The sequence below is a fragment of the Eleutherodactylus coqui genome, chromosome 5 (assembly GCF_035609145.1).
Source record: "Eleutherodactylus coqui strain aEleCoq1 chromosome 5, aEleCoq1.hap1, whole genome shotgun sequence".
Classification (NCBI taxonomy): domain Eukaryota; kingdom Metazoa; phylum Chordata; class Amphibia; order Anura; family Eleutherodactylidae; genus Eleutherodactylus; species Eleutherodactylus coqui.
In genome coordinates, this window is record NC_089841.1 from 38,346,426 (window position 1) to 38,583,190 (window position 236,765).

The 236,765-nt window shown below is 45.6% G+C and overlaps 3 protein-coding genes across 3 annotated transcripts; all 3 read left to right on the top strand.

The window, feature by feature from the left end:
• The first annotated feature begins 15,134 nt into the window (after positions 1-15,134).
• LOC136629163 (oocyte zinc finger protein XlCOF6-like) lies at positions 15,135-27,817 on the top strand. Its single transcript, XM_066605320.1, has 4 exons — positions 15,135-15,254; positions 15,335-15,399; positions 15,920-16,022; positions 25,471-27,817. Exons 1-4 carry the CDS (start codon positions 15,170-15,172, stop codon positions 26,919-26,921), a joined length of 1,704 nt encoding a protein of 567 aa, XP_066461417.1. The 5' UTR covers positions 15,135-15,169; the 3' UTR covers positions 26,922-27,817.
• Positions 27,818-73,725: 45,908 nt separating this feature from the next.
• LOC136629119 (zinc finger protein 182-like) lies at positions 73,726-172,554 on the top strand. The gene is made up of 12 exons (XM_066605255.1): positions 73,726-73,779; positions 77,305-77,383; positions 77,511-77,690; positions 77,773-77,896; positions 77,979-78,043; positions 78,566-78,668; positions 89,642-89,754; positions 90,381-90,560; positions 90,643-90,766; positions 90,849-90,913; positions 158,693-158,795; positions 168,196-172,554. Exons 2-12 carry the CDS (start codon positions 77,306-77,308, stop codon positions 169,689-169,691), a joined length of 2,631 nt encoding a protein of 876 aa, XP_066461352.1. The 5' UTR covers positions 73,726-73,779; position 77,305; the 3' UTR covers positions 169,692-172,554.
• Positions 172,555-195,841: 23,287 nt separating this feature from the next.
• LOC136629174 (oocyte zinc finger protein XlCOF22-like) lies at positions 195,842-219,323 on the top strand. The gene is made up of 7 exons (XM_066605336.1): positions 195,842-195,956; positions 205,104-205,204; positions 205,403-205,582; positions 205,665-205,788; positions 205,871-205,935; positions 206,455-206,557; positions 217,893-219,323. The coding sequence occupies exons 2-7, from the start codon at positions 205,127-205,129 to the stop codon at positions 218,891-218,893; spliced, it is 1,551 nt and encodes a 516-aa protein (XP_066461433.1). The 5' UTR covers positions 195,842-195,956; positions 205,104-205,126; the 3' UTR covers positions 218,894-219,323.
• Positions 219,324-236,765: the final 17,442 nt, after the last annotated feature.

A 236,765-nucleotide genomic window follows, 5' to 3' on the forward strand; every position in this document is an offset into this window, starting at 1 on the left:
CCTTCAATGCGCAAGCCCGACTGTTCGTGCGACCAGAGAAGAGGCTTCATCGTCGCCATGGAGACGGGGACGCCAGCACCGGAGGGGGTAAGTGTATAACTTCTGTATGGCCAATATTTAATGCACGATGTATATTACAAAGTGCATTAATATGGCCATACAGTAGTGTATACCCCCACTTGCTGTCGCGGGGCAACCCCTTTAAGACTTAGCAGTTACCAATGGGTCATATTAGTGACCCAAACAGCAGACATAAAAGAACTAATCAACAACAGTAGATGTAGCAGAGTTGGGGTCACTAGCTCCGCACAGAGAACCTGAAAGTGAATGGAAAGTAAAGGATCTGTTGCTCTTCTATAGTTACATGCAGCACCAAATATATATATATGGTACTGATAACTATTATTTATAAGGTCCCAGCTAGTATGAAGCAGATCTCTTGCCTGCAGCAGAATATCTGTCCACCCGCCAGGGGCCGCTCTCAGTTATATTTCAATGTGCTGCAGACTCCTGTGCTGGAGACCAACACTCCCTTTTATATCAACCTCTCAGCTCAATCTCTGGGGTTTTCTTACCAACTGTGGTATAAAAATACTACTGAAGTGTCCCCCAACTCTTCATATCAACTTGCCGTTCAGGGCTACAGGAGAGTTGGGTGGAACGACTCGTAATTGCTAATTCACCCTTCCATCTGCCAGACCTCTGAAGTACATGTGGCCATAGGAAGTTCTTTGTTCTGATGGCAATAAAGTTAATTAGTGACACATGGATGCTAAATACCCCCTGCAGGTGTAGGATTGACACCATAGATATTTCTCAAAGACATCCAGGCTGCAAGACTCATATCAGTAAGAAAAACCCTAATAAGGATTATTGATTGTGCAAAGGTCCTAGCCCAATATGAATTATATTTTCGGAATCGGGCGGATCACCTGATTAAAACGCATCTAGACACAATGAGGTGTGGGCCTCAGAACACTCCCAAATGACGTATCCGCATACCTGGGTATACTTTTCGGGTCATGTTTGGTATTGCTGTGTAGATAAAATCATAACCGGAATTATGGCAGGCATATATTGACCTGACCGGAGGATCTCCGGCAGAGATATGGCCAAAATGGGAAAATATGGTTTATGCATAAGTGCAACACATACACCCTTCACTTCTCTGAACGACATCAGAGAGGGCGGCGGGAGGAGGTTCAGAAAGACATTCTCAGATTTCGGAGATACACTAAGGTGTAAGGCTTTCCCTTCTGCTTCAGTGACTGCGCATGAAAAGAACATTCTGGCCAATATCCCAAATCTGGCACCTTTCGCTATTTTCTCCATGTTTTATTTTACAATACTACATGTTGTGTATGCCGGTAAACCTTATCTCCATTGTAACATCTTTTCTGGATATTCTTGTACATAGAGATATTTAGCATTGCTAGTTTTTTTTAGAATAAATCTGCAATTTGTTTCGTTTTGCATGCGTGCAGCAGCCTGGGAAAGCTGGGTACAAATCAGCCTGCTCTCTAATCCCGGTATAGTGATCGATTGAGCCTCTGCAGTGACAAATTGGTAGCTGCCGGTGTGCTTGGATCAGTCCATCCGTGACACTAATATCCAGGGGCTCAGGACTGAAACAAATCATGCACACCAGGGGTGGTATTGGGCAGGTACATTATAACTAGAGATGAGCGAGCATGCTTGTATACAGCAGTTACTCGAGCGAGCATCGCTCTTCTCGAGTAACTGCTTACTAGTCCAAGCAGGCTCAGGGGGACAGCGGGTGTTAGCGCGCGGGGTGGGGATAGAGAGAGATATATCTCTCACTCTCCCCTCTCCCTCTATCCCCTGCCGCCCCCAGCTCACTCCCGTCGCACCCCTGAGCCTGCTCGGACAAGTAGGCAGTTACTCAAGAAGAGCGATGCTCACTCGAGTAACTGCTTTATCCAGGCATGCTCGCTTCTCTCTAATTATAATACATTTCTAAACTTGAAAAACAACAGTTGCCCTAGACCATGTAGCAGAGCTGTGTATATAATGTGTACGGTGTAGCAGAGCTGTGTATATAATGTGTATGATGTAGTAGAGCTGTGTATATAATGTGTACGGTGTAGCAGAGCTGTGTATATAATGTGTACGGTGTAGCAGAGCTGTGAATAAAAAAAGTACGGTGTAGTAGAGCTGTGTATATAATGTGTACGGTGTAGCAGAGCTGTGTATATAATGTGTACGGTGTAGCAGAGCTGTGTATATAATGTGTACGGTGTAGCAGAGCTGTGTATATAATGTGTACGGTGTAGCAGAGCTGTGTATATAATGTGTACGGTGTAGTAGAGCTGTGTATATAATGTATACGGTGTAGCAGAACTGTGTATATAATGTGTACGGTGTAGTAGAGCTGTGTATATAATGTGTACGGTGTAGCAGAACTGTGTATATAATGTGTACGGTGTAGCAGAGCTGTGTATATAATGTGTATGGTGTAGTAGAGCTGTGTATATAATGTGTACGGTGTAGCGGAGCTGTGTATATAATGTATACGGTGTAGTAGGGCTGTGAATATAATGTGTACGGTGTAGCAGAGCAGTGTATATAATGTGTACGGTGTAGCAGAGCTGTGTATATAATGTGTACGGTGTAGCAGAGCTGTGTATATAATGTGTACGGTGTAGCAGAGCTGTGTATATAATGTGTACGGTGTAGTAGAGCTGTGTATATAATGTGTACGGTGTAGTAGAGCTGTGTATATAATGTGTACGATGTAGTAGAGCTGTGTATATAATGTGTACGATGTAGTAGAGCTGTGCATATAATGTGTACGGTGTAGCAGAGCTGTGTATATAATGTGTGCGGTGTAGAGAGCTGTGTATATAATGTGTACGGTGTAGCAGGGCTGTGTATATAATGTGTACGGTGTAGCAGGGCTGTGTATATAATGTGTACGGTGTAGTAGAGCTGTGTATATAATGTGTACGGTGTAGCAGGGCTGTGTATATAATGTGTACGGTGTAGTAGAGCTGTGTATATAATGTGTACGGTGTAGTATAGCTGTGTATATAATGTGTACGGTGTAGTATAGCTGTGTATATACTGTGTACGGTGTAGTAGAGCTGTGTATATACTGTGTACGGTGTAGCAGGGCTGTGTATATAATGTGTACAGTGTAGTAGAGCTGTGTATATAATGTGTACGGTGTAGCAGGGCTGTGTATATAATGTGTACGGTGTAGCAGTGCTGTGTATATAATGTGTACGGTGTAGCAGGGCAGTGTATATAATGTGTACGGTGTAGCAGGGCTGTGTATATAATGTGTACGGTGTAGCAGGGCGGTGTATATAATGTGTACGGTGTAGCAGGGCTGTGTATATAATGTGTACGGTGTAGCAGGGCTGTGTATATAATGTGTACGGTGTAGCAGAGCTGTGTATATAATGTGTACGGTGTAGTAGAGCTGTGTATATAATGTGTACGGTGTAGTAGAGCTGTGTATATAATGTGTACGATGTAGTAGAGCTGTGTATATAATGTGTACGATGTAGTAGAGCTGTGCATATAATGTGTACGGTGTAGCAGAGCTGTGTATATAATGTGTGCGGTGTAGAGAGCTGTGTATATAATGTGTACGGTGTAGCAGACCTGTGTATATAATGTGTACGGTGTAGTAGAGCTGTGTATATAATGTGTACGATGTAGTAGAGCTGTGTATATAATGTGTACGGTGTAGTAGAGCTGTGTATATAATGTGTACGGTGTAGGAGAGCTGTGTATATAACGTGTACGGTGTAGTAGAGCTGTGTATATAATGTGTACGGTGTAGCAGAGCTGTGTATATAATGTGTATGGTGTAGTAGAGCTGTGTATATAATGTGTACGGTGTAGTAGGGCTGTGAATATAATGTGTACGGTGTAGCAGAGCAGTGTATATAATGTATACGGTGTAGCAGAGCCGTGTATATAATGTGTACGGTGTAGCAGAGCCGTGTATATAATGTGTACGGTGTAGTACAGCTGTGTATATAATGTGTACGGTGTAGCAGAGCTGTGTATATAATGTGTACGGTGTAGCGGAGCTGTGTATATAATGTGTACAGTGTAGTAGAGCTATGTATATAATGTGTACGGTGTAGTAGAGCTGTGTATATAATGTGTACGATGTAGTAGAGCTGTGTATATAATGTGTACGGTGTAGCAGAGCTGTGTATATAATGTGTGCGGTGTAGAGAGCTGTGTATATAATGTGTACGGTGTAGCAGGGCTGTGTATATAATGTGTACGGTGTAGCAGGGCTGTGTATATAATGTGTACGGTGTAGTAGAGCTGTGTATATAATGTGTACGGTGTAGCAGGGCTGTGTATATAATGTGTACGGTGTAGTAGAGCTGTGTATATAATGTGTACGGTGTAGCAGGGCTGTGTATATAATGTGTACGGTGTAGTAGAGCTGTGTATATAATGTGTACGGTGTAGCAGGGCTGTGTATATAATGTGTACGGTGTAGTAGAGCTGTGTATATAATGTGTACGGTGTAGCAGTGCTGTGTATATAATGTGTACGGTGTAGCAGGGCTGTGTATATAATGTGTACGGTGTAGCAGGGCTGTGTATATAATGTGTACGGTGTAGCAGGGCTGTGTATATAATGTGTACGGTGTAGCAGGGCTGTGTATATAATGTGTACGGTGTAGTAGAGCTGTGTATATAACGTATACGGTGTAGTAGAGCTGTGTATATAATGTGTACGGTGTAGTAGAGCTGTGTATATAATGTGTACGATGTAGTAGAGCTGTGTATATAATGTGTACGGTGTAGCAGGGCTGTGTATATAATGTGTACGGTGTAGTAGAGCTGTGTATATAATGTGTACGGTGTAGCAGGGCTGTGTATATAATGTGTACGGTGTAGTAGAGCTGTGTATATAATGTGTACGGTGTAGCAGGGCTGTGTATATAATGTGTACGGTGTAGCAGAGCTGTGTATATAATGTGTACGGTGTAGTAGAGCTGTGTATATAATGTGTACGATGTAGTAGAGCTGTGTATATAATGTGTACGGTGTAGCAGAGCTGTGTATATAATGTGTGCGGTGTAGAGAGCTGTGAATATAATGTGTACGGTGTAGCAGGGCTGTGTATATAATGTGTACGGTGTAGCAGGGCTGTGTATATAATGTGTACGGTGTAGTAGAGCTGTGTATATAATGTGTACGGTGTAGCAGGGCTGTGTATATAATGTGTACGGTGTAGTAGAGCTGTGTATATAATGTGTACGGTGTAGCAGTGCTGTGTATATAATGTGTACGGTGTAGCAGGGCTGTGTATATAATGTGTACGGTGTAGCAGAGCTGTGTATATAATGTGTACGGTGTAGCAGGGCTGTGTATATAATGTGTACGGTGTAGCAGGGCTGTGTATATAATGTGTACGGTGTAGCAGGGCTGTGTATATAATGTGTACGGTGTAGCAGAGCTGTGTATATAATGTGTACGGTGTAGTAGAGCTGTGTATATAATGTGTACGATGTAGTAGAGCTGTGTATATAATGTGTACGATGTAGTAGAGCTGTGTATATAATGTGTACGATGTAGTAGAGCTGTGTATATAATGTGTACGGTGTAGTAGGGCTGTGTATATAATGTGTACGATGTAGTAGAGCTGTGTATATAATGTGTACGATGTAGTAGAGCTGTGTGTATAATGTGTACGGTGTAGCAGGGCTGTGTATATAATGTGTACGGTGTAGCAGGGCTGTGTATATAATGTGTACGGTGTAGCAGGGCTGTGTATATAATGTGTACGGTGTAGCAGGGCTGTGTATATAATGTGTACGGTGTAGCAGAGCTGTGTATATAATGTGTACGGTGTAGTAGAGCTGTGTATATAATGTGTACGGTGTAGCAGAGCTGTGTATATAATGTGTACGGTGTAGCAGAGCTGTGTATATAATGTGTACGGTGTAGCAGAGCTGTGTATATAATGTGTACGGTGTAGCAGAGCTGTGTATATAATGTGTACGGTGTAGTAGAGCTGTGTATATAATGTGTACGGTGTAGCAGAGCTGTGTATATAATGTGTACGGTGTAGCAGAGCTGTGTATATAATGTGTACGGTGTAGTAGAGCTGTGTATATAATGTGTACGGTGTAGCAGAGCTGTGTATATAATGTGTACGGTGTAGCAGAGCTGTGTATATAATGTGTACGGTGTAGCAGAGCTGTGTATATAATGTGTACGGTGTAGTAGAGCTGTGTATATAATGTGTACGGTGTAGTAGAGCTGTGTATATAATGTGTACGATGTAGTAGAGCTGTGTATATAATGTGTACGATGTAGTAGAGCTGTGTATATAATGTGTACGATGTAGTAGAGCTGTGTATATAATGTGTACGGTGTAGCAGAGCTGTGTGTGTAATGTGTAGTCCGGTAAGTTGTATACAGCAGGCAGCAGAGGGTTTTCCTCTCATGAAGGGTCACATCTCTATTAGCGGCTCAGCAGAGTCCTGTGTACACTGATCACCCTTAGGTCATGTGATCTCTGACTCCTCCCACACAAGTGACTGATCACATGACCGTGACATCATCACAGGTCCTGGAAGCTGCTGTGGGCTCTGCAGGTGGAGGTCTGCGTTTCTCATGGTAGGTTATTATTAACCCTTTACTCCCATAAGCTCCTATAGGCACCACATGATTGCAGGCCAGCCAATGGGGTGACAGATGGAGCCTCCCCCTCTTTTATCTGCCACGGTCCATATAGCGCAGCATCCAAAGTGTTAAATGACTGGGATCTGAGTTCTTGCCGATCTCGGCCATTAGTATGGGGGGTCATCTGTACAATACAGCTTCCAGCCAGAAGGGACGGTGCGGGAATAGATCCTGGGAGCGACCATTACTATTTTGGGGCTGGGTGGAGCCGTACATACTATTATGGGGCAGGGTGGAGCCGTACATACTATTATGGGGCAGGGGGGAGCGGTACATACTATTGTGGGGCAGGGTGGAGCGGTGCACACTATTGTGGGGCAGGGTGGAACGGTACATACTATTATGGGGCAGGGTGGAGCCGTACATACTATTATGGGGCAGGGGGGAGCGGTGCACACTATTATGGGGGAGGGTGGAGGGGTACATACTATTATGGTGCAGGGTGGAGGGGTACATACTATTATGGTGCAGGGTGGAGCGGTACATACTATTATGGGGCAGGGTGGAGCGATACATACTATTATGGGGCAGGGTGGAGCGGTACATACTATAATGGGGCAGAGTAGAGCGGTACATACTATTATGGGGCAGGGTGGAGCGGTACATACTATTATGGGGCAGGGTGGAGCGGTACATACTATTATGGCGCAGGGTGGAGGGGTACATACTATTATGGGGCAGGGTGGAGCGGTACATACTATTATGGGGTAGGGTGGAGCGGTACATACTATTATGGGGTAGGGTGGAGCGGTACATACTATTATGGAGCAGGGTGGAGCGGTACATACTGTTATGGTGCAGGGTGGAGCGGTACATACTATTATGGTGCAGGGTGGAGTAGTACATACTATTATGGGGCTGGGTGGAGGGGTACATACTATTATGGGGCAGAGAGGAGCGGTACATACTATTATGGGGCAGGGTGGAGGGGTACATACTATTATGGTGCAGGGTGGAGCGGTACATACTATTATTGTGCAGGGTGGAGGGGTACATACTATTATGGTGCAGGGTGGAGCGGTACATACTATTATGGCGCAGGGTGGAGCGTTCCATACTATTATGGCGCAGGGGGGAGTGGTACATACTATTATGGGGCAGGGTGGAGTGGTACATACTATTATGGGGCAGGGTGGAGCAGTACATACTATTATGGGGCAGGGTGGAGGGGTACATACTATTATGGGGCAGGGTGGAGGGGTACATACTATTATGGGGCAGGGTGGAGGGGTACATACTATTATGGGGCAGGGTGGAGGGGTACATACTATTATGGTGCAGGGTGGAGCGGTACATACTATTATTGTGCAGGGTGGAGGGGTACATACTATTATGGTGCAGGGTGGAGCGGTACATACTATTATGGCGCAGGGTGGAGCGTTCCATACTATTATGGCGCAGGGGGGAGTGGTACATACTATTATGGGGCAGGGTGGAGTGGTACATACTATTATGGGGCAGGGTGGAGCGGTACATACTATTATGGCGCAGAGGGGAGCGGTACATACTATTATGGCACAGAGGGGAGCGGTACATACTATTACGGGGCAGGGTGGAGGGGTACATATTATTATGGGGCAGGGTGGAGGGGTACATACTATTATAGGGCAGGGTGGAGCGGTACATATTATTATGGCGCAGAGGGGAGCGGTACATACTATTATGGGGCAGGGTGGAGCGGTACATACTATTATGGGGCAGGGTGGAGCGGTACATACTATTATGGGGCAGGGTGGAGCGGTACATACTATTATGGGGCAGGGTGGAGCGGTACATACTATTATGGGGCAGGGTGGAGCGGTACATACTATTATGGGGCAGGGTGGAGCGGTACATACTATTATGGGGCAGGGTGGAGCGGTACATACTATTATGGGGCAGGGTGGAGCGGTACATACTATTATGGGGCAGGGTGGAGCGGTACATACTATTATGGGGCAGGGTGGAGCGGTACATACTATTATGGGGCAGGGTGGAGCGGTACATACTATTATGGGGCAGGGTGGAGTGGTACATAGTATTATGGGGCAGGGTGGAGTGGTACATACTATTATGGGGCAGGGTGGAGCGGTACATACTATTATGGAGCAGGGTGTAGTGTTACATACTATTATGGGGAAGGGTGGAGCTGTACATACTATTATGGGGCAGGGTGGAGCTGTACATACTATTATGGGGCAGGGTGGAGCGGTACATACTATTATGGTGCAGGGTGGAGGGGTACATACTATTATGGGGCAGGATGGAGCCGTACATACTATTATGGGGCAGGGTGGAGCGGTACATACTATTATGGGGCAGGGTGGGGCGGTACATACTATTATGGGGCAGGGTGGGGCGGTACATACTATTATGGGGCAGGGTGGGGCGGTACATACTATTATGGGGCAGGGTGGAGCGGTACATACTATTATGGGGCAGGGTGGAGGGGTACATACTATTATGGGGCAGGGTGGAGCGGTACATACTATTATGGGGCAGGGTGGAGGGGTACATGCTATTATGGGGCAGGGTTGAGCGGTACATGCTATTATGGTGCAGGGTGGAGCGGTACATACTATTATGGGGCAGGGTGGAGGGGTACATACTATTATGGGGCAGGGTGGGGCGGTACATACTATTATGGGGCAGGGTGGAGTGGTACATACTATTATGAGGCAGGGTGGAGTGGTACATACTATTATGGCGCAGGATGGATCGGTACATAATATTATGGTGCAGGGTGGAGCGGTACATACTATTATGGGGCGGGGTGCAGGGGTACATACTATTACGGTGCAGGGTGGAGTGGTACATACTATTACGGTGCAGGGTGGAGTGGTACATACTATTACGGTGCAGGGTGGAGGGGTACATACTATTATGGGGCAGGGTGGAGCGGTACATACTATTATGGGGCAGGGTGGAGCGGTACATACTATTATGGGGCAGGGTGGAGCGGTACATACTATTATGGGGCAGGGTGGAGCGGTACATACTATTATGGGGCAGGGTGGAGCGGTACATACTATTATGGTGCAGGGTGGAGGGGTACATACTATTATGAGGCAGGGTGGAGGGCTACATACTATTATGGGGCAGGGTGGGGCGCTACATACTATTATGGGGCAGGGTGGAGTGGTACATACTATTATGGGGCAGGGTGGAGCGGTACATACTATTATGGGGCAGGGTGGGGCGGTACATACTATTATGGGGCAGGGTGGAGTGGTACATACTATTATGGTGCAGGGTGGAGGGGGAAAAATACTATTATGGGGCAGGGTGGAGCGGTACATACTATTATGGTGCAGGGTGGAGGGGTACATACTATTATGGGGCAGGGTGGAGGGCTACATACTATTATGGGGCAGGGTGGAGCGGTACATACTATTATGGGGCAGGGTGAAGCGGTACATACTATTATGGGGCAGGGTGGAGTGGTACATACTATTATGGGGCAGGGTGGGGCGGTACATACTATTATGGAGCAGGGTGGAGTGGTACATACTATTATGGGGCGGGGTGGAGGGGTACATATTATTATGGGGCAGGGTGGAGCGGTACATACTATTATGGGGCAGGGTGGAGGGGTACATACTATTATGGGGCAGGGTGGAGGGGTACATACTATTATGGCGCAGGGTGGAGAGGTATATAATATTATGGCGCAGGGTGGAGCGGTACATACTATTATGGCGCAGGGTGTAGCGGTACATACTATTATGGTGCAGGGTGGAGTGGTACATACTATTATGGTGCAGGGTGGAGGGGGAAAAATACTATTATGGGGCAGGGTGGAGCGGTACATATTATGGGGCAGGGTGGAGGGGTACATACTATTATGGGGCAGGGTGAAGCGGTACATACTATTATGGCGCAGGGTGTAGCGGTACATACTATTATGGGGCAGGGTGGAGCGGTACATACTATTATGGGGCAGGGTGAAGCGGTACATACTATTATGGCGCAGGGTGTAGCGGTACATACTATTATGGGGCAGGGTGGAGCGGTACATACTATTATGGGGCAGGGTGGAGCGGTACATACTATTATGGTGCAGGGTGGAGCGGTACATACTATTATGGGGCAAGGTGGAGCGGTACATACTGTTATGGGGCAGGGTGGAGCGCTACATACTATTATGGGGCAGGGTGGAGCGCTACATACTATTATGGGGCAGGGTGGAGCGCTACATACTATTATGGGGCAGGGTGGAGCGCTACATACTATTATGGGGCAGGGTGGAGGGGTACATACTATTATAGGGCAGGGTGGAGCGGGACATACTATTATGGGGCAGGGTGGAGTGGTACATAGTATTATGGGGCAGGATGGAGTGGTACATAGTATTATGGGGAAGGATGGAGTGGTACATACTATTATGGTACAGGGTGGAGTGGTACATACTATTATGGTGCAGGGTGGAGGGGTACATACTATTATGGTGCAGGGTGGAGGGGTACATACTATTATGGGGCAGGGTGGAGCGATACATAGTATTATGGGGCAGGGTGGAGCGGTACATACTATTATGGTGCAGGGTGGAGTGGTACATACTATTATGGGACAGGGTGGAGCGGTACATACTATTATGGGGCAGGATGGAGCGGTACATACTATTATGGGGCAGGGTGGAGGGGTAAATACTATTATGGGGCAGGGTGGAGCCGGACATACTATTATGGGGCAGGGTGGAGTGGTACATAGTATTATGGGGCAGGGTGGAGTGGTACATAGTATTATGGGGCAGGGTGGAGTGGTACATACTATTATGGTGCAGGGTGGAGTGGTACATACTATTATGGTGCAGGGTGGAGTGGTACATACTATTATGGGGCAGGGTGGAGCGGTACATACTATTATGGGGCAGGGTGGAGGGGTACATACTATTATGGCGCAGGGTGGAGCGTTCCATACTATTATGGCGCAGGGGGGAGTGGTACATACTATTATGGGGCAGGGTGGAGTGGTACATACTATTATGGGGCAGGGTGGAGGGGTACATACTATTATGGCGCAGAGGGGAGCGTTACATACTATTATGGGGCAGGGTGGAGCGGTACATATTATTATGGGGCAGGGTGGAGGGGTACATACTATTATGGGGCAGGGTGGAGCGGTACATATTATTATGGGGCAGGGTGGAGGGGTACATACTATTATGGGTGAGGGTGGAGCGGTACATACTATTATGGGGCAGGGTGGAGAGGTACATACTATTATGGGGCAGGGTGGAGCGGTACATACTATTATGGGGCAGGGTGGAGCGGTACATACTATTATGGTGCAGGGTGGAGCGGTACATAGTATTATGGGGCAGGGTGGAGTGGTACATACTATTATGGGGCAGGGTTGAGCGGTAGATACTATCATGGGGCAGGGTGGAGCGGCACATTCTATTATGGTGCAGGGTGGAGGGGTACATACTATTATGGGGCAGGGTGGAGCGGTACATAGTATTATGGGGCAGGGTGGAGCGGTACATACTATTATGGGGCAGGGTGGAGGGGTACATACTATTATGGTGCAGGGTGGAGCGGTACATACTATTATGGTGCAGGGTGGAGGGGTACATACTATTATGGCGCAGGGTGGAGCGTTCCATACTATTATGGCGCAGGGGGGAGTGGTACATACTATTATGGGGCAGGGTGGAGTGGTACATACTATTATGGGGCAGGGTGGAGGGGTACATACTATTATGGGGCAGGGTGGAGCGGTACATATTATTATGGGGCAGGGTGGAGGGGTACATACTATTATGGGGCAGGATGGATCGGTACATACTATTATGGGGCAGGGTGGAGCTGTACATACTATTATGGGGCAGGGTGGAGAGGTACATACTATTATGGGGCATGGTGGAGCGGTACATACTATTATGGGGCTGGGTGGAGTGGTACATACTATTATGGGGCACGGTGTAGCGGTAGATACTATTATGGGGCAGGGTGGAGCGGTACATACTATTATGGTGCAGGGGGTAGCGGTGCATACTATTATGGGGAAAGGTGGGGCGGTACATACTATTATGGGGCAGGGTGGAGCTGTACATACTATTATGGTGCAGGGTGGAGCTGTACATACTATTATGGGGCAGGGTGGAGTGGTACATACTATTACGGTGCAGGGTGGAGGGGTACATACTATTATGGGGCAGGGTGGAGCGGTACATACTATTATGGTGCAGGGTGGAGGGGTACATACTATTATGGGGCAGGGTGGAGGGCTACATACTATTATGGGGCAGGGTGGGGCGGTACATACTATTATGGGGCAGGGTGGAGGGGTACACACTATTATGGTGCAGGGTGGAGCGATACATACTATTATGGCGCAGGATGGAGCCGTACATACTATTATGGGGCAGGGTGGGGCGGTACATACTATTATGGAGCAGGGTGGAGTGGTACATACTATTATGGGGCGGGGTGGAGCGGTACATACTATTATGGGGCAGGGTGGAGCTGTACATACTATTATGGCGCAGGGTGGAGCGGTACATACTATTATGGGGCAGGGTGGAGGGGTACATACTATTATGGCGCAGGGTGGAGAGGTATATAATATTATGGCGCAGGGTGGAGCGGTACATACTATTATGGCGCAGGGTGGAGCGGTACATACTATTATGGTGCAGGGTGGAGCGGTACATACTATTATGGGGCAGGGTGGAGCGATACTTACTATTATGGCGCAGGGTGGAGCGGTACATACTATTATGGGGCAGGGTGGAGGGGTACATACTATTATGGGGCAGGGTGAAGCGGTACATACTATTATGGCGCAGGGTGTAGCGGTACATACTATTATGGGGCAGGGTGGAGCGGTACATACTATTATGGGGCAGGGTGTAGCGGTACATACTATTATGGGGCAGGGTGGAGCGGTACATACTGTTATGGTGCAGGGTGGAGCGGTACATACTGTTATGGGGCAGGGTGGAGCGGTACATACTATTATGGGGCAGGGTGGAGCGCTACATACTATTATGGGGCAGGGTGGAGCGCTACATACTATTATGGGGCAGGGTGGAGCGCTACATACTATTATGGGGCAGGGTGGAGCGCTACATACTATTATGGGGCAGGGTGGAGCGCTATATACTATTATGGGGCAGGGTGGAGCGCTACATACTATTATGGGGCAGGGTGGAGCGGTACATACTATTATGGGGCAGGGTGGAGCGGGACATACTATTATGGTGCAGGGTGGAGGGGTACATACTATTGTGGTGCAGGGTGGAGTGGTAAATACTATTATGGTGCAGGGTGGAGTGGTACATACTATTATGGGGCAGGGTGGAGCGGTACATATTATGGGGCAGGGTGGAGGGGTACATACTATTATGGGGCAGGGTGGAGGGGTACATACTATTATGGGGCAGGGTGGAGGGGTACATACTATTATGGGGCAGGGTGGAGGGGTACATACTAATATGGGGCAGGATGGAGCCGTACATACTATTATGGGGCAGGGTGGAGGGGTACATACTATTATGGGTCAGGGTGGAGCGGGACATACTATTATGGGGCAGGGTGGAGTGGTACATACTATTATGGGGCAGGGTGGTGTGGTACATAGTATTATGGGGCAGGATGGAGTGGTACATAGTATTATGGGGCAGGATGGAGTGGTACATACTATTATGGTGCAGGGTGGAGTGGTACATACTATTATGGGGCGGGGTGGAGGCGTACCTACTACTATGGGGCGGGGTGGAGCGGTACATACTATTATGGGGCGGGGTGCAGGGGTACATACTATTATGGGGCGGGGTGGAGGGGTACATACTATTATGGGGCGGGGTGGAGGGGTACATACTATTATGGGGCGGGGTGGAAGGGTACATACTATTATGGGGCGGGGTGGAGGCGTACCTACTATTATGGGGCAGGGCAGAGCGACACATACTGTTATGGGGCAGGGTGGGTAACAAAGTTTTTTTCTTATCTTGTGTACAACAGACTTTTCCTGATTGACCTATTCAGCATGAAGGAAGACGCTAACCAGAGGGCAGAGAGTGTAATAAATCTCTCACTAGAGATAATCTTCCAGCTTACTGGAGAGGTGAGAGATTCTGATGATGTCACATTACATCATTCTTATCTATGGTAATAACAGATGATGTCACTGGAGAGGTGATGGACTCTGGAAATGTCTGCAGTGATATTTATTAATGTCTCCCCATATACAGGATTACACAGTAGTGAAGAAGACCTCTAGTGATGACTGTCGGGCCCCTGTGTGTGATGGATGGGGAAGACCCCTGAGCCCAATCATGGGGCCCCCACCACACCCCCTGATATATGAGGGCATCAATGTAGAGAAGATTCTAGAACTCACCAACAAGATGATTGAGCTGCTGACTGGAGAGGTGACGCTGCAGGGAATGCTGGGACATTATACAGTAACAGCACTGGAGGCTTCTGGGTAATGACTGTATATTGTGTTGTCAGGTTCCTATAAGGTGTCAGGATGTCGCTGTCTATTTCTCCATGAAGGAGTGGGAGTATTTAGAAAGACACAAGGATCTGTACAAGGAGGCCATGATGGAGACCCCCCAGCCGCTCCCATCACCAGGTAATAGACAGGACTAAATACACGGGGACTTTATTATCTGTATGTAAAGAATGACTTCAGTGTTTGTCTGTTTCCTCCAGTTCCATCCAGTAAGAGAAGCCCACCAGAGAGATGTCCCCGTCCTCTTCTTCCACAGGACCATCAGGTAGATGGAGATGTCCCTCTGATCTGTAGAAGGCTGTGAAGCTCTTATCTTCAGTCTTATTAGATGTCTTCTCCTTGTGTGGTGAGGCCGGTGGAGATGGCAGGATTACCGCTGACCAGAGACATTACATGTTGTTGGGATCTTCTCCCAGTTTTCTGGCGGTGGAGACAGCTGGTGGGAATAAGGAGCCAACAGGTTGGATTTATATCTATCTGCTCCTTTATTTTCCCCCAAGACAAACAGCGGATGTGTCTGGTAGACGCTGATCTCCTCCACTGAGACAACGTGCAGCGTGTCTAGCCATGCCGGATATACATGTGTATGAGGATCCTGAGGGGTCATTGAGCCGCCATCTAATATATATATCTAGCTTCTAGACCTGCAGCTATGTGGCTCAGATAACTACTCCTGTCAGGCCTTTTTTGGTCATCATGATGATTAATGATCTTTTCTGGTCATGTAAAACCTTCCACATGACTTCTCCAACCGTCTGCTGACTTTTACAATGTTTGTCTCACAGCTTTTGTATCCGGATGAAGATCTGACCGATATTGATGATGCAGTAAGAATTGTTACCGTCAAACAGGAGTTTGAAGAGGAGATTCCTACAGGTAACCGCCCAGGTGAGTAGTAACCACGAAATACAGCAGAGAGGAGTCACAGATTCTCCTCAGTCAGCGGCTGCAGATATGTTATTCTGTGGTCTGTGGGATTATTGGGGATGTAATTCATCTGGACCTTGAGACTTGAATTTATTTAAGTTAGCCATGTGTTCCCTCACCATCTCTCTGCTTATAGATAGCCTGCATTCTTTTATTCCCCCAATAGCACAGGGAAGATCAGTTGATGTTACATCCACTTTCTGAGAGAAAACAGATACATAATGGGAATTTAAAAGTTCAGCCTTCTCAACATCATTCTTAACCAATTCACCATTTTCATCTTGCAAGCATTCAATAGCATCTTTGACTTTTCCTTTGCTTTTGACCTACCCCCAAAATCCTTTTTTGTATTGCTTTTGGCCTCTGTTGTAAACCTCAATTCATTATTAGTTTTAGGCCCCTTTCACACAGGCAACATGGCATCGCCGCGAGAAAAATCGCAGTAATATTGCATTGCTGGTCCGTGCGATACCGTGATTTTGTAGCGCTTCAAAGTAGCATGTCGTGCTACAAAGTCACGTGACTTTGTAGTGCAACATGGAAGGATGACATATAAGCCCTACCCCAAAAATATGCCCCAGCTGCAGAAAAAAAAGTATACATCCCCTTAGAAATGCTCTCCGGGGTTCCACTGCAGCTTCTTCTTGGTCTCTGGGACTCTTTTTCATCTCTTCTGGATGGGGATTGAAAAATCCCAACGTCCTGGAAGCACTGGCTGTGATTGGCTGATGTTTAGCCAGTCACATCCAGCGCTTGATGAATGGCTGTGATTGGTTCATCGAGCACTAACTATGATTGGCTAAGCATCAGCCAATCTCAGCCAGCGCTTCAAGGAGCCAGGGATTTTTCAAATCCCATCAAGAAGAGATGAAGAGAAACAGTGCTGGGGTCAGGCCTTTTAAGGTGATGTGCACTGTTTTTTTTTATTTTTTCCTGCAGCTAGGGCTTAGTTTAGGCTTTGACAGTAGGATTTCCTACTGTCAAAGTCGCATCACAACGCACAAAAACTGTGTTTTCATGCGATGCAAAAGAGAGGAAGGCTCCATATAGAAACATGGGCTACAAAACCTCACGAGTCACGGGCATATCGCCGGACCCGTGAGAATTTATTGTCAGGTTGTTGCATGCTACAAAACATTGCATGTGTGAATTAATCCATAGGAATCCATGGGCTTCTCATACATGTGATTTGTAGCATTGTCGCAATCACAACTTTGTTGCCTGTGTGATGGCAGCCTTAGCTTTTCTGACACTTGCCCTACAGTTTCTGCAGACCGCATTATATTCTTCTTTAGATATTCTCCCCTCTTTCCATTTGATAAACATATTTTCCAGGTCGTCATCCCGACGGCCCCATTTACATATGGAGGTTGCCCTCTGACCCAGGTAGGGACAGGAAGAGTTTAAAAGCACCTCCCCTTCCACCCATGCTTCAGTGTCTTCGTGTCCCTACGGTGGGACAGAGGAGCAGCTCCAGAGCTGCAGGAGAAGGAAGAAAACTTACCAGAAGAAACTTCCCGCACGCTGTGCGATCCCCCTGGAGGGGTAGAGGTCGGGGCCGCACACTCACGAGTCCCTGCATCCCCGACCTGCGGCGCCGACTGAGCCGTAAGTCGCCTCAGCAGCGCAGGTCTCCCTCGCGCGGTCCGCATGTTCCGGCCTCCCGGAGCTCCTGAAACCTCGGCTCGCATAGCGGTGACGTCATCCGGCGTGGTGACGTCACGCGCTCGACGTAGGGGGCGTGGCTACCGGTGAAAACCCGGAAATGGCGCCAAATTCAAAGTTTCTCCCATCTAAAGCAGGCTCTACTCCATGGAGGTATCCTGCTGACTGACTAGAAGTGCCAAACAGCATGTCTACCCGCGACAGCTCAGCACGAGAGGGAGAAACAGATACCCTACAAGCCGTGAGTAGGCTATATGCCAAAAAACGGAATGCAAATTAACGCTGTACTGGATTGGATGCATATATGTTCCCCTTTTTCTCTCCCCTCTCCCTCATTGTGGTATGGGTTAGAGTCCAAAGAGTAAGGACTTACCGCACGCTGTGCGATCCCCCTAGAGGGGTAGAGGTCGGGGCCGCACACACTCACAAGTCCCTGCATCCCCGACCTGCGGCGCCGACTGAGCCGTAAGTCGCCTCAGCAGCGCAGGTCTCCCTCGCACGGTCCACATGTTCCGGCCGCCGCTGCTGCGATAGCGGACCCCCCCCCAAAAAAAAAAAACCCTATGCGACGAATGCACAGGGAAGATACTAGCAGAGGCATCCGCTGTAGGATCAGGGCAGGCCTCTATGGCATCCCTTCCCCAGGCTCAGCCAGGTCCGTCACGGGTCCCTAAAAGGCCAAGACAAACCGAATTGGCGAGCCCAATTTCCGGGAATCCCTGCAGCTCCCGTCTGAAGGAGAGCTAGAGGACCCGCCAGTACTTTTAGAGGATGAGGAAAAGTATTATTTCTCCTCAAATGACATTGCGCACCTCATCAAGGCAGTGAGGGAGACAATGCAGATAGAAGAGGATCACCCGCCGAGGACAGTGCTTGCTTCGGCAGCACATATACTAAAATTGGAACGATAGACGCACACGCAAATTCGTGAAGCGTTCCATAAAACAAAGATAAAACGCTCGGCGGCCTCCGGTCAAGGGAAAATACCATGTTCCCGGTCAACTAGACCCTACAACAGGTAATTGCCGATGAATGGCAGGAGCCTGAGAAAAGAATAGCAGTATCAAGGTGGCCAAAAAAAACCCTTTTGGCCCCTGAAGATACCTCACAACTGTCTTATCCAATGGATAAGAACATAGCCTCGACTTCTGTGGCCAGATCGATGGTCCTATGCATAAATAGGCTGGAAGCCTCCATCATAGATCGGGCCCCTAGAGAGGAGTCAGCCGGTTGTCTTTCCCTCCTAAAAATGGCTACCGCCTTTCTGACCGATGCATCAGCGGGGATAGTAAGATATGATGCACATTATGGCTGAAGACATGGGCCGCAGATGTCACATCAAAAAACAAGCCCTGCACCATCCCCCTCTAAGGGGAATACATTTTGGGCCCGTCCTGGACAAGATCCTGGAGAAAATCAGCGACAGAGGCGACAGATAGCCTTACAGGAAACCATCCTTTCCGAGGCGCCAGCCACCTCCCGAAATTAAAGGGAAAACTGGAAGATGGCGTACCCCAAGGGAGGTCGGGTTAAGGAAGCTCAACCCTCTCCTCAACAAACGGGGTAGATTAGCACGCTATCTAAGTCAGTGGCAGGGGATAACATCTAACCCCTGGGTACTCCGAATAATTGAAGCAGGGTACCGAATTGAGTTCCACTCTCTACCCTCTAGGAGATTCCTCATAACCTCCCCTGGGTCCCTACAAGATCAAGGGAACCTCATAAAAGGTGTACAGGAACTCAAGGACTTAGGAGGCATTGCACAAGTCCCTGATTATGAAAGGGGTGAGGGATTCTATTCTCCCTTATTTCTAATCAAAACCAAATGGTTCCATTAGGACTATCCTTAACCTTAAGGCCCTAAATAAATTTATTTCATATAAAAGAAATTTTTTTTTTAAGATGGAAACAGTGAGGTCTATCGTCTCACTAATAGACCGGGATACTGTAAAGTGCACTATGCATCCCAAAGATGCATACTGTCACGTCCCAATAGCTGCAGTCCATCACAAATACTTGAGATCCGCTCGGCGGGAGGGGACAGAATCCAACATTATCAGTTTATGGCCCTTCCATTCGGAATCTCCACTGCTACTCGGGTGTTCACAAAGATAATAATAGAGATGGTAGCCTATTTCAGACGGAACCAAATCCGTATATTCCCATATCTGGATGACTTCTTGTCAGTGTCAAGGACAGAAGGACTATACGTATAGACCTATCTATGGTCCTGTATACCCTAAACAGTTTAGGGTGGATAGTCAATAAACAGAAGTCCGACCTGAACCCTGGTACACAGAAGTTATACCCGGGGGTATTATTAGACTCCCACATCCAGGAATCTCGGCTTCCATCATCTAGGAGGAAGACCTCCTCCAAAGAGTAACCTCCCTCTGTCAGGCTACGACGGTTTCTATCAGAGATACAATGAAGGTGCTGGGCATTCTAACAGCCTGCATACAGATAGTACCATGGGCACAAGCCCATACTCGACAACTACAAAGGTTCATTCTTGCCAGGTGGGACAGACGGCAGACCTCCCTGGATAATAAGGTTAGCCTGTCCGTCCGAGTCAGATTCCCTACGCTGGTGGACCTCATAGAGGAACCTAAGCAAAGGTACCTCCTGGTCGCAAGAACCTAGTATACCCATCACAACAAATGCCAGCAAAACAGGATGGGGAGCGCAGGTAGCCGACCTAAATCTACAGGCCAAAGTAGCTAAGCGCTCATCAAGCTACAGAGAATTAAGGGCAATCTGGGAGGCCCTTAAGGCAGCAGAACCCCCTGTAAGAGGAAGGCATATCAAAATTTTGACTGATAATAGTACAGCTCTGTCGTTTGTTCGCCACCAAGGGGGAACGCGACACCCACACCTGCAACAACTGGCGATAAAAATACTCCGCTAGGTGGAGTCCAACGTGCTGTCTTTTTCTCTCAGCAATCCATCTAAAAGGGTCCACAAGCGTTGTTGCCAACTTCCTGACCAGACAAGAGCATCCTTCCAGGAGAATGGGGGCTGAACCAGCGAGTCTTCGACCAACTAAGTTGCCGGTGGGGAGAACCGCAGATAGACCTGTTCGCCCCGAGGGAAAATTCAAAATGCCGTGACTTTTACTCTCTGAATCCAAGAGCCAACCCGTGCGGGATAGATGCCCTGTCCCAAAGCTGGGATATGGACCTAGCATACGCCTTTCCCTCCTTTCCCACTGATCCCTCACATCCCCAGGAAAATCCAGATCAGCCGGGTGTCAGTCATACTAGTTGCCCCTATGTGGGACAAAAGGCCCTGGTATCCCCTACTAAAAGCCTTGACTATTCGGGGTCCACCTCTACTACCAGTAGTGGATGATCTCCTACTCCAGGGCCCGCTAACATATCCGGGGGTCGGAAAATTGAATCTAGCAGCATAGATGCTGAAAGCATGATATTGCGTGGGAAGGGACTCTCCCATAATACCCCGACAAAAAGCCGTAAACCTATCACGACAGCCATCTATGATAGGATACGGAGGAAGGTCACAGACTTCTGCAAAATAGATCCAGGGGAAATCCCAGGGATTGACATACCCGCAATCCGGGAATTTCACAGGCAGGCCTAGAGGAAGGCCTTAGCCCGAGAACCCTTAAGGCTCATACAGCAGCACTAGGATCTTACCTAGACCTCCCCCTAGCAGAACACCGCGGGGTGTGTAGGTTTCTCAAAGGGGCAGAAAGACTTCGACCCTTTATTAAAGAAACCTTCCCTATCTAAGACCTAAACTTAGTCCTAAATAGTCTTGCCAACCCCCCTTTGAACCCCTCTCCCAACTCTCCCTGAGACTGCTTACGCTAAAAGTTACCCTTTTAGTCGCTATAACTTCGGCTCGGAGAACAGGGGAAATACAAGCGTTATACTGTATTGAACCATACATGATAATACAAGATGACCGGATTACCTTTAAACGGGACCCAGCCTTCCCACCGAAGGTAGTGTCAAAAATTCATAGGGAGCAGACAATCACTCTGCCCTCCTTCTGTCAAAATCCCCGCAATGGAAAAGAACGAGATTTTCATAGCCTAGATGTTAGGAGAGCCGTCCTAGTGTATTTAGAGGCTACCTGCTCCTTTTGCAAAAATAACCTCTTTTTCCAATTTCAGGGGCCGGAAAAAGGAAAGACGGCATCTAAGGGCACCATTGCGAGGTGGATCAAGACTGCCATCCAAGAGGCATATAAAGCCAGGGGCTTCGATCCCCCGGGGAAAAAAATTAGAGCCCACTCCACACGCTCTCTCTCCTCCTCTTGGGCAGAAAAAGGCCAGGCGTCTGCCGAGCAAATTGCAAAGCAGCCACCTGGTCTAGCAACATACGTTTATCAGACATTTTAGGGTTAACGTCCAGTCGGACAAAGACCTGAGCTACGGACGAAAAGTCCCTCAGGCAGTAGTCCCGCCCTAAAACCACGTATAATTTGGTATACTCCATATGTAAATGGGGCCGTCGGGATGACGACCTGGAAAGATACGGATTACTTACCGGTAGTCCCATTTCCAGGAGTCATCACGACGGCCCATAGTTCCCTCCCTTATAGAATAATTAATGTTCTTTCAATGTAAATATGACCGAATGAAGGTAAAATTTGGTTTAGTAAACATTGTCCACCGTGATAATTTGTAAGTCACTAAAGCATGGGTGGAAGGGGAGGTGCTTTTAAACTCTTCCTGTCCCTACCTAGGTCAGAGGGCAACCTCCATATGTAAATGGGGCCGTCGTGATGACTCCTGGAAATGGGACTACCGGTAAGTAATCCGTATCTTTTCTTTACTCTTTGCATGTGTGCAAGTTCTGTGTTCACCCATTCTGGTCTCTTTAAATGCTTCCCATTCTTCCTTCTTTTAGGGATTTCTCTCCTTCTGATCTTGTCCTTTCTCCAGTCTTGTCTGGATGTGGAATTAGCCCTCATTTCTCTGAAATAAGTTTTCTAACTTATCCATTTTTTTCCAATGGCCTTTAGCCTCTAAGTCCTATGTCCAAAACGTTTCTCCAAGACGATGCACATACGGTTCATGTGTACACACTTCCTATGTTCCTTTGGGAGCTCAATTTGTTATTTGATGCTCTCGAGTCTTCCGCCTTCAAGCCTCTGAGGAATATCACAGCGCAGCTCATTTCTTGGAGGGTGGCCTTCTAGGTTAGGATAACCTCAATGAAGGAGGTCTCTAAGTTGGCAGCTCCCTCTTGCTATTCTGCTTTCCTGATTCTTCATCAGGGCTTGGTGCACCCATGCCCAATGCCTTCATATCTTACTATAGTTGTTTCCAGCTTCCACTTTAACTAAGGACTTCTATTGCCATACTTTAGTCCCTCTCCGTCCCATCCCATGGAGGTGTCACTACCTATACTGTACGTTGTGCAGACTATTTGTCTGCATTTGGCAGCCATATCTTTCTTAAGGCGCTTGGACTCTCTCCTTGTCATTCTGGACGGTTGATGTAGAGGGTTTCCAGATTAAAATGTGACCATATGCAGGAGAGCTTACTGACTGAAGTGTCAAGATTTCCCCTTCATGATTTCAACACCCTTTACCTGTTCATGGACAGTGCAGCACCAGGCCTCTGCCACTCAGATTTACAGAGCTGCCACCTGTTCCTCTGTCCACACCTTTGCATTGGCAGATGTGGGTCTTGGTCTTAAGGTTTTGCAGGCAGCTGTGTCTCAGCATTCCACCTGAAAATTCTCATTGTGTTTCCTACCCCAGGGACTGCTTTAGGACATTCCATAATAATCTTTATTTGTATAGCGCCAACATATTCCGCAGCGCTTACAAAGACAGGGGGAATACAGAAAGACAAATGTACAAAAATTACTGAACAACGGTTACATAGTAATCTTGGGAACAATAGGGGTGAGGGTCCTGCTCTAACGAGCTTACATACTACAAGTAATGGGGTGATACAGAAGGTAAAGTGGCTGGAGATGTGCACGGTATGGCGAGGTGGAGAGTGAGGGATGCTATACACATAAACAATGGTCAGACGTTCAGCCGTGTGACGACAGGATCGGCATGACTGCAGGGGCAGTTGATGGTGGCTAGCAGGGATTGCAGTCAGTAGGTTAGGGAGCATGTTGTCAGGCGGCGTACAGAGGGGTTTGGTTTAGGGGATGTGGTATGCCTCCCTGAAGAGGTGCGTTTTTAAAGCACGCCTGAAGTTTTCTGAGTCCTGGATTGCCTGGATAGCCTTTGGTAGTGCATTCCAGAGGACTGGTGCTGCTCTGGAGAGGTCTTGGAGGCAGGAAGGAGAGGTTCGAATTAAAGGGGCACTTAGTCTAGTTTCTTTAGCAGAGCGAATTCGCCCGGGCTGGGTGATGGATTGAGATGAGGGAGGCAATGTAGGGGGGGCGCTGCGCTGTGGAGGGCTTTATGGATGAAGGTAGTGAGTTTAAATTGAATTCTGTATTTAACGGGCAGGCAGTGCGGTGACTGGCACAAGGCAGAGGCGTCCGAGTAGCGGCCGGACAGGAAGATGAGACTGGCTGCCGCATTCAGGATGGATTGGAGAGGGTAGAGTCTGACATAATCTTGTGTCCCCCATGAAACAACTGAGAAAAGAGCTTGCCGGCGCTGATTGGCTGAGACAGTCAATGAAGGGCTGTGATTGGGCATCGAGCAAGCACCGACAACCAATCACAGCACTCTATTGCCGGAGCCGGGTTCTCAAACTTGGCCTCCGGCAATAGACTTGGGAGTGCCGAGGAAGCCCGGATCAGCGGCAGAGAGCAGCGGCCGCGACCCGGACTGCAGCGGCTGGGTGAGTATTACTTTCTTTTTTTTGTCTAACTGGGACTGATTTTCAGGGTAGGGCTTTTTATTGCAAGCCCTCACCCCAAAAATCGACGAGCGGTTAACGCTGCCAAAAACGCGGCACCAAGTGTTGCCGCGTTTTCAGCAGTGCTAAAACCGCTGCCCATTCATTTCAATGGGCGACGCAGGGCTGAAAACGCCCCAAAATAGAACATGCATCGCTGTCAAAGCGCAGCGTTGGGTGACGCTGCATTTTCAGCCCTGTGTGAGCAGCCCCCATGAAATGAATGGGAGTGTTGTACAGCGTTTAGCGCTGGGCTGAAAAGGCAGCGCTAAACGCTGTATAAAACGCCCTGTGTGAGGGAGGCCTTAGTGTCATGCTTACACCCATGGTCCTGTGTTCCCAGTGTATGCTACGAGAAAGGAATTTTACTGCAAGGCAAAAATCTTCCTTTTAGGTACCTTGAGCTTGGTGATCTTCCATGGACAGGAACCCGAGGCTTGTGGAGGGCGGTGCTGTAAAAGGCCCCGCACCATATGATTGATGACAGACACAATTAGTTACTTATAAGGCCAGATTAACACATTAGGTTCTTAGAGCTGCTGTTTATGCAGATTTTTTTTGACCAACACCAGAAACACAGATAATAATGTTATTCTAAGTTTTTCCTTTTATCACCCTATTTTGTATTAGCTTCAAATGAATACAATTACTTCTCACTTCTATCCTGAATGATAAAGGGCATGTAGGTTCAGGGAGTGTGTGAGATGGACACCACCTAATAGCACTGACTCACAGGAATCTTTATAGATCTCCACTGAGCATTTACTAGAATAGTGGTGACAGATTCACTGATATATGAATTTGCAATGAAATGTTTATATAGAAATGTTAAAAATATTTATATCAATTTTAAGGCTATTTTAATAATAAAAAAGTAAAATCCGCTTTTATTCTTGCCAGATGACGGTATCGGGAGCTTGGAGGGGTATCTGATATCTGCAGATTGTAAACCAGAGGATTGTGGCATCACACAAGATATGTATGAAGAATCTGCCAATATCCTAGATATACTCTCAGCCCTTCACAGCAAAGATCCATCATCTGATCCTCTTGGGCAGTTCCCATCTTCTGATTCATTTCAGACTGATAAGCAGAAGAAAAGTCACAAAAGGGGAAAACATCAAAAAGCTCACACAGAGAGGAAGACATTTCCATGTTCAGAATGTGGGAAATGTTTTAGAAACAAAAGAGAACTTATCAGACATTGGAGAACTCACACAGGGGAGAAGCCATTTTCATGTTTAGAATGTGGGAAATGTTTTAGACAGAATTCACAACTCGTCATACATCAGAGAAGTCACACAGGAGAGAAGCCATTTCCATGTACAACATGTGGGAAATGTTTTAAAGGTAATTTACATCTTGTCCTACATCAGAGAAGTCACACAGGGGAGAAGCCATTTTCATGTTCAGAATGTGGGAAATGTTTTAGAGAGAAAAGAAAACTTGTCCAACATCAGAGGATTCACACAGGAGAAAAGCCATTTTCATGTTCAGAATGTGGGAAATGTTTTAGACTGAAATTGCAACTTGTCCAACATCAGAGAATTCACACAGGAGTGCAGCCATTTTCATGTTTAGAATGTGGGAAATGTTATAGAGACAAAGCAGAACTTGTCAAACATAGGAAAACTCACACAGGAGAGAAGCCATTTTCATGTTCAGAATGTGGGAAATGTTATAGAGAGAAACCACAACTTATTAGACATTGGAGAACTCACACTGGAGAGAAGCCATTTGCGTGTTCAGAATGTGGGAAATCCTTTAGAGACCAACCAGAACTTGTCATACATTGGAGAACTCACACAGGAGATAATCCATTTTCATGTTCAGAATGTGGAAAATGCTTTTCTTATAAATCACACCTTGTTGCACATCAGAGAACTCACACAGGGGAGAAGCCATTTTCATGTTCAGTTTGTGAGAAATGTTTTAAAGAGAAATCAAAACTTGTCAGACATCAGACAATTCATGCAAAGAAAAAGCCAATTATATGTTCAGAATGTGAGAAATCTTTCACCCACAAATCAGATTTTCTTAAACATCAAAGAACTCACACGGCGACGTACCCATTTTCATGTTCAGACTGTAAGAAAGGTTTTAAAAAGAAATCAAACCTTGTCGTACATCAGAGAACTCACACAGGAGAGAAGCCGTTTTCATGTTCAGAATGTAAGAAATCTTTTACCCACAAATCCGATTTTCTTAAACATCAAAGAACTCACACGGCGATGTACCCATTTTCATGTTCAGATTGTGAGAAATGTTTTAAAAAGAAATCAAACCTTGTTGTACATCAGAGAACTCACACAGGGGAGAAGCCGTTTTCAGAATGTGATAAATCTTTTTAGCCGGAAATCAGATTTTCTTAAACATCAAAGAACTCACATAAGGGAGGGGCGTGGTTTGGATGGTGGCGGGAGCAGACACGGAAAACGGAGCATCGCTGCCAGTGACCTCGCAAAGCTACAAAACAGGAGCAAAGAAGGACTTTGAACTCACCGGCAGGCAGGAAAAAAGAAGAGACCGATGTAGGAAGTACCACAGAGATGAACGAAGTTCTTCCCGGAACGAGACACTGGAGTAGAGCCGGCAGTGCAAGCCACAGTTGCAGACCAGCTGAAGATCATGGAGGCAGCAGTCTCTGGGGATTTCCTGCAATGAGAACAGGGTAAGCTGGCTTCCCCCGATCCCCCTCCCCTCCCACACAGAGAGAGAACTGGGGAAGCAGAGCAGAAAAAGGGAGCTTCAGAGAAGCTGTAAAGCCTCTGAGCCCCATACGCAAGATGACGCCCACAGCGCTGCAGGGTGAAAGGAGGAAGATGGTAGTGAGAACAGAGGAGTAGCAGGAAAGAGACTTACTCCCAAAACCAACCAGTGAAATGTTGCCAGCCGCACCACAAAGAGGAGAGAAAGCGGGAGGGTGTTGGCAACAAAGAAGAAAGGATAGAAGAGGAGCTGATGATGCACAATCCCTGAACCCCATTAAAGAAAGGGCACCCACACCACCAGAGGGAGGAGGGGAAGAAGCTTCCCATGGAGATACACAGAGAAGTGAGACACATACAACTCATGCAGAATGTGAGGAGAGAGCAACAAGCTAAAGAGTTCAAGATAGAGACCCAATACTTAACATTAACTGCACAAACAAAGCAGCATCACAATGTTTTATAAGGGAGATGACCCTAGCATTGAAGAGGTCTCTGCAGAGAGAGCTGAAAGCTATGCATACATCCATTAACTCCTCATGGAATCATAGAATGGTAGAGTTGTATGATTCTATGAGGAGTTAATGGATGTATGCACAGCTTTCAGCTCTCTCTGCAGAGACCCCTTCAATGCTAGGGTGATCTCCCCTATAAAACATTGTGATGCTGCTTTGGAAGAAATGGGTGATAGAATTAATCATCTGGTATACAAAATGGGTGAAGTGACCCGTTCGCACAACAACCTGATAGATGATCACTACAGGCTAGCGAAGGAGCTTGAGGCAGTAAAAAGCAAAATGGCCGATTTGGAAGACTGGAATTTCCACAATATTAAAAGAAGAGGAATAGCAGAGACTGGTTCAGCCAGTAGCACACAAAGAATATACGCAAGACTTAATCAAGGCTTTTCTCCCTGAAATCTCACAAGAAGGACACATTGTAGACAAGATACATAGGCTGCCACAGCCAAAGGCCATCAGGGCAGATCTCCCTAGGGACCTGATGGTGCGTATTCACTATTACTACACAATGGATATGCTGATGTATGATGCAAGGAAGCTAAAAACCCTCCCTTATGAAAATGTCAGGCTCTTCACAGACCTGTCCCAAGCAACCAGGACAATGAAAAGAAAATTTTCACAAATCACCAATGTACTTCGTGAAAACAAAATAATGTATAAGCGTTGATTTCCCATCAAACTAATACTGTCCAGAGATGAAAGAAGCATCGTTATTTTTTTTTGCTCGTTTTATTGAACAATAAATATACCATACAGTATATGAACTTTGCAAACATCGTACGTTTTTCAGATTAAGGGAGAACTACACAGGTACATTGTTACAACCGACATATAAATACAGTGCATTAGGTTACAGTCACAGTAGAGTTTGACAGTTGGCACCCACATTACTGACCAGCCCTAGATACAGTTCTGTTCAATATACCTTGGAGCAAATCTTGTGTGAAAGACATGTCTGTTGAGCCACACCATCTCCCTCATACCTTGTGAAATTTCTCCGGGCATTTTCTATTTTTATGGACTATTTTCTCATACGATAAGGTGGAATTAACAATATTCTGCCACATCGAGAGTGTTGGGAAACTTCTATCCATCCAGCGTAAAGCTATCGTTTTGCGGGCCAGGAACAACCCCTTATTAAGAAATATCCGATCATGAAATTCCCAGTGCTCCTCATCCAAAACACCCAACAAGTATATGGTCAAGTCAAGAGGAATTGGCATCCCCATTAGCTGGCTTAGAAATCGTGTAACCTCCTCCCAATATGCATGGATATCTGGGCAGCTCCATATTAAATGATTAAAATTTGCCCCTCCTGCTCGGCATCAATGACATTGATTGGTAGACACCCTGTTCATTTTATAAAGCCTAGTCAGTGTTAGATAGCACTGGTGAAGTATATATAATTGAGTTAATTTATTGTTTGCGGTTGGTGATACCATGGTGTATGATGCCTTCGCGGCATCCCATTGCTCGCCAGTAAGAAAGGGGATAAGTCGCTTCCATCTATCCATCGCCGACATTGCTAATATCAGACCCCTGGGGCTTTGGTACAGCTGCTGGTGCTGTTCAAAGGAGGCTAGTACCCCGTCAATATACAGCTGTTCCAATGTGGTAATTCCCAGGTTCACCCAGAACTGCTTATCTGGTAGATTCACAAGATGTGGTAATGTTCTATTATCCCACAGAGGGGTTTCTAAAGGGGTACCTACATATTTAGTCAGTGATTTACATGTCTGCCATACTCTAATCACCAGTTTATGAATAGGTAGCATCTGCTTGGCCAACAGGTCTTGTTTCTCCAGAACAATCCAGAAGGAGATTTCGGACAGAAAAACCATTAGGTGGTGTTCAGATTTTGGGAGGGGAGCGTTTGACAACAAGTGCCAAATATACCTAAGTTGTTCGGCTAAATAATACAGCTTAAAATCTGGAAGCGCCATTCCTGCCATGTCTTTAGGGCGCTGTAGGGTCTCCATATGAAGCTTAGCTATAGATTTCCCCAAATGAAGGATACTACTGATGAGTTGGTTTTATTAAAAAAATTCTGGGGTATGATTGTGTCTACGTGTTTTAGGCAGCGTGTTCTTGGGGAGAACAATCATTTTAATAAGATTTATTCTACCGGCCACAGATAATGGTAGGGTGCTCCATGTTTTGAGTTTATGTTGCAGAGACGTTAATAGAGGGGCAATATTCAAGGCAAGGCTCAGAGTGTGATCTCTAGAGATATAAATCCCGAGATATTTAAATTGAGAAGTGATCTGTAGGTTTTAGAATACCTCTCCTATCTGCCAACCCTTGATTCTCAGGAGCATAAAAGCAGACTTTTGCCAATTAATGCGTAGGCCTGAAAATCTCCCAAACCCATCTATTAGAGAAATAGCCAGTGGCAAAGTGCACCTAGGTTCAGACATATATAATATTAAATCATCAGTGTACAAACCTATCCTATCCTCTCTAGCTCCGATCTCAACACCCTTGTATGACCCAAATTGCCGAATTATTAGAGCCAATGGCTCTATTGCAATTTCAAACAGGAGGGAGGAAAGTGGGCAGCCCTGTCAGGTACACCTGTGTAGTGCAAAGGAGGTGCAGGTCAGGCCATTCACCATGACCATGGTTACCGGAGATCTATACAGAATAGAGATCCACTTAATAAATGACTCTCCAAATCTGAATCTCCAAAGTACCTCTATCAGATATGGCCACTTAATAGAATCGAAGCCTTAGCAGCATCTAATGAAGCCAAGGCCTAGTCTGACCCCCACCTCCAGCCCACATGCGTAACTACCTGTGTCCTTCTAATATTGTCTGAGGTTGATCTTCCCGGGATAAAACCTCCTTGGTCAGAATGCATGATTTCTTTTATTACTTGATTCAGGCAAGAGGCTAATATCTTAGTGAGGATCTTATAATCTGTATTTAATAGTGAAATCGGCCTGTATGAACCACAGTCCTCCGGGTCTTTTTGGGGCTTTAAAATGAGCACTATACTAGCTTCTGACATGGACTCTGGAAGACGGCCCTTCTCAAATATATATTTGTATAAAGAAAGCAAGTGTGGCACAATTCCTTCATTGTATTGTAAATAGACCTCCAGTGGTAGACCATCCGGTCCCAGGGTCTTGCCTTTAGTCATGACTTTCATTGCCTCCTCAATTTCTTCTATCGTAATAGGGGAGTCTAGTAGGGTTTTGTGAGTAGCTTGTAATGTAGGAAATACTATGTCTGCCAAGTAGGTATTTAGTTCTGTAGGGCAGAGGTCCCCAACTCCAGTCCTCAGGGACCACCAACAGGTCATGTTTTCAGGATATCCTATAGTAAGAACACCTGTAGTATTTTCAGAGGCACCGACAATAATTACATCACCTGTGCAATACTGAGGAAACCCAGAAAACATGACCTGTTGGCGGTCCCTGAGGACTGGAGTTGGGGAACACTGCTGTAGGGGAATAATCAGCCTGTGATTGATACAGGGCACTATAGAATTGTTAAAATCTATTCAGGATATCCCTTGGATCCGAGAGTGTGACACCCTCAGCAGACTTAATCCTAAGTATCGCGAGGGGCGCAGTCTCCTGATGGGCCAGGAAGGCCAAGGACTTGCTTGACTGATTGCCCAATTCAAAGAAATATTGACGACTAAAGAAGAGATTCATCTGGGCTTTTCCCCTTAAATACAGCAAATAGTCCCTTCTGTGGGAGAATGACTATGAGAGGGTCGTCATTTTATGTATTTTCTGTTGTAAGCTGTGAAGATATTAAGATGGGGGAAGGAAACATCCCCCACAAGAATTGAAAGAGCAGTGTATTGGGTCCAAAAACAGGTCTAAACCAGTTTTGACCAGCAGTGGAAAACTTATACAAGGCTCAAGTTACAGCCTCATGGCAAAAAGGAATGTCTTTGTGTTAAAGGACAGGAAATAGTTGGAGAGAAAGAGGAAGTATCTCCTTTGGACAACAAGTCAAGATTGAATAGAGCATGCTCAAGGGAAGCTCCTCCAGGGTGAATGATCTCACAGCTACCTCACAAATACCTCCCTATGAGAGTGACCTATCAGCACGCAAAATAATGTAATACCTAACTTCTTGTGTTTTGAAACCTTATATAAACTTTTACCTGCCTAAATAAAGGTAGAACATTTTTGGTGCACATGATGTAAACGTGTGGTTCTTTAAAGGATCTCCGGGCCTGTTCATTATTCCTATCTAATATGGCACCCACAGTATATCGAATAGCGAAAAATGCGCTAACAAATTTGGAGGCACCACTGGGATGAAGATAGAGAGATATTTCATCATTATCCGGACACAAGGGGACTTCAAAGCAGAGATGGACAGATAATGAGCTCAAACAAGGTAATTAAGTTTTGTTCTTATACCTATATCATCTCTCCCTCTCTGCTATGATCCGCCCCAGTCCTGGTGAGTTGAAATATAATAAGTCTGTATCAAAAGAACAATGAAGTAGTGAGTTTTTTTATGGGTTTTTTTTAATGTCTGTAAAGTAATGCCCTTAGTGTAAAAAAACGTGTGAGTTATGGGGGGTTTATATTGTCTCTGTAGTAGTGAATGGCGTTTGGACTGTGCAAGTTAGGTTTTAGGAATAAGAAAAGTTGATGTAAGCAAGGAAGATTTGATGAAGGTTATAGTAGCAATTGTTAAGATATAAAAGTTGAAAGGTTAAAAGCAGAGTGATGTGTCCATGCGGTGAGAGAGTTTTCATTGTTCAACATGTGGCTGATGAGGTATCCCCTTTGTTAGGTAGGGGAGGGATTCACATGGAATGCTTGCATTTGCCATGAATGCAAACAGCTCGGAGCATTTGGCTTGAAGTAATGGATTCCGGATAGTGGAGGCTGTCTGATGTGTGCGCGCATAGAGTATTTCCTCTGATCATGGTGGCCCAAACAGACTGTTGAGGTCTACAAGGTGGTGCCAAAAGTACAGATCTGTGCCATGAGTTGCGGGAGGAGAGAATCTCAATGAAAGTTTTTCCAATTACGACATAAAAAGCAGGGGTGAAACTGTAAGTGCTTATTAGTGAGATAAGCCAAACCTGCGTCGTGAGGTGTGGGAAAAATTTAATGAGTTATGGGTAACTCACAAGGAAATGCAATAAGTGATGTTTGTAAAACAGCTAGACACACAAAGCTAGTCAATGAGTTAAGGAAAGATAGAAGGTTTAACAATGAACAGTGAAAATAGTTGCTAACTTAAGTGCTGAATATATGTATGTGGGTGGAAATTGGGCATAAGTTGTATTGTGTTTGTCATTGGATAACCTATAATGGACAAAGCATGTAAAAACCGCGGTACATAAGAGATATTCTTATATATGTGTTTTGTCCGCTGTTGGCAGTCCTATGTACAGTAAATACAATCCCAGTTTCCACTTCACATGATAAACTTATCAGTTTGTATATGAATGAATGAAAAGCCTTAGTGTGTGTGAATTGTGTGTGTATAAATGAAGAGGGCCCGTATGAGAGTTATCTTGTGTTATATGGTATGTATACTGTTAGGTGGCTAGAAACAAAATGAGAAAGAATGAGCAAACACTGAGCCAGACCACAGGGGGTGGAGCTAGGTGATGTAAGGAGATGGGAGGGAAGAACAATAGGAAGTGGTTTTTCCTCCTCGCTCCACACAGACCAGCCTAGGACAGAAGTGTGTCTCCATTTAAGTGGAAGTTGGGGTATATATACACATTACTATATATATATATATATATATATATATATATATATATATATAGTAATGTATAGAGGGAACGTCACTCTTAGACTCCATGTTAAGTTTCTCACTTGAACAAATGTATGTTACCAAAAGGAGGGGCATCTAATGAAATTTCTAAAACTGGTTGTGTGAGATAATAGTCCAGGATTGCCACAGTGTGTATGTATGTATGTATACAATGTATGTGTTCTTTAAGCATACACTAGAGGAGTATGTAGAGTATTTAAAATATTGAGTTGTATTTATTTTGAATATTATTGAATTAAGATACTATAATGAGATAATTGTGTACTTGACACGCCTGATAAGTACTTTAGTCAAATTAAAGGGGTTGTCCCGCGAAACAAAGTTGGGGTATACACTTCTGTATGGCCATATTAATGCACTTTGTAATGTACATTGTGCATTAATTATGAGCCATACAGAAGTTATTCACTTACCTGTTCCGTTGCTAGCGTCCCCGTCTCCATGGTGCCGTCTAATTTTCAGCGTCTAATCGCCCGATTAGACGCGCTTGCGCAGTCCGGTCTTCTTTCTTCTGAATGGGGCCGCTCGTGCCGGAGAGCGGCTCCTCGTAGCTCCGCCCCGTCACGTGTGCCGATTCCAGCTAATCAGGAGGCTGGAATCGGCAATGGACCGCACAGAAGACCTTCGGTCCACCGAGGGTGAAGATCCCGGCGGCCATCTTCGCAAGGTAAGTAGGAAGTCACTGGAGCGCGGGGATTCGGGTAAGTACTATCCGGTTTTTTTTTTCAACACATGCATCGGGTTTGTCTCGCGCCGAACGGGGGGGGGGCTATTGAAAAAAAAAAAACACGTTTCAGCGCGGGACAACCCCTTTAATAACAAATGTTCTATTTAGAGTGTATCTCATTTTCAATTAACAACAGCATTTTACGTGGAGATTGTTACATATGAAAAATAAGTAAATTTTTGATGCCAGAAACTGAGTATATCCCAAAGGGTATTTGGGTCACCAGTCCCTTAGTAAACCAGTAGTTAACCATCATTGGTGCAGTTGTTATGGTTGCAGATTGTAATAACAATGTTTCCTCTCCTGTTTGGAGTACGTTTTCTGCAGGTACCAGAGATGGTGTGGGGCCCCTTAACGTCATGCTTCCTCAAGGGGTCATAAAATACTGTATAGAGCACAAACTAAACATCTTTCAGCTTCCAGACTAGCTATGTATGAGACTGCCCTGCTAGCAGCCTCACATATCGCAATTAAGAGGGGTATAGTTCCAAATGCCGTTTCACATCTTTTACTGAATTCGGAAAGTCTAGAGGAAGGGGCGGCAGGGGCAGACCATGACATTAAATAGCAAGCACATGGTTGTATGATTGTCGGAAGATTAATGAAAAGAGAAACTAGGGGTCCTAACAATAATGTTGAAACTGCCATGGTTAATGTAGATTTTCAGTTTTTTTCATAGATGGTTCCAAATATCGTGGAAATTGACAAAAAGTGGTCACCAACAGAAAGAGGTAATTGTACAAAAAACACTCATTTAGCGCTGCCTTTTCAGCGCAGTGCTACACGCTGTACAGCGCTCCCATTCATTTCAATGTGGTTGTTCACAGCTTTGACAGCGATGCATGTCCTATCTTTGGCTGTTTTCAGCCCTGCGTCATTCATTGAAGTGAATGGGCAGCGTTAGCAGCGCTGCTGAAAATGCTGCACAACTTGATGCCGCGTTTTGGGCAGCGCTAAATGCAGCACTAGCTGCACTACCCAAAAAAAAAGAGTTATACTCGCCTATCTGCCGTCGTTAAGGTGCCTACTGCTGCTCTCCAGGCACTTGTCAGAGAATCTTTTGCTAGTTTGAAGCCCCCGCCTCCAGCAAGAAGTTGCTCTGATTGGCTAATTCAGTGCCAGCACTGGATGCACCAATCACAGCCATTCAATCTCTTGCTGGAGGTGTGGTTTTGAAACTCCGCTACCTGCAAGATATGCTCTGCAGGGACGGCCGACGGCACCTACTAGGTATTTGATTTTTTTTCAGCTTCCTTGGCTGCGTTATTAGCTGTGCTGAAAATGCAGCCAAAACGCTGGCATAACGCATGACAGCGCTGCTAAAACTGCAGTAAATGCAGTGTTCTAAAAACACTGCCGTTACTGCAAATGCCTGCGTGAGGGTGGCCTCAATGTGCAGCATCATGTGCAAATGGGATTTTCCTTGTACACGGACTGCTAAAAGATGTGCCTATTTTTAATTTTATTTCTTTTTTGAGATTTAAAAAAAAACAAACCTTTTTTCTTCTCGCTCTTTTCATCATTCTGCTCCAAGAGCCGTAATGTGTTTTATGCTTTCGTTGCCATGTTTACAGACGGGCTTGTCAGGTGTAGATGTAATTATAATGGCACCACTTTAGGTTAAACATAATGATAACATAATGTGAAAGTAACAGAAGTTGCAGATTTTTTTTCCTTTCTGACATTCACTGCAGAGTATAGCTGACATGTCACATTTATTCTATGGATCAATGCGATTATAATGATACAAATGTATAATAAGTTTATATGTCTTTTTGTGTGTTGCCACCTTTGCACAACACTTTAAGAAAAGAAAAGAAAATTGTATTTGCATCAACTTATTGCACAATCTGCAAGATCTCTAATTATCATGGCATGACAAGATTGTGGCATAACAGCTGTGATGGTGGCACAATGGCAGTCCGAGCTGCCTTATGACACTGATATGTCCGTTATCCATTAGGGTTCTCCTGCAGTTATAAAAGGTTCATTGGAGATCCCCTTAGGTGTTGGCTGGCCAATTTACTATAGTGGGATTTATATATTGCAGCCCCGGCTCCTACAGGATGCTGAATATTTATCTGAAGTTGGTCTGGCCCATATCCTTCAGGTTGCTGTCATCATGCTCGAAATGAGTAGTTGGTGTATTTGTATGTATGTGTATGTATATGTGTGTATGTGTATATATCTATATATATATATATATATATATATATATATATCTATATATATATATATATCGTTTTGTGAGATACTGAAGAGGTTAACTCTGGACGATCGCTATATGTCACCCCAGTTCAGATGTTCTGCCCAGTGGGTATAAAAGGAGTCCGTGTCTAACTGCGTGGGAAATGGGGAAAACCTGGGGATGTGATCTCCAGCATATAATTGCTGGAGATGCTTTTCATAAAATGTGTTGGACCTGTTTTTTTCTTTTTTTTTAATGGATGGCAGGCTCGTTAGTGGGGCTGTCCATTCCACCCCCTCCACTCTGGTCTTATTAGGGGGAGGCAAGCTCCCCAGGTGTAGAGGCTGGGTAGTTAACCCAGCTCATAAAGTCTGCAAAGAGGCAGGCAGACAGAGGAGAGGCCGGGTGCAGCTAGATGCTGGAAGCTGCTGGTCTCATGGGACGCTCTATCCCTGACCCAGGAAATAAACTGGACTATGTGTTTTTTTGTGCGGCTGCAGCAAGCTGTATGTATAGACAGGGAAGAACTCTGTATAGTAAGCCTGGGTTCACACAGGGCGGATTTGCTGCGGTTTTGCCGCGGATTGCCGTTGCATATCCACACTGCAGCAAAACCGCTGCGTTTGCAGTGCAATGCAGCACTAATGAGTTTTGCAAAAAAGCTGTTCTCACAGGACGGATTTTTTCCGCACAGCCGCAGTGCGAAAATGCAACTGCGGCGCGTTTTTCAAAGACGCAGCATGTCCATTCTTCTGTCTTTTCCGCAGCGCTTTTTTGTCCATAGACCTCTATGGACGCAGCAAAATGCACACCAAAATACGTGGCAAAAAGTAAAAAACGCTGCGGAAAAAAACGCTTGCAGATTTTTCCGCAAAACAAACCGCAGGAAAATCCGCAAGCCAAAATTAACCTTTGAAGCGGTTTTGCCGCAGAAGCATTTCTTCTGCGGCAAAACCGCAACGGAAAAACAGCGGCAAAACCGCGGCAAGTCCGCCCTGTGTGAACCCAGCCTAAGGGTTGGATACGCAGGATTTTTGTTTAGGCCTGAAGTTAAGGCTGTATTTTGTTTATTTCATGCTTTCTAATAAACACAGTCCAAGCCTGTATGGACTTTATCTGCCGTTGTATTCTCTGACTGTTTCTCACACTGCAACCTCGCTCTCTACCTGGGCTAACTCTCCCACTATATATATATATATATATATATATATATATATATATATATATATATATATATATATATATATATATAGCTTTTGCCATTGTCCCTTCTGTGTCTGTTATTTCTGCCTAGTGACAACTTAGTGGCCCAATGCGTTATCGCTCTGCACGGACGTAATATTATTATTCTAGCGAAGCCCTAGAAGGTATTTTTTGCATGACAAGTTGCAGATTCTACTGGTATCATTGTTGGTTACATGAGTTTTTTTTATTGCTTTATATTGTGTGTTGTTTTTTTTTTTTTTTTTGGTAGGCAGATTTACGAAAAACAACAATTCTAACACTGGCTCTGTTTTACAAAATCTGCGTCATTTACCATGAAAGATAAATGAATGCAATATTGTTGCAGCTTGGGTGCTTATAAACATGATGATTTCCATTTATGTGTTTTTTTTCCTTTTCTATAAAAAAAATGTTTGTTTCTTTTTCAGGGTAAACTAGCTTTCTTTGCTCCTCTTGGCACAGAATGCTGGTGATGCATTTGTTTGCTGCTGTGCTCAGTTGTTAGGGTATTTTTCCCATGGAGCTTCTGAGTGTTTCTTTAGTGCCTTCCATTTATGGACCTCAGACTGTTGCTGTCTGTTGTCGCTCACATACTCCTGACCTTGTCTTGTTTGTGTTTTTTGTCCTGCTCTGTCTCCATCTATTCCCTTTCTTCATTTTATACATATGGACATATGCAAACCATCCGCAAATTCGGCCTCCAATACCACCTGTATGCTGATGACACCCAACTATACACCTCCTCCCGTGACATCTCTGAACCCTTCCTCCAAAACATCAGACTATCTGTCCGCTGTCTCCAATATTATGTCCTCACTTTTTCTCTAACTTAACCTCTCTAAAACTGACCTTTTCTTTCCGCCTTCCAACCGACCTCCTCTCAATATCTCCATTCCAGTGTCTGGCACCATCATACCCCCAGACAGAATGCCCTCTGCCTTGGGGTCATACTGGACTCTGACCTCTCCTTTACCCCCCATATCCAATCTCTGTCCCGAACGTGCCACCTGCACCTCAGAAATATTGCTAAAATCCGTCCGTTCCTCACGACAGACACGCTAAAGACACTTGTTGTCACCATCATCCACTCCAGACTTCACTACCTCAACTTGCTCTTCATTGGCCTTCCCCGCACCAAACTCTCTCCTCTCCAATCCATACTAAACGTGGCAGGTAGTCTTATTTTTCTATCCAGCTGTTTCTCGGATGCCTCCACATTATGCCAGTCACTGCATTGGCTGCCCATCCACTGCAGAACTACATTTAAACTCACACTCACCCACAAAGCTTTCCATGGCGCTGCGCCACCTTTCATCACTTCCTTCCTGTCCGTACACTACCCAGCCCGCACACTCCGATCCGCTAACGCACTCAGACTACTTTGCTGACCGTCCGAGCGTGAGCCGCCGTTTCTGGTTGGCGCACACCACAGGAACTTCCAAGCTGCACGCTCCTGGAGATGGGGAGGTCCTCCTGTCTTCCCAGTCCCTCTGCTCCTGCCGCGTGATGCGGTGGTATACCGCAGTGTACTTTGCAAGTGTATATCTGTGTCTCTAACTGCGCAGCCAGCGGCTTGCATGTATAACCCCAGCTGACCTCTCTGCCTCTTCTTCAGCTGGCCATAGAGAGCTACTCCTGTTTTCCTCCAGAAACACCATCTCATGTAGCGAAACTTCTGGTTGCTGTAGATCTGGATCTAGAGACATTGCTGGGACCTGTTTGACTACTCTGCGGTCTGGTGAGGCCAACCTACACTTTTTCTTTAATATCTCTGAAATACATGTGTGTGTGACCCAATAGCTTATGTTAACCACTTTATGCTGGGACCATACTTACTCGACATCCAATATTACCAGTGCAGCATCTCATAAGAAGACCGGGGACACGTGACAGACGTGGGGAGCTGGGAGGGTAAAATGATGATTTGTCACAGCGACACTTACTAAACTCTTTCCCGGAGGGAACACATGCAGCCAAGGCCAGAGTATTACTGCCTCCTCTCCAGCCCCATTGAAAACAATGTGAGAACATCGCGATCTCCTGCTGCAGCTGTGACAACCCTAGCAGTGATGAGAAGCTCTTACCTTGTGAAAACACCTCACATCCAGGGGTTTTCAGAAGGACTGCGAGGGCGATATCATCTTCGCCAGTGTGCAGGAGCACTGACACTCTTCGACCAATATCTAACTGTTTAATGGACTTCGCACGTGAGCCACCCACTAGTGGTGCTTGTGAATCCCCTGGACCCACCAGACAGTCATCCCAACATCTGGACCTCCCTCCCATCCCCGATGGAACCTGCGTCATGTCACAGTTCAGTTGGTGGAAGCTACACAATCTTGTACAACATCCTTGACTGTCAAAAATTGAGGGCACTAATATTGATGTGGGTCTTATACAGCAAGATATGCAGAACCTTAGGGGCCACATCAGTGAGTCTGAAGGATGTATCTCCCAGCTAGAGGACAATATGGATGAATAAACACAAGTCCCATGTATAACACAAACAGCAACCCCAAACACAACTAAGAGAGAAAACAGGGACATTTATCGCTATCAGCCAGCAAAGGAAAAGCTCTGCCTAAAGTGGGTGATCGCCACGATAAGAGCTTCCCGTACATGGGCTACCTAGTTGTCCCTAGGTGGAAATAACAATAGACATGGCAGGGACAATGGCAAAAGCGATATATACATACAAAAACACCAACTACTTATCTCAGGCACAATGACTGCAACCTGAAGGATATAGACCAGACCAACTTCAGATAAATAATCATCCCCCTGTAGGAGCCGGGGCTGAAATATGTAAACCCCATTATAGTAGATTGTCCAACCAGGGAGAACTCAAACACCTAAGGGAATCCCCGCATATGACTCATAATGAACCATTTGTAACTGCGGGAGAACCCTAATGGATAACAGAGATATGACCCGAACTGTCATAATGCTTCTTGGGCTGACGTGCCACCAGTCCGTCTCTGCATACCGGCCGTTATACCACGACCCTGTCGTGCTGTGAAAAGTATACATCTCGTAGATTGTGGCATATGTTGGTGCAAATACAATTTTTGTAAAGTGTTTTTATTGCAAAAACAAAATAAAATATTAATTTGCTACTGCTGTCATCTTATTGACCCAAACAACAAAACAAACCTGTTACTGATACCACACGGGGAACGCCATGAGAATAAAAACAGGATTGCTGTTTCTCGGTCATCTTCCCCTGAAAAAACATAATAAAAAGTGATTAAAAAGTCAAATCTACCACATGGCACCAATGGAAACAACTCGTCGCACAGGAAACCAAGACCTCAAACAGCTGTTGGTGGGAAAATAACATTTTTTTTTTTTATTGGTCTCGGATGCAGCAATGCAAATATAATTTTATTTTTAATTATTTTAAGTGTTGTACAAAATGTAGCAGCACATAAAAAGGTCTGTAAATCTGGTATAATTATAATAATATTGATCCATAGAACTAGTGAGGTGTGCTCACTGATCCCCGCTGTTGTAGCAGAAGGCCAGCTGTCAGTAGCAGCCGACTCTCCCTGCGGATGGTGTGGGCTCAGGTTCGGACACCGCGCCTTCCATACAACAAATGTGTACACCTGTTCACGGTAACATTTATGTCCTGGGCCAGGAAGAGGTTAAGTATCAGACTAGGCTGCGACCCTGAAGGCTTAAAGTACAGATTTTGTAGGCACTTTTTTTGGAAGGCCTGAACATGAGTGTAGTGTGTAGTAGTAGCTGCCGTGTTGCATAGTAGGTCGTACATATCTGTAGTGTGCGCTGTCCTCCACTAGATGGTGCCTGTCTACTGAGGAACGCAGAGCAGCTACGGAACTAGGACAGAAGAGGAGGAAAGCTGCCGCTATCAGTCACTTCACAGGCGGAATGTCTTATCTCACACAGGGAGTGAAGGGTTAATAATAACCTGCCATGAGGGACACACAGACCTCCACCTGCAGAACCCACAGCAGCTTCCAAGACCTGTGATGATGTCACCGTCATGTGATCAGTCACATGTGTGGGAGGAGTCAGACCCCAGGCTGGGAGGAGTTTCTACATATACTCCAAACCATTGGCCTACTTCTGCTACATTGATGACATCATAATCATCTGGACCAACACCAAACAAGAACTAATAAATTTCCATGAGAGATTCAATACATTCCATCCCACCATAAACCTGACATTAAGCTACTCGTTTACAGAAATCAACTTTTTGGACACCACCATAAAAATTTCAAACAACTTAATACAGATATTCCTATACCGAAAACCGATTGATCGTCCCACATACCTCAGATGGGACAGTTACCGTCCTAAACACATCAAAAAGTTGATATTTTATAGCCAGGCCATCAGATACAACCGGATCCGCTCCAACCCAACAGACAGAGAGGAACATCTATACCATCTTAAGAGGACATTTATAAATCAGGGCTACCATCCCACCTCAATTGATGACCAAATCACCAGAGCCACCAGGATACCCAGGAATCAACTACCCCAATACAAGGAGAAGGAAGAAAACAATTGTACTTAAAGGGGTTCTGACACAAATAATGTTTTTATGCTTTAGCAGCCATTGTTCCCTGGTCTGCCTAATGGACCCAGGGAACCCATGGTTTAATGGCTGCTAAAGCATAAAAAGATAATACTTACCTGTTCTTCTGTTGTTGTTGACATCGGGGGGGTCATCTCCCGGCAGGCGCTGTTCCTCCTCTTCTGTCTGCACGAGCCGCGCCGCTCCGGGATCGCGCGCATGCGCAGTGGAGAGGTGCCCTCTGACAGGAGTCAGGACGGGCTGCGTCTCCACTGCGCATGCGCAGCACTCCGGAGTTCAGCAGGACGGACGGGCCGCCCACAGCAAGCACTGTGCGGTCCGTCCGTTCACCTTGGAAGTGCCTGACGGACGGACCAGAGCAGGAAGTGGTCTTTTTGACCGCTCCTGCTCTGCTTTAAAGGGACAGAAGAAGATGCCGGCTGCAGGGGACATGCCTGGCGATCGGGCCAGGCCAGGCAAGGTGAGTACAAATTTTTTTTTTTGATGTCAGAACCCCTTTAAGGGTTCTTGAAACGTAGTGGGTTTAAAGGGGTTGTCCCGCGGCAGCAAGTGGGTCTATACACTTCTGTATGGCCATATTAATGCACTTTGTAATGTACATTGTGCATTAATTATGAGCCATACAGAAGTTATAAAAAGTTTTTTACTTACCTGCTCCGTTGCTAGCGTCCTCGTTCCCATGGAGCCGACTAATTTTCGCCCTCCGATGGCCAAATTAGCCGCGCTTGCGCAGTCCGGGTCTTCTGCTCTCTTCAATGGAGCCGCTCGTGCAGAATGCCGGCTCCGTGTAGCTCCGCCCCGTCACGTGCCGATTCCAGCCAATCAGGAGGCTGGAATCGGCAATGGACCGCACAGAGGAGCTGCGGTCCACGGAGGAAGAGGATCCCGGCGGCCATCTTCACCGGTAAGTATAGAAGTCACCGGAGCGCGGGGATTCAGGTAAGCGCTCCGGTAAGCTTTCTTTAGGTCCCTGCATCGGGGTTGTCTCGCGCCGACCGGGGGGGGGGGGGTTGAAAAAAAAAAAAACCCGTTTCGGCGCGGGACAACCCCTTTAAGCATTTTGTTGTTTCATAACAAAGAAGTGACAGGACTAAAAATCACCCCATTAGAGAGCATGAAGCAGGGAAACTAGGCAAAACTAAAACAGAAGGAAATGTACTGGATCTGTAGGTTGAATTATATGGAACCCGGTGGACTGAATGAGGGTTTAGAAAAATGTAATATCATGGTTTCTCTTTAACCCCTTAGTGACAGCCCCATCGGGATTCTACGTCCTCACTAAGTGGGCTTTAATCCTAGAGGGCCTAGAAACATGCGTCCTCTTAGGATTAATGCCCACTTGGCTGAGGACGTGACAGCTCCATGCTGTCGGTGCCCACAGGTAGCCGACAGCATGGATCTGTCATCCTGGGCTGCGGGCAGTCCCCCCCGGCATTGCGATCGGCGCTATCCAATGGATACTTACCCGGCTTGTCCGAGATGTCCCGCAGTGAAAGGGTCCTCCGGGACCCGGCGCCGCTCTTCTGCGTATGCATGCCAGACGTATGATGTCGCGCACATGCGCAGAAGGCCGGGAGTCCCTGCAAATTCAAAATCTCCTGGCTCCCGGCTCCTGAAGGTTGCGAAAAAGTTCAAAAAAAGTACAAGTTTCACCTCCCCTCATGGATCCGATCCGCCGATGTCCCCGGTGTTCCGGGACCCAAAGTCTCCGTCTGCGTATGCGCGCCCGAGGGGCTCGAGCCCCGGGAAATTTAAAATCCCTCTGCTCCTGGCGGCTATGTGTAGCCAGGAGCAGAGAGATTTCAACGGGGACGTGATCACTGTTATCCTATGGATAACAGTGATCATTTCAAGTTTAAAAAAAGTGTAAAAAGTAAAAAAAAGAAGTTTTAAAAAGTGAAAAAAGCTTACGTTTCATCTCCCCCCACGGATCATATCCGTGAGGGAGGATGAAATGACGTACCTAAGGCCCACGGATTTATCCGTGGACCTTACCCCAGCCTCTGCGCACGCGCCCGTCGCCACTATGGCAGGCGCATGCTCAAAAGCCGTGGATTGTCAGGGTAATTTAAAATCTCCCTGCTCCTGGCTATAAAACTTAGTCGAGAGCCTGGAGATTTCACGGGGACCGCGATGAGCGGTTCCTGATCACGTGTTCACCATTATCCAATGGATAATGGCGATCATGTAAAAGTAAAAAAAAGGTGAAGCTTCATCTCCCCTCACCGATGAGATGAAACATTTTACCGGAAGCTCCGTATTTGCACCCCGACGCGATCTTCCTCTGTGAACTTTCCCGCCGGCAAAACACCGGACACATGCGCAGGAGGCAGGGAGCCCAGGAAATTTAAAATCTTCTTGCTCCCGGCGACCAATGGTCGCCGAGAGCCTAGAGCAGTGACGGGTAGCCTCGTTGAGTGGTCCCCGGTCACGTGATAAAAAGGTAGCGATCTACCTTTGGCCGGTCTCGCATGACCGGATAGGAATTACGGATTCCGCATGCGTCTGATCCACGGTAATACGCAGATCAATCACATTGGATTACACAATTCCACTCACATTAGCGGGTCGGAATTGTGTAATCCACTCGCAGAAAAGAGAACGCAGCAGGTTCTATTTTACTGCGGATATCAGCAACATTGTGCTCCATGGTCGTGGATATACCCGCTGCCCATACGCAACTACCTTGTATACGGGCTGCGGGTACCCGTGTCATCGCTAAGCAACGGTGCGGGAAATACAAACAAAAAAAAGTACTGTGCATGACCGCCTGTGTGAGTAGGTAGTTATGCGCAGTACATTACATGGCCGTACGTAGGGTCACAGCCGGGCTCACAGATGAGATCCGCTGCGGGCCTGCACAAGCGGATTCCACCTATGGCTGCGTGAGCCCGGCGTTATTCAGACCGCTACCTGTAATACGTAATTTACAAGAAGCCCCGGGAACGCTCGCCTTCCTGCAGTTCCAGGAGCACCTTGTTGAGCTTCTTCTTTGTGAGACCGCCGCACCTTATCAAGCTTACTGAGACTCACAGTGCGCCACTTTTTACACCTCAAACCCACCACTGAGGTCACAAAATCCCCCCAAAAAGCATGAGAGGAGGGGGGATACCTGGTTTTATTGCCCCATGTACCCATCCCAACCAGCCTCCGTAATTACCCCTGTCTTCGGAAATACTACACAGTTCACATTATTGCTTTTATCTAAGATTTGGGGAACGCCGAAAAGGGTGCGAAGGGTGCGGGGGGGGGGGGGGGATTTTTTTAAGGTGTCAATTTTTATTCTGTACAAGTGGGCAATAGGGCCTGGAATGTATTCAGTTGTGCCCTGCAATCCAACAGGGGCTCCTTCCATTATAGGCCTAGCCATGTGTCCTTTAAGTAGATTAGGGCCACAAGGGGTATGGTTCTGAACACGGGACAAACGGGGGTATTCATTTTGGGGTGAATGTCTTCATTCCTATGTATGCTGTACAAAAAAGCCTGTTTTTAAATTGACAAAATTGCCAAAAAAATGAAAATCGTAATTTTTTCCTTCTGCTTTGCTTAGATTCATTCAAATACTGTGGGGTCAAAATACGCAGTACACCCCTAGATGAATTCGTTAAGGGATCTTGTTTTTAAAATGGGGTCATTTGTGGGGGTTCTTTTTGGTTTTGGACGCTCAATGGCTCTACAAGTGGGCAATGGGGCCTGGAATTTATTCCGTTGTACCCTGAAATCCAAAGGTGGGTTCTTTCATTCTAGGCCTAGCCATGTGTCCTTTAAGTAGAATAGGGCCACAATGGGTATGGTTCTGAACGCTGGACAAACAGGGGGAAGCATTTTGGGGTGAAAGTCTTCATTCATTTGTGTGCTGCACAAAAAAACCTGTTTTTAAATTGATACAACTGCCAAAGAAATGAAAATTGTAATTATTTCCTACTGCTTTGCTTAGATTTATTCAAAAATTGTAGTGTAAAAATACACAGTACACCCCTAGATGAATTCGTTAGGGGGTCTAGTTTTCAAAATGGGGTCATTTGTTGGGGTTCTCTGTCGTTTTGTCCGCTCAACGGCTCTACAAGTGGGCAATGGGGCCTAAATCACCTTCATGCTAAATTTCTGTTCTGAAAGCCACCGACTACTCCTTTCATTTTGGGCCCCGTTGTGCATCCAGACAAAACATTAGGGCCACAATGGGTACGTCTTGAACACGAAACAAACAGGGGGATCCGTTTTGGGGTGCAAGTATTCATTTATGTGTGTGCTGTACAAAAAAAGCTGTTTTTAAAATGACAGAATTGCCAAAAAAATGAAAATCACATTTTTTTCCTTTTGCTTTGCTTGAATTCATTCAAAAACTGTGGGGTCAAAATGGGCAGTACACCCCTAGATAAATTCGTTAAGGGGTCTAGTTTTCAAAATGGGGTCATTTGTGGGGGTTCTTTTTGGTTTTGGCCGCTCAAGAGCTCTACAAGAGTGCTATGGGGCCTAAAAGGCCTTCAAGCAAAATTTGTGTTCTGAAGACCACCGACTACTCCTTTCATTTTGGGCCCTGCTGTGCATCCAGACATAAGATTAGGGCCACAATGGGTATGTCTCTGAATACGGGAGAAACAGGGGTATGCATTTCAGGGTGCAAGTCTTCATTCATGTGTGTGCTGTACAAAAAAAGCTGTTTTTAAAATGACAGAATTGACAAAAAAACAAAAATCACAATTTTTTCCTTTTGCTTTGCTTGAATTCATTCAAAAACTGTGGGGTCAAAATGGGCAGTACACCCCTAGATAAATTCGTTAAGGGGTCTAGTTTTCAAAATGGGGTCATTTGTGGAGGTTCTCTTTGGTTTTGGCCGCTCAATGGCTCTACAAAAGTGCTATGGGGCCTAAAACGCCTTCAAGCTAAATTTGTGTTCTGAAAGACACTGACTACTCTTTTCATTTTGGACCCCGTTGTGCATCCAGACATAAGATGAGGGCCACAATGGGTATGTCTCTGAACACGGGATAAACAGGGGTATCCATTTTGGGGTGTCAATCCTCATAAGCACTATAGGAAAAAAATATGTCTTTAAAATGACATATTTGCAAAAATATGAAATTTTATTTTTTCTCCTCTAAATTGAATTAATTCCTGAAAAAAAACAATGGGGTCAAAATACTCATGACACCCCTCAGTGAATACATTAAGGGGTGTAGTTTTTAAAATGGGGTCATTTGGGGGGGTATCTATTATTCTGACACTCATGAGCCTTTGCAAACTTGGCTTGGTGCAGGAAAACAAAGTTCCTCAAAATGCTGAAAAGTAATGTAAAGGGGTTGTCCCGCGGCGAAAGTGCAATTTTTTTTTTTCACTTACCCCCGCATTCTGCCCTGTTAAAAAGAAAGCATGGGTTAGTTTTTAAAAAGCACATTGCGCTTACCTGCATCAGCGTTCTGCAGCTTCTTCTTTTCTTCTTGTGAAGATGGCGCCGCTGGTCTTCTCCCACGGTGGACCGCAGGTCTTCTCCCATGGTGCACCATGGATTTTCTTCTCCTTCCTTGCGTTCCATTGCCGATTCCAGCCTCCTGATTGGCTGGAACCGGCACACGTGACGGGGCGGAGCTACGATAACGACGCGGTGACCAGCTCTCCGGCACGAGCGGCCCCATTCACCAGCCAGAAGACCGGACTGCGCAAGCGCGTCTAATCGGGCGATTAGACGCTGAAATTAGACGGCACCATGGCGACGGGGACGCTAGCAACGGAGCAGGTAAGTGAATAACTTCTGTATGGCTCATAATTAATGCACAATGTACATTACAAAGTGCATTAATATGGCCATACAGAAGTGTATAACCCCACTTGCTTTCGCGGGACAACCCCTTTAAATATGTACGTCCTCTAAATGGTTAAAAAAAAAAAAAACACAAGTTTTTCAAATGTGCATTCAGAATAAAGTAAACAGATGGAAATATATATCCTATCAAAAATTCGTACAGTACGTTTGGACATATTTGATATATTACAGTTGAAAATGTGAAAAAAAAATGACAATTTTTTTCAACATTTTTCCAATATTGGTACTTTTAATAAATATACACAAATTCTATCGGTCTCTTCTTACAACCAAAATGAAGTACAACATGTGGCGAAAAAACAATGTCAGAATCACTTGGATATGTAAAGCCTTTACGGAGTTATGCTATGTTGAACGATGCATGTCAGATTTTCAAAATTTGGCTCCATCACTAAGGCGCAAACAGGCTTTGTCACTAAGCGGTTAATTATGGTTTTAAAAAAATGTTTTCTATAAAAGGTTTTTTAGTAAAATAAAAACATTTTTATGCATTTATTTTAATTAGCGGTTTTGTATATATTTTATGACTTTTTCAGGGGTTGCCACCCTGGAAGGCATCCTGCAGCTCACCAGTTTTTGGTTAAAAGGAGCGAACTGACTGAAATCTGGAGGGACGCTTCATAGGTTGCAGAGGTCGACTCCCATAAATTTGGGTTAGACCGCGGGAACCAGGCGAGTTCCCTCCTTCCTATTTTAGAAAAGATAATTATAGAAAATAACCTGAGCACTCTTCCTAATATGTCATTATCTAGTCTTCTGTTACAGGCAACCTCCAAATTTTAGCAACTTTATAATCAGGAGTGCATTGCCCTTTGACACACAAAAAGGACCTTATCCCTGTAATGTAAGGATCTGCAAGACCTGCTGACATGTACGGACCGCAGACCGGATACAAATCCCCAACACACAGCAGGACTATAAGATCCCGGGACATTCACATGTTCTACGTCTGATGTTGGGTACCTGATCATGTGCAGTAAATGTCTGTTGTAGGCCTTTATGTCTGAGAAACAGGGCAAAAACTGAAACGAGAATGAGGTCTCATTAGCACACAATTAAAGAAAGACAGAAAGACAGATTTACCTGCGGCCGAGCACTTTTTTTTGCTATGGACACAACATGGAACAAATGAAAGTCACCATAGTAAAGGGCAATTACAAATCACAAAGCCATAGAAGAATTTGGGAGTACACATTTATAACAACTTTTGACACTTTCAACAGAGGCCTAAATTATTTATGAGGATTTACACATGACTGGGAAGTATGAGAAATCTATGGCACAGATAACACTCTGGCCTGGTGACCCCCTAACACTAATTCACAAACTGTAAAACTTTCACATCTTTATCAATGGACTATTTTTTAAAATCGTTTTATTCAACAAGACATCTACCATACAGTATATACTTAAGTAACTTTGCATACAGCATGAATTCTTCACATTAAAGGAGCATTACACAGATACAATCTCCGCATCAAATATATAAATACAGCACACCGGTACATTAGGTTTCCATAACATTGGAATTTTAACAGTTGATACCCCGTTTTACAGGCCAGACCCAGGTAAAGTCCTACTCAACATGCCTTGAAGCAGATCCTGTGTGATGTTTGCGTCTGATGAGCCACACCATCTCCAGTCTATGAAATTTCTCTGTGCATTTTCTATTTTATTTGCATATGGAATTACCAATGTTCTGCCACCTTGAGAACGTTGGGGGCCGCCTATCCATCCATCTCAAAGCTATTGCCTAGCGAGCCATAAACACTTTAATGAGGAATATCCAGTCATGAAATTGCCAGTGCTCGTCCAGGAGTCTCAATAAGCATATGCTCGGGTCAAGTGGGAGTGGCACTTCCATCAGCTGGCCTTAGATATTCTGTCACCTCCAGTACGCATACATCTCTGGGCAGCTCCATATTAGATGATTAAAATTTGCGCCCGGTGTCTGGCACCGATGACAAGTCTAGTCAGTGTTAGATAGCACTGATACAGTATATACAATTGCTTAAACTGGTTATTTGCAGCTGGTGATACCATGGTATATGCGGACATTGCCACATCCCACACCTCCTCGGTGAGGGAGGGGATGAGTTCATTCCATCTATCTATTACAGCCATTGGCATAAATTTTAGGAAATTTTAGAATGCAGTAGATTGGCATATAACACCGATATCAGACCCTTGGGGCCCGGAGTGCACAATATGCCTATCAAGGGATACTGAGAAAAGTGTTGCCTGGGCTCTGTAAATTGTGCCGTAAGGGCATGCCAGAGCTGTAGGCATCTATAGAAACCAGTCCTTGGGACCTGCTAGAGTTGCTGTAACTGTTCAAAGGAGGCTAGTACCCCATCAATATATAGATGTTCCAGTGTGACGATTCCCAGGTTTACCCAGTACTGCTTGTTTGGTAAATTCACAAGGTGTTGGAGCGCTCTGTTATCCCAGAGAGGGGTTTCCAAAGGTGTCCCTACATACTTGGTGAGTGATTTACAAGTCTGCCACACTAACCGCTAGTTTGTGAACAGGCAGTACTTGTTTGGCAAGTAGCTCTGGCTTTTCCAGAAAGACCCTGAGGGACATTGTAGGCAGGAAACCCATAAGGTGATGCTCCGAATTTGGGAGAGGAGAATCCGACAACCAGTGGCGAATATATCTAACTTGCCCGGCCAAGTAGTACAGCTTAAAGTCTGCTAACACCATTCATGCCGTCCTTTGGCCGCTGTAGTGTTTCCATGCGAAGCTTGGCTCCAGCTTTACCCCAGACAAAAGACACTACTGCTGAATTGGTCTTATTGAAAATCTCTGTGGTATGATTGTGTCTGCGTGCTCTAAGCAGTAGAAGTACTTGGGGAGTACAATCATTTTCATAAGGTTTATTCTACCGACCACAGATAATGGCAAGGCACTGCAGGTTTTGAGCTTATGTCGTAGTGATGTCAATAGAGGAGCAATATTCGGATTAAAGCTCACAGCATGATCTCAAGTTATATCAATTCTGAGGTATTTACATTGGGAAGTAATCTGTAAATTGTGGAATACCTCCCCCATCTGCCAACCCTCCAGCCTCAGAGGCATAAAGGCTGACGTCGGCCAATTAATGTGCAAGCCTGAAAAGCTTCCAAACCCATCGAGTAGGAAAATGGCCAATGGCAAGGTGTTCCGAGGTTCTGACATGTATTGTATTAAGTCATCTGCATACAAGCCTACTCTATCCTCTCTAGATCCGATCTTTACACCCTTGTATGATACATGTTGTCGAATCATTAGAGCCAGAGGCCATCAGTGGACTATTGAAGTATTCATTTCTCTACTCATTCTGTTGTAGCATTCTCTTAAGTGCAAATTAATCACATCCATGTCTGTGCCTTGTCATTTTATATATATATATGTATATATATATATATATATATATATATACACACACATATATGTGTGTGTATAGATATAAATATAAAAAAATATATATATATATTATATAATATATGCATGCCTCTTCGGTTCTATTTCATTATGCCTGAAGAAGAACCGTGAGAGGTTTGAGAGCTTGCAATATCATGTATTTTTGTTAGGCATTAAAAGGTGTCATATCTTCAAGATTACTTGGATTCTCCTCCTGGGAACAATCACATTTTGCTCTACTGGCTAACACACTACCAAACTTTTTTTATTATACATTACATACACGGCTCTACTACCCCATATACATTACACACCTGGCTCTACTCCCCCGTATACATTACACACACAGCTCTACTCCCCCGTATACATTAAACACTCGGCTCTACTACCCCGTATACATTAAACACTCGGCTCTACTACCCCGTATACATTACACACACAGCTCTACTACCCCGTATACATTACACACACAGCTCTACTACCCTGTATACATTACACACACAGCTCTACTACTCTGTATACGTTACACACTCGGCTCTACTACCCTGTATACGTTACACATTCGGCTCTACTACCCCGTATACGTTACACACTCGGCTCTACTACCCCGTATACATTACACACTCAGCTCTACTACCCCATATATGTTACAAACTTAGCTCTATTCCCCATATACTTTACACACTCGGCTTTACGCCGTTTAGATTACCAATAGTTAAGCAGCAGAGGTTTCATCTTTAGGATTGCCATCAATGAGCTATTTTCATAAGAAGAAGGGACTGGTGATCAGCATTCTCACCCAGATGATGGGATCATAGCATCAACCCGTTGCCTATCTTTCCAAGCAACTTGACAATCTGGCCAAGGGATAGCCTCCCAGCCTGAGAAGACTGGCAGCAACAGTGGCCTTGGTTACGGAGGCTGACAAGCTTACCCTGGGTTAAGATCTTACAGTATGGGTGCCACATTCTGTCCTAACTGTGATGGATGCCAAAGGTCACCACTGGCTGACAAATGCCCGCATGATAAAGTACCAAGGCCTCCTATGTGCAAACCCAAGACTGAAGTTGGAAGTGTGCAGCAATCTAAATCCAGCAACCCTGTTGCCCGCTAGAGCGGACCCCCTGACCATAACTGCTGTGAGGTGATGGATGAAGTCTTTAGTAGCTATCCTGATCCACGGGACACACCTCTTAAAGCGCCTGATGTCGAATATTATACTGATGGTAGCAGCTTCATGGATACAGGCAGACACTATGCTGGAAATGCAGCGGTCACCTTACAGACTACTATAGAAGCAGAACCGCTGCCCAAAGGAACCTCAGCTCAAAAGGCAGAACTTATTGCACTTATCAGAGCCCCACAGCTGGGGTGAAAGTCAATATCTTCACTGACTCCAGGTATGCCTTCCTCACACTCCATGTTCATGGGGCCCTGTACAAAGAAAGTGGTCTGATCACTCCTGGTACCCTGTAGAACAACAAACTTCAACAGTACAAACTAAGATTGGAGCAGTGTATAGAAAGTATAGTGTGTAGCAGAGCTGTGTATATAATGTGTATGGTGTAGCAAAGCTGTGTATATAATGTGTACGGTGTAGTAGAGCTGTGTATATAATGTGTACGGTGTAGCAGAGCTGTGTATATAATGTGTACAGGGTAGTAGAGGTGTGTATATAATGTGTACGGTGTAGCAGAGCTGTGTATATAATGTGTACGGTGTAGCAGAGCTGTGTATATAATGTGTACGGTGTAGTAGAGCTGTGTATATAATGTGTACGGTGTAGTAGAGCTGTGTATATAATGTGTACGGTGTAGTAGAGCTCTGTATATAATGTGTACGGTGTAGTAGAGCTGTGTATATAATGTGTACGGTATAGCAGAGCTGTGTATATAATGTGTGCGGTGTAGTAGAGCTGTGTATAATGTGTACGGTGTAGCAGGGCTGTGTATATAATGTGTACGGTGTAGTAGAGCTGTGTATATAATGTGTACGGTGTAGTAGAGCTATGTATTTAATGTGTACGGTGTAGTGGAGCTGTGTATATAATGTGTACGGTGTAGTAGAGCTATGTATATAATGTGTACGGTGTAGCAGAGCTGGGTACATAACATGTACGGTGTAGTAGAGCTGTGTATATAAAGTGTACAGTATAGCAGAGCTGTGTATATAATGTGTATAGCAGAGCTGTGTATATAATGTATACGGTGTAGCAGAGCTGTGTATATAATGAGTACGGTGTAGCAGAGCTGTGTATATAATGTGTATGGTGTAGCAGAGCTGTGTATATAATGTGTACGGTGTAGCAGAGCTGTGTATATATTGTGTACGGTGTAGCAGAGCTGTGTATATAATGTGTACGGTGTAGCAGAGCTGTGTATATAATGTGTACGGTGTAGTAGAGCTGTGTGTATATAATGTGTACGGTGTAGCAGAGCTGTGTATATGTGTACGGTGTAGCAGAGCTATGTATATGTGTATGGTGTAGTAGAGCTGTGTATATAATGTGTACGGTGTAGCAGAGCTGTGTATATATTGTGTACAGTATAGCAGAGCTGTGTATATAATGTGTACAGTATAGCAGAGCTGTGTATATAATGTGTACAGGGTAGTAGAGCTGTGTATATAATGTGTACGGTGTAGCGGAGCTGTGTATATAATGTGTACGGTATAGTAGAGCTGTGAATATAATGTGTACGGTGTAGTAGAGCTGTGAATATAATGTGTACGGTGTAGTAGAGCTGTGTATATAATGTGTACGGTGTAGTAGAGCTGTGTATATAATGTGTACGGTGTAGTAGAGCTGTGTATATAATGTGTACGGTGTAGTAGAGCTGTGTATATAATGTGTACGGTGTAGCAGAGCTGTGTATATAATGTGTACGGTGTAGCAGAGCTGTGTATAAAATGTGTACGGTGTAGCAGAGCTGTGTGTTTAATGTATACGGTGTAGCAGAGCTGTGTATGTAATGTGTACGGTGTAGCAGAGCTGTGTATGTAATGTGTACGGTGTAGCAGAGCTGTGTATGTAATGTGTACGTTGTAGCAGAGCTGTGTATGTAATGTGTACGTTGTAGCAGAGCTGTGTGTATAATGTGTACGGTGTAGTAGAGCTGTGTGTATAATGTGTACGGTGTAGTAGACCTGTGTATATAATGTATACGGTGTAGCAAAGCTGTGTATTGTTAAGGGTTAATCTTGCTTCTAAGTAACATAACATAAGAAAAATAAGGATAAATAGAACAATGAAGACGTTAACTTAGATGTTGCTTTCTAGTCTGGACCTTGCACCAAGGACATTGTGATAAGATACAAGGCGCCAGATAAGGAACTAAGTAAATAAGTTGTTTTTGCAAGAATGGAATGTGCTGATATCCTGTTTTTCAAACTAACCACATGATTAAGTAATTCTTAGTAGTCCACCCTGCGCGGGCGACGACCTATATAAGCTGTGTGTTTCTTCTAATAAAGCAGGATTCATTTGATTCACTATGCTGTGTGTGTAGAGGGTTCTTATGGTTCTCCGAGTACTCGGTATAACTTTCCTTTGAATTTGGACCCCCTACAGTTTACTTGGCGCCCAACGTGGGGCGGGGGACTCTTTTTCACCTGCAGCCGATACCCGACGACACCAACTGCCAACAACCCAGGACCAGGATCACGGGACCCCAGATCTACAAAACACCGGTGTAAGGTAAGCCCTTGACTTGCCATTATCTGCTCTGGGCTCCCCTGACTTGTGCCTACTGTTGACAGAACGTTAGTCGCTGCATGTGTTATTCCCCGCATCTTTATGTAGTTTGTTCATGAAACTATAATAGACGGAAGAACTCACTACTGGGATATTTTCATGCCATGTTGCCTGTAGTAATTGCTGAAATCTGTATGTTGATAGTCTGTGTCATTTTAGCCATAATTTGCTTTTACTGGATCTGCTATAATATCACCAAAAGTTCCCTGAAAGGAGAGGTCTGGTCTCCCCTGAACCCCCCTACGTAGTCTGAGTGACTGCTGTAGTGATTCCGTAAAACTATTCCAGGACCGGAGACTGAGTGTCCCTAGTGTAACTGTGTGAAATAAAGTCCTGTATACTTAGTGAAGAATAGTGGGAATAAATTACCTTCGTGGTTGAAAATGGGGTCTGAACAGTCTAAAACTTATCTGACTCCCATAGAGATAATTAAGGAGAGGGAAGGGGGAGACGTATGCAGACAAGCGTATAAAATATACAAACAGATTAGCCTTAAAAAGGCGGGAACATTTAATTTTGAATTTTGGTCTCAGTATCATGATAAAAATTGGAAAGAGATACGAGACGCAGGTCTAGAGAAAGGCATGACAGCCATATTAGATTATAGCAAAAAGGCTAATGAGGAGCACTGGGATTCTGAGCCCAGACCGGAAGGCATACTATTCTATTGCCCCTTAGCACGCCCTCCGGCAGGACCACTGGCTACGCCAATCAATCCGTGCCCTGCTTTGCCACCAGTAGTAGAAGCGCCGCCGACCTATACCGCGGCAACAGCTCCGACTACGGTAGATAGAGAGACCTTATGGGCAAAGGGGAAGGCGGACCTGGGGCATCTTCGTGTACCCCCAGTTTTGGTTTATCTCAAGGATGGGGAAAAAGCCCCCATGATCCGCCAGTATCCCCTTGCCATGGCACAAGAAGACGCAGTAGCTTCCACTATCACGGAACTATGTGCCCTAAATGCTCTAAAACCTTGTGTCTCCCCCGCTAACACTCCACTCTTCCCCGTAAAGAAGAAAGGGAAGAAAGGAGAACCAGACACTTACCGCATGGTTCACGATTTAAGAGAAATCAATAAAGTGACTATTTTAGAAACACCGTTGGTCCCCAACCCACATACTTTACTGTCAACTATACCTTCAGGAACTTGCTGGTATACCGTGGTGGACCTTGCTAATGCCTTCTTTTCAGTCCCGCTCCACCCTGACTGCCAGTATTTGTTTGCATTTACTTTCTGAGGGAAACAGTATTGTTGGACCGTCCTACCTCAAGGGGCGCAAAATAGCCCCAACCAGTTCACCAGATGCATGATGTTAGTACTTAATGCTTGGGCCGCCCCACCCGGAGTGGTCCTCCTACAGTACGTTGATGACCTTCTGCTCTGTGCACCGGACAGATCTATCTGCATAGAGGCTTCCCTGAGCCTCCTTTGTTATCTTGCAGACAGCGGGTGTAAAGCCAGTAAAGATAAACTACAATTCTGCAAATCTCATGTTGTGTTTCTTGGTCACTGCCTAGGTCCTGGTACAAAACACCTCACGCCAGAACGTACCAAGGTCGTGGAGGACATGCCACTCCCTACCTCACATGCTCAGTTGCGGACATTTCTGGGGTTGATTTCATATTGTCGGCCATGGATTCGTTCTACCTCCATGACCATGCAGCCTCTGTAAACTGCCTGGGTTCTAAGCCATTTGCTTTGACCCCGGAAGCCGAGTCAGCCTTCCACCAGCTGAAAATACAGATTACCAGTTCTCCGGCATTGGGCCTGCCAGACTATGATAAACCCTTTCAAATGTTCGTGACTGAGATGGCGGGACATGCTACTGCCGTCCTCACATGGTGACAAAAAGCCCACTGTAGCATACTACAGTGCACATCTTGACGCAGTAGCCAGGGGTTCACCCTCCTGTGTAAGAGCAGTTCTGGCAGTACAAGCACTACTTGAGAAAGCCTCTGAGGTGGTCTTAGACTACCCCCTCGTGGTCCTCACCCCTCATGACGTACATGGAATCCTGATACAAGTAAGCCGTAGACATCTGTCCCTTGCCAGACAGATCAAAATGGAACTTGCAGTACACTCTTCATCCAATGTCTCATTTCAACGTTGCACCACTTTGAATCCGGCCACCTTATTACCATTAGGTGACTCTGATTCAAATGGGGGAGTAAGTACAGAGGACCAGCTTTTTGCAAATTCCCTGACTGATGAAGAGGAGGCCTTTGACGCAGAACACCAGCATGATTGTGCAGCGCTCATGGAGCAGGAGACAGCTGGGTTCGCACATGTCACTGACAAACCCCTCCTAAACCCCCACCTTGAAATGTTTGTGGATGGAGCAAGATACCTTACTGAGAAGGGCAGTTTTGTCACCGGTTATGCTGTGGTCACTCTGCATGAGGTACTGATAAGTAAACCACTGCCTCCACATATGTCAGCACAGGAGGCCGAACTGTGTGCTTTGACTGAGGCCTGCAAACTAGCCGAAGGTGTAACTGCCAACATCTACACAGATTCCAGGTATGCGTTTGGTGTGGCACACGACTATGGGCCTATCTGGCGCGCGCGGAGTTTTCTCACAGCGCAAGGCAAGCCGATAAAGAATGGGGAAGCTGTAAGTGCATTGATGAAGGCTATCATGTTGCCAGAACAGGTGGCCATAGTGAAGGTTAAGGCACACACCCATGGTCAGTCCATGGAAAGTAAGGGCAACGAGAAGGCCGATGGAACAGCTAAAGCTGCAGCCCTACTGGACAGAAAGGACCATGTGTGCAACAAGGTAAAGACTCGGTCGGCCCCTCATCTGGATACAGAGGTGGGAACCTCTGAGAAGGATGAGGACACCCCGACAGGGTTCACACTCCCTGTTGAGGTGATACTTAAGCCCACTAAAACAGAGGAGGAACATTGGGCCCTAGGTGGAGGAAAGCAAGTAGGGGGTGGGATGCTAACAACCCATTTGTTTGTTTGTAGGAATAACCTTGGTCATTCATTGACATGTGATATCGCCTTACAATAGATAGTGCTAATTTTTGCTTTTGTAAAAAACAACAAAAAAAGGCCTAAATTCAGAGAAGGTTATTTGTTTATTTTTGTGAGCTCCGGTGCATATTGAGTTCAGAAGAACTCGTGTATTGAAAAAAAGCGGACAATGTTTTTATTCTGCATATTAGATGCAGGAAGACCCTTGTTCAATGTCTAATGTTCGTCGATGTACATGTTGTTTGTATATGTTCAATGTTTGTGGATCCTGGTAACAGGTTTCTGAGAAAATACAGAGTGTAATACAAAGGTAGGCAAATGTATGGTTCTTTGTATGTAGGTAGGAGACTTCTCTGCATATTGAATGAATGGATTGAAGGCAGGGAACGTGTGAGTGTGAGATACACATAATTGATGACTGTGTGCTGGGATATTACTATGTACACATTCATTTACATGAGATGGACTAATACAATATCTGTTTGGGTTTTGTTTTGTGGAAAAATTATGTGAATGTATATTGCATGACAATCTTAATTGCGGAAATGTGTTATTACTAAGGATGAGCGAGTATACTCGCTAAGGCACTACTCGTCCGAGTAATGTGCCTTAGCCGAGTATCTCCCCGCTCGTCCATAAAGATTCGGGTGCCGCCGCGGAGCGGGGAGCTGCAGGGGAGAGCGTGGAGGAACGGAGGTAAGATCTCTCTCTCCCTCTCTCCCGCCTGCTCTGCCCCGCTCCCCGCCGCGACTCACCTGTCAGCCGCAGCGGTCCCCGAATCTTTAAGGATGAGCAGGGAGATACTCGACTAAGGCACATTACTCGGACGAGTAGTGCCTTAGCGAGTATACTCGCTCATCCTTAGTTATTACAAATCTAATAATGGCATATGGTAAATATGCAACTACAAACAAAGATGATCTTGACAAATCTAGGATTATTGTGTTAAAAAATTAGATTAAAGGGGTTGTCCCGCGGCCAAAACGAAAACATTTTCACACCCCAGTCCCCCATGTTCAGCAAACATCACAAACTACCCATGTACATTGTTTTTTTAGAGCGTTTCTACTCACCATGAAGCTGTTCATGAAGTTATAAAAATCTTCTTCCCAGATGGCCGCCGTGATTTCCCAAAGTGCATCGCTGGTCTTCTCCCATGGTGCACCGTGGATGTTCTTCTCCAGTCTGAGCTCCACTGCCGATTACAGCCACCTCATTGGCTGATCGGCACCATGTGACGGGGGCGGAGCTACGTGATGACGCTGAGAAGGGGGAGGAGCCAGGACGCAGCTTGTGAGCTCGGACCTTGCAGAAGAGGATTCCTCTCTGCGCAAGCGCGACTGTTCCTGCGACCAGAGGATAAGTTTGATCGTCGCCATGGAGATGGGGACGCCAGCACCGGAGGGGGTAAGTGTATAACTTCTGTATGGCTCATAATTAATGCACGATATATATATTACAAAGTGCATTAATATGGCCATACAGAAGTGTATACCCCACTTGCTGTCGCGGGACAACCCCTTTAACTTGGTTCGCAGTATTTGATAACATATGGGATAAATAAGTAACTGTACTGATGATGATGATGATATTGATGTTGGTAAATCTAAGATTACTGTATTGTAAACTTGATTGACTTGCAATATTTGATATTATGGCATTTGTTTGAATGACTAAGAATTCTTGAGTTATATGTCTACTGTATATAGAAGGTATTTGTGCTGAAATGTAGAAAGATTAGGAATATCTGAAATATTCATTTGTTACAACAGAACATTACTGCGGTCACTCTGGGCAGAGATTGCTTTATTGATAATTTTGACCTACAGATTTCTGTTTCATCTATTTTTATGAAGGGGTGAAGAAAAGCACACAAAGCCCCAGATTGTGATTTTGTTTTTGTTTGACTTGCCATGGACTGTGTTATTCTGGATCAAGTTTATTTGGGACTGAGAAAATTTATGAACTGAGTCATTTCCACCAGGACATTGGGACTTTTTCAATTGTGGTTTGAAATGTCATCTTCTCCAAGTACCTGCCGCACCTGTCCACACGCTGAGACTATCCAACTGAGCCTGAAGAACTGACAAGTGTGCCTGACTGCTGCTACACTGTCATCGGAGTGAACCTCAGATGTTCTGCAGAATGCTGACCGCCAGCTGATGACGTCAAAGGAGGGCTAAGCATTAGAGATGAGCGAACCTACTCGGCCACGCCCCTTTTTCGCCCGAGCACCGCGATTTTCGAGTACTTCCGTACTCGGGTGAAAAGATTCGGGGGCGCCGTGGGTGAGTGGGGGGTTGCAGCGGGGAGTGGGGGGGGGAGAGGGAGAGAGAGAGGGTTCCCCCCTGTTCCCCACTGCTACCCCCAGCTCCGCCACGCCTCCCCCAGCCCCCCGGCGCTCCCCGAATCTTTTCACCTGAGTACGGAAGTACTCAAAAATCGCGGTGCTCGATCGAGTAATTACTCGAAACGAGTAGGTTCGCTCATCTCTACTAAGCATAACAGCTCCTCCCTGAAAACCTTGGGCAACAAAGTGGTGTAGAGAGGGCATCTGCAACATTGGAATAAAGGGGCTCTATAGTCAGCTGTGGATACTTCTGGATATGGAGAATGGAGAAGATTGTTTGACACCAATGTAATGGGCAGGACAGATTCCTACTTAGGGTCTGTTATTTGGCTAACCAGGGAAAGCAGCGAGGGCATAATAATCCTTCCCTGCATCGGAGATCCTATAGGTTTAGGGTCCAAAGAAGATCAAGAGAAGAAGAAACAATTTTACAGGAAGAGACATTTGTATTCAATATCTGACGGTTTTTGAAATTTTTGTTTTTCGTTATTTTCTCGAGCCCAGATTTGACAATATTGGTTTTATGTTGATGGCAAATGAAAATATAGGGAACAGTGTAATAAATGTGACATTAGATTATCTGGTTGTTTATGTAAGCGGAAGTTGATTAATAGAACTTGAAGATCAAACCATGATGTGTCAAAGTACATATTCCAGCCCTAAATTGTATGCTAATTTTATGTATCTTGATCATATTATGAAATAGTTGTATGATGGCTACAAATCGCCAAAGGGTGGATTGTGGTGCAAATATAATTGGATATTTGTAGTCCTCCATTTTGTCCTTCATCCTCCATTTTGTATTTTCCTTTTTTCTCCATTTTGTATCTTACATACGAATAGCTATGAACATTCATGTGGACTTCAAACCTGATTGGTGTAGAAAGATATTGGTCTTACTTATACAGAACAATGCTGATTGCATGAACTACAGTTCCATTTGTATCGGTTTGTTTGAGCTCTGTCCATATACATTGTATGGCCACGAGTCAGTTGAGTCTTGTTAATCCTGTGATACCATCAGCATTGTCTAGGGAATGGAGTTGTTGATTCTGAACCTTTGATCAATGAAGCTGGCTCCTTCAGATGGTGGGGGGTCTCAGACTGATAACAACTTGGTTTGCAAAGCTTGGAGATATGGCCTATGACTCAGCAAGTTATACCAGTATAAAGGACAGGAGAGAGTTAGAAGAAGTAGTAGCTTTTGGAGTCTAGGAGGAGAAGCTCTTGGAATCTCTGATGGAAGGATGAGAAGCTCTGGGTAGTACTGAATCTTCAGAGACCAGATGAGGAGGTCATCTGTTGAACCCCTAGAAGTGAGGGAACCTTTGGTGATGGTAATATGTGATCTGTAATCGTTTAGGTAATAATGTAACTTGCTATCTTTATACTTTGTGATGTGACATCTGCAACCTTTATGTTTTGTATATAGCTATTATCACTTGTATATAGATATTATCTAGAGATGAGCGAACGTACTCGTTCGAGTATTAGCGTGTTCAAGATGCTCGTTACTAGAGGCGAGCACCACGTGATGTTCGAGTTACTTTCACTTTCGTCTCTGAGATGTTAGCGCGCTTTTCTGGCCAATTGAAAGACAGGGAAGGCATTACAACTTCCCCCTGCGACGTTCAAGCCCTATACCACCCCCCTGCAGTGAGTGGCTGGCGAGATCAGGTGTCACCCGAGTATAAAAATCGGCCCCTCCTGCGGCTCGCCTCAGATGCGTTGTGAGATAGCTGAGGGACAGTGCTGTTGGTGCCGGAGCTGCTATAGGGAGAGTGTTAGGAGTTAGTGTAGGCTTCAAGAACCCCAATGGTCCTTCTTAGGGCCACATCTAACAGTGTGCAGTAGTGTGGAGGCTGCTTTTAGCAGTGTTGCACTTTTTTTTTTTTTTGGTATATCGGCCGTGCAGAGCATTGCGCCCTGCAGTAATACTACAGGGACAGAATTGTGTAGGCAGGGCCAGAAGACATATATAGATTGAATATACGCAGTGGTCCTTTTGAAAAAAATATTTGAAAAAAAACTATTTGGCCTGCCTGTCACTCTGCTCAGTGTTCTGGGTCTGTGTCTGCTGGGGGTAGTAGTTCTCCAAATAAATACGCAGCCAGCTAAGTGTTACAGCAGGCTTGCGCAAAATTATTTCCTGGCGTTCCGTAAGCGAACTCAGCCTACAACCACAGGCCAATAAGCGGCACATTAAATTACAGTGTTGTGTTTCTGCATTCCTGGTAATACAGCATGCTGAGGGGTAGGGGTAGGCCTAGAGGACGTGGGCGCGGCCGAGGACGCGGAGGCCCTAGTCCGGGTGTGGGCACAGGCCGAGCTCCTGATCCAGGTGTATCGCAGCCGACTGCTGCGGGATTAGGAGAGAGGCACGTTTCTGGCGTCCCCACATTCATAGCACATTTAATGGGTCCACGCGGTAGACCCTTATTAGAAAATGAGCAGTGTGAGCAGGTCCTGTCGTGGATGGCAGAAAGTGCTTCCAGCAACCTGCCGTCCACTGCTGCAACTCAGAATCCTCTGGCTGCTGCTCCTCCTTCCTCCCAGCCTCCTCACTCCATGAAAATGAGACATTCTGAGGAGCGGGCAGACTCCCAGGAACTGTTCTTGGGCCCCTGCTCAGATTGGGCAGCAGTGGTTCCTCTCCCACCAGAGGAGTTTATCGTGACTGATGCCCAACCATTGCAAAGTTCCCGGGGTCCGGAGGATGAGGCTCGGGACTTCCGGCAACTGTCTCAAGACCTTTCAGTGGGTGAGGAGGCCGATGACGATGAGACACAGTTGTCTATCAGTGAGGTAGTAGTAAGGGCATTAAGTCCGAGGGAGGAGCGCACCGAGGATTCTGAGGAAGAGCAGCAGGACAATGAGGTGACTGACCCCACCTGGTTTGCTACGCCTACTGAGGACAGGTCTTCAGAGGGGGAGGCAAGGGCAGCAGCAGGGCAGGTTGCAAGAGGCAGTGCGGTGGCCAGGGGTAGAGGCAGGGCCAGACCGAATAATCCACCAACTGTTTCCCAAAGCGCCCCCTCGCGCCATGCCACCCTGCAGAGGCCAAGGTGCTCAAAGGTCTGGCAGTTTTTCACTGAGAGTGCAGACGACCGACGAACAGTGGTGTGCAACCTTTGTCGCGCCAAGATCAGCCGGGGAGCCACCACCACCAGCCTCACCACCACCAGCATGCGCAGACATATGATGGCCAAGCACCCCACAAGGTGGGACGAAGGCCGTTCACCGCCTCCGGTTTGCACCGCTGCCTCTCCCCCTGTGCCCCAACCTGCCACTGAGATCCAACCCCGCTCTGAGGACACAGGCACTACCGTCTCCTGGCCTGCACCCACACCCTCACCTCCGCTGTCCTCGGCCCCATCCACCAATGTCTTTCAGCGCACCGTCCAGCCGTCACTAGCGCAAGTGTTTGAGCGCAAGCGCAAGTACGCCGCCACGCACCCGCACGCTCAAGCGTTAAACGTGCACATAGCAAAATTTATCAGCCTGGAGATGCTGCCGTATAGGATTGTGGAAACGGAGTCCTTCAAAAGTATGATGGCGGCGGCGGCCCCGCGCTACTCCGTTCCCAGTCGCCACTACTTTTCCCGATGTGCCGTCCCAGCCCTGCACGACCACGTCTCCCGCAACATTGTACGCGCCCTCACCAATGCGGTTACTGCCAAGGTCCACTTAACAACGGACACGTGGACAAGCACAGGCGGGCAGGGCCACTATATCTCCCTGACGGCACATTGGGTGAATTTAGTGGAGGCTGGGACAGAGTCAGAGCCTGGGATCACTCACGTCCTACCCACCCCCAAAATTGCGGGCCACAGCTCGGTGGTGGTATCTGCGGCGGTGTATGCTTCCTCCACTAAACCACCCTCCTCCTCCTCCGCAACCTCTGTCTCGCAATCAAGATGTGTCAGCAGCAGCACTTCGCCAGCAGTCGGTGTCGCGCGTCGTGGCAGCACAGCGGTGGGCAAGCGTCAGCAGGCCATGCTGAAACTACTCAGCTTAGGAGATAAGAGGCACACGGCCCATGAACTGCTGCAGGGTCTGACAGATCAGACCGACCGCTGGCTTGCGCCGCTGAGCCTTCAACCGGGCATGGTCGTGTGTGACAACGGCCGTAAGCTGGTGGCGGCTCTGCAGCTCGGCAGCCTCACGCACGTGCCATGCCTGGCCCACGTCTTTAATTTGGTGGTTCAGCGCTTTCTGAAAAGCTACCCTCGCTTGTCAGACCTGCTCGGAAAGGTGCGCCGGCTCTGCGCACATTTCCGCAAGTCCCACACGGACGCTGCCACCCTGCGGACCCTGCCACATCGGTTTAATCTGCCAGTGCACCGACTGCTGTGCGACGTGCCCACACGGTGGAACTCTACGCTCCACATGTTGGCCAGGCTCTATGAGCAGCGTAGAGCTATAGTGGAATACCAACTCCAACATGGGCGGCGCAGTGGGAGTCAGCCTCCTCAATTGTTTTCAGAAGAGTGGGCCTGGTTGGCAGACATCTGCCAGGTCCTTGGAAACTTTGAGGAGTCTACCCAGGTGGTGAGTGGCGATGCTGCAATCATTAGCGTCACCATTCCTCTGCTATGCCTCTTGAGAAGTTCCCTGCAAAGCATAAAGGCAGACGCTTTGCACTCGGAAACAGAGCCGGGGGAAGACAGTATGTCGCTGGATAGTCAGAGCACCCTCCTGTCTATATCTCAGCGCGGTGAGGAGGAGGAGGAGGAGGAAGATGAGGAGGAGGGGGAAGATACAGCTTGGCCCACTGGTGAGGGTAGACATGCTGCTGGCCTGTCATCCTTTCAGCGTGTATGGCCTGAGGAGGAGGAGGATCCTGAAAGTGATCTTCCTAGTGAGGACAGCCATGTGTTGCGTACAGGTACCCTGGCACACATGGCTGACTTCATGCTAGGATGCCTTTCTCGTGACCCTCGCGTTACACGCATTCTGGCCACGACGGATTACTGGGTGTACACACTGCTCAACCCACGGTATAAGGAGAACCTTTCCATTCTCCTACCCGAAGAGGAAAGGGGTTCGAGAGTGTTGCTATACCACAGGACCCTGGTGGACAAACTGATGGTAAAATTCCCATACGACAGCGCTAGTGGCCGAAGGCACAGTTCCGAGGGCCAGGTAGCAGGCGAGGCGCGGAGATCAGGCAGGATGTACAGCACAGGCAGGCCAACACTCTTTAAGGCCCTTGACAGCTTTATGGCTCCCCAGCAAGACTGTGTCACCGCTCCCCAGTCACGGCTGAGTCGGCGGGAGCACTGTAAAAGGATGGTGAGGGAGTACGTAGCCGATCGCACGACCGTCCTCCGTGACGCCTCTGCCACCTACAACTACTGGGTGTCGAAGCTGGACACGTAGCCTGAACTTGCGCTGTATGCCCTGGAGGTGCTTGCTTGCCCTGCGGCTAGCGTCTTGTCAGAGAGGGTGTTTAGTGCGGCTGGGGGAATCATCACAGATAAGCGTACCCGCCTGTCAACCGACAGTGCCGACAGGCTAACACTCATCAAGATGAACAAAGCCTGGATTTCCCCAGACTTCTCTTCTCCACCAGCGGACAGCAGCGATACCTAAGCAATACGTAGGCTGCACCCGCGGATGGAAGCATCGTTCTGTATCCCCATCAAAAACGGGGACCTTTTCGCTTCATCAATCTGTGTATAATATTCCTCCTCCTCCTCCTGAAACCTCACATAATCACGCCGAACGGGCAATTTTTCTTAGGCCCACAAGGCTCAGTCATATAATTTTTCCAAACAATTTTTATACGTTTCAATGCTCATTAAAGCGTTGAAACTTTCACCTCCAACAATTTTTAGTTTAACTGGGCTGCCTCCAGGCCTAGTTACCAATTAAGCCACATTAACCAAAGCGATTAATGGGTTTCACCTGCCCTCTTGGTTGGCCATGGCCAATTTTTCTGATGTACATTAGTACTGTTGATACAGCAATTTTTGTGGGCCCTAGCCTACAGTGTAATCAAATGAATTTTTTGCCCACCTGCATTACAGCTGACGTTACATCAGCTGTGTTGGGCAATGCAATGGGATATATTTATGTACCGCCGGTGGGTTCCAGGGAGCCACCCATGCTGTGGGTCCACAGGGAGTTGTAACTGCATCTGTTTCCACTTCTAAAGAACCCCAGTCTGACTGGGGCATGCAGTGTGGGCCGAAGCCCACCTGCATTTAATCGGACGTTACCTCAGCTGTGATGGGCAATGCAATGGGATATATTTATGTACAGCAGGTGGGTTCCAGGGAGCCACCCATGCTGTGGGTGCACACGGAATTCCCATTGCGGAGTTGTACCTGCCTGTGACTATTTATAAAAAAGCCCGGTCTGACTGGGGCGTGCAGACACCTTGACAGAATGAATAGTGTGTGGCACATAGGTTCCCCATTGCTATGCCCACGTGTGCAGCTCCAGATGGAGGTGGCACAGGATTGGATTTCTCATTGCTTCTGTACAGCATTGTGGGCTATTGTCCCGCCCCTTTTAAAGAGGGTCGCTGCCTAGCCGTGCCAACCCTCTGCAGTGTGTGCCTGCTTTTTCTGTGGCAGACGCACTTATAAATAGACATGAAGGTGGCGTGGCATGAGGGCAGCTGAAGGCTGGGCAGAAACACTTTGGTGTGCGCTGTGGACACTGGGTCGTGGGGGGGGGGGGGGGGAATTGGCACCATGTAACCCAGGAGAAGTGGCAGCGGAGTGTCATGCAGGCAGTGATTGTGCTTTGTTGGAGGTAGTGTGGTGCTTAGCTAAGGTATGCCATGCTAATGAGGGCTTTTCAGAAGTAAAAGTTTTTGGGAGGGGGGGGGGCACTCTTGTCGCTATTGTGGCTTAATAGTGGGACCTGGGAACTTGAGATGCAGCCCAACATGTAGCCCCTCGCCTGCCCTATCCGTTGCTGTGTCGTTCCCATCACTTTCTTGAATTGCCGCGATTTTCACAAATGAAAACCTTAGCGAGCATCGGCGAAATACAAAAATGCTCGAGTCGCCCATTGACTTCAATGGGGTTCGTTACTCGAAACGAACCCTCGAACATCGAGAAAAATTTGTCTCGAGTAACGAGCACCCGAGCATTTTGGTGCTCGCTCATCTCTAATATTATCCTTTGTATATAAATCCGATAGTTTATAAACGTAGGACAATTAGTCACCACTAGGCTCAATTATCAATTTATTTTAATAAATTCTTATTATTAAACCTTTTATAGTGTCGTACTCTCTTTAAAGCGTAATCTGAACTAAGTCTTGCTCCTTGCAGCAATACAGTATATAATGTGTACGGTGTAGTAGAGCTGTGTGTGTAATGTGTACAGTGTAGTAAAGCTGTGTGTGTAATGTGTACGGTGTAGTAGAGCTGTGTGTGTAATGTGTACGGTGTAGTAGAGCTGTGTATATAATGTATACAGTGTAGTAGAGCTGTGTATATAATGTGTACGGTGTAGCAGAGCTGTATATATAATGTATACAGTGTAGTAGAGCTGTGTATATAATGTGTACGGTGTAGTAAAGCTCTCTGTGTAATGTGTACGGTGTAGTAGAGCTGTGTGTGTAATGTGTACGGTGTAGTAGAGCTGTGTGTGTAATGTGTACGGTGTAGTAGAGCTGTATGTGTAACGTGTACGGTGTAGTAGAGCTGTGTGTGTAATGTGTACGGTGTAGTAGAGCTGTGTGTGTAATGTGTACGGTGTAGTAGAGCTGTGTGTGTAATGTGTACGGTGTATTAGAGCTGTGTGTGTAATGTGTACGGTGTAGTAGAGCTGTGTATATAATGTGTACGGTGTAGTAGAGCTGTGTGTGTAATGTGTACGGTGTAGTAGAGCTGTGTGTGTAATGTGTACGGTGTAGTAGAGCTGTGTGTGTAATGTGTACGGTGTATTAGAGCTGTGTGTGTAATGTGTACGGTGTAGTAGAGCTGTGTATATAATGTGTACGGTGTAGTAGAGCTGTGTGTGTAATGTGTACGGTGTAGTAGAGCTGTGTGTGTAATGTGTACGGTGTAGTAGAGCTGTGTGTGTAATGTGTACGGTGTAGTAGAGCTGTGTATATAATGTGTACGGTGTAGTAGAGCTGTGTATATAATGTATACGGTGTAGTAGAGCTGTGTATATAATGTGTATGGTGTAGTAGAGCTGTGTGTGTAATGTGTATGGTGTAGTAGAGCTGTGTATATAATGTGTATGGTGTAGTAGAGCTGTGTATATAATGTGTACGGTGAGGTAGAGCTGTGTATATAATGTGTACGGTGAGGTAGAGCTGTGTATATAATGTGTACGGTGTAGCAGAGTCGTGTATATAATGTGTACGGTGTAGCAGAGTCGTGTATATAATGTGTACGGTGTACCAGAGCTGTGTATATAATGTGTACGGTGTAGCGGAGCTGTGTATATAATGTGTATGGTGTAGCGGAGCCGTGTCTATAATGTGTACGGTGTAGTAGAGCTGTGTATACAATGTGTACGGTGTAGTAGAGCTGTGTATGTAATGTGTACGGTGTAGTATAGCTGTGTATATAATGTGTACGGTGTAGTAGAGCTGTGTATATAATGTGTACGGTGTAGTAGAGCTGTGTATATAATGTGTACGGCGTAGTAGAGCTGTGTATATAATGTGTACGGTGTAGCGGAGCTGTGTATATAATGTGTACGGTGTAGCAGAGCTGTGTATATAATGTGTACGGTGTAGCAGAGCTGTGTATATAATGTGTACGGTGTAGTAGAGCTGTGTATATAATATGTACGGTGTAGTAGAGCTGTGTGTATAATGTGTACGGTGTAGTAGAGCTGTGTATATAATGTGTACGGTGTAGTAGAGCTGTGTATATAATGTGTGCGGTGTAGTAGAGCCGAGTATATAATGTGTACGGTGTAGTAGAGCTGTGTATATAATGTGTACGGTGTAGTAGAGCTGCGTATATAATGTGTACGGTGTAGTAGAGCTGTGTATATAATGTGTACGGTGTAGCAGAGCTGTGTACATAATCTATACGGTGTAGTAGAGCTGTGTATATAGTGTGTACGGTGTAGTAGAGCTGTGTATATAATGTGTATGGTGTAGCAGAGCTGTGTGTGTAATGTATATGGTGTAGCAGAGCTGTGTGTGTAATGTATATAGTGTAGCAGAGCTGTGTGTGTAATGTATATAGTGTAGCAGAGCTGTGTATGTAATGTATACGGTGTAGTAGAGCTGTGTACATAATGTATACGGTGTAGTAGAGCTGTGTATATAGTGTGTACGGTGTAGTAGAGCTGTGTATATAATGTGTATGGTGTAGCAGAGCTGTGTGTGTAATGTGTACGGTGTATTAGAGCTGTGTGTGTAATGTGTACGGTGTAGTAGAGCTGTGTATATAATGTGTACGGTGTAGTAGAGCTGTGTGTGTAATGTGTACGGTGTAGTAGAGCTGTGTGTGTAATGTGTACGGTGTAGTAGAGCTGTGTGTGTAATGTGTACGGTGTATTAGAGCTGTGTGTGTAATGTGTACGGTGTAGTAGAGCTGTGTATATAATGTGTACGGTGTAGTAGAGCTGTGTATATAATGTGTACGGTGTAGTAGAGCTGTGTGTGTAATGTGTACGGTGTAGTAGAGCTGTGTGTGTAATGTGTACGGTGTAGTAGAGCTGTGTGTGTAATGTGTACGGTGTAGTAGAGCTGTGTATATAATGTGTACGGTGTAGTAGAGCTGTGTATATAATGTATACGGTGTAGTAGAGCTGTGTATATAATGTGTATGGTGTAGTAGAGCTGTGTGTGTAATGTGTACGGTGTAGTAGCGCTGTGTATATAATGTGTATGGTGTAGTAGAGCTGTGTATATAATGTGTACGGTGAGGTAGAGCTGTGTATATAATGTGTACGGTGAGGTAGAGCTGTGTATATAATGTGTACGGTGTAGCAGAGTCGCGTATATAATGTGTACGGTGTAGTAGAGCTGTGTATATAATGTGTACGGTGTAGCAGAGCTGTGTACATAATCTATACGGTGTAGTAGAGCTGTGTATATAGTGTGTACGGTGTAGTAGAGCTGTGTATATAATGTGTATGGTGTAGCAGAGCTGTGTGTGTAATGTATATGGTGTAGCAGAGCTGTGTGTGTAATGTATATAGTGTAGCAGAGCTGTGTGTGTAATGTATATAGTGTAGCAGAGCTGTGTATGTAATGTATACGGTGTAGTAGAGCTGTGTACATAATGTATACGGTGTAGTAGAGCTGTGTATATAGTGTGTACGGTGTAGTAGAGCTGTGTATATAATGTGTATGGTGTAGCAGAGCTGTGTGTGTAATGTGTACGGTGTATTAGAGCTGTGTGTGTAATGTGTACGGTGTAGTAGAGCTGTGTATATAATGTGTACGGTGTAGTAGAGCTGTGTGTGTAATGTGTACGGTGTAGTAGAGCTGTGTGTGTAATGTGTACGGTGTAGTAGAGCTGTGTGTGTAATGTGTACGGTGTATTAGAGCTGTGTGTGTAATGTGTACGGTGTAGTAGAGCTGTGTATATAATGTGTACGGTGTAGTAGAGCTGTGTATATAATGTGTACGGTGTAGTAGAGCTGTGTGTGTAATGTGTACGGTGTAGTAGAGCTGTGTGTGTAATGTGTACGGTGTAGTAGAGCTGTGTGTGTAATGTGTACGGTGTAGTAGAGCTGTGTATATAATGTGTACGGTGTAGTAGAGCTGTGTATATAATGTATACGGTGTAGTAGAGCTGTGTATATAATGTGTATGGTGTAGTAGAGCTGTGTGTGTAATGTGTACGGTGTAGTAGCGCTGTGTATATAATGTGTATGGTGTAGTAGAGCTGTGTATATAATGTGTACGGTGAGGTAGAGCTGTGTATATAATGTGTACGGTGAGGTAGAGCTGTGTATATAATGTGTACGGTGTAGCAGAGTCGTGTATATAATGTGTACGGTGTAGCAGAGTCGTGTATATAATGTGTACGGTGTAGCAGAGCTGTGTATATAATGTGTACGGTGTAGCGGAGCTGTGTATATAATGTGTATGGTGTAGCGGAGCCGTGTCTATAATGTGTACGGTGTAGTAGAGCTGTGTATACAATGTGTACGGTGTAGTAGAGCTGTGTATGTAATGTGTACGGTGTAGTATAGCTGTGTATATAATGTGTACGGTGTAGTAGAGCTGTGTATATAATGTGTACGGTGTAGTAGAGCTGTGTATATAATGTGTACGGCGTAGTAGAGCTGTGTATATAATGTGTACGGTGTAGCGGAGCTGTGTATATAATGTGTACGGTGTAGCAGAGCTGTGTATATAATGTGTACGGTGTAGCAGAGCTGTGTATATAATGTGTACGGTGTAGTAGAGCTGTGTATATAATATGTACGGTGTAGTAGAGCTGTGTGTATAATGTGTACGGTGTAGTAGAGCTGTGTATATAATGTGTACGGTGTAGTAGAGCTGTGTATATAATGTGTGCGGTGTAGTAGAGCCGAGTATATAATGTGTACGGTGTAGTAGAGCTGTGTATATAATGTGTACGGTGTAGTAGAGCTGCGTATATAATGTGTACGGTGTAGTAGAGCTGTGTATATAATGTGTACGGTGTAGCAGAGCTGTGTACATAATCTATACGGTGTAGTAGAGCTGTGTATATAATGTGTATGGTGTAGCAGAGCTGTGTGTGTAATGTATATGGTGTAGCAGAGCTGTGTGTGTAATGTATATAGTGTAGCAGAGCTGTGTGTGTAATGTATATAGTGTAGCAGAGCTGTGTATGTAATGTATACGGTGTAGTAGAGCTGTGTACATAATGTATACGGTGTAGTAGAGCTGTGTATATAGTGTGTACGGTGTAGTAGAGCTGTGTATATAATGTGTATGGTGTAGCAGAGCTGTGTGTGTAATGTATAAGGTGTAGCAGAGCCGTATATATAATGTATATGGTGTAGCAGAGCTGTGTATGTAATGTGTATGGTGTAGTAGAGCTGTGTATATAATGTGTACGGTGTAGCAGAGCTGTGTATATAATGTGTATGGTGTAGCAGAGCTGTGTGTGTAATGTATATGGTGTAGCAGAGCCGTATATATAATGTATATGGTGTAGCAGAGCTGTGTATATAATGTATACGGTGTAGTAGAGCTGTGTATATAATGTGTACGGTGTAGCGGAGCTGTGTATATAATGTGTACGGTGTAGTAGAGCTGTGTATATAATGTGTACGGTGTAGTAGAGCTGTGTATATAATGTGTACGGTGTAGCAGAGCTGTGTATATAATGTGTACGGTGTACAGAGCTGTGTATATAATGTGTACGGTGTAGTAGAGCTGTGTATATAATGTATACGGTGTAGCAGAGCTGTGTATATAATGTGCACGGTGTAGTAGAGCTGTGTATGTAATGTGTACGGTGTAGTAGAGCTGTGGATATAATGTGTACGGTGTAGCAGAGCTGTGTTTATAATGTGTACGGTGTAGTAGAGCTGTGCCTGTAACGTGTATGGTGTAGTAGAGCTGTGTATGTAATGTGTATGGTGTAGTAGAGCTGTGTGTATGTGTGCGGTGTAGCAGAGCTGTGTATATGATGTGTACGGTGTAGTAGAGCTGTGTATATAATGTGTACGGTGTAGTAGAGCTGTGTATATAATGTGTACGGTGTAGCAGAGCTGTGTATATAATGTGTTCGGTGTAGTAGAGCTGTGTATATAATGTGTACGGTGTAGCAGAGCTGTGTATATAATGTGTATGGTGTAGCAGAGCTGTGTATATAATGTGTACGGTGTAGCAGAGCTGTGTATGTAATGTGTACGGTGTAGTAGAGCTGTGTATATAATGTGTACGATGTAGTAGAGCTGTGTATATAATGTGTACGGTGTAGCAGAGCTGTGTATATAATGTGTACGGTGTGGCAGAGCTGTGTATATAATGTGTACGGTGTAGCAGAGCTGTGTATGTAATGTGTATGGTGTAGTCTAGCTGTGTATGTAATGTGTAGTCCGGTAAGTTGTATACAGCAGGCAGCAGAGGGTTTTCCTCTCATGAAGGGTCACATCTCTATTAGCGGCTCAGGAGGAGCTCAACAGTGTCCTGTGTACACCTATCCCCCTCTGATCATGTGATCTTTGACTCCTCCCACATGTGACAGATCACATGATGGTGACATCATCACAGAATCAGGAAGCTGGTATCCCTCTCTGCAGGGGGCGTAAGTATAGGGGGCCATAAAGTCTCTCTTCTCCATAATATGATAAACTCCGATAAGCGCCACATGATTGCAGGGCGGCCAATGGGGTGACAGATGGAGCCTCCCCCTCTTCTATCTGCCACGGTCCATTTAGCGCAGCATCCAAAGTGTTAACCCTTTCCAATCCACTGTCTTCAGATATTCTGAAGGCTATACGGCTCCAATGTCAGCAGATGTCCAGCAGGGCATTATTACTGTATATTACTGGCAGCTCTGTCATCAGGGGCCTCTCCAGCATTTCCTATACCGCAGTACTGGCTCTAGCCAGCAGATGGCGCCATTGTATCATGGCAGAAGGAGAAAACTCGGTATGAAACCCTGAATCCAAAATTGAATTGCAAAGGGTTAAATGATTTACAGGAGGTATATAGTTTATTGTGACCAAACATAACAGTGTAGTCTGGAGTGATACATTCTATTATGGTGCAGGGTGGAGCGGTACATACTATTATAGGGCAGGGTGGAGCGGTACATACTATTATGGTGCAGGGTGGAGCGGTACATACTATAATGGGGCAGAGTAGAGCGGTACATACTATTATGGGGCAGGCTGGAGGGGTACATACTATTATGGTGCAGGGTGGAGCGGTACATACTATAATGGGGCAGAGTAGAGCGGTACATACTATTATGGGGCAGGCTGGAGCGGTACATACTATTATGGGGCAGGGTGGAGCAGTACATACTATTATGGGGCAGGGTGGAGCGGTACATACTATTATGGTGCAGAGTGGAGTGGTACATACTATTATGGGGCAGGGTGGAGCGGTACATACTATTATGGGGCAGGGTGGAGCGGTACATACTATTATGGTGCAGAGTGGGGCGGTACATACTATTATGGCGCAGGGTGGAGCGGTACATACTATTATGGCGCAGGGTGGAGGGGTACATATTATTATGGGTCAGGGTGGAGCGGTACATACTATTATGGGTCAGGGTGGAGCGGTACATACTATTATGGGTCAGGGTGGAGCGGTACATACTATTATGGGTCAGGGTGGAGCGGTACATACTATTATGGGGCAGGGGGGAGCGGTACATACTATCATGGGGCTGGCTGGAGCGGTACATACTATTATGGAGCACGGTGGAGCGGTACATACTATTATGGGGCAGGGTGGAGCGGTACATACTATTATGGGGCAGGGTGGATCGGGACATACTATTATTTTGCAGGGTGGAGCGGTACATACTATTATGGAGCAGGGTAGACTGGTACACACTATTATGTGGCAGAGAGGAGCGGTACATACTATTATGGGGCAGGGGGGAGGGGTACATACTATTATGGTGCAGGGTGGAGCGCTACATACTATTATGGGGCAGAGAGGAGTGGTACATACTATTACGAGGCAGGGTGGAGCGGTACATACTATTATTTTGCAGGGTGGAGCGGTACATACTATTATGGTGCAAGGGTACATACTATTATGGGGCAGGGTGGAGGGGTACATACTAATATGGGGCAGGGTGGAGCGGTACATACTATTATTTTGCAGGGTGGAGCGGTACATACTATTATGGTGCAAGGGTACATACTATTATGGGGCAGGGTGGAATGATACATACTATTATGGGGCAGGGTGGAGCGGGACATACTATTATCGTGCAGGGTGGAGCTGGACATACTATTATGGTGCAGGGTGGAGCGGGACATACTATTATGGTGCAGGGTGGAGCGGTACATACTATTATGGGGCAGGGTGGAGCGGGACATACTATTATGGTGCAGGGCGGAGTTGTACATAGTATTATGGGGCAGGGTGGAGTGGTACATACTATTATGGTGCAGAGTAGAGCGGTACATACTATTATGGGGCAGGGTGGAGCGGTACATACTATTATCATGCAGGGTGGAGTGGTACATACTATTATGGGGCAGGGTGGAGTGGTACATACTATTACGGGGCAGGGTGGAGCGGTACATACTATTATGGGGCAGGGTGGAGCGGTACATACTATTATGGAGCAGGGTAGACTGGTACACACTATTATGGCGCAGAGAGGAGTGGTACATACTATTATGGGGCAGGGTGGGGCGGTACATACTATAATGGGGCAGGGTGGAGCGGTACATACTATTATGGGGCAGGGTGGAGCGGTACATACTATTATGGAGCAGGGTGCAGCGGTACATACTATTATGGGGCAGGGTGGAGCGGTACATACTATTATGGTGCAGGGTGGAGCAGTACATACTATTATGGTGCAGGGTGGAGGGGTACATACTATTATGGGGCAGAGTGTAGTGGTACATACTATTATGGGGCAGGGTGGAGCGGTACATACTATTATGGGGCAGGGTGGAGCGGGACATACTATTATGGTGCAGGGTGGAATGATACATACTATTATGGGGCAGGGTGGAGCGGGACATACTATTATCGTGCAGGGTGGAGCTGGACATACTATTATGGTGCAGGGTGGAGCGGGACATACTATTATGGTGCAGGGTGGAGCGGTACATACTATTATGGGGCAGGGTGGAGCGGGACATACTATTATGGTGCAGGGCGGAGTTGTACATAGTATTATGGGGCAGGGTGGAGTGGTACATACTATTATGGTGCAGAGTAGAGCGGTACATACTATTATGGGGCAGGGTGGAGCGGTACATACTATTATCATGCAGGGTGGAGTGGTACATACTATTATGGGGCAGGGTGGAGTGGTACATACTATTACGGGGCAGGGTGGAGCGGTACATACTATTATGGGGCAGGGTGGAGCGGTACATACTATTATGGAGCAGGGTAGACTGGTACACACTATTATGGGGCAGAGAGGAGTGGTACATACTATTATGGGGCAGGGTGGGGCGGTACATACTATTATGGGGCAGGGTGGAGCGGTACATACTATTATGGGGCAGGGTGGAGCGGTACATACTATTATGGAGCAGGGTGCAGCGGTACATACTATTATGGGGCAGGGTGGAGCGGTACATACTATTATGGTGCAGGGTGGAGCAGTACATACTATTATGGTGCAGGGTGGAGGGGTACATACTATTATGGGGCGGGGTGGAGCGGTACATACTATTATGGGGCAGGGTGGAGCGGTACATACTATTATGGTGCAGGGTGGAGGGGTACATACTATTATGGGGCGGGGTGGAGCGGTACATACTATTATGGGGCAGGGTGGAGCGGTACATACTATTATGGGGCAGGGTGGAGTGGTACATACTATTATGGGGCAGGGTGGAATGATACATACTATTATGGTGCAGGGTGGAGCGGGACATACTATTATCGTGCAGGGTGGAGCGGGACATACTATTATGGTGCAGGGGGGAGTGGTACATACTATTATGATACACGGGGGTAAACATCTCATAGTTTTTTCCTTATCTTGTAGTATTGATGTGTTTTAAAATCCTATAGCTCTCACATTGGCTCATCTTCTTTTCCTTCATGTTTCTTATACGAACCTCTTTTCATATCCTCTTTACAATAAACGTTTCCTGGTTTACCCATCAAGGATGAAGGAAGACACGAACAAGATGGCAGAGAGTGTATTAAATCTCACCCGAGAATTAATCTTCCAGCTTACTGGAGAGGTGAGGGATTCTGATGATGTCACATTACATCATTCTTATCTATGGTAATAACAGATGATGTCATCGGAGAGGTGATGGACTCTGGAAATGTCTACAGTGATATTTATTGCTGTCTCCCCATATACAGGATTACACAGTAGTGAAGAAGACCTCTAGTGATGGCTGTCGGGCCCCTGTGTGTGATGGATGGGGAAGACCTTGGAGCCCAATCACGGGGCCCCCACCTCACCCCCTGATACATAAAGGAATAAATGTACAGGAGATTCTAGAACTCGCCAACAAGATGATTGAGCTGCTGACTGGAGAGGTGACGCTGCAGGGAAGGCTGGGACATTATACAGTAACAGCACTGGAGGCTTCTGGGTAATGACTGTATATTGTGTTGTCAGGTTCCTATAAGGTGTCAGGATGTCGCTGTCTATTTCTCCATGGAGGAGTGGGAGTATTTAGAAGAACACAAGGATCTGTACAAGGAGGCCATGATGGAGACCCGCCAGCCGCTCCCATCACCAGGTAATAGACAGGACTAAATACACAGGGACTTTATTATCTGTATGTAAAGAATGACTTCAGTGTCTGTCTGTGTTTCCTGCAGTTCCATCCAGTAAGAGAAGCCCACCAGAGAGATGTCCCCGTCCTCTTCTCCCACAGGACCACCAGGTAGATGGAGATGTCCCTCTGATCTGTAGAAGGCTGTGAAGCTCTTGTCTTCAGTCTTATTAGATGTCTTCTACTTGTGTGCTGAGGCCGGTGGAGATGGCAGGATTACCGCTGACCAGAGACATTACATGTAGTCTGGATCTTCTCCCAGTTTTCTGGCAGTGGAGACTGCTGGTGGGAATAAGGAGTCAACAGGTTGGATTTATATCTATCTGCTCCTTTATGTCCCCCGAGACAAACATCAGATGTGTCTGGTAGACGCTGATCTCCTCCACTGAGACAACGTGCAGCGTGTGTAGCCATGCCGGATATACATGTGTATGAGGTTCCTGAGGGGTCATTGAGCTGCCATCTAATATCTACGTTCAGCTTGTAGACCTAGAGCTATGTGGCTCAGATAACTACTCCTGTCAGGTCACTTTTGATCATCATCATGATGATTAATGATCTTTTCTGGTCAGGTAAAACCTTCCACACGACTTCTCCAACCGTCTGCTGACTTTTACAATATTTGTCTCACAGCTTTTGTATCAGGATGAAGATCTGACCGATATTAATACTACAGAGACAAATGTGAGGGGCGATCAGCGGGGTAAAGAGGAGATTCCTACAGGTAACCGCCTAGGTGAGTAGTAACCACTAAATACAGCAGAGAGGAGTCACAGATTCTCCTCAGTCAGCAGCTGCAGATATGTTATTCTGTGGTCTGTGGGATTATTGGGGATGACAGATCCTGCAGTCCGGGCCCCGTCCTCCCATCTGGTTCATCCTGTAAGCCTGTTAGTGGCAGTAGATATCTGACACTGGCAATGGTCGGCTCTGCTGCAGCCAGAAACACCATAACAAGAGCAAAAACCACCCAAACGGCTGTTCATGTCGGTTATTTTCAGTATCTATAGACTTTATATTAATATCTGGTGTTTGGAAGCTGATAGTCTTGTAGTCACTTATCCTGCCTGTTATGGAAGTATGATATTACTGCAGTCGCACATTCTCTCCCGGGTTCGGTAATATTCATTGGTTTCTTGTTCTACTCTAGCATGCAACTTTCATGCAATTATCCCCGTTTGCCTATTTTCCCTGTCACCCCGACTCTGGGTTTCCATATTATCCCAGCATTGGAGATCTGCGTTAGAGAAATGGGGGATTAATAACTTATGGCCCATTTACAAGGGGTGATAAATAGATTACCGTCATCTATACTACAGTGTAAGCGCACACCCCGACTGAACATTAGCCTTACCCTGCAGTCATCTCTGTCTTTGCTAGCCTCTCCTAGTGGGGCGCCACTTTTTCTCCTAATGGACATCACCCCGGGTGCGAAGGATAAGGAAGGCACTCAACAACAATATATTAGTGACTAGCTTACCCGTGGCGCGTTGCTGCGAAGGACAGACAGACATACATACATTTGTTTTTATATATATATAAATAACAACCAATCACAGCGCAGCTTTCATGTTACCTCAGTTGTATAATATATAACAACCAATCGCAGCACAGCTTACATGTTACCTCAGCTTTATAATATATAACACCCAATCACAGCACAGCTTTCATGTTACCTCAGCAGTATAATATATAACAACCAATCACAGCGCAGCTTTCATGTTACCTCAGCAGTATAATATATAACAACCAATCACAGCGCAGCTTTCATGTTACCTCAGCAGTATAATATATAACAACCAATCACAGCACAGCTTTCATGTTACCTCAGCAGTATAAGAAATAGCAACCAATCACAGCACAGCTTTCATGTTGCCTCAGCAGTATAAGAAATAGCAACCAATCACAGCACAGCTTTCATTTCACCTCAGCATTCTTAATATGCCGCAATTGTCAAGCGAAACGTTCGGCGGATACATCATTTTGTAGTTGAACACGCATCCCGTTACTCGTAATGCCTTTTGCTTTTGTGCTGGAGATGGAAATCAAACGATCTTTGTATGGGGGGCATAACTGTTGACGATGCTGGCACACGCGCCACCTATCGTAGGATAGATGTACTATGCCAGTAATCTTCCCAGGAGTGTACTCAACAACTTCCCAAAGTTTCATGGTGATTGGATGAATGGTGTAGTAATGCATAAAAGACAGACAGACATTCATTTTTATATATATAGATGACATCAGGAAGTGAGAGAATTAGATTCCGTACGTAAAATTCGGACGCTAATTCTTTTGCGCATAGAATTGAATAATCGAGTCGGGACCCATTAGCTTTTCCTATTTATGACATAATCAATGCTCGTGCCAAAATTCAAGTTTTAATGACATCGGGAAGTGAGAGAATTAGATTCCGTACGTAAAATTTGGACCCTAATTCTTTTGCGCTTAGAATTGAATAACCGAGTTGGGACCCATTAACTTTTCCTATGTATGACATAATCAATGCTCGTGCCAAATTTCAGGTTTCTATGACATTGGGAAGTGAGAGATTTAGATTATGTACGTAACATTTGGACGCTAATTCTTTTGCGCATAGAATTGAATAATCGAGTTGGGACCCATTAGGTTTCCTATTTATGACATAATCAATGCCGTGCCAAATTACAACGGGAAGTGAGAAAATTAGATTCCGTACGTAAAATTTGGACGCTAATTCTTTGGCGCTTAGAATTGAATAATTGAGTTGGGACCCATTAGCTTTTCCTATTCATGACATAATCAATGCTCGTGCCAAATTTCAAGTTTCTATGACATTGGGAAGTGAGAGAATTAGATTCCGTACGTAAAATTTGGAAGCTAATTCTTTTGCGCTTAGAATTGAATAATCGAGTTGAAGACATTGGGAAGTGAGAGAATTAGTGGCAATGATGGAAATCGAACGATCTACATGGGGGGGCGTAGCTGTCGACAATGCTCGCACGCGCGCCATTTATTGTACGATAGATGTACTATGCCTATAATCTTCCCAGGAGTGTACTCAACAACCTCCCAAAGTTTCATGGCGATTGGATGAATGGTGTAGTAGCGCATAAAGGACAAACAGACACACACACACACACAGACACATACATTCAATTTTATATATATAGATTATAGATAGATGACATCAGGAAGTGAGAGAATTAGATTCCGTACGTAAAATTGGACGCTAATTCTTTTGCGCTTAGAATTGAAGAATCGAGTTGGGACTCATTGGCTTTTCCTAATTATGACATAATCAATGCTCATGCCAAATTTCATGTTTCTATGACATCGGGAAGTGAGAGAATTAGTGGCAATGATGGAAATCGAACGATCTATGTGGGGGGGGGCGTAGCTGTCGACGACGCTCGCACGCGCGCCATTTATCATATGATAGATATACTATGCCATTAATCTTCCCAGGAGTGTACTCAACAACTTCCCAAAGTTTCATGGCGATCGGATGAATGGTGTAGTAGTGCATAAAGGACAGACAGACAGACAGACACACGCATACATTCAATTTCATATGTATAGATAGCCAATTTGCAATATTTAGAAGGGGGTAGAGCAGCCCATGTGTGCCTCTGTGCTGTCTTCACTATTTTCCCTGTGTTATGTAAAGCACAGGTCATACACACCTGGATATACCTGGCTGTGACCATGCTGAATCCAGGAGTAATTCAATATCGAGACACAAGGTTACACGTATCAGTCGTTGACTGGTGTGTTTTGTCTGTGTGCACAGTGGGCAGCCACCATGTAGTAGAGGGTATGAGGGAGGCCTAATCGGTGGTCTCTTCCTCGCAGGCCGGTGTCCATCTGGCTTGCCCTCATCCAGCTCCCCATTACAGACTGTGTAGCCTGGTTCTGAAGAGACTTGAGCTGGGGTCACAGCCTGGATGTTGATTTGCCCTACTACCCTGGATTTACTGCAGCTGCCTCGGCAGCTGTGTCCACACCTTCATTTCTTTTTGCTTCTGCGGTCCTCCTTTGTTATTCCTAGTTGTGTAGGTAATATAAGAGCTTCCATATGGGACCATAGTCATGTGCTATTCTGTGTATATGTTTGCTGTCCTACCATCTGCCACTCTACACGCTTCAGTGAGTGCCTTCACTTCCGCCTCCTGTGCTGACAGATGAGTTGGAACTGGTTCTGCTTTTGTTACCTCATTCGGTGTGACCACTGCATGCCACTGTAGAACTTGCCATTTTCCTGGTACCTTGAGCCATCTACAAAAATAATCAAAATCTGGGTTAACCATCGGTTCATCCTTTACATATTCAAATCCCTCAGTTCCTCGTGACAATGAGGGCAATCCAGTCAGGGGGCAGGGATGCATCCTGTTCTTATTGGTTTATCTAAAATACAAAATGTTCTCAACCTTCCTCCCCCCTTCAAAATCAAGCAGAGGAAATGTAGGTGGATTTAGTTATACCACACTTTAACCCCTTGAGTGGCGGGTTTCCTACCACCCTGTCAGACCCACCAGGGCAGTTTTTTTTTTTTAAATGGTCTAATCATTGAATTTCAACTAACTTTGCAGTTGCGTCTCAAGAGCCATAACTTTTTCATTTTTCCATTGACATGGCCATATGAGGGCTTGTTTTTTGCGGGACAAGTTGTGATTTTTTTTAAACAGGGTGGAGGAAAAAAAGAAATGGGGAAAAAAGAAAAAAGGGGCCATGTCATTAAGGGGTTAAATAATGTATTAACTTCCTTCTCTGGGTCATTACGATGCATGGATACCACGTGTGGTTTTATTTTTGATTTTTTACAAAGTAAACGGAGACAAGTGTTTTTATAATTTTTGAAAATAATTTTTTTACTTTTTTTTTTTTGTCCCTTTAGGGGACTTCCACAGGGACCCATCAGGCCCCCCTGATCACATTCCGGGGGTCCGATGGTGACAGCCCTTTACATGCTGCAGTCACATAGATTGCAGCATGTAAAGGGTTAACACAGCAGAGATCGGAGGTTTTCTCTGATCTCTGCTGTAAGAGCTAGTACCTAGCTGTCCTCTGACAGCTAACAACCAGCTCTCCCTGCCACAGAGACCATCGGCTTGCTTCTGACAAGCTGATGGTCTCTATGGCAACCTGTAAACAAAGCAGGAGACTTAGAAGCAGGAGATTGCCGGCAGATCGGCAATATCTTCTACTGGTTGTTCAAAGCCCTTGCTTTGTTCTCTATGGGTCTGTGCAGGCAGAGCACACTGTCACAGCTTGTGGCATTGTGCTCTGCAGCTCCCATAGTGATACATAGCCCGGAAATCTTCCGGGCTATATCACTATTGGCAGTGGAGCTCGTCCCGGAAAATTTCCGGGCGTGCCACTCAAGGGGTTAATGTAACATTTGGGGGTAGAAGTAACTGCGCACATGTATTAAGGGACTAATAGCCCAATACTGCTTCTTCACATGTCGACTGGCCCTGTCCCTGACATCAAACATCTGTAGACCTTTCCTATTAATGTTCTATAACATTAATTCTGCTACGTTATCTTGTTGTTTTAGCACAAGAGTACATACCATGACGTCATTGGCTCTTATCGCAGTACCTTGTCTGATTACATCTCAGATTACAGAAAGAAAATAGCTATACAAGACTACACCTTCTAACTGAAACTTCTCGTAATATTTTAATACACATTTTCTTAAAGATACATCCACAATTTTTATCAATATCAGTAAGTTATGTAAAGAATCAATGTGACAATGTTTCATAAATATATTCTCCAACAAAACTAAGTACATGAAATACATGATATTATGTACATTTTTACAATATTTCTTAGGCATAGATTAAGTACTGATATGACCAAGTGATATACATGAACACATTCCTATTACACATGAATATACTTACATTACAAACACCTCATCTGTGAGCTGGACAGTCTCATCACCTGGGAGTCTTTGGTCATCATCAGTCCGATTTACCATCAACTGGAGAAGCGGCAGCCGAAGTCAGAGAACCCCCGGGAGATACACTGTGAGAGAGAGTCCTCCATTCACAGGTTACAGGCTTAGAAATATGTGTATGTTCAGTTATTGATAACTTTGAAGCTTACACACCTGTGGGGGGCGCATATTCAGGATTTCAGCCGCAGTGCAGCAGCGCTGCTGATTAGAGCCACCTGATTGGCTCTTCGGCACCACGTGACTACACAGCGTGCACGCGGATTGCCTTTAGCAGCCGTGCACTACACACTACAGTTAAGCAACACGGGGTTAGGTTTAGGGTTAGGGTTACCTAAACTAAACCCTAAACCAAACCCTAAACCCTAACCCCGTGCTGCTTAAGTGAAGTGTGTAGTGCACGGCTGCTGAAGGCAATCCGCGTGCACGCTGTGTAGTCACGTGGTGCCGAAGAGCCAATCAGGTGGCTCTAATCAGCAGTGCTGCTGAAATCCTAAATATGCGTGGGGGGCCCGTCCCTCAGCCATCTAGGAGTCAAAGGTCACAAGACCATTCCGATAATTGATGGCTCAGTGCCAGATACCTACAAGACTCCATTTGTTTACAGGATAACCATCTCCACAACATAACTGAACAAGTTTTTTTTGTTTTTTTTTTAATAATAACAATTTTATTGAGTTTTTACAAAATACAGATCCAAGCAGACACGCTTGCAGTGATATAGCTGAAATCAGTAAGAGTACTTAACCTAGCAAAAGCACTATCATCAGTCTTACATTTATCATTCCTGCTGCTGTACATTGCGTTCTTTGCTTTCTGTAACAACAATAAACTGTAGTGAAGGCAGATTTTTCCTTACATCAATATTAAAGACCGTATTATTTGATCCAATAACGTCCAGATAGTGAGGTTTCTGCCTACGGGTGAACCCGAAGTTCTAACTGTGTTTGCTCGATTGGCGTCGGTCCGCCGTGGCCTGGCAGCTTCGCTTCACGGTCTGGTATAATTATCTAAACCTTAGGAGGCTACCTGATATATCAAGTCCACCTTCGTTCTACATAAACATATCGCACATCGTAACTTGGATGGGGAGGGGATGGGGGTAGGAGAGAGGGGGTAGGGGGGTAGGGGGTGGGAAACTCTTAGGGTTTGTACGTGGGGTTAAACCCCTCGTGCTAACTTTGTGGTCGTTGTGTCTTTCAAGGTGTGAGGTGCGTGTGCCGGTTGCGGCCAATATACCATGGGTGTTCTCCGCCTGTGTCCGCCTCTACGTCTGCTTCAGTGTCTGGGGCCTCTTTCCCGGCAATGCCCGGGCGTTTGATTCAGTCTTGCGAGTGTGGCCGTGGGTGGGGATACTCCGCCTTTCGGCCTGTGGGTCTCCCACCGACTCCCGTCTCGGTCCAGGAGAACTCCACAGATTGTGGGGTGCGCTACTCTAAGGTATTCTTTTCCACAGCTCCCATTCCTTTATGAATTTATCTCGAGTGTTGGTTTTCCAACTCGTTAATTCCTCCAGGTTGTATAATAGGTCTACCCTGTCTCTCCACTGTGCTGCGGTTGGGGGGGATTTTTGTAGCCACATGGTCGGGATTAGAGCCTTCGCGACGTCTATTAGTAGGGCGATGAGTTTGTCTTTGAGGGGGTGGAAGTTGTCCGTCGGTTTCCATAAGAGCACCAATTCTGGTGTTAGTTTTAGGTCCGGTTTAACGGTTTTTATTGATTCCTCAATGTCCTTCCAGAATGTGCCTAGTGCCGGGCAATCCCACCAAATGTGTTTGTGTGAGCCTGTCGCGGCGTCGCACCTCCAGCACCTCTCGTGGGGGGCTAATTTGTGTGAGTATAGCCATTGGGGAATTCTATACCACCTTGCTAGTATGTTGTAGTGGCTCTCTTGTAGGAGCACGCAGGGGGATAGTCCAAAGGCTAGTCTGAGTATGATTTTTGTGTCCTCCGCAGAGATTGTGGTGTTGAGTTCACGTTCCCATGAGCTAAGGTAGGCAGGCTTGTACCCCTTAGAGGGTGAGATGTGTTTTTTCTGGAGGTTCGCGATGATCTTGATTTTTGGTGCCCCATCTAGGTAGAATTTTTCGAACGGTGTTGCAGGTCTGGTTGATTTGTAACTCTTAGCGAAGTAATCTATTGTTTTAGTGATCTGGACTTTTTGTAAGAAGGGGATATTTAGGTCTCGGGCTAAATGGTGGATGGCCTCTCCGGCTCCTCGGTGGACTATGGGTTGCAGGTCCCCTAGTTTGATTCCTGCGAGTTTCTCCCACACGCTCCTAGACGCCGGGTCTGGAGCGATTCCCAGTAGTTTGCCCAGCGTGTTCAATGGAGTGATCGGGGAGGGGCTAGGGGCTATGTTGGGTCTCAGTATATCCCAGGTCTCGCATGGTGCTCTCAATAGGGGGTTAAACCCCTTGGAGCTGTAGCGGTGTCTAGAGGGGTGCCAGAGGTCGTCTACCATGGTGTCTCCATGGGAGTACCTAGCCAGGTGTGGCAGGAGGGGGTCCCTTGCCGGGTGGACTAGGTCCAGCCAGTAGCTGATTTGAATAGCTCTATATATGTCCGGAATGTGTGGCAGGTCTATGCCCCCCTCTCCTCTCCTCCTGGTGAGAAGAGTGTAGGCTATGCGCGGTCTCTTCTGTTTCCAGATATATTGAGAGAAGAGTCGCCGAAGGGATTGAAAGAAGGCCCCGGGTATGTGGATCGGGAGCATGCGCATTTTGTAGGTTATGATGGGGAGAACATATGATTTTACAATATTTTTTCTTCCGAACCATGAAATGTATGGAAAATCATACGTTCGTAGAATGTTTTTGATTAGTGAGAGAAGAGGCTGGAAGTTAACTGTGTAGAGATTTTCAATCTTTTTGGTAATTTTAATTCCAAGGTAGTCTATGGCGTCTTCCATCCATGTGAAGGGGGAGTTGGACTTTAGGGCAGTGCTAAGTGTCTGTGGGACCGAAACGTTTAAGATGGTCGATTTTGAATAGTTTATTTTGAAGTCCGATATGGTGCCGAATGATTCCAGCAATGAGATCAATTTAGGGATGCCTGTCGCTGGATTGGTTATCATAAACATGATGTCATCCGCGAAAGCGGCTGTTGAGAATGAGTGTCTACCTGCTGTGATCCTTCTTATTTCTGGGTGTGCTCTAACTGTGTGTAGCAGTGGTTCTAGGGCCAGCACAAACAAGATCGGGGAAAGCGGGCACCCGTCGGGTTCCATTGTAGATCCCGAATGCGGGTGAGAGGATGTTGTTAATCCTCAGCCTCGCGTGTGGCTTGCTATATAGGGAGAAAATTGCCGCTATCCAGGTGCTTGGGAAGTTGTAATTGGCCAGGACCCTTTCTAGGTATATCCAATTTACTCTATCAAACGCCTTTTCGGCGTCGGTCCCTATTAGGACCAATGGTATTTTTCGAGTTTGGGCTAGTCTTATCGCGTGCAGTATTCTGTGGCAATTGTTCTTTCCCTCCCTTCCCTTTATGAATCCTGTTTGTTCCTTGTGGATCAGTGTGGGGATAAGGTCTTCCATCCTCTTGACCAGGAATTTTGCGGATAGTTTCATATCCTGGTTGATAAGTGAGATTGGTCTATAATTCGTACAGGACGTGGGGTCTTTGTTGTCTTTGTGTATGAGTGTGATGTGTGCCTCAAGGGCTTGCTTGGGGAGTTCTCCTCCTTGTAAGAGGGAATTGAATAGTTCTTTTAATTTGGGAGCAAGGGTTGATTTGAAGGTTTTGTAGTATCTATCCGAGAGACCATCCGGCCCTGGACTCTTGCCCGAAGGGCTTGAGTCAATTAGCTCCTCGACTTCTTGATCTGACGCTGGTGACATGAGAGCTAATGCAGATGTCTCGTCAAGTTTTGGGAGATTTATTGTGCGCAGGAAGGCATCTATTCTTTCTTTTTGCGAGTCTTGGTCTGCTGGACTTGGATGGTCCCTCAGATCGTACAGTTTAGAGTAGAAGGCGTGGAAGACCTTAGCTATGTCCTGGGAGTTGTTGGCTATCTTGCCCATCTGGTCTTTTATTGTGTTAATATGGTTTCTTGTCTGGGATTTTTTGAGTAGGGCTGTCATGTATTTGCTGCCCTTATTGCCCTGAATATATACCAATTGTTTGAGGTGTAGGTGTTTTCTGTTAAATCTAGAGCGTAAAAGGCAGCCCAGCTCTCTCCTTTTGTCTGTTAATTCGTCTAAGCTTCTTTTTATTAGTGTGAGTTTAGCTATCCTTTCTAATTTTGCTATTTGAGAGAGTAGGGTGTCAATCTCTTGGTGTTGTTGTTTCCTAATTCTTGCGCCCAAGGCGATGAGTAGCCCCCTCATGTAGGCCTTGTGGGCCTCCCAAACTACCGGTACCTTTGGTACAGCTTCGCTATTGATCTGGAAGTACTCCTCTAGGAGTTCTGTGAGCTTGAGCCTGTCCTCTTCTTTGTCTAGCAGGGTATTGTTCAAGTGCCACGTCCTCTCCCCCGGGCCCTCTGAAGCTAACCTGACATCTATGTGGATGGGCGCGTGGTCCAAGATCGAGATAATCTCGATTTTAGTGTGTCTTACCTGTGGCAGGAGGGAGTTGGAGATAAATAAGTAGTCGAGTCTTTGATATGACTCATGGGGTTGCGAATAGTGAGTATAGTCTCTGGTCGTGGGGTTAAGCATGCGCCATGCGTCCGTTACGCCCAGCTCCTCTAGTTCTTTGATTAGTCTACTTAAGCGCCCCTGCGAGACCTGGGATCTGCCCCTGGAGGAGTCAAGAAGGGGATTAAGAGTTATGTTTAGGTCCCCACCCAATATGATTGGGTGGGGGCAAATTCTCTGAGGATTTTTATTTGTTTAGTGATCCACTCTGTTTGGTGGGTATTTGGGGCATAAAGGTTTGCTATTGTTAATTTTACTCCGTTAAGGGTACCTTTTATAAATAGAGTTCTGCCCTCTTCGTCTGAATATTCCGCAAGGGTCTCGAAGTGCACCGTCTTATGGAACAAGATCGAGACCCCCTTGGAGGCAGATGTGGGGTGGGAGCTGTGGAAATGCTGTGTGAACTGTTTCCCTGGCAGGGAGAGGAGTCTGTCACCCTTGATATGTGTCTCCTGTATAACTGAACAAGTTTTACAGGCTCGGCTCAATTACAGGTCCCATTAGTATTATCCTGACAGAGCTGAGGATATAAGAAATCACTTTATACACTCCCTGACAGATATTCATCTCATGTTCCAGTCCATACAAGTGAGGCTACCTACTCACGGGCGAGCGCAATATTGTGCGTTTTGACATTGATGCGAAGCGTTTTTCAGGCAAAAATGCTTCCCATCACTTCTGTGAAGTGGTGATCCTCCGCTGGGTCCTTTAGGTGCGTTAGAGGATCGGCAAGAGTCTCCAATTGTCTTCAATCGGCAGCACCGCACTGGCGGCGTGTGATGTGTTTGACTGCCCTATTGAAAGCAATGGCAATGTGGTTTGAGGAACACAAGAAGATAGGGCATGTCATGATATTTTTCCTTGCCACATGACTGTTCTGTAAAAAAATCAATCATGTATAACTCCAGTCAACAGAATGGTGGTCATATTCGTGCAAGATGTGTGCATCTCACAACACAGATATCTTGTGCGAATTTTGTGTTCATGTGAAACGTGTTTAAAGAGAAGAGAAAATTTGTAGTTTATTATCTCCCCATCTGTTTCTCCTCCGTACCTCCTGTCATTGTATGTTGTTATGTAGGATTTTTGTAGTTTTTAGTATTGGTTCATATTCCTCTTCAGATGCCTACACTATAGGAGGATGGATGGACTCAAGGATGGAGAAGGACAGGAAGAAGAGGGCGAAGAGTGTATTAAATCTCACCCTAGAAATGCTCTTCCAACTTACTGGAGAGGTGAGAGATTCTGATGATGTCACATTACATCATTCTTATCTATGGTAATAACAGATGATGTCACTGGAGAGGGGAGAGATTCTGATGATGTCACATTACATCATTCTTATCTATGCTAATAACAGATGATGTCACTGAATTCTAGAATGGTAGAGTTGGAAGGGACCTCTAGGGTTATCTGGTGCAACCCCTGCTCAGTGCAGGATTCACTAAATCATCCCAGACAGATATTTGTCCAACCTTTCTTTAAACACTTTCATTGAAGGAGATCTCCCCACCTCCCATGGTAACCTGTTCCATTCACTGATCACCCTCACTGTCAGAAAGTTTTTTTTCTAATCTGTGCCTCCTCCCTTTCACCTTTATCCCATTGCTTTAGTCTTTCCTTGTGCAAATGAGAATAGGGCTGATCCCTCTGCACCAGAGAGAGAAGAGAATCTGATGATGTCACATTACATCATTCTTATATATGGTAATAACAGATGATGTGACTGGAGAGGGGAGAGATTCTGATGATGTCACATTACATCATTCTTATCTATGGTAATAACAGATGATATGATTGGAGAGGTGATGGACTCTGGAAATGTCTGCAGTGATATTTATTACTGTCTCCCCATATACAGGATTACTCAGTAGTGAAGAAGACCTTTACTGATAGCTGTCGGACCCCTGTGTCGAAAGGATGGGGGAAAACTCTAAGCCCAATCACGGGGCTCCCACCACACCCCCTGATACATGAGGACATCAATATACAGAAGATTCTAGAACTCACCACCAAGATAATTAAGCTGCTGACTGGAGAGGTGATGCTGCAGGGAATGCTGGGACATTATACAGTAACAGCACTGGAGGCTTCTGGGTGATGACTGTATATTGTGTTGTCAGGTACCTATAAGGTGTCAGGATGTCGCTGTCTATTTCTCCATGGAGGAGTGGGAGTATTTAGAAGAACACGAGGATCTGTACAAGGGCGCCATGATGGAGACCCACCAGTCACTCCCATCACCAGGTAATAGACCGGACTAAATACACGGAGACTTTATTATCTGTATGTAAAGAATGACTTCAGTGTCTGTCTGTGTTTCCTCCAGTTCCATCCAGTAAGAGAAGCCCACCAGAGAGATGTCCCCGTCCTCTTCTTCCACAAGACCATCAGGTAGGAGGAGATGTCCCTCTGATCTGTAGAAGGCTGTGAAGCTCTTGTCTTCAGTCTTATTAGATGTCTTCTACTTGTGTGATGAGGCCGGTGGAGATGGCAGGATTACCGCTGACCAGAGACATTACATGTTGTCTGGATCTTCTCCCAGTTTTCTGTCGGTGGAGACTGCTGGTGGGAATAAGGAGCCAACAGGTTGGATTTATATCTATCTGCTCCTTTATGTCCCCCGAGACAAACAGCGGATGTGTCTGGTAGACGCTGATCTCCTCCACCGAGACAACATGCAGCGTGTCTAGCCATGCCTGATATACATGTGTATGAGGTTCCTGAGGGGTCATTGAGCCGCCATCTAATATATATGTCCGTCTTCTAGACCTGCAGCTATGTGGCTCAGATAACTACTCCTGTCAGGGCATTTTTGGTCATTTTTCTGGTCATGTAAAACCTTCCACACAACTTCTCCAACCATCTGCTGACTTTTACAATATTTGTCTCACAGCTTTTGTATAAGGATGAAGATCTGACTGATATTAATACTACAGAGACAAATGTGTGGGGAGATCAGCGGTGTAAAGAGGAGATTCCTACAGGTAACAGCCCAGGTGAGTAGTAACCACTAAATACAGCAGAGAGGAGTCACAGATTCTCCTCAGTCAGCGGCTGCAGATATGTTATTCTGTGGTCTGTGGGATTATTGGGGATGACAGATCCTGCAGTCCGGGCCCCGTCCTCCCAGCTGGTTCATCCTGTAAGCCTGTTAGTAGATATATGAGTCTGCAGGCCCCCAGTCATCAGGGCACTAGGACTACTGGTCTGTAGTAATTTGACCATTTTGACTGACCATTTTAAAAATTATATACAAATGATCGCTCATGATGGCCGATAGCAGACTGTCTGCCAAACATCGTCTTTCAGGGCGGATTTTTTTCATCTGTTCTCAGCAAACTCTACATGCGTGGCATGATCAGACACACACAGCTTATCTGTCACTTTGCACAAGACCTCTGCCTGATCTGCCAGTTTAATCTGACATGCTGACGGTCGGAGCGATCATATCTCATGTTCTTATCTCATATGTAGGTCCACTGTAACAACTAGTCACACTTACAGTTATAACACCACTAATCCATCTCACTCTAGTGGATTACTGCACTAATGAGCTGCAACTAACTGTGGATACGATATTTGCATAGTGCGGCCACCAGTCACACTCAGGTAAGGTAATTTAAGAGATCACCATCTTCTGGCTTCCCACGCATTTTTGGGCTAACAGATTCCCTTTCACATCTGACCTGCTGCACCAGCTTATTGTATACAGGTGCCAAAGAAATCACTATACTGAATAGTCAACAGAGCTTGGAAAGAGAGATTATACCACAAGGGAAAGTAGAGCAAGAAGTCACTGAGGCAAAACCATCTTGAATCCAGAATATAAAACTTTTATGAGGAAAATTAAAATCTGCAAACTCCTTATAAAAACCACCTCTCAGAATCACCAAGAACCCGATAAGGGAAGGACCTCTCCCCTTTCTTATGCAGCATTATGCCAAAAGCACACAAAGAGGTTGGATTCTGTATATGGAAGCCCGCAGCAGAATCAGATCCTGACAGCAGCCGGCGTCCACATACCTGTCTTTTCTGTTCTTCATCTGTACTGAGGATAGACCAGGCGGCTCGCCGTTGGACATGCGCAGTATAGATATATTACTTTAAATGCTTATTTTTCCCACCCCATCGCTAGGCAATAACGCGGAATCCATGACTTTTCTGTAATGTCAATTGCGGATGGGGCGCTGATTTAGATGCCTTTCATTAACTTCAATGGAAGCTGTCCGTGCAGAGACCGCACGAAAATAGAGCTTGCTGCGATTCTTTTTTTTTCTCCAAGTGTGCAGGAAGAATCACTTTCCCATAGCATGCTATGGGCGGTGTTTGATGTAGATCCGCAGATGTCCGCCGCTGATTCTGCATTGCAAATCCGTTTGTGTGCAGCCGGCCTTACTGTACCTTTCTTCTACTTCTGATGGAAACAGATGATTGGCAGAGCTACTGGTTATTGGCCCCCACCAATCTGATGTTAATGATTAGAGATGAGCGAACGTACTCGTCCGAGCTTGATACTCGTTCGAGTATTGGCGTGTTCGAGATGCTCGTTACTCGTGACGAGTACCACGCGATGTTCGGGTTACTTTCACTTTCATCTCTGAGACGTTAGCGCGCTTTTCTGGCGAAGGGAAGGCATTACAACTTCCCCCTGCGACGTTCCAGCCCTATACCACCCCCCTGCAGTGAGTGGCTGGCGAGATCAGGTGTCACCCGAGTATAAAAATCGGCTCCTCCCGCGGCTCGCCACAGATGCGTTCTGACAGAGATCAGGGACAGTGCTGCTGGTGCCGGAGCTGCTATAGGGAGAGTGTTAGGAGTATTTTAGGCTTCAAGAACCCCAACGGTCCTTCTTAGGGCCACATCTAACCGTGTGCAGTAGTGTTGAGGCTGCTTTTTGCAGTGTTGCACTTTTTTTTTTTTTTGTATATCGGCCGTGCAGAGCATTGCGCCCTGCAGTAATTATACATACTCCATGGCCAGTAGTGGTGAGGCAGGGACAGAAGACATATATTGTGACGCAGGGACAGAAGACATATATTGTGACGCAGGGACAGAAGACATATTTATTGAATATAGGCAGTGGGCCTTTCCAAAAACATTTGGGAAAAAAAATCTATTTGGGCTCCCTGTGACTGTCCTCAGTGTACTGGGTCTGTGCTGGGTGTAGTTGTCCTCCTAATTCATACGCAGCCAGCTAACTGTTACAGCAGGCTTGCGCAAAATGATTTCCTGGCTCTGTGTTGGCTGTTACATCACCGCTGTATTCCTGTCCACAGTGCAACAGTCTGCAGTTATTTTACATACTCCAGGGCCAGTAGTGGTGACGCAGGGACAGAAGACATATTTAGTGTATATAGGCAGTGGGCCTTTCCAAAAACATTTGGGAAAAAAAATCTATTTGGGCTGCCTGTGACCGTCCTCAGTGTACTGGGTCTGTGCTGGGTATAGTTGTCCTCCTAATTCATATGCAGCCAGCTAAGTGTTACAGCAGGCTTGCGCAAAATTATTTCCTGGCTCTGCTGTGCGTTCGGTAAGTGAAGTCAGCCTCCAACCACAGGCCAATAAGCGGCACATTTAATTATAGCGTTCTGTTTCTGCACTACTGGTAATACACCATGCTGAGGGGTAGGGGTAGGCCTAGAGGACGTGGGCGAGGACGCGGAGGCCCAAGTCAGGGTGTGGGCACAGGCCGAGCCAGTGTAGTGGCCAGGGGTAGAGGCAGGGCCAGACCGAATAATCCACCAACTGTTTCCCAAAGCGCCCCCTCGCGCCATGCCACCCTGCAGAGGTCAAGGTGCTCTACGGTGTGGCAGTTTTTCACAGAGACGCCTGACGACCGACGAGCAGTGGTGTGCAAGGTTTGTCGCGCCAAGATCAGCTGGGGAGCCACCACCACCGGCATGCGCAGGCATATGACGGCCAAGCACCCCACAAGATGGGACGAAGGCCGTTCACCGCCTCCGGTTTGCACCACTGCCTCTCCCCCTGTGCCCCAACCTGCCACTGAGATCCAACCCCCCTCTGAGGACACAGGCACTACCGTCTCCTTGCCTGCACCCACACCCTCACCTCCGCTGTCCTCGGCCCCATCCAGCAATGTCTCTCAGCGCAGTGTCCAGACGTCGCTAGCGCCACTGTTTGAGCGCAAGCGCAAGTACGACGCCACGCACCCGCACGCTCAAGCGTTAAACGTGCACATTGCAAAATTGATCAGCCTAGAGATGCTGCCGTATAGGCTTGTGGAAACGGGGGCTTTCAAAAGCATGATGGCGGCGGCGGCCCCGCGCTACTCGGTTCCCAGTTGCCACTACTTTTCCCGATGTGCCGTCCCAGCCCTGCACGACCACGTCTCCCGCAATATTGTACGCGCCCTCACCAACGCGGTTACTGCCAAGGTCCACTTAACAACAGACACGTGGACAAGCACAGGCGGGCAGGGCCACTATATCTCCCTGACGGCACATTGGGTGAATTTAGTGGAGGCTGGGACCGAGTCAGAGCCTGGGACCGCTCACGTCCTACCCACCCCCAGAATTGCGGGCCCCAGCTCGGTGCTGGTATCTGCGGCGGTGTATGCTTCCTCCACTAAACCACCCTCCTCCTCCTCCTCCAACGCAACCTCTGTCTCGCAATTAAGATGTGTCAGCAGCAGCACGTCGCCAGCAGTCGGTGTCGCGCGGTGTGGCAGCACAGAGGTGGGCAAGCGTCAGCAGGCCGTGCTGAAACTACTCAGCTTAGGAGAGAAGAGGCACACGGCCCACGAACTGCTGCAGGGTCTGACAGAGCAGACCGACCGCTGGCTTGCGCCGCTGAGCCTCCAACCGGGCATGGTCGTGTGTGACAACGGCCGTAACCTGGTGACGGCTCTGCAGCTCGGCAGCCTCACGCACGTGCCATGCCTGGCCCATGTCTTTAATTTGGTGGTTCAGCGCTTTCTGAAAAGCTACCCACACTTTTCATACCTGCTCGGAAAGGTGCGCTGGGTCAGCGCACATTTCCGCAACTCCAAGACGGACGCTGCCACCCTGCGGACTCTGCAACATCGGATTAATCTGCCAGTGCACCGACTGCTGTGCGACGTGCCCACACGGTGGAACTCTACGCTCCACATGTTGGCCAGGCTCTATGAGCCGCGTAGAGCTATAGTGGAATACCAACTCCAACATGGGCGGCGTAGTGGGAGTCAGCCTCCTCAATTCTTTACAGAAGAGTGGGCCTGGTTGGCAGACATCTGCCAGGTCCTTGGAAACTTTGAGGAGTCTACCCAGATGGTGAGAGGGGATGCTGCAATCATTAGCGTCACCATTCCTCTGCTATGCCTCTTGAGAAGTTCCCTGCAAAGCATAAAGGCAGACGCTTTGCACTCGGAAACGGAGGCGTGGGAAGACAGTATGTCGCTGGATAGTCAGAGCACCCTCATGTCTATATCTCAGCGCGTTGAGGAGGAGGAGGAGGGGGAGGAGCATGAGGAGGAGGGGGAAGAGACAGCTTGGCCCACTGCGGAGGGTACACATGCTGCTTGCCTGTCATCCTTTCAGCGTGTATGGCCGGAGGAGGAGGAGGATCCTGAAAGTGATCTTCCTAGTGAGGACAGCCATGTGTTGCATACAGGTACCCTGGCACACATGGCTGACTTCATGTTAGGATGCCTTTCTCGTGACCCTCGCGTTACACGCATTCTGGGCACTACGGATTACTGGGTGTACACACTGCTCGACCCACGGTATAAGGAGAACCTTTCCACTCTCATTCCCTAAGAGGAAAGGGGTTCCAGAATGATGCTATACCACAGGGCGCTGGTGGACAAACTGATGGTAAACTTCCCATCCTACAGCGCTAGTGGCAGAAGGCGCAGTTCCGAGGGCCAGGTAGCAGGGGAGTCGCAGAGATCAGGCAGCATGTACAGCGCAGGCAGGGGAACATTCTCCAAGGCCTTTGCCAGCGTTATGGCTCCCCAGCAAGACTGTGTCACCGCTCCCCAGTCAAGGCTGAGTTGGCAGGAGCACTGTAAAAGGCTGGTGAGGGAGTACGTAGCCGATCGCACGACCGTCCTCGGTGACGCCTCTGCCCCCTACTACTACTGGGTGTCGAAGCTGGACACGTGGCCTGAACTCGCGCTGTATGCCCTGGAGGTGCCTGCTTGTCCTGCGGCTAGAGTCTTGTCAGAGAGGGTGTTTAGTGCGGCTGGGGGAATCATCACGGATAAGCGTACCCGCCTGTCAACCGACAGTGCTGACAGGCTTACACTCATCAAGATGAACAAAGCCTGGATTTCCCCAGACTTCTCTTCTTCACCAGCGGACAGCAGCGATACGTAAGCAATACGTAGGCTGCACCCGCGGATGGAAGCATCGTTCTCTATCACCATCCAAAACGGGGACATTTGTGCTTCATCAATCTGTGTATTCTATTCATCCTCCTCCTCCTCCTGCTCCTCCTCCTGAAACCTCACATAATCATGCCGAATGGGCAATTTTTCTTAGGCCCACAAGGCTCAGTCATATAATTTTTCTAAACAATTTTTATACGTTTCAATGCTCATTAAAGCGTTGAAACTTGCACCTGAACCAATTTTTATTTTAACTGGGCTGCCTCCAGGCCTAGTTACCAATTAAGCCACATTAACCAAAGCGATTAATGGGTTTCACCTGCCCTCTTGGTTGGGCATGGGCAATTTTTCTGAGGTACATTAGTACTGTTGGTACACCAATTTTTTGGGGCCCTCGCCTACAGTGTAATCCAATTAATTTTTTGCCCACCTGCATTACAGCTGACGTTACATCAGCTGTGTTGGGCACTGTAATGGGATATATTTATGTACCGCCGGTGGGTTCCAGGGAGCCACCCATGCCGTGGGTCCACTCGGAGTTGTAACTACATGTGTCCACTTCTAAAGAACCCCAGTCTGATTGGGGCATGCAGTGTGGGCCGAAGCCCACCTGCATTTAATCGGACGTTACCTCAGCTGTGATGGGCACTGCAATGGGATACATTCATGTACAGCCGGTGGGTTCCAGGGAGCCACCCATGCTGTGGGTGCACACGGAATTCCCATTGCGGAGTTGTACCTGCCTGTGACTATTTATAAAAAACCGCGGTCTGACTGGGACATGCAGACACCTTGACAGAATGAATAGTGTGTGGCACATAGGTTCCCCATTGCTATGCCCACGTGTGCAGCTCCTGATGGCGGTGGCACAGGATTATATTTCTCATTGCTTCTGTACAGCATTGTGGGCTATCGCCCTGCCCCTTTTAAAGAGGGTCGCTGCCTAGCCGTGCCAACCCTCTGCAGTGTGTGCCTGCGGTTCCTCCTCATGGCAGATGCACTTATAAATAGACATGAGTGTGGCGTGGCATGAGGGCAGCTGAAGGCTGCGCAGGGACAATTTGGTGTGCGCTGTGGACACTGGGTCGTGCAGGGGGGGGGGGGGGGTTGGGCAGCATGTAACCCAGGAGAAGTGGCAGCGGAGTGTCATGCAGGCAGTGATTGTGCTTTGTTGGAGGTAGTGTGGTGCTTAGCTAAGGTATGCATTGCTAATGAGGGCTTTTCAGAAGTAAAAGTTGTTGGGGGGGGGGCCCACTCTTGCCGCTATTGTGGCTTAATAGTGGGACCTGGGAACTTGAGATGCAGCCCAACATGTAGCCCCTCGCCTGCCCTATCCGTTGCTGTGTCGTTCCCATCACTTTCTTGAATTGCCCCGATTTTCACAAATGGAAACCTTAGCGAGCATCGGCGAAATACAAAAATGCTCGAGTCGCCCATTGACTTCAATGGGGTTCGTTACTCGAAACGAACCCTCGAGCATCGCGATAATTTCGTCCCGAGTAACGAGCACCCGAGCATTTTGGTGCTCGCTCATCTCTATTAATTATCTATCCTGAGGATAGGTCATCAGTAAAATAGACCCCTGGAAATCCCCTCTAAGCTGGTCATACAGATTCACTAACTGTGAACAAAACTCTCAACCTCCTATACACATGGACACTCAGCCTCACATCATTGAGGTATGAGGTATGTCGGCTGATGTTATTGGGGAAATTTTCGGTCGACTCTAAGAATTCTTTTTTTTTCAACAAGTTGTTTAGTTTTTTTTATATATTTTGTGATGGAGATCAAAAAGATCATTGTGGCCAACGTCTGCTTTGTTTCTTTCTCATACATTCTGTTTTTGCTATGCTGTTCCACACGTCATCAGTTTGTGTCCTTCTCTTAGTGGACAAGAGACATGCTCTTCAGTCCAGAGTTCATTCCTTGAGGCAGGATCGTTGTCATCTGCGCTGCTTTTGTATAAGGATCCTGGGCAATATAGTGGCCACAATGGAAGTGGTTCCCTTTGCCCTTTGCCTGTCTGATCTCCATAGTGAAGTATAGACTGCCTGCCCTGATTTCAGCTTGTCTACTGGTTATATCTGTACTCACACCCGCAGACCACACAACTAAGAATACCTCTACAAGTAATGGCTTGGGGACGCCACAGTGAAGATCCAATCTCAATTGGAGGGGTAAAGTGTCCCGTAGCTACCTTCAGATCTAGCCCATAGCTAAATCAGTGTGGGGCAAAACAGGTCCCCATTTTGTTTCTGAAAAGGTCATTAAGACAAGGTTTGCTCAAGGCAAGGAAATAATCTTTATCTTGGATTAACACTCTACTTGGAAAGCCTATTTCAGGGGTGTGAGGAGAGACAGAACTTCCCTATAGCGTTTTCTCTTCTTCTGCTCTTGTCTTTCCTACAGTCTGGGCTGGAGGTGGAATTAGCTCTTATTTCTCTTTTACCCATTTATTGGGTAACTTATGAGCAGTGCAGCACCAGACCTCGGACGCTCAGCTTTGCAGATCTGCCACTGGCTCCTCTGTCCACACTTTGGCATCGGCAGATGTGGTCGTGGTCTTGGTCTTAAGGTTTGCAGGCAGCGGTGTCTCAGCATCCACGGGCATAATTGAATTGCGTAAACCGTGTGGGTCACCTGAGCAGATGATCCGTAGTTCAATATGACTATCATTGGGCATCCGTGGGAAAAAAATGCAGCATGCTTCATTTTTCTGCGGATCCTGCAGGGACGGCTTCCATTGAAGTCAATCAAACCTGTCCGGTCCACGACACACCCGCAGCTGACACTGCGGATGTGCCGCAAGAAAGCAGGATATTTAATTAAAAAAAAAATAGCACGGCGCATGCTCGCAGCACACTGGCCAGAGTGCCGAGCACATCCGCTGTGCAGAAGAAAGAAGATCCGGCTGCAACAAAGGAGACCTGTGCCACGTCCGGACAGGTTAGTAAATGTCTTTTTCCAGAGCATCCATCCTGACAGCACACATGAAGGTTGCCCCACCTTAGCTCGTTGGAACAGGAAGAGGACAGTTCTTAAGGCCACCTCCCACCATACATCTCCAGTGTTTTTCCTGTCCCAACGGACACAGAGGGAGTTCTCAGTGTCGGAGCTAGGACGAAGCATTGATATAATGACAATCACTTGTTAATCCACGATGAAACTCCATAGCCAAGCCATGGGGAGTAGTTCACTGCAGCATAAAGCTCAGAAAATATGTTGGATAAAATGACACTCACCTGTTATTACAGGAGGAAGCTTCATAGCCAAGACCTGGTGAGTAGTTCAGTGGAACATAAATGTTTGGTATAATGGCAATCACCTGTTATCTCAGGATGAAACTCCATAGCCAAGCCATGGTGAGTAGTTTGCTGGAACATAAAGCTCATATTACATGTATGAGATAACGACAATCACCGATTAATTCAGGATGAAACCCCACAGCCAAGGCCTGGCGACTAGTTTACTTGAACAAAAACTCATATGTTTGGTAAAATGGCATTTTTCCCTGTTAATGCAGGGGAAAATCTGTAGCTAAGGCTGGGGGAAGGCTAATCAAGGCAGAGCTGGGTAATCTCCGCCAGATGGTCAGAGAACTAGTCTAACTCCTGCCAAGTCCCTCTAGACCAGCAAATAAGGACCCGTTTTTATGAGCACCATGAGGAATGTGGTACTATACCTCCAGAAAAATTAAAACACAGGTCCAGAAAACGGGAGATTCTGAGTTTAGCTCAGTTCCATGCTCACTACATAGGAAAGGGAAAATATTATAAAGATCCAGCTAGTAGAATTAATGTCTGTGATACTAAAGTCACAGGTGCAAAACTTTAAATCCAACAGCTGAAGCAGAAAGGAGCAACTTTGTTAAAGGCTGGATATTTTCCATAGAGTCTAAAAACTTTGAACTCTGGAGTGAAGTGCCTATTATTGATTTTACAAGCAATCCCCTTGTTCAAACCCAGTTGAAAGACCCTTTGGAATCATGTGAGACTGCATGTAGTCTCCCAGAAACCATCTGAAGCCGGCAAGTGCCGCATTGGAGCCGTACACTTTCAGCGGAAAAGTAGAAAGGTTCAGGGCCTCCGGGAAGATGGCTGATGTAATAGCCTCTTTGACCAGTATGACTGTATCCCCAGGATCCAAAGTAGAATTTTTTGCTTTTTCTCCTGAAAGGGTTCTAGTTACGACAGACCCAGTCCCCTCGTCTTCAGAAGAATTTGGAGCAGAGAGTTCGGACTGAATACATTGGAGCTGTTATCCAGTTCCCTTAGTAAAACAGTTGTTTTTTTCCCCTCTTGGACTACTAACTTAACGGTTCTTTTCAAACCATGCTTAATTTAAAGTCCTTAATCAGTACATTTCTGAATTTAGTCTGAAATTTGTTCTATTAGGTCCATGGTTCCCAGAGTTAATCAGAGCTGCGTCATTTGCACATTGAATTCAAAGACGCACACTGTATATTTCCATTTACCCACATACCAAAAATATATTAGATTACGGTTAAAATGAGTTTGAAATCATTTGATTTCTGCCTGAACTTAGACACCCAAAAAGTTCTTGGGGTATTCCTTAAAGGATTATTCCTTTCCCTCAAACAAGATGAGGGTATTTAGTCATAGGATCACTTGTCGGCAGATAGGTTCCACTCTAGGTCCCTCCAGCAGTAAATCCTGTCAACAGGAGATAGAGGGCAATTGTCATTAGGCAAAAGTTTAAATGGTCCATCTAGATGGGCTAGTGAGTCTGGTTGGGGAGCACATTGAACAGATGAGGGACAGTAGGATTCCTGTCCGGCTTATGTCTGCTCCAAATCCTCAAGCTATACAGAGCTCTAAGCAGTTTTGGAGATGCCGATTCAAGCTAAAGTTATTCGTGGAAAACACGTAAAAAATGTTGTCTGGCAACAGTGTCTTTATTCAACACCAGACTCCCCATCTTCTATCAGAAGAATATTCTCCTATGCGGAGAATTAGATGAAATCCTTATTGGCTATTCACTGGAAGGGCTCTCAAACACTTTTTTCAGATTTTCGGTATCGGAAGGTTAGATCCAGGGGAATAGTTCCAAAAGATTAGACATACTTGATCTGCTGATATCTCAATGAGGTTATCCCCAGAGAGACCTCTAGCATCAAATGCAAATTCAAGATGCAGGCATTTTTTTCCTTAAATCCAGCAGACAATCCCCTAACACGAAAGGCATCTTCACAGGAATGGGACATAGAACGGGCGTATCCTTTTTTTCCCCCTGCTCTTAAATTCTTGGACTCCGCATAAGATCCAGAACTACCGGACCAGGGTTGTATTCATTGCCCAGCAGGACCAAAAAGGTTCCTGTTATTGTACTTTCCATGCGATACGGGCTCCAATTCCGCTGGCCTCAGGCAAGGCCTTGTGGCTTGTGGTCCAGTATTCTGCCAGGAGATCCTCTGCATGAAGCTGATGGCCTGGCTACTGAACGGCAGAGATTGAGGGACCAAAGACTATTGTCCGGATTAATACACAGTTTCTTAAGCGTCAAAAGAACTCTACCTCCAATATATACTCTAGAGTATAGAGGAAAATTCCGCAACTGAGGTGGAGGAGATGGTCCAGATCTCAGCAGCCCAGACCTTTCAAGATCTGGGATCTTAGTTTAGTGTTAGACAGCCTCTAGGAACCTCTTTGAGACCCATACATTCGGTATCGATGGAAAACCTATCCACCAAAGTAACCTTGCTGGTAGTTATTACAACTACTGGACTAATAAGTGAAATACTGGAATTATCCTGTAGAGAGTCCTAATTAAGTGCTTGACAATAGGATTGTCATGTGACTAGATCTATTTCTTTTTTCCTAAAGTGGTGTCAACGTTCCACATAGAACAGGGAATAATTCTGCCTTCCTTCTGTTAGGGTTTTAAAATGGCAAAGAACAGCGTCTGCACGGCTTAGACGTCAGACGGGGGCAGTCCTGACCTAATTACAGGTCAGAATTTTTTTTTAGAAATCATATAACCTATTCCTTCAATGCCAGTGTCAGAATAGGGGAAAACCAATGTTTAAAGGTTTATTCCATCCAGCGATTGTATTCTCAATTCAGGAAGCATGTAAAACCGGAAATCTGCTTCCCCCTGAGAGGTTAGGAGCTCATGCTACAAGGGTTTGCACTTCCTCATGGGTTGAAGCTGATGAAGCTCTACAGTGTAAAGCTGCAACATGGTATAGCATCCACACAGGTTTTAAGCATTTTCCCTTGGATCTCCATTCCAGTAGGCAATTGGCCTTGGGGTGGAAGGTCCTCTAGGCAGTGGTCCCCCCATAGAGCTTGGTGATTTGGTATTATCTCCATGTGTGCTGTCAGGATGGACGCTATGGAAATACAACAATTATTTTCTTACTGATAATTCCTTTTCCATGAGTCCATCATGACAGCACATAGTTTCCCACCTTTGAGTGATCTATATTGTACATGTGAAATTAACACGTTATTAATATTTTTCAGCAACAATAAAACTAGGCCACATATTCGTTGTGATGATTTGAAAGTCACTGGAGATGTATGGTGGGAGGTGGCCTTAAGAAATCTCCTCTTCCTGTCCGAACGAGCTCAGGTGGGGCAACCTCCATGTGTGCTGTCAGGATGGACTCATGGAAAAGGAATGATCGGTAAGAATAAAATACTTGTATTTTGCCTCATGTATCCGGGCACTGGTGGAATCCCCTGCGGGATTCCACACACAGAATCCGTGCGTGCCCATGGACATAAGGACTTAGAGTATGTTGGATACTTGTGAACCTATGTTTGGAGGGATAGATTTTATGCCGTTATGAGAGTATGGTGGGTAGCAACAATCCTAGCATATGATTGTATTCTAAAAGTGAAAGGTCCTACGCATTTCTTTGGAGGTCTCAGTTTATTACTGACCCCTATATTTCTCATTTATGACTTTCCTGATAGAATAGAACTCACCTATGTCCCCGAAATCAGGACACTAATCTCTTTCATAAATACAACACATACATCATAGGTCTCCCACAAGCAATTAAAAAACTAAAAAGGTACCAGTAGCTAATATTTAATCTCCCCCTTTTTTTCTTTCTCATGGTAAGGGGAATAGCGAGCTAAAAAGGTGGACTTGATCATTTAACCCAGCTCCACCAATAGAACTGACAAGATGACTAACAGCAACTGTTAGATTTCAGTTATTGCAGAGCTAGTTAAAAGGCTGAGCCACAAAGAATCTACCTCATCCTGACTAACTCAATAGTAGCAACAGGAGCATATCAATCCTACCGAAGAGGCTATCACAAAATGAAATATAATAGAAAATAAATGGTAAAAATACCATAAGCCCTGATGGTGGACTGCTGGCATATCTTGAACTGGATTGAGTAATCTCTTTAATAATCCCCCGCTATTACCTCCCCAGTCTGTTTGTTTACGCTAGATGGCCAATGGGCACCAGTCATCTCCCTATCAAGCATCCACATGCTGGTAGTATAGTCCCTCCCCAGTAGTCATGGTAATGGGGATGCTGAATACCACCAATATGTAGAACAATGTCTCTGACATATAGGACAATACAGCACACATTAGTTGGAAGATGCTACTTCAACCCCCCTCGGGATAGGGAGTGCAGCACCCTGCAATAAGCTGAATGGTCTGGTTCTGATTGTAAGGGGAATGAATTTTACCAGTGTTTTCAGGACGGGATCAGATGTCTGTACCGCCCCTATTGGGGGAGGCAATGGCAAACTGCCCCGCAAAAACAGTTTGATAAAAAAACATCACATTGTGATATCACCCTAGGATTCGGTCATGACTCGGTGCTTGAACCAGGGGACTTTACGTTAACCTACTGCCCCTATGCTTTACGTGATGTGTCACTGCCATAGGGGGGGCGTGAACAGCATCTTCACATCATCGTAAAGTACCCACCCATCATAGCAGACAGGCGTTGAGAGTATAGGAGGGCATGTTTTCACAGGTGTAATAAATCGAATTAAATGACAATAAATACACAATTGGATACCATATTGTAAAAATCCATGAATCAGATGTGTTTCCACCACATTCTATCTCCATACTGCATTCACCAGCGTCCTCCATTAGTACAGCACATGCGTTGGCCTCTCAGCCAATACTAGCGAACGCTTCTTGAGTGTGCAAGCTGCACAATAAGAGCATCGATAGGTTCCCAAAAACCTGTGCTTTCCTAACCATATTTGATCCGTGATTTGGCGATGCAGATGACTTCTGACCAATCTGTCACATATGCTGCGGCTGCAACGGAATGTAATTGTGGGGTTCTTAGGCAATATCACTCTAAAATCTTCATCCCCCCTCAGAATATCCCATAATTGATGCAGAATCCTCCATATCTGAGGGACACCTGTGTCATATGTCCCAATGTGTGATTGTTCTCAGTGAGAGAAACCAAGTAATCTTGTAGATATGATACCTTTAATGGCTAACAAAAATAGATGATGTCACAGCAAGCTTTCAGATCTTCTATCGCTCCTTCCTCAGGCGTGAGTGGAATTGGTTTGATGGGGCACATATATAATATACTAATGCAGAGAGGACACCCCTCTTGATTGAAATACAAATGTTCACACACAGAAATTTAAGACTGTTTTGCACTCAAAATAACAGACAAATTGAGCTGAGGCATAAATACTTAATCAGTCTATTGAGCTCAGGAATGCAACAGTTTTATGATGTGTCTTATCTCTCCTTCAACCTGCACATGGAAGGAGATGCAGCACCACCTATTGGATGGCAACATTTTTACAAGTCAAGTTCTGAATTTTTATGAAGTTTAAAAAGAAAAAAAATCCCTCTTGACCTCTTTCATGACACGTAGAGTCTCACTCTGTTTACGAAAACAGGGTGTTAACAAGTTGCTTCTTTCTTGTTGAGCTGCAAACTTGAAAGCCTGCTCAACTATATCCAAAGGGTAACCTCTTTGAATAAACCTTTTAGATATTTCATACTCTCCATGGTAAAGTTAGTATTTGATGAACAGTTTCTACATACCCTCAAGAATTGCCCCTTTGATAATTCCTTTCCTTAAGGAAAGCAGATGATAACTCCTCCAAGATAGTAGGTTATTTGTTGCTGTATTCATGCGATAAAGATGGAACTCTTTCGTCTACACTCTTTCTTTTGTAACCTGGATAACAAGGAAGGATATCGTATTTATGTTCAGGTGACTCTGAAGTTCAAATCACTAGAATTCAGATGACTAACAACATTCTGAAAAGATGACTCCCTGCAAGACCATAATAGAAGAATGTTGTTTATGAACCTCAGCCATATCAAGATTTTTTTCATCACCGAAGGGACAAAAGGTTTCAATAATGACTTATGAAAAACCTTATGAACCCTCCATGTAGCTGGCAAATCAAGTTCATAAGCAAGCGGGTTTACTACACGCGTTATGACAAAGGGACCCACGTAACGCGGCGCCCGTTTCAAAGATGGAACCTTCAATTTGAGATTTCTAGAAGACAAATATACCTTCTGTCCCATCCTGTAAGGTTCAGATACTGACAGACTCCTCCCACTACGCAAGTGCATATGAGCCCCCGTTGCTCCAGGTTCTTCTCTACTTCTTTCCATACCCCCTGCAGCGCATCTGTGGTGACATCAGCTGCAGGACAAGTAGACGGAGTAGCAATACCTGTAAGAAAGCAAGGATGCTGACCATATACGCAAAGGAACGGAGATACCCCAGTTGAAGAACAAGTACGGTTGTTTAGTGCAAACTCTTGTGGGTGGAATGCTGACGAGAAGGAAAGCGACGTTCCCAGGTTTCTACAGAAAGCTCATCAGAATTGCGCAACAAACTGAACACTGCAATCAGATACGATGTTCTTCGGAACCCCATGTAGTCGAATGATTTTTTTTTTCAAAAATCTTTGAAAATTCTATCGCAGAGGGTAGCTTCTTTAACACCACAAAATGTGCCATTTTTGAGAAACGGTCTACAACAACTAGGATAGTGGTGAACTTCTGAGACTCACATAGATCGGTAATAAAATCTACTGATAAATGCGACCACGGATGAGAAGGCAACGGTAACTGCCTCAGAGGCCCCTCTGGACGCTGACGCCGACTTTTACTGCATGCACAAACAGAGCATCCCTTAACAAAGTTGCGGATCTCCCGAGACATGCCAGGCCACCAGTAGTGTCTAGTACAAAGATCCAGAGTCCCCTGAACCCCCGGATGGCCTGCGAGAACAGATGAATGAGGCTCTTCAATGACTCTAAGACGCAAGGTCTCTGGCACAAACCATCTGCCCCCCGGCACCCCCGAGGGAGTGTCCTTTTGACAATTTTGTAGATGAGGAACAAGATCAGATTCTACAGCTGCCACCACTACCCCAGGTGCCAAGATATTCTCGAGAGCCACTGTCTCAGTCTCCAGCGAACCGAAACTCTGTGAGAGAGCCTCTGCCTTCATGTTCTTCTCCCCTGGAATATATGTAACGACGATGTTAAACCTAGTGATAAACAACGCCCACCTGGCCTGACGAGCTGTGAGTTTCCTAGCGTTGGCGTGATATACCAAGTTTTTATGATCAGTATACACGGTAATGGGATGCCTTGCCCCCTCAAGATGGTGACACCACTCTTCTAGAGACCACTTATCACCAATAACTTAAGATTACCCATGTCGTAGTTACGTTCCGCCGAACTGAACTTCCGCGAGAAGAATGCACATGGACTATACCCAGATCTCCCGCTGACTTCCTAAGACAATACAGCCCCCGCCCCCACCTCAGACGCATCGACCTCAATGAAGAATGGTTGCTGCACGTCAGGCTGTGCTAGCACTGGGGCAGTAGTAAATGCCCTTTTAAGATGACTAAAAGCATCTAGGGCCTCTGACAACCATCCTACCAAGTCCGCACCCTTCTTGGTAAGATCGTTCAGGGGTTGAGCAATAACAGAATAATTCTTAATGAATTTACGGTAAAAATTTGCAAAACCTAAAAACCACTGGAGAGCTTTCGGGTTATTTGGTCTGACTCATTGCTAGATTGCCGCCACTTTATCAGACTCCATTTGAATCTCCGTGGGTGAAATCAGATAACCAAGGAAGGGCACTTGTTTAGTACCAAAAATGCATTTCTCCAACTTGACAAAAAGTTGGTACTCACGCAAACGGGTCAGAACCAGCCTTAGGTGCCGCACATGTGAATCCTAGTCTGGGGAGTACACCAGAATATCATCGAGATATGACCAAAAATACCCCCAGGAAGTCATGGAAGACCGCGTTCATAAATCCCTGGAACACGGGGGGGGCATGACAAGACATTCCAAATGGCCGAACGAGGTGTTGAACGCGGTCTTCCACTCATCTCCCTTTCGGATGTAAATTAAATTGTAAGCCCCCCTTAAGTCCAATTTGGAAAACCAGTGGGCCCCTACCAACTGATTCAATAAATCAGGAATGAGGGGCAAGGAGCACTGGTTCTTCACTGTAATTTTATTCAAAGACTGATAATCCACACAAGACCTCAATGTCCCATCCTTCCCTACAAAGAGACCTGCCCCGGCAGGGGAACTTGACAGCCTGATATGTCGTTTGGCCAGAGGCTCTGAGATATAGGACTTAAGGGCTTCGTGCTCATGCCCAGACAAATTGAAAATGGCTCCCCTAGGGATGGGACTGTCGGGAATCAGATCAATACCACAGTCCCACTCCCTATGGGGAGGCAAAGTCTTAGACAGTTTCTTGGAAAATACGTCATGAAAATACTCCAGAATAAGTATGGTATCTGCTGAACGCACGGATATAGTAGCTAGGTGACTATGACAGGACAACCCCCAATGTGTCAATTCCCGAGTGGACCAATCAAATCGGGGATTGCGCAGTGCCAACCAGGGTATACCAAACACTATATAAACAGACATCCTTTCCATTACCAAGAACAATAGATTCTCAGAATGGAGAACACCCACAGTGAACTATAAAATGGGAGTCCTCCATTGTACAACCCCTGCCGACACAGGGGTAGAATCAATACTAGTGAAGCATATGGGAATCTTTAACGCCAAGAATTCAGTCCTCAGAGGTCTGACAAAACTTAAACTAATCAAATTGGCGGCAGCACCTGAATCAATAAAAGCTTAACCGGACCGAGAGAAATTCCGGAAGACGATCTGACACGGCATCCAACATCGCCTAGGATCTGAAGTTTTCCGCCGGTTCGGACTGATGTTGTAGACACTTCTGAGGACAGGTTGTTACACGATGTGCGACTTTCCCACAATAGAGGCAGAGACGATAAGTCATCCAGAACCGTCGCCGTTCCTCGGGACTTGGCTGGTCCACTTCCATAGGCTCAGCACCAGAAGGTGGCATGGGAGAAGTGGGAGCGGGTCTGCTGGATTCCCTAGCCTTACGGGCTTGACACTCTTTTCTAGATCTCAGCCTCCTGTCAGCTTTGACCGCCAATTCCATCGCATCATTGAGTGTCAGGGGAGCGGGATGAGAAATGAGTAGGTCCTTGACAGCGTCAGACAGACCCAACAAAAACACGTCTTTAAGGGCACTATCGTTCCAAGAGGTATCACTTGCATACCGTCTACATTTAGAGCAGTAGTCCTCTACCCACTGCTGCCCTGGACGTAGAGACATGAGAGGAGATACCGCCAACTCTGCACGGTCCAGCTCATCAAAAATACTCCCAAGTTCCCGAAAAAACAAATCAACTGACTGCAGGCAGGCCGAACTCTGTCCCTGCCTGCTTACCTACACTTCTGGCTAACCCCAGGCGGGCAACTGGGTGGCAGTCCCTACTCTAACTAGGGACCGAAAAAGGGACGCTGGCGTACCTGGATGGAAAGGGTAGAATATTGACAGGAAAGGCAGATCAAAAGTATAGCAGACAAGCTGACAGAAGCAGGAGACCAACAGAGGCAGACTAGTTAGCACACTGAGGGAAACTAATAACTGGGAGTGATTGCAAGTCTCTGCCCAACCTTTAAACAAAAGCCTCCGCCCAGGGGTGGAGAGATGGAGACAGCCAACTCCCAACAGAACATAATATAAGGGAGCTTGTGCACGGCAGCTGCACTCACAGGTGCACGCGTGCCACCAGCACCACGCTGCCCATGCTGGCCAGGCACCCGCGCCCCTGGCAGCCGAACAAAAAGCCGGGGGATGCGCCCTGATCGCGGGACCCCACACACCACCGTCCCGGGAGGACCAGTAACTGCCACATGGTAACAAAAGGTCTTAGAACTCTATCTACGTATATGCTCATATTTTAAGACAAGTTGTCAATATTCGAAACTATGGGTCTTTCCTGCAGGGGATCAATTCCTTTTTGTACCTTGGAAAATACAAGAGGATGAGGTATCCATGCTCCAAGTATGGAGAAAATGTAGTATAAATATATGGAAATATTCCAAAGAGGAGCAAACTTACTTGCCTGATATGGAGTCTGTCAGTTGACAGGACTCCACACCAAAGGGTCCACTTCAGCCTTATAATCCCTCAGGTATAGGATCCCAATATCAGGAGAGCAGCAAGGGGTGTTCAGCCTTGGTAAAAAAAAAAGCGTAGGGAAAAAAAAGAAGAGAAAAGCTTAATCCCTATTACGCTACCTAAAATACCTGCAAGTGGAATATTGTACTGAAGTAAGGTAAAATTAACTTGCTTCACAGGGGGGGTCTGGGTTCAACCATTTTCCCCTGTTCCAGGTTCGCTTCAAATGATGTAATGGCTGCAGGACTTCTTTTAATTCTTTAATAGCAAGCATCCACTAATATACACTAGTACCTATAGATGGGTAGTCGGTGGCAACGCGTTTCGGGGTTCACAACATAGCCCTTTATCAAGCCTAATCTTAAATTGTTGGATCACTTACTTTAATAAGCGGAGATGATCTAGTTTGCGGCGTTCCTGTGTGGACCCGCGGCGCCCAGGTCTGATGTCGGTCATCTCTAGGAACATTCATTACATGAACAAAAATAACAAATAAATATAGAAAAAAAAATAAAGAAAATTATGCGATAACCACTCATACAATATATGTGGTAGATATCTATCATTTCTATATTCGATTAAATAAGTTCTATTCTGATATGAGAGGTTAACTCATTCTTCTATATATATAAAGACGAAAGCCCTCACTGACTTACTGACTCACTCACTCACTCACTCACTCACTGACTGACTCACCAAAAGTTCTCCAACTTCCCGATGTCGTAGAAACATGAATTTTGGCGCAAGCATAGATTATCTCCAAAATAGGAAAAGTAATTGGGTCCCAACTCGATTATTCAATTCTAGTGCAAAAGAATTGGTGTCGAAATTTAACGTACATAATCTAAATCTCTCACTTCCCAATGTCATAGAAACTTAAAACTTGGCACGGGCATTGAATATGTCATAAATAGGAAAAGTTAATGGGTCCCAACTCGATTATTCAATTCTAGCACAAAAGAATTAGCATCCAAATTTTACGTACGGAATCTAATTCTTTCACTTCCCGGTGTCATAGAAACTCGAAATTTGGCATGAGCATTGATTATGTCATAAATAGGAAGAGCTAATGGGTCCCAACTTGATTATTCAATTCTGTGCGCAAAAGAATTAGTGTCCAAATTTTACGTACGGAATGTAATTTTCTCACATAGAAACGTGAAATTTGGCACGAGCATTGATTATGTCATAAATAGGAAAAGCTAATGGGTCCCAACTCGATTATTCAATTCTAAGCGCAAAAGAATTAGCGTCCACATTTTACGTATGGAATCTAAATCTCTCACTTCCTGATGTCATTTTATATAAAGGAAACTTCGCATGGTTACCTCCCGTGGTGTTTGCTGGGTAACGCAGAGAACTATGCAGAATGGTGAACATATGTTTTTCCCGGTATCTCTAAAGTAACCATGACTTCATAAGATTTCCGTGTGAACACCAGATAAACACCAGTACCAAATTAACTCGGGCGAAGCCGGGTATATCAGCTAGTTTCTATATATAATTTTTCTATATTTACTTGTAATTTTTGTTTGTGCGGTTGTCTTAAAGACCCTATTTTAAACCGTCTTAATAAAATTTAGCTTTAGTCATCCTAATCTGTGAAGGGTAATATACATATAGTAGACTACTTCTGCTTCAGTGAGTATGACCGGCATAATAGCTTTAGCATGTTCTTGGGTTTATTTTGTTCTTTTGTATTCTGACATTGGCTTGTGCTTCTACTGCTGGCATACTAACTATTTAACCAAGTGCCTGTAGCCTGGGTATGACCGCCATAGGAGGATCCAACTTTCTTTTTTCTTAGTGTCATGCCTATACCCATGGTCCTGTGTCCCAATGAATGCTACAAGAAAGGGATTTTTACTGTAAGGCAAAAATCCTCCTCGTATGTACCTTTAGCTTGTTGATCTTCCAGGGACAGGAACCCAAAGCTTGTGGGGGGCGGTGCTGTAAAATCTTCTGAATGCCCCTTTTTCAGGCCCCCAGAGGCTGCATGTGATTGACAGTCAAAATTAGTTACTTATCAGGCCAGATTATCACATGATGTTTTTAGGGATGTCGTTATGCAGATATTTTAGTCCAAATTCAGAAACACAGATTGTAATAAAGGAATCAAAATGTTACCTTTTATCACAGTTTTGTATTAACTTCAAGTATATAAAATTACTTCTCACTTCTACCTTGAATGCTAAATTGCATGTAGGTGTCAGGGAGTGGGTGAGATGGACACCACCTCATAGCACTGACTCACAAGAACCTTTATGCTTCTTCACTCAGCATTTAGTAGAATAGTGGTGACAGATTCACTGATACATGGACCTATGAAGATGGAGGCTTCATAACAGAAGGGGAAAACTGCAAGAGAACATCCTGTGGTCAAACCTCATGATTTACTGGTCCTCACTGTGAGGTCTACTGTTAGATTGTGATCTGTTTTTCCACCACTGTCTTAGTTAATAAATGTTATGTGACATAATTTGCAATGAAATGTTTATATAGAAATGTTAAAATATCTATATCAATTTTAAGGCTATTTCAATAGAAAAGAGTAAGGTCAACTTTATTCTTGGCAGATGACGGTACCGGGAGCTCAGAGGGACGTCTGATATCTGCAGATTGTAAAGCAGAGGATTGTGGTATCACACAAGATACATATGAAGAACCTGCCATTATCCCAGCTATCCCCTCAGCCCATCACAGCAAAGATCCACCATCTGATTCATCTCAGACTGATAAGCAGAAGAAAAGGCAGAAGAGGGGAGAACAACAAAGAGCTCACAGAGGGGAAAAGCCATTTTCATGTTCAGAATGTGGAAAATGTTTTACAGATAAAACAAAATTTGTCAAACATTGGAGAAATCACACAGGAGAGCAGCCATTTTCATGTTCAGAATGTGGGAAATGTTTTAAAAATAATTCACAACTTGTCATACATCAGAGAAGTCACACAGGGGAAAAACCATTTTCATGTTCAGAATGTGGGAAATGTTTTAGAGACAAAGCAAAACTTGTCATACATCAGAGAAGTCACACAGGGGAAAAACCATTTTCATGTTCAGAATGTGGGAAATGTTTTAGAGACAAAGCAAAACTTGTCATACATCAGAGAAGTCACACAGGGGAGAAACCATTTTCATGTCCAGAATGTGGGAGATGTTTTAGAGAGAAAAGAAAACTTGTCCAACATCAGAAAATTCACACAGGAGAGCAGCCATTTTCATGTTCAGAATGTGGGAAAGGTTTTAGACTGAAATCGCAACTTGTCCATCATCAGAGAATTCACACAGGAGAGCAGCCATTTTCATGTTCAGAATGTGGGAAGTATTTTAGAGACAAACCTGAACTTGTCAAACATTCAAGAAGTCACACAGGAGAGAAGCCATTTTCATGTTCAGAATGTGAAAAATGTTTTAGAGACAAACCAGAACTTGTCAAACACTTGAGAATTCACACAGGAGAGATACCATTTTCCTGTGTAGAATGTGGGAAAGGTTTTAGAGATAAATCATCATTTCTAAGACATCAGAAAATTCACACGGGAGAGAAGCCATTTTCATGTTCAGAATGTGGGAAATGTTTTATAGAGAAATCAAAACTTGTCAGACATCAGACAATTCACACAAGGAAATAGCCAATTTTATGTTCAGAATGTGAAAAATCTTTTACCCACAAATCAGATTTTCTTAAATATCAAAGAACTCACACAGCGATGTACCCATTTTCATGTTCAAAATGTGGGAATTGTTTTAAAAACAAATCTTCACTTGTCGTACATCAGAGAAGTCACACAGGAGAGAAGCCATTTTCATGTTCAGAATGTGGGAAATGTTTTACCCGCAAATCTGATTTTCTTACACATACGAGAACTCACAGGGATGTAGCCATTTGTTTTAAAGTCATTTCAATGTAAAAGGCACAAGAAAAAAACTGTTACAGTCAAAGAAACGTTCTATGTGATAGAAGAGAAAGGGAAAGTACTATAGAGCCTTGGGGGGAAATTTAATAAAGCCCTTGAGTCAGTTTTTTGGCATAAAAAGTCGCAAATTTTGTCACACACGCTGTTGAACAAAAGATTTCATCTTACAAAATTCTTTCCAGTTTTCAAAAAATTGGATGGGCTTAACGAGGTTGGACTTGTCTCCTGCGGCGTGACAGAATTGCTATAATTTACACCAAAAACTGACATACATTACAACACCAATGTAAACCATCAAGTGCAGATGTGATTTTCCTTGAACATGGACTGCTCATAGCTGTGCCTTTTTTATTTTATTTTGAGATTTTCAAAAACTTTCCTCCTTGTTTTTTCTTTTTCCTGTTCCAAGAGCCATAATGTTTTTTATTCTTTTGTTGACATGCTTACTGATTGCCTTGTCAGGTGTTGATGTAATTATAATGGCACCACTTTAGGTTAAATATAATGTGTTGTTTAACCTTTTATATATTTTTTCTTTTGTGTGTGTGTGTGTGTGTGGGGGGGGGGGGGAAGCTAAATGTGAAAAAAATAGAAGTTCTGTTGTTGTTTTTTTTTTTTTAACTTTGTGACATTCACTGCAGAGTATGTTACCTTTATTCTATGGATCGCTATGATAATGATACCAAATCTATACGTCTTTATCTGTTGCTAGCTTTGCACAATACTATAATAAAATAAAATACTGTTTGCATTGCTGCGTCCGAGACCAATAGGATGTTTTATTTTTCCACTAACACAGCTGTTTGAGGATTTGGTTTCTTGTGGGATGATTGTCATTTCCACTGGTGCCATGTTATAGATTTGACTTTTTAGACCTCCCTCACACATAAGTGCGGCAACATGCCATGATTTAAATCGCGGAGCTTTGCCTTGTTTTAGTTTTTGTCCGCAGCATTTGTGTTTTCGGACCATCATGGATTAGGTGCGTTAAACGCCCCAAAATACAACAGGCTTCGCTCGAAAATTGCATTGCTGAAAAGCGCCACGATAGAGCGGCTGTCTGAGAGGCTCCATTGAAAACAATGGGAGCCTCTGACAGTGCTTAACACTGAAAAAAAAATCTGTCTGAGGGCGGCCTTAATCACTTTTTATCATGTTGTTCCAGAGGAAGCTGACCAAAAAACAGCATTTCTGTTTCTTTTTTTCATATTTATTTTTACAGTGTTCACCGCTTGGTATAAGTAAGGGCTTATGTCCACAGGCGGTTTTCCATCAAGCAATATGCGTGCATTGTGCGCATCCGAGGTGCGCAGTGAATAGACTTTCATTGTTGCATGTACATCGGCGCGTGGAAGCAGCGTTTACATACGCAAGAGAAATAAACCGCAGCACTCACCATTTCACTGAGTATGATACATAGGCTCTAAAGGGGCTCCTTATGAAATGCAGTCCCTGCGCAAACATTGCGAGAGGGCAGAGCGAGGGATGTGGAAAAAAAAAACACTGCGCACGTCTGTGACATTAGACTTCCTTCTGTTATAGTAATGATAGGCAGGCTAAACTGTCTTCTGTCTTAGTTAGCCTATCAGTGTCACCCTTAGGTATTTATTTAGCTCCTCTTGGCACAGAATGCTGGTGATACATTTGTTTGCTGGCTGTGCTCAGTGGTTGGGAGGGTTTTTGCCAGGGAGCTTCTGAGTGTTTTATTTTGGGTCTTCCATTTTTGGACTTCAGACTGCTGCTGTCTGTTGTTACTCACATACTCTGACCTTGTCTTGTTTGTTTTTGTCCTGCTCTGTCTTCATCTATTCCCTTTCTTTATTTTACACCTAGGGACAAATAGGAAATTTAGTTTAGGTTCCAGTAGTGGGGTTGCCCTTTTCAGGGAAGGTGCTCTGCTTGGTCAGCAGGTCCATTTGGGGCAGATCAGGGAAAGATGTATATAAATCTATAGGAGAGCAGCAGCACAGGACTCTGAAAAGAGTCAGATTTTTATGCTGCTGGCTGACTTCAGAGGGGAACAGCGCTGGATAAGTATAAAAAACACACCTCACCCGGCTCCTTGCTATCTTCCCTAACAGCACCATACTTTAGTTTATGGTGCTATGAGGACGTGACAGGTTCCCTTTAACACTAGAACCGCAGGGTTTGTGCACCCCACTAGAACCGCCAAGTGGACACAGCTGTCCCAATTGCAATTTTTTACATTACTGCAGTTTTACCACCAGTTTTTACACCATATTTACTGCTGTTATAATAACTGCCAGTGTCAGGTTTTTTTTTCACCTGCGTCAATTTGGATATACGGGTGCATGGTACTTAGGAGTAAGACATTCTTATTTTGTTTACCTTGGTATACAGTGAGTGATATGTCAGCTTTTTTAGCAGTACTGTACTATACAATGCTTTCTTTGCCTTCTTTATGACTACAGGTACCTCCCTACGAGCTCTATTTATAGTGCCAACTAAACTTGTAGACTTCTTCTTTAAGTACTCAGCAATGGCGACAGACGTGAAAAAATTATTGCAAGTTACATTACTTCCAAAGTAAGGGCCCATCAACATCTTTACAACCAAGTCGCCAAGACGCTCAGTGTTAATCCTAGTCTCGTCCTTCCTAAGATAAGGGAATACATTTACTAGATACTTAGAATCTTTGTCTCCAGCCATCCAAAATTTCTGTCTGTAGTTATCTGGCTTGGATGCCATGAATTGTGTAAATCTACACCGACATTTAGATGGAAAAAGTTGTTCATCAATGGTAATATAAGGACCTGGTATGTAGCAACATTGAGCATTGGAAATAAAATCATACCAAACTTCACATATCAAGGCAAACTTATGGATTTAGTCGATCCACTGTGTCTCCCTGCCAAATGGAACCACACGGCAGAAGAGACAGCTGACACAGGTGACGGCAGGACAAATGCGAGAACTTGGTGCAGAAATAGAAATGAGTCTTACCCTGATCTAGAAAGATGAGATGTCCCTGTCCTGGAGGTAATCCAGATGGTGAAGAGGTCCAGGCCGCCTTTCCTGACCCTGGCTCCTAGATGTCCCTCCCTACCTGGTGGTGGGGGAATCCAGGGTCACTGTACCGAGCACGCAGTTATGCAGGAGCAAAGATAAAGTGGAACCGGAAGCAGAGCTGAGCAGCGGTAACATATATAAAGTATAAACAGACAGACAGAAGCAGAACCCAGAAGTGGGCACACAGGAATCTGTGAAAAACACTGAGACAGAGCGCTGGTTAGGTGCACAATGAACTGCATTCAGACACAGACTGAGACAGGAGCTAGCAAGCAATCACAGGCAGTGACATCAACAGCAGGCATAAAGGATGCATACTGCAGGGTTTATATAGGAGCTTGATTATCAATGGTTACAGGCTGGGTGGCAGAGCTGGACCCAGTAACCCTGTGACTGCTGGAAGAAACAGGATCAGGAGACCGGACGATGCCTTGGTCTCCTGGTCCTAACACAAACTTATCATCCATCATTCACTGAGATGTGGTTGATCGAAAGTTAAATTGCAAGAATCTCATAATTTCTCTAAATCTATTCCGGCTCATAGTCTCTCTGACAAATGGAGCTCCGCATCTTTCAGACCACAGAGAATCCAACTCCAGGCCCTTTGCACTAATGGCTCCCCTAACGTACATTAATCCTAGAAACACTTCTACTTCCTCAATCGTGCTTGACCAATACATTCTAAAACACAGCGTGCTTCTAATTCAGTACATGTCACAATATGTCTCAGGATCTTTTCAGACATCTTCAACCTCCAAGCACTGACAGATGTGTTGTCAAAATAATGCTTTGCGTGATGGGTGGGGCCAGGGCAATCTCTGAAAACATTCTGTTCACCCTGTCAGCCAGATGAAGCTTCCCCTATAGCTTGAACAGTCAACTGAGTGCCATCTGGTGCTACGATGATTTCACCGAAATCAGGGAATTTAAACAGGTGTCCACATGGGATGACAGCAATACGGTTAGGTTGCTCGCCTGCTGCTCCATCGTTATCGTCATCATCACCAAGGTGGTCTACGGAGCCCTCTTTCTCCACCACGATCATGGTTTGGTGAGTGCACCCCGGGCCACAACTGACACTTTGCACATGACTCTGGACCTGCCTATGTAGTCACAATAGGCTGCTGCTTGGGTGAGGTTGTGTCATCTTCGGCAGGACTGCAACATCCCCGAATAGGCACTGGTATCCCACTTGACGGTCTTGCTGTCCCTCGTGTCAGAACTTGAGATGTAAGGGTTGTGCTGGATGGGATCCGTTGTACCATATAGGTTTTTAGCAGCACAGCTTCACAGGTGTGGGATAATTGAGCTGGCTGGGTGTGGTGATCTCCTGCTAGCCAATCCCCTGGGTCTTTGCTCACATAAACACCCAACTCCTTTCAGTGTCTGCTGGGTTTCCAGGGTGAGCAGTCAAGCTTTCCTATCTGTGCAGCTTGCTGTGCTTTTAGTGTCTTGCTGTTTCATGTCCGTTCTTCCATTTATTTTGTTAGTTTTCTGTCAGTTTGCCTCCGCTCTGTCTTGCATTAAGTCTGCTGTCAGCTCCATCTGATTCTGTCTGCCTGTTGGCTTGCCTGGTTCTGGTATTAACCGTTTAGAGATAATCAGGTCCGCGGTTCTAGTGCAGGGCCACCTTTATTGAGGAGATTGCTTTGCTTATAGGTAGATGCCTTGCCATGCTCCCTTCAGTTAGGAGACGGTTGTCTTGCTAGTGTAGGGACCGCAAAAGACACGAGGAGCCTTTATCACGGCCATGCGGCTTAAGTTCATTTGCCAATGTACAAACCAATGCTCGTACTTTTCTTAGCTTTAACATTTGCTTAGGTGTACAGGTATGCAAGCAATTCTAGACTGGCTTCAACCGGAAAACCTTTGAAGCTCTACAACATTTTCTAGGTTTTGACACTTATTATAAAACACTTATTCCCCATTTTTTGACAAATAGTTTCTCTCACCATAATAATTTTATGTCCATTATTCCTGGGGTCCCTCTATGAATATACACCAATACCATGTCTTTTGTTTTTAGGTCTTTTTATTAGTATACATATTTTACTGCACAAATGTATCCATGTTTATGCTGTCAACTATATCTATGCTCATATTTATATGGTCCACACAGATACCACTGATACTATATGTCAATAGGATTATAGTAATGCTATTTTACAAGTACTATATTAGCATTTTATACCGTTCCATTACTGTTTTTATAAACTCCTCATAAAGCACTCTATACTATATCATTGTGGTTTACCATGCAGCTACCTCTATATTATATGATTCGTATTGACCATTGCCCCCACTCAATGTATATGAAATGTGAACATATACATATTTTGTATTATTTTCTTTCTTTTTTTATTTTTATTTCCCTTGCCTTCTCACCATTTATACCTACACTATATTATACTAAAGTCTCATGTTTCTTAACCCTTTAAGGACATGGCCTGTTTTAGTAGATTTTCATCTCCATTTTTCAAAAGCCATAACTTTTTTTTTGTCAATACGGCCGTTTAAGGGCTTGTTTTTTTGCGTGGTGAACTGTCGTATTTATTGGTGTTATTTTTAAATACATAGACTATATTGTAAAACTTTTATTATTTTTTTTTATGATAGCAGGGAGAGAAAACGCATCAATTCTGCCATAGATTTTTTGGTTCTTTTTTTAAAGCTTTAATTATGAAGCATAAATTACATAATACATTTTTTTCTGTGGGCCGGTATAATTACAACGATACCAAAATTCTTACATTTTTTTTAGGTTTCTCCACTTTTCTGCAATAAAACCCCTTTTTTTGGAAAAGAAACTTTTTCTAAATCAATGCATTTAAAGTCCTATAACTTTTGTTATTTTTCAATGGACGGAGCTCTGTGAGGGCTTATGTTTTGCAAAACGAGCTGTAGTTTGTACTGGTACCATTTTGGGGTACATACAATTTTTTGGATCACTTTTTATTGCGTATTTTGAGAGGCAAAATGCTAAAAATTTGCATTTTGCCTCAGTTTGTTTACATTTTTTTTAACCCTTTTGCCATGCAGGATAAAAAGTGTGTTCAATTTATTGTACGTGTCTTTACGGACACGACAATACCAAATATGTGGGATTGTACATTATTTTGATCATTTTTTAAACCATTTTTGTCCCTCTGGGGGACTTACACTGTAGCACCATGAATCACTACGATAAGGCATTGCAGGACTTCTGTCCTGCAATGCCTTATCGCTTATTACAGCGATCACAGGCATTGGCAATACAGGACACCGGTATCTGCCATCCTCTTGCCATGGCAACTAGCTGAGCTCTCTGCGATAACATCGCGAGAGCCAGCTGAAGTCACAGAGGGAGCGCGTTCCCTCTGTGAACCCTTTCCCAGCTGCGATCTACATAGATCGCGGCAGGAAAGGGTTTAACAGCGGGGGGCGCATCTCTGATGCACCCCCGCCTTTGCAGCGGGAGGCCGGCTATCAGTGACAGTCGGCTCCCGCTGCCGGACAGATCTCGCGCTATCCCTATGACATAAGGGTATGTTATTTTGAGGGAAGTACCCCGCTCCCACAATGTGCCCTTATGTCATATGGAGGGAAGGGGTTAATATACATTATGTACAGTGTGCTTCCAACATAACTGGGGAAGAAGCATTGCTTTGAAACGCATAGTGTTTTTTAGCTAATTTTATCAAATAAAACTTCACAAAACTTTACTTTATTATATCCTGAGTGTGTGCACATCCAGTTAAGGGTTGCGCCAAATTACCAGTTTTTTTACTATTTTACTTCATTCACCACTAGTCAACCCAATTGGGTTGTACAGATACTGGCCTGGCGGCACCCATAGCCTAATGCATGGAGACCAGCTCGCCACCAGAATGTCTGATTTGGGACAAGGACTCTTCTATCACTACTACACACAATCTTCACTGGAGTAACTCTACTCCTTTTTCCCCCCCACATCACAACTTCTGTAACAATGGAAGCGCACTCTACATCTACAGGAGAGGACATCATTATGACAAATTCAATAAAAGTGGTTAAGAGGGGCCTGGATGCTTTACTTGAGCTTTACAGAATTACATGTTGTGGTAACTAATTACTTCAGAAGGGTTGTTGATGGATTCTTCTGATTACCAGTGTAGCGGTTCCTGCACTAGGTTGGAGTCCTGGGCACAGCCAACAAGGACAGGCAGTGAGAAAGTGCAACCCGGAGTAGGTACCCGGCGATGTCACAGCAGTACAGAGGATTAAGCAGAGACATATCAGAAGCAAGCCAGGGGTCGGTACACAGAGATGTCAAGCAGCACAGAGGATTAAACAGGGATATAGTCAGGAACAAGCCAGTGGTCGGCATACAGTGAAGTCTTCTTTGAGCAGGTTGAGGTAGGAGCTGGTTTAAGGGCTGAAGGTCCAGAACACAATAAACAAGCAAGGAAGGATGGAAGAGGGCCAGATTTATATAGGAAGTTAATTGGGAAGGAATAAGACACTGGTAGACCAAGACAGGAAAACACGGAGCTAGGAACATGGAATAGGAGACAAAGGGCAGGGAACAAGGTGCTAGGACTCGGGGAAGTAATCTAGCATGCTGAATAGCTCAGTCGGGAGAGGCATCGCCAGGAGTCATCTTCCCTGGTTCCCCTGCTGAAGGTTCTGCGCAAGCCTGGGGTCATGGAAACCAGATGCTGGCTCCCAGGAGGTTTACTTTGGCCCATATCCTTTCCATTTAATTAGATACTGCAACGTTTTCTGTGGATCCTTGAGTGCATGATCTTCTTGGTTTATAGCCACATCTTTTCTCCCTCCTGGAAGTTAGGGGCAGCTTATTGGTCCTTATAGGATCACTGAAGTAAAAGTAATTAATCTTTCTTTCTTTAGACTGGAGATGCCTTAGTCTTTTAACATCACAAATGTTTTCTATAAGTCTTTACTTAAAAAATATTAGGCATGCAACTTAACCATGAAGATGGGTGGATGTTTGCTGTGGAAGCTCCGGCGCGATTGTGAAGGAGGAATTTGTATCCTTGCTGCACGGCGGAATATCACAATTGACTGCGGTAATATTTGCCCTGTTGTTTTGGAGGACACCTGATTTTGATCTTTGGGAGCTATGCTGGTCAAGGACCACTGCGGTTGACTTTGGCCTACTCTATATGAGGTGCCAGGACCTCTTCTTGGGGGTTAGACAGCTGAAGAAGCAGTGATTTCTGCATTGCTGAGCTCCATGAGAAGCCTTCCTCCTACTGGCAGTGTAGCACCAGTCAAAAATAGAAAGATATGACAGCATTGATGGTGCAAAAAAGATTCTCTCTATTCCTGCCAGACGTACAGACAGCCTAAAAAAGAATAAAAAGGCTCTTTTTTGCACCCTTGATGCTTTCAATTTTTGCTTATACTTTGAACCTTGGATTCAGGTTCTAGTGTGACTTTGCATTGTCATTGGCCTGCTGGAGATAGTTTACAGAACTGTGTTGCTGTCATCTGTTTCTCTGGTGCTGGGTGACACAGGTGCCAATTCTTCATCTATCTCTAACTGCGGGCTCTGGAGCCCGAATACCCCACTCCACGATGTATGTGTAAGATACATATAGGCTAAAAGACACTGGCCACAGTTACACAGATTCTAATCCTAATTTGTCCAAGAGATTTATTCCAAGAACTCTGCTTGTATACCATCAATTTTACTATAACATCTAATTTTTTCAGGACTTCCACATCAGAGGTTTATTCTTAAATAACCTTGATGCTACCGTACTTGTTTAAAATAAAGTAAAAAAAACACTATACTAAGGGTCTCTGGCCCAATGTGTTTCAGGACTCTATTCCTAAACGTTATTACTACAGCATGTGTCCACATGTGTTCAATGAAAAGCATTGCCATTTAGCATGTATCCATATAAGGTTTTTAATAAAGAACCGGACAAAAAACAATGTCAAGTAACAAAGAAAAAAATGTTTTCTTCGACCAGTATTCACTCAAGTGGCCGGGTAACAAAGTCTGTGAAGTGCCACTCATTTTTCTGAGTATTTTGGTTTTTATGTGACCCCAATGGGATTCGATATTCTGGGTGTGGGCATCTGTCAACGAGTCGACAAAAGTTTCACAATGATTCACCATTTAGGCCTTATGATTTGGTCTGACCATGCTGCTATATCCATAACTGTTAGGGAAGAGTATAATCTTCTTCATAATGATCTAAGCTTTTGGGGGGAAGTTCAGAAAATTTTAGAAGAATATTTTCACTTTAATGATGTTGAGGACACACTGATTACATCTTTTATTTGGTGTGTGCACAAGGTAATACTTAGAGGCCACTTTTAATAAAAGCCTGCACTTGAAAAAAAAAAGGACTAAAAGATATAGATGAACTTTTGAGAATTATCAAGTGATTAGAAGATCAAAACAAAACCCAATTTTCTAATAACACTTTATGAGAACTAAAGAGCGTGTTTTAAGTTATACAAAAGAAATATGAGATATGGCTTTGTAAATCTAAGATCATTAACTACAGCCATGGGAATAAATCTAAACTACCAAATGAAATTAAAGATAAAGAAGCTAAAACTAGAATTCCTTTTTTACTTGACTCTTGTAATAAAATGATGAACCCTCCTAAAATTTTAAGGGAATTTGCCACTTTTTAAAAGTCCCTGTATAATGCGAAAGATGATCTAATTATTACACATCCAAATTCGCAACTTATCGATGAATTTTTAACAGGCATTTCTGTTTAAGTCTCAATGAGAGATGAGCGAGCACCAAAATGCTTGGGTGCTCGTTACTCGAGCCAAACTTTTTGTAATGCTCGGGAGCTCATTTCGAGTAACGAACCCCATTGAAGTCATTTACGCTGATGGAGTTTTAACCAATAAAGTTGAAGTTTTGGATTAACTCATGCTACAACTTCTTGAAGATTCCTATGAGGTGCTGCCTATTCCTGTCTTTAAGATGTTTGCTATTTGGATCCTTGGAGTCCGGATCTACTGGTGAGCCTGCACCACTGCAATACAGCTTCTCCCTCCCCCACAATTGTGGTTTTCTGGTGTGCTGCTGAGACCTCTCTATTGAAGTCATGCGAGACTTAACCTTTTTTTAAGGTGACCGATGCTCCGCATAGGGGAGGGTGTGTAATTCACCTGAAAACATCAGAAAGGGATGGAAACACCACATGCATAGTGAACAGCAGGGGAAGCATGCATGGATGCATCTGAGGCTCCCAGGTCGCACTATTAAGCCAAATTGTGGGGAAGAGCCTGGTGGTCACCCCACTAACAATTTAGTTGGGCCAGACCATAATCAGCAAGGCACACGTGCTGGCACATCTTAGCTAAGCACCACACTAGGTGGAACGAAGGCCAATCCCTACCTGCAGGTGACACCACTGCCTCTTCTCTTGTGTTACATGCTGGCATTACTGTCCAATCCAACCAGGACACAGACGCAAGCCTGCGTCCACAGCGTACTGAAATTTTTCCCAGCGCAGCGTCCAGCTGTCCCCATCCTAGACGGGGTAAGGTGCACCCCTTTGCCTACTCAGTAGGCCACAGCGTACTGAAATTTTTCCCAGCGCAGCATTCAGCTGTCCTCATGCTACACGGTTGCTTGATAGCCACACCACTCTCATGTCTATTTATAAGTGCATATTGGATGAGGAGGAACAGGAGACACGCTGCAGAGGGTTGGCAGGGCCTGGCAGCGACACTCTTTGAAATTGTGAGTGATAGCCCACAATGCTGATGAGAATTGCTGATAAATTAAAGTACGATCATAATTCCAATCCCATGTCACCTCCGTCACAAAAGGGCATAAAGGGGACTCAGATGCCAGTACTTCTACACATCTCCACAATTCAACAACCCATTCTAAAACAAAAGATTTATTTACACAGAGTGCATGTGAACCCCTGAAAGATTTGTTTACCAAGAGTATAGGTGAACCCCTAAAAGGATTTGTTTACCAAGAGTATAGGTGCACCCTTGACAGATTTGTTTACCAAGAGTGCAGGTAAAAACCTGAAAGATTTTTGAGCGACAGCTCGTACTTGCTTAATGGGATTCAGGTGGCGGTCCACCAACAGGCAAGCTACCGCCTGTCCCAGCCCCTGCCTCTACACGAGGGGCTTGTTAACCAGTGCCCCAGGGAAAGACAGCATGAACTGTAAAGAAATTAGTGGCCAAAGCTGGACACCGCACTGGGATACGTTTCCATGTGCCGTGTGACCCTTTTAAAATTGTGCTTCATAGCTGAAAAATCGCAGACAAATTAATTTATGATTGCAAGTGCCATCCCATGCCACCGCTGTTGCAGCATTTCATTAGCCACAAACGCCAGCATAGGGGGGACTCAGAGGCCAGTACTTCTACATTTTTAATGAAGAAAACAATCCATTTTAAAAAGAAGAATTTTTTACCATGATTGTAGGTGAGAACCTGAAAGGTTTTTGAGCGAGAGTGCAGGGTAACTGTTTACCAAGAATATAGGTGAACCCCTGAAAGATTTGGTTAGCAAGAATATAGGTGAACCCCTGAAACATTTGTTTACCGAGAGTATAGGCAAACCCCTGAAACATTAGTGTACCAAGAGTATAGGCGAACCCCTGAAAAATTTGTGTACCAAGAGTATAGGTGAACCCCTGAAATATTTTATCAACATAGAGCTCGTACTTGCTTAATCGGATCCAGGTGGCAGTCCACCAACAGGCAAGCTACCGCCTGTCCCAGCCCCTGCCTCTCCCCGAGGGGCATTTTAATCAGTGCCCCAGGGAAAGACAGCATGTACTATGAAGAAATTAGAGTGGCCAAACCAGGACAATATATTCCGTCTCGGTGCAGATAACTGGACACTGCGCAGGGATACATTTGTGGATTCTGTGGGCGTATGAAGCTGGAACCAGCACGTTTGCTGAACTCTAGTGATAAACCTCTTCAAAATTGGGGGTAAGAACCTGGAGGTGGTCCTCAGAAAAAATAGTTTTGACAGAGCCTGGAGGCAGCCCTCCGAAAAAAAAATGTTTTTACAGAGCCTATTGGCCCTCTGAAGAATTGGCTGTTCAGCGTGCTGACATGCTGGTTTAGGAGGAGGAGGAAGATCAGAGAAGGATAGACGAAGCTACTTTTACCCTGTTTTGGGGTGATAGAGGGCGCATAGTTCTAAAGTTCCAGCTTAAAGATACTTTATGTTAAGCTGCTTTTCACAGGTAGAGAAGAGAAGTCTGGGGAAATCCAGGCTTTGTTCATCTTAAGAAGTGTAAGCCTGTTGGCGCTGTCAGTTGACAGGCGGGTACGCTTATCCTTGATAATCCCCCCAGCAGCACTAAATGCCCTCTTTGATAACACGCTAGTGGCAGGGCACACCAGCACCTCCAAGGCGTACAGCGCAAGTTCGTGCCACATGTCCCCAGCTTTGACACCCAATAGTTGTATGGAGCAGAGGGATCATGGAGGATGTTGGTACGGTCAGCTATGTACTCCCTCACCATCTCACCTCTACACTGTTCCCTCCTACTCAGCCTAGACTGGGGAGTGGTGACACAGTCTGGCTGGGGTGCCATAAAACTGGCAAAAGCCTTGGAGAGTGTTCCGGTGCCTGCGCTGGACATGCTGTCTGTTCCCCTCATCTCACCTGCTAGTTGACGCACTGAACTACGTCCTCTACCGCTAGCGATGTCAGATGGGAACTTTAGTATCAGATTTTCCACCAGGGCTGTGTGGTATTGCATCACTCTCATACTGCTTTCCTCTTCGGGAATGAGAGTGGAAAGGTTCTCCTTATACCGTGGGTCGAGAAGGGTAAACACCCAGTAATCCGTGTTGGCCAGAATGCGTCTAATGCGAGGGTCACGGGAAAGGCAGCCTAACATGAAGTCAGCCATGTGTGCCAGAGTTCTAGTATGCAACACATCGCTGTCCTCACTAGGAGGATGACTCTCAGTCTCCTCCTCCTTCCCCTCTTCAGCCCATACATGCTGAACAGATGTGAAGGAAGTAGCATGGGTACCCTCTGCAGTGTGGGCAGCAGTCTCTTCCCCCTCCTCCTCCTCCTCTTCAGCCCATACACGCTGAACAGATGTAAAGGAAGTAGCATGGGTACCCTCTGCAGTGTGGGCAGCAGTCTCTTCCTCCTCCTCCTCCAATACGTGCTGAGAAACAGACCTGAGGGTGGTCTGGCTATCAAGCAACATATTATCATGCCTCATCTCCTGTTCTATCCGCAAAACACCTGCCTTAATGCTTAACAGCAAACTTCTCAGCAGGCAAAGCAGCCAGATGGTTACACTGTTAATGGCAGCATCACACTCACCATTTGTGTTGACTCCTAGAAATTTCCTAACACCTGACAGATGTCAGACATCCATGCCCACTCCTCTGTGAAGAAGTGCGGAGGCTGACTACCACTCTAACGGGCATGTTGCAGTTGGTATTCAACAATGGCTCTATGCTGCTCGTAAACCCTGGCCAACATGTGCAAAGTTGAATTCCAGCGTGTGAGCACATCGCACAACAGTCAGTAAGGGTGGCAGCATCTGTAATGGACTTTCTGACTTTTGTGCTTAGACCTCTGCTTGTTTGTTTGACCTCGCTTTGCCTTATCCTCCTGTACCTCGCTCGTGACCTTTTGGTTTTTACCCGGCTTGCTGCCTGACTATTCTCTGGTCATGTCTCCCTGTCCTTGTCATCACATGGTTCCTACCTGTTTGGTTCCCTGTCCCGCCTTCTTTGGGTCCCTGACACTAGTGCAGCACAGGGACCGTCGCCCAGTTGTCGCCCTGGGGTTTAACCCAGGGGGGCAAGTAGGTAGGGACATGGTGGAGGGTTGGTGTAGGGAATCCCTGTCCATTTGCTCTGGCCAGCCCTAACACCTAGCCCTCTGCACGGGAGCTTGCCATGAGGAGTTGCTGTGGGGAACAGTTGGGGGATTACTTGCTCTGGCCCTGCTTCTCCCTCTGGTCACCCCACTACCTCTTCCAACCTGCTCTGGTGCTGCACTTGCCTTCCCCTCTGAAGCGCTGTCTTCAGTAGGCTTAGCAATCCAGGTGGGGTCAGTCACCTCATCATCCACCAGCTCTTCCTCTGAATCCTCAGTCTGCTCCTCCTTCAGACTTACTGCCCTAACAACAACTGTGTCTCCTCATCATCATCAACAAATACCTCTTGAGACACTACTTGGAAGTCCCCACCCTCATCACCCTGAGACTGTGAAAGGTCCAAATTCTGGGCATCGGTCACAACAAACTCTTCAGGTGGCTAATGAACCATTGTTTACAACTCAGGGAAGGGACTTGAGAACAGTTCCTGTGAGTATGCCTGTTCTGAATCTCTTTTCCTGGAGTGACCAGGCTGGGAGGAAGGAGAATCAGTGTGAGGATTCAGAGGTCCAGTCCCTTGGCTAGCATGAGTGGACTGCGTGGAAGACTGAGTGGTTGATAAATTACTGGACATGTTATCTGCTATCCACGTCATCACCTGATCGCACTGTTGTGGTTTCAATAATGGTGTACCACGCAGACCTGCAAACTGTGAGATGACGCTATGGAGCGTAGATACACTGCGTTCTACTTCTCCCTCAGCAGCAGGCACTGTTTCACCCCACCCAGGACTTCGGGCTCTGCCCACACCCTCATTCAGATATCCATGTCCTCGTTACCCCTAGTGTTGATCATGTTGTATAATGCACTGCGTCAAAATGCTATGCAAACTGCAAGGTATTTTGTGTATGCTTTAAGCAAAAAATAGGCAGTGTAAAATTAGTACAGTCTTGTTATATAGTGTGGATTGACAGGACACACACTTGGGCCTATTATGCAAATGCTTTCAGCCAAAAATAAATAAAAAAATGAGAGTTTCATTAGTTCCTATATAGTCTGTGTACACCAGTAGCAGTATACTGTATAGAGCTGGTAACAGTATACGGTATACAGCCAGGATGCTTGTGAATGCTTTGTGCGCACTACTGGTCCCAGGCAGCCAAACTGATGATGCACAAAAGTGGAGTTGTAGTCCTAAAAAGGACCGTTGGGTTCTTTGAAGATGGATCCCAGCCTAAACGCTCCTTCTAACTTACACAAACGCTCTCCCTCATTCACAGCAGCTCTGTCTCTCAGCTAATCCAACCTCTGTGTGAGGCGAGCATCAGGTGAGCTGAGTTTTTATGATCCTACGTCATCTGATCCGCCAGCCAATCACTGCTATAGATGTGCAAAGGGTTGGCACGTCATAGCAGGAGGTGCCAAAGCCTTCCCTGCATGTTCATTGGCTAAAAAAGCCGCTAAACATCTGGGGAGGAGATGGTGACATTTTGCTCGCTCGAGTAATGAGTACTTTCGAGTATACTAATGCTTGAACGAGCATGCTCACTCATCTCTAGTCTCAATGTGATTTTTTTGTTAAGATTTTTCTACAACAACGATATTAGGTACAATGGCTTCTTTACAAATCAATAAATCTTCTGGACCCGATGCTCTCACAAATGAATATCATAAAAAATAAAAAATAAAATCACAGAAATATGGCTATGTTTACCTGGCACCCTTTGTATGCACATGTAGCACTGGGTAGCCACTCCCCTCTTTGTAGGGTAGTCATGTGAGCAGTTGTCCATCAGTACTTTGCAGCTGTTTTAAGCCCCTCCAACTAGCATTTGGTCTGTCTGCATCTATTTATGTCATACTAGTGCTTTGAAACTTCTGTAATTTTGCAATATTTTCCCTTTTTTGTGATTTTCTCATAAAAAATTTGCCAAAATCTTTGCTCCCGATCTTTTTTTTAAGGACATTCACCCAAGCTACAAAAAATGGTTCTTCCCGCCTCCCCCACCTCCAACACCCCCGAAATGTAAAATGCTTTAATCACTGCTCTTCCTAAAACAAGCAAATCACACACGTCTCCAATATCCCTACTAAATTTAGATGTAAAAACATACATGAGGGGGGCGGGGGCTTCACCAAAATGGCAAAACTTACCTAGGCTGAGCTCTCCCTGGGGACATCCTGCTCTCCCTGTGGATCGATCGCTGTCCAGGGTGCTCTCGCCGGTTAGGTGCTTGCCTGGGAGTGAAGCAGAGGGGGTTTTGAGCCTAGTGGTCTTGCCTGGCAGTGTAACTTTCTTGCTGCAAAATCGCGCAATTTTGTTGTATAAGATAAAAAAAGAATCACTGGTGCTACAAAGTCGCATTTACATAGCATCGATATCGCAGCTATCTTGTAGCTGTCACCCCTGTGGATACAGCCTAAGGCCGCATCCACACGGGCGATTTTGTTGTGTTGCTACAAACCACATGTATGTGAAGCCCATGCTTTCCTATTGGCTCTTCCACACGAGCGAGGTTTTGCAGCCTGTTACATTGCAAGACAACAAAATCGCGTAATTCTCCATATAACCGCGATTTGTTATGTTTTGTAGCCCATATTTCTATATGGAGCCTCCTTGTTTATCGCATGGCATAGTTAGAGATGAGCGAACGTGCTCGGCCACGCCCCTTTTTCGAGTACTTTCGTACTCGGGCGAAAAAATTCGGGGGTCACCGTGGCGGCGCGGGGGGTTGCAGCGGGGAGTGGGGGGGAGAGAGAGAGGGCTCCCCCCTGTTCCCCGCTGCTACCCCCCGCGCCGCCACGGTGATCCCCTCCCCCCGGCGCACCCGAGTACTTTTCACGCGAGTAGTGAAGTACTCGAAAATCGCGGTGCTCGATCGCGAAATCGCCCTTACCGAGTACGTTCGCTCATCTCTACATAGCATGAACTTGTGATTTTCATTCTATGCAATAGACTTTCTAGTGTGAAAACCACAATTAACCTTCTCACAATAAAGTCGCAAATAGCAGAGATGCAATGCTAGACTTTTCCCAAGAAAAAAAGCATCAGTGACGCTACAAAATCCCATGTACATAGCAGCGATATCGCTGTCGCCCGTGTGGATGCAGCGTAACGCTGCATTACCAAGGGACGGAAATCCCACGGAAATCTCGTTGCTTGGCTGCACCGAAAAGCTGCAAGAATTCCGCAACTTCAAAACCTGCATTTTCTATTACTACTGGGGCCGCCATGGGGGTTGCTAATACCACTGGGGCCAATATAGGGGATACAATTACGGTATTATTGTATCTTGATGCCACCAGAAGCTAGGGGTTTACAGGAGGAACACCCCTCTCACACCCCTAGCCCTGGATTGGCTCAAGGCACGATGGTCCTGCAGCATAGTGTGGATTTATTAGTGGCTGCGCTGCAGACCTACGGTGAGGCTTACAATTGAGCTTTGCCATACATTATTACCTGTAAATGCTGGAAGGTTACTGCTGTAACGGGGCAGCATTGACATCTCCTAATGTAAGGCAAAGCAGAATTGTAAGCCTCATTGTAAGTACTATTTGCAGATAGCTGGGGTCCCAATGGGCCCTATTGCAAATTTATGCATGAGTTGGTGGGAACATTTTTTATTTTTTGTGACAGCAATCCATATAGGGACCACATGGTGGGGTGTGCTAGATTTATAGATGATGTTATTATTATTTGGAAAGTTGGTGATAAGACAGAGGAGGAGAATATCAATGCAATATCAAATTTTGAAAAATATATTAATGATAACAACAACAATTTGAGAGTGACCTGTTATTCCCATAAAGAAAAAGTTCCATTTCTGGATTTAACCCTTGTGGGTGATGTAGAATCAGAGGAAATCATAACTGAATTATACCGTAAACCTAATACAGGTAACACCATTCTGCATGCGAAGAGTAGCCATCCAGAACACACTAAGAAAGCAATCCCGGTGGGTGAGCTCATTAGAGCCAAACGGGCATGCTCTAAGGAGGCCACTTATAATCAAACAAAAACAGCAATTTGTAATAGGTTATCTAAATGTGGCTGTTCTAAATTTTTATTGAAGAAAGCCTGTAAAAAGGTGGATTGCCTAGACCAAAGGCATTTATTATATGATGAGAAAAAGAAAATATTGGATGTTAAAACAAAGGACACTCATAAGAATTTAGTATTTTCCACACAATTTAGTAACAGTTTTTATAACATCAAAAACCCTTTTATACTTATTTACTGATTTTGAGATAAGACATTGATATCTGTAATATTTTGGATGATGGTATTTCGGTAATAGCATGAAGAAATCGGAGTTTGAGTGATATTCTGTCTCCTAGTCAGTTCACATTACGGTAAATAATAAAAAAAACGCAGTGGCTCAATAAGAAAGGTTTTTTCAAATATGGAGGCATCAGATGTGGGGTTTGCAGTTTTTCTTTAAAAAAAGATTCTTTTTCAGACAGCATAAATAAAAAGGAGTTTAAAATTAAACAATATTTAAACTGCGATTCACTAAATGCAATTTATATTATTGAATTTGCGGAATGTGATTTAAAGTATGCCGGCTGCGCGATAAGAAAAGTCAAAGTGCGGATAGCAGGACATATAAAAAATATTAAAAATATGGTTCCTTCCCATTCCGGTGCAGCGAGACATTTCATTGAGAAACATAATGGGAATTTGCGCAGTTTTAAATAGAATCAATTACCAATGCAAGAAAATTAAGTATAGATCGTAAATTAGTCCTTAAAAAGGAAGCCTTCTGGATAATGAAATTAAGAACAAGAGTTCCATGGAGAATGAATAATAGATCGGATCGGTTTCTCATTTATTAATTAGATCTGAGGATTATGCATACTTGTTATTTTGATTTGATGTTTAAAAATGTAAAAATGAATTGATATAAATAGACATGTTTATAATGGATTAATATATTTAATGATTATTTATTAATTATAAGAATCCGCTCTTTTCTCACTTTGGACACGTTAAAAACGCTTACTGTTGCCCTCATCCACTCCCGGCTCGATTATTGCACCTCGTTGCTGATCGGCCTCCCCTGCACCAGACTCTACCCTCTCCAATCCATCCTGTATGCGGCAGCCAGGCTCATTTTCCTGTCCAGCCGCTACTCGGACGCCTCTGCCCTGTGCCAGTCACTGCACTGGCTGCCAGTTAAATACAGAATTCAATTTAAACTCACTACCTTCATCCATAAAGCCCTCCACAGCACAGCGCCCCCCTATATCGCCTCCCTCATCTCAATCCATCACCCAGCCTGGGCTCTCCGCTCTGCTAACGAAACCAAACTGAGCGCCCCTTTAATTTGAACTTCTCATTCCCGCCTCCAAGACTTCTCCAGAGCAGCACCGGTCCTCTGGAATGCACTACCAAAGGTTACCCGAGCAATCCAGGACTCGCAGAACTTCAGGCGTGCTCTAAAAACGCACCTCTTCAGGGAGGCATACTGCATTCCCTAAACAAACCCCTCTGTACTCCGCCTGATAACATGCTCCCTGACCTACTGACTGCAATCCCTGCTAGCCATCATAAACCGCTCCTGCAGTCATAATGATCCTGCCATCACACGGCTAAATGTCTGACCATTCTCTATGTGTACAGCATCCCTCACTCTTCACCTCGCCATACCGGGCACATCTCCAGCCCCTTTACCTTCTGTATCACCCCACCATTCCTAGAATGTAAGCTCGTTGGAGCAGGACCCGCACCCCTATTATTTCCACCAACTGATTACTATGTAACTGTGGTTCTGTAATGTTTGTATTTTTGTCTTTCTGTATCCCCCGTCTATGTAAGCGCTGCGGAATATGTTGGCGCTATACAAATAAAGTTTATTATTATTATATGTGCATTTTAATTTGCATAACTACATTATGAAGCCCTTGGATAATAAATATAAGAACAAAGGGTTTATGGGGAATGAATAATAGATCGGATCTGTTTTTCATTTACTAAATATATTTAATGATTATGCATATCTGTTCGTTTTGATAAAATGTTAATGCTAATTTGCGATCTAGTTTAAATTCATCAATATTAACTGCTTATAATGTTCAGTAATTAATTGGTATTGGTAAATATGTTTGTAGTGGATTGATATGCTTATTTAATCATTTATTAAATATATGTGCATTTTATCTGCATAATTAAATTATTAGTATAGCTTGATAATATTAGATAATCATATAAAATGCATATTAAATATAATTAATTGTTGGATTCATCATACATATATTTGCATCATATCTCTATTTTTAGATGGATATTTATGGTTCAATTCAATTTAATTTTAGGCTGTCTAAAATGAAATAGATTTGATTGACATAACAATGTACTCATGCCTGAGATAGGAAGTCTATGTTGGCGCTGAGAGGGTTTAGCAATCAGGTTTTGTTTTGAATTAGTCAATCAATTGATTGATTTTGTCTATTTAAGTCTTGATATGTTTTTATAAAATTTGAGGGGAACAAGGACTATTATGTGGTCCGAAACGCCTTCTCCAAGTTTTTGATTGTATGGCACGTTTTTTTGCAATAAAGCAGCACCTTGGGTTCAGCAAATGGATTTATTTCCCTTTTGAATGTGTTGCAACCGCTCGAAAGCAAACTATGTGACTCCTCTTAAGTCTGGACCTGGAATCGAGGAAAATACACATTTATGAGTGATAGTTAACGCCTGATATAAGGCACAGGGGAGCTGAGGCCCTCATACAATGCCTGGAACAAGCATAGGCCTATTACAGGAGCCCTACCAAACAAACCTTCATAGGGACTCAACTTAGTCTTACAATTGGGCGTGATTCTAACAAAGCAGAGGACTAATAAAAAGTCTACCTCTATTATTTACTATGACATGTGTTACACCATATATTAATTGCTATCTTTTTTCCTTTGGGAGAGTACCTAGACAGTGAGTGAGGAGACTCAAATGGCCATGCACGCTCCTGTGGGTAATATGCAAATAAGGGAGATGGAATAAATCCTCCACAGTGCCACCTATTGAAAGGCGGCATTCCTTCAAGCCAAAGTCAGACTTTTTCATTGTTACAAGGCTTGTATAAAAAGTCTGACTTTCGCCTGAAGTAATGCTGCCTTTCAATAGGTGGCACTGTGGAGGATTTATTCCATCTCCATTACCATATATTAATGTTACTTTTGTTCAACTATTTCTTTAGCCCTATTCTTGGCAATTGAATTTCACAAAAGGCAGTATAAGTCCAAAATTGGTTTCAAGAAGCTAACTCAATGGACCTTAGAACTAATAATATTAAAATGTAACTTTTATTACTTTTGGTTCAAATAAGGAAGAACAAACACATACATATATTGTAGAAGATAGAAAAAAGGAATTAAGTGTGCTCCGATTTATGCCACTTTCGTAAACGGATAAGGAAGGACTAATCAAGCTAAGTGACAAAAAGTCAACTTAACCAACTTGTTTTGTTAATCTCAAAGTGACAAATGTCCTGAATGTTTCCGAAATTATAGCGCAGGTGTCATCCAGATAGAGTGGATGGCAAGACGAGAAAACCTGAGCGATTAATTAGCCCAAATTATTATTTACTATACATAGGACTGCCAACAGCGAACACAACAAATACAGATAAGAATAAACTCTTATGTACCGCGTTTTTTACATATTTTGTCCAGTATCAGTTCTCAAATGGAAAACAAAACATAACTTGTGCCCAATTTTCACTTATATGCTTATATTCAGTTAGCAATAGAGATGAACGAGCACCAAAATACTCGGGTGCTCGTTGCTCGAGTCAAACTTTTCGTAATGCTCGAGAGCTCGTTTCAAGTAACGAACCCCATTGAAGTCAATGGGAGACTCGAGCATTTTTTAAGGTGACCATGCTCCGCAGGGGGGAGGTTGTGTGAATTACCTGAAAACATCAGAAAGTCATGGAAACACCACAGAAATGGATAGAGAATGGCAGGGGCAGCATGCGTGGGTGCATTTCAGGCTCCCAGGTCACACTATTACAGAGGTGAGGAAAAAGAAAAAAAAACACATTATTCACTGAAAAAGCCAAAAATACAACACCTGAAGGTCTGCAAAGCAGACACGGTCGCCATAGGCACGATCGCCATAAGGCAGGCACAATCGCCGCAGGCACAATCGCCACCGGCACAATCGCCGTAGGGCAGGCGCAATGGCCTTAAGCCCTGAAGATATGTAGTCAGCCAGACAATAATGTGTGGAGGAGCAGCTTGTTCCTGGCAGGCTAATATGCAGTCACTCACTCAACCCAGCCCAGATTGGGGAGGAGTGACTGCATATACTAATAGCCTGCACATGTGAACGATACCAAAGATGTCAGCCATAGATGGGTGGTGACCCACCATACAGGATATCAACCCTGGCTGATATGACAGCAGGTTGCCCTGTATCTCCATGGTGGGCCACACTGGCTGACATCTTGGGCTCCCCCACCAACTAGCAAACCACATACAAAAATAATACTAATGCATACTAATAAAATGCGGGTGTTGGTACTGCATTTTGGCCAAAACGCATAACCTGACGGACCGCGTCGAGGTCACACCGCTTCCGTCAGAACCTACGCTAACTCACAATAAATTACATAAAATCACAGAGGTGAGGAAAAAGAAAAAAACACATTATTCACTGAAAAAGCCAAAAATACAACACCTGAAGGTCTGCAAAGCAGACACGGTCGCCATAGGCACGATCGCCATAAGGCAGGCACAATCGCCATCGGCACAGTCGCCGTAGGGCAGGCGCAATGGCCTTAAGCCCTGAAGATATGTAGTCAGCCAGACAATAAAGTGTGGAGGAGCAGCTTGTTCCTGGCAGGCTAATATGCAGTCACCCACTCAACCCAGCCCAGATTGGAGAGGAGTGACTGCGGCGATTGTGCCTGCCTTATGGCGATCGTGCCTATGGCGACCGTGTCTGCTTTGCAGACCTTCAGGTGTTGTATTTTTGGCTTTTTCAGTGAATAATGTGTTTTTTTTTTCTTTTTCCTCACCTCTGTGATTTTATGTAATTTATTGTGAGTTAGCGTAGGTTCTGACGGAAGCGGTGTGACCTCGACGCGGTCCGTCAGCCTATGCGTTTTGGCCAAAATGCAGTACCAACACCCGCATTTTATTAGTATGCATTAGTATTATTTTTGTATGTGGTTTGCTAGTTGGTGGGGGAGCCCAAGATGTCAGCCAGTGTGGCCCACCTTGGAGATACAGGGCAACCCGCTGTCATATCAGCCAGGGTTGATATCCTGTATGGTGGGTCACCACCCATCTATGGCTGACATCTTTGGTATCGTTCACATGTGCAGGCTATTAGTATATGCAGTCACTCCTCCCCAATCTGGGCTGGGTTGAGTGGGTGACTGCATATTAGCCTGCCAAGAACAAGCTGCTCCTCCACACTTTATTGTCTGGCTGACTACATATCTTCAGGGCTTAAGGCCATTGCGCCTGCCCTACGGCGATTGTGCCGGTGGCGATTGTGCCTGCGGCGATTGTGCCTGCCTTATGGCGATCGTGCCTATGGCGACCGTGTCTGCTTTGCAGACCTTCAGGTGTTGTATTTTTGGCTTTTTCAGTGAATAACAGGTCACACTATTAAGCCAAATTGTGGGCAAGAGCCTCCCAGTTACCCACGTAACAAATTACTTGGGACAGACCATAAGCAGCAAGGTACACGCACCGGCACATCTTAGCTAAGCACCACACTAGGTGCAACTAAGGACAATCACCACCTGCTGGTGACACCACTGCCTCTTCTTCTGGGTTATATGCTGGCATTGCTGTCCAATCCCCCCCATGAGCCTGCGTCCACAGCGCACACAACATTTTCTCTGCGCAGCGTTCAGCTGCCCTCATGCCAGACGCTGGCTTCATAGCCTCACCACCCTCATGTCTATTTATAAGTGCGTCTTGGATGAGGAGGAACTGGAGACACACACTTTAGAGGGTTGGCAGGGCCTGGCAGCGACCCTCCTTGAAAATGTGGGTGATAGCCCACAATGCTGATGAGAATTGCTGATAAATTAATGTACAATCAGAATTCCAATGCCGTGCAACCTCCGTCACAAAATTGTCAGGAGCCGAAAACATGGACATAAAGGGGACTCAGATGCCAGCACTTCTACACATCTCCACAATACAGCAGCGCATACTAACACCAAAGATTGGTTGGAAGCAGGAGGTGTCGCAAACGTTGCCACCACAAGTATACAGTGACCCTGTGAAAGTCTCAATAAATCAGTTACGCTTCATGTGAACACTCCAATCCAGTATCTCGGATAACTGTGGTAAGTTGTAACACGAGAGCTAATACATGCCGACCAGCGCAGATCCCCAGGGATGTGTGCATTTATCACACCTAAACCAATCCGGCTGTTTACCACTCAGGTCATTATACATCAGGGGACATCCAAAAACAGGCAGTGTACAATGAGTTGACCTGTTATACAGCCTGGATGCTTGTGAAAGCCTATTGCACACTACTAGGCACAACAAACGTGGGCATAAAGCATACTCAGATACTAGTACTGCCGCGAATGTCTCATTAATTCAGTTACGCATCTGTTGATTGGTCCAAACCAGTGTCTCAGATAACTGTGGTAACACGAGAGCAAATACATGTCGACCAGCGCTGATCCCCAGACCCCAAGTAGGAGGAGGAGGTGGCATAATTAGTCAAGAAACTGTGACCGAGGTAGGAACCGCAATCCTCTGTGTGGGACGCACATGAGCAGGCTCTGGGTCAGACTCAGTCCTAGCCTCCACCTGGTTGACCCAATGTGCCGTCAGTTACGGTTCCCCTAATCGCTCCAAAGACTGGATGAACCACAAAGAAAATCCAGAGGCCAAACCTGGCACAGTTGCACCCCGCCCAGGACCTTGACCTCTGCCCACACCCTTAACAATCATGGGCATAAAGCGGACTCGGATGCTGGAACATCTAAGTACCACAATTCAACAACCCTTTCTAAAATAAAAGATTTCTTATAAGAACGAGGTGTCACCAACATAGGTATACAGTGACCCTTTGAAAGTCTCATTAAATCAGTTACGGTTCCTTTGATCGCTCCAAGGACAGCATGAACCGTGAAGAAATTGGAGTGGGCAAAGCAGGACAATTTATTCTGTGTATGTGTCAGCTGAGCACTGCTATGGGAAACCTTTGTGCACCCACAGTATAGGCGAACCCCTGAAACTCTTCTGTAGCAAGAGTATAGGCGAACCCCTGAAACCATTCTGTAGCAAGAGTATAAGCAAACCCCTCACACCTTTCAGTAGCAAGAGTATAGGCGACCCCAAGAAAAATTAGTGTACCAAGAGGATAGGCAAACCCCTGAAACCTTTATGTAGCAAGAGTATAGGTGAACCCCTAAAACCTTTATGTAGCAAGAGTATAGGTGAACCCCTGAAACATTGCAGTAGCAAGAGTATAGACAAACCCCTGAAACATTTGTGTACCAAGAGTATAGGCGAACCCTTGAAACATTTGTGTAGCAAGAGTATAGGCGAACCCCTGAAACATTGCTGTAGCAAGAGTATAGTTGTACCCCTGAAACCTTTCTGTAGCAAGAGTATAGGCGAACCCCTCAAACATTTCTGTAGCAAGAGTATAGGTGAACCCCTGAAATATTTCTGTACAAAGAGTTTAGCCGACTCCCATAAAAATTGGTGTACCGAGAGTACAGGTGAACACCTGAAAATGTATTTACTAAGAGTATAGGTGAAGTCCGGAAAAATTGCTATGAGTTTGGACGAAGCCCAGAAAAATTAGTATGCTTTGAGTATAGGCGAAGTGCGAAAAAATGTGTGTACCAAGAGTACAGGTGTACCCCTGAAAAATTGGCTTACCAATGGTGCAGGTGAAACCCAGAAATATTTTTTTAAAGATAGAGCTTGTGGGGCGTGGCTCAGCAGCCAAACTGACTGGCCACATGTAGCAGGAGCGCCTGCTATAGATCACAGAACTAAGGCATCCTGAACTAATCCTTGGGCCCCTGAAATACCTGAAGCCAGCGGGGATCCTCCAGTGTCTGGCAGGCTGGTGTGGAACCTCCAGGAGCATCCTGTATAGCCTCTGCAGTGGCAGGAATACCATTGGCAGTCCCCCCCATGTGCTGAGCACTGCCATCTTCAGAGAGGTACTATCTGGTTGGGCAGCTGCGGGAACGGCGGGAGAGGATTTGGTGAGGTCTGTCTGGACTGGGGGAGAGGTAGAGGAGGCAGTGCCTGAGGACACCATCGGCAGGAAGAGCCACTGGAGTCAGGATCTCCTGCTGTAGAGCACTGTGAAGTGCAGCTTCTGCCGTTGGAGTACGGGGGAGGGGGCGAGCAGAGAGCTCAGACTGAAGTAGGGCTGTGCAGCCTGTGTCTCCAGCTCAACAGACCAGACAAACAGTGTGGGACAGCCAGTAAACTGCCTAAACTGCAGCTAGCACCATGGAGACCAGGATCTCTATCCCCAATGCTGCAGGACTTTTACTGTGAGAACTTAACAGCACTTAACAAACAGCCCCTGCCATCGGAGTGTGGGGGGTCTGGAACGCAGACCGTAATGCGAATGTTGCCTGTATCCAAATCAAGAGGAAATATTATATAGAGTACTCATAGAGAACCATAATAACCACTACACATAAGACCGTTTAGTGATCAGAATGAATTCCGTTTATTGTTGTACATTGCTAGTTTATATGCAAGTTGTAAAGAAGGCGTTTCCAATACCTAGTTTCATTCTACTTTTGCTGACCAAACCCTCATTCCAACAGATTACAATAAGGCTGTAAATCAAAAGCCTTTTAAACAAAAGGTATCAACAAAGCTGTTTGAACTATACATAAAACAATTACATGTGATAATAAAGGTTGTCTCCTGGCTGGCTGAGTACCTACTTAATCAGAATGTAATCTTAAAGATCCATCAACAATTTGCACATCAAAAGAGGGGACATTGTTTCTAGTTTTCACATAGACAAAACTGGTTTGGCCACCTACTCGGGAGTCAGCACAAAGTTGGTATTCAGTAAGATAACTGAATAAAATCTAATTGAATAAAATCTAATTAATCATACATTTAGTATTTTAAAATCAATATTCAAATAAACGCTTGAATATACCTTTTTACATATGATTCTATATCCAAATTCTACTAGCAACTTCCGGAATGTTTTACATATAATACATAACATTATATGACCAAATAACTAATGTCACATTTATTACACTGTTTCCTTATCTTTCTTATGTTAGGTTATTGATTAATAAAGATTGACCCCTATCATTCCCCCATTTGGACATCAGAGCCACCATTATCTCCTGGTTCTGTCACCCATAGGTGCCGGGTTCCCAGGTAGGAATGGTGCACTCTATGTCCATCAAGATATGAAGACATAATATCAAATATTGCAAGTCAATCAAGTTTACAATACAGTAATCTTAGATTTATCAACATCAATATCGTCATCGTCATATTAGACACTTAAAGGGGTGTATTTTTGGGTATGTCTCGAAGAGTCTCTACAGGAGTGGGGACAGATAATAGACAAGTCCGCAAAATGTCCTCTCCACTCCTGAGGTTGGGCATACACGTGTGGGAAATATTTGCCCATCCAGTCCATCGCTTGTCCATGTGGATCGTTCGTAGTGGTGTTTCCCAATAAGAAGACAGTCCAATAAGACAAATGCAGAAGTCGAAATCAAAATGTCCATCACCTCCCCCACCCAAACAACGCCGGGATCCCACCTATCACTTTTCCTCTGGCTCGGGAGCTTTCTTGCAGTGGGAGGCATGTATCCACTTTTACAGAAGTAGGTGTTGACAACAGAACTTGGTATGGTCGTCAAACCTTGGGTCCAAGGCCTTTACTACGTGTCTTTTTGCGACCACCCAATCTCCAGGTGGCAAGAAATGAGTCCCCTCTAGGTTGTCAGGGTCTGGAATTGGGGAAAACACTAGATCGGGTGTTATTTTCAGTTTACGACATAGTTCTTGTACATATTCAATAACCTTATCACACCCCTGCTGTAGGGCCTGTGGATGGTACAGGCCTAATCTTGGCATAGAGCCAAACACTTCTTTTAACTTAAGCATATCATTTCAGTTCTTTCAACTCTGTTAAACTCTGCGGGTGGTATGGAGTGTAAAACGCTTGTTCCACCCCAAGGCTGACATCACCTCTCGCATCACTTAACCTGTAAATTGTGTACCTCTGTCACTCTCAATTGTCTCTAGTACCCCAAATCTACATACAAGTTCTGACACAAGTTTAGCCACTGTACATTGTGCGGTGGCTTTGAACAGGTCCACGCACACAAGGACATACTCATACCTGCCTGATTTGGGAAGCTGGATGTAATCGATTTGTAATCTCTGAATAGGATACAGTGGTCACTTCACATGCCTTCACATATGCCTTCGCCAACCTGTCCAACCCTGGAGCATACTATACCTTGTCCACAACAGAAACCATGGCATTCCGAGAGGCATGCACTTTCCCGTGAGCTAGGACGGCGAGGTGGGTGTAGGCAGCCGCTGGTACATCATCTACGTCCCGTAGGACGCCAAATCCCAAATCAACAAGAGTGGTGGGACCAAGATCCAACTTACAGCACAAGGGGTCTTGCGTCCTGTCCTAGGAGAGCTGCAGCCTTGGCTGCCCTATCCCCTTGTTCTCTGGTGACTGCCCCTGCATGTGTGCTTTAACCTTTATTATGGCCACCTGTCCTGGCAACATGATAGCTTAATGGGCTTGCCTTGTGCCGTGAGAAAGCTCCTGGACCGCCAGATGGGTCCATAATCGTGTGCAGTACCAAAGGCGTACCTGGAATCAGTGTAGATGCTGGCAGTGGTACTTTTCGCAATCGTACAGGCCTCAGTTCCTGCGCTGACATGTATGGCGGCAGTGGCTTTTGTACAAGTATCTCATTCAGTGTGACTACTTCAAAACCTGTTACAAGCCTTCCTTTGTCATTCAGGTATCTAGATCCATCCACAAACATTTCAAGGTGGGGGTTTAGGAGGGGTTTGTCAGTGACATGTGCGAACCCAGCTGTCTCAATCATGCTGGTGTTCTGCGTCAAAGGCCTCCTCTTCATCATCAGTCAGAGAATTTGCAAAAAGCTGGTCCTCTGTACTTACTCCCCCATTTGAATCAGTGTCACCTAATGGCAATAAGGTGGCCGGATTCAAAGTGGTGCAACGTTGAAATGAGACATTGGATGAAGAGTGTAAATGCAAGTTCCATTTTGATCCGTCTAGCAAGAGACAGATGTCTACGGCTTACCTGTGTCAGGATACCATGTATGTCATGTGGGGTGTAGATCACCATGGTGTGATCTAGGACAACGTCAGAACTTTTGTCCATTAGTGCCTGAACTGCTAGAACCGCTCGGACGCAGGATGGAGACCCTCTAGCCACCGCGTCAAGATGGGCACTGTAGTATGCTACAGGTCGCTTTTTGTGTCAGTACAGCGGTGGCGTGTCCCTCCATCTCAGTGACGTACATTTGGAAAGGGTTGTCATAGTCTGGCAGCCCCAGTGCACCCGGTTACCTGTACTTTCAGCTGATAGAAGGCTGACTCGGCCTGCGGGGTCAGGGCAAATGGCCGTGAACCCAAACAGTCGTACAGAGGCTGCATGGTCATGGAGGCAGAGCGTCCATTGCCAATAGTATGAAACCAGTCCCAAGAAGGTACGCAACTGGGCATGGGAGGTGGGAAGTTACATGTCACTTACCACCTTCGTGCGTTCCGGCGTCAGGTGCTTAGTACCTGGACCTAGGCAGTGGCCCAGGAACACTATGTGAGACTTGCAGAACTGAAGTTTCTCTTTGCTGGCTTTTCAGCCATTCTACTCTGATGGAGGAAACACAAAAGGCTTAGTGATGCATTGAGGTAACTGTCAGCAGTACATAAAAGTAAATTAAAAACAAATCATCAACATATTACAAGAGGGCGGTGCCCTCGCGAATTGGCCAGGCGTCTAATACCAGTTTCATGAATCTGGTGAACTGGTATTGGGCTATACTGTGCCCCTTGTGGCAGCACTATCCAACAGTACTGCTTTCCTCTGAAATTAAATACAAACAAATACAGACAGTCTGTCGAGGTCCGTCTGACTGGTAGCCCAAAGGCTCAAAGGAACGACACTAAGAACTTGTTTCTCTGCGTGCGTAAGAGTGAAGACAGGGAGAGGTGTCGCTAGGTCTGCTGCCATCCGACCGAAGGTCGGGTGACTTTCAGACCTGGGGTGTATACGAGCCTCACCGGACGGGTGAAATTCGATACAAGATCCCAAGGGTCCCATCATTTCGGTTCCCAATATGCTTTCAGGACTTTCCAGCACAAGGAAGCGCATGAGGCATTGTGACCCTTTAAACATTACCTCTAGTGGTTCAGTTTCTGCCAGCTGAATCGGCACTCCTGAAACCCCTTGCACCAATTACTGCTAGACAATCAGGCTGGTATTCTATTTAAAATAGATCAGAACCTTGTTGCAAAAAAAAAAATTTAAATTTAAAAATTTTGAAATTGCTGACCTGCAATACCTGGATCAACTATGTCAGATGTCCAGTTCCTTGGGCTAAGCAATGACTCAGGAATTGGAGTTTGTCTTGGAGGTGGCTTACTATTTGTCAGGACCTGCGGAAAGCTGAGTTTCTGCAGTAGCTATCAAGAGAAATACATGAGCCGGATCTACCAAGAGAGCAGTTAGTTTACAAAACCTCCTCTGAACTGTCACTTGAGGTCTCAACCCGTACCGATCCATCCGATGAAAATTTGATGGATGCAGATAAGGCTTGTAAGATATCAATACAAATAACAGAGACATGAATTACAACAAGGCAGAATAATCCACAAACATCTATCCACATTGAAATATGATATTCCTTAAGCAAATTCATTATTAATCTGATCCTGCCTGCAATGTCTCATCAAATTTAAGAAAAAAAAAATTTCCTAACTGCCCAAGCTCCTCACCCCCTCCTTTGTAGACAAAAGAAGGATGAAACATTACCTACTTTTACATTATCTAGCTCCACCCCTTCGATGCTGGTCGTCTGCATGTCTCTCCTACAGAACATTCTCTCAGAGACAATGCAGTACTAACAGCATTTAGCAGTGATATAGACGTCCAACCAATCACAGAACTGACATTTACACAAAAAGCAAAAAAAAAAAAAAAAAAAAATAAAATATATCTTGAAAATCCCTATGTTCTCTATTTTTAAGACCGTATAATTCACATAATTCATTACAAGTTTCTTATTTCATCAGCGTCTGTCTTCCTTTCTATGACACTGAATTTTATCTCTATGAAATAGAACAATAGCTAAGATATTAATAAGCAACTAAAACATTCAGACTTTAAACAGCATTAACTATTAGTAATTACAAGACGTATACTTCTCTCCTAGGCTGGTCTGTGTTGAGGGTGGAAGACCTCTTCCTATTGTTCTTCCCTCCCATCTCCTTACATCACCTAGCTCCACCCCCTGTGATCTGGCTCAGCGTTTGGTCTTTCTTGCCTCATTTAGTTTCTAGCCACCGGACAGTATATACCATATAACACAAGTATCTCATGTGAAGTAGAAACTGGGATTGTATTTACTGTACATAGAACTTCCCATATTGAACAAAGTATATATATATATTTAATATAATACAACATAGGGGCTTTTTCTTGTGCAGCCAAATATAACCAATTCTCAATTCACATTTCTTTGCAAAGACAAGTAGGCCCTCTAGTCTACAGAGAAACTTCTCCAGACAGATAGCAAAGCTGTATAACAGGTTCCACTGCCTGTGACCATCTTCTATTGTGTGTAAATAACCTGGGCTGACTATTTAAGATTAACCCAAAATGTAATACACTTGCCCCCACCTTACAAAACTGCAAATTCACACTCACTAAGGGGGGTTTTATTCATTCCTATACGGACTGATAATATGTGAAGTAGAAATTGGGATTGTATTTACTGTACACCAGACTTCCAATAATGAGCGAATTATGTATAGATAAGAAAAACTCTTAGTACCGCGGTTTTTACACGATTCGCTCAGAATAGGCTACCCAATGACAAACACAATACAACTTATGCCCATTTCTACCCACACACTTATATTCATCACTCCAGATAGCAACTATTATCACCGTTCATTGTTAAACCTTCTACCTTTCCTTAACTCATTGACTTGCTTTTTTCTTTACTATAACCTTCAGCTAAAATTGCTTACATCAACTTTACACTCAGGAAAAAAAAACAAAAAAAAACACCCAGTATATATATACTTCATTGTTCTTTTGAACCCCCACAGATGTGAGTGGGGTATAACTTTCTTACACTTAGAAATTAGACATTACAAGAACACTAAGACGTACAACAAAGATTAGTTTACATAACAACAAGACTTACAAGACAAACGATAGTGGTTTTCATTGGGACAGATTCGGGCGATGCGGTGCGTTGTCGCCGCTGGGAGTGGTGCCCTGATCTGTCTCCTGATCATGAGGGTTCTTGGGACAAGGGCAATTCTTGGCCAGGTGGCCATTCTTGCGGCAATTATAACACTTACGTATTCCTCTGTTGGGTCTGTCCTGGAACTGCACCTTTCCCCCTTGGTTGCTATAGTATTTAACCGCCGCTACAGGGCGCTACTCATCCATAGCAAACCCTACTGCCTTTTTATACAAGTCCATGGGCTTGGCTTGTCGCCAGCCGGGGGTACATGCCTTTACTTTATCTGCCAATGATGGGCCGATGCCTTGCATGAACACCTCACACATCATTGGGTAGTACACTTCATCTGCACAGAGGGTGAAACCAATGTCCCTAGCCTTCGTTCCCAGCCTACTAAAATAACATTCAATAGTTTCATTCTTTTCCCGTCTACACATAGTTAAAGCCATTTGTCTTCGTAAAGGGTTTTGTTGTCCGCACCTGGGACAATCCTGACAGTCAAGAAGAATGTCGGAGCTGTCCGCGGTTGGTAGGACCGGGTACATTCTAGCCGGGTTTGGCACCGGGGATGAGTACACAAGTATGCCGTCATCCTTCGGTGCACAATCCCATTGTTCTACATTTACGTTTTTGCTATATCTTATTATGGCCTCTACTCCTTTTTCTAGACCGGCGTTTCTGATATCTTTCATGCTTTTTCCCGTACTATTGCCAGAACTCATAGTTAAAGGTTCCTGCTTTTCTAAGTCCTATCTTTCTATATTTTATACACTTGTCTGCAATCGTCTCCCCCTTCCCTTTCTCACACAGCTTATGGCACACAGAACCTTATTTGTCACACAGGTTTCTATTTGTCACACAGGCTTCTATTTGTCACACAGGTTTCTATTTCACACAGGCTTTTATTTCACACAGGCATCTATTTGTCACACAGGTTTCTATTTGTCACACAGGTTTCTATTTCACACAGGCTTTTATTTCACACAGGCTTCTATTTGTCACACAGGTTTCTATTTGTCACACAGGTTTCTATTTCACACAGGCTTCTATTTGTCACACAGGTTTCTATTTGTCACACAGGTTTCTATTTGTCACACAGGTTTCTATTTGTCACACAGGCTTTTATTTCACACAGGCTTCTATTTGTCACACAGGTTTCTATTTCACACAGGCTTTTATTTCACACAGTACACTAAGGACCCCTGGTCCTGGAATAGTTTTACGGACTCCTTAAGGGGGGGTTTAGGGGAGACCAGACCTCTCTTCTAAGGGAACTTCTGGTGATATTATAACAGACTCAGTAAAAGCAAATTATGGCTAACACGACACAGACTATCAACGTACAGATTTCAACAATTACTACAGGCAACATGGCAATATACACACAAGGGTTCTTCCGTCTAGCACGGTTACTAAGAACACCGTAAATAACAGGCAGAAGCGTCCTATATAACATACAGCAACTCACCCCCTGTCGACACGAGACTTGAAGTCAGGAGAGCCCAGAGCTTGAGTGGTAAGTCAAGAGCTTACCGTATACCGGTGTTTTGTAGATCTGGGGTCCCGTGGCCTCTCGTCCGGCTGGTCGGCAGGTAGTGTAGTCAGGTATCGGCCGTAGGTAAGGAGTTAGCTTCTGCGCCACTTGTCGGGCGCCAATAAACTGTGGGGGGTCTGGAACGCAGACCGTAATGCGAATGTTGCCTGTATCCAAATCAAGAGGAAATATTATATAGAGTACTCATAGAGAACCATAATAACCACTACACATAAGACCGTTTAGTGATCAGAATGAATTCCGTTTATTGTTGTACATTGCTAGTTTATATGCAAGTTGTAAAGAAGGCGTTTCCAATACCTAGTTTCATTCTACTTTTGCTGACCAAACCCTCATTCCAACAGATTACAATAAGGCTGTAAATCAAAAGCCTTTTAAACAAAAGGTATCAACAAAGCTGTTTGAACTATACATAAAACAATTACATGTGATAATAAAGGTTGTCTCCTGGCTGGCTGAGTACCTACTTAATCAGAATGTAATCTTAAAGATCCATCAACAATTTGCACATCAAAAGAGGGGACATTGTTTCTAGTTTTCACATAGACAAAACTGGTTTGGCCACCTACTCGGGAGTCAGCACAAAGTTGGTATTCAGTAAGATAACTGAATAAAATCTAATTGAATAAAATCTAATTAATCATACATTTAGTATTTTAAAATCAATATTCAAATAAACGCTTGAATATACCTTTTTACATATGATTCTATATCCAAATTCTACTAGCAACTTCCGGAATGTTTTACATATAATACATAACATTATATGACCAAATAACTAATGTCACATTTATTACACTGTTTCCTTATCTTTCTTATGTTAGGTTATTGATTAATAAAGATTGACCCCTATCAGGAGCCCGGGGGAGGGGGCTGTGGAGGGAGCGAGCAGAGCTCAGAGTGAAGGAGGGCTGTGGAGCCTGCTTCTCCAGTGCAGACCAGGCAAACAGTGTGGGACAGCTAGTAATCTCCCTTAAAGGGGTTGTCTCGAGGAAGCAGTGAATTTTTTTCTTTGCCCAGTCCCCCTAATTAGGCATACATTACTAAGCCCCCCTGTAAATGACTTTTCTAGCTGGTTTGTACTTACAGTTCCAGCAACTTATAAAAATTTTCCCAAGATGGCCGCCGGCTCTTTTCCCATCGCTTGCTGTAGCCCGACGTGCGCGCTCCCGAGACGCTACCAGCTGTGTCTCCCTGACAACCAGACGCCCCGCAGCCGCCGACCGGACCCCTGGATTGAACGCGGCCGACCACGGCACACAGTCACCCACCGCCAGGCAGCAGGTAACCGGCGCTAGACCCCTGACAACAGACGAAGGCCCCCCCCGCACAGCGGCAGCCCCCCCCCAGACACAGCGGCAGCCCCCCCCCGGCACAGCGGCATTCCCCCCGGCCCATCACTTACCTGGGCGGCAGGACGGCAGGACGGCGGGACAGCTGGGCGGCTCTGCACCTTCCTCTAACAGAGGATGGTACAGAATGGCCGCTCCAGCGCGCTCCCGAGCAGTGACAGCTCGTCTGCGCATGCGCAGAAGAGCTGTAGCGGCGAGCACACTGAAGCGGCTCGTGCTGAGAGGAGAAGACCGGACTGCGCAAGCGCGTCTAAAAAAGCAAGCTGCCAGCGAATTTAGACGGAACCATGGAGACGAGGACGCTAGCAACGGAACAGGTAAGTGAATAACTTCTGTATGGCTCATATTTAATGCACGATGTATATTACAAAGTGCATTAATATGGCCATACAGAAGTGTATACCCCCACTTGATTTCGCGAGACAACCCCTTTAACTGCAGCCAGCATCAGGGAGACCAGGATCTCTATCCCCACGCAGCAGAATTTACATGTGAAACATATAAGAGCACTGAACATAGAGCTGCTGCCATCAGTGTGGGACACACAGCAGTCCCTCTAATACAGCTCCGACCAGAGAACTCGAGAGTATGTATTCCCACTTGTAGCCAACGCACAGTGGAATACTAAGCAACTTCCTTATACTGTGGCTAACGTCAGGATCTTGTACCCTCTCCAGCATCTACCATACTGTAGCTGACATCGGGATCTCATACCCTCCCCCACAACCTTCATACCGTGGGACACCTGACCATCTCCCTGTACTGCAGATGCTTGGCACAGTATTGCATTCATTACAACATTTATAGGTCCCCCTCGGGAACCTCAGCACAGTTTGCAAGATCCACCATAAAGACCTGTGACAGGGAAGCATCCGGGAGCAGTTCACACAGCCAATGTTCCATGAACTCCTCAGGCCTCTGCCCCCGTGTCCTGGAATGTTAGGGGAATGGGATCAGCCAGGAAACGATCCATGATCTTTTATCTGATGCGCTCCTGGCGACCGCATGTGGTATGTTTACAAGAGACCCACCTTACACCTGACACTGTTGGAGTTTTATCAAAGCCATGCTTCCAGTGGTCCACGCACTCCTACCACACGTCATACACTAGAGGGGTGTCTCTGTTAGTAAATAGGTCTCTTAGATGGGAGGTAAACTTCTCAGCAGGGAAAGCAGTGGGATGGTTACACAGATAATGGCTGCTTCTCCGCTCACCATTTCTGTAGACTGCTCAAAGTTTCCTAGGACCTGACAGATGTCTGCCCGCCATGCCCACTCCTCTGTGAAGAGCTGCGGAGGCTGACTATTCTACAATGGCTCTACGCTGCTCGTAGGGCCTGGCCAACATGTGCCATGTAGAATTACAGTGCGTGGGCATGTCGCACAGCAGCAGGCACACTTGCAGCTGGAAGCCCTCTGGTGGACTTCCTGAAATGGGTGCACATGCGACGCACCTTGGTGAGCAGGTCAGACAAATGGGGGGAGTTTTTCAGAAAGCGCTGAACCACCAGATTGAAAATGTGGGCCAAAGCCACTGGTCGGTCGGCTCTGTTAAATCCTGCAACAGTTCTTGAGCAATGTGCCTCTTCTCTCCCAAGATGAGTAGGTTTAGCACAGCCTGCTGACGATTGCCCACTACGGTGCTGCAGCGCCTCGTGCTACTGACTGCCGGGGACGTGCTCACACGTGATGATAGAGAGGTGGAGGGGGTAGAGGAGAGGGGGTTTTTGGAGGAGGTGGCATAATACGCCAGTGAAACCTTCACCGAGGTATGACCCGCAATCCTTGGTATGGGTAGCACATGAGTGGACTCAGGGTCAGACTCGGTCCCAGCCTCCACCAAGTTCACCCAATGTGCCGTCAGGGAGATGTAGTGTCCCTGCCCACCAGCACTTGTCCACATGTCTGTGGTTAAGTGGACCTTCCCAGTAACCGCGTTGGCGAGGGCACGGTTACTGTGTTGGTGTAGGGCGGGGACAGTACACCGTGAAAAATAGTGGCGACTGGGGATGGAGTACAGAGGGACTGCTGCTGCCATCATGTTGTGGAAAGCCTCTGTTTCTACTAGCCTGTATGGCAGCATCTCCAGGCTGAGTAGTTTAGCGATATGCACGTTTAAAGATTGTGCATGCGGGTGGGGGGCCGCGTTTTTCCGCTTTTGTTCCAGCGATTGGGTTAGCGACAGCTAAATGCTGCGCTGGGACACATTGGTGGAGGCAGTGGAGGACAGTGGAGGTGAGGGTGTGGATGCAGGCCGGGAGGCACTCATGCCTGCGTCCTGGGAGGAGAATTGCATCTCTGTGCCAGGTTGTGACACTGGGGTAAAGGCAGTGGTGTGACCCGCAGGCGGTGAATGACCTTTGAACACCTAGCACTCTGCATTGAGGCTTGCCACCAGGGGGTGCTGTAGGGGACAGTTGGTGGATTATTTGCTCTGGCCCTGCTTCTCCCCCTGGCCACCCCACTGCCTTTTCCAACCTGTTCTGCTGCAGCACTTGCCTCCCCCTCTGAAGTCATGTCTTCAGTAGGCTTTGCAAGCCAGGTGGGGTAAGTCATTGTCCACCAGCTCTTCCTCTGACTCCTCAGTCTGCTCCTCCCTCAGACTTACTGCCCTAACAACCACCTCGCTGACAGACAACTGTGTCTCATCCTCATCATCCACAAATAGCTCCTGAGACAGTAATTTGAAGTCCCCAGCCTCATCACCCTGAATCTGTGAAGGTTCCACATTTTGGGAATCGGTCACGACAAACTCCTTACGTGGCTGTGGAACTGTTTTTCATACTCAGGGCAGGGACCAGAGAAGAGTTCTTGGGTGTATGCCTGTTCATCATAATCTCTTCTTTTCCTGGAGTGACCAGGCTGGGAGGAAGGAGGAGCAGCCTGAGAATTCAGAAGTGCAGTCCCTTGGGTGGCGTGAGTGGACTGCGTGGAAGACTGGGTGTTGGATAAAGTACTGGATGTGTTATCCACTATCCACGTCAGCACCTGATAGCACTGTCGTGCTTTTGATAATGGTCTACCATGCGGATCTGCAAAATGTGAAATAAAGCTGGGGAGTGGAGATACACGGTGCTCTACCAATCCCTCAGCAGCAGGCACTGTTTAACCCCGCCCAGGACCTCGGCCTCTGCCCACACCCTCATTCAGACGCCCACGTCCTCGGCCTCGACCCTAACCCCTATTCCTCATCATGTAGGATAAAGAATAGAGCAGGGCCAGAAAAAATATTAATCAGTGGATACCGCTGATCCCTGGGGCTAATTCACTGCCCACAGTAGACAATTGCCTTTGTGCATAGCTGGCATGTGTTAGCTGTGTATATATGTATGTGTATGTGTGTGTGTGTGTGTGTGTGTGTGTGTGTGTGTGTGTGTGGGGGGGGGGGGGGGGTGTAATCACAAAATAAAAAGGCCTTATACTTCAATTTGTGTCTGATCAAGGCTCTAATTGGTAACTGCAAATATTTCCAACATGCGGTAGTGCTTGGATCAGTTGACCTGTGACACCAATGTCCAGTTTAGCGCTGAACCAAATCATGCACACCAGGGTGGTGTTGGTCAGGTCCATTATAACAAATTTCTAAGCTTGAAAAACAACAGTTGCTCTAGACCATGTAGCAGGGCTGTGTATATAATCCGTACGGTGTACAAGAGATACAAATATGATGTATGCTGTGTAGCAGAGCTGTGTATATAAGGTGTACGGTGTAGCAGGGCTGTGTATATAATCTGCACGGTGTACAAGAGCTACAGATATGATATATGCTGTGTAGTAGAGCTGTCTGTGTAATGTGTACAGTGTAGTAGAGCTGTGTATATAATGTGTACGGTGTAGCAGAGCTGTGTATATAATGTGTACGGTGTAGTAGAGCGGTGCATATAATGTGTACGGTGTAGTAGAGCTGTGTATATAATGTGTACGGTGTAGTAGAGCTGTGTATATAATGTGTACGGTGTAGCAGAGCTGTGTATATAATTTGTACAGTGTAGTAGAGCTGTGTATATAATGTGTATGGTGTAGCAGAGCTGTGTATATAATGTGTACGGTGTAGTAGAGCGGTGCATATAATGTGTACGGTGTAGTAGAGCTGTGTATATAATGTGTACGGTGTAGTAGAGCTGTGTATATAATGTGTACGGTGTAGTAGAGCTGTGTATATAATGTGTACGGTGTAGCAGAGCTGTGTATATAATGTGTACGGTGTAGTAGAGCTGTGTATATAATGTGTACGGTGTAGTGGAGCTGTGTATATAATGTGTACGGTGTAGTAGTGCTGTGTGTATAATGTGTACAGTGTAGCAGAGCTGTGTATATAATGTGTACAATGTAGCAGAGCTGTGTATATAATGTGTACGGTGTAGTAGAGCTGTGTATAATGTGTACGGTGTAGTAGTGCTGTGTATATAATGTGTACGGTGTAGTAGAGCTGTGTATAATGTGTACGGTGTAGTAGTGCTGTGTGTATAATGTGTACAGTATAGCAGAGCTGTGTATATAATGTGTACGGTGTAGCAGAGCTGTGTATATAATGTGTACAGTGTAGCAGAGCTGTGTATATAAAGTGTACGGTGTAGTAGAGCTGTGTATAATGTGTACGGTGTAGTAGTGCTGTGTGTATAATGTGTACAGTATAGCAGAGCTGTGTATATAATGTGTACGGTGTAGCAGAGCTGTGTATATAATGTGTACAGTGTAGCAGAGCTGTGTATATAATGTGTACAGTGTAGCAGAGCTGTGTATATAATGTGTACAGTGTAGCAGAGCTGTGTATATAATGTGTACGGTGTAGCAGAGCTGTGTATATAATGTGTACGGTGTATTAGAGCTGTGTATATAATGTGTACGGTGTAGCGGAGCTGTGTATATAATGTGTACGGTGTAGCGGAGCTGTGTATATAATGTGTACGGTGTAGCGGAGCTGTGTATATAATGTGTACGGTGTAGCGGAGCTGTGTATATAATGTGTACGGTGTAGCGGAGCTGTGTATATAATGTGTACGGTGTAGCGGAGCTGTGTATATAATGTGTACGGTGTAGCGGAGCTGTGTATATAATGTGTACGGTGTAGCAGAGCTGTGTATATAATGTGTACGGTGTAGTAGAGCTGTGTATATAATGTGTACGGTGTAGTAGAGCTGTGTATATAATGTGTACGGTGTAGTAGAGCTGTGTATATAATGTGTACGGTGTAGTAGAGCTGTGTATATAATGTGTACGGTGTAGTAGAGCTGTGTATATAATGTGTACGGTGTAGCAGAGCTGTGTATATAATGTGTACGGTGTAGCGGAGCTGTGTATATAATGTGTACGGTGTAGCAGAGCTGTGTATATAATGTGTACGGTGTAGCAGAGCTGTGTATATAATGTGTACGGTGTAGCAGAGCTGTGTATATAATGTGTACGGTGTAGTAGAGCTGTGTATATAATGTGTACGGTGTAGTAGAGCTGTGTATATAATGTGTACGATGTAGTAGAGCTGTGTATATAATGTGTACGGTGTAGCAGAGCTGTGTATATAATGTGTACGGTGTAGCAGAGCTGTGTATATAATGTGTACGGTGTAGCAGAGCTGTGTATATAATGTGTACGGTGTAGCAGAGCTGTGTATATAATGTGTACGGTGTAGCAGAGCTGTGTATATAATGTGTACGGTGTAGCAGAGCTGTGTATATAATGTGTACGGTGTAGCAGAGCTGTGTATATAATGTGTACGGTGTAGCAGAGCTGTGTATATAATGTGTACGGTGTAGCAGAGCTGTGTATATAATGTGTACGGTGTAGCGGAGCTGTGTATATAATGTGTACGGTGTAGCGGAGCCGTGTATGTAATGTGCAGTCCGGTAAGTTGTATACAGCAGGCAGCAGAGGGTTTTCCTCTCATGAAGGGGGTTACATCTCTATTAGGGGCTCATGAGGAGCTCAGCAGAGTCCTGTGTACACTGATCACCCCCTGGTCATGTGATCCCTGGCTCCTCCCACACACGTGACTGATCACATGACGGTGACGTCATCACAGGTCCTGGAAGCTGCTGTGGGCTCTGCAGGTGAAGGTCTGTGTGTCCCTCATGTAAGTTATTATTAAAGGGGTTGTCTCGCGGCAGCAAGTGGGGTTATACACTTCTGTATGGCCATATTAATGCACTTTGTAATATTCATATATATGAAGTTATTCACTTACCTGCTCCGTTGCTGGCGTCCTCGTCTCCATGGTTCCGTCTAATTTCTGCTTGCTTTTTTAGACGCGCTTGCGCAGTCCGGTCTTCTGCTCTGAGCACGAGCCGCTTCAGTGTGCTCGCCGCTACAGCTCTTCTGCGCATGCGCAGACGAGCTGTATCGTCTCGGGAGCGCGCTGGAGCGGCCATTCTGCTACCCTCCTCTGTTAGAGGAAGGTGCAGAAACTTGAGCAGCCCTGCCGAGAAGCCGCCCATGTAAGTGAGGGGTCGGGGGTTTTTTTGTGTGCGCTGGGGGGGCTGTATAGACCGCCGGGCTCCGGAGCCTGCCGCCGGGCCCCGGAGCCTGCCGCCGGGCCCCGGAGCCTTCGTCTGTTGTCAGGGGCCTGCCGCTGGGCCCCGGGGCCTAGTGCGGGGGAGCCGGGGCCTAGCGCCGGTTACCTGCTGCCTGGCGGTGGGTGACTGTGGCCCAAGAGCGTGTGCCGTGGTCGGCCGCTTTCAATCCCGGGGTCCGGTTGGCGGCTACGGGGCGTCTGGTTGTCAGGGAGACGCAGCTGGTAGCGTTTCGGCGGTGCACCTTGGGAAAAGAGCCGGCGGCCATCTTTGGGAAACTTTTTATAAGTTGCTGGAACTGTAAGTAGAAACCGCCTTTAAAAGTCATTTACATGGGTGATTAGTAATGTATGCTTAATTAGGGGGACTGGGCAAAAAAAAAAAAAAAAAAAATTTCACTGCTTCCTCGAGACAACCCCTTTAATCCTTTACTCCCTGTGTGAGATAAGCTCCCATAGGCACCACATGATTGCAGGGCGGCCAATGGGGTGACAGATGGAGCCTCCCCCTCTTTTATCTGCCACGGTCCATATAGTGCAGCATCCAAAGTGTTAAATGACTGGGATCTGAGTTCTTGCTGATCTCGGCCATTAGTATGGGGGGTCATCTGTACAATACAGCTTCCAGCCAGAAGGGACGGTGCGGGAATAGTTCCTGGGAGCGACCATTACTACACGGAACAACATGGTGGCTTACAGGAGCTATATAGCTTCCCGGGGCCAACTATTACAGCGCAGGGGGGAGCGGTACATACTATTATGGGGCAGGGGGGAACGGTACATACTATTATGGTGCAGGGGGGAGCGGGACATACTATTATGGTGCAGGGGGGAGCGGGACATACTATTATGGTGCAGGGGGGAGCGGGACATACTATTATGGGGCAGGGGGGAGCAGGACATAGTATTATGGGGCAGGGGGGAGCGGGACATAGTATTATGGGGCAGGGGGGAGCGAGACATAGTATTATGGGGCAGGGGGGAGCGAGACATAGTATTATGGGGCAGGGGGGAGCGGGACATAGTATTATGGGGCAGGGGGCAGCGGGACATAGTATTATGGGGCAGGGGGCAGCGGGACATAGTATTATGGGGCAGGGGGCAGCGGGACATAGTATTATGGGGCAGGGGGCAGCGGGACATAGTATTATGGGGCAGGGGGCAGCGGGACATAGTATTATGGGGCAGGGGGCAGCGGGACATAGTATTATGGGGCAGGGGGCAGCGGGACATAGTATTATGGGGCAGGGGGCAGCGGGACATAGTATTATGGGGCAGGGGGCAGGGGGACATAGTATTATGGGGCAGGGGGCAGCGGGACATAGTATTATGGGGCAGGGGAGAGCGGTATTATGGGGCAGGGGGGAGCGGGACATAGTATTATGGGGCAGGGCGGAGCGGGACATAGTATTATTGGCCACTGTGGTTAACAAAGTTTTTTTCCTTATCTTGTGTACAACAGACTTTTCCTGATTGACCTATCCAGCATGAAGAAAGATACAAACCAGATGGCAGAGCGTGTAATAAATCTCTCACTAGAGATAATCTTTCAGCTTACTGGAGAGGTGAGAGATTCTGATGATGTCACATTACATCATTCTTATCTATGGTAATAACAGATGATGTCACTGGAGAGGTGATGGACTCTGGAAATATCTGTAGTGATATTTATTACTGTCTCCCCATATACAGGATTACACAGTAGTGAAGAAGACCTCTAGTGATGGCAGTCAGACCCCTGTGTGTGATGGATGGGGAAGACCCCTGAGCCCAATCACGGGGCCCCCAACTCGCCCCGTGATACATGAGGACATCAATGTACAGAAGATTCTAGAACTCACCAACAAGATGATTGAGCTGCTGACTGGAGAGGTGACGCTGCAGGGAATGCTGGGACATTATACAGTAACAGCACTGGAGGCTTCTGGGTAATGACTGTATATTGTGTTGTCAGGTTCCTATAAGGTGTCAGGATGTCGCTGTCTATTTCTCCATGGAGGAGTTGCAGTATTTAGAAGGACACAAGGATCTGTACAAGGAGGCCATGATGGAGACCCGCCAGCTGCTCCCATCACCAGGTAATAGACGGGACTAAATACACGGGGACTTTATTATCTGTATGTAAAGAATGACTTCAGTGTCTGTCTGTGTTTCCTGCAGTTCCATCCAGTAAGAGACGCCCATCAGAGAGATGTCCCCGCCCTCTTCTTCCACAGGACCATCAGGTAGATGGAGATGTCCCTCTGATGTGTAGAAGGCTGTGAAGCTCTTGTCTTCAGTCTTATTAGATGTCTTATACTTGTGTGATGAGGCCGGTGGAGATGGCAGGATTACCACTGACCAGAGACATTACATGTTGTCTGGATCTTCTCCCAGTTTTCTGGCGGTGGAGACTGCTGGTGGGAATAAGGAGCCAACAGGTTGGATTTATATCTATCTGCTCCTTTATGTCCCCCGAGACAAACGGTGGATGTGTCTGGTAGCCGCTGATCTCCTACACTGAGACAACGTGCAGCGTGTCTAGCCATGCCGTATATACATGTGTATGAGGATCCTGTGGGGTCATTGAGCTGCCATCTAATATATATGTCCGGCTTCTAGACCTGCAGCTTTGTGGCTCAGATAACTACTCCTGTTTGGTCATCATGATGATTAATAACCTTTTCTGGTCATGTAAAACCTTCCACACATCTTCTCCTACCGTCTGCTGACTCCCAGCTTTTGTATCAGGATGAAGATCTGACCGATATTAATACTACAGAGACAAATGTGAGGGGCGATCAGCGGTGTAATGAGGAGATTCCTACAGGTAACCGCCCAGGTGAGTAGTAACCACTAAATACATCAGAGAGGAGTCACAGATTCTCCTCAGTCAGCGGCTGCAGATATGTTATTCTGTGGGATTATTGGGGGATGACCGATCCTGCAGTCTGGGCCCCGTCCTCCCAGCTGGTTCATCCTGTAAGCCTGTTAGTAGCAGTAGATATATTAGCCTGCGGGCCCCCAGTCATCAGGGCACTAGGACTATTGGTCTGTAGTAATTTGACACAAATGATTGTTTATGATGGCCGATAGACTGTCTGCTGAACGTCATCTGCTGGGTTGGATTTTTTTTTTTTTTACCCATTCTTAGTAGAGATGAGCGAATGTACTCATCTGAGCTTGATGCTCGCTCGAGTATTAGGGTACTCGAGACAAGCACCACGCGGTACTCGAGTCAATTCCACTTCATGTTTAGCACCATTTTCTGGCCAATAGACATGCAGGGAAGGCATTACAACTTCCTCCTGTGACGTTCCAGCCCTATCCCACCCCCCCTGCAGTGAGTGGCTGGACAATGAGGTGATTGACCCCCACCTGGTTTGCTAAGCCTACTGACGACAGGTCTTCAGAGTGGGAGGCAAGTGCAGCAGCAGGACAGGTTGAAAGAGGCAGTGGGGTGGTCAGGGGTAGAGGCAGGGCCAGAGCAAATAATCCCCCAACTGTTTCCCAAAGTGCCCCCTCGCACCAAGCCACTGTGTAGAGGCCTAGGTCTTCAAAGATGTGGATGTTTTTCAATGAGAACGCAGACGACCGCCGAACAGTGGTGTGCAACCTGTGTCGCACTAAGATCAGCCGGGGAGCCACCACTACCAGTCTCACCATCACCAGCATGCGCAGCCATATGATGGCCAAGCACCCCACAAGGTGAGACGAAGGCCGTTCACCGCCTGTGGGTCACACCACTGCCTCTTCCCCTGTGCCCCAACCTGCCACTCCGATCCAACCCCCATCTCAGGACACAGGCACGAGCGCCTCCTGGCCTGCACCCACACCCTCACCTCCACTGTCTTCTACCTCATCCAGCAATGTCTCTCAGCGCAGCGTTCAGCTGTTGCTAACAGAAGCGTTGGAGCGAAAGCGCAAGTATGCCGCCACACACCCGCACACTCAAGCGTTAAACGTGCACATTGCCAAATTAATCAGCCTGGAGATGCTGCCGTACAGGCTTGTGGAAACGGAGGCTTTCAAAAACATGATTTCGGCGATCCCGCCCTACTCGGTCCCCAGTCGCCACTATTTTTCCCGGTGTGCCGTCCCAGCCCTGCATGACCACGTCTTCCGAAACATTATACGCGCCCTCACCAACGCGGTTACTGCCAAGGTCCACTTAACAACAGACACGTGGACAAGCACAGGCGGGCAGGGCCACTATATCTCCCTGATGGCACATTGGGTGAATTTAGTGGAGGCTGGGACCGCTCACGTCCTACCCACCCCCAGAATAGCGGGTCCCAGCTCGATGCTGGTATCTGCTGCGGTTTATGCCACCTCTACTAAACCCTCCTCCTCCTCCTACGCAACCTCTACCTCGCAATTAAGATGTGTCAGCAGCACGTCGCCAGCAGTCGGTGTCGCGCGGCGCGGCAGCACAGCGGTGGGCAAGCGTCAGCAGACCGTGCTGAAACTAAGCAACTTAGGAGAGAAAAGGCACACGACCCACGAACTGCTGCAGGGTCTGACAGAGCAGACCGACCGCTGGCTTTCGCCGCTGAGCCTCCAACCGGGCATGGTCGTGTGTGACAATGGCCGTAACCTGGTGGCGGCTCTGCAGCTCGGCAGCCTCAAGCACGTGCCATGCCTGGCCCACGTCTTTAATTTGGTGGTTCAGCGGTTTCTGAAAAACTACCCACACTTGTCAGACCTTCTCGGCAAGGTGCGCCGGGTCTTTGCACATTTCCACAAGTCCACCACGGACGCTGCCACCCTGCGGACCCTGCAACATCGTTTTAATCAGCCAGTGCACCGACTGCTTTGCGACGTGCCCACACAGTGGAACTCTACGCTCCACATGTTGGCCAGGCTGTATGAGCAGTGTAGAGCAATAGTGGAATACCAACTCCAACATGTGTTGGGCAGCGTAGTGGAAGTCAGCCTCCTCAATTCTTGACCAAGGAGTGGGCCTGGATGGCAGATATCTGCCAGGTCCTTGGTAACTTTGAGGAGTCTACCCACATAGTGAGCGGCGATGCTGCAGTCATTAGCGTCACCATTCCTCCGCTATGCCTGTTGAGAAGTTCCCTGCAAAGCATAAAGGCTGACGCTTTGCGATCGGAACAGAAGACGGGGGAAGAGAGTATGTCGCTTGATAGTCAGAGCACCCTGATGTCTATATAGCATGTTTTGAAGGAGGAGGGGGAAGAGACAGCTGGGCCCACTGCAGAGGATGCCCATGCTGCTTGCCTCTCATCTGTTCAGCGTGTATGGGCTGTGGAGGAGGAGGATCCTGAAAGTGATCTTCCTAGTGAGGACAGCGATGTATTGCGTACAGGTACCCTGGCACACATGGCTGACTTCATGTTAGGCTGCCTTTCTCGTGACCCTCGCGTTAGACGCATTCTGGCCACTACGGATTACTGGGTGTACACCCTGCTCGACCCACAGTATAAGGAGAACCTTTCCACTCTCCTTCCCAAAGAGGAAAGGGGTTCGAGAGGGATGCAATACCACAAGGCCCTGGTGGACAAACTGATGGTAAACTTCCCATCTGACAGCGCTAGTGGCAGAAGGCGCAGTTCCGAGGGCCAAGTAGCAGGGAAGGCGCGGAGATCAGGCAGCATGTTCAGCGCAGGCAGGGGAACACTCTCCGAGGCCTTTGCCAGCTTTATGGCTCCCCAGCAAGACTGTGTCACCACTCCCCAGTCAAGGCTGAGTCGGAGGGAGCACTGTAAAAAGATGGTGAGGGAGTACGTAGCCGACCGTATCACCGTCCTCCGTGATGCCTCTGCTCCATACAACTACTAGGTCTCAAAGCTGGACACGTGGCACGAACTTGCGCTGTATGCCCTGGAGGTGCTTGCTTGCCCTGCCGCTAGCGTCTTGTCAGAGTGGCTGTTTAGTGCAGCTGGGGGAATCGCCACGGATAAGCGTACCCGCCTGTCAACTGCCAGTGCCGAGCTGCTTACATTCATAAAGATGAACAAAGCCTGGATTTCCCCAGACTTCTCTTATCCACCAGTGGAGAGCAGCGGAACCTAAAGATTCTTTTCCCTGCAACCATGGATACAAGCATTCTTCTCTATCATAGGAAAAAAAGGGACATTTATCTTTTGTCAGTCTGTGTATGATATTAGTCCTCCTCCTGAAACATCATGTCATCACGCTGAACTACCAATTTTTCTGCGGCCCAAAAGGCTCATCTAACTATTTTTAAACAATTTTTCTACGTTTCTAAGTAAAGCATTGAAACTTTAACATGAACCAATTTTTTTAACAGGGCTGCCTCCAGGCTCTGTTACAAATTGAGCCACAGTGAGCTAAAATATTAATGGGTTTCACCTGCCCTCTCGGTTGAGAAATTTCTCAGAGGTACATTGGTACTGCCGGTACACTAATTGTTCGGGCCCTCACCTATACTGTAATCCAAGTAATTTTTCTGGCCTTCGCCTAAACTCATGGTACACCAATGTGTCAGGGGTTGGCCTACACCCTTGCTACAGAAATATAACTCGGGTCTGCCTGCCTATACTTCTGCGACAGTAATGTTACAGGGGTGTGCCTATACTTCTGCAACAGAAATGTTACTTCGGTCTGCCTATACTTCTGCTACTGAAATGTTACTGGGGGTTGCCTATACTTCTGACATGTAAATGTTACAGGGTTCTGCGTATACTTCTGCTACAAAAATGTTACAGCTGTCTGCCTGTACTTCTGCTACAGAAATGCTACAAGGGTCTGCCTATACTGCTGTACAGAAATGTTACTGGGGTCTGCCTATACTTCTACTACAAAAATGGTACTGGGGTCTGCCTATACTGCTGTACAGAAATGTTACTGGGGTTTGCCTATACTTCTACTACAAAAATGGTACTGGGGTCTGCCTATACTGCCGCTACAAAAATTGTACAGGGGTCTGCCTATGCTTCTCCTGCTGCATAAATGTTACAGGGGTCTGCTTATACTGCTGCTACAGAAATGTTACCGGGATCTGTCTATACTGTTACTACAGAAATGTTGCAAGGGTCTGTGTATACTTCTGCTACAAAAGTGTTACTGGGGTCTGCCTATACTTCTGCCACGTAAATGTTACAGTGGTCTGCCTATACTTCTGCTACAGAAATGTTATAGGGGTCTGACTATACTTCTGCTAATCAAATGTTACTGGGGTCTGTCTATACTGTTACTACAGTAATGTTACTTGGGTCTCCCTTGACTTCTGCAACATAACTGTTATTGGGGTCAGCTTATACCTTTGCTACAGGAATATTACAGGGGTCTGTGCATACTATGGGTGCACTAAGTTTTCCCATCGCGGTGTTCTACCTATCTGGCCCCCAAAAAAACCCAGACTGACTAGGGCATGGAGTGTGTGCCGAGGCCAACATGTATTTTCTCTCACGTTACCTCAGCTATCCGGGGGAGCTGCAATGAGATTTCTTTATGTACCGTCTGTGGGTTCCTGGGACCCACCCATGCTGTGGGTGCACACAGACTTCCCATAGCGGAGTTGTACCTGCCTGGCACTATGAAAAAAACCCAGACTGACTAGGGCATGGAGTGTGGGCTGAAGCCAACATGTATTTTCTCTCACGTTGCCACAGCTATCCGGGGCACTGCATTGGGACAAACAAGAGGAGCGATACAGTGCTAATGAGACATTCACAGCTACGCTAGCATCGGAGTCCGCTCTATACCCGCGATTGCTGAGGGTTTGTGCAGAGGCCTATGTCCTGGGCGCAGTGAAAGCCTGCCATGTTTGGGCACTCTGATTTCTTTATGTGTACTGTCTTTAAGTTCCTTGGACCCACCCATGCTGTGGGTGCACACAGACTTCCCATAGAGGTGTTTTACCTGTCTGTCCCCAAAACACTGACAGACTTGGGTAGGGTGCAGAGTGCAGATGGTTTACTTCTTGCGTTGTCGATGAGGTATCCGACACCCAAACAGAATGAGTAGTGTGTGGGCCCATAGATTCCCCATTGTCATGTCACTCGCAGCACCTTGGGCCACATAAGGTGTTTGCTGGGACAAAGGCTGACGATTCTCAACAGTATTGTGGGCTATCGCCCCCCCCCCCCCCTTTTAAAGAGGGTCTCTACCTGGCCCTGCCAACCCTCTGCAGTGTGTGCCTCCGGTTCCTCCTTATCGCAGACGCGCTTATAAAGAGACATGAGGGTGGTGTGGCATGAGGGCTGCTGAAGGCTGCGCAGGGACCCTTTTGTGTGCGTTGTGGATGCTGGGTTGTGCAGGGGGGTTGGGCAGCATGTAACCCTGGAGAAGAGGCAGCGGTGTGAACTGCAGGTAGTGATTGTGCTTGGTTGGAGGTAGTGTGGTGCTTAGCTAAGGTGTGCCTTGCTAATGAGGGTTTGTCAATAGTAAAAATTGTTAAGGGGGGGGGGGCAGACTCTAGCCCCTATTGTGGCTTAATAGTGAGAGTGCCCCAGCTGCAGAAAAAAAGTTTACATCCCCTTAGAAAAGCTCTCCGGGGGTCCACGGGACTCATTTTGATCTCTTCCGGACGGAGATTGAAAAATTCCCACCTCCAGGAAGCGCTGGCTGTGATTGGCTGACGTTTAGCCAATCACATCTAGCACTTGATGAATGGCTGTGATTGGTTCATTAGGCGCTGGCTGTAATTGGCTAAGTGTCAGCCAATCACAGTCGACGTTTCAAGGAGGCAGGGATTTTTCAATCCCCGTCCAGAAGAGATGAAGAGAAACAGTGCTAGGGACAGGCCTTTTAAGGTGATGTATACTTTTTAAATTTTTTTTTTCCTGCAGCTAGGGCTTAGTTTAGGCTTTGACAGTAGGATTTCCATAGAGAGGAAGGCTCCATATAGAAACATTGGCTACCAAACCTCATGAGTCATGGGCATATCGCCGGACCCGTGAGGTTTTTGTGTCGGGTTGTTGCATGCTATAAAACATCGCATGTGTGAATTAATGCATAGGAAACCATGGGCTTTTCATACATGCGATTTGTAGCATTGTCGCAATGCAACAAAATCGCGCAACTTTGTTGCCTGTGTGGCGGCCTTAGCTTTTATTTATTTATATTTTTATCAATCCGTTTTTTTTATGGCATCACATATGATTTAACACATTAAGAAAACTGTATATGACTTGACATACTTTCCAAATTACATTAACAATATTTGAAAATACAGGTGATTTTGTGCGTTTTTTCATAAGTTGTGATACAGTTTGAATAAAAACTAAATAATATGAGACCCAAGGACTCGTTTAATTGAAAATTATGAGGAGTATGGAAGAATGGGGAAAAGGAGAGAGGGGAGGGGAAAAGGAAAAAGTAAGGTAAGCTAAATAAAACATATAACCAACTTAGAAGACATGTTCATCCACGTTTTCCACATAACATCATATTTTTGTATGGAGTTGTTTCTAAGGGCTAAGATTTTTTCATAAATGCTATATTCCGAGGTGATTTGGATCAGTTCTTTTAAGGAAGGGATTTCAGCTGTTCGCCGTCTCCTAGCCATGAGCAATTTGGCTACCAATAAGATAAGACTAAACTGGTGATTTAAATTTCTTTAGATCTAGTAATAATAAAGCCGTATCCGGCCTAAAAGGAATTTCTTTCTCCTCAAGTTTGTTTATCAGGGAGAAGGTTTCTCTCCAAAATGGCATAATAAATGGGCATGACCAGAAGATATGTAGGATAGAGCCTTCCTGTCCACAGGCTCTCCAACATAAGGTGCGGCCTTAGCTTTTCTGACACTTGCCCTACAGTTTCTGCAGACTGCATTATATTCTTCTTTAGATATTCTCCCCTCTTTCCATTTGATAAACCTATTTTTCTTTCCTCTTTACATGTGTGCAAGTTATGTGTTCACCCATTCTGGTCTCTTTAAATGCTTCCCATTCTTCCTTCTTTTAGGGATTTCTCTCCTTCTGATCTTGTCCTTCCTCCAGTCTGGCCTGGATGTGGAATTAGCCCTCATTTCTCTGAAATAAGTTTTCTATCTTATCCATTTTTTTCCAATGGCCTTTAGCCTCTGAGTCCTATGTCAAAAACGTTTCTCCAAGACGATGCACATACGGTTCATCTGTACACACTTCCTATGTTCCTTTTGGGAGCTCAATTTGTTATTTGATGCTCTCGAGTCTTCCGCCTTTAAGCCTCTGAGGAATATCACAGCGCAGCTCATTTCTTGGAGTTTGGCCTTCTAGGTTAGGATAACCTCAATGAAGGAGGTCTCTAAGTTGGCAGCTCCCTCTTGCTATTCTGCCTTCCTAATTCTTCATCAGGGCTTGGTGATTCTATGCCCAATGCCTTCATATTTTACTATAGTTGTTTCTGGCTTCCACCTTACCTAAGGACTTCTATTGCCATACTTTAGTCCCTCACCGTCCCATCCCACGTACTGTAGGTCTCACTACATATACTGTACGTTGTGCAGACTATTTGTCTGCATTTGGCAGCCATATCTTCCTTCAGGCACTCAGACTCTCTCTTTGTCATTCTGGACGGTTGATGTAGAGGGTTTCCAGATTCAAATGTGACCATATGCAGGTGCATTCCCTCAGCCATTCGTAGGGCTTACCGACTGAATGGTCAACATCCCCCCCCCCTCAGGATTTCAACACCCTTTATCTGTTCATGAACAGTGTAGCACCAGATCTCAGCCTCTCAGATTTACAGAGCTGCCACCTGTTCATCTGTCCACACCTTTGCATTGGCAGATGTGGGTCTTGGTCTAAAGGTTTTGCAGACAACGGTATCTCACCATTCCACCTGAAAATTCTCATTGTGTTTCCCACCACAGGGACTGCTTTAGGACATTCCATAATAATCTTTATTTGTATAGCGCCAACATATTCCACAGCGCTTACAAAGACAGGGGGAATACAGAAGGACAAATGTACAAAAATTACTGAACCACGGTTACATATAGTAATCAGTTGATGGAAACAGTAGGGGTGAGGGTCCTGCTCCAACAAGCTTACATACTACATCTAATGGGGTGATACAGAAGGTAAAGGGTCTGGAGATGTGGACAGTGAGGGATGCTATACACATAAACAATGGTCAGACGTTTAGCCGTGTGACGGCAGGATCGGTATGACTGCAGGGTAGTTGATGGTGGCTAGCAGGGATTGCAGCCAGTAGGTCTGGAAGCATATTATCAGGCGAAGTACAGAGGGGTTGGTTTAGGGGATGTGGTATGCCTCCCTGAAGTGGTGTTTGTAGAGCATTCCTGAAGTTCTGTGAGTCCTGGATTGCTCGGGTAGCCTTTGGTAGTGCATTCCAAAGGACTGGTGCTGCTCTGGAGAAGTCTTGGAGGCGGGAATGAGAGGTTCGAATTAAAGGGGCGCTCAGTCTGGTTTTGTTAGCAGAGCGGAGAGCCAGGCTGGGTGATGGATTGAGATGAGGGAGACAATGTAGGGGGGCGCTGCGCTGTGGAGGGCTTTATGGATGAAGGTAGTCAATTTAAATTGAATTCTGTATTTAACAGGCAGCCAGTGCAGTGACTGGCACAGGGCAGAGATGTCCAAGTAGCGGCCGGACAGGAAGATGAGCCTGGCTGCCGCATTCAGGAAGGATTGGGGAGGGTAGAGTCTGACATAATCTTGTGTCCCCAAGGAAACAACTAAGAAGAGAGTATTTTGTCTTACTGTAAAATCCTTTCTTGTAGTCTTTATTGAGGGACAGCATCCACCCGTTTTTTTTCTCCTCTTACTGGGCCCTTCTGAGTTGTAGCATGTTTTGAGTTTGTTCTTTTGACATTGGTTACTTTGAAGCTTGTGTTTCTACTGTTGTCCTACAGACTATTTAGCCAAGTGCTGGTATGACCGGCATAGAAGGAGCCAACTTTTTTTTCGTCTTAGTGTCATGCCTATGTATGTATGTGTCAGGGAGTGTATGAGATGGACACCACCTCATAGCACTGACTCACAGGAACACTTATGATTCTCCACTGAGCATTTACTAGAATAGTGGTGACAGGTTCACTGATACATGAACCTATGAAAATAGAGGCTTCACCACAGAAGGAGAAAACTGCAGAAGAACATCCTGTGGCCAAACATCATGATTTACTGGTCCTCACTGTGAGGTTTACTGTTAGATTGTGATCTGTTTTTTCACCATTATCTTAGTTACTAAATACTATGTGACTTGTAATTTGCAATGAAATGTTTATATAGAAATGTTAAAATATTTATATAAATTTTAAGCTTTTTTGATTAATAAAATAGTAAAATCAGCTTTATTCTTGCCAGATGATGATATCGGGAGTTTGGAGGGGTATCTGATATCCGCAGATTGTAAAACAGAGGATTGTGGTATCACACAAGATACGTATGAAGAACCTGCCAATATCCCAGATATAATCACAGCCCTTCACAGCAAAGATCCATCATCTGATCCTCTTATACAGGTCCCATCTTCTGATTCATCTCAGACTGATAAGCAGAAGAAAAGTCACAAAAGGGGAAAACATCAAAGAGCTCACACAGGGAGGAAGACATTTCCATGTTCAGAATGTGGGAAATGTTTTAGAAACAAAAGAGAATTTATCAGACATTGGAGAACTCACACAGGGGAGAAGCCATTTTCATGTTCAGAATGTGGGAAATGTTTTAAACAAAATTCACAACTTGTCATACATCAGAGAAATCACACAGGAGAGAAGCCATTTTCATGTACAGCATGTGGGAAATGTTTTACATGTAATTTATATCTTGTCATACATCAGAGAACTCACACAGGGGAGAAGCCATTTTCATGTTCAGAATGTGGAAAATGTTTTAGAGAGAAAAGAAAACTTGTCCAACATCAGAGAATTCACACAGGAGAAAAGCCATTTTCATGTTCAGAATGTGGGAAATGTTTTAGAATGAAACTGCAACTTGTCCAGCATCAGAGAATTCACACAGGAGAGCAGCCATTTTCATGTTTAGAATGCGGGAAATGTCATAGAAACAAAGTAGAACTTGTCAGTCATGGGAAAACTCATACAGGAGAGAAGCCATTTTCATGTTCAGAATGTGGGAAATGTTATAGAGAGAAACCACAACTTATCAGACATTGGAGAATTCACACAGGAGAGAAGCCATTTTCATGTTCAGAATGTGGAAAATGCTTTTCTTATAAGCCACACTTTGTCGCACATCAGAAAACTCACACAGAAGAGAACCCATTTTTATGTTCAGAATGTGGAAAATGCTTTTCTTATAAATCACACCTTGTTGCACATCAGAGAACTCACACAGGGGATAAGCCATTTTCATGTTCAGTTTGTGAGAAATGTTTTAAAGAGAAATCAAGCCTTGTCAGACATCAGACAATTCATGCAAAGAAAAAGCCAATTATATGTTCAGAATGTGAGCTATCTTTTACCCACAAATCAGATTTTCTTAAACATCAAAGAACTCACACGGCGATGTACCCATTTTCATGTTCAGACTGTAAGAAATGCTTTAAAAAGAAATCAAACCTTGTTGTACATCAGAGAACTCACACAGGAGAGAAGCCGTTTTCATGTTCAGAATGTGAGAAATCTTTTACCCACAAATCAGATTTTCTTACACATCAAAGAACTCACACGGCGATATACCCATTTTCATGTTCAGACTGTAAGAAATGCTTTAAAAAGAAATCAAACCTTGTTGTACATCAGGGAAATCACAAAGGGGAGAAGCCATTTTCATGTTCAGAATGTGATAAATCTTTTACGCGGAACTCAGATTTTCTTAGACATCAAAAAACTCACTGAAGGGAGGGGGCGTGGCCTGGATGGCGGCAGGAGCAAACACGGAAAATGGAGCATCGTTGACAGTGACCTCGCAAGGCTACAAAACAAAAGCAAAGAAGGACTTTAAACTCACCGGCAGGCAGGAAAAAAAGATGAGACCGATGTAGGAAGGACCACGGAGACTAACGGAGTTCTTTCCGGTGTGAGACCCTAGAGTAGAGCCGGCGGTGCAAGCTATAGTTGCAGACCAGGGGAAGATTCTTGAGGTGGCAGTCTCTGGGGATTTCCTTTAATGAGAACAGGTTAAGCTGGCTTCTCCGATTTCCCCCTCCCCTCCCACACAGAGAGAGAACTGGGGAAGCAGAGCAGAAAAAGGGAGCTTCAGAGAAGCTGTAAAGCCTCTGAGCCCCATATGCAAGATGACGCCCGCAGCGCTTCTGGGGGGAGGGGGGAGGTGGTATTGAGAAGAGAGGAGTAGCAGGAAAGGGACTCCCTCCCAAAACCAGTAAAATATTGCCAGCCGCACCACAAAGAGAAGAGAAAGCGGGAGGGTGCTGGCAACAAAGAAGAAAGGATAGGGGAGGAGCTGAGGATGCACAATCCGTGAACCCCATTAATGAAAAGGCACCGACACCACCACAGGGAGGAGGGGAAGAAGCTTCTCATGGAGATACACAGAGAAGTGAGACACATACAACTCATGCAGAATGTGAGGAGAGAGCAACAAGGGAAAGAGTTCAAGATAGAGAACCAATACTTGATATTAACTGCACAAACAAGCATCACAATGTTTTATAAGGGAGATCACCCTAGCATTGAAGGGGTCTCTGCAGAGAAAGCTGAAAGCTATGCATACATCCATTAACTCCTCATAGAATCATAGAAATGATACAAAAATGGGCGAAGTGACCAGTTCGCACAACAACCTGATAAATGATCACTACAGGTTAGAGAAGGAGCTTGAGGCAGTAAAAAGCAAAATGGCCGATTTGGAAGACTGGAATTTCCACAACAATATTAAAATACGCAGAATAGCAGAGACTGGTTCAGCCAGCAGCACACAAAGAATATGTGTAAGGCTTAATCAAGAACTTTCTCCCTGAAATCTCACAAGAAGGACACATTGTAGAGAAGATACATAGGCTGCCACAGCCAAAGGCGATCACGGCAGATCTCCCTAGGGACCTGATGGTGCGTATTCACTATTAATACACAAAGGATATGCTGATGTATGATGCAAGGAAGCTAAAAACCCTCCCTTATGAAAATGTCAGGCTCTTCACAGACCTGTCCCAAGCAACCAGGACAATGAAAAGAAAATTTGCACAAATCACCAATGTACTCCGTGAAAACAAAATAATGTATAACAGGTGATTTCCCATCAAACTAATACTGTCCAGAGATGAAAGAAGCATTGTTATTTTTTAACCCAGAAGAAGGGATGAAAATTATCCAGAGCCGATGCCTGGAAGGCCACAACCAATAAAGCCCATCTGACATTGAGCAGGAATGGCAAAGCAGACCCCACAAAGCTCCTGAAAATAGGCATTCTCATAGTCCACCTCACTAAAGCAGATATCGGAGAGAGATGAAAAAGTCCAAATTCGGGAACAACACAAGAAGAGGTCACTAACTAAAAATGGCCAAACTTACTTTCCCCCAAATAGAACCTGCTCCCAAGGAGCAGTGAGTGTGCCCAGGCGGGAAGATGGATCGACATAGAGTATCACACCGATGCTCCCAAATTTAGACACCCTATCCCCATAAATTGAATTTTTTCACCCCTAATCCATCCAAGAACTCTCCTTAACACAAGAACCTCTCAATCTCTGATCCAGAAGGAAAGCTGGACAAGCAAACCCTCCTTCTATATAAAGAATCCCGGAAGAAATCAAGGAAGCAAAATCCTCAGCAATTTTTAAAAAATCCACCATGAGTATAAATTTACCATATATACTCGAGTATTAGCCGACCCAAGTATAAGCCGAGTCAATAAGTTTTACCACAAAAAAAATGGTAAAACTTACTGACTTGAGTATAAACCTAGCTATACTCTAGTATATACTAGATAAAAAAAATCCCACAATACTCCCCTCCCAGCTGGCGTCTGTGTCCCCGGCGGTGCAGCAAGCTGCTTCAGACTTCTCCCCGCTGTCATCTCACTGGCGCGGTTTTAAATTCTCACCGCCATCAGAGCTCTGTGAGGAAGCGCTGTGATTAGATCACAGATCATCGCCCAAGAAACGCACTTCGAAAAGAGCTGCCGCCCCAAAACTCCACAATTTATTTTGCATTCTAAAAAATATATAAGGAAAAGTTGTTCTCCTTCATTGTTAAATGAATTTGTATGTATGTGTGTATATATATATATGTATGTAATAGCTTTTGCCATTGTCCCTGCGGTGTCTGTTATTTCCGCCCAGTGACAACTAAGTGGCCCATGTACAGGACACTCTTATTGCGGCGATCATCCTGCCTTAGGCGGGGGATACCCCTCTTCCTGCTGATAGGGCTAGATTTCCCCTTTTTCCCTCTTGGTTGTGTTTGATGGGTTTTGTGTTATACGTGGGACTTACTGGTGTTTATTCATGTGACCGTGCTGGCTGCGATGCGTTATCGCTCTGCATGAACGTAATATTATACCAGCGAAGCTCTAGAAGGTATTTTTTGCATGACATGTTGCAGATTCTACTGGTATCATTGTTGGTTACATGAGTTTTTGTTTTGGTTTCATTGCTTTAAATTGTGTTGTTTTTTTTTTCTTTTTTTGGAAGGCAGATTTACGAAAAGCAACAATTCTAACACTGGCTCTGTTTTACAAAATCTGCGTCATTTACCATGAAAGTTAAATGAATGCAATATTGTTGCAGCTTGGGTGATTATAAACATGATGATTTCCATTATGTGTCTTTTCCTTTTTTTATTAAAAAAAATTATTTTTAGGTTAAACTTACTGTTTTTGCTCCTCTTGGCACAGAATGCTGGTGATACATTTGTTTGCTGGCTGTACTCAGTCGTTAGGGTATTTTCCCCATGGATCTTCTGAGTGTTTCTTTAGTGCCTTCCATTTATGGACCTCAGACTGCTGCTGTCTATTGTTCTGACATACTCCTGACTTTGTCTTGTTTGTGTTTTTTGTCCTGCTGTCTCCATCTATTCCCGTTTTTCATTTTATACATATGGACATATACAAACCATCCACAAATTCGGCCTCCAATACCATCTCTACGCTGATGACACCCAACTATACACCTCCTCCCGTGACATCTCTGAACCCTTCCTCCAAAATACCACAGACTATCTGTCCGCTGTCTCCAATATTATTTTCTCCCATTTTCTCTAACTTAATCCTTCTAAAACTGACCTTTTCTTTCTGCCCTTCAACCGACCTCCCCATAACATCTCCATTCTAGTGTCTGGCACCATCATACCCCTAGACAGCATGCCCTCTGCCTTGGGGGTCACACTGGACTCTGACCTCTCCTTTACCTCCCACATCCAATCTCTGGCCTGAACATGCCACCTGCACCTAAGAAATATTGCTAAAATCCGTCCGTTCCTCACGACGGACACGTTAAAGACACTTGTTGTCGCCATCATCCACTCCCGACTTGTCTACCTCAACTCGCTCTTCATTATCCTTCCCCGCACCAGACTCTCTCCTCTCCAATCCATACCAAACACGGCAGGTAGTCTTATTTTTCTATCCAGCCTCCGCATTATGCCAGTCACTGCATTGGCTGCCCATCCACGCAGAAATACATTTAAACTCACACTCACACACAAAGCTCTCCATGGCGCTGCGCCACCTTACATCACTTCCCTCCTGTCCGTACACTACCCAGACCGCACATTCCGATCCGAAACACACTCAGACTACTTTGCTGACCATCAGGAACTGCTGTTTCTGGTTGGCGCAAACCACAGGAACTGCACACTCGTAGAGACGGGGAATTCCTCCTATCTTCCCAGTCCCTCTGCTCCTGCCGCGGGATGCGGTGGTATACCATGGTGTACTTTGCGCAGCCAGTGGCTTACATGTATAACCCCCGCTGACCTCTCTGCCTCTTCTTCCTGTGGCGGTGAGCGGCTGGACATAGAGAGCTACCCCGGTTTTCCTCCAGAAACACCTTCTCCTGTAGTGAAACTGCTGGTTGCTGCAGATCTGGATCTAGAGACATTGCTGGGACCTGTTTGATGACTGCGGTCTGGTGAGGCCAACCTACACTTTTTCTTAAATATCTCTGTAATACATGTGTGGGACCCAATAGCTTATGTTAATCCCTTGATGCTGGGACTATACTTACTCAACATCCAATATTACCAGTGCAGCATCCCATAAGAAGACCACGGACACGTGACATACGTGGGGAGCTGGGAGGGTAAAGTGATGATTTGTCACAGCGGCACTTACCAAATGTTTTCCCGGAGGGAACACATGCAGCCAAGTCCAGAGTATTACTGCCTACTCTCTAGCTCCATTGAAAACAATGTGAGAACATGACAATCTCCTGCTGCAGCTGTGACAACCATGGCAGAGATGAAGGAAACCCCTGCAGTGATGAGAAGCTCTTACCTTGTGAAAATACCTCACATCCAGGGGTTTTCAGAAGGACTGCGATGGCGATATCAGGCCGTGACTCACGGACCATTATCATCAGCACCAGTGTGCAGGAGCACTGACTATCTTCCACTAATCAAGAAAAGGTCCTGCGTTCTCGGAGTGCTGATGAAGGAATGTGACACAATATAGAATCTGCCAATGAATAGTCAAATGACACATACTTAGGAGGAGGGGGGTATGTAAGTAACAGAAGCCCCCTTCTTAAAGTGTCCTAGGTAATGCAGAAACCACGTCGTCAGTCAGGATAAGACATGGAAATTCCTTTATTCTGGCTGACAATGCAGTTTCTGCATTACCTAGGACACTTAAAGGAGGGGGCTTCTGGGGGGCGTGTCCTGACATCCCTTAATGGCGGACACCTTCTGCTAGAGCTCTGGCAAGCCGAGAGGAAACAGAGCGGACTAACTCCTTTAACAGCCAGAGACCACCTCGCAAATCCGGCTACAGCTTCCTGAAGCTCCGTACCACAAGCTGATAACCCGACCAGCCCGTGAAACGCCGGTAAGAGGGGAAGAGAGCCAAGACAACACCGCGATCTACCTGTCCCTGGGAGCGGCAGCGGGCGAGAGCTGCGGCTCATCAGCGGCGTCCCCAAGATTACCCCAGAGAACACTCTGCAAACTCGACCACAGCTCCCTGAGACTCCGGGACTTAACCCGATGGCCCAATCAGCCCGCAGAGTTCCGGAGAGAGGGGAAAGAGGAGAAGAGAACCCAGACCCCCCAGTGGTCCATCTACCTCTGGGAGCGACAGCAGGCGGGAAACGAGGGCCGTGATCCACCAGTGTCCTAGAACAGAGGTCCCCAACTCCAGTCCTCAGGGACCACCAACAGATCATGTTTTCAGGATATCCTATAGTAGGAACTCCTGTGGCAACGTCTGAGGCACTGACCATAATTACATCACCTGTGCAATACTGAGGAAATCCTGAAAACATGACCTGTTGGTGGTCCCTGAGGACTGGAGTTGGGGAACACTGTCCTAGAAGACACCCGCCAAGAATACCACCGAGCCGAAGGTAAGGCTGAACACTGCACAGAAAACAGCGGCTGCCAAACCATCAATCCCCCGGCTTCCCATCAGTGACGAAGACGCCATTAGCCCCCCTCTGCAGGCTAAAAAAGCCACATGGAGATGATGGAACCGCATGTATTTGCCCATGGGTGTTTACTTAGGAATAAATAAACTGAAAGAAAAAAAAAAAAAAAATAGAGTCTTATTGTATGACTCTAATCTGTCATTGTTCATATTACACGAGTGGCAAGTGTTTTTGCTCTACAAGTCGAGCGTAAAATTTACGTTTCGAACATCCTTCTGATTACCAGTTATAGGTGTCTATTTACATCATAACTCCTCTTGTGATTGTTTGTGTGTGTTTTGTTCTTCTTTTCTTTTAAATAATTTAATAAAAGGTGTTTTTTAATTTTATCAGTTTGGAAGGTCCTAGTGGTAAACTTTTCAATCGACCGACTAGAGTTCGACAGAATACACAGAGCCTTGAGGGCACCAAACCCAAATGGGCCCCCCCAGAGGTGTAGTGCTAAAACTCCACTTTCATCGTACTAAATAACAGCTGATGCGTGCCGCTTGTTCCTCCCACAAATTAACCTTTCAAGGATTCGACTACCAACTATTCCCCGACCTGGCTCCATCTACTTTGTCAAAAAGAAAAGCACTGAAGCCATACCTACAGATCATATAACGAGAAAAGATCCAGTACAGATAGGGTTTCCCATTTAAATTGACTTTCTCATGCCAAGACAAAGTACACACAATTTTATCGCCAGATGGAGCCCGACGATGCTTTAAAGAATTAAACATCCAACAACAACCACCTCAACTGAACTCCATAGATTCTTCACCTGCACCCACACCGTCTTCAAGACCTACTTCTGGAAGCAAGAGAAACAACGTCCCTTGAAAACTACACAACCTCCCGAAGATGTAGTTGTGAGCGAAAAACAAGACTGCAAGAGATTGAACTTACCCATGCCCCCTTCCTTCCCCCCCATTTTTTTTCTTTTTCTTTCTTTCTCCCCCCCCTCTCTTCTCTCATGTTGTATGGACTTCCCATAACTCCCAAAAGACATGACCACCTTACAAGATCGTCGAGGGAAACGAAGCAAACGAAAAGAACCCCCTTTTTCTTTAGCCTATTTTTCCCTTCTCATATATACTTTACCCCCCTCCATTCCTACCCCCCCCAACTCCCCACAAGGTCCACTTGAATCTTCCTTACCACGAATATAAATGCATCACAGAAGGAGAAATAAAAAATTAAAAACAATCACAAAAAATGGCCGTTACTTACTGACTGTGGAGTGCATATAGATGCATCCTCCTCTCACCATGCAGGCAGCTGACTACCAAATGGAGGAGCCAATAACACCTGTGCGGGACACCGATAATAACACCCACTCACACTGCCTCTTGATAATGAGGGGGGTGGATGCTTGGTGTTCACTCCCACACATAGTGGATACAGGGTGCCAGACCATTCTGATATATGTAGTTCACCATGCAGACCAGCAACCTATTAATGACGCCATGATAATTTGGCGAGTTGCCCTGCATTTCCTTCAGTGAACCACATTGGTACTGCCACTCTGGGCTCCCCCTGGAGTCTTAATACCACACTGCATGTGAATGATAGATAATAAATAAATGCAAGGCATTGGTTAGATGTTGGCCAAGATACATAAGCCCACTAACCACTTCACGGTTCCTTGCGTTGTAGTGGGTCCCTACACTAGTATAAATGCATCACAGAAGGAGAAATAAAAAATTAAAAACAATCACAAAAAATGGCCGTTACTTACTGACTGAGGAGTGCATATAGATGCATCCTCCTCCATTTGGTAGTCAGCTGCCTGCATGGTGAGAGGAGGATGCATCTATATGCACTCCTCAGTCAGTAAGTAACGGCCATTTTTTGTGATTCCTTACCACGAACATTCAGCTTCATAAACCACCCCATCTCAGAGCTGATGTGGCGCCACCTCTGAAAACCACCCGGAAAACATGAGACTTTTTGGGTATACTGCTACTAAGGCAGGCATGCCTATAGTTCTTAGAGGTAGTTTCAACAGTTGGCCATCACCTGCTTTCCCCTCCCCCTCCCCTCCTGTCCCCCCCTCCAACCCCACATCCCATGGAGTGGAGACCCTGTGACAGCCTTTTTTTCTCATAATTCTAACCCCCGCTCATGGACTTAAAAATAATATCACATAATGTCCAGGGATTTAATTCCCCTCAGAAACGCTCAAAAGCATTTCGGTACTACAAGAGTAGACAGGCTGACATAATTTGCTTGCAGGAAACCCACTTCTCCAATTCGGCACCACGCCACCATCTTTCTTCTCAATACCCTACATTCTACTCAGCAAACGCACCAACCAAAACTAAAGGAGTAACCATCTGCTTCAGTAGATCAGTCCCCTTTTCACTTACCTCGAGTATTGCAGACCCTGAAGGCGGCTACCTACTACTAACGGGCTCTATTCAAGGTGTCCCAATAACTATTGTTTCCTACTACGCCCCAAACTCGAGGCAAATTCATTTCTTCTCGAAACTACTTGAACTAGTTAAAAATAACAAAATAGGCACTGTAATTCTTTGTGGAGATTCAAACTGCATACTTGACCCGAGTCTGGATAGGAACTCTACCTCCCTCCCAACCCACCCTCCACTACCCCAGCATTCAATCTCTCATAACTTTAAATCTCTCCTCCAACAAAACCATTTAGTAGACTTATGGCGGGAAATAAACCCAACCACAAAAGACGATACACACTTCTCAGCTCCACATACACTATATAGGAGAATAGATCATATCTTAGTTCCTGACACTTTCGTACCCCAAATACCACAATCAAAAATTTTATCAGTCCCATGGTCTGACCATAGCCCAATGTCCATCACTTGCCATTCCCTAATGTCCAAACCCACAAACACATCCTGGATTCTTAACGACTCCCTTATATCAATACCCGAAGTAATAACTCTACTAACGCCACAAATGGAAGAATATTTTGAAATAAACAGCCCATCCGCTTTCTCCCCTATTTCTCTTTGGGAGGCACATAAAGTAGTAATTCGAGGCCACCTGATACAAATAGCTGCCCGACGTAAATGAGAACGTCTTTCACAACAACAGAAATTGGAACAACAAGTTACCCAACTAGAAGAAACAGCCAAAAAACACCCAACCAAAAAAAACCTTCAAACACTATCACGCGCTAAAACCGAACTCGACCTTTGCCTCACTGACACCATAGAAAGAAAGTTGTGCTGGTCACGCCAACGATACTATGTCTTTAACAATAAGCCCGCCAGGCCATTAGCACATAGACTACGTTCGCACCCAGACAGGCTCTTTCTACAAAATACGAACCAACCAAAACAGAATAACAGCCAACCAAGGAGAATTCCAAAAATTCCTATCTAAACTATACTCCCAACATCACGCCCTCCCGAGAGAGAAAATTATCTCCTACCTCCAAGAAATATCCCTACCCAGACTGGAGCAAACATCCCTTGAATATCTTGCCTCCGAAATCACCCAAGAAGAGGTGACAAACGCCATTAAAACACTTAAAGAGTAACAAACGACCTGGTCCAGATGGATTTTGGCCCCTTATTACAAGAAATTTTCCTCAATACTAAGCCCCCACTTGGTAAACTACTTCAATGCAATAAAAGAAGGCAACCATGGCGGCCAAATGGCCTTATTGGCCTCAATATCCATTATACTTAAACCAGATAAAGACCCATTGGATATACAAAACTATCGCCCCATATCCTTAATAAATGTTGACGTAAAACTTCTAACTAAAATTCTCGCAGCACGCCTAAATGCAGCTCTTCCCTCACTAATAGGAGGAGACCAAGTAGGATTTGTCCCGGGCCGACAAGGCCCAGATAGCATCCAAAGAATAACCCACCTTACCCATCCCTGTAGGCCCAGAGGCATCCCAGCGATGCTCCTATCTCTCAACATAAACAAAGCATTTGATACCTTGGCCTGGGAGTATCTATTTTCAGTTCTTGTCCAATGGGGGCTCCCTGATGGGTTCCTATCATGGATTTGGATACTATATACTCATCCTAAAGCCTTCGTATGATATTGAGGTTTCTGCTCCGACACATTTCCGATCCGCCGGGGGACTCGCCAGAAATACCCACTATCCCCTTTACTCTTTATCCTGGCCATGGAACCCCTAGCAATTAAAATCCGCAACAACCCAAATATAAAAGGGGTCGAAATCGCATCAGTCCATCACAAACTCTCAATGTTCGCAGATGACTTGCTCATGCTTATAACCTCTCCCCATACTTCCCTACCCAACCTAATGGAGGAACTATCCAGATTCGGGTCAATATCTGGCCTAACCATCAACCAAACGAAATCTAAAGCATTTAATCTTACACTACCACCCGACGTGCTAAACTTACTCCGGGGGAACTTCCCCTTCCAATGGGCAACGGGCTCGCTGGGCTACCTGGGCATCCAACTAACTAACTCCTACATATCCCTCTCCTTCACATGACAAGAGTACTTCTAGGAAGTTGGAGTCACTATCACATATCCTGGATAGGGAGAGTTAATGCCTTGAAGATGACACTCCTCCCTAAACTACTATATTACTTTCGAGCGCTCCCAATCCGAGTACCTGGATATCTACTGAAGACTTTCCAACAAATATGTCTCTGATTTGTATGGAATGGATCAATCCCAAGAGTATCACGATCCACCCTATATAGACATAGACGGAAGGGAGATCTGGGAGTCCCAAACTATCTAAAATACTACCAGGCTGCCCAGGTGGCCCAATTGGGCCTCCTACATTCCTCCCACAATATCCCACTTTGGGTATCCTTAGAAGCCACCGAAATACACCCCCTTACAACAGACTCCATACTATGGGGGTCTGTGTTTGGGTGGGATCCAATCAACAACCCCATTGTCAACCACTCCCTCCATTTCTGGGACTCTATGAAATACTCAGGGAAACTGATATCCCCTCATTTACCCCTTGCACCACTACTGCGTAACCCTATGTTTCTACCAGGTACAGAATTGCTGCTGTCATGTGCGAACTGGACAAAAGCAGGCCTCACTAAATTATACCACTTATATTCAATAAACGGACCCACTCCCTTTCCTGCTCTACAGGAAAGATTTAATTTACCATCCTCAGAAATCTTCCGATTCCTGCAAACAAAAGATTTTATATCTTCCCTCCTCAAGAACACAAGCTCCCCGCTAACTCTAACACCATTCGAGAGACACTGTTACAAAAATCCACACGCAAGAGGCCTCATATCGCAAATCTACTCGGATTTAGTACACTCCTCTTTTCGAACACAACTCCCATACGTATCTCGCTGGGAAAGAAACCTCGGCAAAACCCTCCCTGAAGAAGACTGGACCCAAATATGGGACTCTACTAACAGCAGTGCCAGAAATATACTAATGCTGGAAACATCCTTCAAAGTTCTACTCCGCTGGTACCTAACCCCAGACCGTGCAGCCAACGCAATCCCCGGGCGACCTCCCAACTGTTTTCGCGAATGTTCAGCCTCAGGAGACATGCTTCACATCTGGTGGACCTGTCCTCGGGTCAAGAGGCTCTGGATCAGAGTCTACTCTTTAATATATTCAGTTACAGACCATAACATCCGCAAAGACCCTTGGGAAGCGCTTCTAAACAAATGCATAAACAATATCCCTTCCGACTCTAGGAAGTTTAATATCCTTTTTCTTCCTGGCCACGAAACAAGTAATTGCCCAATCATGGCGCAAAACTTCTCTAGACTTCACAGAAGTCAAACGCAGACTAGACTGGTATTTGATAATAGAAAAACTAACCTCCATTCTTGCTGACAAACATGAAAAATTTCTAAAAATATGGTCTCCATGGCTAGACTACTCATATCCCTCGCAAAATAACAGATTCCTGACTTCCCTATAAAAAACAGGAAAAGCAACAATCGATACCCGATTGCAACTATACAAACCAAGGCTGACTCTGGCGGCATCCACCCCATGGGAAACTCTCAACCTGTCTCAGCCCCCCCCCCCCCCCCCAAAAAAAAACCAAGTTAGGCCCTGGCCAGGCCGATTATACACTGTTTCTTTTATTTAACAGTCCAAAACCAAGATTGGGTTGGGATACAACAAAAGAGGATAACCTCAAAAGTTTCTAAAAATGTATCCCCTCAATCTAATCTACTTCTTATAAACTATGCTTGTTGTATACCAATATGGCTGTAACACTTTTCAGTAAAATGTTCACCACCTTACTGTAAACTTTGAAAACTTTAAATAAAAATACAGTAATAAAAAAAAAAAAGGAGGAGGCTTCTGTTACTTACACCCCCCCAAGTAAGTTTCGTTTGACTGTTCATTGGCTGATTCTATATTGTGTCACGTTCCTTTATCAGCACTCCGAGATCGCAGGACCTTTTCTTGATGGTTGTTTTCTGTGTCTCCTTTTTCATCCGGGGGAGCTCTCATTATTAAGAACCACCCAGTGTTTCAGCAGCTCTCCTTTTGAAGACAAAAGGATTAGAGTGACCTGGGTGAAGACTTTGCGGGATTGTGGCTTCCTAGTAGTATTTCTACTACACCCCAGGCATATATACTGATTGTATCCTTGTGACACTGGATCCCTGTGGCGCTTTCTATATTTTGTTTTGCATTTCTTTTCCACCAATATCTGACTGTTTAATGGACTTCGCACGTGAGCCACCCAGTAGTGGTGCTTGTAAATCCCCCTAGACCCACCAGACAGTCATCCCAACATCTGGACCTCCCTCGTATCCCTGATGAAACCTGCGTCATGTCACAGTTCAGTTGTTGAAAGCTATACAATCTTGTACAACATCCTTGGCTGTCAAAAATTGAGGGCATTAATATTGATGTGGGTCTTATACCGCAAGATATACAGAACCTTAGGGGCCACATCAGTGAGTCTGAAGAATGTATCTCCCAGCTAGAGGACAATATGGATGAATAAACACAAGTCCCATGTATAACACAAAAAGCAACCCCAAACACAACTAAGAGAGAAAACAGGGACATTTATCCCTATCAGCCAGGAAAGGAAAAACCCTGCCTAAAGTGGGTGATCATCACGACAAGAGCGTCCCGTACATGGGCTACCTAGTTGTCCCTAGGTGGAAATAATAATAGACATGGCAGGGACAATGGCAAAAGCGATATATACATACAAAAACACCAACTACTTATCTCAGGCACAATGACTGCAACCTGAAGGATATGGACCAGACCAAACTTAAAGGGGTTGTCCCGCGATAGCAAGTGGGGTTATACACTTCTGTATGGCCATATTAATGCACTTTGTAATATACATCGTGCATTAAATATGAGCCATACAGAAGTTATATACTCACCTTCCCTGCGCTGGCGTCCCCGTCTACATGGTGCCGTCTAATTTCAGCGTCTAATCGCCCGATCAGACGCACTTGCACAGAAGCGTCTTCTCCCTTCTGGTCGTTCCGGGCACGAGCGGCGTTCTGGCTCTTCCCCCTTTCTACGCGTCATCGCGTAGCTCCGCCCCGTCACGTGTGCCAATTCCAGCCAATCGGGAGGCTGGAATCGGCAATGGACCGCACAGAGCCCACGGTGCATCGTGGGTGAAGATCCCGGCGGCCATCTTGGTGGCCATCTGAGGAAAAGAAGGAAGAAGTTGCAGAGAGGGGATTCGGGTAAGTAAAATTTTTTTTTTAATTTCACCACATCCCTTGGGTTTGTCCTGCGCTGAAAGGGGGGCCTATGCAAAAAAAAAAAAAAAAAAAACCTTTCGGCACGGGACAACCCCTTTAAGATGAATATTCATCTCCCTGTAAGAGCCAGGGCTGAAATATATAAACCCACTATACTAGATTGGCCAACCAGGGAGAAATCAAACACCTAAGGGAATCCCCGCATATGACTCATAATGAACCATTTGTAACTGCGGGAGAACCCTAATGGATAACAGAGATATGACCCGAACTGTCATAATGCTTCTTGGGCTGACGTGCCACCAGTCCGTCTCCGCATACCGGCCGTTATACCACGACCCTGTTGTGCTGTGAAAAGTATACATCTCGTAGATTGTGGCATATGTTGGTGCAAATACAATTTTTGTAAAGTGTTTTTATTGCAAAAACAAAATAAAATATTAATTTGCTACTGCTGTAATCTTATTGACCCAAACAACAAAACAAACCTGTTACTGATACCACACGGGGAACGCCATGAGAATAAATACAGAATTGCTGTTTCTCGGTCATCTTCCCCTGAAAAAACATAATAAAAAGTGATTAAAAAGTCAAATCTACCACATGGCACCAATGGAAACAACTCGTCGCACAAGAAACCAAGACCTCAAACAGCTGTTGGTGAGAAAATAACATTTTTTATTTTTATTGGTCTCGGATGCAGCAATGCAAATATAATTTTATTTTTAATTTTTTAAAGTGTTGTACAAAATGTAACAGCACATAAAAAGGTCTGTAAATCTGGTATAATTATAATAATATTGATTCATACAACTAGTGAGGTGTGCTCACTGATCCCCGCTGTTGCAGCAGGAGGCCAGCTGTCAGTCGCAGCCGACTCCCCCTGCGGATGGTGTGGGCTCAGCTTCTGACACCTCACCTCCCATACAACGTACATATACACTCGTTCACGGGAACATTTATGTCTTGGGCTAGGAAGGGGTTAAGTATCAGACTAGGCTGCGACCCTGAAGGCTTAAAGTACAGATTTTGTAGGCATTTTTTTGGAAGGCCTGAACATGAATGTAGTGTGAAGTAGTAGCTGCTATGTTGTATAGGAGGTCATACATATCTGTAGTGGGCGCTGTCCTCCACTAGATGGCGCCTGTCTACTGAGGAACGCAGAGCAGCTACTGAACTAGGACAGAAGAGGAGGAAAGTCGCAGCTATCAGTCACCTCACAGCCGCCAGGACGTCTTATCTCACACAGGGAGGGAAGGGTTAATAATAACCTGCCATGAGGGATACACAGCCCTCCACCTGCAGAGCCCACAACAGCTTCCAGGACCTGTGATGATGTCCCCGTCATGTGATCAGTCACCTGTGTGGGAGGAGTCCGACCCTATACTCCAAACCATTGGCCTACTTCCGCTACACTGATGGATGACATCATAATCATCCGGACCAACACCGAACAAGAACTAATAAAATTCCATGAGAGATTAAATACATTCCATCCCACCATAAACCTGACATTAAGCTGCTCGTATACAGAAATTAACTTTTTGGACACCACCATAAAAATTTCAAACAACTCAATACTGACATCCCTCTCCTGGAAACCGATTGATCGGCCAACATACCTCAGATGGGACAGTTACCATCCTAAACACATCAAAAAGTCCATCGTCTATAGCCAGGCCATCAGATACAACCGGATCTGCTCCAACCCAATAGACAGAGAGGAAAATCTATACCAGCTAAAAAGGACATTTATAAACCAGGGCTACCATCCCATCTCAACTGATGACCAAATCACCAGAGCCACCAGGATACTCTGGAATCAACTACCCCAATACACAGAGAAGGAAGGAAACAGACATGTGCCTCTAGTAGTGACCTACAATCCACAGCTAGGGGTATGAAAGACGACTGCAAAAAAACTCCAACATATACCTTACACAAGGATGACCGTCTGAGAATCATATTCCCAGACCCTCCGCTTCTGTGTTACAGTGAAATGATTATAAAAACTTTATCCTGCACTTCTTTCAGAAGTAGAGCATTCTCCTCTTCAAATGAAGTTTTTAACACTTCTATGAGAGGTCCCCTCCATTGAGACCCCCCCACACCCAGTCCTGGAATATAATAATAATAAATTTTATTTGTATAGCGCCAACATATTCCGCAGCGCTTAGACAGCCGTCTGCTCGTTCGAGCATTAGGGTACTCGAGATGCTCGTTACTCGAGATGAGCACCACGCGGTGCTCTGGTACGCGAGTCAATTCTATTTCCTTCCCTGCATGTTTAGCGCCATTTTCTGGCCAATAGACATGCAGGGAAGGCATTAAAACTTCCTCCTGTAACGTTTCAGCCCTATCCCACCCCCCTGCAGTGAGTGGCTGGTGAGATCAAGTGACCGCTAAGTATTTAAAGCGGTCCCGCCCGCGGCTCGCCTCAGACACACACTGGGAGAGATCAGGGAGAGTGCTGCTGCTGCTATAGGGAGAGTGTTAGTGTAGGATCCTGTCCTCAAGAACCCCAACGGTACTTCTCAGGGACACATCTGACCATGTGCATTACTGTTGTGGCTGCTGGGAGCAGTTTTGCACCAAAATATTTTTTTTTCATCTCGGGCTGTGCAGGCTATTACAGCTATAGCGTTCTAAGTCTGCAGTCTGTAATACGGAGTATAGGTTAAGTGGTGCAGAGACAAGGACAGTAGTAGTGTAGGATCCTGTCTACAAGAACCCCAACGGTCCTTCTTAGGGCTACCTCTGACCGTGTGCATTTTACAGGTTGTCTGGTGGGAGTTGTAGTGCATCACTATTGCAGAGCCAGACCTTTTTGCAGCCTTCCGTATAATTTTTTTCTGGCTGCAGTTTGCGTTACATTACCACTGTCAGCCTCCAACTGTACGCCAATAATTCCATAATTTTTTACACCGGTCTGTGTCTGCCGTGAACTTAACGCACAGCGTACGGCCACAGCCACTGATAGAGGGAAAGTCATATACATGCTATATAGCCTGTATTCTTTTTCAAAAAAATTTTAAAAAAAGATCCTTTGTTCGGCTACCTCTGACCGTCTCAAATTTACAGTGTGTCTGGTGGGAGTTGTAGTGCATCAGTATTGCACAGCTAGGCCTGTTTGCAGCCTTCCATATTCTTTGTTCCTGCTTGGAGTTAGCGTTACAATACCGCTGTCAGCGTGGAAGTTTACGAAAATAATTCCATAATTATTTACACCGCTCTGTGTCTGCTCTATTCGTAATCCACCATGCTGAGGGGTAGGGGTAGGGCCGTTCACCGCCACTGGGTCGCACCACTGCCTCTCCCCCTGTGCCCCAACCTGCCACTCAGATCCAACCCCCCTTTCATGGCATAGGCACGAGCGCCTCCCAGCCTGCACCCACACCCTCACCTCTGCTGTCCTCGACCCCATTCAGCAATGTCTCTCAGCGCAAGCGTTGGAGGGAAAGCGCAAATACGCCGCCACGCACCCGCACGCTCAAGCTTTAAACGTGCACATTGCCAAATTGATCAGCCTGGAGATGCTGCCGTATAGGCTTGTGGAAACGGAGGCTTACAAAAACATGATGGCGGCGGTCCCATGCTACTCGGTCCCCAGTCACCACTATTTTTCCCGGTGTGCCGTCCCAGCCCTACACCAGCATGTCTCCCGCAACATCAATCGTGCCCTCACCAACGCGGTTACTGGGAAGGTCCACTTAACCACGGACACGTGGACAAGTACTAGCGGGCAGGGCCACTATATCTCCCTGACGGCACATTGAGTGAATTTGGTGGAGGCTGGGACCGAGTCAGAGCCTGGGACCGCACATTTCCTACCCACACCCAGAATAGCGGGTCCTTCCTCGGTTCTGGTATCTGCAGCGGTCTATGCCAACTGCTCTAAACCCTCCCCCTCCACCTACGCAACCTCTACCTCTCAATTAGGAAATCTGAGCAGCATGTCGCCAGCAGTCGGAGTGGCGCGGTAGCACAGCAGTGGGCAAGCATCAGCAGGCCGTGCTGAAACTCCTTAGTCTATGTGAAAAGAGGCACACAGCCCACAAACTGTTGCAGGGTCTGACAGAGCAGACAGACCTCTGGCTTTCGCCGCTGAGCCTCCAACCGGGCATGATCGTATGTGACAACGGCTGTAACCTGGTGGCGGCTCTGCAGCTCGCCAGCCTCACACACGTGTCATGCCTGCTCCACTTCTTTTATTTGGTGGTTCAGCGATTTCTGAAAAACTACCCACACTTGTCAGACCTCCTCGGCAAGGTGGGCTGGGTCTGCGCACATTTCCGCAAGTCCACCAAGGACGCTGCCACCCTGCGGACCCTGAAACATCGGTTTAATCTGCCAGAGCACCGACTGCTGTGCGACGTGCCCACACGGTGGAATTCTACACTGCACATGTTGGTCAGGCTGTATGAGCAGCGTAGAGCAATAGTGGAATACCAACTCCAACATGGGCGGCGTAGTGGAAGTCAGCCTCCTCAATTCTTTACCGAGGAGTGGGCCTGGATGGCAGATATCTGCCAGGTCCTTGGAAACTTTGAGGAGTCTACCCAGATGGTGAGCGGCGATGCTGCAATCATTAGCGTCACCATTCCTCTGCTATGCCTGCTGAGAAGTTCGCTACAAAGCATAAAGGCTGACGCTTTGCGGTCAGAACAGGAGACAGGGGAAGAGAGTATATCGCTTGATAGTCAGAGCACCCTCATGTCTATATCTCAGCGCACTTTGGAGGAGGAGGAGGGGGAGGAGCAGGAGCAGGAGGGGGAAGAGACAGCTGGGCCCACTGCAGAGGGTACCCATGCTGCTTGCCTCTCATCTGTTCAGCGTGCATGGGCTGTGGAGGAGGAGGAATAGGATCCTGAAAGTGATTTTCCTAGTGAGGACAACGATGTGTTGCGTACTGGTACCCTGGCACACATGGCTGACTTCATGTTAGGCTGCCTTTCTCGTGACCCTTGCGTTAGACGCATTCTGGCCACCACGGATTACTGGGTGTACACCCTTCTCAACCCACAGTATAAGGAGAACCTTTCCACTCTCATTCCCAAAGAGGAAAGGGGTTTGAGAGTGATGCAATACCACAGGGCCCTGGTGGACAAACTGATGGTAAACTTCCCATCTGACAGCGCTAGTGGCAGAAGGCGCAGTTCCGAGGGCCAAGTAGCAGGGGAGGCGCGGAGATCAGGCAGCATGTACAGTGCAGGCAGGGGAACACTCTCCAAGGCCTTTGCCAGCTTTATGGCTCCCCAGCAAGACTGTGTCACCACTCCGCAGTCAAGGCTGAGTCAGAGGGAACACTTTAAAAAGATGGTGAGGGAGTACGTAGCCGATCGTACTACCGTCCTCCGTGATGCCTCTGCTCCATACAACTACTGGGTGTCAAAGCTGGACACGTGGCACAAACTTGCGCTGTATGCCCTGGAGGTGCTTGCTTGCCCTGCCGCTAGCGTCTTGTCAGAGAAGGGGTTTAGTGCAGCTGGGGGAATCATTACAGATAAGCGTACCCGCCTGTCAACTGCCAGTGCCGACATGCTTACACTCATAAAGATGAACAAAGCCTGGATTTCCCCAGACTTCGCTTATCCACCAGTGGAGAGCAGCGGAACCTAAAGATTATTTTCGGTGCAACCGTGGATACAAGCATTCTTCTCTATCACCGGAAAAAAATGGACATTTACCTTTGTCAATCTGTGTATGATATTAGTCCTCCTCCTCCTGCTCCTCCTCCTGAAACATCATGTCATGACGCTGAACTGCCAATTTTTCTGCGGGCCAAAAGGCTCATCTAACTATTTTTAAACAATTTTTCAACGTTTCTAACTAAAGCATTGAAACTTTTACATGAACCAATTTTTTAACAGGGCTGCCTCCAGGCTCTGTTACAAATTAAGCCACAGCGAGCTAAAATATTAATGGGTTTCACCTGCCCTCTCGGTTGAGCAATTTTTCAGGGGTACATTTGTACTGTTGGTACACTAATTTTTCGGGCCCTCGCCTATACTGTAATCCAAATAATTTTTCTGGCCTTCGCCTACACTCATGGTACACCAATGTGTCAGGGGTTGGCCTACACTCTTGCTACAGAAATGTAACTCGGGTCTGCCTGCCTATACTTCTGCCACAGTAATGTTACAGGGGTCTGCCTATACTTCTGCAACAGAAATGTTACTTCAGTCTGCCTATACTTCTGCTACTGAAATGTTACTGGGGTTTGCCTATACTTCTGCCACGTAAATGTTACAGGGGTCTGCCTATACTTCTGCAACATAAATGTTACAGGGTTCTGCGTATACTTTTGCTACAAAAATGTTACAGCTGTCTGCCTATACATCTGCTACAGAAATGCTACAGGGGTCTGCCTATACTGCTGCTACAGAAATGTTACTGGGGTCTGCCTCTACTGCTGCTACAAAAATGGTACTGGGGTCTGCCTATGCTTCTGCTACATAAATGTTACAGGGGTCTGCTTATACTGCTGCTACAGAAATGTTACTGGGGTCTGCCTATACTTCTACTACAAAAATGTTACAGGGGTTTGCCTATGCTTCTGCTACCTAAATGTTACAGGGGTCTGCTTATACTGCTACAGAAATGTTACAGGGGTCTGCCTATACTTCTGCTACAGAAATGTTACTGGGATCTGTCTATACTGTTACTACAGAAATGTTACAGGGGTCTGCGTATACTTCTGCTACGAAAATGTTACTGGGGTCTGCCTATACTTCTGCCACGTAAATGTTCCAGGGGTCTGCCTATACTGAAGCTACAGAAATGTTACTGGGGTCTGCCTATACTTCTACAGAAATGATAATGGGGTCTGCCTATACTGCTGCTACATAAATGTTACAGAGGTCTGCCTATACTGCTGCTACAGAAATGTTAGAGGGGTCTGCGTAAAAACAATAAAAACATTGAACAGTATTTAAAAACATACTAACAAAAAAATATAGAAACAATCTTTAAAAATGTACGCATGTAAATTTTAAATGGGTGCCTTCCGGCAAAAGGAAAACAACTGTTTGAATCAGGAACTTTGGATTTTTTTTTTTTTTTTAACACTGTTGATATGAATGCCCTTCACTAAGAACATAACGGTACAAGTATTTTGGTTTTAGAACGTATAAGGGTTAAAAGCAGATGGATTATAAATGGTCGATGGATCAAACATGGGAGCTGGGTTATTGTCATAAGAGGCAGGAGCCTGAAAACTAGGTGGCAAAGGATATGATGGCCAAACAGGGGCTGTTCCTTGAATGGGGTTTGGCTGGTTAGCTGGAGGCACACTATGAAAATTATTGTGGCTCTGGATTGCAATCTCCTGCAGGTTATTTGACAGTAAACACAGAAGGTTTATTAGCTCTGGCATACCCACTTCTGCCACCCCAGTGCTCTGCTGCCCTACAGCTGGAAGCCCTTGTTCTGCCATCAGGTTGTCCTCTCTTTGGACATCTTCTAATATAGATAAGAATATGTCATCAGGAACATACAGCTCCTTCTCTCTTTGTATCTTGCGGACTTTTCTGGGACAAGAAGACCAACATGGATGGTTTGGAAGAAGTAGGACCAATAAAATATTAGGATGAACATCATCAAGACCTGGCCCCCCTAAGGGTTGAAGTTTGGAAGGTAATGGTTGGCATGCTGCCAGAGGAATAATGAAGGCTTCCATCTTGTTGGTACTGATAATTACATATTTTAGTTTACAGCTGAGGTAGGAATAGAGCCGACTAAAGAACACAGCATCCCTGGAGGTCTGGGGACAGAGTTGCAGCAGGCACATATCCTTGGTGGAAGCAGGCCAGATGAGATCCACATACTCCCAGACTGATTCTGGACTGATGAAGTCTTTACTTGTGATCATCTTTGGTAATTCCAGACAAAGATGAGTGGTATAGCCAGAAACTTGCATTGCAAACACTTTGAAATGCTTAATAGACAACATATGTGTCACAGAAGAGGAAGAGGGGGGACCATACCTATCGATCCCACCTCAGTCCTTAATCACTCTAGCGGTATTGTAAGCATGGAGTCGTTAGAATTCAGGCTGATTTGTACCTGGCTTTCTCGGGGCTTCTGTACGCATGCGAAGCGAAAGCTCAAATCACCGCCTGATCTGTTCCAACACACTCCAGAGCTGTACAATGCCCATACATAGCTGCCACCACCACCAGTGTTCACGGGCATTGGACCCGATCTATAAATTATTAACACAATCTTCGGAGTATTATGGTTCGTTGTTAAAACGGACAAGGCTTCAACTGATAAATTGTAGTTTTATTCTAGAAAAGGTCTAGCTGTGCAATACATACAGGATGTACAAAAGGTATACAAAGCAAAAGGTTGCTACATGGGAGAGTAAGGAATACAGTATGAATACACACTCAGCAGATTTAAAATAAAACTGGAGAAATTAAAAGAAAGTTACCAGATTTTGGGATACACGGCCCAAGGGGTCTGGGCGGCGGAGAGTCAGAAAATAGGAAAGTCCATATACTGCAGTATAGCTCCATGGATCGACAAATGGGACCTGAGGGGGCCCACATTTTAAAGGGTCCCTAGGACACACCTCCTCTCCGCCCCTTCTGTGGTCATACAGAGAATGGAGGGTTGGACTTGTAGGAGCTCTGAGGAATCATATTTATTTATGTTTGGTCATATCTCGGAGAGCCTCCGATCGTGAGGATAGGCCCGCCATATTTCCGTTTATGATTTTAGCTACGTGTGAGTACCAAACGGACAGGCGAAAGCCCAACCAGTGATGGGGTTCCGTAATTTGAAAGGGTTCCTGAGCACTTAACGCACCGCAAGTGGATGCATTTTGTTCGTCTGGGACACACGATTTTGAAAATCTAAATCATATGCGGCTGGGACCTTTACACGACCAAATGTTCTTATTAAAGATTTCCTCAGTATGGATTCTTTCAGCCCCGTCTAGTCTGGAAGAGGAAATTAATACAAGAAGGGTTTTCCTAAACTTAATTAACACCTGCAGGGTCAGCATCCTCATGCTAATACCACCCAATACATACAGGTGGGAGAGAGAGAATGGGGGGTTATTTACATCACAGCACAGCTCTTGTTCAGGCAGGTGAGACAAGGCTTTTCCTACATGCACATATTGACAGGCTGGGGAAGAAGCTGCTAAACCTGTCTCTCCTTTCCACCTATTCAGGGATTATCTAGTAGATACCAAATGGATTGCTGAATATAAGGCAAGGTACATAGAACAAAATGGCTGACGGCCTAACGACTCTGGGTACAAAATCTGATATCTCATCACACCTCCCCTTTTTAGATGGACCACGGTAGTTGATCTTTACAGATCACTTCCAGAGCCCGTCTCTGTCACTTCATCTCAACGGGACAGTCTGTCCCTGTTGCTATGTTCACTTCCCTTCTTGTGCTGGATAGTGAAGTCGTAGGACTGCAGCACCAGGCTCCAGCGGAGGAGCTTGCCATTGTCTCCGTCCACACGGTTCAACCAGCTGAGTGGATTGTGATCCGTGATTACCGTGAAGTTACGTCCGTACAGATATGGTTGTAACTTCTGGAGGACCCAGACGATGGCTAAACATTCCTTCTCGACCGTGGCATATGCAGGAGCTTACGGCTGAGGTAAAGCACGGGGTGTTCTTCTCCCTGAGCATTGACTTGGCTGAGGACAGCCCCAAGGCCATAAACGCTGGCATCAGTTTGCACCACAAACCTCTGGATGAAGTCTGGGGCCTGCAGGACCAAGAGCTGGACAGAGCAGTCTTTAGGGCTGCAAACGACCGCTCGCATTCTGAGGTCCATATTTCAGATTGAGATGAGGAGGAGTTCTGACTTTTAGTACCTAGAATATCCTTTTCATTGCTATCAAATGCCCCTCTTATCTCAGAAAATACTACCTTTTCCACATAGCTGTTGTCGCTTCCACTTTTGTTCTGTGGCTTTACTTTTGTCGATTGGCTCATATTCGTATCTGAAGGTTTGATTTTGCCCATGGAGGCAAAATTCAAGGTGGAGGCACGGAACTGAGCCTGACCCTGGGCCCGCTAACGTGCTTCCCACACAGACTATAGCGGGGCCTGGTCATGGTGTCTTGGCCTTGTAATGCCACCTCCTCCTCCTGCTAGGGGTCAGGGGATCAGCACTGGGCATCATGTATTTTCTCCCGTGTTACCACAGTTATCTGAGACACTGGTTTGGGCCAAAGAAGAGGTGCATTACTGCATTGAGACCTTCACAGCTATACTAGCATCGGAGTCCGCTATATGCCCACGATTGCTGAGGGTGTGTGCAGAGGCCCATGTCCTCGGCACAGTGAAAGTCTGCCATGTTTGGGCACTATCATTTCTTCATGTTTATTACTGTCTTTGGGTTCCTTCGGCTCGCCTACGCTGTGGGTGCACAAAGACTTCCCATAGCGGTGATTTACCTGTCCGGCACAAAGTCACTGACTGACTTGGGTAGGGTGCATAGCGCAGATGGCTTTCCCCTTGCGGTGTCGCTAGAGCTATCCGACACCTAGACAGAATGAATACTGCGTGGGTACATGGACTTCCTATTGCTATGTCAATTGCGGCACCTTGGATCTCTCAAGGTGTTTACTGGGACCGAGCCTGGCCAAGGGCCCGCTCACATCCTTCCTACACAGGCTACAGCGGGTCCTGGTCATGGTTTGTTGGCCTTGTAAGGCCACCTCCTCCTCCTGCTTGGGGTCAGGGGATCAGCAATGCGCATCATATATTTTCTCTCGTGTTACCACAGTTATCTGAGAAACTCATTTGGGCCAAAGGAGAGGAGCGTTACTGCATTAATGAGACGTTCACTGCTGTACTAGCAGCATCAGAGTCCGCTTCATGCCTACGATTGCTGAAGCTGTTGGCCGAGGCCTATGTCCCGGGGAAACTGCAACTGCACCAGGTTGGGTCTGTGGAACTTTTTCCTGCTAATCCAGTCATTGGAGCGGAGAAAGAAAACGTAACTGATTTACTGAGACCTTCACAGGTTTACTAGCATCGAAGTCCGCTTCATGCCTATGATTGCTGAAGCTGTTGGCCGAGGCCTATGTCCTCGGCGCAGTGTAAGTCTGCCATGTTTGGGCACTATAATTTCTTCATGTTTATTACTTTCTTTTGGTTCCTTCTGCTCGCCTATGCTGCGGGTGCACACAGACTTCCCATCGCGGTGTTTGACCTGTCTGGCACAAAGACACTGACTGACTTGGGTAGGGGGCAGAGTGCAGATGGCTTTCCCCTTGCGGTGTTGATTGAGCTATCCGACACCTAGACAGAATGAATACTGTGTGGGCACATGGATTACCCATAGCTATGTAACTCATGCCCACGTTTGCAGCTCCTGACAGAGGTTGGCACTTTATTGGAATGAAGATCGAACGTTAATTTCTCATTGCTTCTGTACAGCATTGTGGGCTATCGCCCCGCTCCTTTTAAAGAGGGTCGCTGCCTGGCCCTGCCAACCCTCTGCAGTGTGTGCCTCCGATTCCTCCTCATGGCAGACGCACTTATAAATAGACATGAGGGTGGTGTGGCTATGAGGCCAGCGTGTGGCATGAGGGCAGCTGAAGGCTGTGCAGGGACACTTTTGTGTGCGCTGTGGATGCAGGGTCATGCGGGGGGTTGGGCAGCATGTAACCCAGGAGAAGAGGCAGTGGTGTGACCCTCAGGCAGTGATTGTCCTTGGTTGGAGGTAGTGTGGTGCTTAGCTAAGGTGTGCCTTGCTAATGAGGGTTTGTCCAAAGTAAACATTGTTAGGGGGGGGGGCACTCTTGCCGCTATTGTGCTTTAATAGTGAGACCTGGGAACCTGAGATGCAGCCCTGCATGTTGCCCCTCGCCTGCCCTATTTGTTTCTGTGGCGTTTCCATCACTTTCGTATGTTTTCCAGATTTTCACAAGTTAAAACCTAAGCGGAGCATCGGTCCCATACAAAAATGCTGGAGTCACCCATTGACTTCTAAGGACCTAACCCCAGACCTGTTCTACATGTTTATTGTGTGTAAGTAAGAGAATGGTTGTAATGCTTGTTGTAACCACATGTGATACCAATCTGTCTGTTGGTATAGGAGCCTGCCATATACATATCTATTGTCTAGGAGGTAGATCTTGTCTGACCAGATCTTATCACTGGCCAATTCTAGAGTTTGATGACATCATTGATGCAAAGCTTGGGTATGACTAAGTTATTGTATGTAAAAGAGGAGACTATTTGTAATGCAGATGAGAAGCCTCTTGTACCTGTAAGTAGGCGAGCTCTTAGGCCTCCTTCCCACGAACGGATTTCCGCCGCGTAATTCGCGGCGAAAATCCGCTGCGTTGCACGCAGCTATTAGGTTCTATTGAACCTAATAGCTCAATGCTCACGATGCGTAATTCCACCGCGGAATTACGCACCGCGATTTCTCCCGTCCTCACCCGCAGCATGCTCTATTTTCTGCGGGTGAGGACGGGCTGTACGCACTGACGGCTTCCATTGCAGTCAATGGAAGCCGTCCATTCACGCTATCTCCCGCTGTAACCAGCGGGAGATAGCGTGAAAAAACGCTTTCCCGCCCACCGCCGAGCGTCATATGACGCCAAATGACGCGGTCCGGCCGCATCACGTGACACGGCTGGTGACGCGAGGGCGGTGGGCGGTGACGAGCGGTGACGCGCGGCGGTGGGCGGGGAAGCGATTTCACGCTATCTCCCGCAGGTAAGTATAGGGGCTCTGGGGGGCGCCGTGACGGGCTTCACAGCGTAATATTACGCTGCGGAGCCCGTCACGCTCGTGGGAAGGAGGCCTAACAGTGTTGGTCCATGGAACCTGGCGGCTCTGCACTGGGGCTTCTGCAATAAAAATAATAGATTGACTCCAGGTAGAAGTGTTTAGGAAGGCTGCTATTACCGGATGCAGCGTGTAAGTACGTCTCTGTAAGTCTTTGTATTGTAAAGTATGTTTGTTCGATCACTCGCTGTATGTATTTTACCTGTAGAGAATCATTGTAAACATTTACACAATATCACCTACTTTTATGTAACTTTGTTTTATTTTTATCATTTATTTGTTTGTATTAATACATTTTGCTGTATCCACCCACTTGTCCTTCTTTAAAGCCGTATCCGAACTTGTTCTTTGCCAGTTGGCAAAACATTCTGTAAGACCCCAATCCATCCCTCTCCAAATAGGTGTACACCATATGTAACTGATTAGAATGTGCTGCGGAATAAATTGTCACTATACAAATAAAGATTATTATTATAATCTGCACGGTGTAGCAGAGCTGTGTATGTAATGTGTACGGTGTAGTGGAGCTGTGTATATATTGTGTACGGTGTAGTGGAGCTGTGTATATATTGTGTACGGTGTAGTAGAGCTGTGTATATAATGTGTACGGTGTAGTGGAGCTGTGTATATATTGTGTACGGTGTAGTAGAGCTGTGTATATAATGTGTACTGTGTAGTAGAGCTGTGTATGTAATGTGTACGGTGTAGTAGAGCTGTGTATGTAATGTGTACGGTGTAGCAGAGCTGTGTATGTAATTTGTATGGTGTAGTAGAGCTGTGTATATAATGTGTACGGTGTAGCGGAGCTGTGTATATAATGTGTACGGTGTAGCAGAGCTATGTATATAATATATACGGTGTAGCAGAGCTGTGTATGTAATATGTACGGTGTAGTAGAGCTGTATATATAATGTGTACGGTGTAGTAGAGCTGCATGTATAATGTGTATGGTGTAGTAGAGCTGTGTATATAATGTGGAAGGGTACATTCTATTATGGTGCAGGGTGGAGCGGTACATATTATTATGGGGCAGGGTGGAGCGGTACATACTATTAGGGCGCAGGGTGGAGCGGTACATACTACTATGGGGCAGGGTGGAGCGGTACATACTATTATGGGGCAGGGTGGAGCGGTACATATTATGGGGTAGACTGGAGTGGTACATACTATTATGGGGCAGGGTAGAGGGGTACATACTATTATAGCGCAGGATGGAGCGGTACATACTGTTATGGGGCAGGGTGGAGCGGTACATACTATTATGGGGCAGGGTGGAGCCGTACATACTATTATGGTGCAGGGTGGAGCGGTACATACTATTATGGGGCACGGTGGAGGGGTACATACTATTATGGGGCAGGGTGGCGCGGTACATACTATTATGGTGCAGGGTGGAGCTGTACATACTATTATGGTGCAGGGTGGAGTGGTACATACTATTATGGGGCAGGGTGGAGTGGTACATACTATTATTGGGCAGGGTGGAGGGGTACATACTATTATGGTGCAGGGTGGAGCGGTACATACTATTATGGGGCAGGGAGAACGGGACATACTATTATGGGGCAGGGTGGAGGGGTACATACTATTATGGTGCAGGGGGGAGTGGTACATACTATTATGGGGCAGGGTGGAGCGGTACATACTATTATGGTGCAGGGTAGATTGGTACATACTATTATGGGGCAGGGTGGAGTGCTACATAATATTGTGGGGCAGGGTGGAGGGGTACATACTACTATGGTGCAGGGGAGAGTTGTACATAGTATTATGGGGCAGGGTGGAGTGGTGCATACTATTATGGGGCAGGGTGGAGTGGTGCATGCTATTATGGTGCAGGGTGGAGAGGTATATACTATTATGGGGCAGGGTGGAGCTGTACATACTATTATGGTGCAGGGTGGAGGAGTACATACTATTATGGGGCAGGGTGGAGGGGTACATACTATTATGGTGCAGGGTGGAGGGGTACATACTATTATGTTGCAGGGTGGAGCGATACATACTATTATGGGGCAGGGTGGAGCGGTACATACTATTATGGGCAGGGTGTAGGGGTACATACTATTATGGGGTCGGGTGGAGGGGTACACACTATTATGGTGCAGGATGGAGCGGTACATTCTACTTTGGGGCAGCGTGGAGCAGTACATACTGTTATGGGGCAGGATGGAGCGGTACATACTATTATGGCGCAGGGTGGAGCGGTACATACTATTATGGGGCAGCGTGGAGCAGTACATACTATCATGGTGCAGGGTGGAGCGGTACATACTATTGTGGGGCAGGGTGGAGTGGTACATACTATTATGGGGCAGCGTGGAGCAGTACATACTATCATGGTGCAGGGTGGAGCGGTACATACCATTATGGGGCAGGGTGGAGCGGTACATACTATTATGGCGCAGGGTGGAGCGGTACATACCATTATGGGGCAGGGTGGAGCGGTACATACTATTATGGGGCAGGGTGGAGCGGTACATACTATTATGGGGCAAGGTGGAGTGGTACATACTATTATGGTGCAGGGTAGAGCAGTATATACTATTATGGTGCTGGGTGGAGCGGTACATACTATAATGTGGCAGGGTGGAGTGGTACATACTATTATGGTGCAGGGTGGAGGGGTACATACTATTATGGTGCAGGATGGAGGGGTACATATTATTATGGGGCAGGTTGGAGTGGTACATACTATTATGGGGCAGGGTGGAGCGGTGCATACTATTATGGGGCAGGTTGGAGTGGTACATACTATTATGGGGCAGGGTGGAGCGGTGCATACTATTATGGGGCAGGGTGGAGCGGAACATACTATTATGGGGCAGGGTGGAGCACTACATACTATTATGGGGCAGGGTGGAGGGGCACATACTATTATGGTGCAGAATGGAGGGGTACATACTATTATAGGGCAGGGTGGAGCAGTACATACTATTATGGGGCAGGGTGGAGCGGTACATACTATAATGGGCAGGGTGTAGGGGTACATACTATAATGGGGCAGGTTGGAGCGGTACACACTTATGGTGCACGGTGGAGGGATACATACTATTATGGGGCAGGATGGAGGGCTACATACTATTATGGGGCAGGGTGGAGCGGTACATACTATTATGGGGCAGGGTGGAGCGGTACATACTATTATGGGGCAGGGTGGAGCGCTACATACTATTATGGTGCAGGGTGGAGGGGTACATACTATTATGGGGCGGGGTGGAGCGGTACATACTATTTTGGGACAAGGTGGAGTGGTACATACTATTATGGGGCAGGGTGGAGTGGTACATACTATTATGGAGCAGGGTGGAGGGGTACATACTATTATTGGGCGGGGTGGAGCGGTACATACTATTTTGGGACAAGGTGGAGTGGTACATACTATTATGGGGCAGGGTGGAGTGGTACATACTATTATGGAGCAGGGTGGAGGGGTACATACTATTATTGGGCAGGGTGGAGGGGTACATACTATTATGGTGCAGGGTGGAGCGGTACATACTATTATGGGGCAGGGAGAACGGGACATACTATTATGGGGCAGGGTGGAGCGGTACATATTATTATGGGGCAGGGTGGAGCGGTACATACTATTATGGGGCAGGGTGGAGCGGTACATACTATTATGGTGCAGGGTGGAGCTGTACATACTATTATGGTGCAGGGTGGAGTGGTACATACTATTATGGGGCAGGGTGGAGTGGTACATACTATTATGGAGCAGGGTGGAGGGGTACATACTATTATTGGGCAGGGTGGAGGGGTACATACTATTATGGTGCAGGGTGGAGCGGTACATACTATTATGGGGCAGGGAGAACGGGACATACTATTATGGGGCAGGGTGGAGGGGTACATACTATTATGGTGCAGGGTGGAGCGGTACATACTATTATGGTGCAGGGTAGATTGGCACATACTATTATGGGGCAGGGGAAGTTGTACATACTATTATGGGGCAGGATGGAGTGCTACATAATATTGTGGGGCAGGGTGGAGGGGTACATACTACTATGGTGCAGGGGAGAGTTGTACATAGTATTATGGGGCAGGGTGGAGTGGTGCATACTATTATGGGGCAGGGTGGAGTGGTGCATGCTATTATGGTGCAGGGTGGAGAGGTATATACTATTATGGGGCAGGGTGGAGCTGTACATACTATTATGGTGCAGGGTGGAGGAGTACATACTATTATGGGGCAGGGTGGAGGGGTACATACTATTATGGTGCAGGGTGGAGGGGTACATACTATTATGTTGCAGGGTGGAGCGATACATACTATTATGGGGCAGGGTGGAGCGGTACATACTATTATGGGCAGGGTGTAGGGGTACATACTATTATGGGGTCGGGTGGAGGGGTACACACTATTATGGTGCAGGATGGAGCGGTACATTCTACTTTGGGGCAGCGTGGAGCAGTACATACTGTTATGGGGCAGGATGGAGCGGTACATACTATTATGGCGCAGGGTGGAGCGGTACATACTATTATGGGGCAGCGTGGAGCAGTACATACTATCATGGTGCAGGGTGGAGCGGTACATACTATTGTGGGGCAGGGTGGAGCGGTACATACTATTATGGGGCAGCGTGGAGCAGTACATACTATCATGGTGCAGGGTGGAGCGGTACATACCATTATGGGGCAGGGTGGAGCGGTACATACTATTATGGCGCAGGGTGGAGCGGTACATACCATTATGGGGCAGGGTGGAGCGGTACATACTATTATGGGGCAGGGTGGAGCGGTACATACTATTATGGGGCAAGGTGGAGTGGTACATACTATTATGGTGCAGGGTAGAGCAGTATATACTATTATGGTGCTGGGTGGAGCGGTACATACTATAATGTGGCAGGGTGGAGTGGTACATACTATTATGGTGCAGGGTGGAGGGGTACATACTATTATGGTGCAGGATGGAGGGGTACATATTATTATGGGGCAGGTTGGAGTGGTACATACTATTATGGGGCAGGGTGGAGCGGTGCATACTATTATGGGGCAGGGTGGAGCGGAACATACTATTATGGGGCAGGGTGGATCGGTACATACTATTATGGGGCAGGGTGGAGGGGCACATACTATTATGGTGCAGAATGGAGGGGTACATACTATTATAGGGCAGGGTGGAGCAGTACATACTATTATGGGGCAGGGTGGAGCGGTACATACTATAATGGGCAGGGTGTAGGGGTACATACTATAATGGGGCAGGTTGGAGCGGTACACACTTATGGTGCACGGTGGAGGGATACATACTATTATGGGGCAGGATGGAGGGCTACATACTATTATGGGGCAAGGTGGAGTGGTACATACTATTATGGGGCAGGGTGGAGCGGTACATACTATTATGGGGCAGGGTGGAGCGGTACATACTATTATGGTGCAGGGTGGAGGGGTACTTACTATTATGGGGCAGGGTGGAGCGCTACATACTATTATGGTGCAGGGTGGAGGGGTACATACTATTATGGGGCGGGGTGGAGCGGTACATACTATTTTGGGACAAGGTGGAGTGGTACATACTATTATGGGCAGGGTGCAGTGGTACAAAGTATTATGGGGCAGGGTGGAGTGGTACATACTATTATGGGCAGGGTGGAGTGGTACAAAGTATTATGGGGCAGGATGAAGTGGTACATACTATTATGGGGCAGGGTGGAGCGGTACATACTATTATGGTGCAGAGTGGAGGGGTACATACTATTATGGTGCAGGGTGGAGCCGTATATACTATTATGGTGTAGGGTGGAGGGGTACATACTATTATGGTGCAGGGTGGAGGGGTACATACTATTATGGGGCAGGGTGGAGCGGTACATACTATTATGGGGCAGGGTGGAGGGGTACATACTATTATGGGGCAGGGTGGAGTGGTACATACTATTATGGGGCAGGGTGGAGTTGTACATACTGTTATGGGGCAGGGTGGAGCGATACATACTATTATGGGGCAGGGTGGAACGGTACATACTATTATGGGGCAGAGTGGAGGGGTACATACTATTTTAGGGCAGGGTGAAGCGGTACATACTATTATGGGGCAGGGTGGAGTGGTACATACTATTATGATGCAGGGTGGAGCGATACATACTATTATGGCGCAGGGTGGAGCAGTAAATACTATTATGGTGCTGGGTGGAAGGGTAAATACTATTATGGGGCAGGGTGGAGCGGTACATACTATTATGGGGCAGGGTGGAGCGGTACATACTATTATGGGGCAGGGTGGAGGGGTACATACTATTATGGGGCAGGGTGGAGGGGTACATACTATTATGGGGCAGGGTGGAGCGGTACATACTATTATGGTGCAGGGTGGAGGGGTACATACTATTATGGGGCAGGGTGAAGGGGTAGATACTATTATTGTGCAGGGTGGAGGGGTTCATACTATTATGGTGCAGGGTGGAGCGGTACATACTATTATGGGGCAGGGTGGAGCGGTACATACTATTATGGGGCAGGGTGGAGGGGTACATACTATTATGGGGCAGGGTGAAGGGGTACATACTATTATTGTGCAGGGTGGAGGGGTACATACTTTTATGGGGCAGGGTGGAGCGGTACATACTATTATGGGGCAGGGTGGAGTGGTACATACTATTATGGGGCAGGGTGGAGGGGTACATACTATTATGGGGCAGGGTGAAGGGGTACATACTATTATTGTGCAGGGTGGAGGGGTACATACTATTATTGTGCAGGATGGAGCAGTACATACTATTATGGGGCAGGGTGTAGTGGTACATACTATTATGGGGCAGGGTGGAGGGGTACATACTATTATGGGGCAGGGTGGAGTGGTACATACTATTATGGGGCAGGGTGGAGCGGTACATACTATTATGGGCAGGGTGGAGGGGTACATACTATTATGGTGCAGGATGTAGTGGTACATACTATTATAGGGCAGGGTGGAGTGGTGCATACTGTTATGGGCAGGGGGAGCAGTAAATACTATTGTGGTGCATGGTCAGAGGACTGTCAGTCCCGAACCTGAGAAAGTATTTTCTGGCAGCTCAGTTGTCACAGATCCCCCCCATATGTGCGGGCACATCCATATTTGTGGGCAGATCTGGAGGCAGCCCTTCTTGCTCCTGTAGAACTTGGGACAATTTTCTGGGATAAAGGTATACAACCTACAACAGTACAACATTTATCACCGCCTACCTATCACCTTTTTCTTATCTGGAGGACAAACAGGTTTAAATACTCTATGCTGTCACCTCTCCCCCCTTTGCTGCCTATAATCCCTAATCAAGCACTCACCCTAAGCTCTCAGGAGGATAGTTTATCATGATGGCGGGCTACAGGGGTCATCCTACTCTACCATTTTATACCGCACGACAAACTCCTCACACCACAACAACTGATAGATAAATATTCAATCCCAGAACACCTCTGGTTGGAATTGGGACAGATCTGTACTTTCCTCTGTTCTCTGGTAGGAACCACTAATACTACTTTCTCTCCCACAGCATTCGAGAGAACCTGTATGTGCTCCCCATTGCAAACAGCATGATATCCCTATTGTATGCCAACATGAACCAGCCCCTACTGGGAGCCAAGCTTTCATTCATGCAACGATGGGAATCAGACCTTAACATCTCCCTCTCTTTGCCCCGATGGCATCATTGCTGTACATGCATCTCAAAGGGCAGCCATCAAGTAATGCTTGCCGAATCTTCACTTAAAATATTACACAGATCCTATCTAGTTCCCTCAATAATTCATAAATACTCGCCAAGCACCCCTCCAAATTGTTTTAGGGGATGTAACACTTTGGGATCAACATCTCACACGTGGTGGTCATGCTCGTTGGTAAGGTCTCTCTGGAGGCAGGTGGCCAACCTGATATCTAAAGTCTTGGGTAGATCCTTCTCCCTTTCTCCGTTGACCTGCCTCCTGGCGGACAAACCTCTTGGCTATACTAATCAACAGCATAAGCTTTCACAACACATCTGCATGGCCACCAGAATCTACATAGCTTCCCAATGGCTCACACCCAATCTTACACTTAATCCGGTTATTACAAGAGTCTCTAGAATGATGCTGTGTGAAAAGCTGTCGACCATGAGGGAAGATAAAATGGACCTATTTCTCAAAACGTGGCAGCCATGGGCATCTTTTCTAGAAATACCTAGCATAGACAGACTTTTCAGCACATGAGAAGTCAGATCCAGAGCAGAATCGATTTTATAATATTAAATGGGGGGGGGGGGGGGGGGAGAAATAAGTAATAAGAATTTATAAGCAAAACACAACATGTAAAGAGAGAATCAATAAGGGCTATTGGATGATATGGGATTGTCTACGGACGGGGGGATTGGAGAGTTGAGTGAAGAAAAGGGAAAAAGAAGTTTGTTCTGCACCGCATCAGCTGATTATATGTGTGGTTTTCGTATGCTTACCTTAATTTAGTTTCTAAGATACCCCCTGCACGGGGAACTTGCTGAAGATTATCCATTTGTTAAAAAGTGAATAATTCAATAAAATTATTTTGAAATGTAAACTAAACAACAAAATTTCGATTTTATCTGCCCCCAATCCAGCGCCGAATCTCCTATGGTTCCCTTCAGTCTTTCTATACAGTCACTGCATTCAGAAGATTGATGTCGGCGGTAATACCAGTGTGTATGTCATGGATTGCATTGATTGTCTGCAGTCGTCACATGTTGTATATACTGACATCACGATTGTGGCCAGTGATTGGATGTAGTGATCATGGGAAGATCTGACACCCTAAAACATGGAGGAACTGCCCTCACAAGATATCCACCCCATACCCATCCCAAGAATGCCACCCATCACTACTGTGAAGTAGCGATCCTCCGGCGCGTCTTTCAGGCACGTTAGAGAATTGGCAAGTGTTTCCTATTGTTTTCAATGGGAAACATGGCAATGCACTCGCAAGTACATCATACGGTGTGCAATGCGTTTGACTGTCCTATTGAAAACAATGCGCACTGTTTGAGGAATATGAGAAGATAGGGCATGTAACGATTTTTTCCCTCTCCATATCACTGTGCTAGAAAGTCCGTGTATGAGTCCGTTCAAAAGAATGGCGTTCATATTCATGCGATATTTGTGCATAGCACAACACACAAGTCTTGTGCGATTTTTCACGCTCGTGTAAAACCAGTTTAAAGAGATAAGAAAGTCTACACTTTATTATCTCCCCTACTGTTTCTCCTCCGTACCTCCTGTAATTGTATGTTGTTTTGTATGAGTTTAGTGGTTTTACTATTGGTTCTTATTTCTCTTCAGGTGCCTACACTATAGACTCAAGGATGGAGAACAACAAGAACAAGATGGCGGAGAGAATATTACATGTCGCCCTAGAGATAATCTTCCAGCTTACTGGAGAGGTGAGAGATTCTGATGATGTCACATTACATCATCCTTATCTATGGTAATAACAGATGATGTCACTGGAGAGGTGAGAGATTCTGATGATGTCACATTACATCATCCTTATCTATGGTAATAACAGATGATGTCACTGGAGAGGTGATGGACTCTGGAAGTGTCTGCAGTGATATTTATTACTGTCTCCCCATATACAGGATTACACAGTAGTGAAGAAGACCTCTAGTAATGGTTGTTGGGCCCCTGTGTGTGATGGATGGGGAAGACCCCTGAGCCCAATGACGGGGCCCCCACCTCACCCCCTGATACATGAGGAAATCAATGTACAGAAGATTCTAGAACTCACCAACAAGATGATGGGGCTGCTGACTGGAGAGGTGATGCTGCAGGGAATGCTGGGACATTATACAGTAACAGCACTGGAGGCTTCTGGGTAATGACTGTATATTGTGTTGTCAGGTTCCTATAAGGTGTCAGGATGTCGCTGTCTATTTCTCCATGGAGGAGTGGGAGTATTTAGAAGGACACAAGGATCTGTACAAGGAGGCCATGATGAAGACCCGCCAGCCGCTCCCATCACCAGGTAATAGACAGGACTAAATACACGGGGACTTTATTATCTGTATGTAAAGAATGACTTCAGTGTCTGTCTGTGTTTCCTGCAGTTCCATCCAGTAAGAGAAGCCCACCAGAGAGATGCCCCCGTCCTCTTCTTCCCCAGGACCATCAGGTAGGTGGAGATGTCCCTCTGATCTGTAGAAGGCTGTGAAACTCTTGTCTTCAGTCTTATTAGATGTCTTCTACTTGTGTTATGAGGCCGGTGGAGATGGCAGGATTACCGCTGACCAGAGACATTACATGTTGTTTGGATCTTCTCCCAGTTTTCTGGCGGTGGAGACTGCTGGTGTGAATAAGAAGCCATCAGGTTGGATTTATATCTATCTGCTCCTTTATGTCCTCAGAGACAAACAGCGGATGTGTCTGGTAGATGCTGATCTCCTCCACTGAGATAACATGCAGCGTGTCTAGCCATGCCGGACATATATGTGTATGAGGTTCCTGAGGGGTCATTGAGCCACCATCTAATATCTATGTCTGGCTTCTAGACCTGCAGCTCTGTGGCTCAGATAACTACTCTTGTCAGGTCACTTTTGGTCATCATGATGATTAATGATCTTTTCTGGTCATGTAAAACCTTCCACATGACTTCTCCAACCGCCTACTGACTTCTACAATATTTGTCTCACAGCTTTTGGATCAGGATGAAGTTCTGACCGATATTAATACTACAGAGACAAATGTGAGGGGCGATCAGCGGTGTAAAGAGGAGATTCCCACAGGTAACCGCCCAGGTGAGTAGTAACCACTAAATACAGCAGAGAGGAGTCACAGATTCTCCTCAGTCAGCGGCTGCAGATGTTATTCTGTGGTCTGTGGGATTATTGGGGATGACAGATCCTGCAGTCCGGGCCCCGTCCTCCCAGCTGGTTCATCCTGTAAGCCTGTTAGTGGCAGTAGATATGAGTCTGCAGGCCCCCAGTCATCAGGGCACTATGACTACTGGCCTGTAGTAATTTCACCATTTTGACTGACCACCATTTAAAAAATTATACACAAATGATCGTTTATGATGGCCAATAGAAGACTGTCTGCCAAACATCATCTGCTGGGTGGGATTTTTTATCCATTCTTAGCAAAATCTACATGTGTGGCATGATCAGACACATACAGCTTATCATCTATCACTTTAAACAAGACCTCTTGCTGATCTGCCAGTTTAATCTGAAATGCTGACGGTCACAGCGATCATATATCATGTGTATGACAAATAATAACATAGTATGCTAGGCCGAAAAAAGACAAATGTCCATGCAGTTCAGCCTGTCCCCCCCCCCCCCCCTTCACCTCCTTCCTTGTTTATCCAGAGAAAGGCAAAAAAAAAACCCAATGAGGCAGAAGGCGATTTACCCCATTTTGGGAGGAAAATTTCCTTCCTGACTCCATAGTGGCAGTTAGAATTATCCTTGGATCAACATTTGAAAAGTTCCTTCCTGACTCTGAAACCGATAGTCGAAAGAACCCTGCACCAATAATCCTTCTGATTATTGGATCTCTATAACCTGTAATGTCATGCTGCTCTAAAAAGACACCTAGTTCCGTCTTAAACTCCTCCATCGATTTTTGCAATCACCATGTCCTCAGGAAGAGAGTTCCACAGTCTCACTGCTCTTACAGTAAAGAACCCCCTTCTGTGTTGGTGATGAAACCTTCTTTTCTTCTCAGGAATATTGGGGATACAGAATACAGTGGGTAGTAGCTGCCACTAAGAGGCTAAATAAAGCTTGAACAAAAGTTGACTCTTACTGTCAGCTATACCTCTTTCTGCTGCTGGGGAAAGCCAGTTTTAGCTTTATGTCCAAAGAGGTCAGACATTACATTATTTTGCCAAGATGAAAAGGATTTGTGGGTTTAGATCTTCCTATCCTTCCCACAGGGGAGTCGGAAACAGGCAGCCTCATAGCTCACTTGTTTTTCCACACTCCTGAAAAGGATTGTGGCAGTGCCATCCAGGTGAGCTGCCCCCCGGCTACCGTGCAGGCTGCTCCGCACCCCGTTTCGGGGGAGATGCGCAGCCCGGTCACTGCATACAGTGGGACCTACAAAGAGGAGTCCCAGGATCCATCTGCCCACTCAAAGTGGAAGCTACAGGAGCCCATCAGGATATGGAGGCTTCAGGGGGACCCAGCTGGGTCAGCCCCCAGGTTAGTGCAGGGGTGGCATGGCCCAATGTGTTGGGGAAGTTGGGGGCTGCTTGATGCTCACTTGCTGGTACTGCTAGACTGCCGGGCTCATTCTCAGAGGGCTCCAGCTGCTGGTCTACATTGGTTAAAGCTGCACTAGGCAGCACAAGTTAACCTGTTATTGTTCTCAGCCAGTGGTAGTTGTTTTTAGTCTTCATTCAACCGACAAGGCAAAACCCGCAGCACTCAGGTGATAGTAGAGACAGCCCGCATCCTATTCTGGGCCATGGTCAATGTGACGGCAATATCGGCAGTATATGTACCTGGAGTGGACAATTGGGTTGCCGACTACTGGAGCAAAACAATGGTAGATCCAGGCAAGTGGGGACTTCATCCAGATGTTTTTCATCAACTTTGTCATCATTGGGGACGGCCGGGCGTGGACCTGATGGCCTCCAGGCTCAACTGCAAGATTCGTATTGAGGTCCCAGGACCCTCGGGCCTTAGCAGTGGATGCCCTCGTCATCCCGTGGTAGGGGTTCCAGTTCCCTACCAATTCCCACCGTTTACTCTGTTACACAGGGTCATCAAGAAGATCAGGAGGAAATGCATTCCGGTGTTGCTCATCGCTCCAGATTGGCCGTGTCAGGCATCGTACGCCAAATTAATGGATCTACTCATCGGTGTGCCACGGCATCTTCTACTCCGCAAGGATCTCCTCTTGCAAGGGTCCCTCTTTCACCAGCATTTACCAACCAACACTGCGTTTGACGGTGTGGAAGTTGAATTGAGAGTCGGAGGATTCACCGATCTGGTTATCTGGACTATAATTAGGGCACAGAAACAGTCTTATTCAAAGATTTACCATCGCGTCTGGAGGCTCTTCTTTGCCTGGTGTGAATTTCAATCCGGGCATCCCATGCAGTTCTCACTTTCAAGGATCCTCGCCTTCTTGCAGGCTGGGTTAGAGTTTGGACTCAGTCTAAGCTCTCTTAAAGGACATGTGTCGGTTCACCTCTCTCGGTGTAGGATCTCAATTCGGTACTGGATGCTCTACAGCGCCATGCCTTTGAACCCCTTGCGGAAGTGTCTACTTGCATGATGAGCGTCAAGGTAGCGTTCCTGGTGGCTATCACCTCCATTTGGAGGGTGTCGAAATTGGCGGTACTCTCAGCTGCACCACCGTTCATGGTGTTTAATCGGGACAAAGTGGTCCTGCATTCCAATCCTTTCTTTTTGCCAAAGGTGCTTTCAGCCTTCCACCTCAATTAGGACATTGTGTTGCCCTTCTATTGTCCGCATCCGGTGCATCACACGGAGAGGGTCTTTCACAAGCTCGATCTTGTTCAAGCTCTGAGAATTTACTTGGCACGCACAGCCTCGTACTGACATTGTGACGCCCTGTTTGTGCTCCCTGAGGGAGCACGTCATGGTCAAGCCGCCTCCAAGGGCACAATTTTGTGCTGGATTCATTCAGCGGTGGCTGAGGCCTATCAGGCCAGGGGCCAGGTTCCCCCCTTACGAGTGACTGTTCGCTCGGCCAGGGCTGTGGGAACATCATGGGCAGTATGCCATGGGGCATCTGCTGCGTAGGTATGTAAGGCGGCTACAGGGTCCTCTATGCACACCTACAGGGTGCCTGTGGCAGCATTGGCTGATGCTACCCTCGACCACAGGGCTCTACAATCAGCTGTGTTCTGACAGTGGCCGTGCGTTATAATTTCCGCCCAAGGGGACTCCTCGTGTACATCCAAATGTATCCTATATCCCCGATGTTCCAGACAAGAAAATGGGATTTTTTTACTCACTGTAAAATCTTTTTCGTAACCAGGATATCAGGGATACTTAAACCTCGCTTTATTATTATACCAGGTTATGTGGCTCCCTGTTTCACATAATGTTACTAGTATCATGCTGTTCTGTACCGTGTTATTGTATTTCATGTTTATGTGTTTCACGGCTTTTGGCTATTCTTCTCTGCTAGAACTCCTACTACTGCTTGCTTACAAACTGACTTTCCCCAGCAGACAGGAAGGGGTATAGCTGACAGGAGGAGTCAACTTTTATTCAAGCTTTATGTCGCCTCCTAGTTGCAGCTACTACCCACTGTATCCTAGAAAAAACACAAAAGGATCCACACATAGGGTTTAGGATAATTAAAATAGATAAACTTTATTACAAAACAAAATAGTAGTTAAAAGCATATGTAAAGTGGGAGAAAATGAGTTTCTGGATTGCAGGAACAGGACTTAAACAATAGAATAAAAATATATTCATGGTATAAATAGGATAGCAATAAATACAATAGTGGATCTACTGAGTCATATATAGTACAAGCCAGACAAGCAAGGCAATAAATTAAGACTGTCAGATCACACAAAATAGAAATGCAAAGCTGTTACCACATCCTAGTGAAGACCTGTATCATGAGCCCCAACGCACGTTTCGCATCTGCTTCCTCAATCCCAATTTTGTTAGCCTATCTGTTAATTCCAATCCTCCCATTCCGTTTATTAATTTAGTAGCCCTTTTTTTAAATCAAGCACTGCAATTTGGCCCAATTTTCTTAACTTTATTGGGTATATCCAAATTAATGTCTCAACCACCCTGACAGTTAACGGACATAGCACTCAGCCCATAGACATATTTCAGGGTACAAGACAGGGATGCCCGCTCTCACCCCTACTTTTTAATTTATCCCTGCACCTCCTAAAACCAACCTCACCAATGACACCCCACCCCCACCCATATCATCCCAATATCTCCATAAATGCTTTTGCAGATGACGTTCTCTTGACCATTAATGATCCTGTTTCATACACTCCCGGAAATACTCAGAGACCTTCAGACTTTAGGCCCTCTATCTGGCTACACTCTTAATCTGGAAAAAAACGAAGCACTCTTAATAAAAGGTTTGCAAACACCACATTGGACTCACCAATACCCCTTTCAATGGCAAACCGAATTAATCACCTACTTGGGAGTCCGTGTTCCAAAGAAATATCAAGATATATACAACATCAACATGAAGCCATACATAACCATAGAACAAACCCTAACAAAATGGCGCAAACTCCCACTGTCATACATAGGTAGATGTCACCTATTTAAAATGGTAGAATTCCCTCGCCTTTTATACTTACTGCATGTTCTCCCAATATATATTACCCCTGAGGATGAGAAAAAGATAAACTATCTAACAAGAACATTTATCTGGAAGGGTGGCAGAAGCAGAATCCCCTTCAATATCCTCAGACAACCAAAACAAAATGGAGGAATAAACCTCCCCAACATAAGAACTTACAATATTGCAACACTAACCAAAATAATCATCGACTGGATATAACAGACATCCATTTTCATAGACGCGCAAATAGAGCAGACCCTTATCCCCCAAATAGCCCTCCCCAACTTCCTACATCTAACATATCAAATGATCCCAATAGAATACAGAGAGAACCCTCTCCTAATGTCGACCTGGAAAGCATGGCAAAAACTCCGCAAAGCCACCTCTTTACACCCATACTTTTCACCGTACTTATCGCTCTTACACAACCCATATTTCCAGGCCAACTCGTCTCATGGTGAATTCTGATCCTGGCACGTGGGAGGAATAAACAATATCCAGTCCCTACTACATAAAAATACTCATAAAATGCTGTCATTGGGAGACCTGCAATCAAAATATCCACATATCCAGTTTACCTTTGTCCCGTATCTGCAGGCCAAAAGTTTTGTAGACCAAATATTATTGAAAATGCCTATGAACGAATGGCTTGAATTAAACCAAATTCAGCTGAAGCAACCTACTAACACACGTGGCCATACGACTAGAACTTACCAATTCCTAAACCGCCCACTAGATCACAACACTTCCAGAACAGCACTCTGGAAGCAGATATCCCGGGACTCATAGTACCACAACTCTTAAAATTGCTAAAATATAGTCTGACTATATTACCCTCAAGTAGATCTGTTGAAATGACCTTACAAATATACCATAGAGCATATATTACCCCTCAGCGAGGACAAAAATGGGATTATACAATAATGACAGATGTTTCAGGTGCCAGATGGCCGGGGCGGGCCTTCGTCTCTGCCCGTGGGACTGTGGGATAGTCCAGAATTTTTGGGTTAGAGTACACCGCTATACAACAACACATTTGACCTCCGCAGCTCCGTTAGACCCCCTGTGGGCAATCTTTGGCTTTATAGACCTGGATAAATATAGATGTACCCCTGGCAGCCGTAGGCTTCTGCACATGGTCGCCATGGCAGGGATGAAAACAGTTCTGCAGACATGGGTAGATACGACCCCTCCCCCTTTAAGCTTTTTCAGGAAAAGCTGTCCTTTCTCATGCAAATGGACTGGACTGAGAACTTATTTCAGAAGGAGGCGCAGGTGGAGGGATTCTTTGAGGTGTGGGAGAGTTTCATTGATCTCCTACCGCAACGAGTGAAAAGGGCAATCGAGGAATCCTTCAAAACAACCATATGGTATATGAAGAGATCTATATCCGGACACCCCCCGGTTAGTGGGACTTGACCTGATGTGGGGAACACCTTGGGGGCCTACGCACTGGGACATAAAATAGACATGTTTCTATAAAGAACATACGACTGGACTGGATATTCGCAGAGGAGAAGAGATGTAAGAAACCGATTTTGTAATGTATCAGGTGTCAAAATTGTTTATTTTCAAGGATGTTACCGTAGTGGGTTAAGTAATGTGACCCCTAATCCTCCCTTTCTTATTCAGAGTTACTGTACTTTTCATCCACTTACGATGAAAACAGCTGATCAGCAGAGCTACCAGTTGTTGGACCCCCACCAATCTGATGTTGATGATCTATCTTGAGGATAGGTCATCAGTAAAAACAAGAACCCTGGAAATCCTGGAAAGTTGGTTGTACATATTCACTAACTATGAGCAAAACGATCAACCGCCCATACACATGCACACTCAGTCTCACATCATTGGGGACAATTTACTAAGCTAGGCTGTTACGATGCTGGGCTTACTATGAATTCCCATGGTCCACTAAATACAGGAGGTATACCAGCTGACATTGTTGGGGAAGTTTGCGGTCGGCTTCAGGGATTTTTCTTTTCAGCAAGTTTTTTGCCTAGTTTAGGATGGAGATTGCAGAGATCATTGTGGCCAACATGGGGAGTTTGAGGTCCAGAGGAGTTGTGGTTATCCCATACCTGGATGGCACCCCTCAAGGAATCTGTAGAGTCTAAGGATCACCAGGAAGACACTCATTTCATCAGGCTTGTCAGCAAGCCAAATTTCGGCCTCGTTCCTTCCTCATGCATTCTGTTTTGGCGATACTGTTCCGAACTTCATCAGTTCATGTCCTTCTCCTAGTGGACAAGAGACATGCTCTTCAGTCCACAGTTCATTCCTTGAGGCTGGATCTTTGTCATCTGCTCTGCTTTTGTATGAAGATCCTGGGAAATATAGTGGGTACAATGGAAGTGCTACCCTTTGCCTACTTCCCTGCCAGGTCCTAGCAGAGGGTCATTCAATACAGTTAGGACTGTCTCTCCTGTCTTTTGACTTCTACATTCAGCTCTCTGCTCAGATACGATGATCTTTGTTGTGGCGGCTCTACTCCCTCCTTCTCCAGGAATGCTTCTTCCTCCCAGCCTGCTGACTTATCCTAACAACAGATGCTAATCTGCTGGGCAGGAGGCAGCTTGGGTCCTTTCCTAAGTAGAGCACCACATTCCAGCAATTTCGGCAGTCCACAATCCCGGGGTAGATAACTGAGTCACAGACTACCTCAGACAGCAACAAATAAATTCTGTAGAGTGGTCTTTTCAGCTTGATATCTTCTCCCCGATTTGCCAGCATTAAGGCATGCTGGACATAGACCTCACAGCCTCTTGCCTGAACCACATAATTCCACATTTTTTGTCCAGAGCTCATGACCCACTGTTCACAATAGATGCTGTGGTAATTCCATGGACTCATTTCTCCTTTACCTTCTCTTTTTCCCCCTGCTCCTGCCATGGGTATTCAAGAACAATAAAGTATATGGAGTTCCAATCATTCTCATAGTCCTAGATTAGCTCAGACACTCTTAGTATGCGGGCATGGTCAACCTCTTCACAGAGGCCTCATAACACGTGCTTAAGTAATATCTTCTGTTACAGGATCCTCTCCTCCACCCAAATTAGTTTTGCTAAATTTAATGGCATGGATGTTGAAACTCCAGTTCTGAGAGCCAGCTGTCTTTCCAACCAGGTCTGTCACGGCGTGCCACCATCTTTGCTCAGCTGCTGGTGCTGCAGTCAATACCTCATTCTCTTGGTGCACACCGTGTCCTACTTAGTGCTTGGTCACTTGTTTCTGCTGTTAGGGCAGAAGCATTCTTTAAAGGGTCAGAGGAGGCTGTGCTAAACCATCCCTGGACCAAACACCTGTCAGCAACAGCTATACTATGCATTCCCTTAAAGAGGAAGCCTAAGCGATTATGTTCCGCCATTTGTGGAAGAGTGTTGCAAATTATTAGTGTGATTTTACGGTTTCCTCACTCTGGTTACTAACAATCCTGACTTCTCCATTGCTGACCTTGGATACGTTTATTGGACTATGTTATTTAAGAGCTGTCTTCCCTAATCAAGACTCATAGGGCAAGTGCCGGGCATCAGTCTGATCTTCTCTAGGTGTAAATCATCCTTCATAGAACCACGTAGTATCGTGGGACTCCCGGTGTAGGGGAGACCGGAAACGCCCACTAACTGACGCCATATCACGTCATCACTCTGTCTCGCGGGACACTCAGGGCCGAAGGACACACCCCATTACATCGTGACCCAGTGTGTCTGCATCATCATGCTGGAAAACGCAGCCAATCGAAGAGGGAGCGTTACAGTTGCTAGGATACCGGCTACTCACTAGCAAATTTCTCAATGGGTAGCACGGCAGGGTATAACACAAACCGTCATAGTGGCCAGCTATTAGCAGCAAAAGTGCAGTTGCTTCTAAAAGTGCAGTTGTTTCATTGGACAATATAGACATAGGTAGGTAGGCCCCTAGCGTGTGCGCCACGGTTGGTCACTCATAGAGAGGTCGGACATTTCATTGATTAGGTTGATGGGAACTAACCCACGTCTTTGGATTTATAGCTCGTAACAAGGAATTGTAACTTGGAAAAATATACCTAAAATGCAATAGATGGTGAGAGGGCCCCCAATTTAGAGGAAACTGTGAAAGGACAAGACCTCATTAAGCCGTTTTGGTTGCACATAGTCAAATCTAAAAATCAACTCTGCCTCCTTTTGCATCTATCTTTGATCCACGTTGCCACAGCGGCCAAAGCTTTTGATCGACTCGATACTTTTAAACTTTATCATTTTTGGATCCCCATTGTGAAAAAGACACATATGATTGGCTAGGGGAGTGTTTTCACCTCGCCTGATATTGCCTATGTGCGCCAGTATGTACCTCTTGAACTGTTGCACCGTCTTTCCCATGTAATCCTTGGCAAACGGGCACGTGGCCACATAGACCAGGTTGGAGCGCCGACAATTTAGGAACTTCCTGTTCTCGTAGGCGATTCCCGTGTGTGCATTTACGAAAGTGTCCCCCTTATTAATGTAGTCACATGCCAGGCAGCTGGAACAGGTGAAAGTGCCATTGGGTTGATGCCTATCAAGCCACGTACCGGACTTTCTGGGTTTAAGGTGGCTCTTAACTACTCTATCCTTGATATTCCGTCCTCTCCTGAAAGTCAACCTAGGTGTTTCTGGGAGGAGTGTGTATAAGTCCTTATCCTCCTGAAGAATCTCCCAGTATTTTTTCAGAAGACGTCTAATTTGCGGTACCCTGCTGTCAAAAGTGCCAATAATTCTCAAGGTGCTGTCAGGTTCTTTTTGACGTGGCACCAACAAGTCAGATCTACTTTGCCTGTCAGCATTAACGAATGCCTCATTAATGACACTACTAGGGTATCCTCTCTGGAAAAATCAGTCACATAATAGAGAGCCCTGTGCCCTGAATTCCTCTTTACTAGAGCAGTACCTCCTCAGCCGTAAAAACTGGCCTTTAGGTATTCTCCTTTTGAAGACAACACAATAAAAGCTATCCCACAAAAGGAGTCAATTGGTGGTCGTGGGTTTCCGGAACAGGGTTGTCGAGAGTATGCCATCTACTGTTTTGCAGATATGAATATCCAAGAACGTGATGGACAATTCTTGAATTTTAGATGTGACCCTCAAATTGATTATGTTATCGTTAAGGTGTACGACGAATTCGTTGAAGCTCTCTCTAGTCCCTGACCATAGTAAGAGGACGTCGTCAATATAACGGAGCCAGAGTAGTATATTCTCCGTCCACCTAGTATTGGCCTTCATAAACACGAATCGTCCCTCCTATCAGCCCAGGAACAGGCTCACGTGGTATGGGGTACAGGGACTCCCCATTGCCACGCCCCTGAGCTGGTGGAAGAGACAACCATCAAACATGAAACAGTTTCGTGTAAGAATAAAGGACAGCAGATCAGTGGTGAATGATTGTGTGTGTCAAACAAATGACCTCTTTGTTCGAGGAAAAAGCTTGATAGCTTCAAGATCCTTATCGTGGGGGATAGAACTCTATAAAGCCTCGATGTCAAGGCTTGCGAGAAGAACGCGTGACATCAATATGATGCAACACACCTGTAGGATCACGAACATATGATGGGAGCACAGTCACAGGTGCAGGATTGTATCAATGTAAATCCCTGCGTTCTGAGTGAAACAGTCCACCCCCGACACGATAGGTCTGCCTTTCAATGGGTTTAAGCCCTTATGGACCTTCGGGAGGCAGTAGAACATGCTATTTTTGGATGACGTCGCATCATGAACCCAAACTCAGTAGTACTTATACAGCGTGCTTCCTTGGCTTTCAGCAAGAGAGATCTTAAATTATTGCCAAAAATCTCTGTCAGGTCTGTTAAAAGCACCCGATATATATATCCCTGTCATCTAAGAGGCGCATGCACATAGTGATATAGTTCTCTCTGTCCATGACCACAGTGTTTCCCCCCTTATCGGAGGGTTTTATAACAAGGTTCTCGTTCTCTTCCAGTTCCCTCAATGCCAATAATTCAATAGGAGTCAGATTATTCCTTATTTGTAAGGGTACCGACAGGTTTCTAATTTCGTTGAACATGATTTTTTCAAAGATATCAATATATGGTAAGACCCCAGGTGGAAGATAGTCTAGATATGACCTGCATAGGAGCAGCCAACTTTTTTATCTTCTTAGTGTCAAGCCTACATGCTTGGTCCTGTGTCCCTAATGAATGCTACAAGAAAGGGATTTTACTGTAAGGCAAAATCTTTCTTTTATGTACCTTGAGCTTGGTGATCTACCAGGGACAGGAACTTGTGGAGGACGGTGCTGTAAAATCTTGCTATGACATTTTTTCAAAGACCCCACAGGCCGCATATGATTGATCACAGACGCAGTTAGTTACTTATAAGTCCAGATTAACACATTAGGTTGTTTATGCAGATTTTTTGACAAAGTCCAGAAACGCAGATTGTAATAAGTTATTTAAAGTTTTTCCTTTTTATCATCAAGTTATTTTGAATTAACTTCAAATAAATAAAATTACTTCTCATTTCTACCCTGAATGATAAAGGGCATGTAGGTGTCAGGGAGTATGGGAGATGGACACCAGCCATTAGCACTAAGTCAGTATAATAGTGGTAACAAGTACATTAATACATGAACCTATGAAGATGGAGGCTTCACTACAGAAGGGGAACACTGCAAAAGAGAAACCTGTGGCCAAACATCATGATTTATTGGTCCTTTGTGTGAGGTCTACTGTTAATAAATGCTATGTGACTTGTAATTTGCAATGAAATCTTTATATAGAAATGTTAAAAATATCTATATCAATATAATTTCAATAAAAAATTGTAAAATTACCTTTATTCTTGGCAGATAACGATAATGGAAGCTCAAAGGGACATCTGCTATCTGCAGATAGTAAAACGGAAAATTGTGGTATCACACAAGATACATATGAAAAACCTGCTATTATCACAGATATCTCCTCAGCACTTCACAGCAAAGATCCATCATCTGATCCTTTTATACAGGTCCCAACTTCTGAATCATCACAGACTGATAAGCAGAAGAAAAGTCACAAAAGGGAAAAACATCAAACAGCTCAAAGAGAGAGAAAGACAGTTCCGTGTTCAGAATGTGGGAAATGTTTTAGAAGCAAAGCAGAACTTGTCAGACATTTGAGAAGTCACACAGGAGAGAAGCCATTTTCATGTTCAGAATGTGGGAAATGTTTTTCTTTTAAATCAGGTCTTGTAGTACATCAGAGAATGCACACAGGAGAGAAACCATTTTCATGTTCAGAATGTGGGAAATGTTTTCCAGTGAAATCACAACTTGTCATACATCAGAGAAATCACACAGGGGAGAAGCCATTTTCATGTTCAGAATGTGGTAAATGTTTTAGAGATAAAGCACAACTTGTAAAACATCACATATATCACACAGGGGAGAAGCTATTTTCATGTTCAGAATGTGGGAAATGTTTTACAGTGAAATCACAACTTGTCAGACATCAGAAAAGTCACACAGGAGAGAAGCCATTTTCATGTTCAGATTGTGGGAAATGTTTTATAGATAAACAAGCACTTGTCATACATCAGAGAAGTCACACAGGAGAGAAACCATTTTCATGTTCAGAATGTGGGAAAGGTTTGAGCAATAAAGCAAACCTTGTCGAACATCAGAGAACTCACACAGGGGAGAAGCCATTTTCATGTTCAGAATGTGGGAAATGTTTTTCTTTTAAATCAGGTTTTGTAGTACATCAGAGAACGCACACAGGAGAGAAACCATTTTCATGTTCAGAATGTGGGAAATGTTTTACAGTGAAATCACAACTTGTCATACATCAGAAAAGTCACACAAGGAAATAGCCAATTTTATGTTCAAAATGTGAGAAATCTTTAACCCACAACTCGGATTTTCTTAAATATCGAAGAACTCACACGGCGAATAACCCATTTTGATGTTCATAATGTGGGAAATATTTTAAAAGGAAATCAAACCTTATCGTACATCAAAAGAGTCACACAGGAGAGAAGCCATTTTCATGTTCAGAATGTGAGAATGTTTTACCCACAAATCAGATTTTCTTACACATCAAAAAACTCACACAGGGATGTAGCCATTTTGTTTTACACTCATTTTAATGTAAGAGACACAAGAAAAAAAAACAGTTACAGTCAAAGTAATGTTATATGTGATACAAAAGAAAGGGAAACTACTATAGAGCCTCGGGGTAAAATTTATCAAAGCCCTTGAGTCCGTTTTTTGGAATAAAAAAAAATCGCACATTTTGTCACACATGCTATGGAACAAAAAAGTGATTTTTTTTTTCTATCTTACACAATGCTTTCCGCTTTTCTAAAATATGGGTGGGCTTAACGAGATAGGACATGTCTCCTGCAGCTCAACAGATTTCCTATAATTTACACCAAAAACTGACATGCATTACAACATAATGTACACCATCACGTGCACATTTGATTTTCCTTGATCCTGGACTGCTAGAGGATGTACATTTTTAATTTTATTTCTATTTTCAGATTTAAAAAACAAACTTTTTTTCTTTTTGTTTTTTTGTTTTTATCGTCCAGTTCCAAGAGCCCTAATGTTTTTTATTCTTTTGTTGATATGCTTACTGATGGGCTTGTCAGGGGTAGATATATTTATAATGGCACCACTTTCAGTTAAACACATTGTGTTAACTTTTATATATATTGGGGGGGGCTGAATGTGAAAAAAGGTAGATTAGACGTACCAGTAATCCTCTTTTTGAGAAGTCTCCACTACAGCACCAGCTCAGATTATCTTCCCCTGATAGGACAGAAAGCACACTGAGAGGTTTAAAGCTCCCCCCTTCCACACCCTCCTCAGTATTTATAACGAAACCCTTTCAGGAGGTAGGATTATACAGCTAAACTTAGCATGTTCTCCTTTAACTTAAAATAGAAATGGGAAAAAAAACTTACGGGAGGAGGAATATACGGGTGCTGTCATGGAGACTTCCCGGAAAAAGGATTACCGGTAAGTCTAATCTAACTTTCCCTATCATCTCCCCGAAAGCTCCAGCTGAGACATACCAGTGAAACTAAAATTTTAGGGCGGGACTACTGCAGAAAGGACCCTGCTGCCAAAAGAGAAGTCCTCATTTGCCCGAACATCCAGCCTATAATGTTTAATAAATGTATGTGTTTTTTTTCCCACTGCAGCCCTGGTCCAGGGAGGCAGAAGCCTGTACAGCCCACAAAGCCGGCAAAGCTGTCGTGGAATGAGCTTTAATACCTTCTGGGACTGGCCTATTTTGTATTTTATAGGCCTCAGAGATGGCTGACCGGATCAATCTGCCTATCGAGCTCTTTGCCATTTTATTGCCTCTATTATTCCCCTGAAACTGCAAAAATAAACTTTTATCTCTTCTCCACTGACTTGTAGGGGAGATATACTGCAACACCACTCTTCTAATGTCAAGGCAATAATAGTACTCCTGCTCTTTATTGTTTCCGAGTCTATTACAGAATGAGGGAATAATTATTTCCTGAGATCTGTGAAAAAAAGGACACTACTTTGGGAAAGAATAAGGGTCTAACTTGAATACTATTTTTCCCCCCGTGCTCCCAAAAAAAGGAGACCGAATTGTAGCGCCTGTAACTTGCCAACTCTCCGGGCTGTCGTGATGGCTACCAGAAACGCAATCTTCCAAGTTAGCAACCTGATAGGAATGGCGACTATTGGTTTCAAATGGAGGACCTGCTAGAGCTGAGAGAACCAGATTCAAGTCAAAGGAGGAACAGAACTAAGGACTCTGGGCCTCAGACGCTCGGCTGCTCTGAAAAACCTTGTGATCCAGCTAACTTCTGACAGCTTGGTGTCAAGAAACACACTTAGTGCTGAAACTTGAACCTTAAGTGTGCTGGGTGAAAGTCCCAAATCTAGCCCATCCTGTAGAAAATCCAATATTACGCTTATACATGGGGACAAAATCTCCACATGTCTAGCCTCACACCAAGAAGAAAATTTCTTCCATACTTTAGAATAAATTTTATTAGTAGTTTGCTTCCTACTGGCTAATACTACTTTATTGGAAAACTCTGTGTCTAGAAGCAGGGATTTTTTAACAACCTAGCTGTTAGGCGTAATATCTCAACCCCCTGGTACGATAGGGGTCCATCAGTTAGGAGAGCTCTGTGGGCCGGTAGGTGTATAGGGTTCTGTAACTTAAATTCTTTAACAGGGAAAACCAACTCCTTTTTGGCCAAAAGGGAGTTATCAAAATTAAAGTGCATCTTTCGTGCCAAAATTTTTGTACCACTTTGGGGATTAATGGGAAAGGTGGGAATGCATAAGTTAACCCCTGACCCCAATCCTGAACGAATACATCCAGGCCGTACGGTTGGTCCTGAAGGTTAAGAGAGAAGACTTCTACCCTTTGATTCTCCCTTGTAGAGAACAAGTGTATTTTTGAAACGCTCCACTTGCACGTAAAACCCTGAAACACCTCCTGAGAGACACCCACTCCCATGTGTTAACCCAGGACTGGGGCAGAGGATTGGCCTATGCATTTCTCCCAATTCTGCTAATCCCAAAGGTCCTCCAGAAGTTCAGCTCCCAGAAATGCACTTTTATACTAGTAGCTCAATTTTGGTCAAGGAAAAGCTGGTTTGGGCTTCTAAAAAATCTGAGCCAACAGGACCCAGCCCACCTACCCATTCGACTGGACCTTCTGGCCCAGGGTCTCCTAAGATATCCAAACATAGCGTACCTCCACCTAGCAGCATGGATATTGAAAAATCCATTCTGCTGGAAAGAGGCTTTTCTGAAAAAGTGACACAGACCCCCGTTATCAAGCAGGTAGATAATAAATTATAAGATTTATCTAAAGGTCTGGAGAAAATATTTCTCATGGGGCCAGGAGAGGAAGCTTCTGGTTTCTTCGCCTGACATCCCTACAATACTTGAATTTCTTTAGGAGGATCTGGACAATGGCCTCTCCACAAGTACACTGAGGGTCTAGGTAGCAGCAGCTCTTAGTGCCTTTTTTGACACCAGGCTCTCTAAAAAGATAGATTACCAGGTTTATGAAAGCAGCAGATTGAAGCCACAAATTACTAACCTAGTCCCTGATTAGAACCTAAATTGGGTCCTCAAATTAAGTCACTCCCTATTAGAGTTCTGACAATTAAAAAGGTTTTCTTTGGTGGCAATCACTTCGGCCAGACAGATTAGCGAGCATCAGGCTTTATCCATTCTCCAGCCCTTTTTTAGAATCATTGAAAGTAAAATATTTAAATTAGACCCATCCTTTATTCCTAAAGTAGCGTCGCCATTTCATAGATGACAGGGCATAAAAATTCCCTCGTTTTTCAATAATCCTAAGAATAATCAAGAATGATAATTTAATTGCCTGGATGTCTAGAGATCAGTCCTGCAATATATCAGCGCCATGAGTCAGTGGAGGCAGGACGATAACTTATTTATCCAAAAAATTGGATAATAAATAAGGGGGAAAAGGCAGAGAAGAACTCTATAGCCAGGTGGATCCGCTTGGCTATCACAGAGGCCTAGCCTTAAGGGTGAAGCCACACGAACGTATATCGGCTCGGTTTTCACGCCGAGCCGATATACGTTGTCCTCGTTTGCAGGGGGGGGAGGATGGAAGAGCCAAGTGCAGGAACTGAGCTCCCGCCCTCCTCTCCGCCCCTCTGCACTATTTGCAATGGGGAGAGGCGGGGGCGGGGCTAATTCTCGGAACTTAGCCCCGCCCCAACCCCGCCTCTTCCCATTACAAATAGTGCAGATGGGCGGAGAGAGGGCCAGGAGCTCAGTTCCTGCTCCTGGCTCTTCCATCCTCCCCCCCCTGCACACGAGGACAACGTATATCGGCTCGGCGTAAAAACCGAGCCGATATACGTTCGTGTGGCTTCACCCTAAAGCTCACTCTACAAGAGCAGTAACCACTTCCTGGGCCGAACCTGCCTCGCTATCAGTAGAGCAAATATGCACGGCTGCATGCTGGACAGGAGCCCTTACATGATCATTTAGTTGTTTGGGTCAATAAGTTTACAGCCGTAGCAAATTAATATGTTCATTACATTTCCACAATAAAAACACTTTACAAAAAAATTGTATTTGCATCAAAAGATTCCACAATCTGCAAGATGTATATTTGTCTCGGCGCGACAGGATCGTGGTATAACGGCCAAGATGTGGAGACGGACTGGTGGCACAATGTCAGTCCAAGCCACATTATGACAATTAGGCTCATATGTCTGATATCCATTAGGGTTCTCCCGCAGTTACAAAAGATAGCTATGAGTCATATGTGGGGGTTCCCTTAGGTGTTTGAGTTCTCCCTGGTTGGCCAATCTACTATAGTGGGTTTATATATTCCAGCCCGGCTCCTACAGGGGGACGATTATTCATCTGGAGTTGGTGAAGTTGGTCTAGTCCATATCCTTCAGGTTGCTGTCATCGTGCCAGAGATAAGTAGCTGGTTTGTGTACATATATATATAATTTGTCAATGTCTGATTGTTTGTTGGAGCATCACGTACAAACGGTACGACCGACTGACATTATATTTTGCACACAGTAGGATCTCGACCCGGAGAAGGTTATAGGCTAAAAAAATTCAGAAAATTTGTTGTCTTGGCAACCTTATTTGCATTTTTATGCCTTTGTTTGAATTTTAATGCAGCAACCCCCAAATTTTCTTTCACCAATGGATTCTACGGACTCGATTTAGTATTCCTGGATATTTCCAACAAGAGCAATTCTGAGCGCTGACAATTTGGATGTGATATGCCCCCAGACAGGAATACATGGAGCAACCGAGTACTGAAAAGTGTTTCCCATAGCAACCAATCACAGCGCAGCTTTCATGTTACCTCAGCAGTATAATATATGGCTAATACATTAACATAGCATTAATCAGCATCCGTTGCTTCCACATATTTATGCCTATGTTCTGATAGCTTTTCTTACATACAATGTCCCATTTTGTATTGCAGCGTTCTGTATCGGGGACCCAGTATATATATATAAAACGCACAAGCTGTCTATCTGTTTGTGTTGTGTACAAATCTACAGTTCTGGTCTGATTTGAATGATATTTCACATGATTGTTCTTCAGCACCCGGCGGCAAATACTGGCATAGTTAAAGATTAAAAACTCACCAACTTCCCCTGTAATTTGTATCGCCAACAGCAACCAATTACAGTTCAGCTTTCGTTTCTTATACTGCTGAAGTAAAATAAAAGCTGCTCTGTGATTGGTTGCTATGGGCAACAGCTTTTCAGTTTGGACAGCTTTCATAAGAGTGCGGTGTGCGGCTCATTGTTGTGGCACACTTTGTATATTCCAGGACCGCTAGTAATAAAACCACCATGCAACGCAGAGGCATATCTTTTAGTGTGTGTGTATATATATATAAATATTGTAGGCAGTTAAAGGGTGAAGTTGTGGATGAAGTATATCTCCCTCCCAGGCTCTTAGTCTGGACAGTGTGGAGATCCAGTCCACAGCTTCACCCTGGCTATCGACTCAGCTGTAGCCACTGACCCCGTTACTGGGGCATAAAAGGCTGCAGGACCATGAGGTCAGTGCCGGACAAGCTGAGGAGAGAACAACATCTTGCAGCCTGAGCACCCTGCGTGGTGCACCTTTGCATTGAATTGGACTGTTTTTCTGCTTTGTTTTCTGAATAAACTGAGGCATATTTATCCCCGTTGAGTCCAGAGTGTCCGTGCCGCCCCACCCCCTGGTGGACTTTCCACAATAATGCTTTTGCCATTGGACTGCCATGTCTATTGTTATTTCCACCTAGGGACAGGTGACCCATGTACGGGACACTCTTATCGCGTCGGTCACCCCGCTTTAGGCAGGTGTTTTCCCCCTTCTGATTGAGAGGGCTATATTTTCCCTCTTGGTTGTGTTTGGTGGTGGTTTTTGTGTTCTACGTGCGACTTACTGGTGATTAATCACTGATTATTCATCCAGTGTGGACATGCCTTGCATTAATGCTCTGTGCAGACATAATAATATTATTATGCCAGCAAAGCTCTATAAGGTATTTTTTGCATGAAAAATTCCAGATTCTACTGGTATCATTTTTGGGTAAAAGTGTTTTTTTTATTGCTTTATATTGTGCTTTTTTTGAAAGTCAGATTAATGGAAAACAGCAGTTCTGACACTGGCTTTTTTTTTTTTTACAAAATCTTCATCATTCACCATAAGGCAGAATAAATACTGAATGTTTTCAGCTTGGCTGGTCTACATCAATTCTGCCAACTACAAGATAACATATGACCTTTATGTATTTTGGTGTGCTGAATCCAAAAATCACATCCATATCCTCTAGTCACATCAGGCTTTTCTGCAAAACACCATTTACTAATAAACAGGGGCAGAAAAAAAACCCCAGTGGATAGTTCTGATAACTGCGGCTACTTCACCCCACACAGAGAATGGTAGACGTGAGATGCTCTGCACAGGGGCAGAAAAAATTAACTCAGTGGATAGTGCTGATAACTGCAGTTACTTCACGCCACACAGAGAATGGTAGATATGAGATCCTCTGCACAGAGGCAGAAAAAATTAACCCAATGGATAGTACTGATAACTGCGGCTAATTCATCCCACACAGAGAATGGTAGTTGTGATATGCTCTGCACAGAGGCAGCAAAAATTAACCCAGTGGATAGTGCTGATAACTGCGGCTACTTCACCCCACACAGAGAATGGTAGATGTGAGATACTCTGCACAGACCCAGAAAAAATTAACCCAGTGGATAGTGCTGATAACTGAGGCTACTTCATCACACACAGAGAAAGGTAGATGTGATATGCCCTGCACAGGGGCAGAACAAGTTAACCCAGTGGATAGTGCTGATCACTGCGGCTACTTCACCCCACACAGAGAATGGTAGATATGAGATGCTCTGAACAGAGCTGAAAAAAAATTAACCCAGTGGATAGTACTGATATCTGCGGCTAATTCAACTCACATGGAGAATAGTAGATGTGAGATTCTCTGCACAGGCCCAGAAATAATTAACCCAGTGGATAGTGCTGATAACTGTGGCCAATTCACCTCACAGAGAATGGTAGACGTGAGATGCTCTGCACAGGGGCAGAAAAAATTAACTCAGTGGATAGTGCTGATAATTGCAGCTACTTCACCCCACACAGAGAATGGTAGATATGAGATGCTCTGCACAGGGGCAGAAAAAATTAACTCAGTGGATAGTGCTGATAACTGTGGCTACTTTACCCCACACAGAGAATGGTAGATATGAGATTCTTTGCACAGGGGTAGAAAAAATTAACCCAGTGGATAGTGCTGATAACCGGCTAATTCACTGCACACAGAGAATGGTAGATGTGAGATGCTCTGCACAGGCGCAGAAAAAAATTAACCCAGTGGATAGTGCTGATAACTGTGGCTACTTCATCACACACAGAGAATGGTAGATGTGAGATGCCCTGCACAGGGGCAGAAAAAATTAACCCAGTGGGTAGTGCTGATAACTGCGGCTACTTTACCCCACACAGAGAATGGTAGATGGGAGATGCTCTGCACAGATGCAGAAAAAATTACCCAGTGGATAGTGCTGATAACTGCGGCTAATTCACCCCACACAGAGAACGGTAGATGTGAGATGCTCTGCACAGGCATAGAAAAGATTAACCAAACTGGTAATACAGAATACAGCCGGGATGCTTGAAAAAAAAAAAAAGTGATGCACTACTGGTCCCAGCCAGACAAAATGCTAATGCACACAGTCAGGAGTAGCCCTAAGAAGGACTGTTGGGTTCTTGAAGTCAGGAGCCCTACACTAACACTTTCTCTATCTCAGCAGCTTTTTCCCTAACCCTTGCCAGCATGCGTCTGAGGCGAGCCACGGGCGGTCCCAGTTTAAGTACTCAGCGGTCACCTGATCCCCCCAGCCACTCACTGCTGTAGACATACAGAGGGTTGGCACTTCACAGCAAAAAATGGTAATGCCTTCCCCACATGTTTATTGGCTAAAAAATGGTGCTAAACATGCGGGAAAGGGAAATTACGTTTTCTTGAGTACCGCGTGGTGCTCGATTCGAGTAGCGAGCATCTCGAGTAGTCTAATACTCGATCGAGCATCAAGCTTGGATGAGTGTGCTCGCTCAGCTCTAAAAGTCTGCCATTTTTTGAAAAATGTTTTTGCTGCTTTCTCTTTGTGCCTCTCTGTCTCCACTCGTTCCATGCTTAATAGCTGTTTAAGTTGGGCTACCAGCTCTGTTATTCTTAGGATTGTTTGCAGAAGCCAATGTTTGATCAGAAGTCTTTTCGCTACTAGAAGAACTATGTGGATGAATCTAGGGAATTTTAGAGGAGTAGATCCGTCCGGCCCTGTCCTCTCGTCATTGTGGAATATTACTGTTTGTATTACCTTGGGTATTACTATTCTTCACTGATCCTGTATATTTTTATGATTTTCTTCCAGAAATCCTGGGCCTGAGTACAACTCCATATGCCATGAAGTACGTCTGTGGCTGGTGTTCCACATTTTGGACACTATGTGATGCGCTCAGGGAATGAAGGAGATGCTGGTATATCAAAGCCATATATGGCATGATGAATGATTTTGAAGAAGGTTTCCCTCCAGGTTTCACTGATCAAGCACGCTCTGATTTTTGACCAACCCTTCAGTGTCTTTTCTCCTATATCTGTGTCTCAGTAACCCTTTTAGCAGTAATCGTTCACGTAGGAATGGCTTCAGGGTACTTAGTACAGTAGTCTGCTATGGTAAGAATAAAATGGTTACCTTTTGAACTTTTCTCTAGTGGATCAATGACATCCATCCCAACAGTATTATATGGTTCATCGATTACTGGCAATTGTATGAGCTCTACTTTAGGGGGGGTAGAAGCAGTGTATTGGCACACAGGGCAACTACGACAATAGGCAGTTAGTGTATCATACACTGCAGGCCAATAGAACTGATAGAGTACCCTTGCCAAAGTCTTTTTATAACCCAAATGACCAGCAATAGGAACATCAAGGGTTAATTTCACAATTTCTGCTCTAAACTTTTTTGGCACAACTAACTGTTGTACTTGCTCCCCCTGTCTTAGGATGAATACACACTCTATACGGTGTACTTTGCAGGCAATGGCTTGCATTTATAAACTCCGCTGACCTCTCTGCCTCTTCTTCCTGCGGTGGTGAGCGGCTGGACATTGAACACTACCCCTGATTTCCTCCTGAAACACCATCTCCTGTAGTGAAACTGCTGGCTACTGCAGATCTGGGGCTAGAGACATTGCTGGGACCTGTTTGACTACTGTGCGGTCTGGTGAGGCCAACCTACACTTTAATATCTCTGTAATACATGTGTGGGACCCAATAGCTTATGTTAGCCACTTTATGCTGGACTCTACTGACTCAACATCCAATATTACCAGTTAATTATTTTAAAGACTCATCAGATGTATATTGAATCTGTCTATGTAATAATAGGCTACCTTTGGTCAACTTACATTTGCTTCATGCACATAACTACTAGACTTGTGATCATAGCTCAGAATTAAGCTATTTGAAGACCTCAGACCCACAAACAGTCTACCCTTTTCTGGACTGCTCACTGTTCAATCTACTGCACCCTGGGTTTACTCAAAGATTTCAGTTTTCTCAGTTGTTTCTGCTTGACCACGATCATACCGACGTCATCCTCTGGTAAGAGAGGGAACCAAAAATCATCCACAATAACTCTCTGTATCTCTCTTCCACAAATATCAGACAATTTAATGGACTTCGGTCATCACAAGCTAGCGGTGCTTATGGATTCTCCGGACCCATCAGACAGTCATTTTCAGAATCTGGACCTACCTCTTTTCCCCGATGGAACCTGAGCCCACACTGCACCAAGTCACAGCTCAATTGTTGGAAGCTGTACAATATTGTACAACATCCTTGACTGGTAAAAATTGAGGGCACTAATATTGATGTGGGACATATACAGAAAGAGATGTAGAACCTTAGGGGCCACATCAGTGAGTCTGAAGGATGTATGTCCCAGCTAGAGGACAATACGGATGAATAAACACAAGTAAGTCCCATGTATTACACAAAAAGCACCCCCAAACACAACTAAGAGGGAAAAAGGGGAAATCTAGCCCTATCAGTCAGAAGAGAGAAAACCCTTGCTTAAAGCAGGATGATCGCTGCGATAAGAGCTTCCCGTACATTGTCTTTTCTTCCTACAGATTAAATACATTGTGCTAAGAGGATATAGTGGTGATTTATATTGAAAAGCATTGTTACATGTAAAAAGCATATTAAGGCTGGGTTCTCACAAGCCGGAAAACACTGCTTTATAACCCGCAGCACTTAGTCGAGCTAGCTGGATCATGCAGGGATTGAACTTGCAACCTTCAGGTCATAGGCGAGAACTTCCACTCTGCACCACACGTGGCTTATAGGGTGCTATGTATGCAGCACATCCTATGTCTGATCATTCTGATCTGGGTTGCTGCAGTAGGTACATTATGTCACTAAAATCCTTAAGGGGCGGCCACGGAAGCTCTAATTGGATAAGGAGGCACACACCTTCTGGGAGGGAGTGGCCACACCAGGCTTTATAAGGAGGCAACTTGTCGAACCCAATTCATATGCCTCCAGCTACCTTCAAGACTGGAGTTGCTGCTAAGTTTCTACTTTATTTTTTTTGGTTCCTTTACTAACAAACCTACGCCTGGATACTAGTGATTAGTGCTGTACCCAGAGCCTAAATTAGTGCAGTAGGGCACGTGGAGTTTATCTAAACAGGGTTTGTTATCTAAACCCAGGCTCCTGATGAGTCGCTCCGGCAACAGAAACGCGTTGAGCCTATGAATATCTCTCTTCTGAGCTAAGAAATAGCCTATATACAAGTACATCTAGGGCTAAACAAAAGAGCCATATCCATGTACATGAACCTACTGACAGTTCTACTCTAAAATGACACAAACCTTTTCTCGGTCTGGTATATATCCAGATGAGTCATAAAGTCCTATGATAGGAAACCAGATCCAATCAAGAACTACGTATTTATTCAGTTGAATGATGGACTGAAATATGCATTGTGGTTCTCTGGAGTGAGATGAACTCATTAGCGCCATTGTTCTGATAAAATAGCTCTTGCTGACAGAGGAGTCATCTGGGCCTTCCATTTCTTACCCTAGATGATATGGTATTGTTGCAGCCGTTCTGAGGTTCCCACATTGCATTCAGGCCAGACCAGGGTTTAGCAGCATTCCTACCTCTCCTGGAGCTGAGGGGTGTGGTAAAGGCAAGAGTGATGTCATTCAGCACCTGCTGCTGACTAGCTCAGCTGCTATTTAAGCAGTGCTAACTGTTACTCCTGTGCTGGTCAATGCACTGCAGTTCTATGTTGGACAGCGACGGTGCAACACATAGAGGTGGAAGCTCTGCATCTTAAAGCTAAGTGCTTGGCTGTTTTGGTTTGGTTTTTATTTATCCTTTTGTTTTGTGCTAGGGCTCCCAGACAGGGACAGGTCAGTGGCCCAGGCACGAGTGCAGGCTCGCACTTATCAGCGTGGTCGGTCTGCCGAGCAGGCAGGGCCCCCTCCCGAGCTAGGGGAGTATAGGGAGAGAATTTCCACTTTTATTTGTTTTCTTTGCACGGTTGTGCCTTTCATTTATGTTATTGAGGTTGCATGTTTATTGGACGTGACAGATTGACCAGCCCTTACCCACTCAGGGAGATTCTGTGCTGTTACTATGAATCCCCTTGAGGTTTTTTCGCACCAGCTTGGCACGCTGGCTGCTGAGCTCGCTGAGATAAAACAGTGACAAACTGCGCTGCAGGTTCCCAGCAAGGAACCAAAAATTTAGCTACCCGACTGTTATTCTGGTGATAGGCAGAAATTCGGATCCTTTCGAGATGCCTGTAAGCTTTATTTCAGACTGCGTCCTGTGTCTTCAGGGGACGATGCCCAGAGGGTAGGCATTGTTATGTCCAGACTGCAGGGGGCGCCACAGGCATGGGCTTTTTCATTGCCCCCAATGTCTGAGGCTTTGGACTCGGTGGATGACTTTTTTGCTGCATTGGGTCTTATCTATGACGACCCAGACAAGATATCGGTAGCTGAAGGGAATATCAGACGTTTACGACAGAGAGACTCCTGTCGAAGATTATTGTGCTGGGTTTCGACATTGGGCAGCAGAAACCCAGTGGAATGACCCTGCTTTAAAGAGCCAGTTCCATTGGGGTCTATCCAATAAAATCAAGAATGTACTGGTAGGTTATCCAGTATCCCGCAGTCTTGATGAGGCCATGTCTCTGGCTATCAAAGCTGGGAGACGGATCAGGGAGAGACATCAGGAACTCTCCATAGATTCTGGCTTCTTATCAGCGGATGTGGAGGAGCCCATGCAGTTGGGGTCTCTGGCTGCCAGGGCTAGGAATGGGAACAAAGTACAGTGTAAAGGTTGTTGCTTTTCCTGTAACCGCATTGGTCGCATGGCTCAGTGTTGTCCCCGTCATAATTGCCAGCCAGGACTTGATGATCGGGAGATTACTGAGGGCGCCCCTCTACGCCATCAAATTGCCTGGATATCACCGTCCAGACTGGTGCTTCCTGCTGAGATCCTGTCTGATAGTGTGGGCAGCCCCATAAGAGTCCTTCTGGATTGTGGAGCTAGTATTAATTTAATACATCGGGAGACGGTCAGACGTTTAGGCTTAGAGATGAAGGCTCTGGAGTTTCCCATTCCCGTATCCGCCAATGATGCTGCTCCACTATCGCAGAGAAGTCTGAGGTTTTGTGTGCCTAACGTCCGTTTAAAAATTGGGCTGTTCCACAGGGAGATTATAACATTATATGTCATGGAATCCCTCCCTTCGCAAGTAGTCTTGGGGCTGCCTTGGCTACGTCTACACAACCCGGTAGTAGACTGGGAAAAGGGGGACATTGTTGAATGGAGCCCTGGTTGTCTGTCCGGTTGTGTTCCTGTTGATATAGCTTCTACTCAGACAGAAAAGCTGCCGGAAGTCATCGCTGACCTCTCTGAGGGGCTTCCCCCAGTGGGGGCAGACAAATTACCACCGCACAGACAGGGAGATTGTGCTATTAAACTCCTCCCTGACTAAGAGTTCCCCAGGAGCCGCATACCCCCTCCTGAGAGACTGACGCTCAAGGATTATACCCAAGAGGGTTTTAAGATGGATCCCGAGAGGGTTCAGAAATTGAAGAAGTGTGTTGCTCCGGCACTGGGGCAGCTAGATTCTTCGGGGCCTATTATTGCCGAGGTCCAGAGAGAGTTACGGCGAGCAGTTCGGCGGAGAAAGCGAGTTGCTAACAGTCACCGCTCTGAGGGGGCGGAATTCCGTGTTGGAGACTTGGTTTGGTTGTCTACTAGAGTTATAAGACCCAAACAACCGTCCGCTAAACTTGAATCACGATTTATAGATCCATTTAAAATAACAGAAGATTAACGCGGTTACTTTTCGGTTAGAAATTCCCAGTGCAATGAAAATTAACAATATTTTCCACAAATCTCTGCTCAAAAGATTCATCGATCCTGGGAATGACCCACCACCCCCGGCTCCTGTGCTAGCGGATGGGGAGGAGCAGTTGGTAATGAGTCACATTTTGGGCTCCCGTCGAGTCAAAAAACTTCACAGATCAAACCCTGGTCGTCCTGATCTTAAGAGTCCTGGGGCCCCTCCTAGAAGGGGAGGTACTGTGTAGTAGAGCTGTGTATATAATGTGTACGGTGTAGCAGAGCTGTGTATATAATGTGTACGGTGTAGCAGAGCTGTGTATATAATGTGTACGGTGTAGCAGAGCTGTGTATATAATGTGTACGGTGTAGCAGAGCTGTGTATATAATGTGTACGGTGTAGCAGAGCTGTGTATATAATGTGTATGGTGTAGCAGAGCTGGGTATATAATGTGTATGGTGTAGCAGAGCTGGGTATATAATGTGTACGGTGTAGCAGAGCTGGGTATATAATGTGTACGGTGTAGTAGAGCAGGGTATATAATGTGTACGGTGTAGTAGAGCAGGGTATATAATGTGTACGGTGTAGCAGAGCTGTGTATATAATGTGTACGGTGTAGCAGAGCTGTGTATATAATGTGTACGGTGTAGCAGAGCTGTGTATATAATGTGTACGGTGTAGCAGAGCTGTGTATATAATGTGTACGGTGTAGCAGAGCTGTGTATATAATGTGTACGGTGTAGCAGAGCTGTGTATATAATGTGTACGGTGTAGCAGAGCTGTGTATATAATGTGTACGGTGTAGCAGAGCTGTGTATATAATGTGTACGGTGTAGCAGAGCTGTGTATATAATGTGTATGGTGTAGCAGAGCTGTGTGTATAATGTGTACGGTGTAGCAGAGCTGTGTGTATAATGTGTACGGTGTAATAGAGCTGTGTATATAATGTGTACGGTGTAGCAGAGCTGTGTATATAATGTGTACGGTGTAGCAGAGCTGTGTATATAATGTGTACGGTGTAGCAGAGCTGTGTATATAATGTGTACGGTGTAGTAGAGCAGGGTATATAATGTGTACGGTGTAGTAGAGCTGGGTATATAATGTGTACGGTGTAGTAGAGCTGTGTATATGGTGTATTAGTGCTGTGTATATAATGTATACGGTGTAGCAGAGCTGTGTATATAATGTGCACGGAGTAGTAGAGCTGTGTATATAATGTGTACGGTGTAGTAGAGCTGTGTATATAATGTGTACGGTGTAGCAGAGCTGTATATATAATGTGTACGGTGTAGTAGAGCTGTGTATATAATGTGTACGGTGTAGCAGAGCTGTGTGTGTATAATGTGTACGGTGTAGCAGAGCTGTGTGTGTATAATGTGTACGGTGTAGCAGAGCTGTGTGTGTGTATAACGTGTACGGTGTAGCAGAGCTGTGTGTGTGTATAACGTGTACGGTGTAGCAGAGCTGTGTATATAACGTGTACGGTGTAGCAGAGCTGTGTATATAACGTGTGCGGTGTAGCAGAGCTGTGTATATAACGTGTGCGGTGTAGCAGAGCTGTGTATATAACGTGTGCGGTGTAGCAGAGCTGTGTATATAACGTGTGCGGTGTAGCAGAGCTGTGTATATAATGTGTACGGTGTAGCAGAGCTGTGTATATAATGTGTACGGTGTAGCAGAGCTGTGTATATAATGTGTACGGTGTAGCAGAGCTGTGTATGTAATGTGTAGTCCGGTAAGTTGTATACAGCAGGCAGCAGAGGGTTTTCCTCATGAAGGGTCACTTCTGTATTAGCAGCTCAGCAGAGTCCTGTGTACACTGATCACACCCTGGTCATGTGATCCCTGACTCCTCCCACACATGTGACTGATCACATGATGGTGACATCACCACAGGTCCTGGAAGCTGCTATGGACTCTGCAGGTCTGTGTTCCCCATGGCAGGTTATTATTACTGGTCATCTGTATAATACAGCTTCTAGCCAGTAGGGGCAGTGCAGCGCTCTCAGTTCGCATACATCCCCCCTTCCGGGTATGGTGACAGAGTGCTGATTGTAACAGAGTTCCATACTTGTATAGGCGGAGCATTAACATCGATGCAAACCTAAATGGGTCTATATCCTATTAAATTGGCAGCTAATCAATAAATTAGATACTCTCTTATTGGGATCCCCTCCTTTATAAGATGTACATTCTTCTAATAACGGAATCTCAATAAGCGCGACAATATCTGGGGTGACGTATGCGTCCATCGGGCCGTACCGTGCGCTTCAGGGAGCGTGCTGACGTCACATGATCTGTCACGACACCCGGAAGCGGTATCCACATTGTCCCGACTAACGACTATTGGCGCGCTAAAGATGTGACTCCCTGATTTGATGTTTAAATTGAGAGATGCAATGTATGTTTATTGTACTCGAAAAAGTCGCGGTTGTTGCGACAGAACGCGCTGTACGAGGTTTTATAAGGCATTACAGATCATTCACATTGATCTTAAGGTTATCGGGTTCTTTCCTGCTAGAGCGCCGCGCCTATTTTATACTTCTTTGAGTCTACGTTGTCTATTATCGGACCTCCGTGGGAGATGTGATTGGCCAGGCTAGCTCTCCCGTCTACACGTCGGGATATTGGAAACACCTGTGGACCGTACCCATTTGTGGATTTATTATACGCTGACCGGGAGGTGCAGGTGCCAGTGGGGGACCTATTCTACACCACTGACGCCGGGTAAGTCCTGTTTTTCCTCTGGCTATGTTGCAGTGGTGTTAGAGGAGGTGCGCCGTCCCTCGCACATGAGGAGCGCCGTCCCTCGCACATGAGGAGCGCCGTCCCTCGCACATGAGGTGCGCCGTCCCTCGCACATGAGGAGCGCCGTCCCTCGCACATGAGGAGCGCCGTCCCTCGCACATGAGGAGCGCCGTCCCTCGCACATGAGGAGCGCCGTCCCTCGCACATGAGGAGCGCCGTCCCTCGCATATGAGGTGCGCTGTCCCTTACATATGATTTCAGAGGGGCATCTAATCTGGTACGGATCTGCCCCAAAGATGAATGGAAGATGGCTTTTAGAACTAGATATGGACACTTCAAATCTCTAGTGATGTCATTCGGTCTCTGTCATTCGGTCTCTGTAATGCTCCCACTACCTTCCAGCACTTCATTAATGATGTATTTCGAGACCTGTTAGATCAATTCGTAGGGTCATATCTCAATGATGTCCTCATTTTCTCTTATAACTTGGAGGAAGATCACATGCATGTTCAGGGGTCTTGGAGCGACTCCCAAGGAATAAGCTCTACATCAAGTTAGAGAAATGTGAGTTTGAACATACCCAGATACAATTTCTGGGATACATTATCTCCCCAGACGGCCTAAGTATGGATGTCAGCAAGATTAAAACCATCCTGGATTGGCCCATTCCCAAAAATTTGAAGGAAGTACAGCGCTTGGTTGGTTTTCCACAATTTTTTCAGAAATTTTATCAAGGACTTCTCAAAAGTCATATCTTCCTCACATTTTCTTGGTCCCCAGAGGCACAAACCGCTTTTGAGAAACTAAAGACTCTATTTACTTCAGAACCAGGACTCATCCACCCAAACCCATAGTTGCCTTTTGTCATGGAGGTGGACACCTCTGACTTGGTGGTGGGCGACTTTCTGTAACAATGAATGGGAGATAAGATGCAACTACACCCTTGCGCATTTCTATCCTACACGCTATCATCCACAGAGAAAAGCTATGATGTTGGGAACAAGGAGCTTCTGACCATCAAAGTGGCTTTCACCGAGTGGAGACACCTCTTGGAAGGAGCCCATCATCCAGTGACAGTTCTTAATGACCAATAAAAATTTAGAGTTCCTCCGTACTGCCAAGAGGTTGTCTGCAAAACAAGCACAATGGACCTTGTTCTTCTCCAGGTTTAATTTCATTGTGTCCTACTGCCCTGGTTACCGAAATGGCAAGGCAGATGCATTGTCCAGGATATATGCGGAGCCTGAAGAGAGGGCAAATATAAACAACACAATTTTGTCCCCAAAAATATTGGGGGGCATTTTACACTCTGAAGACCTCCTAAGAAAAGCTTAAGGGAGGATACGAAAAGGACCTGTTCTTGAGGAGTCCTTCTAATGATGTGAAGCTTTACAGAAGGGCTTTGGAGGTGAAAAGACGAACCGTACGTTCCTGAGGCTAGTCTACTCAAAGTCCTTAAATTAGTCCATGATTCCAAGCTAGCCAGTCACCTGGGGGTCACAAAGACTTCGAA

What these genes read in the sequence shown, in the direction of transcription:
- LOC136629163 (XM_066605320.1), top strand. Translation starts at nt 15,170, where the DNA reads ATGAAGGAGTGGGAGTATTTAGAAAGACACAAGGATCTGTACAAGGAG. An exon ending in CCAGCCGCTCCCATCACCAG is followed by an intron (nt 15,255 to 15,334) that starts GTAATAGACAGG and finishes TGTTTCCTCCAG; the next exon opens with TTCCATCCAGTAAGAGAAGC. An exon ending in TCCTACAGGTAACCGCCCAG is followed by an intron (nt 16,023 to 25,470) that starts GTGAGTAGTAAC and finishes TATTCTTGCCAG; the next exon opens with ATGACGGTATCGGGAGCTTG.
- LOC136629119 (XM_066605255.1), top strand. Translation starts at nt 77,306, where the DNA reads ATGAAGGAAGACACGAACAAGATGGCAGAGAGTGTATTAAATCTCACC. An exon ending in TTGAGCTGCTGACTGGAGAG is followed by an intron (nt 77,691 to 77,772) that starts GTGACGCTGCAG and finishes TTGTGTTGTCAG; the next exon opens with GTTCCTATAAGGTGTCAGGA. An exon ending in TCCTACAGGTAACCGCCTAG is followed by an intron (nt 78,669 to 89,641) that starts GTGAGTAGTAAC and finishes ATTCCTCTTCAG; the next exon opens with ATGCCTACACTATAGGAGGA.
- LOC136629174 (XM_066605336.1), top strand. Translation starts at nt 205,127, where the DNA reads ATGGAGAACAACAAGAACAAGATGGCGGAGAGAATATTACATGTCGCC. An exon ending in CCAGCCGCTCCCATCACCAG is followed by an intron (nt 205,789 to 205,870) that starts GTAATAGACAGG and finishes TGTTTCCTGCAG; the next exon opens with TTCCATCCAGTAAGAGAAGC. An exon ending in TCCCACAGGTAACCGCCCAG is followed by an intron (nt 206,558 to 217,892) that starts GTGAGTAGTAAC and finishes TATTCTTGGCAG; the next exon opens with ATAACGATAATGGAAGCTCA.